The sequence below is a fragment of the Zootoca vivipara genome, chromosome 5 (genome assembly GCF_965207765.1).
Source record: "Zootoca vivipara chromosome 5, rZooViv2.hap1.1, whole genome shotgun sequence".
NCBI classification, from domain to species: Eukaryota; Metazoa; Chordata; class Lepidosauria; order Squamata; family Lacertidae; genus Zootoca; species Zootoca vivipara.
The window spans coordinates 338,127-581,919 of NC_142588.1; the positions used below are offsets into that span (position 1 = coordinate 338,127).

The following is a 243,793-nucleotide window of genomic DNA, read 5'->3' on the forward strand; positions in this document are numbered from 1 at the left end:
CTCCTTCAGCGCTTCTTTGGGAACCTATGGACCAGGGGAATGGAAAATAAAAAATAATCTGCAACAGAGGGGGCCATGCATGTGGGCGAAAAGGAAACAACGTGGGATCATCGGGGCACAGCCCTGAAAATGCGCTTTGCTGAAAGTTTAGTAAGCCTAATCCAGGTGGCCAGTGAGGGGAAAAAAGACCAAACAGTGAAATTAAGGATAAATGGATAAATTAGCACAGTGAAGTCTACAGTGGTACCTCGGTTTACGAACACCTCGGTTTACGAACTTTCGGTTTACGAACTATCCTAACCCGGAAGTTAGTAAACCGAGGTGCCGGAGGTCTACTGAGCGTCCGATGCCTTCGGGGAGGCCGGGCCTTCGCTCCGATGCCTCCTGGAGGCCCGCAGCGAAGGCCCGGCCTCCCCGAAGGCATCGGAGCAAAGGCCAAACCTCCCCAAAGGCATCGGAGCGTCGGATACCTTCGGGGAGGCTTGGGCTTCGCTCCGATGCCTTTGCGGAGGCCGGGGAGCGTTTCCGTGACTGGGCTGCAGTCACGAAAGTGCTCCCCGGCCTCCGCAAAGGCATAGGAGCAAAGCCCCAGCCTCCGGAAGGCATCGGAGCCGGGACTTCGCTCCGATGCCTTTGCGGAGGCCGGGGAGCCGCGAAAGCGAAGTCCCGGCTCCGATGCCTTCCGGAGGCCGGTGAGCGTTTCCGCGACTGGGCTGTGCAGCCGCGAAAGCAGTCCCCGGCAACCGGAAGCGAAGTCCCGGCTCCGATGCCTTCCGGAGGCTGGGGCTTTGCTCCGATGCCTTTGCGGAGGCCGGGGACCGCTTTCGCGGCTGCAGCCCAGTCGCGGAAACGCTCCCCGGCCTCTGCGAAGGCATCGGAGCAAAGCGGTTAATCCGTTCTAGGGGGTGTTTTTCCTCATCTAGAACGGATTAATCAACTTCCCATTACTTTCAATGGGAAAGTTCACTTCGGTTTACGAACACTTCGGTTTATGAACAGACTTCTGGAACCAATTGTGTTCGTAAACCGAGGTTCCACTGTATTGTAATTGCAGGGCTCCTGAGTCAAACACTGATTTTATAAACTCTATTAAATTGACACTGTAAGCATATAATGTGCAAAGCTAGCCTGCTTCCTGGCACAGACCCTTCCGCTAGGGAATTCTTCTGGGCAAGTCCTAGCTTACACAACCACTTTAACTGCTCAAAAATATTAAGCTTTCTAAAGAAAAATGCTCTGTGTTGATTTGACAAAGACACTGCTGCCTCCTTGTGGAATGTCATGTCTACTATCCAGGCAAGGACTTCTGCTTCAGGGCCAGTCTCAGCTCTCTCGAGCAAAGCTTGAAAATGAAGAGGGACACGGTCAGCATCACCACGGCCTTTATATGGTGTGACCACACTCTGATTCTTATCTACAGTTCTGGTTAAAAGGTAAAGGTAAAGGGACCCCTGACCATTAGGTCCAGTCGTGACCGACTCTGGGGTTGCGCGCTCATCTCGCATTATTGGCCGAGGGAGCTGGAGTATAGCTTCCAGGTCATGTGGCCAGCATGACAAAGCCGCTTCTGGCAAACCAGAGCAGCACATGGAAACGCCGTTTACCTTCCCACTGGAGCGGTTCCTATTTATCTACTTGCATTTTGACGTGCTTTTGAACTGCTAGGTTGGCAGGAACTGGGACCGAGCAATGGGAGCTCACCCCGTCCCGGGGATTCGAACCGCCGACCTTCTGATCAGCAAGCCCTAGGCTCAGTAGTTTAACCACAGCGCCACTTGGGTCCCTATTGCCACACCTCAAAAAGGACATTTTCAAGTAGGAACACACGCAGACATGAGGAACTGTGCCACGAGGAAAGGTTACAGCAGCTGGACAGTTTTTGTTTAGCTCTCTAGAAAAAGGAAAAGGTGGGGGCACGACAGATTTATGAAATTATCCATGGGTCACCTTCTGGGGCCCTGATGCCAGCAATGGGTGGAGCCACAGGCAAAAATGGGCACTTTTGTACAGCAGGCTGGCGAAAGGTGTGCCTGGGGAGAGGGCAGGTGGCTGGAGAAATCCCAAAGAGTCATATCATAGAATCACAGAGTTGGAAGGGACCCCTAGCGGTCATCTGGTCCAACCTCCCGCAATGCAGGATTCTCAACCAGCAGGGCCCCATCCGGTCTGAAACCATACCACACCATGCCATGCGTAGCTTTGCAAATATGCTAGAGCAGGCATGTCCAACAGGTAGATCATGATCCACTGGTAGATCACTTGATGTCTGTGGTAGATCACTGGCTCCCCCCAAACAAGCTCAACATTTTCAACAGTGTTGGCATGCACCCCAAAACAGGGTTTTCCTTCCTTAAAAAAAGCTCAACAACTTTGACATGAACCCCCCAAAAGGGGGTAGATCACTGCCAGTTTTTGACTCTATGAGGTAGATCGCAATGTCTTGGGGAGTTGGCCACCCCTGTGCTAGAGACTCGGTGGTGGTGCCTGGGACAGACATTTCCTGGTTCAAAGCATTTTGTTACAACTTGAAAACAAATGCTGATTTTCCTTCAAAGTGAAATTGGGCTACCAATTTACCATTCCTGTCTTGCAGCATACAGTACAATACAAGCAAATCCCCGTGATCCTGCTGACCCACCTATCCTTGGTCTAAGACAGACATGGCCAAACTTGGCCCTCCAGCTGTTTTGGGGCTACAACTCCCATCACCCCTAGCTAACAGGACCAGTGGTCAGGGATGATGGGAGTTGAAATATACTCGGAGTCGAGAGTGAATTTCATGCTCTTTATTCAGCTCGTAGTCATCAAGGAGAAGAAGAGAAGAATGGCTCTTTCCCCAAAACCATCTGCTTATATACATTATTTACACAATGGGCCTTGCGTGATTGGCTACTTCAGGGCTACACCTGTGGGCCAATCAGGTTGTGGATTGACTTCTGCCAGCAGCCTGATTGGCTGCTCCTGCAGGCCAATCAGGTTGCGGATTCACTTCCACCTGGAGTTGGATTGGGTGGCTCCTGCGGACCAATCAGACTGCTGATTCTGGATCCTATTGTTCCATGATTCAGCTCAGTACAAAACAGGAGTTGTATTCCCAAAACAGCTGGAGGGCCAGGTTTGGCCATGCCTGGTCTAAGACAACAGCACCACCAATCAAGGGGAGTCAAAGAGCTGGCATTGGAAGTTCCCTTTTGGAAAGGGGGCATCTGCTCCATTTCAGGCAACATCCGATTATTCTCAGGCAGCTCACTAATTCTACAGGATGTGGTTGGGGAAAAGAGTGCTTTTTAATCTGGGTTGCTTCAGGGAAATGATCAGTAATGGTAGAAAAGCTTTCCTAACGTCCGCTTGTCCACACGCTAGTGATCCTTCCTGCAGCCAAAGGGGAGTTTTGTGCATGTACAAGGCCACACTGGTACGCAGGAGGGATGGTCATGCTCCACAGTGTGCCCTGGTCAATCCTCTCTGCACACTGAAACACGCCACCGAACCCCCTGCAGTCCACATGGTTTCAAGGGCAGAAATACATGCGTTCCTCAGGTGGCAAGCTGACATGGAAAGGGTTTTCCCAGAAGAGGAATGTTTTACAAACTACACACACACACACACTGCTTTTTTCCCCTAGAAAAAGAGGTGCAGGAACTCCCACCTTTTTTTTTTTTTTGACGAACAACCTTATGTTGTTGAGCTTTTTTAAAGAGAGCACCAAAAACAAAAAGGAAAACAATATCAAAGGCCTGGAAATGATGCCTTATGAGGAACGGCTTAGGGAGCTGGGTATGTTTAGCCTGGAGAAGAGAAGGTTAAGGGGTGATATGATAGCCATGTTCAAATATATAAAAGGATGTCATATAGAGGAGGGAGAAAGGTTGTTTTCTGCTGCTCCAGAGAAGCGGACACGGAGCAATGGATTCAAACTTCAAGAAAGAAGATTCCACCTAAACATTAGGAAGAACTTCCTGACAGTAAGAGCTGTTCGGCAGTGGAATTTGCTGCCAAGGAGTGTGGTGGAGTCTCCTTCTTTGGAGGTCTTTAAGCAGAGGCTTGACAGGCATATGTCAAGAATGCTTTGATGGTGTTTCCTGCTTGGCGGGGGGTTGGACTGGATGGCCCTTGTGGTCTCTTCCAACTCTATGATTCTATGATTCAGCATTTTTTCTTAAAACTGAGGCTCTTTAGCAGCCTTGAATGCAGAGCGCCAGGGCGCCAAGTTCTGGAGGGTGCCAGGGAAGAGGTGGAGGCTGGACGTGGCACCTGCTGGCATCAGCTCGCCGCCCTTGTCCGCCTCCGCCATGCCGCGCCAAAGCAGCGCCGTGCCCGGAGCCTCCATCTGCCATGGCCACCGCAGCACGAAGTGGCCAGCTGAGCCAGGAGGTGCCACATCCAGCCTCTGCCTCTTCCCTGCTAGAGGAGCCACCCTCCAGCCGCTGCTCGCCTCCTCTAGCCCCGCCGGCAGCGCCGTCCTTCCTAAAAAACTATGGGAAATGGAGGGGGGGCTGCCGGAGGGAGCTTTGCATCACAGCGCCGGATATGTCCAAGAGCAAAACTTTCAGTATCCCCCCATCTCCAGGGCAAGTGAAGATTGTTGTTGTTGTTGTTTAGTCGTTTAGTCGTGTCCGACTCTTCGTGACCCCATGGACCAGAGCACGCCAGGCACTCCTGTCTTGCACTGTCTCCTGCAGTTTGGTAAAACTCATGTTCGTAGCTTCGAGAACACTGTCCAACCATCTCGTCCTCTATTGTCCCCTTCTCCTAGTGCCCTCAATCTTTCCCAACATCAGGGTCTTTTCCAAGGATTCGTCTCTTCTCATGAGGTGGCCAAAGTATTGGAGCCTCAGCTTCAGGATCTGTCCTTCCAGGCAGCACTCAGGGCTGATTTCCTTAAGAATGGATAGGTTTGATCTTCTTGCAGTCCATGGGACTCTCAAGACTCTCCTCCAGCACCATAATTCAAAAGCATCAATTCTTCGGGGATCAGCCTTCTTTATGGTCCAGCTCTCACTTCCATACATCACTACTGGGAAAACCATAGCTTTAACTATACGGACCTTTGTCGGCAAGGTGATGTCTCTGCTTTTTAAGATGCTGTCTAGGTTTGTCATTGCTTTTCTCCCAAGAAGCAGGCGTCTTTTATTTTCGTGACTGCTGTCACCATCTGCAGTGATCAAGGAGCCCAAGAAAGTAAAATCTCTCACTGCCTCCATTTCTGTGGAGATTATCTGTGAGCAAATGTGAAGAATTATGCACCAGTGCCAATGCAGCTACCAATCTGCCCCTCAAGTGCCGCCTGCCATCTTACCCCATGTATGGATTTAACAGTTGATTCAAAATCAGTCTCAGGAGGACCTCTGGATGCTTGGCTCTGGCATGAATATGCCCTTTGTCTTGCATCAAGCTTGTGGCTTCCATGTTTTGACACCAGATGGCAGAATTCTCCATAACAATAACAAAGATAGAAGAATGATGTGGAAGAGCAACTGGAAAGAGTAGCTTTCAACACATCTATTTCTATTGAAAGTTTTACTACCGTTCCCACCCACCCCCCTCTCACACACAAACACCATAGAGAATAAAATTCTGAACCGATATTCAATATTAAGTCTCACTCGCCCAATTTTAAATAGGCTTAAATTTAAGTTTATTAGATTTGCTCATAATTTTTATAATTTTATACTTCAATATGTCAATTACATATTGACATATTACAAACCGTAATTAAGATTGCCGGAAGAAATATCAACAACCTCAGGCATGCAGATGACACAACCTTGATGGCAGAAAGTGAGGAGGAATTAAAGAACCTTTCAATGAGGGTGAAAGAGGAGAGCGCAAAATATGGTCTGAAGCTCAACATCAAAAAAACCAAGATCATGGCCACTGGTCCCATCACCTCCTGGCAAATAGAAGGGAAAGAAATGGAGGCAGTGAGAGATTTTACTTTCTTGGGCTCCTTGATCACTGCAGATGGTGACAGCAGTCACGAAATTAAAAGACGCCTGCTTCTTGGGAGAAAAGTAATGACAAACCTAGACAGAATCTTAAAAAGCAGAGACATCACCTTGCCTACAAAGGTCCGTATAGTGGACTGCAATAAGATCAAACCTATCCATTCTGAAGGAAATGAGCCCTGAATGCTCACTGGAAGGACAGATCTTGAATCTGAGGCTCCAATACTTTGGCCACCTCATGAGAAGAGAAGACTCCCTGGAGAAGACCCTGATGTTGGGAAAGATTGAGGGCACAAGGAGAAGGGCACAACAGAGGACGAGATGGTTGGACAGTGTTCTCAAAGCTACGAACATGAGTTTGACCAAACTGTGGGAGGCAGTGGAAGACAGGAGTGCCTGGCGTGCTATGGTCAATGGGGCCACGAAGAGTTGGACACCACTAAACGACTAAACAACAACAAACAACAATGTCAATTACAGAGAGTAATTAAAGAACACAGGTTCCTTAATCCAGCTAGGTTTTACTCTTGCTGGCATCTGTCTCTCTCAGGAGACAATGGAGGAGAGCGCCTTTGGGAGTAAAGTCAAACTGGTGGAAGGTTGCAGCGCCTGCTGTGGCTGTAGAGGCCGATATGAGAGAGACATGTTTTGTTGCAGCTGGGGCAGAGGAATGTGTCCGGTTGTGCTGCTGCAGATGCACCAGGACGCTTCCTCTTTCTTCGTTTCTCCTAGGCTCTGGTCACTGCTGTGGATACATGACTTGACTGCCTGCCTCCAGCTACTGTGGCTGACTGCAAGGGACTCCCAGAAATCCCATGGCAAGGTTGATGTTGCCAGCCTTCACCCTTGGGGATCCTGCCATCTTCCATTCGACATGACCAAGGCAGCGCAGACGTCATCTACACTGGTTGTACTCACCCATTAAATTAATGAGCATGACTAAGTGTGGTCCATTATTTTCAAGAGGTCTACTCTGAGTAAAACTTGGTTGCATGCCACCCACAATGCTTGAGTTGAAGCACATGTATATTAACTCATTTATAACCCTGGCTTTTCTACTAGTACCATCATTTTGTTTAAATATTAATTCACAGCACTGCTAGATCCTCCACAGATAATAGTATGTTTTAAATGTCTTTCTAGTCAACATCCCATCAATAACACAAAGTGGCCATTATAATCCAAGGGATCCTTCCTACAGCCAGAAGGGAGTTTTCTGCATCTATGATGAGTTATTATAATTATAATTCAATTTCTCTCTTGGTTTTGCATTCAAGTAAATACACAACATAGTGCCATTGTTTTTGGAAAGGAAAGTATGAAGAGATAACCAAGCCTTTAAATGTCATGCTGACTGGTGTGTGTGTGTGGAAAGGCAATGTGATCTATAGGGCACAATTGGTCCTCAGGTAAAGGATGCTAAAAATGGGTGCCAGTTCATTTGAGAGCCTTGCTTTTAGAAAAGTGGAAGGCAAATGAACCGAGCGGTTTCAGAACTTCTAACCCAACCCCTCCACCAAAGCCAGTCATCTGAGGCCCAAAGAATCCAAACAAATACCAAAAACATTTCTTGACCATAAGAGAACTTTCTCTCTCTCCCATTCCATTCAGGCCAGGCTGTGTGCAGAAACACATTGCAACATCTATAATCGTTTTTTTAAAAAACAAGCATGGTACTTCAAACAATGTGTTTACCATCACATCTAAGCTTGGCCTTGAAGCACAGCTAACGGTTCTGGATTTTGGTCTATGTCTGATTGATTTGCATGCTCGACCTTGTACCGCCCCCCACAACAGAAAATACCGACTCAAGGTTTATTCTCAGAGAGGCCACCACTATGGAAGAGGGTTGAGAAAAGGGCTGTGACACATAATGACAATGAAACTTCCAGTCTGGACCCATGGCACCATTGCACAATACCTATTTAAAGGACCCCTCAGTTCAGTAACTACCTGTACAGGAACTGGACTCAGATACAAATCTCCTTGAGTTCAATGGGGCTTACTCCCATGCAAGTAGGCGCAAGATTGCAGTCTTAATTTCTTTACAGTGGAACCTCGGTTTACGAATTTTCGGTTTACGAACGCCACGGACCCATCTGGAACGGATTAATCCACTTTCCATTACTTTCAATGGAAAAGTTTGCTTCAGTTTACGAACAGACTTCCGGAACCAATTACACCCATGCTTCGGGTTAAGTACGCTTCAGGTTGAGTACTCCGCGGACCCGTCTGGAACGGATTAATCCACTTTCCATTACTTTCAATGGGAAAGTTCGCTTCAGTTTATGAATGCTTCAGTTTATGAACAGACTTCCGGAACCAATTACACCCATGCTTCGGGTTAAGTACGCTTCAGGTTGAGTACTCCGCGGACCCGTCTGGAACGGATTAATCCACTTTCCATTACTTTCAATGGGAAAGTTCGCTTCAGTTTATGAATGCTTCAGTTTATGAACGGACTTCCGGAACCAATTACACCCATGCTTCGGGTTAAGTACGCTTCAGGTTGAGTACTCCGCGGACCCGTCTGGAACGGATTAATCCACTTTCCATTACTTTCAATGGGAAAGTTCGCTTCAGTTTATGAACGCTTCAGTTTATGCACAGACTTCCGGAACCAATTGTGTTCATAAACCGAGGTACCACTGTACTGGGCTGTTCTACTTCAAGACTGCAACAGCCATGCCATTACATGTAGCATCGCTTGATGTTTATTGGAGCTGAAGGAATGCAGCTTCTCTCGGTCTACCAAAGACAAGTAATAACTATCTGAAGGGTGGGAGAAATGGAAAGAGAACTGCACGAAGAACAATGGATAATAGCAAAGGCTTCATTTAATCTGTTTCAAAATAAGAATAATAACTAAAAGGTCTAGACTTGTTACCACCCAGCTTTATCTAGAAATGCAAGGAATGTAAGAATTGGCACAATCTATCATTTGGCACCGATGTTGCATATGTTTTCAAAAATGTTCTTGCTAGACTCTATTCTCCTTAAATTTGTCTAATCTTATAGCAACACACCTCCCATGGTACAAAGGGGGAAAACAACAAGGATATTTCCGTTTGGACTGTTTAGTATTATATTTATTACAATATAAAAGTTAGCTCTGATCCCCATCTCTTACAGACCCACCCAGGAGACAAGGAGACAAGGCCGGCCCACCCAGGAGACAAGGCAAGGCAGCAGCACTGGTTTCTGGCAAGATCTCGCTGAAATCTCATGAGATCTCACAGTGTGCACAAGATCTCACAAGATCTCGCCGGAAGCCGTGGTGCCAGCAGGGCGGGGAGGCAAGTTCCTGTTTCGGTTCAAGCGGCAAAATGGAGACTCACCACCTCTGGCTGCTGGGCGATCCATTTTGTGGAGAGTAGATAATGGTCCAGGCAGCCATACCCAGCCCCAAATTGCCAGCAAACCCAGCTGCCAGCGCACCCTGTCCCTCCACACACTGCTTTTGCCTTGGGTTGGAAACATAAAACTGTTCTCCCTCACATCTGGTTTTGTATGTGGAGAGAGGACATCTGTCTGGAAGAGCTTTCGGTCATGTTAGAAGAAGGGATACAGCCCGGGCACCAATGTATCTTTCACCTCAGTGACAATTAGGCCATCACAATTAGGCTAGACAATTAGTGATGTCAGCAGAATTCTCCAAATTCTCATTTATGTAGAAATTTAGGGTGTTGTGGTATACACCAATGTCTGCCCTAGAACTAACCCTTCTGCCTTAGATGGTCTGTCAGTTTTTGTTATAGAATAGAATAGAATAATAGAATAATAATTTATTGGCAAGTACTAATTTACAGTACTTGGAATTCTGTTTCGGCTACAATTGCAATGTAAAAGTACTTTATACAAAGTGTGCAGAACACTATTTCAAGATCACCAGCGGAGTGACTTCAGAACAGGTTGAGGTGGTTGTTGGTGCCTCTGGCGCCAACTGAATGGCACTAGTTGATAATGCTTGACTTTCGAACCTGCTATAAAACTGATTCAGGTCGTTTGCCAATTTTTTGACTCTCTGGAGCAGAAGAAGATGTTCTCTTATATTCAGTAATGTTCTGTAAATTCTTCCAAAGAGTAGCCGAGTCCCTGTTGAGAATTGACTCTGAATCCTAGGTTGGTTTTGCCACGTTAATCTCCTTCGTCAGTGCATTCCTAGCTTGGCTGTACAAAAATCTGTCTCCTTTCCTGTAAGCCTCCTCTTTAGCATATTGGAGTTTCTTGAGTTTTCTTGATTAATAAGGTGCAGTTCATCCATTTTATTGGCAAGTGAGCGAAGATTTGAGAGATGAATAGATGGTAAAGCCGATCTCATTCCTCGCCTTCATAGCTGAAAGCGCCAGCAAGCCTCCCTCTTTGACGCCGTCTCCAGATCCTGCAAGGAGCTACAACTCCTTAGTATGAAGTAATAACTGCTTTTGACTCAACAAAAAACAGGGCATTTTTACTCACAGCTTAAGTACATAATATCTTAATCATTTTGATGAATGATTTCTGAAATTTTCTGAAATTTTGAATTACTATGACTTTATTGGTTTGTATCAATCATATTTATGAGTTTGTTGTTTGCTTTGTATATGCTGTTGTGTTTGATAGTACAGTGGTTGCAATGTTTGTTGTTTTTTTTAATGTTATTGTGATTATTGTGAGCCACTTTGAGCTCAACATTTGTTGTTGGAAAAGAAGAATATATAAAAATATTAAATCAAATCAATATTAAATCACATAAGTTATGTTGACTGACTACTTTATGTCTTATATCTGGCCAGTTATACACCTCATGGAGTGATTTAGTGTTAAAAACCTGTATTGGATTGGGCCAATGTTCATCTGAGTCAAGCGTTCTGTTTGTTATAGTGATCAGACATGTGCTGGGAGTTTTTGAGTTTCAGGAAAAGAAATATTTCCTGAAGAAAAAACAACAACATTTTGTTTATGAGGCCGTTTAATTGGATCATGTGCAGTTCCATTGTTTTCCTCTACCTGACTTCTTCATGTATTCCTCTAGCCAATCAAGCATCTTACAGTGAACAGAATGATGTCACAAAGCAACAGCTACTTAGATTTGACTAACAACTTTATTGTATTTTATGTGGTGTAAGTCATATTGCTATATTTTATGAAGGAGCAGATAATAATTTTTTTAAAAAAATAAAAGAATAAACAATACAACTAAAGGTAAGTGAAATTTTCCCTAAGAAGGTACAATGGCCAGATTTTAAAGTACAGTGGTACCTCGGTTTATGAACACAATTGGTTCCGGAAGTCTGTTCATAAACTGAAGCGAACTTTCCCATTGAATGTAATGGAAAGTGGATTAATCTGTTCCAGACGGTCCGCGGGGTACTTAAACTGAAGCGAACTTTCCCATTGAAAGTAATGGAAAGTGGATTAATCTGTTCCGCGGAGTACTCAACCTGAAGTGTACTTAACCCGAAGCATGGGTGTAATTGGTTCCAGAAGTCTGTTCATAAACTGAAGCATTCATAAACTGAAGTGAACTTTCCCATTGAAAGTAATGGAAAGTGAATTAATCCGTTCCAGATGGGTCCGCAGCATTCGTAAACCGAAAATTCGTAAACCGGGGTGTTCGTAAACCGAGGTTCCACTGTAGCACCAAAAAAAATCGTTTATTGAGATTCTGCCTGAACCACTTTGTAAGTGATATTGCAATGCAGATTCTCACTTGCTCCAGTTAAGTTATGTGGAATCCTTCAGGATTTGGAGATGGTGACTGATTACCTGAATTACCAAATGTTTCAACAGTGCTGATTTATTTAATTGCTATTTCTTTAAACGCGCGCGCGCACACACACACACACACACAGTGGGCATGGGGACATGTGGATAATGTCATATAGTTAAGTCACTCGGTGGTATTGGACATAGTTCTATCTGAGTAGAGTCAGGATTTTTCAAGATTTTTCTGCTCTGGTTAGAGAGAGACAATGAAGTCCTTTTCCCGCTTTCTCGGTTTACTGCATCTTAATGAATGCAAATGGCATTTATGACTTACTCAACTATTTAATCATGGAACCTGCAGCTTCTCATTTCGTACATTTATATCCTGCCTTTCTTCAATCATAGAATCTGAGGCGGAGTATACAAGGTTCCACGTCAGTCACACCTACTGACCAGACCTAGTCCCTGATGGTCTTCAGCAAGCTGTGGCCTTTAATACAGTCAGAGTCAGACCATGCCCTCATCATATACCCACCTGATCTGCCCTATGGAATATTAATCCATAGGGAACCAGACAGAGGGCCTTCTCGGTAGTGGCACCCGCCCTGTGGAACGCCCTCCCAGCAGATGTCAAGGCAATAAGTAATTATTTTACTTATAGAAGACAACTGAAGGCGGCCCTGTTTAGGGAAGTTTTTAATGTTTGATGCTGTACTGTTTAAATATTTGGTTGGAAGCCGCCCAGAGTGGCTGGGGAAACCCAGCCAGATGGGCGGGGTATAAATATATTATTATTATTATTATTATTATTATTATTATTATTATTATTATCTGGCTTCCTTCAGATCACAATAAAATAATAAATAATTTTTCTACCCACCTCTGTTTTGCAGTCATTTAGATGCTGGAATTTGTTTCTTGCACTAAGCAAGTTGCACTCAGGCTACATTAAAAGCATGTCTATAATCCCTGGTCCAGTTCAGAAGTATGATTACAACCTTAACCATGATGGGTAAATGTAGGATATTAGCTCTTAGGATTGCTATTGAGGTCAAGGTTTTAATAAGATCCGTGTTGTGTACTGCCAGGATATCAGATTTATGCAGTTGCAGTTGGGGTACTAGCATTTTTAGTGTCAGCATTTTTGTAGTAACAAACCAGATAATGTCAGGGATTATTGAGTCCAGATAGTTTGGGTGCCTGCCTGCCTCCCCTCCCACTATGAGAACCTTCATCAAATTGGTCTTTTACCAGAAGAAGAATGCAACACTTTTCTTTCACCAAAACCACAAGCAAGACAATACAAAGGCTAAGAAAGGAGACTGTTTAGTTTTATATCTTTGGAAAACTTTAGTGTTAACCACATACAGTACGTTACATATGCATTTTATTCGCAGCTAATAAACTACATGGTTCTTTTCTTTCCAGCAGGCAACATGTTCCAAGCATGTTTCCAACACTTTTATTTTTCCCAGTTGTATTGCAAGACTCCGAAGAAAAGAAGAAACTGAATAGCAGAGTAATCGAATGCATTCCTATTTAGCATGAAGGGAGCAATACACACCCAAGATCTCCTGGGATTAACAAATTAAGATCCAGCAGATCTCTGGCCCAGCCAAACAATTCCCAGCCACACTAGTGCAACTATGCCAGCTGAGTAGAGACCGGTTGATCTTATTTTTTTCCCCCCAAATAATTTTTATTCATTTTATGATAGACACACAATAAGCAACAACTAAAACAGACATACAAAAAAAAAACAAGAAGCAACCCCCCCCCCCAAAAAACCATATCTATAAAACAATAATAATAAAAAAGATATATTCTCATATCCTTTTTACTAAACATTGTCGTCTGGACTTCCCCTCCCCCCCTACTGATTTTCATTTCCCCCTCCTTCTTTAGCAATTTTTCCTCTATCATATTCAACCCCAATATCACTTAAATAAAATCATATTTCAATGTCATCCTCTTTTTCAGTTATATCCCTCCTTTGCTCCTTCTGTCCACCCCTCCCATCCCCCACCTCCCCGCGACTCCCACTGCCACCAGGAGTCCCGAGGTGTAGCAGGCAGGTAAAGGCGGTCCTTTTTCCAGTGAAATCTCACCCCCCTCCCCATCCCACCCTCCTCCCCCCCAGCAATCCCTCTGAGACTGGTTGATCTTATGCTGGTGTAAGTAAGCCCTAAAAATATTGGTATTGCAGGAGAGTGGCAGCCAGGAGCAGGACCAAACATTGTCAGGGGGAGACTAAACTCCATTCAGCTCAGATGACTGGGCAACCCAGTCCATTCAAAATGGTGTAATGGTCAAACTCTGTTTCAAAGGCTTGTTTTCCTTTTGCCAGGCTTAAGCCAGCTCAGCCAGCGGTAGCTCCACTCTGGAACGAAATAATTTTTTGCCATCTTCCTAAAGTTATAGGAGAATTGCAGCCTAAATAAACCTGCAGCCTGCTTCAGGAATGCCTACCTCAGTGGCCCATATGGCATTACTACACCAACAAAGGCTTTTAACATGTAAGTATCAATTATATGAGGATTGGACCAGCTTTGCTGAAGTTCTATGTTAAGGATGTGTTTCTGTTGCTTTTCTTAACTTTAGAAATTTATTACACAAAATGAATTGCAATGTAGTACTAGTATATAATTACCCAACAAAATAATATTTAATACAACAATAATATTTAGTACATAAATTTCCGTATTTATTGCAATCATTAACAGTCTCCACTGATGCAAATCCTATATTATAAAGTCCAAGTGTCTCTGCGTCCAGTCCCTGTGTCCCTGGGTTTGCGCTACTGCACATGTGCCCCACGGGCAGCCGTTGGGACTTAGAACGCAGAGACACTTGGAGCGCACGAGAGCAAGAGAGAGACAGACAAGATGATGGCGGCGGCCGAATGAAGCGCCAGGTGGTGGTGGCGGCCGGATCCGCTCGAGCTTCTCCCTCCCTTCCCAGCCCTCAGGGCTACCTTTCCTGAGAGGGCAGAGAGAGCGCTGACAGCCACGGAAGCGTGTGGAGGGGGACGTCCGCTTCCTACAAAGGGGCCTGGTTGCGAACGGAGCCTCGGGGACCGGAGTCCTCCCTCCCCCCATCCTCCATACTTCCCCCATCCTCTTCTTCTTCCTCCTCGAAATCCTGGCTTTATCGTAGCGGGAGCTCCATCTTGGTCCTCCTCCTCCTCACAACCCTCCCTGGCCTGTGAGAGGAGCGGCAGGGCCGCAGCCTTCCCTCCCTCTCTGCGCTCGGCCGCGGGGCACGACAGGAGAGTGAGTTTGTTTACTTGTGTTCCCGGCGCGCCCCTCGGCCGAGCGCAGAGAGGGAGGGAAGGCCGCGGCCCCGCCGCTCCTCTCACATATGTTCTAGCGCCCGTTTATTTAACGGGCTCAATGACACTAGTGTGTAATAAAAGGGTCATCCGCACCCACTCACCATGTGAACAACCATGCCACCGCAAGGTTATTTCACATGCCACAAACTGAGTTAAGTTGTTACAGAACAGCTCCCCTAATATGCATGGATTGAGCCCATTGCCTTTGGGAATTTATGATATGACCCTTCGTAGTTACATAGAATCTTTAGCTCAGAGTGGCAGAGAAGCTTTTACACTTCTTTCTCCCCGTGTTTGACATTAGATGGATGGACAAATGTACACACATCACTCGATCCCATCACTGATAGACACCTTTGCACCCTTTCCCTTCAGATGTTTTAGACAACACCTTCTATCAGCTCTGCCCATTGGTCATGCTGGCTGAGTAGTTGGAGCCCAACAGTATTTGGGTACATCAGGTTGGGATAGATGGCATTGTAAGATGGCTCACAGCAGGATGTGTTGGGTGCTTCCAATGGAAAGTGCTGAGGTGGGTGAAAAGTCCTGCGTCTGATCGTTCACATTGTGTGTGTGTGTGTGTGTGTGTGTGTGTGTGTGTGTGTGAACTCGTCAGAACAAGAAAGTTCTGTTCTGTTTCAACCTCTACCCTATTAGCTACTGCAAACACATCCCCACTGTAACCATGACCGTCACCCCTGTTTTTCATTTGCTTTGTGGTTTGAATATTGTCCAAATATTCCTGCCTCCAGGGGCACATCTGCTTATATAGATTCCTTCTTGTTTATATAATGAAAAGCCAAATACTGGTGCCAAATGGTGGACCCAAGAGAACTTTAACAGGGTATCCAAGTCCTGCGATTTGGCACAACAGGGAGATTTCCATATTTGTACATTCAGGCTGCGTGTATATTAATTATTATTTGTCAAGTACTGGCTGTGCTTGGCAGTGTGCAAAGCATGGGAGGCAGACATAAATTCTGCTGCACACAAAAACACTCTTTTTCTTTCTTTTCTAAGTCTATACCATAAACAAAAGAAAGAATTTGGCGAAGATGGTGAAGCGCGTTAGCGAGTTGCTAAGGTGTCCTGTTGTCATAAAAACATGGCAGGAAAGAGAAAGCAATTCTGAAGATGGCAGCATAATGCTATGTTAGGAACTGACCAAGAACAAAGATATTTCACCAAGAACCCAATAAATTTGCTGGTTTTGCTGCCTACCTGAGACTGCAAAACTGAGGGGTGTCGTTAGTGATGGGTACCCCCCCCAAAAAAAACAGGTCAGCTGCAGAAAAGAAGAGGCAGGACAGGCTTTTTTCTCCCACACTACTTTCTTTTAGTTAATCTGTACATCTTAAATGAACAAACAGATAAGATGTTGGGCTCTGTCAAAATTTGCTAGGCCTGTCAAAACCCGTGGGACTCTTGCCTTGATCAGCTCTGGGCTCCATTCCCAAAACCAGAGGGCTCTGGCCCCAGTTCCAACACAGATTCGAGGGCAGAATGTACCCCAATGTTACCTATCTGGCCAAGTCACAACACTCATGGTTTCCTTTGGGTGGGTGGCCTGAGCGAAGCACCAAGCAGAGGCCTAAAACCATAAGCAGCCGTGGCCTTGTTGACTATTGTCTGGCGTGAGCTGAAATGTTGTAGGAGAGAAACGTGTTGGTGAATGAAAACAATAAAGCTTTCCAGAGCAGTATGGGCGTTATGCTTAAATGTGGTCAACATGTCTTTTATTGTAATGCCATGTAAATAGCAAAAACCATAAAAGCCTAACCACCCACATGCAGTTTATCTAGCCTGTGTTGGAGGGGGGAAGCACAATTCTGTACGTTTCTCCTGCTATGGAAAACAGCTGAGCAACATACGCGTGGCAATGCATTCAAGAAGCAGAGAAAGAAGGCAGTTCTTGCCTCATTAGAATTTTTTTGTCAATCTGATATACCTTGGGAAAAGATTTCTGCTTTTCAGGCTCAAAGGTATCATCTTGTTGTTGTTGTTGTTGTTGTTTAGTCGTTTAGACGTGTCCGACTCTTCGTGACCCCATGGACCATAGCACGCCAGGCACTCCTGTCTTCCATTGCCTCCCGCAGTTTGGTCAAACTCATGTTCGTAGCTTCGAGAACACTGTCCAACCATCTTGTCCTCTGTCGTCCCCTTCTCCTAGTGCCCTCCATCTTTCCCAACATCAGGGTCTTTTCCAAGGATTCTTCTCTTCTCATGAGGTGGCCAAAGTATTGGAGCCTCAGCTTCAGGATCTGTCCTTCCAGTGAGCACTCAGGGCTGATTTCCTTAAGAATGGATAGGTTTGATCTTCTTGCAGTCCATGGGACTCTCAAGAGTCTCCTCCAGCACCATAATTCAAAAGCATCAATTCTTCGGCGATCAGCCTTCTTTATGGTCCAGCTCTCACTTCCATACATCACTACTGGGAAAACCATAGCTTTAACTATACGGACCTTTGTAGGCAAGGTGATGTCTCTGCTTTTCAATATGCTGTCTAGGTTTGTCATTGTTTTTCTCCCAAGAAGCAGGCGTCTTTTAATTTCGTGACTGCTGTCACCATCTGCAGTGATCAAGGAGCCCAAGAAAGTATCATCTTACTTAGCATTATAAATGCAACCCTTCTTAATTTAGGAAATGCTCTGCTGCATATCTCATTTTCAGGAGTTTCCCCCACAGGATGAACCCACTTTCTGTACCACATCCGGCCACGTCATGTTGTCCAGCTCCATCTTGCTTCTTAAGGCTGTTTTAGTGACTAGTCAGTCGGTATGATATAGAGCAGCTGTGGGGAACCTTTTTCAGCCAGAGGACCACATTGTCTCCTGGACAGCCTTCTGGGTGCCACATCCAGTGATGGGTGGAGCCAAGGGCTAAGTAAGGTAAAGGGACCCCTGACCGTTAGGTCCAGTCGCGGATGACTCTGGGGTTGCGGTGCTCATCTCGCTTTACTGGCCGAGGGAGCTGGTGTACAGCTTCCGGGTCATGTGACCAGCATGACTAAGCCGCTTCTGGCGAACCAGAGCAGCGCACGGAAACGCCGTTTACCTTCCCACCGGAGCGATACCTATTTACCTATTAGCACTGTGTGCTTTCGAACTGCTAGGTGGGCAGGAGCAGGGACCGAAGAATGGGAGCTCACCCCATCGCGGGGATTCGAACCGCCGACCTTCTGATTGGCAAGCCCTAGGCTCTGTGGTTTAACCCATAGCGCCACCTGCGTACCAAAGAGCCAAGTAGGTGGGGTCAAAAAAGAAAAGTGGCCAGAGCCACAGGTGTCCCTCTTACCTTTGAGCATATTGTGGAGATGTCCCAAAATTCAGAACATTTGGATAAAACATGATTAATGTTGGACAAAAGTAAAAGTTACTTGGAAATTAATAATTTGTCCTTGTTGAAATGCTTGAAACTCAATTATCTGATGCATGATGTATGAGATGAGATACAAAGATTCAGTCAAAGTAACCGCAATAATAAATAATAATAATAAATTTTATTTATACCCCGCCCTCCCCAGCCAAGACCGGGCTCAGGGCAGCTAGCACCGGAACAGCTCTGTCTTACAGGCCCTGCGGAAAGAAATCAGAACCTGCAGGGCCCTGGTCTCATGAGACAGAGTGTTCCACCAAGCCGGAGCCAATGTTGAAAAGGCCCTGGCTCTGGTTGAGGCTAATCTGACTTCCTTAGGGCCCGGGACCTCTAGGGTCCCAGGCCCTACAAAACAATAGAGGCAGCATCTCCTCTTAGCTGTGATCTCATTCAGACTTCTCTGGACACTAATGACAACCTCTTTGAGATACAGGTAGGAACAAAATTTAAAAAATTCCTTCCAGCAGCACCTTAGAGACCAGCTAAGTTTGTCATTGGTATGAGCTTTCATGGTATCTGAAGAAGTGTGCATGCACACGAAAGCTCATACCAATGACAAACTTAGTTGGTCTCTAAGGTGCTGCTGGAAGGAATTTTTAAATTTTGTTTCAACCTCTTTGAGAGTTTTAATTATCGGATGTGTTTTCATTAACTGGCTGATCTTTCCTTAACTTGTGATGCACTAGGTGAGGTTTCCAAGCAAGTTCTTCCCCGGGTTCCCGATGATCCCACCTCCGTTCTGCTGCCCCTCATGCCACTTCTTCCCACAGGCTCACCTTCAGCTCATGTCCAAAGGCACCTTTGGGAGGCTGGCTGCTTTATCTACTTTGAGGTGGGTGTGCACAAAACAAACACAGTTTGGCAGTCCAGATGCAGACCTCCCGCTCTGAACCAACAGCATTCTTTCCCCTTTGCTGCCACATTCTGGACCAACATATGTTTCTGGAGATACTTCAAAGACACGTCCCATGCAGAGATCACTGCAGTAATCCAAACTGGATGCAGTTAAGGCATGTTGTGACCATGGTCAGATCTGATCTCAGGAATGGGGCATATTTTGGAATATTGTGCATTTTTGAAATTTTGACAAATGGATAGACTTAGAAACAAACCAGCATATTAAACTGGGCTCAGAACAACAACTGGTGAGGCATGTCGTCTGTGTGGTTCCAGTCAACATTCTCGCTCTCATGTTCTGTACTTTCTATAGTTTTACTCTTCACATTCTGCTGTGAGTAACCAGAGGGATCTGACCAGCCACAGCTGAAAACAGAATATTGTCCTTGATGAGCAATGACAGACACCCGAAGGCAGCCCTTTTAATGTTTGTTGTTTAATTTAATGTTGTTAATGAAGGAAGCTTTTAATGTTTGATGTTTTGCTGTGTTCGTGGCTGGGGTAACCTGGTCAGATGGGAAGGGTACAAGAAAATAATAATAATAATAATAATGACATTTAAGTCCCATTGATTTGGATGTCCCATTGTCAACCCGGGTTACAAACTAGCTGGTAATGTTACAATATTGCTTTTAGGAGTCCAAGAAAATTGGACTATGCAAGCAACGTCATCACCTGTTTTCCTTAGTACCCTGCTGTATCAGACAAAGGGCTTATCAAGGCTGCATTCAGATGGCAGTTTATTCTATTTCCCCAATGTTTCCTTACCTGATAGTTTCTGCATTTTATTTGGTCTTTTGCATCACATAAAACCCATGTCTGGCAATCTAGTGGAATACAGTGAAAGTTGAGCACTCATTTCGGTGTTGATTGTTTCTGGAAAAAATCCATTTGCAACCCCATTAAGCCAGAAAATCAAAGCAGTAAAGTGACAAAATTTGCAGCTGTATACTGGCAAAATGTTATTTCCTGCCATGTTCACGGGTGAATCAGAATCACACATGCGCACAAGGTGTGGGGGAGTAGCAATGCTATCCGGTGATGTTTCTTGCGCCACACCATGGCCCACTGAAATGAAATGAAATTTAGCATGGCATGCTGCTGTATTGGTCCAACAGCCACAATTCCATAATGCAACAGGTACTGCAGTGTGAAAAAATGTTAGAAATTGGGAGAGAAGCAATGCTCTTTTAATCAGTTAAACTAACACAGGAAACCCCATGTGTGAATGCAGCCCTAGTCCAGCCCCCTGTTCTCACAGTGGCCAAACAGATGCCTATGGAAATCCCCAAGCAGGACCTGAGGGCAACAGTTCTCTGCCTGCTCACCTGCAATTTCTGGCTGCGGGTACCCAGAGGTATGCTGCTCCCAACTCTTGGAGCTAGAATACAGCCATTGATAAATTTATCCTCCATGAATCAGTCAAACCCTCTTTTCAAGGCCTCCCAAGTTAGTGACCATCGCTAGAGTTTGCAGGAGAGAACACTACATTTTACTATTCACTTTGCAAATGAGGGTTTTCTTTTGTCCTGAATCATCCAACAACCTGTGCTGAATGATGGAAGATTCAGGATGGCTCTGAGTTCTGGTATTATGAAAGAGGGAGAAAATAATTTCCCTGTTTACTTTCTCTATATTATGCCTCATTGGGCACTTTGCTAATTGCATAACCATCGTCAACAGCAACAACTTAGAAGAAATAAAATGAGTGTGTTTCGTGTTCAACACCCAACCTTCTTCATTCCCTTTCCTGAGTGTCACACAGATTTTTATTTTTAGCACCTGAACCATAAAAACAGTGCCTTGTTGATGAGATGAAGATTTGTGATTGGGAAATAGACTGGAGAGAGAGAGAGAGAGGAGGTCAGGAGATAGACATTCCCTTTGGAATCTTCTCCCCCAAGCTGGCTGTTCCATGTCACTTGACAGTAACTTACTTCTAAGACTCTATCTCACAACGGGTTAAGGTTGCCGCAGTGTCTCATGTGTTTCTGTGCCTTAATTGCTCTCTTATTAGGGTAAAGCAAAGCAAAGCTGTAGGTTTTCTCCTGCAGTATGTGTGTGGCTTAATTGCATTTGGGAAAGGCAAAGAGGGGAATGGGAGCTTGCCAACATTCATGCTGTCTGTCATCCACAACCTATTGATGACAAGGAGTTGAAACTTGGCAGCTCCTCTTATAAACAGCAACCTGGACGATGAGGAATGGAAAAGATATATGAAATATACGGACAAAAAGAGGGGGCATTCTTCAAGAGAAAATTAGACACGAACAAAGGGCACAGAGGAACCCCAAACAAGGACCTTATCAAAACAGGAGAATGTTACATAAAAGAGTTGCCTTTGTCAATTAAAAATTAGATTTATGCTAAGCAACATAAGCAAGCATAAAAACACACAGTATTCTTATAACAGTAGTGCAAGTAGATATCTCTGTCATACAGTAGTACAAGTAACAAGGTATTTTTCTAAAAACACATTTAATTGATGTGCATTGCAGCTCCATTGTGGTATATTAGCATAGAGACTGTGGCTATCTTCAGGCATTTGCCTGAACATGTGAATGCCAGAGTGTTTTGGGGGTCAGAGTGTGCATGCAACTCCCTCCCTATAGCCTCCTGCACTTCCTTCCCCATAATGTGTAGGAAAGGTGTGGTTGGTGATTCTGTTTGCTTAAATGCATGTGAAATTGTCCTCACAATCAGGGATCTCCTTTATCTGGCTCGCTAGTCTCACTGAAGTAAATTAAAAGGAGTGGAAGCCCAGTGACGCCTTTTCTATGCAACATGGGGAAAGTTAGGGACTGAGCAGTGGGGGCAGGGCTCGAATGCACATCCCAGCTGTCATCTACTCTTTGACGCAGCTGCCTGCGCAAAGCAAGAGACTTTGATAAGCACAACAGAGGAAGCAGCCATTGTTGTTCACTAGCTAGTTTCATTCATATGAGAAAGACCAGCTCATAGTACCTGAGAGGAAGAAGATCTCTGAATGTATGCTAATGCTTAGCTCTGCACTGATCCGTTTGCCAACCACCAACACGAGCACACACCTCCCTTTGGCCTTTAATTAGTCCTGGCAAGAACAAAGTGCTGCTTTCAATGGTAAACTCACATATAGTTGTTTCATTCCTCCAAGCTAGGATGCCCTTTCTCTGTTTTGCTGCATTGGCCCCCTACTCTTTTGCATTTGGCAGTCAATGCCAGGTGCAGTTTGTACCTAGATGGGCCCATGGTCCTCAACTTTGCTCCCTAAGAGTGCTTCTCCAACCTGTGGTAGAACACTTGTCTTCCACCATGATGTTATGCCCTACAATCATCATTAGCCCATTTAATCATTACACATTTTGTTTGCTCATCTTTCGCATGCCATTCCAACAGTAAATTATACATTTTTGACAAATTCTTACTTTTGGATTCTAACAATTCTATTTCCAATTTGAACTTTTTCATTTGAAAACCAACTTTTTTATCCATTTTAAACATTTCATTAATTTGATGATATTGTAACCAATCATTTACATTACTCTTCAGCTCCTCATATGATTTTAACTTCATCTGATCATCTTCCTCAACCAGAATATCATTATATTTCAACCACTTTGTTGACATATTCAGTCTTTTTTGTGTCTTAGCTTCTGCTGGTGATATCCACCTGGGTGTTTTTGGTTCTAACAAATCTTTATACCTATTCCAAACATTATATAAGGATTTTCTAATAATATGACTTTTAAAACCTTTATGGACCTTAACTTTATCATACCATAAATATGCATGCCATCCGAAAGCATTATCATGTCCTTCCAGATCAAGTACATCACCATTAACTAACAAAAACCATTCTCTTAACCAGCAAAAGGCCGCTGCTTCAAAATATAGCTTCAAGTCTGGCAGGGAAAAACCTCCTCTTTCTTTAACATCGGTTAAAAGTTTATACTTAATTCTTGGTTTTTTCCTTTGCCAGATGCATTTTGATAAAACCTTCTGGCATTCTTTAAAACAACCAACATTATCAACAATCGGTAATGCTTGAAATAAAAATAACATCTTTGGCAATACATTCGTTTTAATAACCGAAATGCGGCCCATAATGGACAACTTCAAGAGAAGTGTGAATTTAAAAGGGAGAACTGCCCCTTGGTTTGTTTATTGGTTAAGAAATTTGAATAAAGTAGTCTCACATTAAACTATGAACCAATTGGATTTCTCCCTGACCTCTAGCTCAGGTCACTGTGAAACAGGAAATCTCCTTGGAACAGGTAACAATTAGGTGTGCTGTCCTTCTATTACTCTCTAACTCCTCCATTTCCCAGACCTCACTGTATTATCTCCCATCACATGGTCCAAAAGCTATCCCTTGTATTTGAACTTTCCCCACTGTATCTAGGCTTCTATTGCAGTCTAGATTGTGCATCAGTTCCTTATATGGCAGCAGTAATGTTTCCTGCTTGCATCAATCTCTAGCAAAGAAACTCAAAGTAACCATTTTACTCTAGGCATTTATTGCCTTCCCCCCTTCAAGGGACTACTTTACTCTTCAGTGCTGTTTTGACCCTTCTCATAATAAATGTTTTTTTTTAAAACCCAAATTGAGACTCAGTGGTACTTGCATTCCCCCTAGCTCTTAAGGGTACAGTGCTCTACAACTCTGGGTCCAAGTGCCAAGATCCATGCATCCAGCAGCACTTCAGACACAGAGTCAGAGGCTGCAGCTAAGGAGTTGGGCCAACTTTTTGGACCATCAGGACCTGTAGAGTTACAGCCCAGACCCTTGCAGTTGTCCCCCCCCTGAGCCTTGAGGAACCAGGCTCCCACTCTGCAATTCATTGGTCCAGTGCTGCAGGAAGCTCACCAGGAGGAAAACAATGGAACAGAGGATGAGTGCCCAAAGCTGGGAGCGATCTACAAGGGTGTGGGGCCTGGAAGGGAGAGAGCCAAGAGACAGAGGCTTAAAGGGCTCATTCTGCTTCCAACTTCTGTTGGAGTAAGTTGCTTGCTTGGAGCTATCCGTGGTCCTGCAACTTCTGACTCACCTCCTTCTCCTTAGGATCTGGCATCAGACCAGAACATGGCAGCAGTATTGGGGAAGTATGAAGCCTCTGTGGGGACACATGTTAAAGGGACATATGGCTTTGTACTGTGTCTGTTTGAGTGAACAATAACTTGGTGAATGCTGTATGAACCAAATTTTGTTTCAGGAAACCGTAAATATCCTTACCTAAAGGCTGGAGGAGCAGGTCTGGTAGATATGGACCTTCCTCATCTCTCAAAGCCTCTAAGTCAGGCATCCCCAATCTGTGGCCCTCCAGATGTTTTGGCCTACAACTCCCATGATCCCTAGCTAACAGAACCAGTGGTCAGGGATGGTGGGAATTGTAGTCCAAAAACATCTGGAGGGCCGAAGTTTGAGGATGCCTGCTCTAAGTCTATCTCAAGTAGAATATATCCTACCTCTCATTCATTTAAGCAACTTTTTATTGTTTTAGAATACTTGTTTATAATATACTGAAATTTTCTTCTCTTGGTTTTAAGTTAGCTGAGCTGGAGGGAGAGTGGTGTGAAAATGGTTGCTTTCTTATATTTTATTTTCCATCTTCAAGTTGTTGTTATATAAAACTTTCTATTCAGTACTTGTAGTAGCCCCATTGTAATTTTTCATCTTTTATATTGTAATCATCTTCATATATTTTTCTGTTTATCCTGGATCACGCTTTCACTGTTTTAAAGGAATGTATGTATTTTTTCACAATTTGTATGCTCACTGGAAGAAATTTAAAGACTAGACCAGTGATGGTGAACCTATGACACACATGTCAGAGGTGACACACAGAGCCCTCACTGCTGGCACGCGCCCCATCGGCCCATTCACACTGCTGTTGTCCCCCCCCCCCAATTTGTTCTCCCGCTCCTCCTCATGCTACAACTTGTCTCCGCTGTTAAAACCTGGATCCTTTTTTGTTGCTGTTGCTGCTGGTAGCCAGATTGGTTTTTTAACCCTTTCTGTGCTGTTTTTCCTGGCGCTTTGGCAGACTATGGTTGGGTGTAACAACGTTCATTTTTTAACTCGTTCTGTGCTGGTTTTGGGGCGCTTTGGCAGACTATGTCGGTGCTGTGTGTTAGTTCCAGCGAAGGTATTATTCGTCATTTATTTCTGTTCTCTTTCCCCCCAAAAAAGCGCAGCAGCAGCTGGATTGTTGTTTTGTCTTGAAGCTGCTGAAGGCACAGGAGCTTTGTCAGAGAGAAAAAATAATTAACCTTCCTTGCCAGTTTAGTTGTTCATGCCATAAATAATAAATGGATAATAAATAAAATTGTTGAATGAATATGCGAAGAGGGAAAGGGGAATTTCGCAGTGGTTATTGTTTGATGTTGGAAGAACACATTCCTTCGCTCAGGCATATCAAAGTGGTTTTTGCAATGAATGATGAAAAATAGATACAGGGAATATTGAAAAAGGGAGAAAAGTGGGGTCAGCTGGGAATGATAGCTGACACAAAATTGTAATACATAGTTCTACTGCCGTTTTTTTTTTAGATGCTCCATCAAGCATTAATGTAAATGACCAAAAATGTTCCTTAAAGCAGGAATGGGCAAACATTTTTTCATTTCGTCCATGAATGATGATCCACAGTCCCATCTCACAGGAGTTGAGATACTGTTGCTTCCTCCCTGCCACCATAAGTATCACACTATTCCACTCATGTGAACTAAATACTAGTTCATGTGAACTAAATACTACTTGCAGCTTCCTGGCCACGATCACAACCATAATTCAAGATACTTTCTTGACAATAACCATACGTTGAAATGGTTTATGTGAAAAAGATCCAAAGAGCAAAAGTATGGGTCTTTCTCCAAGACATTTCTGTACTAGGATTTTGGCAGTGTGGGTGGTTGCGTGATTTGCCTCTATGGTACAGCTGAAAAGTAATAACATATAAGAAAAAGAAAAAAGTACAGCACGACACTTTGAAGATTATCTATAGCAATAAACTGTAGCGCAGGGATTTCCACCTCTCAAAGTCCTTCAAAGCCAGCTGCGCTTTACAGCAGCTGTAGGTGAGCAATGCAAATGACTTCTCCTTGTTGTACTTCACAACCCACACATTTTAAGACAGTACCAGGCCAGCTTTTATCATAAGCACAGGCTCTGGACATCTGCATTGTGACCAGGAGAACAAAGACCTGTCATAAATGTACCATGGCGTTTCTGAAAGTGACAAGACATTTTGGCATAAAGCATAGGAAGCAACATTTTTGCCCCTCTGTGCTTAATTTTCACAATGGAAAACTTGAAGGTTTTCCTCCAATTTATTGGGTTAAGTTTTGATCAGTTGTTTTGATCAGTAGATTGGAGAAGGAAGACTGATGTCTAAGTAGATACATAGCTTTGAGTGCAGTGGAGCCCTTACTTTGACCCCCAAAAGTTATGAAAATAACAGTTCAACTGTAGCAAGTATGCCTAGGACTAATGTTTTAAAAGCAATATTGCAGTTACTATATGCATTTTTTAAAAAATAAACAAACAATTTTAAAGCCAATTTCATTATTTTAAATCCAAATTTTATTCCTTCCCAAACCCCACCATGTTAAATGCAGAGTTTTTGGAATAAGCAGCAACTTCTCCTACAATTCATAAGAACTGGGTATTGATGTGGAACACTCCCCCACCAAAGAAAATAACAGCCACCCCCCAACTCTCAGATGATGTGTGTCTGAAAATAGCACGAGTACAAAGTGTCATTGTTAAGCAGTTTCACCACCATCTAGGAGACAGATTCTGTGAGCTTACAGCAGGCTTCCTCAAACTCAGCCCTCCAGATGTTTTGAGACTACAATTACCATCATCCCTGACCACTGGTCCTGTTAGCTAGGGATGATGGGAGTTGTAGTCCCAAAACATCTGGAGGGCCGAGTTTGAAGAAGCCTGGCTTACAGGACAGCCTTGGCCAAGTCCCTGTCTGGGTTAAATATTCAATAATTTTTCTTAATACTTAACTTGTATTACTAAGACTGTATTTAATGCCTATCAGTTTGGAAGATAAATAAGGCCATGAAAATAAGGGAGTAAATCTTCGTATGATGTAAAAGGGAAACATAGCAGTAAAATAAAAAAATAAAAAGTGGTTCTATGTTGCAAATCAAGCACTGCTAGTTGTTTCTTTTTGTTTCCCAGTGATTTCTTATCAATATAAAATTTGGTGTGGCACGAGCAATTTTTTCTTTCTTTCTGAAAGTGTGGCTCAGAGGAAAAAGTTTGAGAACTTTCCACTAGGCCTGTCCACTAGTTCTAAAGCAAGCTGGCCCCAAAGATTGTTATGCTAGGAGGAACAACAGCCTTCAGGAATACTGCTACCAGCCATGCTGACTTCATGCCTTGGGATGTCAGCCACTGGGGAATAGCAGTGGCAAAGGCCTATTGCTCGCATGTCCTGCATGTGGCCTTTTCATAGGCACCCTGCTGGCCACCGTAGGAAACAAAGCTGCGCTAGATAGGCTTGGTGTGATCCAGGACAGCTCTTCTTATGTCCTTATAGCTTAGAAATAATGTTATACAGTATAGTTACTCCATAAAACCCATTAGGGAGTGCCTGGTCGCGAATTTCCCTCCCCGATACTGGATGTCAGCTCCATGTTTTCCCTTTCACTCAGGTTTGATTGGCAAGATCAGGAGTAAGGCTTTATCAATAATAGCACCCACTCTACAGTATGCTATCCCTGGGGAGATTTGTCTGGCATCCCTGTTGACATTTAGTTGAAATAATTTCTATTTGTGAAGTGTTTCTGTTCCTGGGGTATATTTTAACTGGCAAAAAGGAGAATGTCACAGATAAATACATAATATATGAATCACAAAACTGTAGGGAAGGAACCCTAAGGGTCATCTAGTCCAACCCCATGCCATGCAAAAATCTCAACTCAATGATAAAAACCTTCAAAGGAGGAGAGTCCACCACCTCTCGTGGGAGTCTGTTCCCCTGCTGAACAGCTCTTACTATCAGAAGGTTTTTCCTGATGTTTAGCTGGAATCTCCTTTCTCGAAGGCATTGGTTCAAGTCCTACCCTACCCTCCAGAGGAGAAGAAAACAAGCTTGCTCTACCTTCCATGTGACAGCCCTCGAGAGATTTGAAGATATATCTTCTCTCAGGCTCCTCTTTTCCATGCTAAACATTCCCAGCTCCTTCAACCATTCCTCATACAGGTAAGGGTTTCCAGACCCTTGATCACCTTGGTCGCCCTCCTCTGAACCCCTTCCAGCTTGGGCCAACATCCTTCTTAAATTGTGGTGCCCAGAACTGGACACAGCATTCCATGTGGGGTCTAAGGCAGAATAGAGTGGCACTATTACCTCCCTTCACCTGGACACTTGACTTCTGTGGATGTTGCCTAGAACAGAGCATTAGCCTTTTTTGCTGCTGCATCACACTGTTCCCTCATGTTCAGCTTGTGGTCCCCCAAGACCCTTTTCACATGTACTACTTGCTGGCCAGCCAGGTGTCCCCCATCTTTCTTTGGTGCATCTGGTTCTTCCTCATAGAGTCATAGACTTATAGGGCTGGGAGGGCCTCTAGGGCAGTGTTTCTCAACCGCGAGACGCTGGCTGGTGTGCCGCGACGTGAAGGGCGATTTGCATTGTCACGTGCCTGGCGGCCGCCAATGCACAACACTGACCCGCCGGAAAGGAAGCCGGCCGGGTCACGACGCGGGGCGAGCGCAGCTCTCAACAGCCACCACCACGGGAGGGTGGTTTTAGACAAACTTAAAGAAGCTGGCTGGATGAGCTTAACCTGAAACTTGCTGAGCAAAGGATTGTGCTGGCAGAGAAATCAGCGGCTTGTGAAGCCTTATTACAGGAGATTGCAACCAACACAGCAATTGGCAAGTGTTTCATAATTATATAGTCAATATAGGGCGGCACAGAGTTAAATTTTTAAACTTTTTTAATGGTGGTGTGCCTCGTGATTTTTTTCATGGAACAAGTGTGCCTTGGCCCAAAAAAGGTTGAGAAACACTGCTCTAGGGGTCATACCCGGAACATACCGCGAGGTCCTTTCCACACGTGCTGCCGGCCGGCTGAATCCCGGCTCACACCACTCTCCCCCCCCCGGTGGCGCCGCGGCTGAAGAGACGGCGACCCACACACGGGGTCGGTGGGCGAGGGCGGCCCCCAATGCGCCCCCTCGGAGTGGTCGTCCCCCCCCTTTCTCCTCAGGCCGGGGAGCGAGCGAGGGAAGGAGGCGCCCGGAGGCGCGTCTCTGAGGGGGCTGAGCCGGCGGCGGCGGCCGGGCTCTCGCTCGGGGGTCGTCTCGTGAGGCGCCCGCGCCCCCCCCCCCCGGAAGAGGGGGAGGGGAGACCGGGAGCCCCGTTGCCAGAGATGGTCGCGCGCTTTAAAAGGAGGAGGAGGAGGAAGAAGAAGAAGAAGAAGAGAGACGGGCTCCGTGAGGAGAAGTGAGTCTTGGCGGGAGAGCGAGCGAGCGAGCGAGCGAGGAGACGCCTCGGCGGGACAGAGAAGGGCGGGCGGGCGGGGGGGGGGCGCTGAGGGAGCCACCCTGCCATTGGCGGCGGGGGCGAGGCGGGCACCCCCTGCCCAAGGAGGAGGAGGAGGAGGAGGAGGAGGAGGACCGGCCTGCCTCTGCCTGCCTGCCGGGGAGGCGTTTCTCCCGCCCGCCCCGCCGAAGCCACGATGGGGGCCGCTTCCCTCACGCGGGCGAGGCAGGCGAGAAGAGAGGGAGCGAGCGAGAGCGCGGCTGCTTCTTCTTCTTCTGGTTCTGGGAAGCCTCTGGGCTCCTCTCCTTCCCCTTCCTCCCCGCTGAGGGGTTTCGCGGGCATTGTTGTTTTTTCCAGGTTCCTCCTCAGCCTCGCCTCGGAAGAAGGTAAGGGACCTGCCTGTCACGCGTCTCTCTCCCCCCTCCTCGCCCGACTCGTGTGTGTGCGTGTGCGCGCGTGTTCGCGTGTCTGCGGCGCCTGCCTTCCGCTTCTAGATCCTTCTTCCCGGCTGCTTCGGGGCTCCGAACAAAGCGGAGCGGGAGGAGGAGGAGGAGGAGATGGGGCGGCGGGGGTCTCCTTCGCCGGCCACAGGGTCTCCTCCTCCTCCTCCTCCGCCGCCGCCGCCAAGCAGGGAAGTTAGTCCGGAGTTTGCCGAGTTCCCGCGGAGGCTCCTCCGGGCGAAGGAGGCATTGCAGGGCTGGGCGGCTGCAGGACGCAGACCTCGGCCAGGCGGGCTTCCCCGTCCCTCCGCAGCGCGCTCCTGCCGCTCTTCCTCCGCACACCGCCTCCGCCGCTTTGCTCTTTCCCGGAGCATCTCCTCCTCCTCCTTCCCCCAATTTCTTAAGTGTCTCCTGCATCTTGTCCGCGGGCGACTTTGCAAGGGGTCACTCTGCAAAGCGGTTGCTAAGGCTGGGAAGCACATGCTCCCTCCAAACCCGGCACTTTTTCGTTCCAGTGCATTTGCGTGGCTTTTTCTTCCCCCCTTTAATAATAGTAATAAAATGGGAAATGTTTAAATAATTCGTTGGAAACCAGCTCCAGCCCGGATCATCCTGCAGCCCCGGCAAGGCTTATTAGGGATGCTCACTGAAATCATCAAGTGTTTCTTCCGGGTAAAATGTGCACAAGGGGTTGGCCTCTGTATCCTGCTGACACCAACGCGAGAAGTAAAATGTAATTCAAGGGGGTTTGCAGGTCAAGTCCTGTTTGCTCAGAAGTAAATGCCATTGAATTGCGTGGCGCTCTCTGCCACAGGACTACCCGTAGCTGCGTTGGGGTCTTGGAGATTGGGTTATAGCACCGCTCGTTGGATTTCTACTGGACAACTTGTGTCCTCTGCCCTACGTATTACTTCGTCAGTGGTAGTTATTAAACAAAAATTGAAGTCATGTCAGTGGCTAGTGACCTAAAGCATTCTTTTTCTGTTTGGGATCAGTAGGTGAATTCATTGCCTTCACCCTGCGGAAGCACTGATGTCTCACCTCGCCCCCTGCCCCAGTATGTTAGTTAATGTTTGATGTAGCAAAAGTCACTAGCTCATGGTGTAACAGACTATTGTTCCTGCACATCTGTCAGTCAAGCTGAGGGTATTAGATTTTGAAAGTGCCTTCTAGTAAAGCACAGTGGTATGTATGTATGTATGTATGTATGTATGTATGTATGTATGTTCAAGGTAGCAGGCTATTGATAAGTCTTTTGGGGAAAATATTGGAGAAACTATATTGGAGTTTAAGAATCTGAAAGAGAACAGTAGAATGTAATGGATCTGGAAAAACAACAACAACAGTTTAATGTTTTTGGACATGTAAAATGTGGACACTTAAATTCATACTGTGTTTAAAATGCTTTCGCCTTAATAAATGTATTTTCTTGAAATCCTATTAAGTGTGATCCCATATCCCATAAGCTGTTAAGTATGGCAAAAAGCTGGTATATGCTAGGCTGTAATTTAGCCATGGAGTCATAATGATATGTTTAAACTGTCACCTCAAGGTTTATTTCATTATCTCACATGATAGGCAATTTTTATTAAATTGCAACCTTAAAATTTCTACCTGCAGGGAATGTATATTGTATAAGTTAGTACAGTGCATATTTATGAACACACTCTCTCTCCTTTTCTCCCTCTTAAGGTTTTAGGAAGTGAAATAACTGCTAGGATTTTTGACATCTTGTAAGCAATGTTCTATCTAGTGTGAGGAATCTGTCTCACAATTGATACCAATACCTTTAGCTGCTTTTCTGAATTAGGAATTCAGTTTTACAATAATAAAGGTAAAATTCAGTTTTACAATCTTAAAAGTAAAATCTGTAGCTTGTTCATTTATAGTAGTGTTAATGTTTATTTCTATAGTTTACGTCTGCTTGTTATACTGTATTAGATGTGTTATTGGTCTCAGTGTAAAGATGGCCAATAGTTGTTACAGTCCTCCTATCATGTTCTATAGATATTGGGGTTGTAAATCCTGGAAACTGGTTTACCCCTAGTTACAATTCCCAGGACCCTTAGACTACAGTTCCCATGATAATTGGGGGAGGGAGGGGCATGCTTTAAATGTATTGGGTGTACACGACTTAAGTTTCTGGGCCACTTATGAGAAGTAGCATATTATGGATTTGTTGAACAACCTTGATGTTCCAATTTTTTTTATAGGCAAGCTATAACAAATAATACTCATGGAAGTTATGGAAATACTGTAATTGTTCACTTCAGATAGTTCAGGAAGTTCACAGACCTCATTTACATTGTTTTACCTAAACAATTTCAGTCCGACCATCTTTAGTAGATGAGGCAAAAACTTCCAAGGGAAGTTGCTATCCACAAGGGAGAGTTAATTACTTTTTATAATAGAATACATGATTACTAGTGTCATCCTTGTTTAGATTGTGATGTGCCTGGAAAGGGTCCTATTGATCTCGTGTTTTGTAAGATCTTATGTCTGGTGGCTTCAGTTAACGATCAATTAACCATTACCACCATCACCTGCAGTTTAATTACTTAATTTGATGATAATACCACATGTGAAATTTGTTGCCACATCTTGTTCTAGCAGTCTTGCAATGGAAGACCATTTTCAGTATAAGATCACCTTCCCTTGAAAACCTTACCTGGTATGCTGGCATCATATTTGGAAGGAGTTGGTTGATTGAGGATGTGGAATACAGTACTTCCTTTCTGCATCATAAACACATTAATGAAAATTTGAGTGTAAAACCATCTACCCCTAGTAATGAAGTCCACCTACTCCTTCTTTGTCCTTACATTAGGTATGTAGGAGAGAAGAAGAAGAAAAGGTGGCACTATGCTTGGCAGCTTTAAGCTGTCTCCCCCCCCCCACATCTGCTCACAGAAGATAGCTAACGAGTAAATTGATTAAATGATGGGTTAAGAGATTTAGGTTATACAATAGAAATAGTGATGAATAACCTGCCTAAAGATGATGTAGAACCCTTCTAGAAGTGTTATGGAGAGCCATGTCAGATCCATTGGTGCCTTACTTTAGGAAACAGAAAGGCAGTACTGTGTGTTGTTGTGTGTTAAGGGGTGTGTTAATAGTGTGGGACCCAGGTGTTGTGGTGTGTTAAGGGGGTGTGTTAATAGGGACCCAGGTGGCACTGTGGTTAAACCACTGAGCTTGCTGATCAGAAGGTCGGCGGTTCGAATCCCTGTGACGGGGTGAGCTCCCGTTGCTTGGTCCCAGCTCCTGCCAACCTAGCAGTTCGAAAGCACGTCAAAATGCAAGTAGATAAATAGGAACCGCTACAGTGGGAAGGTAAACGGCGTTTCCATGTGCTGCTCTGGTTTGCCAGAAGCGGCTTTGTCATGCTGGCCACATGACCTGGAAGCTATACGCCGGCTTCCTCGGCCAATAATGCGAGATGAGCGCGCAACCCCAGAGTCGGTCACGACTGGACCTAATGGTCAGGGGTCCCTTTACCTTTACCTTTAAAAGTGTGGTAAGGGGAGGTTATAAGGGGTCAATGACTAAAGACAGCAAGGGGGAACAGATTTGGATCCAGAATTCGTGTGCAGGAGTGGATTGGAGTGCTCTCGGATTTATTTGTGTGGGGACTATGGGACTGAAAAAATGTGAGACTTGCATGTCACAAGGCATTTAGAAGCTGCAAGCTAGCTTCTGAATTTTCTAAACAAAAATCCTTAAACAAATTGGAACGAATTGGTCACAAAAATCACTGACTTAGTTTCTAGTGATAGTACCAAGCCAGACAGCAGATGAAATTACTGCATTTTTACTATTTTAAATTCTACTATTTCACATTTAACTAATACAAACAGTGTAACAGTACATAAATTATAAAGCTCCTGTCCAAAGGCCTTACAAACCTTTTTTTGTGTGTGTCAGGGAGGTACCCTAACTCTAATGTGTAGAATTGCAACCTAAATGATTTGCACTCTTAACTCATTGGTATTGTTTGATTATTAAGGAGAGCATGAAGATTTTTTTAAATTATAGGTTATAACATATACCTGTTTCTTTCTGATTGATTGAAAACTAAGAGACCTCTAGCACTTGAAATGCTATAATAATAATAATAATAATAATAATAATAATAATAATGGCTTAAGCTTTTTTTAATTACAGCCCACCTTGTCAGGTGTCAAAGGATTATTTGTTGCTTTTTCAATAAAGATTTGCGAATAGATTTCTGGAACCTGCATCAGTTCTTATTTTACCACAAGGCATAAATGCAACAGCATCATTCATTTTCTGTTTAAACTTCCCTTTATAAATGCTTTTAAATAAAATGACTAATGTAACATAAGAAACATTTTTCTCCATTAGTTTTAGAAACTAATTAAAGAGTGAATGTTTTCTTTTTTTAAAAAAAAAAATCCCGTTAAATTCGTTAGGTAATTAACCGGCAGCAAGCAAATGAATTGTTCTTAAAATCGGGCTATATTTTGAGTTGTAACAAATTTTAAAAGTCTAGCACAGTAAAGGAAAACCATTTTTACTATATCACAATTTGATCATTGTAGAAAGTAAATCATGGAAAAACATTTAATATCTGGATTTGGAGTCATTAAAAAAATAGATGGTCAGGTGTCATTTTGATGCAGAACACTGACAAATATAATTAGTATTTCACTGTGAGTCCTAATTTTCCTGTCTGTAAATGAACAGTTCCTTTGTTTTCCTCTTACATTTTGCATGGAATTAGTCTGATTTATAAGAACTTACCAAGAAAATGTTATTCTTCTTGTCTACAATTCTTTATTTATGGACTTAATTAGATTTGGAGCCCGTCTCATTTTACAGATATAAAATGAAGATAGATTGTTCCTATCCTATATATATGTTAGACAAGGACTTGGATAAGAGTGGGTGACAATTTATGTACAGTCCACAGGTGTTCATACATGCTGCACTTAAATGGAATTTCCTGGGGAGAAAGCAAAACAGAAGTAGGGGAAGGGAATGCTTCATAATGAAAAATAAGGAGAGATATTAGCATATGAAGGGAGGTGAGGCTACTCTTCATTAAATTACTCCTAGAGACAAGTGATGGTGCCATAGAAATGTTAACAGAGAAAATTAAGGCATGGGATGGTAAGGAAACATGCAAGAGAAGAGAGCTTTAAGGAAAGGGACCAGGATGTCTGTCCATGTGTCTTCTTTAATAGAGGACAGTCCTCTATTTGAAGGACTGTCTGCCCAACTCCAATAGAAAAGGGGACTCACCAATACCAACTGGATGGCTCTTCAACAATACCTGGGCAGTAGACTGAGAAGACTTACAAGGAACCTGATCACTGTCCTCTCTTCTATGATGAGATGTGTTTCTAGTTGTTGTGTCTGAATTTCCACCTATACATTTCAATCAGCATCTGCAGAGTTTCTGGTAACGTGTCCTTGTTTGTCCTCTTTTTTGGTTATGCATTTCTTAACCAATTCCTGATCCACAAGAGGACCTATCCTTATTCAGTGACTGCTAAACCTCCTCATGAGTCTTTGGTGGGGTACTTTGTCCAAAGCTTTTCGAAAGTCCAAGTATATTATGTAAGACAGATCACCTCTATCTGTATATTTGTTGACACTTGTATCAGGTTTATGAGACAGAACTTCCCTTTGCAGAAGCTATGCTGGCTCTGCTTCAGTAAGGTTGTTCTCCTGTGCTTAGTTATTTTATCTTTAACAATACTTTCCACCAGTTTCTTGGGGGCAGACATTAAGCTAACCAGCCTGTAATTTGCAGGATCTCTGCTGGATCTATGTTCTAAAAAACATGTTACATTGGCTACTTTCTAGTCCTCGGGTATGGATGCTGATCTGAGAGACAAGCTACATATTTTTGTTAGAAGATCAGCATTTTCACATGAGTTTTTTTGAGTACTCTCAGGTGGATTCCATCTGGGCCCAGTGATTTCTCCATTTTTATTTTGTCTATCTGACCTAGAACCTCGTCTCTTTATCTCCCTTAGTTTTACAAACTCACCTCCTGCAAAGGTTAGTTCAGGCACAGGGATCTGCCCTATATACTGTATTCTGTAATGAAGACAGATGCAAAGTATTCATTCAGCTTCTCAGTCCCTATCATTCTTTAGCACTTCTTTGACTCCTTTATCATTCAAGGGTCCAACTGCCTCCTTGGTACTTCCTGCTATTAATATATTCAAAGAACTTCCTGTTGTTAGACTTAACATTTTTAGCAATGTGTTCTTCAAATTCTATTTTAGCATTCCTTACCATCTGATTGCACCTCTCCATCCCAAGTTTGTGTTCTTGTTTTCTTTTTTTGGACAAGCCTTCATTTTTTTGAAGAAAGCCTTCTTACCGCTAAAAGCTTCTTTGACTGTCCTTCCTTGGAGGTTTTTAAGCAGAGATTGGATGACCATCTGTCATGAATGCTTTAGCTGTGATTCCTGCATTGCAGGGGGTTGGGCTAGATGACCCTTGGGTCCCTTCCAACTCTATGACTCTGCTTGTTAACCACACTGGTGTCCTCTTGACCCTCATGGTACCTTTCTTGATCTGCAGTATAAACTCCAGTTGAGTTTCTAATACTGTTTTTAAACGACTCACATTTTGAAGTGCTTTGACCGTCTTAACTTTGCCTTTCAACTTCCTTTTTACCAACTTCCTCTTCATTTGGGGGAAGTTTCCTCTTTTGAAATCAAATGCACTGTGTTGGATATTCTTAGCAATTGATCATTTACATGTATATTTGATTTAATAGCACCATGGTCACTGCTCCCAAATGGCTCAACAACACATACATCTAACATCAGGTGCTGGGTCCCTCTCAAAATTAGGTCCAAGGTTGCCGTCCCTCTGTTGGTTCCACCACCAACTGTTCTAGGCTACAGTCATTTAAGGTCTCTAGAAATTTCACCTCCTTGTCATGACTGGAGCACATATGCAGCCAGTCTGTGTGGGGGTAGTTTCAGCCACTCATTACTACAATTTGTCCTCTTTTGAGGATTGATTTCATTATTCATCTCAAGATCTCCCTGGACTCTTGGGGCCCAGTATCACCACCCACAATGATTCTATAGAAGTATCTGTCACTTTGGGGATTTCTAGCTAGCGGTATTCAATGCTGTCTGTGACGTTCAGAGCAACACCACCTTAGGCACACCCTTCTCTTTGCTTCCTGTAGACTTTATATCCAGAGATAACAACGCCCCACTGGCTCTTTCCATTCCACCAGGTTTCTATTATGCTGCCATCTTCCAAGACAAAGCACTCCCACTTGGAGGCGTCTAGCATTAGCATATAAACACCTATATAAATCTGTCTTTGGTACTTGTGTTTGTCTTGTGGTCCTTTGGCCTCTCTGAATTGCTGTCCTGTCCCCTGCACTCACAATGCCTAGTTCTCTGCCAGCCCACTGAATTTTTCCTCACTTTCCTCAGTTTTACTTTGTGGTTGAACTGGTCACTGCTGCAATATCATTTTAGCTGTCCTGCAACAGGCTGCACTGACCCAGGCAATCACAGACTTGTTCCTTCTTGCAATATGGATGCAGGACACTCAGGCGATTTCCTGCCTAATAGCCTCTTGCCTTTTAGTGACTAGTCTTACAAATCTGGAAGTGCACTTAGTTGTAATACACCATTATATAAATAAACTGCTCAAAAACCAAAGTGGTTTAAAAATGTTTCAAGTTTACTTCTGGTTAGAAATAGCCTTAGTTTCTTTGGTTTTGAATACCAATCCATAATTGTGCTGTCTTCAATAAAGTTATGGGAGTGGAGAGGGAAAGTGAGAAATCACTATAGATTGCAGTTTAAAGTGTCCCAAAGGACTTGGTTCTCCTTTCAAGATGCTTGTTTAACTCCCATTGACAGTAATGACAGATATACTGGTATAATGCAGTCAAATTTTAATGAGTTGGCTTGTAAGTGCATATTTCCATGCTAGGCACAGTTTCAACTTAAAATTACACTTTTGAAAAAAATCAACTAAGACTGTTATTTCAGGGTTCTCAGTTCTGCCAGTATTTACGCACACCATTGACTTCAGACTGCAGATGCCTAAATGTCAGTTTATACTAGTATTGGTGTCAGTTCTATAAATTGGTGCAAAGTTACAGAAAGTTACGAAGGGTGCCTTGAGTAATGGTCATGGGTGCCATGGGCAACACTGGCTTCTGTCCCTCTTTCCTTCCCTCCCTCCCCTGATGCCCTCTTGCATCTCTGCCTCCCCAAGGCTTCTACAGCTGTTTGTTGCAGCAGCCCTGGCTACAAGCTCCCCAGGCGAATGGTGCCTCTGGGGCTGGCCAGGGGGTGCTAGTTTCTAGGAGCTGAGGCATCCTCGGAGTAAGGAAGCAAGTGGGTGAGGGAGCCCAGCCAGCCAGTCTGCCAGCCCTTGTTGGGAATGGACAGACAAGTCCAGGGGTCAGCAAACTTTTTCAGCAGGAGGCCGGTCCACTGTCTCTCAGACCTTGTGGGGGGCCTGACTATATTCTGGGGGTGGAAATGAAGGAATTCCTATGCCCCACAAATAACCCAGAGATGCATGTTAAATAAAAGGACACATTCTACTCATGTAAAAACACCAGGCAGGCCCCACAAATAACCCAGAGGTGCATTTTAAATAAAAGGAGTGTCCTGGGAGTGTCACTGCTGCTGAGAAACAAGAAGTGATGTGCCTATGTTTGAGTGAGGAACTAATTGGAACTCTGCAAGCAGCAGTTCTAGCAAAGTGCTTTATTGCATAGGTATTCTCTGTTGTCAAGCAAGAGAATGAGGATTACAACTGAGGTAAAGGGGGTAGTGCTTCTGTTAAGATGGTACTTAATATTTATTTCCTCCATGTGCAGGAACTTGCATGCATGAAGATGCCTCCAGACTGTTGGAGGGGCTCAGGTGCTTATCAATAATTTAGGTTTGTGCAAATTTAGATTTGCACAATCAAAGTGGGTTAAAGGGCACCTTAGTGGAGCAAATCAACATATATATATATATATATATATATATATATATATATATATAGATAGATATAGATATAGATATAGATATATAGATATAGATAGATATAGATATAGATATATATAGATATAGATATAGATATATATGAGACTTTCTGCAGTTAGGGAAGTCACAGGGAAATGCACTGGAAAGTGTAGGATGAATGAAGGGTTCGTGGGAAGTGGCTCACCATGTAAGCTTCATGTAAGCAAATCTGTATGAGGCTCAGTTTACAGGCCATATAGAAGAGCACCGAGAAGCACACACAGATGAATTGTGAACAGGCTTCAGAAGGTAGAAACCTGCCTATCTTACTCAGAAGCAGATGAGATCTCAGATGCTCCTCCATCTCTCTCTCACACTTTTTAAATTGTCTGGAGAGTTCCAATATGTACAGGGACTGCAGCACAAGGGAAATGAAAATTTAACCCTTCCACGTCCAAGGTCAGCCTGTTTTGGCCTGGCGGACCTTGGTAATATGGCCCTCTGCGTGAGGCCAAAATTTGACACCCCGCTGCCTTCCCAAAGTTGGGCAAGTGCTAACTAGGTTTGGGAAGGAGTCGGGGACGGGGATGGGGGACTCTAGGTTCCTGTCACACCTCCTTCCCAAAGCCCGGCACTTACTAGACTTTGGAAAGGAAGCCAGGAGGTGCCCCCTTGCCCCCTGCACTCTGTGTTGGTGAACCATTCATGCTGCCGGAAATCTGCCTCTACTGCTAGGAAAACCATATATGTGTGTTATTTCCAAATAGCCTCAGGGAGGGATGGTAGTAAATCTGCTCCCTCTGTAGTACTGACTAGATTAGGCCTCCAGCATTTCTGTATGAAGAAAATGTAAAAAGACAAAGGTGCATTCAAGACATCTCTGGTGCATATGTAGCTTAGCCCTCGTATGATTAATAATTTTACTTTGACCCATCTGATTATACCATCTTTTCCCACTGGATATCAATTCATCCCTACCTCCCCCTAACATTCAATTTATCCTTGCATCATCAGCATGTTATAGATTTGCAAATCTCACATGAAAATGCACTTGTCTTCTCCACACTTTAACCTCTTATATTCCACCTTCTCTCTTGTTATTTTTATGTCTTTCCAACCTTCATTATAAATATTATGCTGTATGTGAGCAGTTTTTTGTTTCAATAGTAGATTGCAGTTATAAGAGATAATCACTATAGGGGTGTATCTTTGGGGTTTGTGAAACACACTGTATAGGTATAGCAAAAGTTGAACAGGGAACAGTAGATAGTGGGAAAAGAGACATTATGAAAGCAGAAGCAAAGAGTTAGAAAAATGGAAATCAAGAAGGAAGAGTTCAGAGAAATATTGCCTTATCTGTAAATAAAAAGAGCAACTAAAATGTGATTGAAAAATAGCAAAATGCAAAAGATGGAATTACTTTTTGTAGGCATGTCAACAATGATGGAATATGCTAGAGCGAAGAGTAAATATTCTTCAGCAAAAAAAGCAGAAATCCAAAGGCCTATAAACACCTATTCATCTCATAGAATGAGATTTCTTTATTAAGGTGCATAAAGTAATAATGTATTGCCTCTGAAAGGTCATGCCAGGCTAAAATCTAGCTCGTTTACATGCCACAGATAGTTGTATTAGTCCTTTTAGTGCAGAAAACAAGATGTGGAAGCTCTCAGAGTGATACCTCCCCGACACTGGTTTCTAACACTCCTGGCTATGGCCCTGAGGTTTTCCTTGCCTCTTGAGGCATCCAGTGATCCATTTATCCCTCCACACGTCAGAGTTCCATGTACAGGGGATTTGCTCATTCTTTTTATTATTAATTGTATATCAAACAAAACTTAACAGTATTCATGATTTGTGGAAAGGAGCGCAGAGTCTTGAAACAAGACAGACTGTGTGGGTTGTATCTAGTGATCCTGTTAGTACAAGGACTTCTGCTGGCACAACACTCTCCTCTCCCCATGTCCCTGTGTGCCCTCCAAATGTTATCTAGAGGGTTGGGGGGAAACTCAGAACATATCTGGAGTGTGCATGGAGCAAGGAGAGGAAGGGTCAGTTCAATTGCCTTTGTGTGAAGTCTTTGTGTGAATGGAATGACTTCTTTGACTACAACCCTGTGAGCCTACTATTGTGCTTTGACAGAGAGGAAAGTTTAGAGTAGTTCATGGGTAGGCAAACTAAGGCCTGGGGGCCAGATCCGGCCCAATCACCTTCTAAATCTGGCTTGCGGACGTTCTGGGAATCAGCATGTTTTTACATGAGTAGAATGTGTGCTTTTATTTAAAATGCATCTCTGGGTTATTTGTGGGCCCTAGGAATTCGTTCATCCCTCCCGCAAAAAAAATAGTCTGGCCCCCCACATAGTCTGAGGGACAGTGGATGGCCCCTGCTGAAAAAAGTTTGCTGATCCCTGGTTTAGACCAACTGGTTTGCAGATCCCTCCACTTGCAAGCTGTCTACAAATGTGGGCTCTTACAACTATGTTCTCCTTGAGCTGAGGGCAGAAACTACAATCGTCTTTTGATACAACAGAATAACATATGGCAAATCTTCTCCAATCCAGCAAGACGTTTAACTTGCATCTAGTTTTAGACACTTGACTAAGTTGCTTATGAATTAGGTTGTTGTTGTTGTTTAGTCGTTTAGTCGTGTCCGACTCTTCGTGACCCCATGGACCATAGCACGCCAGGCACTCCTGTCTTGCACTGCCTCCCGCAGTTTGGTCAAACTCATGTTCGTAGCTTCCAGAACACTGTCCAACCATCTTGTCCTCTGTCGTCCCCTTCTCCTAGTGCCCTCAATCTTTCCCAACATCAGGGTCTTTTCCAAGGATTCTTCTCTTCTCATGAGGTGGCCAAAGTATTGGAGCCTCAGCTTCACGATCCGTCCTTCCAGGGAGCACTCAGGGCTGATTTCCTTAAGAATGGATAGGTTTGATCTTCTTGCAGTCCATGGGACTCTCAAGAGTCTCCTCCAGCACCATAATTCAAAAGCATCAATTCTTCGACGATCAGCCTTCTTTATGGTCCAGCTCTCACTTCCATACATCACTACTGGGAAAACCATAGCTTTAACTATACGGACCTTTGTCGGCAAGGTGATGTCTCTGCTTTTTAAGATGCTGTCTAGGTTTGTCATTGCTTTTCTCCCAAGAAGCAGGCGTCTTTTAATTTCGTGACTGCTGTCACCATCTGCAGTGATCAAGGAGCCCAAGAAAGTAAAATCTCTCACTGCCTCCATTTCTTCCCCTTCTATTTGCCAGGAGGTGATGGGACCAGTGGCCATGATCTTGGTTTTTTTGATGTTGAGCTTCAGACCATATTTTGCGCTCTCCTCTTTCACCCTCATTAAAAGGTTCTTTAATTCCTCCTCGCTTTCTGCCATCAAGGTTGTGTCATCTGCATATCTGAGGTTGTTGATATTTCTTCCAGCAATCTTAATTCCGGCTTGAGATTCATCTAGTCCAGCCTTTCGCATGATGAATTCTGCATATAAGTTAAATAAGCAGGGAGACAATATACAACCTTGTCGTACTCCTTTCCCAATTTTGAACCAATCAGTTGTTCCATATCCAGTTCTAACTGTAGCTTCTTGTCCCACATAGAGATTTCTCAGGAGACAGATGAGGTGATCAGGCACTCCCATTTCTTTAAGAACTTGCCATAGTTTGCTGTGGCCGACACAGTCAAAGGCTTTGGCATAGTCAATGAAGCAGAAGTAGACGTTTTTCTGGAACTCTCTAGCTTTCTCCATAATCCAGCGCATGTTTGCTATTTGGTCTCTGGTTCCTCTGCCCTTTCGAAATCCAGCTTGCACTTCTGGGAGTTCTCGGTCCACATACTGCCTAAGCCTGCCTTGTAGAATTTTAAGCATAACCTTGCTAGCGTGTGAAATGAGCGCAATTGTGCGGTAGTTGCAGCATTCTTTGGCACTGCCCTTCTTTGGGATTGGGATGTAGACTGATCTTCTCCAATCCTCTGGCCATTGCTGAGTTTTCCAAACTTGCTGGCATATTGGGTGTAGCACCTTAACAGCATCATCTTTTAAAATTTTAAACAGTTCAGCTGGAATATCATCACTTCCACTGGCCTTGTTATTAGCAATGCTTTCTAAGGCCCATTTGACTTCACTCTCCAAGATGTCTGGCTCAAGGTCAGCAACCACACTACCTGGGGTGGTGTACGAGACCTCCATATCTTTCTGGTATAATTCCTCTGTGTATTCTTGCCACCTCTTCTTGATGTCTTCTGCTTCTGTTAGGTCCTTACCACTTTTGTCCTTGATTATGGTAATCTTTGTACGAAATGTTCCTTTCATATCTCCAATTTTCTTGAACAGATCTCTGGTTTTCCCCATTCTATTGTTTTCCTCTATTTCTTTGCATTGCTCATTTAAGAAGACCCTCTTGTCTCTCCTTGCTGTTTTTTGGAAATCTGCATTCAGTTTCCTGTATCTTTCCCTATCTCCCTTGCATTTTGCTTGCCTCCTCTCCTCCGCTATTTGTAAGGCCTCGTTGGACAGCCATTTTGCTTTCTTGCATTTCCTTTTCCTTGGGATGGTTTTCATTGCTGCCTCCTGTATAATGTTACGAGCCTCCATCCATAGTTCTTCAGGCACTCTGTCCACCAAATCTAAATCCTTAAACCTGTTCCTCACTTCCACTGTGTATTCATAAGGGATTTGTTTCAGATTGTATCTTACTGGCCCAGTGGTTTTTCCTACTTTCTTCAGTTTAAGCTGGAATTTTGCTATAAGAAGCTGATGATCTGAGTTACAGTCAGCTCCAGGTCTTGTTTTTGCTGACTGTATGGAGCTTCTCCATCTTTGGCTGCAGAGAATATAATCAATCTGATTTCGATGCTGTCCATTTGGTGATATCCATGTGTAGAGTCGTCTCTTGTGTTGTTGGAATAGAGTGTTTGTGATGACCAGCTTGTTCTCTTGACAGAACTCTATTAGCCTTTGCCCTGCTTCATTTTGAACTCCAAGGCCAAACTTGCCAGTTGTTCCTTTTATCTCTTGATTCCCTACTTTAGCGTTCCAGTCCCCTGTAATGAGAAGAACATCCTTCTTTGGTGTCATTTCTAGAAGGTGTTGTAGGTCTTCATAGAATTGGTCAATTTCACTTTCTTCAGCACCGGTAGTTGGTGCATAAACTTGGATTACTGTGATGTTAAAAGGTCTGCCTTGGATTCGTATCGAGATCATTCTGTCATTTTTGAGATTGCATCCCATTACAGCTTTTGCCACTCTTTTGTTGACTATGAGGGCCACTCCATTTCTGCTACAGGATTCTTGCCCACAGTAGTAGATATGATAGTCATCCGAACTGAATTCGCCCATTCCCTTCCATTTTAGTTCACTGATGCCCAGGATGTCGATATTTATTCTTGTCATCTCATTTTTGACCACATCCAGCTTACCTCTATTCATGGTTCTTACATTCCAGGTTCCTATGCAATATTTTTCTTTACAGCATCGGACTTTCCTTTCGCTTCCAGGCATATCCGCAACTGAGCGTCCTTTCGGCTTTGGCCCAGCCGCTTCATCAGCTCTGAATCTACTTGTACTTGTCCTCCGCTCTTCCTCAGTAGTATGTTGGACGCCTTCCGACCTGAGGGGATCATCTTCCAGCGTCATAACTTTTATATGCCTGTTGTCTTTGTCCATGGAGTTTTCTTGGCAGGGATACTGGAGTGGCTTGCCAGTTCCTTCTCCAGGTGGATCACGTTTAGTCAAAACTCTCCACTATGACCTGTCCATCTTGGGTGGCCCTGCATGGCATAGCTCATAGCTTCTCTGAGTTATTCAAGCCCCTTCGCCACGACAAGGCATTGATCCATGAAGGGGTATGAATTAGGTAAATATCTACAAACCTTTTCATTTTGCATATCTTAAAAACATTAACAAATCAAATTATGATTGTATTTTTGGATCAGAAAGTACCACAACCTGGGGTTGTTAACCCCATTTCATGGGAATTTTCCTCAAAAGTGCTAAGTGCTGATTGTGCTGTGCTTAATACCAAAACCTCCATCTTCATAGTTTTCAATTGCCGCAAAAATGCTAGGTAGGACATTCATGAAAATCCTTAAGCCATCATGGCCTCTCACTTTGTCATGCAGAGTCCCAAATTCCCAGATGCAAGCCTTCCCTCCCCCTCCTTGTAAAAAAACCACACCAAATCTTTCCCCACCTTTTCATTCATTGCTCCTTCCATCTCCTGGCCAGGGAAAGAGAGACGCAGCAACTACTTCAGGCTCCCATTTGCACAGATTTACCAGCTGCTCGGCAACACTGCACACAATGGGGAGGGTCTGCTCTGCCTCCAAACCTCTTAGGTCCTGGCCCAATTTGTTTGCATTGCTGCCTCACCTTTCCTTGCCAGTTTCATTTGGGAACCTCAGGTGTCACTGAGGTGTGTCGTGGGCATTTCCTCTTGGGGTCCTGCTTTGAAAAAGATGCAGAGAGATCTGATCCTGCAGCTTGTCCCTCTCTGTGGCTTAAAATGAAACAGACTAGATTCCCGGAGTGTAGGGGCATTTGGGGAGTTGGGGAGGGGTCTTCCGGAGCAAAAACGCCTCCCTCCAAAGCCTTTTCCTGCCTGGGTTCTCACTTAGATGGGGAAAAAAGACATTGAGCTGAATTGGAGCCGCCTTCTGAATATTGGGGCATGTGCAGAGTGCCCATTCAACACACCAGCATTCAAGCCAAGAGGCAGGAGCCTAGTGCAAACTCGCTACAAACACAAGGGTATTTATACTTTAGATTGTGCTGAGCCACTCTCTGACTCAACTTTCACAAGTTTGCTGACTCACACTTTAAGGAACCAGCATATACACGCTGGTACTAACCCATAAAACCTTTTTAAAATGTCAAAATCAGCATTTTGAATTGTTCTCAGAAGTAGAATGGTTGCCTGTGCTTCTGTTTATAAATTGCATGATTTCATTTCATTTCACTTTTAATTTGTGTACCACCTTTATACATTAGTGTGCTGATGGGTTAGAAATGACAAAATATATAACAATAATCACATTGGTTCTATTTTCTACTATAATAAGGTAACATTCACATTGTCATTCTATAACAACTCAAAATGTCTTTAAAAAATGTGATCGGCTAAATAAACCCAAGATATGCAATGTTGTACAGTGGAACCTCGGTTTACGAACACCTCGGTTTACGAATTTTCGGTTTACGAACGCCGCGGACCCATCTGGAACGGATTAATTCACTTTCCATTACTTTCAATGGGAAAGTTCGCTTCAGTTTATGAACAGACTTCCGGAACCAATTACAGCCATGCTTCGGGTTAAGTACGCTTCAGGTTGAGTACTCCGTGGACCTGTCTGGAACGGATTAATCCACTTTCCATTACTTTCAATGGGAAAGTTCGCTTCAGTTTATGAACGCTTCGGTTTAAGTACTCCGCGGACCGTCTGGAACAGATTAATCCACTTTCCATTACTTTCAATGGGAAAGTTCGCTTCAGTTTATGAACGCTTCAGGTTATGAACAGACTTCCGGAACCAATTGTGTTCATAAACCGAGGTACCTCTGTAAATCCTTTTTGAGTTTTCTTCTGAAGACTATGTTTCTATTTCTGTGTTATAGGATTTCCCTTTTTATGCAGAAAATAAAATGTTATTGGACTGATACACTTATTTTATAAACAGTAAAATATTGCACTTAGGATGAAGCATGTATTTTGCTTTTACTGCATACTGTATATATTTTATGAGCAAACATGGATCATAATTTAAGTAATAATCATCTCCAAACACAAACTAAATGTGGCCTTCTGGACTTATATAATAATGTTTTCAATATAGCTAGCAAATTGCCCATTCCCAGTTTATTACAACTGAGGCCAAATAAAAAATGAGCAATTTTTCACACAGTTTTTGGTGTTTTTCTTCTTTCAAATAGAATATGTGATTTCCCTTCAAATCAGGTTGTCAATCACCCCCCCCCCCCGTAGGGGCATAACCCCATTTTGGAGGGGCATAACCATCACTGATCATTCCAGTGATAATAATTCTGTTAATTCTTTGTGCTTTTCAGGAGTTGCGGTACTAACAATGTGAAGATGCGATGGTGAAAACATTTGTGGTTTGAAACTGTAAGTTTCCACTGTTGGTGCTTGCAGAGAAAAGTATGAGATATTGAAGAAGAAGAAGAAGAAGAAGAAGAAGAAGAAGAAGAAGAAGAAGAAGAAGAAGAGGAGGAGGAGGAGGAGGAGGAGGAGGAGGAGGAGGAGTTTGGATTTGATATCCCGTTTTATCACTACCCAAAGGAGTCTCAAAGCAGCTAACATTCTCCTTTCCCTTCCTCTTCCACAACAAACACTCTGTGAGGTGAGTGGGGCTGAGAGACTTCAAAGAAGTGTGACCAGCAGCTGCATGTGGAGGAGCGGAGACATGAACCCGGTTCCCCAGATTATGAGTCCACCGCTCTTAACCACTACACCACACTGGCTCTCAACTCATTGAGACTGGGGTGATGAAATTATTTTTAAAATATGTTAGATTGGGAGGTGAAAAAATTCTGATACACAAAGTGATGCCAATGATATGGTTAGAATCCAAGGGGGAAGCTGCACATGACCTAGTGCTCATGCCTATAATTTTTCCAGGGTTTTCTGCAATCGCCCCACAAGCCGTTAAACTTTTTTTTAAAAAAAAAAACCTACCAAATTTACACATAGTTTGATTTTACAAAGGGAAACCTGGCAAAAGGGAAAGTGCGAAAACAGCAATATTTCCATTGACACGTTCGTTTACATTTACAGAATTGTGTGTATGCTCCACCATGACCTGCAGATCTCAGGCTATGTAATAGCATACTTTTAAATACACTGGAAGTGGATGATCAATGCAAAATAATAGGCTGCAGGTTTTGAAAATGGATTATTTTGGTGGAGTCTTGAGCCAATATATAGAAAAGCGCACAAAAAAGCACAAACCTTGCATAGTCATTATTGTGCTATTTATGGTATTTTTTTAAAGACGTAGGAGCCACAATTTAGGTTTGGTAGATCCAGTATTCATAAAAAAATTTATGTGGGGAAAAAATCATTAAAGGAATGTACGTTCGTGACACCCATTTTCTGGATTCAACAAAGCATGTTCAGTTATAACTGTTACAGCATTCCTCTGGGTAATTCATGGTTTTATGAGTGCCATAGGAGAAAACAGACCTTATTCTGATTTCTTTGGAACACACACACTTTGTTGTAATCTCTTCACACACAGGCATGCAGTAGGTTGCAGCAATAATATAAACCTTCACTAATACGCTTAGACTAGGGGGGGGGGATTAAAATTAAATAATTGTGTTGGCAAAACATTAAAACTGAAATGCAATTTCTAAGCATTATTGCATTGTTCAGTAGATTTGAGATTCAAAGTCCTTACCATTGGAACCTGTTGTGCCATGTGTTCTTTGATAAGTTTGTTTTCCTCCTTACTCACTAAAACATACACACACACACACACACACACACACACACACAGCACACACATCAAATCATCAAGTTGCTGAGTTGGAGAGATTTGTAATGAGATGTTCAAGTTGTTAGCATTTATCTTCCTCTCCTAAATCTCCTTCTGACATTAAATAAAGTGTATTTCAGGCAGATTAACTGTCAAACACTTATGCCAACTTCATTTTCCCCCAATCTGCTTCTAGGTTTTCAGAAGGGAAAGTTGTGCATGATGAGGTACGGAACGAACATGGATATTTTTAGCCAGTATAGGAAGATAGTGATGACCCCCTGAAAAAGCATCACCATCCTCACACAGAGCAAGCATGGCTTTTGCCCAGTCGCACATTATGACAGCTAGAAGGCATCAGCACAGTAGACTAATAATTGAAGTTGACGAATACAGCTCAAACCCGACACAGGCATTCACGTTCTACAACATTAACCAGGGACGTTTCCAGCCCCCACATGTGCAAATGTAAGTATTCTAGTTCTGTTATTGCTATACACAGACTTCTGAATGGTTATTGCTATGTCAATGTGGTATTTGATGGGCCAGTCAAAAGCGGGAATCAAGGGAATAGTGTTTTGGGGAAACGTGTATTCTTATTAACAGATGCAAGGGGGAACACTCTGTTGTTCTACCTTGATATTTAATAAAATGGCAATAGGCATTTGCAGGAGCTTAGTACTGTATTATACCCTTAATCAGTAACCACCCCACACCCTTATATGAACAGTTATTTTAATATGAAGCCTTTTAAAGAACAAAACAAGTCTCATTGTTTGGCTGGAGATTCAAGAGATTTGCACTGACAAAAGAATGGTGGCAACTAATAAAATAGTGTGAACACCCATATGACAAATCCTACTTTGATTATGACAGTATGTGAAAGGCACAGGGTGCTTAAAGTGTAATTAGATTAATGTGTTTGTTTTGACTTTTTGTGTACTGTGAAAACATCTGTAAAGTTAATTGCTCTGAAGGGTGATTTACTTTTAATGTAACATGGAAGATCATAACTGCAAAATGAACAGTGCTAATAAAGTTGAGAGCCAGAAGGAAAACAAAAAAATATTTAGCCATAACAGTCAAATGAAGTATTGACATTATTGTAAAATATTCTGGTAAAGAATAAAAAGTAGTACAGTATCCTTTTTATCTTGTGGTTAGTGAACTGTAACTTGACCAGGATAGGAGTAGTAATAGGCTTAATTAGTTCAAAACGATAGGACATATTTTTCAAAAACCAAACTATGGACTGTGCACATTTGACATGCAAACAGAATAAGTTGGCCCATTACCTGGGTCTTTTGCCCCCCCCCCCCTTGAAGATGGGGACAACATTTGCCTGCCTCAAGTCTGCAGGGACCTCACTTGTTCTCTGCAAGAATTCTCAAACATCATAGACAAAGATTTAGGTAGGTAGCCGTGTTGGTCTGATGAAGTAGAAATATATATAAAATTAAAAATTGTCCAGTAGCACCTTAAAGACCAACTAAGTTTGTTCTTGGTTTTGTGCATGCACATGAAAGTTCATACCAAGAACAAATTTAGTTGGTTTCTAAGGTGCTACTGGACAATTCCCCCCCCCCCCAATTTTTCCCCTATATATCATAGACAAAGGCTCTGAGATTACATCTACAAGCCCCTTGGATGCAGCTCATCAGGCCCTGGAGATTCAATTTTTTTTTAAAGTAGCTAGGTGTTCCTTTACTACCTCTTTTCCTATCTTGGGCTGCAGCTCCCTCCTTACATCATTTATTCTGTTATCACTTTCCTTTTGGGTGAAGACAGAGGCAAAGTAGGTGTTGAGTAGTTCCGTCTTCTCCCTGTTTAGGTTTTGTTGGATTAGTGATGGTTAATTGTTTAGTTGGGGTTGGTGTTATTTTGATTTGGGTATAACTGTAAACTGTTTATTATTATTATTACTGTTGATTTATTGGTTTATTTATTTAATGTTTGATTTTTTTAAAAAAATGTTTAAATATATGCTGTAAGCCGCCCTGAGTGGCTGGGGAAACCCAGCCAGATGGATGGGAAATAAATGAATGAGGAGGATCTACCACTTACCTATTTTTCCTCATGCTTTGGACATAGCCAAATAAACCTTTTTAAAATTTATTTTTAACCTTTCTTGCAAGCCTGAGCTCATTCTGAGCTTTAGCCTGCCTGACCTCCCCCCTGCAACTGTTGGCTACTCCTTTGTGATTTCCCCTTTCTTTCATTTTTTATATATGCCCTTCTTAACTCTCAGCTCATTGGTAAGCTTCTTATGCAGCCACACTGGTTCTTGTTGGAATTGTTTGCATTTGGGTCTTCATTATTTCTGCTTTTAGAGACTCCCATCCATTTTGGATTCCCTTCTCTTTGAGTATTTCTGACCATGGGATTTCATCCAGTAGCTCCTTAAGCTTTTTGAAATTGGCCTTCTTAAAGTCCAGAGTGCTTGTCTCTTGCCTCTGTATCATGAAACCCTGGAGGACATGATCATTGGGGTAATTGAAGTCTCCCATGACTACTTTATCTCTCCTTTTTGAATGTTTGGTCGTCTGCTCTAGTAAGACATCATCCAGATCTTCAGTCTGGCTTGGTGGTCTATAGCAGTAAGCAGTATAGCAGTCACTGTTGTTTCTTCTATCATTTTTACCCATATACTCTCAATCTGCTTCGCATACTCCAGGTCATGGATTTCTTCACAAGTGTACACCAGCGTTCAAATCAACTGCCTCTCAGCCTAACCTACCTCACAGGGTTGTTGTGGGGATTAAATGGGATGGGGGAAGCAATGTTTTATTCTCACCATATCATAGAGCTGGCAATTTGCCATTCAGAACATTCATAGAATCATGGAATCCTAGAGTTGGAAGAGACCACAAGGGCCATCCAGTCTAACCCCCTGCCAAGCAGGAAACACCATCAAAGCATTCTTGACATATGGCTGTCAAGCCTGTTCATTCAGAGAACAGAGAACATTCAAAACAGTCAGAGAAGGATTAAGCATCATTTAAAGTCAACTGATTTATTGCACTTGGGCCCTGCCAGCACCCCCACAATACACGAGTAATTTTTGTGGGAAAGTAGGACAAAGGGAGAGCACTTTCAGCTACAGTTTCACCTCTGAAATTGCCTCAAAGATCTTCAGAGAAATTTGGCCCATCTACCTTACCTGTTCTGTAAGGGTTTTTTGAGTTGGTAATTTATTATTCATTTATTGTGTACAATAATAAATAAGGTGCTCATAATTTATGTGAAGTGCTTTATAAATACTAAGTTTAATCTGAAATATCTTAATGGTAGCCTGAACTGGGGCTGGGACATTGCAGGCAAATTACTGTGCACAGTGTTTCCTTTTGCTGATTAAAAATACCCTAGAGAGAAAATTTGGACTGAGGAAATCTGAAGCTACCAGTACCGGTACCTAGTTCTGCCACACTTGCTATATCTGTATTGATATTTTTTGCCACCCTATCTGGGATCAAGCCTGGTTCTTCTTTTTGTTCTGGCTGGCTTTTTCATTATTACATTTTTTGTTGTTCCCTTTAAAATGCTGACTCCTGGAACCACTTTTTGGACTATGTTATGCATCATGAAAATATCTAGGAAATAGACTGCCCTAGACTGATTTATGATTATCTAACTTGTATGAAGTAGTTACCACCCAGTTGCACTGTGAAACTTTGGGGCTTAATACTCTACGCAAAGGTACACAATGTAAGATATTTTAGCATTAAGCATTTATAATGTATTGCAACATGTACATAAGAAACTTAACAAAAAATGGCTAGTGAAGCACTGCTATAGGGCAATTGAGAGAAAAAGGAAAGCATGCATTTCCAGTAGCCATCTGGCTCTGTCAGAATTGTTCAGGTATGTCGCTGCTGACATCTCGCTGTCCTCTGGCACAGGTGCACGTTGCTGACTTCAGCAAGGGCCAACAATAAGCTTCCAGGCTGTTGACTGAGCCCTACTCTCCACTGCTGTCTCCTGACAATTATCAGTAAGGATGTGACCTGCCCCTAGATTACCGTATATTGCAGTGGCAGTGCAAGCAAGATTTCCAACAGCAAACTGCCTCATCAGCTGCTGGTAGACACAACTCAGTTAATAATAATAACAATAACAATAACAATAACAACAATAATAATAATAATAAATTATTTATACCCCCTGCCACTCTGGGCAGCTTCCAACACACATTAAAATACATTATATTACCCTGTTTTTCTTTGTGTTTCAAATGATCTCTGTTAGAACTGGGCAATATCTGCTTTCCAACATTGTAATATATCGCCAGCTTCGTGATATGGTGGTATATTACGATGTTGGGAAGGAGATGGAGAGGAAGAAGGCAGTTGCCAGCCACAGAGATGCACAGCTTTTGCCTCTTCCTGGTGAGGCCGGGCAGGCAGCGCTGCCCTGGGTGGAGCACATCAGCTGGCACGCTGCATGTCATGGCACCACGGAGCTGCCGGTCTTCCCGGACCTGCCCCAACGATAGTCTCACTGTGCAAGCGGCAGCTACCAGGAGCCACCGTTCCACTCAGTGCAAGGAGGAACGGAAGGAGGCGACAGCATGCTAGCGGTTGTGCGGCCAGGGAAAGAACTGGCTAGCAGATAGGCAAGCCCCATTCCCGAGGCTGGTAGCTGGGCTGCAGAGGGAGAGTGTGGCCAAGCACCAGGGGTTCATCAAGTGGCCTGATTGAAGTGTGCAATGGTGGATGGGAGCGGCACTGGGGATTCATGAAACGTTGCCCAATAGGAAATTCTGAAATCGCTCTCGCAATTTTATCTTTAAATCGGCTTCAGGCAAAGTCTTGCTACATCGCCCAGGCCTAATCTCTGCACCTGTTGTTAAACAGCTATTTTTCTTGAGCTTCTTCAGACGTTTCAGTTATGTATAATCTATGTTAATGTAAATAATACAGAATTGGTTATTTAGTCTGTAATCCTAACCATGTCTACTCAGAAGTAAGACCACTTAAATTAAATTAGGTTTACTTATAGGTGAGTGGGATTAGGATTGCAGCACACACTCAAAATATCTGTAGATCTGCAATCCAGATCATGTAAACTGTTTTCTCTGCGAATTAACATCACTACGCATAAGCCAGTTATCAATTTAACTATTGTGAAAAGTTGAAAAAAAATGTATTTGAAAAATATATTTAAAGGTTTTCTCTAAATGGTATGTTAACTGAACTTCAACAAGAAGAGGTATTTATTCATTTGCAATAAGGAAAAAAATAGCTATAAAGTAATAAACATTTCTGATTTATTTTTACACTTACATTTTGACCAACAGTTATGAAAACTCTGAGTTTAAAAATGTACTGCTTGTCTGCTTGACTATTCTGAATTGCTGTGTCATACATGGTGAGAGTGTATTGGATTTGCAAACTACATGTGTGAAAAACACAGTCATATGATTACATTTTGTAATAATTCCTCAATATTTTTTACATAGGGTGGATCCTGTTCCACATGATGCTCCTAAGCCTCCAGGATACACACGTTTTGTCTGTGTATCCGATACTCACTCCAGAACAGATCCCATCCAAATGCCATATGGTGATGTTTTAATACATGCTGGTGATTTTACTGAACTGGGACTGCCTAGTGAAGTTAAAAAATTCAATGAGTGGTTAGGTGAGTATAGCGTTACAAATAATTTCTAAAGCTAGTTTCATTTAACCAGTGAATAAAACCATACCTCTGCTTCTGAGAATTATGAATATTAATTTTGTCTTGGTGTTGAAGTAAGTCATCAGCACAATGACAAAATCAGATTCCTGCGTGCTTCAGCTGTATGAAGCAGCAGTTTGAAATCATGATTTATTGCTTCCTGAATTTTTAAACTTTGCTGCAATTTAACAGTTGAACCTTTGATGATTTGCATAACAACTCTTGCAAATATGGTAAACATTTATTTGCCCCAGAGGCTGATAATTTTTCTGTTTGTGGCTCAGCTGCACTGCAGTCCTGAAATCCAAACAAAGCAAAAGACGAGCATGTAGTTGCTGCCTTGGCTAGAGATGCAGATGCCTTTTGTAGAAACTGTTGGCACTGTTCACTGAAATTCTCTTCCATTGGGCAAGCAAGCAAGCACTAATCTACATGCACTCCTATATTGTTTGGAGTAGGCTTTTAAAGTATAAGCTTTAGTTTTGCATCACTAAGTGGCTGCCTCACTATTCCCATGAATCATGGATTTCCACTTTGATATTTTCCTGAACTATCTCTCAAAAGAATAGGAAAAATGGCTGAAAACTCAGATTCATACATAGCATTGAATATTTTTAGACCTCTTTAAAATGAATGGTCCTAAAGCAAGCATGTAGGATGAAAAAATTCTATTTGGTATGAATGAACACAATAGATTTCATATGTCTTGAACTGATTGAAGCAGTGGTATGAGTTAAGACTCATTTTAAGCAAAGCAAGAAAATGATGATTGGTATATATTTTTAGCACTGTTGAGCCTCTTGTCATTAAAGGCTAGCCTAACTGGTATAATGATGTGTGAATTGTATATATGCGAATATATATTAGTGACCAGCTTTAATGATGGAAAGCTTTGCAGCAGATGGAATTAGGTGCAGCAGGTCAAACAATATACAGTAATACCTTGGGTTACGAACGCGATCCGTTCCGGATCGCAGTTCATAACCCGAATAGTTCGTAAACCGAACGCGACGCGCGGCGCCATTTTGCGCATGCGCAAAGCGTGATTTTCGCGATTTGCGCATGCGCAAAGCGTGATTTTCGCGATTTGCGCATGCGCAGACCGCACACGTGCGGGGCGAAAACACTTCCGGGGTTGCGCAGTTCGTAACCCGAACTGTTCGCAAACCGAGGTGTTCGTAACCCGAGGTATGACTGTAGAAAGCATTTTGAGTCTTAAATCCTTTCTGCATCCACATTAGATTATGATGGAATATTCAGATGGGTCAGGGGTTCCCAACAAAATTTTCTCAAGGACCCCACATCGAGCTGTTATTGTGACAAGGACCCCCATTAATTTGTTTAGAGATGGTTCCTGCACTGCAGGGTGTTGGACTAGATGACCCTTGTGGTCTCTTCCAACTCTATGATTCTAACCCCAAGGCAGCTGTTTTCAAAATATTTTTGTGCACCTACAAACCTTAGATTTCAGGTAGGTAGCCGTGTTGGTCTGACGTAGTCGAAACAAAATAAAAAAAATTCCTTCCAGCAGCACCTTAAAGACCAACTAAGTTTTTTATTTTGGTATGAGCTGCTGGAAGGAATTTTTTTACTTAGATTTCAGCAAGGCAGCTCATAGCTCTCCTGTAGTGGTACAGCTCCCTGAGAATCAGATCGACATTAGTATTTATGATATCATACAGTAAATAGTTTTCATAGTTGGTGGAAATGCATGTGCAAATTAACATAAAAACACCCTGTCATAGGAGAACAGCCACAGAAGAAAATATAAACTGCCTGGTTACAAGTAAAAACACAGAATACATTTTTTAAACCTTCTTGGCGTTCAAACTTTTTCTGTACGGCTCAGGAGCAGCAATGGAAGATGGAAGAAGTGCTCACTTTGAAGGCGAACTCATCTTCTTCCATTCCCAGGAAAGTGGGGCACTGGGCTCCCTTTTGCTCCTCCTGCCCCTTCGGGAGAGTCTCCTGCAGAGGGTCGGGAGCTACCAGGGAAGAGGAGAGTGATGCGGGGCCGGGAAGAGCTTTGCGCTCTGTCTGCTACTGGCGGGAGCTGAGGCACGCAGCTGGCGGGTGGGAGGGAGGCCGCGGAGCCGCCGCTGCGCGTGCCAGGCCGTGCATTGCAGCCTCTGCGAGGACCAAAGGCAGCCGAACCGGCACGCAGCTCCCGAAGGCCCTGGCGGGGAAGGGCGCTCCCTCGTCCCCATCATCCCCAAGGGAGCCAGGACGGAGGCGCGCGCCAGGAAATGTCCTCTCGGGCGCGGCGGGGCGCGGCGCTGTATTCCTCCGCACACTCCCACGCTCTGGTTCGCTCTTCCTGCCGGCCAGCCTTCCCCTCCCTCGCCTGGGCGGAGACTTCTTTCCTGCCCCTTCTGATTGGCTGCCCCTTCTGATTGGCGCTTCCTGCGGACGCGGAAAGCAGCCCCAGGCAGCGCTGGGCAGCGGTGCGGACCCCTCTGGCATAGCTCGCGGACCCCTGGGGGTCCGCGGACCACCTGTTGGGAAACACTGAGATGGGTAGTTTGGATGTGATCAGAGATTATGCCCTGCTCCTTTAAACTGCTTTAGCGAGGCAACAATTTAGCCCTTGTTTCAGTGTTGAACAGTGTTGATGTGTAGAATTTAAAGTCAGTTTTCTGTTTCATATCATGTTGTGTCCCTGTGCATTAGGCATCTTAAACATTGAGGGCATTTTCACACATGGGGCTTAATACAGTTCTTCCTTTAACAGCTAATTCGGTTGGTGAGTGCCAATAGGGAATGGATCTAAAATAGGGCCAATGAGAAACATATTGGCATGTCTGGAAAACCCGGAAGATTGTAGAATACTGTATGGAGATTGCAGAATAAAATCTTAAAATCCTAAGGGGGTAAGAATCCCAAAAGTAGTGCAATGAAAATTGAACGTGCTGTTTTGCCAAAGGCAAAAGGGGTTCTTGATTAGGGCACTCTAAAGCAAACACAAAACTCAAGTAGTGAAGAAATTCTGAAATTTATTGAGCAGTAGGCTTATCATACACAATACCAGAATGGGCTAACAGTACCCGGCAAAAGACAATCCCTCCTTCTTTTCAGCTGCTGGGACAGTTGAAAAAGAAAAACAGAAAACTGGAAGTCAGGGGAAGAGTAGACTTGCCTGCTTGAATGGAATTGGCTGTGTGGAACCCTGAACAGGAATACTCCCGTTAGGATGCAAGAATACACTGCAACATTTTGTTACAGGTGTTTCTTGTTGCCTCTGGTAGTGAACTGGGTAGTTGGGTGCCTGTTAGTTTGAGACAAAATGAAGACACCAAAATCAGGAAGGAGTTTCTACATACTCGGGGATCCCTCTAGAAATGCTAGAGTATATACATTTGTAAAGGAATATAAGTAAATATAAAAGAAAAAAATTATTAAATTCAACAAAGTGCCCAATAACCACTTCAGAGCTTCCAGAGTTGAGAGCGTAGGGAAAAACAGAGTAAGATATCATTGCCTGAAGAAGGAACTTCCAGGTACAGAATGAATACCAAAGATACCATTTACATTTGCTGTTCCCTGTTGTTGAGGAGTCACAGCTACACTGAAATTCTGACCCCCCCCAAATGTTTTCTGTGGGCACCTTTGACTTTTGTCTAGGGGTGAATAAAGATATAAAAGAACCAGAAGTTTGGCAACCTATGTGTCATTCACTTTAGTGTGTGGTTGAGAGAAGTTGAGATACAAAATGTTAGCGTGTCAGTTGAGGAAGGGAAGAAATGGAGGTTTGGAATTAGCCAGGCACATTTTGCACCTGGCTTTTGACTACTGTACTTGCGACCAAGTGAAGATGCCTGGGTGCCAGGATAATGCCTGACCTCTCCACTATCTGGAGGTGCATGGCTCGGGATCATTGGATCTGGGCTGTTTTCAGACACTAATACTTCATCCTGTAGAATTCTATCAGTTATATTTTATCTGCACAATAGGGAATAAATTTCTGGAACCAAAATGCTTTTTCTGTGCAGCCTGAGCAGGAGCAGTCACAATTAAGGAAAAGAGGTCAGAATTGGCCAATATATATTTGGACTGTCCCTGGATCAAGTGACTTTTCTAGTTAACGTTCTCAAAGCTCTTAACTTGGCTCAAGGTTGTCATTTGAAATAGCCAGATGTTTAATCAATCACAGTCAGTCCATTATTTGAAAAATAAATCTTATGAGCCATCTTGCCCCCAAAGGGGAACTAGATATTCCGTTTTGGTGACTGTATCCTTGGTTTAAGTTGCCATTTGGCACCCAGCTTATACATCTGAGTTTCTAACACTGATTGATGGAGGGGAAGAGTGATTTGCTTAGTGAGTACTCTGGAGTGAGGGGGTGGGTGTGCTATATGGGCTGTTTTAGGAGGAAGGAAAGTAAAAAGGACACCTTTGATTTCCCCCATTCTCTAGCACAAAATGCTGTTTCACCACTTATTGAGAGTGGAGGGAGTTTGTCCCACTCTCTGTCTGGGAGGGTGGCTAGGCCCCTCATCACATCTCCAGGGTGGGGTTGCACAACCATTGAGAGCAGGCTTCCTCAAACTCAGGCCTCCAGATATTTTGAGACTACAGTTCCCATCATCCCTGACCACTGGTCCTGCTAGCTAGGGATCATGGGAGTTGTAGGCCAAAAACATCTGGAGGGCCGAGTTTGAGGACGCCTGATTGAGAACAAGGCTTTGGCCATTTCCTTGCTCCCTATCAAAATTCAGCCTATAGATGTTCAGTTTCCAGCCACGGATCCTTTGTTCTGTGGCTATTTAATCCAGTCCTGTGCAAGACAGTTCTATGAGCTGACCAGGACAATTATGTTTTCTAGTATTCTTTTCCTGAAAGTTGTATCAGCTAGCCATTCAAGCAAAAATGTTTAATTTTAAACACACACACATACAGTACTCTTCCCCCATAGTACAGTATTTAGAGTCACTAGTCCCATCTCTTCTAACAGAGATTTGGCAGGCATCCTTGCTATGGACTTTCAGGTGTCTCTTGAAGATCCTTTTTAGGCTGACAGGTTTATGCAGCTGTTTAATTTTTCTTTACCAGCCAGTCGTTTTCAGAGTTACTTTGTACTGGTCTTCTAGTGTTTTATGTTTTAGTTTAATCATTCTACACCACCTTCTACATGAGACGGTATTATATAATTTTTTTAACATAAATAATATAGTATGGTGGGACTGTGCAGAATAGGGCAATAAAACAAAGTGGCTCACAGATGAGGGTGTTGGATTTTTTGAATAGTCAAGTTACTTTAGAGCCGGTCTAATGTAAATACTGTCTGTTTAAGAGAAACAGGTGCAGGTGATTTCTGTTAATTGCCCACAGGCGTGGGCTCTGCTTCTTGTATATAAGGCTCTGCCAGAAAGCCTTCTGTATCTCTTAGTTAGATCTTTCAGTTTGATTCATCTCTAAGTAGATCACTCTCTCAGTTGTTCTCAGTTTAAGAGATTCCTTAGTTGAATCTTAGTATGAGAGTTGCTTAGTTATAATGCTAGTTTGCTGTTAATTCTTGGGTAGTTTGGTGGGAGTTTTGTGGGAGGTTTGGAAAGTGGGTAGATAACATTGCTAAGAGAGAAAGCATTTATCTTTAGTTTAAAGTCTCTTTAGATTCAGTTTGTTTTTCAGTTAAAGAAACCCAACCGTTTGTATTTTCATCTGCATACTTTTACAAGTGTGCAGCTAGTAAGGGGTTTCATATAAGGGAAATAATACCCTACGTTCTTGGTGGTGTTTTCTTAGCCAGGTCAACTTCTGACTGCGTATACTCTGCGTGAAGCGTACTTTAAAGGGCCGCTGTAAAACTGGGATATATGATTTAGGTTAAGCAGATTTCAATATCCAGTTTTCTCCAATATTATTCTTATTATATATATTATTTTCCAATAGAGGGAAGCAGAAAAATACTAGTTTGTTAAAGAAATAAAGGAGTCCTCTTTGGGCAAACTGAGGACTGCCCCCATGTAAGCCACTGAGTCCTTGTCAGGGAAAATGCTGGGGGAAATAAGTAAGTAAGTAGACAGGAGGATAAGCAGAGCCACCCATGTAACCATCTAATCAAACTCAGAGTTTAATGTAAGAGAGAAATTAGGATTGGGGGAACATGTGTTATCATAGCCCAACCCCATTTTTGTTCTCCTCCCCATTCCCTCCCCCAATTCCAGTCCTTTGGGGTGGTTACTGGTAATTGGAATCAGATGGAAAATCATTTCCACTGATCCAGGTTAATGGGAAGACAGCCTCAACTGCTTAAAAGATCATGGACGGTGAGTGAAATTAGTATCATAATGGCCATTTTCCAATCTAATTGTTATGAAGAAGCACCTCTAGAAGTATGTGCTACCCAAGGTGTGGCTTTAATTCCATTGCAGTACAGGAACTGTGAACCAAAAGGACTCTGTGGAAGGCCATTCATCTACTCAGAGCTCTTAGCCAAGTTCAGATGTTAAGGAGATGAGTAATTATATAACATTTAGGAAACATCTGAAGGCAGGTATAGGGAAGCTTTTTAAGGTTTAATGTTTTACTATGTTTTTATATTTGCTGGAAGCCACCCAGAGTGGCTGGGGCAACCCAGTCAGATGGATGGGGTACAAATAATAATAATAATAATAATAATAATAATAATAATTTAATAATTAAGAATACAGAAAGAGCACACCTCTTATATTAGAACAGTTCCCCAGCTTTCTTGTTTGGTCCTAAAGTTAGCTTCGCAGTTACTCATTTGATTCTCCTGTTCCTGGCAGGAACTCATAGAGTGCTTTTCCTTCATATACTCTAAAAGTTGTATGTGGTACAATATATGAATTCTGTGGTTTTAGCTGGAATGCCATTTGCGACAACATGTTGATTTACTTCATACTGGTTCTATAGTAGAGAATTTTTCTCTCTGCTTGTGCTGTTTCCTTCTTGTTTGTACGGTAGTATCCTCTTTGGGCAGTGCATGCTGTTTTAGTGGGATACGGTTTTAAATATCAGACAAAGAGTTCTCAGGGTTTTAATTAGTATACAATTGATTTACACTAAGCATATAAAAACTTACCCAGAGTCCTTGAAAGAATTTCTTGTTTTCAATAAACTAACCCATGTGCCTCTTCCTCCCTCCTTCTCTTGTTCTCTTTATGCCTGTGATCTTGCTAATTTGTTTGAAGGAATAATTGACACCATATGGCAACAGCTTTCACCCTTTCCCACATATTCTTGCTGCATTCCAGATTGTATTATTTAACCTTCCCCTTACAACATTTTTTATTACTTTCTTAGATTTGGTTCCTCTCATATTCAAATATATACTGCCACTTTTTCTAGCCTCAGAAATCTCTTTCTCATATTTTAATGCCTATCAAACTGTCCTTCTTTCATAGTTGTGTCCCTCTTCTTTGTGTTTGCTTATTACCGTATGTTCTTCCAGAAGTTTCCAAGCGTTGCCCAACTTTATTTTATTTTATTCCTTTTATAAATGGCTTCCCATATAACAGCTCAAAGTAATTTCACAGTAAAAACATCAGCAGTTAAAAACAATTCCATATATACAGAAAATTAAATACAATTCCATATGTAAAAAATATTTTAAAAACAATTCCAAATCCAACCCAGATGCAGACAAATATCTACACTAAAACAGATTGTTTTAAAAGGAAGGTCCTTAGTAGGAACCAAAAAGGCAACAGAGGTGGTATCTGCCTGATAGTTAATGGGAGGGAGTTTCAAAGAGTAGGTACCATCACCCTAAAGGCCTGATTCCTTTATTGACCTCTTGAGAAGATCCTATAGATTGGGTATAAAAGGTGTGAGAAAGTCCTTTAGGTATCCTGTCCCAAGCTGTATATGACTTTGTACACCCGAAACAAAATATTGAACTTAGCTCAGAAACTAACAGGCAGCAAGTCCAATTCTTTCAGCACTTTTGAAGCATGGCGATACTAGTCTGCCCCAGTGAACAATTCAGCTGCTGAATTCTGCACTAGCTGCTGCTTCTGAACCAAACTGAAGGGCAAACCTACACAGAGCACATTGAGGTAATCCAGTTACCAGCAGTGGTCTGATTATCCAGGTCCAGAAATGGCTGTAGCTGTCTCACCAGCTGAAGCTGGTCAAAGGCACTCCTAGCCACTGAGGTCACATGGGCCTCTAGGGACAGAGTTGGATCCAGGAGGACCTGCAAACTATGAACAACTGAGCAATAATCCAGACTTGGGAACCACCCACCTACACGCCTCTGTCTTGTCAGCTGCCTGGATTCAGAGGTAGTTTGTTCTTCCCACCACTGAGTCCAGGCAGCAGGTACAGGGCTTGCAAGCATGACCTCTCCTGACTTACATCTTAGAGGTAGTATACCTTCACTCTACTGATGACTCTTTGCCCCCAAACCCCTAATGACCCAGTGGCTTCATAATGCTGACGAGATGGCAGCCCATGGCACCCCACAGCACAACTGCCAGGAGATTGAACAATAGTCATCTAATGCTATTCTCTGAAACTGACCCTGGATATAAGATCTGAACTGTAAAACCTTGCCTCCGATAACCATCTCACCAAGACTGTTCAAGAGAGTAATATTGTATCAAAGACCATTGGGAGATTGAGTAAGGACAACAGGGTCACGCTCCTCCTTTCCTTCTCCCAATAAAGGCCATCCATCAGGTCAACCAAAGCCAATTCAGTCCCATAATCAGGCCTGAACCCAGAATGTGTTGTTTAGTCGCTCAGTCGTGTCCGACTCTTCGTGACCCCATGGACCAGAGCACGCCAGGCACTCCTGTCTTGCACTGCCTCCCGCAGTTTGTCAAACTCATGTTCGTAGCTTCGAGAACACTGTCCAACCATCTTGTCCTCTGTCGTCCCCTTCTCCTAGTGCCCTCCATCTTTCCCAACATCAGGGTCTTTTCCAAGGATTCTTCTCTTCTCATGAGGTGGCCAAAGTATTGGAGCCTCAGCTTCACGATCTGTCCTTCCAGGGAGCACTCAGGGCTGATTTCCTTAAGAATGGATAGGTTTGATCTTCTTGCAGTCCATGGGACTCTCAAGAGTCTCCTCCAGCACCATAATTCAAAAGCATCAATTCTTCGGCGATCAGCCTTCTTTATGGTCCAGCTCTCACTTCCACAGAATGTAATGGGTTGAAATACATAAGAGCCCCTGCAGCTCCCCTACCACAACCCTCTTAATCACCTGAAAGGGGGTCTTTGCCACCAGGCGGTACTTGTCACAAAGCAGTGGGCCCAGGCTTTCATGCCTTGTCTCCTGTCATCTACGTACTGCATTTCAAAATCTAAGTGTTGTTTGTTTTTAAAGGCAATATGCACAACTTCTCAGAAGTATCTCTACCAATTCTCATTCTGTTACTAAATCCCTCTCTCAACTTTTTTGGATAGTACCATTTCTTTAGGTACTCATTTCCATACCATAATAATAAAATGACATTTATTTTAATAGTAATTAACTGTAGGTTAGTGATGTCCTTCAGAAACAGCACCAGTAAATGGCCTCCATATAAGGATTGTAGAGAAGATTTCTCATGTAGTACACCCTGTAGTTACTCTCTTACAAATCCTCTACATGTCTATAGTCAGAAGCAGGGATGTGGAGAGGTAAATTATCCAGTGCTTTATTTTGTTGTTGAAAAAAATCTGTTTCAAAAGTCCATTAGTAACAATGAATGGGTGCAGTTTCAATGGTTTTAGCTTTGCCTGAATTTGCCCAGGGATTTCCCCCCAGATAATATCCCAGTTGATTTTTTTCTAGAAAACCCACATCACTGGTCAGAAGCAAGTCCCATTGAGTTCAGTGGAGGTTATACCAAGTAAGGTAGCATACGTTAGTCAGTTTTCTTAGGAAATGATTTGTCTGACCACTATAAATGTAATATTGGATATTGAAATCAGTGACACCTTCTTTTAAGTAAATTGGTCTAGTTTCAAAATGGATATATCTTTTTGAGCCAAGACAATTTTTCTCCCGTGTGTGTGTGTGTGTGTGTGTATACACCCACACCTACCTTTTCCCTTCCTATTAATATTGTTGCTGGGTTGTAGTGTTTATTTTATATTTTAATGTTTAATTTAATTGCTAGCTTTTATTATTCAATGATGCTTAGATATAACAGTTTATAGGTTACTTAATAAGGTGTATTCATTTTCAACGTTAATGTAAATTTCCCAGACATCAGCAGAGTGTTTAAACACAGAACTGTCAATGAGATGCTTAAAATGCAATCTAAGACAGTTACACTGTCTTTACTGTATCACTCACTTCAGTATTCTAAAAGGTTGAAATGAGAAATAGAAAGCGTTAAGTGAGCATTTATATGGTTGCCAGTGCTCTTACAGAATACTAAAATCTGTTCAATAAAATATCTGCAGGAAAACAGAGCACAAACTGCTCTTAGAAGCTTGTGTATATGTCTCACTGAGGTTAGTTTATCATTTGTATTATTTATTTTCACACATAGCATAGGAAAGGATGCAAAAGCGCATATCTATGTAAAATGATTAGGCTCAGTTCTAGAACTGATGCTCCTTGCAGCAATTAAAGCCAACAAAAATAGGAACAAGTCCTCGTGGAATCTAGAGCAGGTCAGAAATGTAGTGCACACAGACCAAGAGTCACCCCCGGATAAACCAGGCTGGTCTAAGGCAGGGGAAGCAGGTGCGCCACCCCCCATTGCTGGACTTTGTCATTAACATATACTGTTACTTTTCTTTCAGAGATCTAAACATGTGTTACACAGCTCGTGTGTGTGTGTGTGTGTGAGAGAGAGAGAGAGAGAGAGAGAGAGAAAGCATAAAGTGAAAGATTTTTTTTTTGAAACAGTGATACAATACAAAATATAGGTACAAGTAATGCAGTTATCCAATTAATTACAAGACATGATAATTTTAAAAAATGCATTCCAAATGGAATCGTATTTATCTGTGCCCAATCTGTGTCTAAAAGTAAACAGTTTGTATATTGTGATAGTTGTCATCTCTTCTATCCATTGCTAAAAGAATAGAAAATCCAAGCCATAGAAGAATTCTCAGCTTCTCTCTCCTATCTGTGCCCAGACCCTTTCTGTCCCTCTGAAATCCTTACTACAAGCCCTACTTCCCAAAACACTTTCTCTGGAAAATAGCAGTGACTGACAGAAGAGAGGAGATAGGTTTGACTCTGTCCTCCCCACTTCATGTGCGTGGGGCACTGACCAGAAGAATGCTGGACTACAAAATCAAAGGACATTTGGCCCATTGGCTGCACAGTTTGCCTGGGAGATGAAGATAAAGGGGAAGCAACAAGCCTTCTCACTCTCTTCTCCCTGTGCAGTGAGATCTTTAAGGGATGGGGAGGTCTGATGGTGATGGGGAAGTTCATTTTGTTAAACCATGGATTACATTGACCTAAAAAAAAATCTTAAGATTTTGGGGGGAGAACTTCACTCATTACTGGTTGTTGTTGTTATTTTATTTATTGATCATTTTACGAAAATAGTCTCAAAGCAACACACAAATAATAGAAGAATCCATACAACACAGCTCAAGGAAATATAACATTAAAATCAACAATAACAAACTAAAAGAAATGATCACTAATAGATAGAAAAAATATCTCCGGACTGAACCATATAACAAATTATAAGATAAAAAAAAAACCTCCTAGTTTATCTACTACAGCTAGTTTGTGGGAGCTCACCCATCAGTACTTTGCATCCAACAAAGCAGTAATAGATTTGGGAACGATGTCCTCTGCCCATGCTGTGCACTGCTGAACATTCAAAACTTTAATGTCCAACTGCAGCTGCTCCAGCTTCTCCTGTCACCCTCCGTCCTCTGCCCAAGAGCTTGCAATTAACCTCTTCCTGCTTTTTATAAAACATAGGGCTGCTGGGAAGGTTGTGATCAGGAAAGATAGAGTTCCTAAGTGCTAAGGCGACCTTTCTGGTGTAGGTATAATAAATCAAAGCTGGGAATCATTTTGAGCAATATAAGTACTCCAAACGGGTTTTCAAAACGGGTTTTCAATAAATGTTCAAAATGAATAAACAAAGCAATTCTCAGCTATAAGCTATAGACAGACACATGCCCATTAGACTGATACCATCAAATTAAAGAATGAAGTGAAAAATGAAAAACAGAACTCACACTCACAAAGTTACTGATGAAGAAGTTAGGGATATAGAGAAGGTGCAGTTACACACAAAAAATAAATAAATAGAAAAATGGCTAATTATATTTTGCTCTAGTTAGAGGTGTATATACACCTGCCAACTGAGGATTAAATTTCAAGCATCTGGTGAATTGGACTTTAGTCCCCAAAAGCTTATGCTACAATAAAACAAGAAATAAAGCAGATTTATAAAGATAATACTAAAACATGTTGCATGTATGGGCAGTGGAGCTGAGAAGACTCCGAGCTGGTGTCAGGTGAGCTTCTTTGGAGAAGGAATTCTAAATATGAGCTTTTACAAATGAGAAAACCATGTTCCCAGTCACTATCCATCTGCCATCAGATGGTGGGTGGACCTGAATGTAGACTTCTGATGGTAAATGAGGGACTCAGGCAGGCATCTGTGAAAATGGCAGTCCCTTGGGTCCCTTGACTATATTCTCTAGTCAGTCCCAGCCTAACTGGACTCTGGTAACTCTTCAAATGCAACCCCATGTATAACACTTTGTAGTAATCAAGTTGGGAGGTTAGCAGGTCATGGGCCATTGTGACCATGCTAGCTTACGTATCATCCTTAGGTGAACCACCAAGCAGTGAACCTAATATTTTAGAAGGTTTGCAACCCACAATCTATCCAGAATAGATTGAACATCATCTCCCTGGTTAGGTGAAACATCTACACAATGTCTCACCTGAACTAAACTTCACTTATTTTATTGGCCCTCATCAAATCCATTACTGCTTTCAGATGTTGTTTCAGCATGTCTACTATCTCACTTGAGTCCTAACAAAAAGGAGCTGTGTGCCATCAGCATACTGATGGTTCCTCACTCCAAATTTTCATACAGTCTTACTCAGCAGCTTCAAATACATGCTATGGGAGACAAGATGGAACCTTTGGGATCCAACAGCATAATAAACACCAAGGAGCCAAACTGCGATTTCCAAGTATCACTTTCTGAGCTGGCTAATAATCTACAGTTTCCCCAAACCACATTCTTCTTTGGATCCTATATTACAAGTGTTCTCTCTTTTATCACACCAAAAACATAGGCAGTATACAGAACACTATAGAGAGAGAGAGAAAAGGTTTATTAGGGTATTGAGGGCTTCTTTTAACCTGATCATATTAGGAAGTATATCAAAGGGTGAGAGCTTTCAAATTTTATATATTAGACTAATCACTGTGCCCTATTGTTTATTAATAATTTGCACTTTGATTTGCATCTGAAAAGCTAATTTAGACATGCCTAAATGGGCACCCAATCAATTTCTTCTTCTTCTTCTTCTTTGAAACGCAGGCTCCTTTTTTATGTTAAGAACTGGTTTTCAAACTCCTGCAAGTTTCAAAACTGGTTTGTCATTCAGTAAAGTACTTCCGCTACTCAAGAAAAACATTCCTGTTAGGCAGAGAAACAGTTGCGTATTTCTTTACATCCTGGTCTTGGAAATTAATTTGAAATCATTGGAAATAATACACAAGACTTTCTAGTACAGAAGGATTTTCAATATTTGTGGTAATTGCCATGCCATGCCTGTTATGTTATGCTTAAGTAATTCATAAAAGAAGCCCAAATGCAGAAGCAATTTACCTTGCAAAAGAATGCTTTCAGAGTACTCTGAAACGGCAAAAGTATTCTGCATAATTTAACTTTAGATCACAAGACTGCACTCCACCAACCAGTCTATACTGGAGTAGCTATGGATTAGTGTTAGTAGGATTTTAGTGCAACCACTTTCTACTGACTTACTTGATTGGAATATCCCATCCTGCTCACTCCAGTCTAGTGATTTACTTCAGATAGAGTAGCTTCCTCACTTTGAATGGCTTCTCCATGCATTTGATTAGGAGCATAAGAAGCTGCTGCCTTGTACAAGGACAGAATGTACAGTACTTGTCCATTTAGATAAATATATTCCACTCAGGAAAAGGTATTTCATATCAGCTGTTACTAGTTCCTTTTAGCTGGAGATGTCAAAGACTGAACATAGGATCTTCTGTATGTGGGATGCAAAGTATGTGCTCTGTTGCTGTGTTTTTATTTGTTCAATAACCTTGTAGCCCAGGGGTCAGTTAACTTTTTCAGCAGGGGGCCGGTCCACTGTCCCTCAGACCTTGTGTGGGGCTGGACTATATTTTGAAAAAATATATGAATGAATTCCTATGCCCTACAAATAACCCAGAGGTGCATTTTAAATAAAAGCACACATTCTACTCATGTAAAAACACCAGGCAGGCCTCACAAATAACCCAGAGATGCATTTTTAAGAAAAGGACACATTCTACTCATGTAAAAACACACAGATTCCTGGACCATCCATGGGCCGGATTGAGAAGGCAATTGGGCCGCATCCGGCCCCCGGGCCTTAGTTTGGGGGTCCCTGTTGTAGCCTATCTTGATTTCAGCAAGGCCTTTGACAAGGTGCCCCATGATATTCTTGTAAAGAACAGGGCCGGCCCTACAGCCAAGCTGGGTGGCACAGGAGCTGTGCCCGCCCGCCGCGCTGTTCGCTGCGCCTGCCCGCGCAGCTCCACCCGCCTGCCGCGCTGGGAAACGGGGCAGGGCGCGGGCGCCGGAGGGATCCGTCGCACCACGGCGCCAGGGCACCAAATATACTTAAGACGGCCCTGGTAAAGAAGCTGGTAAAATGTGGGCTAGATTATGCTACCATTCAGTGGATTTGTAACTGGCTGACTGACCGTACCCAAAGGGTGCTCATCAATGGCTCTCCTTCGTCCTAAAGAGAAGTGACTAGTGGGGTGCCACAGGGTTCTGTCTTGGGCCCAGTCTTATTCAACATCTTTATCAATGACTTGGATGATGGGCTTGAGGGCATCCTGAGCAAGTTTGTAGATGACACCAAATTGGGAGGGGTGGCTAATACCCCAGAGGACAGGATCACACTTCAAAATGACCGTAACAGATTAGACAACTGGGTCAAAGCAAACAAGATGAATTTTAACAAGGAGAAATGTAAAGTACTACAGTTGGGCAAAAAAATAATAATGAAAAAATGAAAGGCACAAATACAGGATGGGTGACACCTGGCTTGAGAGGATCTAGGAGTCTTGGTAGACCACAAACTTGACATGAGTCGACAGTGTGATGCAGCAGCTAAAAAAGCCAATGCAATTCTGGGCTGCATCAATAGGAGTATAGCGTCTAGATCAAGGGAAGTAATAGTACCACTGTATTCTGCTCTGGTCAGACCTCACCTGGAGTACTGTGTCCAGTTCTGGGCACCATAGTTCAAGAAGGATACTGACAAGCTGGAACGTGTCCAGAAGAGGGCAACCAAAATGGTCAAAGGCATGGAAACGATGCCTTATGAGGAACGGCTTAGGGAGCTGGGCATGTTTAGCCTGGAGAAGAGAAGGTTAAGGGGAGATATGATAGCCATGTTCAAATAGATAAAAGGATGTCCTATAGAGGAGGGAGAAAGGTTGTTTTCTGCTGCTCCAGAGAAGCGGACACGGAGCAATGGATTCAAGCTACAAGAAAGAAGATTCCACCTAAACATTAGGAAGAACTTCCTGACAGTAAGAGCTGTTCGGCAGTGGAATTTGCTGCCAAGGAGTGTGGTGGAGTCTCCTTCCTTGGAGGTCTTTAAGCAGAGGCTTGACAGCCATCTGTCAGGAATGCTTTGATGGTGTTTCCTGCTTGGCAGCGGGTTGGACTGGGTGGCCCTTGTGGTCTCTTCCAACTCTATGATTCTATGAAATTGTCTAGATTTAATTCACTAAATTCCTGGGAGTACAGATAGATTTTAACCTGATGCCTGAATTCCATCAAAGCTGGGTCATTCTATGCCTACTGAGGGAGAGAATTCCAGTTGGGGTTTTTATTATGGATAAGGATTGATCCCATATTGCCACTTGCTGTGCAACAGCTAACAACAAAAGGGCGACCTCTGCCAACCTCAGAGTCAAAATAGGATGAGGTGTGCCCAGGATATCTTGGTCCGGGAACAACCATAGCTAATACACAGTAGACCTGGAAATAGACACTTCTTGCAAGTTCAGTGCCTCATGTTCAGCACTGAATCTGACACTTCAGGGTAAGTGTGACTCTGAGTCTCTTGGGCTTGCTGATTGGAAGGTTGGCAGTTCAAATCTGCGTGATTGGGTGAGCTGCCGTTGCACTGTCTCAGCTTCTGCCAACCTAGCAGTTTGAAAGCACACCAGTGCAAGTAGATAAATAGGTATTGCTGTGGCGGGAAGGTAAACAGTGTTTCTGTGCTCTCTGGCTTCTGTCATGGTGTTCTGTTGCATCAGAAGAGGTTTAGTCATGTTGGCCACATGTTGGCTGTGCTGTGGACATATGCTGGCTCCCTCGGCCTGAAGCGAGATGAGCACTGTAACCCTATAGTCACCGATGACTGGACTTAACTGTCCAGGGGTTCTTTACCTTTACCTTTACCATTCGCCCAATTTCCAGACAGGGAAACCACCCATGCCTCCGTCTTGTGAGGATATGGCTTCGGTTTTTGGGCCCTCTTCCGACTCATTACTGCTTCCATAGACCAGTACCTCCCAAGATAACAAATACTGGGGACCAGGGCTCCAAGCAAGCAACTATTTGTGCATCTGAACATATATAGCTCTGTGAATGAGAACTACTGAATAGCAAGTTCTTTTGTAGTTGAGCAAGCATAAATATTTATAAGATTATGACCTAATATTTAGTTTGGGGAGAATAATCGGGTCATTTCCTGTAATGTAAGGCTTACTGACTTGCCAGTGAGTATGGAAAAGCTTGAAAAAAGCTGTGCTGCAAACTCATCAAAAATAGAGTTGAACAGCTGACGGACCTATAACCACAACGATGCAGCTACCTCTATGATAAATGTTGCTGTACATTTAAAGTCATTTGATAATTTGCTTAAGTAACATCCATAGACAGCAGCATGACATAAATACATTAGTTGAAGCAACAACTATATCCAGCTTACAGGTTTTAGTTTAGTAGATTTAGTAGGTTTAGATGAGCTGGAAATCAATTAGAAATCACAGTGGAAATGGAATTGTTCATGCAAGTTTAGTATGAATTTTCTTCTACATTTTATAAGGATACTAGATCAGCAGTTTGAAGCTTGTTAACAGCTATAGCACTTGCGTGATATTAGCAGCTCATGTTGGTGTCGACATATATATGAAAAGGAGACACGTCTTTTCAAACTGCAATTGAAATTATATCTTAAATTTGAAGAAGAGATTTGAATAAATCTAATTTTATCCCAAGGGCAGAAAATCCTGATGTGCAGTAAAGAATAGAGGTGAAAGAGAGTGGGCTTTTTATTTTAAAAAGTACATATGTCTAGGTTATAATAAAGCTAGATTTGTTAGCTATCATTTCAAAATAAATATTCATGCAGATGAGTAATTTTGATAGGATTTCAGGGTGGGGGGATCCATTTTAGCCTGTATAGAAAAATAAGTGTCCAGGTAAAAAAGTGGGTAAGAATGGATAGTCTGACAAATTACTCCTTTTATGTGCTGCTATTATTATTTACCGAAGTGCTAATGTATGGTAGTAAATGTTGCTATGCTCCCCCCCCACTTTATATTGACAGGGCCATGTGAGATGTGATAGATGAGTTTTGTGTGTTTAAGTACGGAAATGTCATAAACACATTAGGAGAGCAGGTATTTCAGTAGCAAAATATTTACCTGAGTAAGAGGTGCTGAACTTTCTCCACACCTGTTTTTTACCTTCCAGGTGCTTTTTTGTGTAGTTGACCTCGCTTCTAGTATCAGAACTCAAATGATAGGAACTGTGCTTGGGGAACAAAGTTGGATCATAAATAGTTGATCAGTTGACTAGTCAAATAATGGCCATGCATTTAAACAACGTAAAAGATACTTAAAACCTGAACATGTTTGATACTTTTAGTAATGACACATACAAATTTGACAGCTATTATTGTGAAACACTGAAATTAACTTTTAATTTGCAATGAATTATAACTTTTAATTATGGTAAGTAAAATTTCTACAAACGTGCAAAAACCACTGAACAATTCTTCACTTTGGTTATCCCACAAGAAGCAAATATTTAAAGGGTATGACTTGCCAAGCACTTGAAGAAGTGCAAGCCGTATTGCTTTCCTAGGTATAACTGCTGTGAGTTTCATCTTTGGACTTCCTTTGGAACGATTGGCAACATCGGTGGCATAATTTGAATATGCATACTTCATTTTGTTGTTGTTTTTTTAAAATAAGTGTAACAATAAATGGATATATTGTGTTTTCTCCCTACCATTTAGGCAGCCTACCATATGAATACAAGATTGTGATAGCAGGCAATCATGAATTGACATTTGACCAAGAGTTCATGGCGGACTTAATCAAGCAGGACTTTTATTACTTTCCCTCTGTATCCAAGCTGAAGCCAGAAAGCTATGAAAATGTGCAGTCTCTCTTAACAAATTGCATATACCTTCAAGATTCAGAAGTGACAGTAAGGGGCTTCAGGATATATGGCTCCCCTTGGTAAGTATTTAAAAACTTAACAGAATTGATTCATTCTAAAATTGTTCACATTTTGGTGGTTATACCAATGGAAACCCAGGTTTTTTCCCCAACCAGAACTCATTCTATGGTGAGGACCTCTTTGTTGCGTTCCGGCACCTCTTTAGTGTTGCTGCCGGAATGGCTCTCATAGCTGCATCTGTAGTGTTGCTGCAATCTGGGCAGCACTGCGCCTCTTTTTCTAGAAAAAAAGCACTGTGGAAACCATTCCATATATTTTATAATAAGGTTTCGACAGTTAAATGATTTATAAATTAGATGAATTAACTTTTGATCAACTAAAAAGTGTCTTCAATTTATTAGGGAGCAGATTATAAATATTTGAATACAGGTACTTATAAAAACTCCATATAGCATGGAAGGATATACATATTCTGCCTTCCCCTCATACACAAGAGGAAGCATGATGTGTTGAAACCCAGAATAATCCCTGGAATTTTCAGATAGGGCTTTGATCGGAGGCAGGGAGGCCTTTTCCTTAGTGGCAGACCCCATCTTATATAAGATCTCCCACAAAAACAAAAGAATGATGATAGGTTGCTACCAGACACAGTGAATCTCCTGCCATATCCAAGGACTGATCAGCTGCCAGAGAAGCTTCTATACCCTACTGCCAAGGGTTCCTCCCTTCAACCCAGTTTGAAGTCTATGGGAACCTGAGAGCAAAAGAAGCAGGAAAAGATTGATGTTTTGCCCAGTCATGAGATGTGCTCTATCTGTAGTGGCAGTGGTCTCTGTGGCCAATCGGGAATTTACTTCGAGCCTAGTTATTATGGGTGCCACCCTGGGTGCCTTCAGGAGGGATATGAATTGAAATAACAACAACAACAACAACAACAACAACAACAACAAAAACGACACTTTGACGTGCTTTCGAACTGCTAGGTTGGATGGAGCTGGGACCGAGCAACGGGAGCTCACTCCGTTGCGGGGATTCGAACTGCCGACCTTCTGATCGGCAAGCCCTAGGCTCAGTGGTTTAACCCACAGTGCCACCCGCATCTCTAACTAATAGGTACTTACAAGTAAAAAAAAGCTAGCCAGTTCTGGCCAGTTAATCTTTGTTAAAAGAGGCTTAACTTGAGGGTGTATACAGTGGAACCTTGGTTCTCCAACTTAATCTGTTCCAGAAGTCTGTTCGACTCCCGAAATGTTCGAAAACCAAGGTGCGGCTTCTGATTGGCACAGGCGCCCTGGAAACAATAGCCAACAGCTGCATCAGATGTTCAGCTTGCGAGAAACGTTTGAAAACCCGAATACTTAACTCTGGGTTTTCGGCATTCAGGAGCCAATTTGTTCGTCAACTAAGCCATTCGAGAACCAAGATTCCACTGTAACTACTAATCCAGGTTTACAGTGGAGGTGAGAAATCCCGGACACACTGGGTGGCGCTGTTGAGCTACTTTGGAGTATGTGGAACTCATCATATTCCCACCTGACCTGTGAGGGCAGGGCCCTGACTAACTCCAGCTACAAAAGTTGAGGCTGCTGAACAGGCTCATGGGCTGGGGTGTTGTTTAGGATGTTTTGTTGCAGTGGTGGTAGGGAGGTTGTTTCTGGTATTGGTAGTAATTTTTTTTATTGCTATTTTAGCTTTCTTATTTATATGGAAATGGTTCAATATGGCTCCGTATATATAGAGAGAGCAAGCTGCCTTGAGCATGGTTTTAACTTTCAAAAGGGGACATATGAAAAAAAAGATTACTTGCTCATGGGTCTGAGGAGAACTCTTGTATGAAATTCTGCAGAGCTGATTTTGATTCCAACATTTTATGGTGTGAGTCAATGGCTACATAAGAAATTTCAGAGGAGTAGCCCTGATAGTTAAAATGAACAAATAAGAGTTTTCAGGCACCTTTAAGACCAACAAATTAATTATAGCATAAGCCTTTATAGTCTACAGCCATCTCATCAGAAATGTAAAATATTATTCTTGGAGCCAAAGTTGGCATGATGCCAGAGATGTATGTGCAATACATCTCCCCAAATCATCATTTTTGTCTTATTCTTTTGATTAAAAGCAGCTGCACATTATGGAGTATCCAACTCTTCCCTTTATGTTGACACCCTGATGCAAATCCCCATTCCAAAGCCAGTATTAGTTGTGGAATGGAAAACACGCAGAAAATGTATGTCCCTATGTTTCCCCCCAGTGTTGATGGAGGGTGTGAATTAAGCTTATTGAGGGCCAATTTTTTTTAAAAAAAAAAAACATTGGGAGAGAAATTGTTTGATATATGTGACAATAGAATAATAGTGGGTGGATTTCAGTGGAGTGGTCTCACTTGATGAAGCATCAACAGAAGTATAGTGTCCAGATCAAGGGAAGTAATAGACCCCAGACCACACCTGGAGTCCTATGTCCAGTTCTGGGCACCACACTTTAGGAAGGATGTTGACAAGCTGGAATGTGTGCAGAGTAGTTGGATCAAGGGTCTGGATTATCTAGGGTCTGGAAACCAAGCCTTATGAGGAACGGTTGAAGGAGCTAGGTATGTTTAGCCTGGAAAAGAAGAAACTGAGAGGAGATATGATAGCCATCTTCAAATATCTTAAGGGCTATCACATGGAAGATGGAGCAAGTCTGATTTCTCCTTCTCTGGAGGGTAGAACTCGAACCTGTGGCTTCAAGTTACAAGAAAGGAGATTCTGAATAAACACCAGGAAAAAAAATTCTGACAGTAAGAGTTGTTCGAAAGTGGAATGGTCTCCTTCGGGAGGTTATGGCTCCCAGATCTCGAAATATACCACGACGCGGCTGCAATCACATGGATTAAAGAGTGGATGGAACTCCAAAACACAGATCTTTTAGACTTGGAGGGCCAAGGATTAGCTTTTGGCTGGCACCGCTACTTAATGAAAGAAAAAACTGAAAAAAGAACATTTTTATGTTCAATATAATTAGAAAATCTTTGTATTTAGTCTGGCAGAAATACAAAAGGTTTTTCGAACCAAAGACCCCATGGTGGGTCTCACCATTAGAATTAGTGGCGGTCAAAAGAACTAATATGGGTGGTAATTGGCCTACATATAGGAATCTACTGGAAGAAAAAGAGGAAACATTAAAATTAAAAGAATATTCTGAAATAAAACACCTCTTGACCACCTGGTTGCAGTATTTTGAAATAAATCAGAGATTGCAAATTGATAAAAAAAATTGGGCTTTGATAGGGAAATGTCAAAATTGGAGGAGGTATTATTAGTAAATAAGAGCAAATATATAAAAAAATTATACCAGATAATTCTAAAATGGAGGACAGAAGAAGAGTTGACGAAAGAATTATGGTTAAGTGGGGTCAGGATCTGGGGAAACCTATCCCAGTGGAGAAGTGGGAGAAGCTATGGAAAAAAGATTCAGAATTTACACCCAACTACGATTTAAAGGAAAACATCTTGAAGATGCAGAATAGATGGTACCTGACCCCACTTAAAATATCCAAAATTTACCCAGGAACCAGCAATCTATGCTGGAGGTGTAAAAAGGAGGTTGGCTCCTTCATCGACATATGGTGGAATTGTAGCATAATTAGAGAATTTTGGGAAATGCTTTATAATGAATTAAAGAAAATATTTAAATACTCTTTCAAGAAAAATCCGGAAATGTTCCTTCTAGGAATGATATCTGAGGACATCCAACCCAAGGACAGATGTGTAGTTAGCTATGCGGTAGCAGCTGCTAGGTTATTAGTTGCAAAAAATTGGAAAACCTCGGTAAACCCAAGTAAAGACGAATGGCAGATAAAATTATTCAATTATTATAATTTAGCAAAAAATTACGAAGAAATCAGAGGAATGGATTCAGAGGAGACCGTAAAAACTTGGAAACCATTTATTAATTATATTAAGAGCAAATTGGAAAACCCAAATGTAATCTCAGATGCTTAATGATTTTGTCATGAATATCTGATTTAGAAAATATGCAATTACATTTATTTTGCTGTGTCTTTTTTTTCTTTTCTTTAATAGTTAAATAAATTAAGGTATGTAAATAATATGTGGAACACAAGGATAAGCCCAAAACAGGATGGAAAGTGCGGGGGGTGGGGAATGGGGAGAAGTGGGAGGGAGGGAGGGGGTAAAACGAAAACGATATCTCAATGGGTTATAATTTGTTGGTCATTGGTTTTAACGATTTGTACTATTTTTTGAGTTGATTGTATTTGATTTGCTTTTTTGTGCTGTTAATAAAGATTTAAATTTAAAAAAAGAAGAAGAAGAAGAAAAAGAAATTCTTCAGCGATCAGCCTTCTTTATGGTCCAGCTCTCACTTCCATACATCACTACTGGGAAAACCATAGCTTTAACTATACGGACCTTTGTCAGCAAGGTGATGTCTCTGCTTTTTAAGATGCTGTCTAGGTTTGTCATTGCTTTTCTCCCAAGAAGCAGGCGTCTTTTAATTTCGTGACTGCTGTCACCATCTGCAGTGATCAAGGAGCCCAAGAAGGTGAAATCTCTCACTGCCTCCATTTCTTCCCCTTCTATTTGCCAGGAGGTGATGGGAGCAGTGGCCATGATCTTGGTTTTTTTGATGTTGAGCTTCAGACCATATTTTGCGCTCTCCTCTTTCACCCTCATTAAAAGGTTCTTTAATTCCTCCTCACTTTCTGCCATCAAGGTTGTGTCATCTGCATATCTGAGGTTGTTGATATTTCTTCCGGCAATCTTAATTCCGGTTTGGGATTCATCTAGTCCAGCCTTTCGCATGATGAATTCTGCATATAAGTTTAAATAAGCAGGGAGACAATATACAACCTTGTCGTACTCCTTTCCCAATTTTGAACCAATCAGTTGTTCCATATCCAGTTCTAACTGTAGCTTTTTGTCCCACATAGAGATTTCTCAGGAGACAGATGAGGTGATCAGGCACTCCCATTTCTTTAAGAACTTGCCATAGTTTGCTGTGGCCGACACAGTCAAAGGCTTTTGCATAGTCAATGAAGCAGAAGTAGACGTTTTTCTGGAACTCTCTAGCTTTCTCCATAATCCAGCGCATGTTTGCTATTTGGTCTCTGGTTCCTCTGCCCTTTTGAAATCCAGCTTGCACTTCTGGGAGTTCTCGGTCCACATACTGCCTAAGCCTGCCTTGTAGAATTTTAAGCATAACCTTGCTAGCGTGTGAAATGAGCGCAATTGTGCGGTAGTTGGAGCATTCTTTGGCACTGCCCTTCTTTGGAATTGGGATGTAGACTGATCTTCTCCAATCCTCTGGCCATTGCTGAGTTTTCCAAACTTGCTGGCATATTGGGTGTAGCACCTTAACAGCATCATCTTTTAAAAATTTAAATAGTTCAGCTGGAATATCATCACTTCCACTGGCCTTGTTATTAGCAGTGCTTTCTAAGGCCCATTTGACTTCACTCTCCAAGATGTCTGGCTCAAGGTCAGCAACCACACTACCTGGGGTGTACGAGACCTCCATATCTTTCTGGTATAATTCCTCTGTGTATTCTTGCCACCTCTTCTTGATGTCGTCTGCTTCTGTTAGGTCCTTACCACTTTTGTCCTTGATTATGGTAATCTTTGTACGAAATGTTCCTTTCATATCTCCAATTTTCTTGAACAGATCTCTGGTTTTCCCCATTCTATTGTTTTCCTCTATTTCTTTGCATTGCTCATTTAAGAAGACCCTCTTGTCTCTCCTTGCTGTTTTTTGGAAATCTGCATTCAGTTTCCTGTAATGCACATACCTCTGTGAATTTTCACAGTGTGAATAAACTGTGAAATATATTACAATTTTTTAAAAATGAAAATTGGCATTTACCAGTTTGATGCTTGTATTGGTGTTAATCCTTCCCACCTGCTGATTGTTGTGCATTTATCTAAATTTAAAACCACATTTCACTTGAAATGCACCCATTTATCTCCAATATCCAAATTGTTTTGTATTTTCTGCCTATCCACCTGCTGTTTTCAGTTTAATCTTCCAAGTTAATTTTGTGCCTGCTATACATACAGCCAATACAAAACTAAGATTGGCTTCTAAAATTACGAAGTAAATACCTACCATTTCCAATAGTATTTTTTTCTGTGGCATACCACTTTTGGCACCCATTACTAATTTGTAAATCTAATGTAAACACAGTAATTATCCTTTGACAATATTTCTGGACTCTTTCTTGGAATCTTCACAGCCGAAACATAGAATCATGGATGTAGATGCAAAAAAGACCTGCATTGCAGGTACAAGGAAGGAAAAGTAGTGGTGTTCTTAAATAATATATTCTGCACTGCAGAAACAGTAGATGATGTTATACAATAGCAAACACTTCCACAAATTGCAGAGAGATGCTGCTGAAGCAGAATCTTGCTCTTTCTAGTGGCAGCTGCTCTGCCCAAATCATCGCTGTCAACCCCCAGATTTGAAGATAAGGAATCCTATGGGGCTGTCAACTCCCGGATATGAAAGTAAGGGCGCTGAATAAGGGAATTTCCCACAAAAAAGGGAAAGTTGACAGCACTGGCCCAAATGGCTAAGTGAACTGGACTTCCCTCCTCCTGACAGGTTCTGTTCAGTGTATTGCTGTCATTGCCCAAAGAAATAGATATTGCTTAATCAGTAATACTTTGGAATATCTTTGGGATAAGAATGGGGTAAGAAGCTCCTCACCCCTCTTGATTTATCCTCATCTGGACTACAAGGCAAAGGGCAAGTGCTAGGAAGAGGTTTTCAAAACCCTGCCTCTTCTTACTGTATGAAGGAGATTGCTGCCTCTTTCCAGAGGCTGATTTGGATGACAGAGTCATTAGACAATGTGTTAAGGAATAGTAAATTGTTCCCTTGTGGGTTTTCATATATGGGATTGTAGTCTTCCACCATATAACTATGGTTTCATTGTTGCTTTCCAAAAGCGATTCTAGATGTTAGTCATGCACATAAAGCCTCAAAAGATCAGAATTATAATGTGGTTGGTTGATGCAAATACAGTGGAACCTCGGTTTATGAACACCTCGGTTTACGAATTTTCGGTTTACGAACGCCGTGGACCCGTCTGGAACGGATTAATTCACTTTCCATTACTTTCAATGGGAAAGTTCGCTTCAGTTTATGAATGCTTCAGTTTATGAACAGACTTCCGAAACCAATTACACCCAAGCTTCGGGTTAAGTACGCTTCAGGTTGAGTACTCCGCGGACCCGTCTGGAACGGATTAATCCACTTTCCATTACTTTCAATGTGAAAGTTCGCTTCAGTTTATGAACGCTTCAGTTTATGAACAGACTTCCGGAACCAATTGTGTTCATAAACCGAGGTACCACTGTATATACCCTGCATTTTCTCTTCTTAGAAGGAAACGGGCTTTCACCAAAAAATATTTTAAGAGGTGAGAAAACAGTTGAACACTCTGTTCCTTGATAAGATTGATGTAGAGTTTCTTCTAAATTTGCTGACTGAACAGGTTATTTGACGAGGAAAAGTGTGCAATTATTCCATTGCACAAGTGAGGTTCAAATAAGCGGTCGAAGAAAACTGGATTCAGATCTTCACTCCTCTTCCCAGTTGATAGATGTGATTACTCCTTTTCTAATTGGGTTGCACAAACATCATCCCAACAGTTGCACAAGAGCACATCTGGATAAGACATCTGGTCTTTTGCCTGTGTTTTCCCAGCTGTTACTGTGCTCTTTCACATATACAATATAATTAGCGAGCTTGCTAATCACATTTATTGGCCAGCAGCACAACCTCAGAATCTGAAAAAGTGTTCCTGTGATCACTGAAATTGTCAGCCAATAACTGATGACTAGGTTGTGAACCAGGATTGCTCATGGAATCTAGAACTCCAGATTGGCTGGAATGATTCACATGATCATAAACACAATGTTTGAACCTGAGTTGTGTTAGGATATAATCTGACCACTGCAGTCTCTACCCTGTTTCTCATATTTTAAGGCATCCCCATAAAATAAGCCATAGCAGGATTTTTAAGCATTCAAGGAATATAAGCCATACCCCGAAAATAAGACATAGTGATAGGAGCAGCAGCAATGCCAGCCGCGGCAGGAGGAGGAGGAAAAAAATAAGACATCCCTTGAAAATAAGCCATAGTGTGTTTTTTTGAGGAAAAAATAAATATAAGACGTGTCTTATAATATGAGAAACACGGTATATTACTTACGGCAACTACCAATCCACAGAGTCACCTCATATTCCAGTTATTTCATTCATTCCTTTTCTACTGATGATACTTCTCAGAGCTTCCTTCATTGTACATTAAACATTTCTCCATAAGTAAAATACTATGCAACATCAAGATTGATAGGTTTATTTAATACCAATGATCCAATATCAGTTTTGCTGGTGATTGTCTTTTCTCAGACACTGTGCATATTTTAACTATTGTCAAAGTGCATATCAATTGAAATGAAATACTTATTTAATTAAACATAACTTATTTAAATATTAGTGTCCACTCCTATGTTGAGAAATTCAGGGTTGCATTTCTGTCTTCAAATTAATGTTGAATTAATTTGAATATAGCTTTAAAACTTACATGGCTAAAAATTGTTGAAACAAAACACTTGGAATTTACTTCATTCCTTTGTATGCTTGTTTAAATATTTGCACAGTGTATTATGTGAATATATATAAGCATGCTCATAGGGGCTGAGCACAGAAGAAAGGATAACCTTTTGCAAAATAAATAAATCTCCATGTATGATGTTAGCCGCTCTGAGCCTGGCTTTGGCTGGGGAGGGCGGGATATAAATAAATTTTATTATTATTATTATTTGAAAAAAATCCTATTTTTTGTGATATGGGGATGCATCTTGTGGCAATTTTTAAGGCAGCCTAAGCACCATGTATCAATTATTCAGTCAGTAGCTCCCATTGTGAGATTCTTAGCAGCCCCAATCAGTGGCAGTTGGGCACCATTTAAAAAATATTGTCCTTCCTAGTTAACACTAATGTTTTTATACAGCCAATCAGATACAGTGGTGCCTTGGTTTTCGAACGTAATCCATTCCAGAAGTCCGCTCGAGTTTCGAAACGTTTGAAAACTGAAAGCGGAAGCCTCAAAACGGAAACCTTAATATGGAAAACTCAAAACGGAAGCCATGTTTCCTGTTCGACTTCCGAGATGCGTTCAAAAGCCGAGGCATTTACTTCCGGGTTTTCTTGTTCTGAAACGTTTGACCATGGAGGCATTTGAAAACCAAGGTACCACTATATTGCTATATGATGGGAGGTTGATGTCTTAAATTTGATGAGGCTTTAGTATTCTTTGGAACATAGAAAAGATACTTTATTTCATATGCTCAGTAAATTAAAGTTAAATGTGACAGATGCTTAATCTTTTCTTAAAAATACAGAATTGATCAGCATGTTAAAAAAATTATTTTAGCATTCAACACACACTGTTTTTATTGGAGCATTGAATTGACATTTTATGCCCAATGTTGTACTTATTCAGGTTCTGCATTCTAGAAGGCACCATTTCTCTTCAAAACTCTTCATTACCCTTTCAGGTATCGTTCTCAACTCTGACTCAAACATACTGTACTCCCAGCAAATCGCAGATGAAAACAGATACCTGTTCTGTTTAATGTTCCCTGTTCTGTTTAAGGTCTGGGGGGAAAAACATGGGTGACTATCTCAGATAGTCAAAAGGAGCATGCAATGGTTTTGCAACAATGTCTTATAGATTCTCCATAAATCAATAAGTGAATGAAGAATTACAATTCCAGAGAAAGGGACTAGTGTGGAAGCAACCTAACAGTTCTGTGTCATGCACAGTTTGTGTAATTATGTTATACTCATGCAGCATATAGTTAAAACTTCAATCAATGTGAAAGCTATCATTTCACACTCTTTCAAACAATATACAGCGGTACCTCAACTTACGAACGACTCAACAACTGAATTTTTCAACTTACGAATGGGGCAAATGGCCGCACGCTCGACATCCGAACGGAAACCGCGGCGGTTTTAGATAGGGTTTTTTCGACTTATGAATTTTTAGATGGGGTTGCTTCGACTTACGAATTTTTTCATTTCCAATGCATTCCTATGGGAAATTGCGTTTCCAATGGCGCTTTTCGACTTACGAATTTTTCGACCTACGAAGGTGGCTTCGGAACGGATTAAATTCGTAAGTTGAGGCACCACTGTAATGCAAAAGCATGGACTTCATATAACTTTTTTCAACTGCATGGGCCTTACAATAGTTTATTTAATACTTAGCTATTTTGGAAATGGAAAGGAAAATAACTGATGTGTTGAGGTGGGTCTGTTCTGGACCTTTATGCTTTTCACTTCTCCTTTAAGGGCTCTATTCACACACGCTATACGCACTGTGCCTAGTAGCAGAACGTTAGAGACGATTCCACTGAAAAGCATTGTGAATGTGATATGAAAGCTCAGTCCATGGAATACAGTGGTGATATATTCACTCACGGTAGTCATCATTTGAGGCTTCAGTCATCAGATGATGTACATGCATATGTGTGCCCTTTGTCCCAGAAATAATCAATGTATGTTTCCTGCACATGCTCAGCTTTTCCATATGTTGTATTTGCTTGCATGGGATTAAATGGCATCTAGTTTCTAGGAATGTGAAGTACCCAAATACAGTGGTACCTCGGGTTAAGAACTTAATTCGTTCCGGAGGTCCGTTCTTAACCTGAAACAGTTCTTAACCTGAGGTACCACTTTAGCTAATGGGGCCTCCCCCTGTGCAATTTCTGTTCTCATCTGGGTTAGCGGAGTCTGTACCTGATGCGTCTGTAACCTGAAGCGTCTGTAACCCGAGGTACCACTGTATGGTTCTGGAAAGTATCCAGCATTTTAGCTTGTGCTAGCAGACAGAATGATCAATGTATGGCTGAACAGGTACATTTTGTTGTTGTTGGCATATAATGGAACAAATTCAATGCAAAAATGCAAATACAATAATACTGAAGGAGGCTGGGGCAGTGACAAGGAAGAAGGTCAGCGGGTGAACCCATGCCAAACTTGCATGAAGCACTTGCACCATTTTAATGATGTATGGGACTTTGTGTAAAAAGCAACCGTGAAAAAGAATACAAACTGTGACAGATTATAGTATGTGATATAGTGTGTGTCTCCTCAGTAGGTCCAAAATTGGGATGAAAAGCTCCTCCAGTTAAATTTAATGGTAATATATGCAGGATAATTTCAAAAGTATACCAGATTCTTTTTGTATGATTGTGGTATGAATTTTCTTACTTCAACACAATGTTTTTAAACCTTTATTTGCTATACCGTAATCATAGTAAAAAATCTTTGCTTATTTTTGAAGGGTGTTAATCCTTGCACGCATGCATTATAACACGTAATTCAGTTTTCAGTTACTTAAAAGAAAATAATTGAATTTTCAGAGTAAGTTAAGAAGTGTACTCCATTCAGCTGTCTTTTAATTTAAGGCCTACAAAATAAGAGACCTGTAATTTCACTTTGGGGAATTGCTTCATTTTCAAGCAGTTCATAAAGCACAGGAATTTAAAAAAACCAATCCCCGAAAGCATTTCTTTTTCTTTTTCCTCATTTCCTTAAAAGTTTAATTTTATGAGGAACATCTGGGTTTTTTTAACGTTTTAGGTGTTATTTTTTGTTTATGCTGTACAATAAAAACTTCTACTAATTGTTCTTAATTTAATAGGGTGTCCATTCTTAAGGGGCAATCTTGTCATTTTGTATCCATGGAGAAATGCCATTTACTTGCCATAAAGGCAAAAGTTACTGTACAATTACTTATATTTAAGTTCCATTCATTTCTGTGGTATATAGGCACATGTAGCTGGGTTGGAGCCATTTAAAATAATGGGTTAGCTCCAGATGTGCAGTATAATTCTGCACATGTTTTCTCAGATTCAAATCCCAATATGTATGTAGAATGATACTTACTCCCAGGTAAATGTGTATAGGATAGAAAGCAGCCTTTGATACTCTAACAATGCTTCCCTCCAGCCAATAATTTTAAATCTGAGTAGAATTCTCCCTCCTCTTCTGGCCACAGGTCTGGTCCAGTGGGGTGAGGCAGACTGCTCATTTACTTAACAAATCCAAACTACCAGATTTTGGTTATCTCTGTAGAAATAACCAGGCACTCACTACTTATATCACCCATATATACAAATTGTGTACAAATGAGAAGGTGCATGGCAGAGCTTTTTCTGAAATATCATGTTTGTGCCATTGTGCACTTAATTTGTCGTTAACCAGATACAGAAGGCAGAAAGTCAGAAGAGGTGCTTTTTGTTCTCTTTATTTTACTGAGATACTTTCAGCTTTTAATAATTTTTGTATACATATTAGACATATAATATGCACACGTTTCAGTTTATTATTTTCTGCTTATTTAACTGAAGCCTGCTTTGAATGAGAAAAAAAGTTGGCAAGCAGCTAGTCCATATGGTCTAATTACTTTTGGTATTTTGGAAGGAAAAAAATGAAAGCCTTATGTGAGAAATTAAATTGAAAAGTGGATCTTATTTAGGCATTCCTTGTAAATTTTTAAAATAAGTTTATTACACATATATCCTACTTTCTTTAGTCTTTTGCCCTTCTGAAATTTATTCCCCACCAGCAGCAGTTCATGGAAATTTATCAAATTATGTAAGCTACAGGTAAGGTTAATCTTCAGGATTCCTGTTCACACAGGGAAATTCCCATTATACAAAGAGTCTCACACATAGCTTGGTCTTGGCTTTGTTTGTTTCAGACTGGACTGTGTGTCCTAAACCTGGTAGTTCAGGCACAGTTCTTTTCTGAATTAGAGCTGAAGGCTCTTCACTCTTTTACACCACAAAAGTGTAAGACAGTTCGAATAAACCATCATTAGAGGAGTTCCAACCTTTGTTCTTCATGGGCGTACCTAAAAAAAGCAGTGACTCATGGAGAGATGCCATGAGTGTGTGTTGGTAGGTACATACACTCATGAATAAACAGAGCTGCAGAGAGAAATTGTAACTGAAGATTCCCACCCCCACCTCCAGAACCAGGATGAAAAGATCCCTTTTTCTGGAAAATATTTATCTAGGAGTATTTATACCCTGTCTACTAACCAACATTATAAATAGGGAGAGAACTGCAATTTCATCCGTATTAAAAATGTATTTATTTGCGCATTAGCAAACCCATTTTTAAAAGAAAAAAGAAAAAATAGCACTCAAGTCCAAGCAATAGGGGTCTCAGCCACCTGTGTTCCAGCCAAGGCTTCACCCATCCATTCTTCAGAGTTGGCTAGCTTGTGGCAGCTGAGGGGAAATGGTGCTTGCTGCTGCTCATGCTGCTTTTGCTGTGAGAATGAATGAATCTTTATTTGCGTCAGCCATCCGCCATAGCAATAAAACAACCATATGATATACAAAGAATAGAAATAAGACGTCAATTATATAAAATACACTTTAGGGTTTTGAATCAATAGTCAAATAGTGGATCTTATTCTAATTGCCCCAGCTAAAAACCTTGCAACCTTTGCTGTCACCTGCTTGTCTTGATCTGCCAAGAGAAAGGACACTGTGGCAGTGGTTGGGTGACCCAGAATGGACAATAAAAGAGGGGTGATAACTTCATTCCTCAGGCATTGAGAGTTTTATTGCAAGGTGAAATCTTCCTTTGTTTCCAGGCTCATAATGGCAGTTTCCCCCCCTCCAACCACCCTCCTCTTCCATTTCCTCCCCCTCTGAGCTCCTATGACAAATGAGTGCTTTGCTGTCACTCAAAGAGGAGTTTATAACATTATCTTCCTGCTTTTAAAAAAAGGTTGCATTTAAATGAGGGATAGACATTGTGGGCCACATGGTCAGCCCACAACCTGCATGTGGCCCTCGTGGGGGCTCCTCTGTGACCCATCAATAATAATGATGATGATAGCAATGTTATTATTTGTACCCTGCCCATCTGACCTGGTTGCCCCAGCCACCCTGGGTGGCTTCCAGCATATACAAAAACATAATAAAACATTAAACATTAAAAACTTCCCTGCCTTCAGATGTCTTCTAAAGGTTGTATAGTTACTTATCTCCTTGACATCTGATGGAATACCGTTCCACAGAGCAGGTGCCACCACCGAGAAGCCCTCTGCCTGCTTCCCTGTAACTTCACTTCTCGTGGTGAGGGAACTGCCAGAAGGCAGAACTTCTTTAGCTTCTTAGCTTTTCTCAATCTGTATACAAATCTCAGTCTGTATACAAATCTAAAGCAGGAGGGTGTGCTCTCTTATTCAAAGTACTGGGTTCCGTTTTCTGGAGCCTAAGATGTAGCGAGCACTGATGAGGCAAGGACAGAAGGCCTTACTGTTAATATATATGTCAAACTTGTTGAAGCAGAGACTCAACGCCATCTTCCAATTGCATGCTCTTATTCTTTAATGTGCTTGAAGAATGCCCTGAGACATGATCATACATAATTTGAGGTAATTTACTAGGCCAGGCTATAAAGTGCTTAGGTAAGACTCCAATAAAATACTGCTTTTTATTGCTTTTACACCAATTTTAATTATGGGTGTAAATTTGAAGAAGTGAAAAATAGAGAGTTTACTCAAATTGGAGAACCAAAAGGTAATAGCCACATGGGGTCCCTTACATTTGGCTGAAGCTGAGCTATCATTGAGTTGTTGGTTTTTTGCTCTGTGTATCTTAATGTTAAATATATGACTTTTTATTCCCACCTACCTCAGAACTTGAATGTTTCCTTCCATCATCATCATCATCATTTGAATTTATATACTGCCCTATACCCAAACGTCTTCAGAGGAAGTGCAACCCCATCAAGAGCAGGTGATCTTCCACCCATCTGGTCTAGGGAACCACCCACTAACAGTGCCTTAGTCTTATCTGGATTGATTTTCAGTTTGTTGGCTCTCATCCAGTCCATTACTGAGGCAAGACACTGGTCCAGCACTTCCACTGTCTCACCTGCAGACATAAAGGAGAAATAGAGCTGAGTGTCAGCAGCATACTGCTGATTTTAAACAATGTGGGGGATAGGATTGAGCACTGCAGAACCCCACATTGAAGGTTCCACAGGGCTGAAAAGCATTCCCCAAGTAACACCCTCTGAGAACAACCTCCAAGTAGGACTGGAATCAACACAAAGCAGTGCCACCCATCCCTAGTTCGTTCCAGAAGGATATCATGGTTGATGGTATTGAAAACTGCTGAGAAGTTGAGAAGAATTAATAGGGACATGTTTCCTTGTCTGTCTCTCAACAGAGGTCATAATACAGGGCGACCAAAGCAGTTTCTGTGCCAAAACCAGGCCTAAACCCCGATTGAAATGGATTCAGAAAATCAGTTTATTCCAAAAGCACTTGGATCTGGTCTGGGACCACTGGCTTCAGAACCTTGCTCAGGAAAGGGAGATTAGCAGCTGGCCGGTGGTTAGTTACCGTAGGTTTTCCGAATCCAGGGAAGGTTTCTTAAGGAGTGGTTTTACCACTGCCTCCTTCAGACAGGCAGGGAACACCCCCTTTCGTAAAGAGGCATTGATCACCTCCCTGGCCCAGCCAGCTGTTCCCTGCATATCAGACTAAATTTTGGCAGAATCAGGATGGGTGGGGAGGAAACACAATTGTATATATTCAGCATTCTGTTAACACTATTTTCTATGTGTTCCTATCTTGTCTGTCTTAGTTATGGAGATAAAAACTTAGCTATGGAGATAAAAGTTTTATTTTCCATTGTTTTATAACAAATTAATTTTTAGAAACAATCATTTCACATTAGTCGCAGCTTGAGTCTTCTTTCCAGTCAGAGATGCATGAATTCTCTTGTTAAACAAAAGGTGAATGATTCCATGAATAATTTGAAAAAGGAGAAAAAAACAATAGTTAATACCAGAAATGCAAAAAAGAAAAGAAAAAAGTACCCGCAAATTTTGATTTCTGTGTCTCATTTTCCCTTTCATTTAAAAAATGTTAATTTAAGACAGAATCCCTTGGAAACTTCACCTGTGCCTCATTGAAATTTAAATGTGACATGGAGTTCTGCCCATACCCTTTGGGGCAAACAAAGACGGTTAAGAATGTTGTGAATATTTGAGTAAAACAGTGAGTACTGCTATTAGAATACTTACAAATGAAACTGACACGAGTAGGTCCCTGTTCACATTGACCCTGTCAGCCTCTGCTGCCATTTCACACTTTTCCTGGCCCAGGGACCCATTTTCTTAATTTGGGACAGAGTAAGTCACTTGCTGTAGGGATGCGGGTGGGTAGGGATGTGGGTGGCGCTGTGGTCTAAACCACTGAGCCTCTTGGGCTTGCCAATCAGAAGGTCGGCCCTTCGAATCCCAGCAATGGGATGAGCTCCTGTAGCTCTGTCCCAGCTCTTGCCAACCTAGCAGTTTGAAAACACGGCAAAAAGTGTAAGTAGATAAATAGGTACCGCTCCGCCGGGGAAGGTAAACGGCGTGTCCGTGTGCTGCTCTGGTTTTGGTGTTCCATTGCGCCAGAAGCGGCTTAGTCATGCTGGCCACATGACCCGGAAAAACTGTCTGCAGACAAATGCCAGCTCCCTCGGCCTGTAAAGTGAGATGAGCGCCGCAACCCCAGAGTCGTCTGTGACGACTTAATTGCCAGCAGTCCTTTACCTTTAAGTCACTTGCTAGGCACCCCAGAGACCCCAGCAGAATATCTTCTCGTGAGAAAAGGGGCTAGGACTGCTGACCAACACGGTTAACTTTTTCTGCAGTCACTCTGCACTTGACCTGGAGGCATCAGCACCTGGAGATGGGAGGGCGGGCTTTCTCCTCCTCCTCCTCCTTTCTCTTTCTCCCTTGTGGAGTTTAAAACTACATTAGGGCAATAACTTTTATAAGGCCAACCAACCTGTCACCAAGTAGCGTGTAAGCTTTCAACTTTCCCTGGTGCTCAGTAGTAAAGCACTCTTTGCATAATGAAGAACCGAAGCTTACTCCCCAGTGGGGAGAGGTAGGGCTGGGAGACACTCCTGCCTAATCCCCGAAGGGCTGCTTCCATAAGTGTGGGCAGTTCTGAGCTAGATGAACCCAAGGGTCTGACTTGCTATAAGGCATGCTTGTGATAATGTATTAATATCAGGGCCGGCCCGCCCATCAAACAATGAGAGGTGACCGACTCAGATGGCAGGATCCACAGGGGCAGCAGATCCTGATGTGTGCCCCCCCCCCAATTCCCTTGTTCCTGGTGTAGATTTTCGCTCAACCCTTCTTCCCTGGCTGTGGCGGGGCAGTGGGAGGTGCCAAAATGTCTTGGCACCCCTGATTAATATTTGTTCCCTAAGTTTCTGAATCATTTTAGGGCTTCCTTTTGAATTGTTGCTTCTTGACACTTTCAGTACAAATAACAGTATTTCGCAGTTATCTGTAACCAGATATCAACTCTGACATTATTGAACTTTGTTGAGTAGATTGTTAAGGAAGTTCTTCCATGCAAGCCCCATTAGATGAATAGGAACTGTTCAAAAGGCTGGTTTATAACTCCAGTTTATTTCAGTGAGATGAAGAGAATCATGAACAATATATTTAGAACTTGGGTAACTGGAAATAATATGATGGAGTGTCCAGGACTGAAACAATTTTATTTCATCCGCATAATAGGATGATGACAACAATAAATGTGTCTTAGTGTAATGTGAAAGCCTTAGTTTAATGTGCAATTTATTGATAAGTCATAGACCACTACAAGAATACATTGTTTGATAAACTGAAAGAAGGGATTCACCAGAACAGTCTTTATAAGGCTTCCCCCCCTCCAATATTGGGACAATTACAGCAATGTCTTCCTCTTATATAGAATAGATGGTGCATTTGTCCAGATTACAAAATATCTACATTGTACGAGTAATGTAGGAAGTAGAAAGCTAAGGTTGCAATCCTATACATACTTTTCTGATAAAGTCATACCTCGGTTTAAGTACACTTCGGTTTGAGTACTTTCAGTTTAAGTACTCCGTGGACCCATCTGGAATGGATTAATCCACTTCCCATTACTTTCAATGGGAAAGTTCGCTTCAGGTTAAGTACGCTTCAGGTTAAGTACAGACTTCCAGAACCAATTGTGTACTTAAACCAAGGTACAACTGTATTATCCTTATTAGGGGTTACTTCTGCATGTATATGCGCCAGACTGAGCTTTTTGTTGTTTTTATTTTGCTCACCAATTTATGTAAGGGAGCATTCTTACATTACTGTCAGTGGCTTGTTTAGCATACATGAATGAAGGCAGGTATAGATTCTTTATTACACTTATAGTTATCTGCATTTCAACTAGAAAAAACAATACTTCATGTTTTTTGGCCAATTTATGGAAACAAAATAGTGAACTGCCTGATTGTACTTTTCTCAGAAATGAGACCACAACCAGATTGCATCTGGACCTTTTTCCTGTGTTCATGCCCTGTTCATTTCTGCAACTGTTAAAGTCATTTGAGGGCCGTAAACCCTCAATTTCCATGTCAATTAAAGATCAAATCCACAGAAAGCACTATAGCCATGTAAAGTAAATTACATGTACAAATGTGGTGCGTCCCATTTAAATAGCACCATTTGAATGACATTGGCCCTTTTTAAAGCAGAAGTTGAATAAAACCAGAAACTGATACATAATTAGTCTGAAATTCATTTGTCCACTTTTTTTTTTAGTCTCACTTATTTCTGTTATTATGGTAGCAGAAATGAATACTTCAGAGAAAACTAAAGTGCTAATTATAGCTAAAGAGGTCATTTATAAGAGGTTAAATTGGTTTAATTAGAATTTATTTGAAGGTTACATAGGAGTACAAAGAGATGTTAAGGGGTTAACCCATAAGAGATTATATTGTAGTCAGTGTTCTGTTAAAGTTTGAATTAATTTTTCCCATGGGTTTTTCACATTCTAATTTTCAACTAAATGAGACATCTGTTTCAGAAAAGGAAAATTTGCTATGGTTGTCATAGCAACTATCATTCTGTAGGAAAATTATTCCAATGGTTACTTTACAGCAGAGAGGCAGACATTCGGTACATAAAGCAGCATCCAAGAGCTAGCAGAAATTCAGTCCTTTTGTATTTGACCTGTAAAAGTTGTTCATACATTTCAACATAAGGTTAATTAGGCTGTAAACATTTTTTATTTTTTTTGCCATTCAGTTCTGCTCCCTGGAGCCTTGTGTGTAGCAAAACCTTTTCTGTCACAGCATTAACATTCAGTTTATATGGGATACAGAATACTGAAAGAAATTTCTTCTCTTTTGGAAAGGAAATCTGTCAGAATACAGTGCTTTGTCATGAATACTTTTGTTTCTTTAGTGAAATGCATGGCCATTTAGATACATTAAGTAGATTAACATTCCAGAAATATGTGAGGGAATGTTTTCCAGACATCTGCTTAAATTTTACTTCTTTTATTTAATCAAGTGAAAGTAAAATAAAAGTATAAAGTAAAATAAAAAGTTGTATGAGCCATATTTTTTTTAAAAAAAATCACAGCGAAGATCCGAGAAAGGTACTCAGAACCTTAGTTCCAGATATTTAATCAAATGCTCTAAATTAAGTGTGAAGATCTTTTTAAAATCAATTTTCATATAAGATTATAAATACAATAACAGCCAAACTGGTCTAAAGAAGATAAACAGGAAACAAGCAAGAATAAGCAAAGGGAGAAAATAAAGAAGAAAGAGAAGAGAAAATAAACACAAACCCCGTGATATCTTAACCCTTATTCCACACATACTGTAGAAGAGTGAACCCTCCCAGATCTGACCAAGGAGCTTCCTCCTCTTCCCCCAGCCTCTCACCCTGGGAGATCTGCTCTCCCTGCCCCTCACACAGGGTCCTTCATCTTCCATTCATCACCTTCCTGTGTGTATCTTCTTTAATCCAAGATAGGAAACTTCAAAAACCAAAGCATGAATATAGATAGAATTAACAGAAAGAAAACAAGAATTAAAGATCATAGAAAAGCAAGAGAAGAAGAGAAGGGGGGGGGAAGAGGGTCCTCAGATTCTCTGTCTGTCAATTATGTTTATGACAATTATTCAAAGTATGCACTCCAGGATGACATCTAGCATGCATTAATGTCCAGCTTTTTCTCAATCGGCTAGGTCTTGTTTTCTCAATCTTCATGCCCAGGCATCTCAAATCCTCCTTTTTTCCATACAAAAAGAGCATAAGTAGCTCTTCAATTATTGTTGTCGTTAAGTGAAAATAATCCCGCTCCGACCCAATATGATGAATTTCTCCCCAAGGGTTCCAGCAAAGTAGTGTAATAGTCCATACTTATTTGCTTGTTGTGACTTCATTAAACCATACTCACTTCCATATAGTATTCCAGTCCCATCATGCTTCATCCTGGTTTGAGGAAATAGGGGGAAATCCTTTTTCTTCCATGTCTTCTGTTTTCCCCCCAAACCAATTGTCAAGATCTTAGAAGCTTTTTCTTCTCTGGTCACCTCAGTTTGTGCACTAGGCCCTTTCTCTCTGTCATCTCCAGTTGTCTTTAATGTCTCTGATCATTAATCCATTTATCTCTTCTGGCATCACAACAACATCCTTTGTCTGTTTAAAGTATTCAGGCAGCCGTAAGGCTTTCCATGGAAATCTAAATTAGGGGTGAGGATCTTGTGGATCTTCAAATGTCATTGGACTCCAACTTCCACCAGCCCCAGCTAGCAGTCCTAAACCCACAAACATGGGAGTAAACCCCATTCATGTCAGCAGGACTTAGGGCTTATCCACACTTAACTTTCCTGCATGCTTTCCAGGCATGGACTGCACTTTAAAGCTGAATTGGAGCAAACGGCAATATGTGAAAAACCAAATTGCTCCTTGTTGCACTTCAGCATTAAGTAGCAGGTTTACACAGGGAAAGCTCTGGGGCAAAAAGATAGTGTGCTTGGACATGGTGTTTTAAAGCATGGACCTTGTGGGTAGACACTTTATAGGATTGCAGTTTAAATCATGTTTAAGTGGAGGAGGGGGTGTGATAGGATTATTCATAGGATCATAGATTTGTAGAGTTGGAGGTGAACCCCGAGGGTCATCTAGTCCAACCCCCTGCAATGCAGGAATCTCAACTAAAGCACCCATGACAGATGGCCACCCAACCTCTGTTTAAAAAGCACCAAGGAAGGAGAGTCCACCGCCTCCCGAGGGAGATTGTTCCACTGTCAAAGAACTCTTACTGTCAGAAAGTTCTTCCTGATGTTTTGTTGCAATCTCTCTTCTTGTAACAATCTCGTTTTTTGTTACAGTTTCCTTCTTTACACTTTACATTTTAAAGATTTTTTTTTATAATGATTCACGGAAAGGCACCTCAATGCTATACTCCTAGAATGGTTTTGAATGTGTGTCTGTTAGGCCTATGAAGTGTGTGGAGAGGTATCTTTCCAAAGGCAAGAAAGAACACGAGGCTCATGCGCCAGATCTTTTCTAGGGTTTCATCTTTCTAGCCAGATTTTGGTCTGGTTTGAGATTATCATAAGAGAGACAGAAGAATGGCAAACCACACGCCTTAGCGTTACCTTTGCATAAAAGAACAGCTTCAGCTTCCATAACTTAGCGGATCTTAATATATACCACAGTTCCAAGGGAAGGGAAGGATGGACATTTCTTGTCCCATAATAAGCCGATCATTTCTATTCATAAAGGAAGACACATTTTCTAAGAAGAAAAATGTGGGTTATGAATATTAGGACTAATGGAGGAAATGATAGCAGTGGGATTTTGCATGTATTGCTTAGGACCGATGATACCCTCAGTTTCAGTGGTGTGAAAAAATAGAGGTTATTTTTATTCCCTTGTTATACTTTACTATAACACTAGATTTCTCCAATATTTGACCTTTTCTATAAGATAACTTTATTATTCCTTATTCCATTTGTTCATCCGGTATTAGCTTTTAAAATGCACCAAAAATTCCAGTGTTATCTATCGATATCTAGTTGGGGGCACCTCGTCAAATATAGCATCTGGTGATCTGGTGGAGTGGCCCCTCTTTGAGAAGTCCTCCCTGGACCCTTAGTTATTAGACGAGTACTACCCTGTTACATATATTCCTTTCCTGGGTAGGGTGATTGAAGGGTTGGTATCTAGTCAGCTTCAGACATACCTGGATGAAAATGATGGTTTAAAACAGTTTCAGTCTGACTTCAGTCTTGAATTTGCTACTGAATCACTCTTGGTTGCTCTTGATTAATAACCTTTATTGGGAAAGAGAGGTGGGGGTTGTGGAGTGCCAGTCCAGTATCTGCCAACCCATGCTCTGAGGTGTGCATGAGAGGCCCTGCAAATTTTGATCCATTGACTTGGCCTGTTAAGCGGTAATACAAGATACAGTGTCTTACCTGTGGCAGCACCCCATTTGTGGAATTCCCTCCTGATGCTACTGTGATTTTGAGCCTCAAAGCTAGTTTTCCATTTGCTTTTGAGTTCATTTCATTGTTGCAGATTGAGGCTGGTATGCAGCTGTGTGTGTTTGCAATTGGCTATATTTTGCATGATTTATTGAAATTTCTGCAGGAGGGATGGTGGTCTAGAAGTGAAAATGGAAAAATGAGTAAAAATTGGTGGGCATATTTCCTATCTTAGCATACTAATTTATGAGCTTTTCTATAGCTGGTTACTGGTGTGCGGCAGGGGTTGGACATGCACCGTAGGCCATAAAGGCAATGGCTGTTTACAATAGCATCATAAAGAGTACCATGGAGTGTTAAGGAGATATACACGGGATCAGATCCAGGTGTACTTGTATGGAGACAAAATGATGGGAAATGATGCATAGGAAATGAGAGCCAATATATGCATACTGACCTCTCCCTGATGTTGGCAATAAAAGAGGAAGCCTGTTAGATTATCTTTCTGTCCATAAAATAGGATCATGCACTAATATTAACCCTATTTGTATTGCATCTGCCTGTCTCTTCCCCATCTGCAGTAGAATTGGCGTTAGAACTTTTGAGGACTGGAAACAGGAGTTGTGAGGGATGGTTTTCACATCTGCCTTCAGTAAATCCTTGTAGTTCTGATAGTCATGGAATATCAAACCTTAACATTAAGGACTTCCAAGTGAAAAAGCAATACTACAAAGACTATAAAGGGGGTGACATGATCAGAGAGAGGATATGTGTTCTCAAAAGAGAGGGGAGAAGCATTCTGGAGCATTTCTGCCATTTCTTTTCTACCAGTAACTTGGAACTTATTCTCTCAAATAAAATTTATTCTATATTCAGGCTAGTTTGCATTTATAATAGCTCCTGGAATGCAGTATTCTACAGGCATTCAAACACACACACACACACACACACACCCCAAAGGAAATATGAAAAAAGCTTCAGAAAGATTGCAGACAACACGTTAATTTCTGAAAGAACTAGCAATTCATCAGTAGTGGAAGAAGATAAATTGCAGCTTCAGGGGCACTTCCTTTTGTCTTTGCAATGCAGTATACAAAGAATAGTTCAGAGCATTTCTTGAAAGAATTCTCTGTTTTTTGTTGATGTAGCAAGGAAGTTGTGTAAAGCCTTCTCCAAAGTAACATCTGTAAAAGAAATGTAGTTGATGTGCCTATATTGCTAAGCACTAACGTTGCAGTTATCATAAAACTTATTAAATTATAACAGTCTGTTGTTTGTTGTTCCTTCATAAGGGATGTAGTAAAATCCCCATTCAGCAGTCCATAGAAAGATAAAAACCCACAAACATATTCAAGAGTATCAACCCCACACTCCATTACTTGTAGTATTGCCAGGAAGCAATTGTTTGCCACTGTGATGATAAATTTTAATTACTGAGATTGCAATCCCTTTAACTTCCTTACATAATGAACACAGTTTAAAATAGTAACTTCAGAGTCAAATATTTGAATATGAAGGATTAGAATAGTAATAATTAGCATATCAAATACCAGAATAAAACGTTATATACTAGTAGTTGAGTAATTGGAAAGATTAGTTATTAATTTCAGATTTTGGAAACCAGAGATTTAGATTTTTGTTTTTTATCAGATTCTTCTTAGAACTGCCCCCCTCCCTTCAATAGGAACTTCAGTGCTGCTGAAATTGCTGTTAATATACATCTCGATTTAGGCAATTGCCTTTCGGACCATTAAAAATGGTTGGACATACCATCTACAGGTGAAACTGCTATCTTAATTAAATACCATATCAACTGATGTACTTGTTTTAATAAGATAATTTAGCAGGCTAAGCAGGCATGGCCAATTAATTTATTAAAAACATTTAAGCTGTGGACAGAGCTGTGCATAATTTAATCAACATTACAGTTTCCAGTGCAACTTTAATAATTGGCAAGGATCTTACTTTTCTATATTGCTAAATAAATTTTACACAATAGCAGCAAAACAGGTTTTGATTTCGCGCACATTTAATCTGACCCTGTGCAGGGACCAAATTATCCTGTGTTGTTGTTTGACTCATTAACAGGCTGATATTACAAGTTGCACACCCCTAATCTCCCGGTTAATGTTCATAAGGGTGGGTGGCAGCTGTTTAGCTGTGTATTACTCGAGGAGTTGCTGTAGGAGGGTAGGGTGTATGTTTCTTGAATAACTATAGAAAAGGCAAGCTGGGAAAGGTCAGTTTGCCACATAATAGTGCTGTAGAATAAGAAAACTTGAATTCCTCCAAATGCCTTCTTATATTCTAGGACTGCATTGCCTCAAGGATAATCCAGGTCTGCAAACTGGCAGTGGGTGGAACCGGAAACAAAAAAGTTACACATGAACTAATCCAGCATAGACTTCCATTTTCACTTTGGGTACCTCACATTAGAATTCCCAATTTATTCTGCCGTAAACCACATTGGGGTTGATGGGTTATTCTCAAGCAGGAATGGGAGGAGAAAATTGATTCAGTTTGCCTGTAAAGGCGAATCTACCTACTTTGCATTTTCTGAAATGATACACAACTAAAACACAGCCATCCTTTAAAATTTCTACGTCTCTTAATTTTGCAGTGGTGTGCTCCAACCAAATACAAAGTGCATATATGTTAAATTAAAGAGTGCATAAAATGCACATATCTATGAAAATAACATACAAAAATGTATTAGGTAACATTGCTTTGAAATAATGTGTGAAACAGGCAAAATTGCATATATCCCTGTATATTGGGATAAATTTACACTAAAATGTGAAACAGTATAATATTTTAATACACTGAAATTGTGTTTGTATGGATTACTATGTGTTTAAATTTGGTTGGTAACTGAATTGTTCTCATGTGATTGGCTAAAGTTGGTCACATGGGGAGGTATCTAGTGAAGGAGATTATGTAAAGCAAGATTACTGTATTTTAGAATTTAGCAGTGAACACTGCTAAGTTGAATAGAGTGTTGGAACTCTTCTCTGCTTGAAAGAAACAGAGCAAAGCTGCAGAAGAAGGTAAAAGTGGAAATCTCTCATAGGACCCCCAAGGCATGTCCTAATTGAGATACAGAAGGGTGAGTGCTGAGCTCTGGAAAGAGAGGAAAATACAGTTGTTTAGAAGTTAGAAGAAGAGACCGTAAGGCCATGCTTAGAGAAGCATGTGCCTTTAAATATTATGTTTTAATTAATCTACAACTATAAGTTTCTGCAAGTAAAGTTTTTGAATGTTAAAGTATGGACATTGGTTTAATTTCCAAACAAGGGTGTCAGTCATATATATGATTTGAGCTTCTTAGCTGTGGTTTCATTACTCTTCCTTCAACACAGTACTGTATTCACAAACTGATATGGAAATGTGTAGAACTGACATGCCATGCAATTCAGAATATGTACTTGTATCCATTATGAACAAAGTTGAATGGAATGTTTCGTGGTTGGTCTTAACTGACTAATCAAACGTGTATATAGCACTGAAGAAAATCTCTCCCTTTTTTGGCAGGCAACCTTGGTTTTATGGCTGGGGTTTTAATCTTCCACGAGGCCAAGCACTTTTAGAGAAATGGAACCTAATTCCAGATGGAATAGATATTCTTATAACACATGGACCACCTCTTGGTAAGGAAATACTGAAAAATGTTTTGGGTCATAATATATCTGTGTTGTGTCCTTGCAAGTAATAGTTTGTAGATTCTGCTGTCAATTCAAATGTGTGGGTTTAAAGGGGTGTGATTCTGCTACGCTTTAGAGCGAAATAGTAGTCCACCTGTGCTTGCAGTCCTAATTTCTGTTTTTTTTTAAATATTAGGATTTAATGTTGTGACGGGCCCTGAGATCTACGGGTATAGGCTGGTATACAAATTTAATAAAATAAAATAATAAATACAGGAAGCTTTATTGATTTAATGATTGAAATAACCAAGGTTATAACAATAAAATAGGACAACTATAGTAACACATTGCTTATGCAGTGTGAAGTTCTAGTGCACTGCTACAAGATTTTGTTGCTTTGGGGTGTCTGCAATATGTGCTATACAGTATTTGCAAAGAAGCACGCAGAGCTCAGTGGAAGCAAACGGGCATTGCAAAAGCACACACACAATTTGATGAACATGCTTTGAATCATAGAATTGTAGAATTGGGAGGTTTCCAAAGGTCATGTGCAGCAAAATCAGCTCATGTTCCTCAGAGAATGGGATGCAACTCTTTTTTTCATAACAAGATGTTCATTCACTGAATGCCAGCTTTTTGTAAAGAGCTGTGGAGTCACTGGCTTATCTTGAAAAACTGAATCACCTCCCATACTTCAGCTTGCCTGCATATTTAAAAGCTAGTGTAATATAGTGGTTCATGTAACATGAGCTATGATCTAGACGTTCCCAGTTCCAAGTGCACCTCAGCCATAAACTCACTGTATGACCCTAGACATGACACTGTCACTCAGCCCTCCATTTGCAATGTGATGACAATAATACCAGCCTATCCTACAAGATTCCAAGGATTAGTGAATGAATGCATGCATGTGAGCAAGATAATATATGAACTTCCAGAGTTAAGCACTTTAGAACCAACTTTAGATGGACATCTCATCAGATGTCAATAACTGCACAACTTTTAGAAGACCTCTGTGTAGGGAGTTTTTCAATGTTTGATGTTTTATTATGTTTTTATATTTGTTGGAATCTGCCCAGAGTTGCTGGGGCAACCCAGTCAGATGGGTGGGATATAATAATCATAATATCATGGAACAGTTGGAAGGGACCACAAGGTTCATCAAGACCAACCCTATGCAATGTAGGAATCTTTAGCTCAACGTGGGGCTCGAATCCACAACCCTGAGATTAAAAGTCTCATGCTCTACCCACTGAGCTCCTACTTATGTCAATAGGAGATACAGTGGTACCTTGCTAGACAAATGCCCTGCTAGACTATTTTTTTTGCTAGATGAATGGGTTTTGCGATCGGAGGTTGCCTCGCAAGATGAATTCGTTTTGTGAAAAATTCATCTAGCAAATCGCGGTTTCCCATTGTTGTTTAGTCGTTTAGTCGTGTCCGACTCTTCGTGACCCCATGGACCATAGCACGCCAGGCCCTCCTGTCTTGCACTGCCTCCCGCAGTTTGGTCAAACTCATGTTCGTAGCTTCGAGAACACTGTCCAACCATCTTGTCCTCTGTCGTCCCCTTCTCCTTGTGCCCTCCATCTTTCCCAACATCAGGGTCTTTTCCAAGGATTCTTCTCTTCTCATGAGGTGGCCAAAGTATTGGAGCCTCAGCTTCACGATCTGTCCTTCCAGGGAGCACTCAGGGCTGATTTCCTTAAGAATGGATAGGTTTGATCTTCTAGCAGTCCATGGGACTCTCAAGAGTCTCCTCCAGCACCATAATTCAAAAGCAGCGGTTTCCCATAGGAATGCATTGAAATTCAATGAATGTGTTCCTATGGGCAAAAAATAAAAATAAAAATTTCAATGCATTCCTATGGAATTCGCAAGACGAATTTTTCGCAAAACGAATTGACTCACAGAACGAATTAAATTTGTCTTGCGAGGCACCACTGTATTTACCTGCATGCTTAAACTCACTAATTTTGAACAATGGAATATAAAGCTGGTTCATGCTCTAACTCCTAAGTGTTAGGAAAGCCCTCTGGAAATGGGTTATTATTCCATTCTGAATTTTTGTTGAGACTTCTTAAATTTCCTGATAGATACAGTTTGCTTATAATTTATCCTAGGTGCAAAATATTATTGCTCCATTAATATCTGTTTTTCTTGTTGACGTCCTTTAATGAGCTGATAGTTATGGTGTCATATGCTTTGTAAAAAGAGGAAAAATTGCTGTCTTACTATTCCCCCCCCCCCCAAAAAATATTATAACAGTGTTGGAAGTTTTGGGGACTTTCAGCAGGTCACCCTAGAAAGTGCATTGGAGATGGTTATTGCTCTGTGACATTAGATTTATTATAGACTCCAATAAAATATAGTGGCTGTCTGTTTCATAATTTCAGTGACAGCTTATTTCTTCTCTATAGGGCCCATGGGATGAGGTTGCAACAGGCTGCCTGACTTGAATCCTGCTCCTTGCATTAAATCACAGACAGCTTTCAGCCTAAGCTAAAGAGGTTAACGGCAAAGTTTTTTTTAAAGCTAAAAACTTTCCAGAAATAATGTTAGAAGTACCTGTGAAGATACAAGCTTAGTTGTAGTTAACAAAGCCCCAGAGATGAAAGCTAAATTGCCCACCCCAAATCCTTCTTGTAGTCTTTCTTATTCATTGTGAAAGCTGGAGAATGGGATGAGAGCTTGGGCGGTATGAAAGGAATGGGCAAGAGTGTATGGCTGTAGCAAACTTGAGTGGTGTAAGGAAGTATTCAGGTTTTAAAACTCACTGATTGCTGAAGGTCTCACTCAATGTGACAGCAAATAGTGATATCGTGTCCTCATCATGAATGGATATGGGGAAAAGTTCAGGAGTTATGTTGCCAAATGCAGTTAGGGAAGCAATAATAGACGTCTGGAATAAACCTAGAAAATTGACACCAGGAATACTCTCTTTAATGCTGCCCCCCCAAAAAAAGTTACTCATTCCAACAAGCTAGATAGCTTTTTAGGTGGAAGGAATGGAGGCAAAAAGTTTTTGTGAGGATTTTTGACTTGTTTAAAGCTTTATCATAACTTTTCCCTCCAAGAATCTTTTGATGAATTTTTTTGCTTTAAAGGTGCATCAGGGGTTCTAAAGGCAATTTTATTGATGAGAAGGAATGAGGGATTTGCATATCCTAATCAAGAAATTTCATTTTCATAGAATTATTGAATCATAGAGTTGGAAGGTACCACGGAGGACATGTAGTCCAACCCCCTGCAATGCATGACCCTGAGATTAAGAGTTTCATGTTCTACCAACTGAGCTATTCCAGCATCATGAATTTTGTAGCTTTAGTGATTTACCCAATTTTGGAATTATCTTCTATGCATGTTTCAGTTATGAGTTTAAAGATGATTTGGTATGGTGCTGTGGTCTAAACCACAGAGCCTCTTGGGCTTGCCGATCAGAAGGTCGGCGGTCCGAATCCCCGCGATAGGTGAGCTCCCGTTGCTCCGTCCCCACTCCTGCCAACCTAGCAGTTCGAAAGCACGTCAAATGCAAGTAGTTAAATAGGCACAGCTCCGGCGGGAAGGGAAACGGCATTTCCGTGTGCTGCTCTGGTTCGCCAGAAGTGGCTTAGTCGTGCTGGCCACATGACCCGGAAGCTGTACGCTGGCTCCTTTGGCCAATAACGCGAGATGAGTGCCACAACCCCAGAGTCGTCTGCGACTGGACCTAATGGTCAGGGGTACCTTTACCTTTAAGAATGCTCAGATCAACATATTTATGGCCCATGTAATCCATCTATCTTACACTTTAATCTGTGAATGTTGCAAAAAAAAAAGTTTTTAAATAATGGCTTTCTAAATGTATTTCTCTCAAAATCCTTTTAAAAAAATGAGCAAAAACAAAAGCTGTCAGAATACCCAGGAAGTGCAAAAGCCAGTGAAATAACTAAGTTCCCATCTAGTTTGGGAGGAGGTATGGATCAGATCAGTTCATATCCAAATCCTCAAATATCAGAATCCTCAACCACAGTGCTCACTTCCCCACAGAAATGCACTTTGCTTTTTCTCTGCCACCACTTCCTATAAGTATATCCATTTATAACTAGTTTTACATGCCTGGGGTTATGCTGGTAATAAGGTTGTTAGGCAGGAATATTTTGATCTTGTTGGGACCCAGTGGATTTTTACTTTGAGGTTTTATTATTGTTTTAAGTGCATAGCAGGCCACCCTGAGCTCTTGGTTCAAGTTAAAATACCATATGAATAAATCTCTACATCCATCCCTGGCCTAATTCAAAATTCTTTCTTTTCTCTAGGGGGTACTTTTATGCCTTTTGTCTTTTGTTTTTACACAAGCTTTCGTTTCTCCTTTATGTCTTTATCAAACAGTCTGTTTGATTGTTGGTGACAAAGATTTATACTTTCCTGCCAGTTACAGATCCCTGTTTTCAAGTAACCAAGCGTTGGGGAGGAAGGGGGAATCTAAAGCAATCTCTAATTGTTAGCTAGGTGTAATCAATTATTCTTAGTTTGTGTAGTCAGGTGTACATAATAAGCTGCAAACATATGGGAAAGCTTCAGAAGGCTGATATTGCATGCAAACAGAAACATGTTCAACATAAATAATGCTTAATTTAATGGAGAAGTTAATTTCATGGATTTTAGTTTGCAAAGTTTTTGAAGTGGAAATACTTTTTGTCTTTACAGACAGGCTTATTTATAATTAACTATTTCCAGCCACCGAACCAGCAGTGGCTTGAGTTTCAGTCTCTGCTGCTCAGGACATTCTATATGGGAGATACTTTTTCCATTATGTACTTTCCCTTCCTTGGGCAGTTGTCCTTGGCAGAAAGGTTATGCTGGTGATGTTCTGCCTCTACCGTGGTGTGGCTCTGAATACCAGTTACTGGGAATCACAAGTGGGGAGGATGTTGTTGCACTCCGTTCCTGCATGCTAGCTCCTCACAGGTGTCTGGTTGGCCACTGTGAGAGTGGGATACTGGAATAGATCGGTACCTTGTGTGAGAGGATTTCATGAGAAAAGTGAAAGGAAATAGAACTTGCACAAGACCCTGTGCACCCTCTTGCAGCAAGTGGAAGCATGAAGAATTGCAGCACTTTGCACAAATTTTGCCTTTGATTTGAGGGTTGTTTAAGATTATGGGACCCAGGTGGCGCTGTGGGTTAAACCACAGAGTCTAGGGCTTGCTGATCAGAAGGTCAGCGGTTCGAATCCCTGCAACGGGGTGAGCTCCCGTTGCTCGGTCCCAGCTTCTGCCCACCTAGCAGTTCAAAAGCACATCAAAGTGCAAGTAGATAAATAGGGACCGCTCCGGCGGGAAGGTAAACGGCGTTTCCGTGCGCTGCTCTGGTTCGCCAGAAGCAGCTTTGTCTTGCTGGCCACATGACCCGGAAGCTGTCTGCGGACAAACGCCGGCTCCCTCGGCCTATAGAGCGAGATGAGCGCCGCAACCCCAGAGTTGGACACGACTGGACCTGATGGTCAGGGGCCCCTTTACCTTTACCTTTTAGATTATATGTCATTACTGTTATTTTTATTATTATAATGCATGTTGAGCACCATATAGATAACTTTTAAAAGCTTTGCTAGTCCCAGCAGAACACAGAACTGAACAGAAGCATTTGGCATGCTGTAGGTAATGTGCACAGAATTCTGGTTAGAAATCTTCCATATGGCTGAAACTAGCAGAAAAAGCACAAGAGCCCGCTGGATCTCAAGCTAAAGGCTCATCTAGTCCAGCATCCTGTTCTCACAGGGGCCAACCAGATGCCTATGGGAAGTTCTCAAGCAGAATCTGAGCACAACAGCACTCGCCCCTCCTGCGGTTTCCAGCAACTGGTAAATGTAACAGTTATGGTGTTGCATGCTTTTATTTCCTTACCGTAAAACTCCTTCACTGTAGCTCTTTAATCCCTAGCCATTGTTTTAACATAGTGAGCATCACAAAGAGGCAATAGGAACGAGAATGGAAATGAGAGGTCATTTTCTGACCTCAGCTGGCAACTGCTAACATCTCTCACCCTACTGAACCACAGCACTAACAACGAGTCTTTAAAAATGGTGTGCTATACTGCTGATTAAGCACTTTTATTTCGAAGATTAAAAAAGAGTAACTACCATATTTCCCCCCCTTGAGATAATTTTATTATTGTCAGGAATGTTATTAGAAACTCCAATATACTATGCATGAGATTAGGTACTCTTTTTCTTCTCACATGGGGGCCACAATACATTGAGTCATCAAATTTCCATTTTCATTTATTTTAGGTGTTTGCCTGTACTCCAAGAGAACTTGATATTAGGCACCATGGTTTGAACATAATGGCTGGTATTCAATTTATTTCACTAGGACTCAAATCAGAAGAATATCTGGATGCAGGAAAACAGCAGATGTGTCTTAAGCTTATTAAACTATACATTTAGTTTAATATTAAACTGTACATTTGTTAACAAATACTATTTTAGTTGAATTTATTTAAAACCATATCTACCCCCCCCACACACCTTTGTTGTTAGCAGTAAGATTAGCCTTAATCCCTTTTGTTTGCATAGTTTGATTATTCCATTTTATTCAAATTCTTTTTAAATGCACTTTCAAAGATAATTCTTCATACAGCCACAGCCACAAGAACTAGGGAGAGATGTTCAGTGCTGTGCATTTTTAAAATTCAGGTTATAAAATTTCTCTGATAATATCTGTTTTCTTTGTTCTTCTTTTATACTGTATCTTTTATTTTAAAGGTTTCTTAGATTGGGTTCCTAAGAAAATGCAAAGAGTGGGTTGTGTTGAGCTGTTGAATACAGTCCAGAGACGAATACAACCACGTCTTCATGTTTTTGGACACATCCATGAAGGTCAGAAAGCCTGTTTTTGTGTATAGATTGAATTCCAGGTCAAACTTTCATTAGATGCCGGACCTCACCAAATACAAATTGAAAAGATCCAGCTTCTGTTGTGCTCAGAATATTGTTGAAGGCCTAGGTTGTAACATACTGTGTTAATGCTGATTTCACCTGAATTATGCCCACTTTAGTTCCCTAAAATTTCTAAAAGAAAAGCCATAGTACTTGGATCCTGAGGGGCAACTGTCTGCTAGTTACTAAACAACGTAAGTAGTTTCCTTTTCCGGAATTGATTTGACCTATTTATCTATCTTTTTCTAAAACAACAGTGCCTTTATTTCTGTTACAAACATCACATTATAAATAATCAGTTACACTGATTCTGTCAATATATTTAACAGCACAACCCTAAGCAAAATTACTCCTAAGCAAGTCCTATTGTGTACCATGGAGCTAACTTCTAGGATGGAACATGCTTCTGAGTTCCAGAATTGTGTATTAGTCTAGTAAACTGAAGGGATTTTTGAACACAGGCGCCCTTCCTGACATGCAAAAATCTGCTTTTTGAAACTCAAGGAAATTTAAAAACCAATATGAAATCTAGCATGGCGATAGAATATAGAATCATAGAATTGTAGAGTTGGAAGTCCAACCCCCTGGAATACAGGAATCTCAACTAAATCATACAAATAAACATTTCACAACTCCCCCCAGGCACATGCATGTCAGCTCCGGAGCCGACTGCGTGTCCAGCGCAGGCTCTGCTCCGCTTAGAAAACCCCGGAGCAGACGGGAGTGAAGTCTTCTCACTCATGGTCTGCTCACCTGGCCCTGCCCCCAGTGACGCCGCAGATTGGCCAGTTTAAATATGGGTTTGCCGGGAACCCCAACGGTCCACGGCGCCGGAAAGGCAGGCCAGCTCCGGCAGACTGGCTTGTCTCCGGGGAGATTGTGGGTGCTGCGCACCGGCCCGCAAATGGCGCCCACCACCAGATGGGTGAGCGGTTATTTCCACACGTGGATACTTAAGATAGACTCTCTTGCAATGTGCATAATTAGTCTTTTGTGCCAGCAAAACCAGTCAAATCAATGCTGTCACAAATACTACCTAGAACTAAATAGTCCACTTACAATGCTCTGGTGAGTATGTAGTGTTTGCTTTGGCAAAGGATATAGAACATTTATTGCAGATGACAGGAACTTAAAGAAAACAAGTAGGAAACGGCAAGCTAGATGTTATCCTGGGACGCTCAGGTTCCTCAGGGAAGAACTCCCAAGTAAGTTGCTATAGACAGCCTTAGAACAACAAGCTACTCTTTATAGAGTGTATGCTGTGAGCAGTAGAAATCTTCCCCCAACCAACCAAAGCTACATCTGCAGTTGTCATTTATAGAACCTTGGGGAGGAATAATAACTTACTGTTCTCTCCCCTCTAAAACTTTTTTTCCTAGCAAAAATGTCCCACCTGAAACTATATTTTCTGCTGCTCCCTTTCTAATGGTGACAGAATCACCATTATTCGAGTGCTGTTGCCAACTGCTCGTTCTTCAGCCAGGGCTCAGTTTCAGTTTATTGAGGGCTGATGAAATCCCACATTCTCTCTCCCCGCCCCCTCAGAGAGTTTCTTCAAACATTTTTCCAATTCTATCTCCAGCAGCTGCTCAGTCTCACCCCTTTAAAAACTGTTTAGGAAAAGCTACTGAACTTTCTAGGCAGCGCAGCTACTTAGGAGCTGAAGGATGGAGCCTGCGGTGCTTTCATGGCATTGCCAGCCTTTTCTTTTTTAAAGGTCTCAAAAAGTGCCGGAGTTTAATCCAAAAATGTCAGTTTATAATACAAAATGGATTTGGTTGTTTGAGCATGTAAGTGACCTTCAGGTCCTAATGTTCACCACCTGGAGGTCCAGACCCTGCTGTGACCTTCAAGCCGAGGCCAAGGACCTTCACATCATCACAATGGTAGACAATGCTACCATTCAGTGGATTTGTAACTGGCTGACTGACCGAACCCAAAGGGTGCTCATCAATGGCTCCTCCTCATCCTGGAGAGTAGTGACTAGTGGGGTGCCACAGGGTTCTGTCTTGGGCCCAGTCTTGTTCAACATCTTTATCAATGACTTGGATGATGGGCTTGAGGGAATCCTGAGCAAGTTTGCAGATGACACCAAATTGGGAGGGGTGGCTAATACCCCAGAGGACAGGATCACACTTCAAAATGACCTTAACAGATTAGACAACTGGGCCAAAGCAAACAAGGTGAATTTTAACAAGGAGAAATGTAAAGTACTACACTTGGGCAAAAAAATAAATGAAAGGCACAAATACAGGATGGGAGACACCTGGCTTGAGAGCAGTACATGTGAAAAGGATCTAGGAGTCTTGATAGATCACAAACTTGACATGAGTCAGCAGTGTGATGCTGCAGCTAAAAAAGCCAATGCAATTCTGGGCTGCATCAATAGGAGTATAGCATCTAGATCAAGGGAAGTAATAATACCACTGTATTCTGCTCTGGTCAGACCTCACCTGGCGTACTGTGTCCAGTTCTGGGCACCACAGTTCAAGAAGGATACAGACAAGCTGGAACATGTCCAGAAGAGGGCATCCAAAATGGTCAAAGGCCTGGAAACGATGCATTATGAGGAACGGCTTAGGGAGCTGGGTATGTTTAGCCTGGAGAAGAGAAGGTTAAGGGGTGATATGATAGCCATGTTCAAATATATAAAAGGATGTCATATAGAGGAGGGAGAAAGATTGTTTTCTGCTGCTCCAGAGAAGCGGACACGGAGCAATGGATTCAAACTACAAGAAAGAAGATTCCACCTAAACATTAGGATGAACTTCCTGACAGTAAGAGCTGTTCGGCAGTGGAATTTGCTACCAAGGAGTGTGGTGGAGTCTCCTTCTTTGGAGGTCTTTAAGCAGAGGCTTGACAGGCATATGTCAAGAATGCTTTGATGGTGTTTCCTGCTTGCAGGGGGTTGGACTGGATGGCCCTTGTGGTCTCTTCCAACTGGTATGATTCTATGATCACTGCATGCCAAGTGGTGATTTAGTGAGAATGGCCTCATTCACACCTCGAAGACTACAGTAGGGTCTGAGTTCCCAGGCCTTGGCAAGATGGCTTCCAGAGGGAAAGTATTGGGGCTGGGTTTCAACACAGCTGCTTAAACTGTAGGAAACAGAATGTGAGCATACTTCCGCACGACTTCCCTAGACACCAACACCCCAGGTGACGATGGCCAGTATTTTTTATTGCTTCTTCTTGAAATGTTTTTGGACATTATGGAAGTTAGAGTGCTGTTTGCTTATATTCCGGTGAAGACTGATGGAGTGATATCATTCAGTAGAAAAGGGTGCTTTAGCCTTTTCAGTACATGGTGATGCTACAAAGCCCTTGTCACGGGGTGTGATGGAATGAGGTCACCATGTAGAACACCACTGCACTTTCTGCCACCACCCAGTCTCGTCTCTTTTCGAATGCCAGGACACGGTAGAACCCTAGATGTAGCCGCTGAAGCTCTTTTCCTGATGGAATGCAGAATCAAAATACTTGAAGAATATCAGGCTAGCATTGCTGTTACTGCCTTTGCCAAACAACCACCATTTTGAATTCCCGGATTCCCTAAAGCCCTCCAGTGAAAGTTAATTTGAAGCCAAAAAAGAGAGAAGATTACATATGGTCTGGCTGATGGTTTTAGCTCCTGTGATTTGTATTGCATTTTATTGTGCCGGTCTTTTTGTATTTGAATCATACACAAAGCTGGTTTTTTCAGACTTAATTGTGATTTGGGGCCGGGGGGGGGGATCACAGTTATTCTGTATATTATTCCGTTTTTACTTGATTTTGTTACAATGCTTGGCAAACTTGTTGGATGAGATGTCTTAACAAGTACAACTGAGTAATAATAACAACTCTCTTTTTAAATTCTAGGTTACGGAGTTATGGCTGATGGAACTACCACCTACGTGAATGCTTCTGCATGTACAGTGAATTACCAGCCACTCAATCCACCTATAGTTATCGATTTGCCTACTCCAAGGAACACATGATTATCACATGCAGAAGTATGAAGCCTGCAACCTGTGTAAAACATTGGCTAGCAGCACAGAGCTGCTAATGTAAAAACTAAGCATACGCTAAATTATGAACGTGTTTTTCATTTCTCTTTATGAAATAACTGGAGAAGCAAGAATGGACAGACATCAGAGGTATCTGGTATCACAGCCTTCTAGAAATACTTCGACAGATCTAACATCTCATCATTTTAAAAAAGACTTTTTAATACAGAAAAGGGGCCTGCATTCCATGTTATATCAAGAGACATCAATGCATTATGTATATTCCATGTGCTATACTGAACTTACTAAAATGACATGACTCTTCAGCCAAGTGGTTCTTTATGAAGGTTTACGGTTTTCATGTGTGTTAAATGCTAGCATTTGCTCATTTAAACCTGGTTTCACAGGATAATCACAGTGAGGGGGAAATAAAATTGTGTAGATTATTGGGACTATTATTACAGATATAAAATGGCTCCCCATGTATTTAAGAGGTCAAAAGAAGCACATTATTATGGCACAAGGTTATAGACTTTTCAAATCTATAATCTTCCAGTCTTCCAGTAAAACCCAGTATAGGAGAATTTTTAAAATCATCTTCCATCGGATATTAAATATGGAAAGTGATATTATGGTGGAGATTACCGAAATGCAGTATACAGCACAAAAATTGAAAGAGAAGTTTAAAATTAAATGTAAACTCAGGAATTAAAAAGCCCCCTCCCTCCCCCCAAAAAACCCTAATGAATTCTGCAGCTGTTAAATCTCATACAGGGCAAACTTAATCATGTTTCCTTAGAAGTAAGTCTACTGTCTGCAACCGTCTGTACAACAATGTGCAAATGCAACTTGAAATACTTGCTGCATTTTAAGCCACTACTGCGTCCATAGCCATAGCTTTTGCCCTTGCAGCCCAGTTCTCAAAGGTCAATTCCACATTCACCCAAGCTGGCAAATGTGTGCGCATGCAGCTGATCCAAACATGTTTAAGAGTCCACATGAGCACATCACAGGGATCATAAATATGGGTTTTAACAATATATATATATAGGCACATAACTTCAGGAATGTGGAGTTCAGGGTCAAATCTGAGAAAGGTACAGAATGATATCTAGACTTGTTGCTTGTTAAGTACAGTCATATCTCGTGTTGCGTTCTGCTCTTCTTATGGACTTTCAGCTTACGAACACGGCAAACCTGGAAGTGTTTACTTCTGTGTTTGCCGCCGGCGCATGCACAGAAGCAATCTGCGGGCTTCGCACATGCGCAGAAGAGGCGCGCTAGTTGTGGACTTTTCGGGGTTGGAATCCATGGAATAGGGAGCACAAAAAGAAGACTTGTCATTTTATGGCAACCTTATGTGTTCTGAAAATATATATTACTGTGGATCAAATTTATTCACAAGATCGGGTGTGCAGATATAACTTTGCACAGAAAGGCTAGTGCAAACCAGGCTAGATGGCAGATATCTCTGGTCACCGTTGCAAGAAAAAGCAAATCCACTAGTTTGCACCAGCCTTTCAGCACGTTGTCATTCCTCCACATGGAGGAATTCTACATTGTGGCTAATGTGGCTATTTTTATAATAAACCTTTACATACCGTAAGTTTTCTAGTGACAACCCCAGAAAATAAAATAAACAAACTTCCTGAAACAGATAAATGAGTCTAAAATGTTTACAATAACTCATAGCACTTCAGAAACACTTAAAAAAAGAGGTGGAGCATATTATTAAAATAAGAGGCCTTTTTTTTGCCTCAAGTACATTTCTATGTAAGTCAGGATATATTCTCTGAAGAATATTCCCCCCCCTCTAAAAATATTTCTTTGAAATATCGTGCATTTTTATGTATGAATGACATTAAGAAGCTTTTGAGGTCATGAAAATTTTCAGGCGTGTTGGATCATTTTGGCATAACTGGATTGTTGTTGTAATTTCCTGTCAAGCATGTTAGACAAATAAAAATCTTTTAAAGCTACTAATTGTGTGGTGTACACATGGACAGAAGAAACGGGGCATTTCACATTCAAAATGCTGCAGTTGTGGGCTCATTTTTTTGTAAGTGTCTGCTTCATCATACACTAGAAAACATTTGCCAGCAGATCTGATGAGGTTTTGTGTGCCATTTAAGGCAAAGTGCCCCAGTCGCCCATACTTCTTGGCCCCTGCTCTCACTAGGCACAGCCTCCTACAGTAAATTGTTGACAAGGCTATGTCATCAGTCAGTGGACTGTCATGGATGCTTGTAGGCCTTCCTGGGCTATCTTATCCCAAGATGTCTCATTCCGTCTGAAGAACATAAGGTCCTTCCACAGAACCGGGTGTTGTTTCAACTTTGAACAGTAGTAAACTTTGAGCAGGCACTCTCTGGGGCCACCTCACCCACATTGTTTTCCTCCGAGGAAGGGCTGCCTCGGAGCAAGCATGGGCAACCCTGGGGCTGCTTTTTGGTTGTTGGCTAGCCTAGGGTTCTAGGCACATGCTAGAAGCCAGGCTTGAGGGGTTGGGAGAAGGTCTGGGCGCGGCAGCGGCAGTAGTAGCCGGTGAGTTGTGAGCAAGAAAAACGCTCATGCGTGGCTGGAGTAAGGCCAGATGTGTCAGGGAGCAGTGATTCACCCACCACACACATACAATCTGCCACCCGAGGCAAAGGTCTCATCTTGCCTAATGGGGCAGCCACTGGCCTTAGGTTGGGTTAATACACTACCGTGATCATGTGGCTACCACTGGGGGAAAATTGCTTCTGTTCAGCTGGTATTAATGGCTGCAACTATAACATATGCAAGGACCTAAGCAATCAGGGACCTGAGGAATTCCTGCATTGCAGGGGGTTGGACTAGATGACCCCGGGGTCCCTTTCTATGAATTGCCTTCTCCATACCAACCTGTCCATTCACTGAAATCTACAGATCAGGCCCTGCTAGTCATGCTCTCTCCTGCCCATCTTATACATCTCATAGCAGCCAGTCAGAGGGCCTTCTCTGTTGCAATGCCAAACTGTTGGAATTGCCTGCCCTGTGAAATGTGACAGACACGAGACTTGAAAGGGGCTTTTGCAGGAGAACTTTCTGCTTGGTTGTGTTATCTTTTCTACAGGGAGCTCAAGGTGGTGTATGTGGTTCTTTCCCTCCCCGCCCCATTCTATCCTCAGAACAACCCTGCGAGGGAGGTCAGTCTGAGAGGCAGTGACTGGCCCCCAAGCTGAGGGAGGATCTGAAGTCCGTAAGTTGCCTCAGCCCCCAGATCATTATTTCTTTACTTCAGTTTTTCTAACTCTTCAAAATGAGGCAACCAGAGCTCTTTGCTTGATTGCAAAGCCACAAATTTAGACAGAGAGGGAGGCATCTGAAAGGCATTTAATTTACTCCAGAGCCTATAGTTGGGTAATATTTGTGGCAATGCAAAAGGCGCAAAAGTTGGTCCTCTCCAAGGTCATCTCAGGCCATAAATAAAAGTACCTCCCCACCCCCATCCCAGAATAAAGCATTTATTTACAGCCATTATTTGCATGCTGTTCCACAAGACATCTTGCAACTAAAACAATTGTGAGCAAAAATAAGACATAATATTGTAAAATCAAGGCAGGTGTCAACCCTGGTGTCATTGTCCTATGTTTGCCAGTAATTGTGGCCAACTGATGTCTGTTTTGGCCAAACTTTGCCTGCTCTTTTTTCCCTTCTGCTTCCAGAATGTCTTGCACCCGGGTCCCATGCTTACATTTAAAATGCAGCAACATGGAAGGAGTATTTAGATTGGCAAGCACTAGTAAAAAGTGAAACAGGAATCCCCACTTGGACGCAATCGGCACACACGCTTCCACTTACATGCGTGCCAAAAATGGGGGGTGGAATTGGGCAGGGGCGGAGTGGGGATTCCCCGCCCCGACATGCATCCCTGTGACACACATGATATCCTAGAATGGAGCCCCATGTAAGGGGGGATTCTCCGGGTCCCACAGGGGAGCCAAATGTGGTTGATCAAGAGAGACATGGACACAAAAAGGTTGAAAACCACTATCCTAAACCATTTCCATCTTTGCCCAAACCTATTAACCGCTTGTCACCCCCTCCTTCGCAAAAAAATTGTATTTCATTCACTTGATAAGAAATCACTGAATCCCAAAGTTACAGTCTAATCACAGAAGCTTTCTTCTGTTCCCAGTATTTAATTTAAACTAACCTCATGACCATTATCACATAAAACAGCTGTTCTTTAATAAAATATTTTTAATAAAACATTTGCAAGCATATTTGAGGTCAAAGGCGATATTAACATATGGTATCTCATTAGTTTCAAGTGTTGCTTTTGTTGAAAAGCCTTAGGTTTGTTTTTTACTCAAAAACAACAATGCAAAAATGAACAAACTTCCTCAGACATTCCTGGTAATTGTCCCTACACTTTCCAAATGACTTCCATATTTTACATGAACTTGAGGACCACTGAGTTGACAATTTATAACAATTTACTCTTAACAGTCAAACATAAGGAGCTCCCTTTAACCCCAGAACAGTTCTATATATCCATTTGCAAGTTTAATAGTTTTCTCCTAATTTACAACTTTGTTTTAGCTGCAGTAATGTTCCATATAATACATCTGCGGCAAAGACCACTCCTAGGGATACAGTGTTCCTCACTCCTTGATCTGCATTTTTAAAAATTTGGGATTTTTATGCCAACTTTCAAAACAAAAGTTTTCTTAAAGTGGCTTAGAGTTAATATCTTTAAAACATGCAACCAGGTACGTATCTAAAAATGTTTAACATATTGACTGCTTAAGCAATTTCTAATCAAACTAATAATAACCACATTGCACTATAAAACACACAGCAATTACTATTTAAACAACCCAGCTCATAATTTTAACAGAGTGAATTGAAATTGATCTTTTAAACCTGTATAATGGCAAACAGAAAAAGAGCCAAGCATAACGGATGAGCTGTTCCAAAGTCCAGGATCCTATTACAGTCTCACTTGCTGGATCATCACCTTGTCGTGGTGAGTGGACTTGGAAGTTCCTGTGATCCTTGTGAGCGAAGCCGTCAGGAATCTCGTACTCCCAGCAGGGTCACCCAAGGCGGTAAGGTCAAAGGGAAGGAGCTAGACAAAGAATGATCCAAGAAGTCCTCAACGGCAGAACAGGTGGAAGATAGTGGTTATTGAGTTGTTTTTCCTTCATAACGATCCCCAACAACTTACATTTAAAAGCATGCAGCCTCCAGTGTCTGGCAACCACCAACAGGACTTTTTGCCCCAGTGTGCATTGCTTTACACACACTTACATTGGATCATATTTCCCATTTTAATGCCTGTTTATTATCCAGCTGGAGAGATCCTTCTGGAGAACCTTGCAATTATTATTTTTTTGTTATCACCCTGAATAGTTTGGTGTCATCAGAAAGCTTTGCCACCCCGCGGCTCACCCCCAGCTAAAGAGCACAGGGCCCAATAAAGATTCTTGGATGACCCACAGGGTGGGAACTGTTCATTTATTCATCGTCTCTGCTTCCTGATCTTTAAACAAATCGTGTTCCATAAGAGGGACCTGTCTTCTTATCCCATGACTGCTAAGCTTACTCATGAGTCTTTGGTGAGGGATTTTATAAAAAAACCTTTTGAAAATTTACATACAATATGCCCAATGGATAGCCATATCCATATGTTTATTGACCACCCCCCAAAATTCTAAAAGGTTAGATAGGACTTTACCTTTGCTGAAGCGATGCTGGTTCTTCTTGAGCAAGACTCGTCCTTCAACATGTTTGGCAATTTTATCTTTAATAATGCTTTCTGCCAGTTTTCTCAGAAGAGATATTAAACAAACCAATCTGTAATTTCTGGATCTCCCTTGGACATTTATTTTTTTAATATATATGTATTTAATATATATGTATTTAAATACAACATGGTGTCGTTTTTGCCACTTTCCAGTCCTCAAGTATAGAAGCTGATATTAGGGACAAGTTACACATTTTTGTTACATTTCATATTTGCTTTAGGAACTCTTGGTTGGATGTCATTTGGACCCTGTGATTTATTTATCTAAATTGTATATTTTAGATCTTCATCTTTGATGGTGTCATTGGTTTCAGTTCCTCAGATTCCCTTCCTGAGAAAATTCAGGGATCTTCTACCATCAAGACAGACAGAAATAATCCAGCTACTCTGCAATTTCCTTTTCTTTATTTAGCTCACCTTTGACTCCTTTGCTGCCCAGGGATCCAGTCACCTCTCTATCTGCTTTCCTTGATATCCAATCCCCTCCGCTGTTATTATCTACTTGCATTTCTTTTCCAAAATGTATCTTCCTTTTCGTTCTCGTTTGGGCAAGACTTCCATTTTCTGAAAGAGCCTTCTTACCTCCAAAAACTTTCTTGACTCTGCTCTTTATCCATGCTGGCGTCCTCTCGACCTTTGGTAGTACCTTTCCTGATCTGTTGGCGTGCATTCTAACGGAGTGTCTATTACTTGGGTTTTGAATACCCAAAGCATTTTGAAGAGATTTGACCCACTTGACTTTCCATTTCAACATTCTTTTTTTAATGGTCCCCTCATTTTTTAGAAGTTTCCCATTCCGAAGTCAAATGCTGGACATGCTTGGCAATTGTCCTCTTTGTTGTTGTTGTTGTTTAGTTGTTTAGTCGTGTCCGACTCTTCGTGACCCCATGGACCATAGCACGCCAGGCACTCCTGTCTTGCACTGCCTCCCGCAGTTTGGTCAAACTCATGTTCGTAGCTTCGAGAACACTGTCCAAACATCTCGTCCTCTGTCGTCCCCTTCTCCTTGTGCCCTCCAACTTTCCCAGCATCAGGGTCTTTTCCAGGGAGTCTTCTCTTCTCATGAGGTGGCCAAAGTATTGGAGCCTCAGCTTCACGATCTGTCCTTCCAGTGAGCACTCAGGGCTGATTTCCTTAAGAATGGATAGGTTTGATCTTCTTGCAGTCCATGGGACTCTCAAGAGTCTCCTCCAGCACCATAATTCAAAAGCATCAATTCTTTGGCGATCAGCCTTCTTTATGGTCCAGCTCTCACTTCCATATATCACTACTGGGAAAACCATAGCTTTAACTATACGGACCTTTGTAATTGTCCTCTTACAATTGGCAATTGTCCACCAATGTTAAATTTGATGGCACTATGATCACTGTTCTCAGCAATTTGTTCAGCAACACATTTCTTATTCCAGCTCTTGGGCACCACTTGAAATTAATTCCAGAGCCATTTCCCCTCTGGTCAGTTCCATGCCTAACTGTTCTAGGGCGCAGCCTTTATAGATCAAACACCTATAAAAATATTAAAGATAAACTGAAAAGACATCTATAGAGAAAAATGATGTTCATAGAATTGTAGAGTTGGAAGTGACCATGAGCAATGCAGGAATCTTTTGCCCAATGTGGGGCTTGAACCGGAGATTAATAGTCTTATGCTCTAGTGACTGAACTACTTTCTATACAGCTGTCTTCTAATTTGGGGAGGGGGCAAACTGGGAACATAAGCACCTTGTGGCTAAAATTACACACCCTTGCCAAAACAGGAAAGTCACCCATCAATTTTGTATTACAGTAACAAGATTAAGATTAAGGATGCTGTTTTAAAATAAAATTTTGCTTTGGAAGACTTCAGGGTTCATGTCTTCATGCCTTCCCTGAATTCACAGGGTTTTTTTTTTTTTTTTGCTTCTGCCTGTGAATGGCATCTTTCACCTAATATATTTTCCTTTGAAAGCTGTGCTGCACAACAGCACAAGAGCTGCTAACGGCTGTTCAAGACACTTTGTTGTATAATTCACAATGCATTGAGATAAGCCATGATTAATAGATGTCCCCCTTCCTAACCAGAAAGGGGATCCCAATACAACTTTGAAACTGGGTGTTTATGCGCTTTGGCCTTGATCCAAGTACTTATGCACAACCGTAAGTGCCCCTGTCTTCAAAAGACACACCCAACATATTCAGTAGGGTAGACAAGCTGCTCTCTTGCTGAATAGATCTGATAGACCTGCATAGAATAAACCACACAGCAACACAATAAGCCCTCTCTGCTGTCCATCTCTCTCAAAGAGTGCGGCGCATCACGCTTGGGGTGGCAGGAAGAATCGAGGACAATCAAAGAAACATTTCAAAATTATAGTATACTATGGTGTATAGTAGGGACCCAGGTGGCACTGTGGGTTAAACCACAGAGTCTAGGGCTTGCTGATCAGAAGGTCGGCGGTTTGAATCCCTGCGACGGGGTGAGCTCCCGTTGCTCGGTCCCAGCTCCTGCCCACCTAGCAGTTCGAAAGCACATCAAAGTGCAAGTAGATAAATAGGGACTGCTCCGGCGGGAAGGTAAACGGTGTTTCCGTGCGCTTCTCTGGTTCACCAGAAGCAGCTTTGTCATGCTGGCCACATGACCCGGAAGCTGTCTGCGGACAAACGCCGGCTCCCTCGGCCTATAGAGTGAGATGAACGGCTATAGAATGGCTTAGGGAGCTGGGTATGTTTAGCCTGGAGAAGAGAAGGTTAAGGGGTGATATGATAGCCATGTTCAAATATATGAAAGGATGTCATATGGAGGAGGGAGAAATATTGTTTTCTGCTGCTCCAGAGAAGCTGACACGGAGCAATGGATTCAAACTTCAAGAAAGAAGATTCCACCTAAACATTAGGAAGAACTTCCTGACAGTAAGAGCTGTTCGGCAGTGGAATTTGCTACCAAGGAGTGTGGTGGAGTCTCCTTCTTTGGAGGTCTTTAAGCAGATGCTTGACAGGCATATGTCAAGAATGCTTTGATGGTGTTTCCTGCTTGGCAGGGGGTTGGACTGGATGCCCCTTGTGGTCTCTTCCAACTCTATGATTCTATGAGTGCCGCAACCCTAGAGTCGGACACGACTGGACCTGATGGTCAGGGGCCCCTTTACCTTTACCTTTTATGGTGTTTAGTATCTATATGCAGGATATGGATAGATATCTTTTCAAAATGAGAGCAAAAGCATCCATTTTAGCCAATCCTCACTTAGGAACGACACACGTGAATGTCCCATTTTTAAAGCTTTCTAGCAACTGGGGGATGTTATGGACTGCACCAAACTCCAGCTTTCTGCATAGTGTGGACCTGCTAACTGTTTTGTGGTGTTACACTTTGTGTCCTCTTTGGAGAGAGAAAGAGATGCATCAACCATGGTACCTCAGGTTAAGAACTTAATTCGTTCCGGAGGTCCGTTCTTAACCTGAGACTGTTCTTAACCTGAGGTACCATTTTAACTAATGGGGCGTCCCACTGCCACTGTTGTTCTCATCCTGAAACAAAGTTCTTAACCCGAAGTACTATTTCTGGGTTAGCAGAGTCTGTAACCTGAAGCGTCTGTAACCCGAGGTACCACTTGTATATCACTTTCTCCAGTAAAAAGAAGAAGGATGTCTTCAGCTAATATGCATATTCAAATTCAGGTCCCAATGTGGAAATATGGTAACATTTTAGTAATTCTGTGAAAGTGTGAGTTAGCCAGTCACTCGCCTTAACTAGGGACGCAGGTGGCGCTGTGGGTTAAACCACTGAGCCTAGGGCTTGCTGATCAGAAGGTCAGCGGTTCGAATCCCCGCGACGGGGTGAACTCCCGTTGCTCGGTCCCAGCTCCTGCCAACCTAGCAGTTCGAAAGCGCGTCAAAGTGCAAGTAGATAAATAGGGACCGCTACAGCGGGAAGGTAAACGGCGTTTCCGTGCACTGCTCTGTTTCGCCAGAAGCAGCTTAGTCATGACCTGGAACCTGTACGCCGGCTCCCTCGGCCAATAACGCGAGATGAGTGCGCAACCCCAGAGTCGGTCACAACTGGACCTAATGGTCAGGGGTCCCTTTACCTTTTACAGGGCCTAACTACGCATGGCCTGGGAGGGCCAATGGCCAGATCTTCCAATACTGTTGATGTAGTTGCCGGGGGTGGGGGTACAGGATGGGGTGGAGACCCTGAAGGAGAAGGTGTTTAACCCTTTCCACTTGTACCACTCTCCTGCTCTAAATCACCCTGTTGCCCCAGTGATTTAGGGGAAGGCAGTGTGGCCCCCATATGCTGCTTGTCTTAGTCTCCCCCTGGGGAAAAACAGCATTGCAGGGAATCCCCCCCCCATTTCCCCAATTTTTAATAGGCAAAACCACATGTGGGGAGCAGTTACAGCCCCCAGCTCCCACCCCAAGCTGCTTTTATATTTCAGAAAAGACATCTGGAGATGTGATCATGAGTCTCGTGCATCATATGTAGTTTGACGCTCAGTGATGCCCATGAATGTAGCAGCATATTATAAGGAGCACATGATAGATACTCTCAGATAATTAAGCATAACAAGGGCCTGATTGGGCTGGATATTACACTGCATTGATCCTGGTATTTAACCCAGCCGTATATTCTAAACCCACTGCCTGTTTGCCAAGATAATCAACGAATGCATCTGGATCCTCACACTCTCTGTCACAAACTGAACAAAACATTGTTTCCAGCCAAATTTCATGCATACAAATCATTAGTGCAAAATTTGGTGCCGCCATTGTAACAGCGCCCTTTTGAAAGGCAGTTAAATATGCATCATGCTTGCTATAAATAATATTCTGAAACCTTTTTTAAAAAAATTATTTAATAAAATGTATCTACTGCTTGGTTGTAGTAAAACCTCTTAGCAGTTTTACCATGATGATATTCATTGTCCAGCCACCTTCATTTAAAACCCATACAAAGAGAATAAACTCTGCTTGGATGCTGTTAAAAATCAGAGATGCTCCAGAAACAGTGATGTGGCTGTTTTTACAGTAATTTTAACAGCGTGTTGTATCTGCTTATTTGAAGATGGTGATATTTTGTATTGTTGCAGAGAAATTCATGTCAAGCTTACTTTCTGGGGATATTCAGTGAAGACATCAAATTAGCATATTTTAAGTATTAACATATTACAAAATTCTTTTTTGTGTCTACTTGAGATAATAATAAGCCATCCATGGGATGACAGCCTTTGTGCGGGGCGGGGGTGGGGCGGGGGAGAGAGATAGCGAATGATGAGAGCTGCTCTTTGTGTCTATAGATATATGAATGGCTCCTTCCTCACTGTGCTTTTCAAGTTGTGACCACCTGGTCGTCACTCAAGAGAAAAAACTCCCAGTACCCTGCCCCAAATAAACGTCTGAAACTGAAATATGGCAGGCAGGCCGTCATGTACAGAGACTGGAGTACAAATCCCCACTCTGCTAGGATGTGGGGCCTGTGCCCAAGTCTCGGCCGAAGCTAGGTCACAGGGTTGAGGTGAGGATAAAGTTGGATAATGCGTCCCTGTGCACCCCATGGCGGGTGGGTGGATACAGAGAGTAACTCAGGTAGCCTAAATTGTCTTGCTTCTTCCCAACCTATAGCATTCAAGTTACAGGTAGGTAGCCGTGTTGGTCTGAGTCGAAACAAAATAAAAAAATTCCTTCAGTAGCACCTTAAAGACCAACTAAGTTTTTATTTATTTTATTTTAAGTTTTTATTCTGCACCAGCGGGTGCAGAATGCCGCGGCGAGGCTCCTTACAGGGTCCCGGCCGCGGGATCACATTCATCCAGTGCTTTACCAGCTGCACTGGCTCCCGGTGGAGTACAGGATCAGGTTTAAGGTGCTGGTTTTGACCTTTAAAGCCCTATGCGACTTGGGACCCTCGTACCTACGGGACTGCCTCTCCTGGTATGCCCCGCGGAGGACCTTAAGGTCCACAAACAATAATATTATGGAGATCCCGAGTCATAAGATGGCTAGATTGGCCTCTACTGGAGCCAGGGCCTTTTCAGTACTGGCCCCAACCTGGTGGAACGCTCTTTCCCAGGAGACCAGGGCCCTGCGGGATTTGTCATCTTTCCGCAGGGCCTGCAAGACAGAGCTGTTCCGCCTGGCCTTTGGGTTAGACTCAGCCTGACCCCTGTGTTTTTCTCCCTCATGGCTTGGATTTATGGCCTACTTGAAATGAGGCTGCACTTTAAATTTTAATACTGTATTTTAATCTGTATTTTAACTAATTGTTTTTATGTTTTATTGTGGTTCTGTTGGTGTCAGCCACTTATGGCCTACTTGAAATGAGGCTGCACTTTAAATTTTAATACTGTATTTTAATCTGTATTTTAATTAATTGTTTTTATGTTTTATTGTGGTTCTGTTGGTGTCAGCCGTCCTGAGCCCGGTTTTTGACTGGGGAGGGCGGGGTATAAATAAAAATTTATTATTATTATTATTATTATTTTGGTATGAGCTTTCGTGTGCATGCACACTTCATCAGATACACTGAAACAGAAGTAACCAGACCCTTATATTCAGAGGGTGGGGGGTGATGGGTGATGGGCTGATAGGAGTGGTAAACCTGTTGATGACTGTTAATGACTGCAATTGGTCTTGCGGGGGGGGGGAGCAAGGGCTGAGGTGCTAAGGAAAGCTTGATCATGTATATTGAGATAAGAATCCAATGTTCATCCCAGGTGGCTCCATGGTTTTAAGCTTGCTAATGAGTTGTAATTCAGCAACTTCTCTTTCCAGTCTGTTTCTGAAATTTTTCTGTAATAAAACAGCTGCTTTGAGATCTTGTATAGAATATCCTGGGAGATTGAAGTGTTCTCCTACTGGTTTCTCTGTCTTGTGATTCCTGATGTCAGATTTATGTCCATTTATCCTTTGGCGTAGGGTTTGGCCTGTTTGTCCAATATAGAGAGCTGAAGGGCACTGTTGGCATTTGATGGCATACACAATGTTAGAGGATGAGCAATTAAATAGTCCTGAGATGGTATGTTGGATGTTGTTGGGGCCAGTAATGGTGTTGTCCGGGTGTATGTGGCAGCAAATTAAACAAAAACACCCCCAGTCCTCCTGTGTTCAAGTAGCAGGAGATTTCAGAGAGAGCTTTGAAAAGGGCCCATTTCCTTAATGATGAGCAAGTACTGGAAAGTTGCTGCTGCTTTTAATGTTTGGTTCTTTGTGGGGGTGTTTTCTTCCTCTTCCTTTTTTCAAATATTCAGATAGGCATTCAGAGAATGCTAATCTGGAAAGGCATTTTACACATTGTATAGAACAAAGTAGTCAAATTCTTAATTGTACTAGGGAGACTAGGGAGGACGTATTTTTGAATGCTTCCCTATGTAGTAAACTGACATATTAGAAATAGATAGATAGATAAATAAATAAATAAATAAATAAATAAATAAATAAATAAATTGCCCAGTAACACCTTAGAGCAGGCATCCCCAAACTGCGGCCCTCCAGATGTTTTGGCCTACAACTCCCATGATCCCTAGCTAACAGGACCAGTGGTCAGGGATGATGGGAATTGTAGTCCAAAACACCTGGAGGGCCGAAGTTTGGGGATAATGCCTTAGACACCAACTAAGTTTGTTCTGGGTATAAGCCTTCGTGTGCATGCACACTTCTTCAGATACAACACTTCTTCAGATAAGACATATTAGGATAAGATCTACTTCTTTGTCACGTGTATTAATTTACTGCATGGATGTAGTTTTCATTATTATTATTTTTTTTCAGGTAGGGGATCATTCCAAATGGTTACAATCAAGAATCTTCTGCCGTCCGAATGGGTGGAATTAAGCACCCCTGCATCTCATTCTCTGTAATGAGCTGAATAGGTCTCTCTTATTTGGAAACTCCTTTTTATTTCATTACATCTTCGACTACCACTTTGAATTACCTCTGACTTTTTTGCGGTGCCAACTACCCAATATTTTGTTGAGTCAACTAGTAAAATCATGTTCTGTCAGGGAACCAGTACTGATGTTCAAAAGCACACAATGGAGGTCTCAAGCCCTCATCAACTCAACGTTTTTGCTGCAGTTTGGCTGTTCTCCACTTCTGATCCACTGCATATTGTCCTGAACACCATCCCTCACCAGTTACTTCCCACTTAATCCATTATATTCTGAGGTGGCTCTGCCTAAACAAATAATAATAAATAACCTACTTCTGCCTAGAGAACTAGTATTTCTTAAATCAGAAGTTGGCAATCCTACAGACTTCCTAGGGGGCAGAGTTTGGGCACAGAACTTGCAATATGGGCAAACTTTGTCAAGTAACCAGTTGGAAGATTGGAGTGTTGTCATGTAAAAGACCTGCAGGGCTTCATTTTTTTGCATTTGCAGAATTACATTTTGGCAATAGATTGCCTTTGTTGTGTTCAATATTCTTCCTCTGAACACACCGACAGGGGAAGGAAAGCACTATCTTCTCCTTGCAATGCACAATCCTTATTGATTTATGAAAGTTATGCTTGTAAACAGTAGGTGTTTTCTGTGTTATCCAGGATATTTCAAAATACTGTCACTTGAAATTCAGTGACATTCTCTCTCCCCCCTCTTGCCCCAAGGCTGGATAAAACAGTTTGGCAATTGTTATCCATGCCGTTTGTAGTGTGTGTGTGTGTGTATGTGTGTGTGTGTGAAAGCTGCATGATTTGATTTGTTTTTACAGCAAAAATATTGCTCTTTAATCCCTTTGGAGTTGTTGAGTCAAGTCCTCCTGCCAGTAGCACTAATGAAAAATACGCTGCCGTGATGTGCCAAGAAATTGTGAGATACCCGCCTCTCCTCCCCCAGAGCGCTGCTTCTTCTTACGCCACCCAATATCCTAAAGACAATTGGAAGAATGAAGCGAACGTTGCTATTTCGACAACTGTGCATGAATTACAGGAGCTGCAAGACATGGAATAATGCAATACAGGAGCGGGAGAGGTGCTTATCTTTCATCTGATCTAACTACCTATTGCATTCGGGAGAAAAAAATATAACTGCTGTGTTTTATCCCTACCGGTACTAGTTAATATGAAATTAAAGGTTTTCATTCTTTGCACAACAGGGTAGTAGTGGTTAAAAATGGATCAGCTCTTGATTGCAAAGATTGGTATATTAATTATTTTAACGTCATTGTGTAATCCCAAATCACAGAAGAAGCACACTGCACTTAAAGGGCAGGATTTTACCGAGACCAAAGAATATTAGAAATGCTATAAAAAGGAATAACTTGAGAGCTGTTTTCAAATGAGGATTAAACATAAAAGGTTACAAGGATTTTAAAAGCTTTTATTAATATTCAGAATTCTAATTACTCCCTCAATATTACTTAGTCAGATCTGTGGATTCTTGCATGCTTCCTTTCCATATTTTTTGTTAAAAAAAGAATTAAGCATTTCCCCAGAGCATTAATTCAGACCTGAACTGAATGCTTATAGCAAACTTTTACATTTGGCAGATCTGAACATTCACAGACCCTCCTGATTTTGAGAGGCTTGCAAATAAGTTTTCTAAATAATAATAATAATAATATTTACTAGTACTATTGTTAATTTATTCATGCTCAAGGTGGCTTACAGAGAAAAATAAGAACAGCTAAAACACAGAAGAATGCAGATCTTAATGTGTTGCTTTTCAGTCAGCTCTAATAGTTTCTCTGCACCTACATGGGCAAATAATTAGAAGCGCTGATTATTGTGAGTAAACTGAAGAAGAGGAGGAGGAGGAGGAGGAGGAGGAGTAGTATGGATTTGATATCCTGCTTTATCACTACCCGAAGGAGTCTCAAAGCGGCTAACAATCTCCTTTCCCTTCCTCTCCCACAACAGACACTCTTTGAGGTGGGTGGGGCTGGGAGACTTCAAAGAAGTGTGACTAGCCCAAGGTCACCCAGCAGCTGCATGTGGAGGAGCGGAGACGCGAACCCGGTTCCCCAGATTACCAGTCTACCGCTCTTACAGGATCAGGTTTAAGGTGCTGTTTTTGACCTTTAAAGCCCTATGCGACTTGGGACCTTCGTACCTACGGGACCGCCTCTCCTGGTATGCCCCGCGGAGGACCTTAAGGTCCACAAATAATAATATTCTGGAGATCCCGAGTCATAAGATGGCTAGATTGGCCTCTACTAGAGCCAGGGCCTTTTCAGTACTGGCCCCAACCTGGTGGAACGCTCTTTCCCAGGAGACCAGGGCCCTGCGGGATTTGTCATCTTTCCGCAGGGCCTGCAAGACAGAGCTGTTCCGCCTGGCCTTTGGGTTAGACTCAGCCTGACCCCTGTGTTTTCCTCCCTCATGGCTATTTGGATTTATGGCCTACTTGAAATGAGGCTGCACTTTAAATTTTAATACTGTATTTTAATCTGTATTTTAATTAATTGTTTTTATGTTTTATTGTGGTTTTGTTGGTGTTAGCCGCCCTGAGCCCGGTTTTTGACTGGGGAGGGCGGGGTATAAATAAAAATTTATTATTATTATTATTATTAGGGTTAGGGTTAGGGTTAGGGTTAGAAGCGGACCATTTGGATCCCTTCCAGTCAGGATTCAGGCCTCATCATGGGACTGAAACTGCCTTGGTCGCACTGGTCGATGATCTCCGGCGGGCTAGGGACAAAGGTAAGAGCTGTTTCCTTGTTCTGCTGGATCTCTCAGCGGCTTTTGACACCATCGACCATAACATCCTTCTGGACCGTCTAGAGGGCTTGGGAGCTGGGGGCACTGTCATGCAGTGGTTCCGCTCCTTCCTCCTGGGCCGTGTTCAGAAAGTGGTGGTGGGGGATGAGTGTTCAGACCCCTGGGCGCTCACTTGTGGGGTGCCTCAGGGTTCTGTCCTCTCCCCCATGCTTTTTAACATCTATATGCAGCCGCTGGGAGAGATCATCAGGGGGTTTGGGCTGGGTGTCCATCAGTATGCTGATGATACCCAGCTCTACCTCTCTTTTAAATCAGAACCAGTGAAGGCGGTGAAGGTCCTGTGTGAGTGCTTGGAGGCGGTTGGAGGATGGATGGCGGCTAACAGATTGAGATTGAATCCTGACAAGACAGAAGTACTGTTTGTGGGGGACAGGAGGCGGGCGGGTGTGGAGGACTCCCTGGTCCTGAATGGGGTAACTGTGCCCCTGAAAGACCAGGTGCGCAGCCTGGGAGTCATTTTAGACTCACAGCTGTCCATGGAGGCACAGGTCAACTCCGTGTCCAGGGCAGCTGTTTATCAGCTCCATCTGGTACGCAGGCTGAGTCCCTACCTGTCCACTGACTGTCTCTCCAGAGTGGTGCATGCTCTAGTTATCTCTCGCTTGGACTACTGCAATGCGCTCTACGTGGGGCTACCTTTGAAGGTGACCCGGAAACTACAACTAATCCAGAATGCGGCAGCTAGACTGGTGACTGGGAGCGGCCGCCGAGATCACATAACACCGGTCCTAAAAGACCTACATTGGCTCCCAGTACGTTTCCGAGCACAATTCAAAGTGTTGGTGTTGACCTTTAAAGCCCTAAATGGCCTCGGTCCGGTATACCTGAAGGAGCGTCTCCACCCCCATCGTTCTGCCCGGACACTGAGGTCCAGCTCCGAGGGCCTTCTGGCGGTTCCCTCACTACGAGAAGCCAAGTTACAGGGAACCAGGCAGAGGGCCTTCTCGGTAGTGGCACCCACCCTGTGGAATGCCCTCCCACTAGAGGTCAAAGAGAACAATTACCAGACCTTTAGAAGGTATCTCAAGGCAGCCCTGTTTAGGGAAGCTTTTAATGTTTGATGGATTTCTGTATTTTAGAATTTCTGTTTTTTTGGAAGCCGCCCAGAGTGGCTGGGGGAACCTGGCCAGATGGGCGGGGTATAAATAATAAATTATTATTATTATTATTATTATTATTATTATTATTATTATTAAACCACTGAAGCTCAACCCAGATAAGACCGAGGCACTGTTTGTGGGGGGTTCCCTAGACCAGAGGGGTGGGAGGTTGCCTGCTCTTGATGGGGTTGTGTTCCTTCTGTTATATTATGTTTTTATGTGTTAGAAGCCACCCAGAGTGGCTGGGGTGGGGTATGAATGAATGAATGAATAGATAAATAAACTGCAAATAATCAATCTTTCAATGAACTTATTTTCCTGTTCTCCTTTAATCAATTTTCTACTGTGTTAATTTTTGTTGTGTTCCATATTCTACCAAATTCAGCTATCAATGGAGTGATTATTTCCTTCCATTTTGCTGCTATGCACATTTTTACAGCTGTGAGCAAATTTACAACAACTTGATTGATGTCACTAGCCAAGTCCTTAAGATAACATAATAACACTATTCTGGGATTCTGTATTATTGAAACAGCTGGCCACTTCATTAATCGGATCAAACATATTGGTCCAAAAAGACTGCATTATTGGACAGATTAAAGAAAAGTGCAACATATATCTGCATCTCCAGCAAGAATCATTTGCTTAATTCCAAAACTGATAACTTAGAGGGGGGTAAATCCCAATAATATTGTACACAAAAAAAAAATCCAAATCAGCTGATTTTTAAGTTAACTAGCATGTATTCCTTCATGTTGAATCTCATCTGGATCTCGTGTCCCAAGTCTCTTCTTCATAAAATGCCCACCATTTAATTTGCTTCAAATCACCCCTGGCCACTTGGGTGAAAGTCTCAGTTTCTAGAAACAAGGCTTCTGATGAGAAGGCAGACTGAGCTTTAATAAGGGCATTTGGATGTTGCCTCTTTTCTAGGCCCCAGGTTCTTTAAGGACTTTACAAATTACGACTGGCACTTGTAATTGTGCCTAGAAATTTTCAGTGAGCACACCTAACTCTGCTGGATTTTCGCCACTGAATTCTGAGGCTTCCAATTTCAGAATGATGAAGAAAATTGCATTAGGTATAATCCATTTAGAAAATGGCAGCAAATAAAATTGAGAAGTGTGCCTTTTAAAATACAAATTAAAAGTTCATTTTCTTAATAATGCCCTTTAATTGAAAAAAAGAAAGTTATTGCTTTTTGAGATGCCAGTTAAGAACCTCAAAACCGTCACTTTAATTGTTTTCAGTTTTCCCTGCTAAATGGATTATGAGAAAATTAACAGCCCCAACTACTGAAGATTTACTTCACCAGACACCATCACCAGTTTGCATTGTGATGGAATTATAAGATTGCTGATACACTGTTAACCAAGGGGGTGAATTTATATAGTTTTATTAGATTAAAATGAGGACATATATTTCAGTAATCACATCTCTCCTGCCTAATGATTCTTCAGGACTGGAGAGCAGGCTTCCTTTTTCTTTTCTTTTCAATGCAGGAATGCTTTGAGGAATTCATTGTAGGAGATTTTGGAAGTTAATCCTTTGTCATAATATTCCAATATGTGAAAGAACTCCTCTTCAGACAAGTCGATGCCATACTTGCGGAGCACCTGCAGAACACAAGGAAAACTGACATTGCTTATTGTTAATTAGGAACAATCCGGGAAAGTTAGCAATAGGCAACCAACATAGAACTGGAGCAAAACTGCCTCGTATAGAATACCTGGACTTATTTTCTACCTAAGGTTCCCAGGGTTCTACCTAATTACCCCATCAAGGGTGTGGGGTAATTTGTGAATTAGGCCAAGTGCACTATGATAAGTTAGTTACAGGTAGATAACCGTGTTGGTCTGAGTCGAAGCAAAATAAAAAAAATTCCTTCAGTAGCACCTTAAAGACCAACTAAGTTTTTATTTTGGTATGAGCTTTCGTGTGCATGCACACTTCTTCAGATACACTTGAAACAGAAGAGTCAGACCCTTATGTATATTCAGAGGGTGGTGGGGGTGGGTGGGAATGGGTGATGGGCTGATAGGAGTGGTAAACCTACCAAGTTTAAAACCATGGAGCCACCTGGGATGAACAAAGACATAGGATTCTTATCTCATTATGCGTGATCAAGCTTTCTTTAACGCCTCAGCCCTTGCTTTTCCCCCGCAGGACCTATTGCAGTCATCAGCAGTTGTTATCAGCCGTCAACAGGTTTACCACTCCCATCAGCCCATCACCCATTCCCACCCACCCCCACCACCCTCTGAATATACATAAGGGTCTGACTCTTCTGTTTCAAGTGTATCTGAAGAAGTGTGCATGCACACGAAAGCTCATACCAAAATAAAAACTTGGTTGGTCTTTAAGGTGCTACTGAAGGAATTTTTTATGATAAGTTAGGTTTACACTGCAGACTAGTTCTGGTTTTGCTCCTCCTGGGAGTTACTGTCACGGTCCGGGTTACAGGCAGTCGGCGTCCCGGCTTGGTGCGTCGGGACTGAGGTAGTCCTGCAAGGCCCTACCAGTCATAGGGCCCGGCTCCTGCACACACTCCTGAGAGTTACAGTTCTGTGAGACAAGGGCTGGGGATGCGTAAGAGAATTTGCAGCACCTCTCGCCCAGCCAAAGTTCCCAACATTCTTTGGGGAAAGCCATGAAAGTTAAACTAATACAAAACAGATGCACATTTGTAGTGCATAGAGCCTACAAGAGCATACAGTCTACCCTACTGTTGACCCAACTACGTACAGTGGTACCTCGGTTTATGAACACAATTGGTTCCGGAAGTCTGTTCATAAACTGAATCGTTCATAAACTGAAGCGAACTTTCCCATTGAAAGTAATGGAAAGTGGATTAATCCGTTCCAGATGGGTCCGCGGAGTACTCAACCTGAAGCGTACTTAACCCGCAGCATGGGTGAAATTGGTTCCGGAAGTCTGTTCATAAACTGAAGCGTTCATAAACTGAAGCGAACTTTCCCATTGAAAGTAATGGAAAGTGAATTAATCCATTCCAGATGGGTCCGCAGCGTTTGTAAACCGAAAATTCGTAAACCGAGGTGTTCATAAACCAAGGTTCCACTGTATTCACAATTGCTATGGGAATCATGTCTGATTTTACTTCCATGCTTTCATGTGGGGAACACTGGTGTAACACGACTGAAATATGAGAAAATTCATTTCTAGAAGCAGATATGCTAACAAGCTAGTATTTTACCAGCGCAATGTGGAAAGCTGTATACTGCAAAGGTCACTGGGACTTGAGCCCAGAAATCCAGAAAAATCCAGATTCTGCTGGGTTCTTCTCCCATAACTTTCTAGGTCCTGTCCTGATTAGGACAATCAAGTGTACTACTTTTCAGAGGACATCCTTCCTCTATTTGAAGGGCTGTGACATCTGAGTCTGGTTTAAAGCCTTGGAATTGTCCCATCAACAATTTGCATGTCAACCACAAACTGAGCAGGCACACAGGTGAGTCGGCTGCAGTGTTGTTAAGATGTGTTGTATTTCTGTTTAAAGTATAGTAATTATTTATAATTTTGCTTCCATCCGTATGTTTACACATACCCATTTTATGCAAATATTTGCTGATGCTTTTGCCAACAAACAAGTAGCCACCAAAGCCCTGATTCCACCTTCAACCTGCCAGATCTCTCCAGGTTTTGCAACAGATTGCCAAAGTTTTCTGTTGCTCTACCTGCCTGGGCTCTACACTAATCCTAACCAAGAAGCCAGCATTTGTGAAATCAAAAGTTGAGAATCCTCCCAGAGAGTGGCTGAAACTTTCATTTTTAAGACAAAGGTGAAAAATCCAACAAAGGCTTAGATATCTAGCTGGCACTCATTGTAGCTTAAGGGGATTGGTTAAAACTTCTTGCTCCCCCACCACAATGTTCTGGGTGAATTCTATGGATGCTTTTTCTTTAGTGTTAGGAGAAGGAAATGTTCATTTTGTGGTGGCTTTTAGGAGATGCTTATTATTTACATATGATGTGTTAGAAGTGGGATCACCTTAGAAGATTGACTGGAAACTGGAGTTAAACAAAAACAAAGAGGTTAGTAAAACTACTCAGTGGTTAATGACAACATGTCTTGCTTCCATGTAACACCATTTAGAAATAAATTGCAAGCCCAGAAGCCTGATCCAGATTGGGACTCAGTTGTGGCGGCAAAGGGTTAAAACCCTCCTACCGCACACATGGAATTTATTAGAACCCTCCTACCGCACACATGGAATTTACTTTTAAAACACCATTCGTACAATTGCTAGCTGCATGGATGATGTCGTGTCTAGCTTGTCCTGCTCCATCTCAGAGCCCAATTTGCACATATATATTGTCATCACCAAGTGAAGAACTTTAGATTTGCCCAGGGTTTTAAATATCTGATGAGACTGATTTAAGCTACTATTTTATCTGCTTGCCCTGTTGCTGCTTTCATTGTCTCTCTTGCCTGTTGTAAACCTTCTTGGATTCATACTGAAAGGCAGTATGTAAATCTATAAAATCAAATTAAAAACTATTTTCTTTTAACTACTAATCTTTTATTTTGATGCTGGTTTTTTGAGCTCCCCTGAGGTCCTGTTTGGATTATGAGGTGGAGCAGGCGTTGAAAAATAAAGAGGCAAAGAAACCTTATATGTTTATCTCTACTACCTCGTCCTGTTGATATGCAAACACAAATTATGCTCAGAGAGCCTGTGAAGGTGTTCTGCAGTGTGCTGCCTCCTCAGGGAGACCCACCTCCACAATTATTAAAACTATACAATGCAAGATATAGGACTCCTCATGGCTTACCCCCTTTCCATTTTCCTTGAGGAATCTCTGTTCCACTCTCACATGGGTGAGAAAGAATAATGTAATTCAATATAATTCTTACACCCACCTGCCTTAGCAAAAAACACACAAATAATGTCAAAAATAAACAAAAAACTGAACAGCTATACAGGGGGGCCAAAGGTGAAGCCATATGGATAGTTGTGTGGAAAAGGGAATTTAGAAGGTATAGTTTGTCATGCAAAGCTGAGAAAAGCACTATTTGCTTCAATTCTCTCTGCGGCACAATTTGAATGCTTGCAAGTTACATGAGCTGGTACCTTCCTTTGCCTTCTGGCTAAAGAGACTCTTCATTTGCTTGGGGTTGTGTGAATATGGGTCTACATATATGTGTTCCCGGCTAGCAGAGGATGGTTCCGATCCACCAACCTCTGGGTTATGGGCTTCTGCTGTATGTTTAACCGAAATACAGTAACATTTGAAATCAAGACCATGCATCAAACGAGTAAGCTGATCAGCAAGAATCTAAATGTGAAGCCAGCCACCTCATTTATGGAGTCAAGGTATTTTCATTGCCTCCTTAAAAAAGAAGAGGTGGCCATAACTGAAAAGGCCCTGCTTTTTCTAGCCGGCTTCTGGACTTCAGCAGCCCAAAGGAAGGCTCCATTTGATCACCAAAGTGTGTGGCTCTAAATCCTCACTCCGCCATGAAGCTCACTGGGTGACCTTGGGCCAGGCTCTTGCTCACAGCCTAACCCCAGGGCGGATAATGTGAAGGAGGAACCTCTATGCCCACCACCTTGAGCTTCTTCGTGAAAGGTGGGATATCGGTTCCCTTGCTGCAAGCTGCTTAAGGCTAGTCAGTGAATGTAATTCACATTGTTCTGTCAACAGTCACCTGTCTGAAATCCTGAACACTGAGCTGTCCAGTCCCACTTTCATCATAATACTTGAAGGTTCGCCTCATCGGCCTCCAGCAGTGCAGGATCTGGGGCTGAATCCTCATCATGGCATTGAAAAAGGTCGGCGTTTGTGGCCCACGGGGATTCTGAGAAAGAGGTGGGAAAGATCATTGCTCTTGAAGACCTGTTCAGGCATTGTGTGTGTGTGAAGAAAAGGTTAGTGAGACCAGTGCAAGCCCCACACCTGAGTGCTCTGCTCTGTGAACATCTACTACTACTACTACAGTACTACTCATTTTATTATTTATACCCCGCCCATCTGGCTGGGTTTCCCCAGCCACTCTGTGCAACACTTCACAAATAGACTTTCCTAGCGTAGACATCTGCACCGACACATGCATGTCCATGGGCTGAACCCCTGAACAAGAGTGTGAGAGTCTTAGAGGTTGCCATTTGCATTTGGGAAGCCTTAAACAGAAATCCAGGTATACTCAGGTCAAGCAAATGGGAATATTTCTTTTGACAACCGGCAAGGAGAAGCGGGAAGAGCAGAGCCACAGGGCAGCGGCAGAGCTAGCCACTTGGGCACCCGGAGCGGCACACATGCCATGCGCCCGGAGGCAGGGCCATCCGCCCGGGGGGTGCGATCCGGCGTGGTGGCAATCCACCCAGGTTGTTGTTGTTTTTTGTCACCCTCCCTCAGGGATGACACCTGGGGCAGACCTCCCCCATCACCCCCCTTTCCTATGCCAGGAAATTGGCAGTGGGGCCCCTTACCTAGGAGTGGGCTTCACCAGCTGCCCAGCAATGCCAATACCTGATGTCAGCCCAGCTCCCAGAGGAGGAAGAGTGACGGAAACTTAATAAATGGAAGACGCAGAGAAGATAGCATGGGGGTACGGGCTGGAGAAAAGGGTTTCAAGGTTGTGCAAAGAAAGTATTTTGAGAACCGGTAAACAGATTGTGGCATACTAGAGCAACAGATATGGGCAGAATACTATCGTTATAATTCCTGGTTTTGCTTCAATACTGTATGTGTGTTTTATTTAATTGTGGGGGAACTTGCATTTTAAACCTCCCCAGCAAAAATACCACATTTCCTCATGTCTATTATGGCCTGAGTACTTTAAAAAATAACCCCAAACCATAAAGGCAGGGAATAGGAATGAAGTGCAGCAAATGTCCTGTTATTGCACAACATGCAATAACACAACATGCAATAACAGGGTTAGAATTGCCCTGGACTTGTCTCCCTCCAGAAACAGTGTCAGGCGCCATCTCCTTGGGCATCCGAATCTCCTCAGGTAGCCAGAGAACTTTTACCTGTACTCGTGGATTTTGGATTACAATCCTTTGCAGAGGAGTCACATCTTGGAATTTAAACAGCAGCACACAACTTTGAAGGAAGTCACAGTAGGCAAATTTGCCAACACTATTGAAATCATATTTTGTTACGAGTTGTTTACTTTCTTCTTTGGTTAAATTCAAATTAAATTTTTCCAGTATAGCTGAAATAAACATAGGTGTACAGAGTAAACAACATGATAAACAACCATGTTTTACACATGCACATCAAAGTGACAATTAATTTCGAGTAACGCAGCAAGCCAAATCTGATGAATAACATAGGCTCGCATTGTTGAGGTTCAGTACTTCATTAGAGGGACGTGGGTGGCGCTGTGGGTTAAACCACTGAGCCTAGGGCATGCCGATCAGAAGGTCGGCGGTTCGAATCCCCGCGACGGGGTGAGCTCTCATTGCTCGGTCCCAGCTCCTGCCAACCTAGCAGTTCGAAGCACATCAAAGTGCAAGTAGATAAATAGGAAGGTAAACGGCATTTCCGTGCGCTGCTCTGGTTCACCAGAAGCAGCTTAGTCATGCTGGCCACATGACCCAGAAGCTGTCTGCGGACAAATGCCAGCTCTCTTGGCCAGTAAAGCGAGATGAGCGCTGCAACCCCAGAGTCGTCCGTGACGACAGTCAGGGGTCCCTTTACCTTTTTTACTTCATTAAAGGTAAAGGGGTAAAGGGCTCCCTGACCATCAGGTCCAGTTGTGTCCGACTCTGGGGTTGCGGTGCTCATCTCGCTCTATAGGCTGAGGGAGCCGGCGTTTGTCCGCAGACAGCTTCCGGGTCATGTGGCCAGCATGACAAAGCTGCTTCTGGCGAACCAGAGCAGCGCATGGAAACGCCGTTTACCTTCCCGCCGGAGTGGTACCTATTTATCTACTTGCACTTTGACATGCTTTCGAACTGCTAGGTTGGCAGGAGCTGGGACCAAGCAACGGGAGCTCACCCCGTCACAGGGATTCGAACCGCCGACCTTCTGATCAGCAAGCCCTAGGCTCAGTGGTTTAACCACAGCGCCACCTGGGTCCCTTTTTACTTCATTAGAACATTCTAAATATTAGAGCATTCATAAACCTTAGGGCTGCACATGCTTCCTCTCACTGGAGAAAGGACAGCTGAACATTTCAACAGACTCCACTGAGCCCCCAGCCCCTCAGTCTCCTGCAGCAGTCACGTGATAGAGAAATGTGAACCGGGGCTTGAGCTACTGTTTTCTCACCCTGTGATACACAGTAATAGATTTGGCTTCAGAGATGTGCTGCGGAAGGTCAAACCAGAGGGGATGGTGGAAGCCAGATGTGTCGAATCTTAAGTCTGTCCTGTTCACAGACAAAGCGACCTGGAAAGGCCTGCATGGCTACGGAGAGCTCAGCTCCTCTGACTTACCTCCCCATCCTCAATCCCTTCCACTCTTTTCTCCCAACTTTTACAATCCGGGGGCTGCACTGGGTGGCGAAAGTGGAGAACTTTGCGTTACCAAGCGTACATTATTGTTGGAATGGCTCCTTCAACTGAACACACTTTTCTAAAGTCAGGCCCCCTGCTTGCTTCTTACATGAAAGGGACAGAACCGTGATTAAAAAAAAAACATATTGGCTGCCATCGTATCCTTGTCACATCCATCAATATGGTATACTGTATGGCAAAGAACCTTTATGACTTTTTTAGTCCACTAAGTGCCTGCTGACTAAAGTAGGTTGGGAGGGGTGGTGGTTTGTTTTCTTTTGCTGCTGTTATCTAAAATATAAATGAATTGTGTATGTATTTAACAACATCAGCTAGGATTCTCCACACACACAAAAAAATGGAAGGAAGAAGTTTCCACCAAAGATGAATGGATAAGTAAGGTGATGGACTATGCGGAATTGGCAAAGTTAACAGCCAAAACAAGAGAATCTAACGGTGATTCTCTTTGTGGAAGAATGGAAGCCCTTTTAGAACTATATTATATTATAGTTTGATGAACTCGCAAACAGGATTTGAAATATGAGCAACAGAAGGAATTAGAGGATACAGTATTGATGTGCTGGTATAAGAAACAGAAGGCATTGGACAGAGGGGGTGGGGTGGGAAATTAAAACACCATGGAAAATGGGGCGAGAAGTTGGGAAAAGACAAATTTATTATGTAAAATATAAATGAAACAAATAAGCACAAACATCAGATTAGATTAGTATGCCCCAGTAAAGCTTCTCTTTTACGGACTGCCTTGCCAAATTGCCATTTCTAGAAATCACTGTGCTAAAGGACCGACATCTAAAAGCAGTGAAATGAATGGTCCAGCTTCACAATTTGAAATTTCATTCACACAACTTGTATTTGAAGGACATGCCAGAATCCCCTTCTGGTCTGATGCATGGCAGTATGACAGCTGTTTCCTCCTTCCACTTCTTTACCTAGGCAAGATCAATAATGAAGATTTAAGAAAACAACTAACCTAAAAAATCTTGTACTGCAACTTCTCCCACGTGGTCCACATCCTTCTCTCTACATTCCTTCAGTATTTGTCTCCAGCAGTGCTGAACACCTTTTCGGATTTTACCTTCAATCGGTTTACAGTTCAGAATAGGTGTTGTGTGAACTGCTGCAGTAGAAGGCCTGCTGCCTGCTGGGGCCTAAAATTAAGAGGAAGATTTTGACCAACTTGCAATTGAAGACACAAAAAAAGGAGCGCCAAGTGAATAGATTTCTAAATCTGTAGACATTTGATGATGGATTCTTATTTGAATCTTCACTTCATTTTGAAAATCGAAATACTGAACACCCTTTACGCGAGGTTCAGAATTCTAAAGGGCCTGATCCACCAGGGAATCTCTTCTGAGCAATGCTGTCTCCTCATCCTCTTCTCCCTGGCTTCTTGCATTCTGCATGGCTTTTTTTCAGTTCCGGCCCCTCTCAGGTGTGTGCCATTGCCATTCTGAGAGAACGAGGGAGGTATTCATGGTGAGTTCTGGCACCTCTTTTTCTAGAAAAATAGCACTGGCGGCAAGACTTGGGAAATGCAGTTTCTCCAGCACTGCAGTAGAGAGACTGACCTCCCTTCTTCCCCTCCCACCACCACTGAAGCAGCAAGCAGAAGAGTTTGGATTTGATATCCCGCTTTATCACTACCCGAAGGAGTCTCAAAGCGGCTAACATTCTCCTTTCCCTTCCTCTCCCACAACAGACACTCTTTGAGGTGGGTGGGGCTGAGAGACTTCAGAGAAGTGTGACTAGCCCAAGGTCACCCAGCAGCTGCATGTGGAGGAGCGGAGAAGCGAACCCGGTTCCCCGGATTACGAGTCTACCGCTCTTAACCACTACACCACACTGGCTCTCTGCCATCCCAAGCAAGTGGAGAAGAAAGGATTGGGGCAAAGTCATGTGGATAAAAGGGAGGCAGGATTCATTTTCTCTGGCTTAGATTGAAGGCCAACCTCCAGAAGAACCTCCAGCCTCATAGGATGGCAGAGATTATGAGCCAACGAGACCTGAATTTCCAAGCCATGAAATATGAAATCGACAGCATCACTTGTTATAAGTGGGAGCTGAAATGTATGAGTACACCCCTACACCCCCTACCTGTACCAGGCCTGAAAATTATCCTTTCCTAAGAGATCGTGGAGTGCTACCTGCTAGTCAGCGCAGTCTTCATGGTGGAGCCAATTGACGTATTCACCTGATAATCATCACAGGTAGAGAAACCTAGTGTAGAAAAATGTGTGTGTGTGTGCGCGCCAACCCTTGGACAAATTTAATAATGGCTGTTTTTCCTTTGTCCTTAAAGAGGCAGGAAGTCGATGTGGTGTCCTTCAGATGTAGCTGAACAAGTCCCATCACCCCTGACCATTGGCTGGGGCTGGGAGTTGGGAGTTCAATTGCACCTAGACAGCATCTTCTGTGGTTCTTTTCCATGGGTGCTTACTCTTATGACCTCTCACTTACCAAGGCAGTAGATCAAGACAAAGAATGCAGTTAAAAAAAATAAAATGAAGCAGGTTTTCCATTATTAACTACCACCAGCTATCTGAAGGTGTTTTCCAAGCTATCTCCTGTCAGTTGTTTCAACGGTTTTCTGGTCCATACATTTCCATAAATACCTGGACCCTTTTACACCAATGCATCTTGATAGCCATTTTTAGCCCACACCCAGGTAAATGCTGTTCTGAGTTGGGAAAATCAGAGGGAGGACGGACCACACCACCCAAGCTCATCCCCGCCCCCCGCCAGTCCTAGACAGACAACAAAAACAGGCTCATCAAACTGCGGTGGGCTTTGTGAGTCAAAAGATGCGCAAACCCAAGAAAGTGTCTTGGACTTGGAATGTGAAGACCTGGGCTCCAATTCTTCTTCAGCCACAAAATTCCCTGGATGGCCTTGGGCTAGTAGTCACTGCCTTTGACTTTAACCTACCTTGCATGTTGCTGTGAAAACCTAATAGACCTGGTGCGCGGGCCCTGTCCCAACCGAACACCTTGAAGGATAAGTCAGGTAGAAATGGTAGGAAAAAAAGAGCCAGGGTTGTACTTTCTGTGTTCTGGCTTTGGCCACGAAACACTTACTTTCTTTGGAGATGAGGGAGAATATGCTGTTTGAGGCCGTGACGGTAACTGCGATGCGGGCTCAGCTGCTGTGGCAGGCTTGCTGGGGTTCTCTGGCTGGTTTGCGGTGGGTGTATCTGGCATTTCTGCTTCCGCAAGGAACTTTCTCAAGAATGCAGGGTATTTCAATCTTCCATTCACGTTGAGCGGCACTGTGTTCCAGAGGTTTTCAAACTATTGAAGCAGAGAACCATGTTTCAGCAAGTGCAAGGCCAAGCAAAGGCAGTGCATAATTTCAACCCAGGGCTCATGCATCCCTGGAAATGTCACTTTATTCTGCATGCCTGTGTCAGGGCCAGGCCATGACTAAGAGGCACCCAGCACCACCTGACCAGGGCCGGAGCGTCCATAAAGGCGAGCTAGGCAACCGCCTAGAGCGCCGTCATGGAGGGGGCACTGCCAGCCTGCCCCCTGCCCGCCGTCCACTCACCGCTCGCAGCTTTCCCTCCTGCTGCTGCTGGCTGCTGAGGCGCTCCCCTGCAATGCCCTGCAGGGGGCGCAGGGCTGCGCCGCATGACAGGGAGGCAGGGGAACCTGAGCGCGCGCCCAGCGCAGCAGTGACGGCGCCGTCCGAGCACCATGAGGCCAGCGGGGGCGAGTGGGCTTCCGTGCTCTCCAGCCAGCCCTCCCACCTATGGAGAGGACGCCGAGAGCCCCCCAGCGGTGGCTGCAGCGAGTGAGCGGTGGCGGTAGCGGCGGCAAGCATCCGCAGCTGAAGCCTTCAGCCAGCCAGCCGCTGAGGAGCTCAACGCGTCCCCTCCACAGGCGGGAGGGCACCGAGCTCCCCCCTTGGCCCGCGCTCCTCCCGCCAATGGAGGTGCGCCATGATGCATGCGCCCGGGGGGTGCCAGAAGCTATTTTTGCCTAGGGCGCAAAAAGCCCTAGCCCTGCACCTGACCACCACCACCACCTGGTGCCCTTGCACACATTTGCCTGGCACCTGTGGGAAATGCAGCAATTAGTGTCATTTAGTAAAACCTTTTGAACTTCTTAAAGGTCCTGGTGCTGAAAGGAGAAGCTATGCTAGGTGCTGGCACTGGGCCCAGGTTGTACCATTGACTATAGCAAGGGCTGTGTGTAATCTGTGCTGGAAATGGTCATTTACCTGATACTCTGAGTGCAGGATCGTGTGCAGGTGGAGACCCTTCAGAACAAGTGTTAGAGTCATCCATAGGTCCCCCATGTTGAGCTGTCTCTGTCCTAATTAATTTTTCTAATTTAATTTAATAATGATAATAATTTATTATTTATTATTTTTACCCCGCCCATCTGGCTGGGTTTCCCCAGCCACTCTGGGCGGCTTCCAACAGAAAAATAAAACAATCGATTAAACATTAAAAGCCTTCCTAAACAGGGCTGCCTTCAGATGTCCTCTAAAAGTCTGGTAGTTATTTTCCTTTTGACATCTGGTGGGAGGGCGTTCCACAGGGCGGGTGCCACTACCGAGAAGGCCCTCTGCCTGGTTCCCTGTAACTTGGCTTCTCGCAGCGAGGGAACCGCCAGAAGGCCCTCGGCGCTGGACCTCAGTATCCGGGCAGAGCGATGGAGGTGGAGACGCTCCTTCAGGTATACTGGACCGAGGCCGTTTAGGGCTTTAAAGGTCAGCACCAACACTTTGAATTGTGCTCAGAAACGTACTGGGAGCCAATGCAGGTCTTTCAAGACCGGTGTTATGTGGTCTCGGCGGCTGTGTGCAAGTGAGCATGCCACTGTCCCAGCAATAGACAGGGTTGGGTCCAACAACTGGCCCAAGGGGGCAGGTTACCCCTTTTTTATGTCTCTGGGATTCTGCCACCTGAACATGTTTAATACTGAGTCAATGCAAGTTGCTTGTCATAACAGGAATGCATGCATTGAAATAAAGTGCCAGTATCAATGTATCTTATTCCGAAGAAATGTAGAATCAGTAGAAAGGTAGATCGTTTGTTTAGATTTCAGACGTACAAACTATAAAGTTCTGTTTTTCCTTTTTTTTTAAAAAAAAGAAACCCTCCCTGACAAACAGTAATATCAGACCTTGAAGAAACCTCATCACCTCTATGCCTTTGGTATGCATGTGGCAAGTTGCGGTTAAACTTCAAAGGCCAGACCTACATTTTGAATTTCTTTTCAACTTTCCCCCACTGGCCAACTTTCTCCGTTATTATAAATTATAGAAAACAAAACACACTTCACACTACTAGCAACATGTTTTACAAGCATCAATTAAATATTATAAGTGCTTTGTGCTCAGTTAGCAGAGACTATTTTAACATCCAGTTGAAGGCCGTCAGCTTGGGATATCTGTATAATATCAACAGCTTAGTAGGGAAGGAAAACTATCCATGATCCAGCTGAAATGAAGCTGAGCCACATGGAAACTTTACTGCATTTAACATTTCATTGCTTCCTTGATGTCAAATAAGGCCCATATATAATGATTGCTTTTCCAAGGCGGGTCTCAGACAGGCAGATTGGGTCCTCCCTCGCGTGTTGCAGTGAGACCTGGAGACCGACCACCTGTGTTGTGGGTGGGTAAGATTGCTCATCCACAACACCCGATTGGTAAGTCCCTCAATGCTGGGTTCAATCTAGCCAATGGGGTGCTGTCCAAACGGACCGAGGGACCTATATATGCCCATGCACGTGACCCAGAGCTTCCTCTTTCAGTGCATGCATTCGGAACACCCGCCCACCTCTCCCTACTTTTAGGGCTTTGTTGTGCTTGACGTTGCTATGCCGTCGTCTGTCGTTGGGACAGGGGCAGAGCAGGAATTTTCCCCACTTGGCCGATTGGCTGGTGCCATTTGGGTTTCGCCTGCCACGTAGCAAATCGTCACAACTTGTATGGTTGCGGATAGGCACTGGTCCAGGTGATAGGGATGGGAGAACGGAATAGTATTCCGTTAAAGGAATCCAGGGACTCAAATGGTTTGGTCAACCCCTGTGAGGGGGTTATGCCCATGCTTGAATCCAGGGGGACATATCTGGGTGGTGGACATAGCCTGTTCCTGGCTTTCTGCCTATCCAGGTGTTCACCCTAGGCTGACCTATGCTGGTGCCCTGGGTCAGTGCTACCTGCAACGGTGCAGGGATCTAGTCAAACCAGAGCCTATGCAACCACTCACTTTCTGTAATCAATCAAGTTGTGGCCTAAATTCTGCCAAAAAAACAAAGCAAAATTTGTGTCAAGTGTGAATTTATTTAGGGGGGAGGTCTCTGGGTCTGAACACACAACTATTCAGAAGGGCATATCTAAGGACCATCTGCAACATGGGAGCTGTTCTCATGCGCTCAGAGACCACGCTTCTCTGGAGACAACTGCAAACAGTCTGAGTTTCTGAACTCTGCTCTAGGGTTCTCTAGCACACCATCTGAGAACTACTTATGTGCCACAAGGAGCAAAGGATTAAATAAGACCCCTTTCCTCCTCCCCACAGAAGAGGATGCCCATTGCACCTCTATATGACTTAGTGCTCTGGCTTTACCTCCTTCCAATCAGCCCCTGTGCTATATCTCTGCGTCAGGCATCGTGATTTCACTCCCCCCCCCCCATTCCTGAGGCAGAGACACGACATCATGAGCTTTACACAGAGGAGGCGCCATCTTGTGCCTCAGCAATAATTCCAAGACAAGGCCGCAACACTCACTAGCATGGAGACACGTCCAGGATACAAGGGCGAAGTTTGCTTCCCATTCAAATTAAAGCTGGGTAGGGAGACATGCTTCTGCTCCATCAAAAGTTTGAGGAACAGTCATTGAACATGTGAGAGGATAATGGCACATAGACACATTATCTCCCACTTGTTCCAGCTGCGTAAGCTGCTTTCTGGGGGACAATGTTAAGTCCTATTTCAGTGATGGCGAACCTATGACACGCGTGTCAGACGTGACACGCAGAGCCCTCACTGCTGGCACACGCCCCATCGGCCCATTCACGCTGCTGTTGTTGTCCCCCCCCCTTTGTTCTCCCGCTCCTCCTACAGCTTGTCTCCGCTAGAGCTTGTCTCCGCTAGAGCTTGCCTCCGCTGTTAAAACCCGGATCCTTTTTGTTGTTGTTGTTGCTGGTAGCCAGAGATTGGTGTTTTAAACCCTTTCTGTGCTGTTTTCCCCCCTGGCGCATTGGCAGACTATGATTGGGTGTAGCAGCACTCGTTTTTTAACCTGTTCTGTGCTGGGGTCTTTTGTCGCTTTGGCAGACTATGTCGGTGCTGCGTGTTAGTTCCAGTGAATGTATTATTCGTCATTTATTTCTGTTCTCTCCCCCCCCAAAGCGCAGCAACTTTTGCACACACACACCAAAAAAAACCTCCCAAACTTTGGTCAGCAGCTCCCCCCCCCCCAAAAAAAGCTCAACAACTCTGGGCACTTTGTGATAAATAAGGGTTTTTTGGTTTGGTTTGGTTAAATAATTAGTTTTTGGTTTATTAAATACAGTTATATATTACAATTATACATTTTTGTTATTTAAACTATAAATATCACAAAATTATGGGTTTTTTCTTGAAGTGACACACCACCCGAGTTATGCTCGGTTTTTTGGCAAATTTTGACACACCAAGCTCAAAAGGTTGCCCATCACTGTCCTATTTATTACTGCAGGTCCAAAAGGAGGGTGAACAGAATGACCAGGGAAAGACTCACAGAAGACACAGCAAATACCGCCTCCTACTGTCCTGCTTCCCTTTATCCTCAAGTTGTAAACTTGCAGCTCTCCTGACACCCCCTCCACTCCCAAAGATTCCTCCTGTATACAAATGTGTTCTTTTGCATTCTGAGAATACTGTCCCTGCCCGCCAGTTTTCTTACCTGCTCATCAGTCAAAAGGAAAAACCACCGGTTGCAGATATCTCTGAAGTCCTCTTTGAGGATAGTGCCTTCTCTCGTGCGATCTGCGCTTCTAAACTCCAATTCAAGGGTTTGATAGCGAGTGCCTATTACTTCTTGAATACGAGCAAAGACCTCTTGATTGGACAGATCTCGGCAAGCAAATTTCCTATGCTGTCTCTCAGTCTAAGTGGAACATACATGGGGGGAGGGGGAATCACAAACAGATCTACTGATAATATACAAAAGATAACATTTAGGAAGTCACGCCAAGAGGTCACCTTCCATTTTCTGCAACCATGAAATTGACTTAACGGTATTTAACGAGTGCTGCAGGAAATGACAAGCAGTCGGGTTAAGAAAAATGTAAAGCCCTCTATTAAATAGCTGCAACCTAAAGCCAAGGATATTGCTTGACCCAGGCCTTTAAAGAAAAATATCACTTGGTTAATACAATGAGCAAGGTAAACAGCAGAGTGATTAGCTGAAAACCCACACCTGACTCACCCTGCACCCATCCTGCACGCGGCATTCACACAGATGGCGCAGTATAGTGAGTTTCTGGATCCGCTGCTAGAGGTATGTGTGTGTGAATGGGTCATAGACAAGATACATTTGATGATTTCTTAATTAACTATTCATCCATACGCCATTGTTTTAACACTATAGCATTGTGTGCCTAACATTGTGTTTCATAGGGTTTCATAATTTGCTACCAAGGAGTGTGGTGGAGTCTCCTTCTTTGGAGGTCTTTAAGCAGAGGCTTGACAGGCATATGTCAAGAATGCTTTGAGGGTGTTTCCTGCTTGGCAGGGGGTTGGACTGGATGGCCCTTGAGGTCTCTTCCAACTCTATGATTCTATAAGCAACATACCTAGAACAAAATAAAAAAAATCCTTCAGTAGCACCTTAAAGACCAACTAAGTTTTTATTTTGGTATGATCTTTCGTGTGCATGCACACTTCTTCAGATACAGTGAAATAGAAGTCCCCAGGCACTTATGTAGAGAAGGGGTGGGGAGGGGTGGGGATGGGGAGGGGAGATCACTCAGAAGGGTGGTGGAAGTGGGTGATTGACTGACTGATAGCTGTTGATGACCGAAAACGACTGCAAATGGTTTTGCATGAAAAAGCAAGGGTTGAGATGGCTGAAGATCGCTTATACATGATCATGTATAAGCGATCTTCAGCCATCTCAACCCTTGCTTTTTCATGCAAAACCATTTGCAGTCGTTTTCGGTCATCAACAGCTATCAGTCAGTCAATCACCCACTTCCACCACCCTTCTGAGTGATCTCCCCTCCCCATCCCCACCCCTCCCCACCCCTTCTCTACATAAGTGCCTGGGGACTTCTATTTCACTGTATCTGAAGAAGTGTGCATGCACACGAAAGCTCATACCAAAATAAAAACTTAGTTGGTCTTTAAGGTGCTACTGAAGGAATTTTTTTATTTTACTTCGACCCAGACCAACACGGCTACCTACCTGTAACCATACCTAGAACATACCTTCTTGCCTAGAAGAACATGCAAGCTTGTTCTTTTGGCTAGGGGTGGATGTAGACAGCAGGAGGAAGGAAGTGAAAGCCAAGGGGCAAGGAGGACTGACTCTGACCGATGCGGTTATATATTAGTTAGCATTCATTTCAGTGGCAGATACAGATTCTACAGATTTAGGAATGGTGCTGAAGACCCACACTACCAAAGTCCAAGGAGCAGGGAAAAAAGCGTTTGCTGTAGAATTTTTGCTCTTTTAGTATACGTGATAGCCATTTAGTACTGGGATTCCTGTTGGAACCTTTGGGGAAAATGATGGCAACAGAAGGTTCTGCAGGATGGTAGCCCTCCTTATTTCAAAAACAAGCATACCAGGGAACATGAACAAATCTAGATAAATATATATGAATTTCCGAAGTCTGGTCCTGTAACTGGTTCTGTAACTGATTCGATTTTTTTAATGGGACTTTTGGCACACTAGGTATGCATCGTATCTGTGCAAAAAAGAGTACACATGAAGGATACAGCAAGGTCCCTCACATCACCATGTACCTTTTCGAACAATACATGGACCTCAGTGATCCACATATGCACGGAAGCCCCAACTATAAGCAGGGGGACTTCCTTTGTTGGTGTTCCCTGATAAGTGGAGCCTGGGCTTCCTTATCAGTGTTGTTTTTAGCACAATCTTTTTAAAACAGGTATCTTCCAGAAGGTATTTCCTTCTAGGAGTTCAGTCTCCTCTGCAACGATGGCCACAAAACCTCTGGTGGGACCTCTCATGAGTGAACATTGGAGGCCTGTAGTGGGGGGGGTGCCTAGAACAGGGGTCAGCAACCTAAGGCCCATGGGCCACAAGCAACCCACAGGGGTCATTTAACCGGCCCCCAAGCTTCCCCCGAACTGAGTTGCCCGCTCGGCGAGTCCCCACGCATTGCGCTAAACTGGCGCAGTGCGGCGCGGGGACTCGCTTCCATGGCGCCAGAAATCGCATTTGCGCAGATGCAGACGCCGGAAATCATGGGCACGCGCGCAATCCAACCCACGGAGGGCTCTCTGCTGGAGTGAACTAGCCCAGGCGAGGTGAACCTTGTTGACCCCTGGCCTAGAGAAACTAAGGGCCCCATCTCTGAGAAGGCTAACATCACAGTCCTTCCTTAATGAGAACTTAATTGGGTATGAGTTGTTAGGCTCTCCTACTCACGAGTAGGACCTTGGCCACTCTGCTGATCCATAAGTGTGCTGATGTCAGTTGGCATCAGTCGGCGTGATGTTTGGGCTGAAGAAAGCTTTTGAAGCTCCCGAACAATCGACCAGGAGGGAGGGAACATGCCAGTTGGGCATGTGTCTCTCTGCCAGGGTCCTACTCGTGTGTAAGAGATCCTAACAGGAGGCAGCAGGGAATGCCAAACCCCACATGCAGCAGAGCCCACAGTCACTTAGGATCATGTCGCAAAGAGAGCTGGCCTGTTCTTTTGGCTTACACAACCCCTCGTCAAAACCATCGTCCTCACCGGTCCTGCCTCTGCCTCTCAGACCCTCACAGGCAGTTAGGAGACCCTTTTAGGCAAAGGTGCCCAGGAGTTCTTCCTTCAAAAATGCTGCAGCTGATTCTGCCGTTTAAAACACTTTTCCTCTGAACTGGACTGTACCTCTCTAGTGGCTCTGAGTTACAGCAACTCAGCAATTGTCCGGTTCAACTGTCCTGGAACCTTGAAGAGGTCAATATTCTGCCAGCTAGTTTTAAACAGCCCCCGACCTCCCCTGGTAGAGTTTCCAGGAAGCCATTCAGTGCAGGTCCTGTTGGCACAGCAAGGAAAGAGCCTTTGTGTATAAAAAAGCCCTGGAGAGCTGGTGTTTGTTCTGGTTGTCGTTTAAAGGCCTCTCTGCCTGTCTTGTTCATTTGGACAGAGAAATCCACTGACGTTGGTCAGGCAGGCAAAAGCTTAGTTACTGAAAAGTTTCCCTAAACTGTCAGTCACCTCTATGCTAGAATCAGGGCACTGTGTATTAGTCCTGTGCAGAAAATTTCTTCTGTATTGCCACACTTCATCAATTAATAAGAAACTGCATTAAAAAAAAATTATCAAAGGGGAAAAGAAATTTCAGTGAAATGATCCTGGTTGGGTTTTGCTGTTGCACTTACCTGACTTTCAGAGCGGCTGAGGAGTTTTGTGAGAGTTCTTTCAATAGGCAAATCATCTCTTTAGTGACCTGCATTTTGCAGCCTTCCTGAGAGCCTGTGCTTTCTGAAAAAAACCAAAGATCTCCTTGGCTGGACTTTCCTGTTAGTGTGAGGAGGCAAAGAGGCTGCCTAGCAAGTGCCAGGTGCTGTTCTCTGTGACGGTTTCACAAGTGAAGCCCTTACCTTACAAATAAATCAGTGTAGAATTGTTGTTTAGTTAAAGGAAGGACTTTCCCTTAAAGAGAATTTGCACAGATCTTAAGCACTTGCTAGCCAGACTCTCCGGCGAGCCACACAACCATTAAAGCCCGGAAAGGTGTTCTGGGGTTAACACCTCTCGTGGATCTTTTTCAGATCATGGCAGTCAGAAAGGCTGCAGAAAGCTGAGAAACATAGACAGACACCCTTGGTTATCCCACATGGATAAAAAGGTAAAGGGACCCCTGACCATTAGGTCCAGTCGTGACCGACTCTGGGGTTGCGCGCTCATCTCGCATTATTGGCCGAGGGAGCCGGCGTATAGCTTCCAGGTCATGTGGCCAGCATGACAAAGCCGCTTCTGGCAAACCAGAGCAGCACATGGAAACGCCGTTTACCTTCCCGCTATAGTGGTTCCTATTTATCTACTTGCATTTTGATGTGCTTTCGAACTGCTAGGTTGGCAGGAGCTGGGACCAAGCAACGGGAGCTCACCCCGTCACAGGGATTCGAACTGCTGACCTTCTGATCAGCAAGCCCTAGGCTCAGTGGTTTAGCTCACAGCGCCACCTGATCCCACATGGATAAGGTATACTTAAACCTGCACCTACCAAAATTCTAAAGCAATTCACAAGTGAATGAGGCATAAAACCTGAAGCTTCTTTCACAGTGGAAGAAATATTTTAAGAAATTGGAGGACAGTTTTTGACACAGTGCTACCGAATAGTCTTTTGTAGGCTTTCTCACATTTCCCCCTCATACGTGTGTGCATATATATATATATATATATATATATATATATATATATATATATATTCTGTTGACAGACTCCTTCAGAGGTAATCTGGGCAGGGGACCATAAATGAATGATAGGTAGGCTTTGAGCCAAAAGTAGTCGACCAGTCCACTTTTATCCTGTTTCCCCCTACTAACAACATTCATGAAATTAGGCCAGGCATCCCCAAAATAATAATAATAATAATAATAATAATTTTTATTTATACCCCGCCCTTCCCAGTCAAGACCGGGCTCAGGGCGGCTAACAACAAATAATATCAACACAAATATAAAAGAAACAATTCAGTTAAAACAACAGAATAATACAATGTTAAAATTCAATTTTAAAATTAAAAATCTACGAATAAGATAAAACCATTATAAATAAAACCTTAGGGGAGGGTAACCGTGGGGTCAGACTGCGTCAGTCCGAAGGCCAAACGAAACAGCTCTGTCTTGCAGGCCCTACGAAAAGATGACAAATCCCGCAGGGCCCTAGTCTCCTGAGAGAGAGCGTTCCACCAGGTCGGGGCCAGTACTGAGAAGGCCCTGGTCCTGGTTGAGGCCAGCCTAGCCACCTTGTGACTCGGGATCTCCAATATGTTATTATTTGTGGACCGTAATGTCCTCTGTGGGTCCTCCAGATGTTTTGGCCTACAACTCCCATGATCCCTAGCTAACAGGACCAGTGGTCAGGGATGATGGGAATTGTAGTCCAAAACATCTGGAGGGCCGAAGTTTGGGGATGCTTGAATTAGGCCAAGGGCTGCAAGAAATTAGGCTGGGCCTTAGGCAGCAGGCTACCCTTCCCGGACTTAGTAAATTGCATCTAGTGTTAATCCTCCTTGGAGTAAACCCACTGAAAGCAATGGCACAGACCAACTTGGGTCCATTGATTTTAATGGGTCTACTCTGGTTGGATGCAACCCACTGTGGCCAGGATTTGGAAGAGAAACTTGTCACGTTTTTGAGGGAGCCAGGGGTGTCTTAAGCATATCTGGCGCCGTGGTGCCATGGTGCGAAGATCCCTCCGGCGCCCCCCCCCCCCGTTTCGCAGCGCGGCTCTCTGGTGGGCGTAGCGCAGCTGCCGTAGGCTCAGCAGCGTGGCGCCCCCCCTGGCGGCCCGACGCCCTGCGCCACCCAGTCTTGCCGTAGGGTCGGCTCTGGAGGGAGCCATTCAGACTGCGCCAGAAATGCTTAAGACAGTTACAGAAGTAAAACTGACAGTAAAAAGACTCTCTCAAGTCAACTCTACTTGATAGTCTCTGCCTTCTGGAAGGCTTTGCAGAGGTAGCATTAGAAAGGGAAGAAAACACACAACATTAATTTGGCTTCCCACTAACTTAACCCGCATTTGAAAACCCTCATTCAAATAGAAATAACTGTCAAGGGAAAAGAAAAAGGAGGGAGGGAACCCTAGCTTTATTAAAAATCAAATGTATACACTAGTGCAGTTATGGACCTTGATAAACAGAAACAAAAACTGTTATTCAGCTGACAATTTGCTCATCTCATTTAAATCAGAACTATATAGAATTATTCAGAATGTAAGTCTCATTAGCATACATCAGCATCGTCAAAAGACCCTAGTGATGAATTAAGTGTAGGGGGGGGAGTGGGGACCTTCTGAAGCGTCCTTAGTTTCAATGCATTTAACTATTTCTAAGCATAAAATGGATTTTAAACTTGCATGGTTCTGGGGTATGCTAATTATTCGCTTTTGCAGTTGAGAATTGCATTTTTATTTATGAGGTGCCATTTATTACCCATCTCTTCACAGGCTTCAACTTTACTCGTTCAGTAAATTTTCCATACTTTAATGATCAGAGCTGGAGACTTTTGCTACGTGTTTCCACCTATACCTCAGCAATCAGGTTTTGTGTAATGTATAATAATAAGGTTTTTGTAATATGCTTGAATAAGCAGCATACTACATTAATTTATATGTTAAACCTAAAATAGTCGAGAATCCACAAAAGATGAGTCCTGTAACAGTCAGCATTCTGTTGCCAACTTCAAGGATAAATCCTAAGGCCCTAAAGGGTGAAACAGGCAATGACGAAATGGCCATACATAGAATGCATTTACCAGGGGCATATATTTATTCAAACAGAAAGACAAAATTGAAAACGATAGATAAAGCAGATTAAAAACAACACCGATCACCATCAAAGTGGAGGATCGAAAAGCCAAATATCAGACTAATGGAGCTCCATAATAAAACACTGTTTCTGCATGCGCCTGGGGAAAGAGGGGTTTGCCCAGCATGAATGGGCAGGCAAACGATCAGGTACAAGGAAGAGTGGGAAGGAAAGAGGACATTGGGAGGGCAAGAGTGAACAAGTGGACTGACAGGTGAGCAGGTTAGTGAGTAAGGCAGGTCAGTGTATGGCTGGCTTTTCCCGTCTGGCAAAGGCAGGGGAGCTGTCGGAATGGGTGCCAAGGCTCCCACCACCAGACCAAGCAGGGGGCTGTTCCTGCTCACCTTGCAAGGTGCTCAGACCTTTGGCAGCAAGGAGGGGGCCTTCCGTCTGTCTGAATAGGGAGAGAGGCAGGAATGGGTGGGGATGAAGAGTACTGCTGGGCCGTTGCCAAAGCCCGGCTAAGCCATAAGGAGCAGAGCTCTGGGTGCGGCTAAACCCTCTTTCATCCTTTTTCTGAGTGCTAGAACAGAAACAACGTTCTGGAAAGGGAACAGCTAGCCAACTGGCCAATACTTTCATCCACAGCCCCGTACAAGCCTAGGACAACCATTTCAGAGCACCAACAGTCCATTTCTTCCAGGTTTTATTAAAAAGCTTTTAAACTCCTATTTTGTTTCTCTCCAGAGTTTTTCATGTTTTTGCATATGTCGAGGATTCTCAAAGTCTGCTGATTCCTCCTTGTGTGGGGCTGCAGTTATTTTTACTATGTAAGTATTAGCATCCCTGCCCCCCTCCAGACTGAAAGTAGAGTGTTTTTATAACACCGTACCTTTAAAAACTTGCTGAAATATCTTGGTGCAGGCTGAAACATGAGCTAGGATGAGGCCAGCCATTCTTGGGGTAGGGTGTCCCACAACCTTCATGCAGGGCCGGCGCATCCATTAAGGCGAACTAGGCAGTTGCCTAGGGCGCCAAAATGGAGGGGGCGCTGGCACGATGGGGAGTGCTGCTGGCTTCGCAGGACTCGCTCTGCCACGCGGCCGCTGCGCCCCAATGCCACCAACCTGCGTCCAGGGCCGGTGCAGCCCAGGCGTGCCCGGAGTGCCGAGGGCAGCAGCGTGTGGGGAACACGTGGGGCGAGAGCAGCCGCTTCCTGCGGTGCACGCGCGCCTTTGGCTCCAGGCGTCGTCGGCGCGCTCTACTTCTCGGGCAGGCGGGGGCAGCTGCTGTTGCACCCAGGGGTCCATGGCTGAAGCCCGAGTGTGGCCAGAGCAACCCAGCCGTTGACGTCGCAGGTAAGTGAGAGGGACGCTGGGAAGGGAAGGAGGTGAAGGCTGCGTCAGGCCCGCAGGGAGGAGGCAGATGCCCGGGGGGGGCGCCATAAGGTGATCTCGCCTAGGGCGCAAAAAACCCTAGCACCGGCCCTGCCTTCATGTCCCCACAAAAAGACCATGCCCCTCATGCTCGGCTGCTGCACCTCAGGCGGAGGAGGGGGACACAAAGCAGGACCTCAGTAGATTATCTCAGGGATGAGGTAGATTCATGGGAGTGGAGGAGATTCTTAAGCAGCTGTGGTTCTGGGCTATTTAGGGCTTAAAACTAGCGCCTGGAGACTCATTTCCAGCACTTTGGTAACCAGGGCAGATGACACAAAAACAGAGTTCTATGCTCCAGTCTGCTAGATCCACTAAGCATTTTGGGTCAGTTTTGTAAACCGTCTTCAAAGGCAACCCCATGTAGAACATATTTCAGTAATTCAGTATGAAAATGAACAGGGCATAAATGAATGTGGCCAGTTTTGTTTCTCAAGGAAAAGGTACAGTTGCTAAAAATCCAGGAGAAGGATGACTAACCTTTTTTAATCTGAGGAGTTGACCACACCATCAGGGCACTCTTGGTCTCAAAATGAGGCCAGAAGCCAAATTGGAACGGATCTAAATAATCCAAGAATATATTAGAGTTGGGTTATCATGTCAACTTTGACAGAGAATGATAGTTACTGAAATAAGTTGGGTCAGGCTATGAAGCTTCATTAAGAGCTGCTAGTACCACACTTTCTTAAAGAGCATTCAGTGCCTCTACTGGATAGCTCAGTTGGTTAGAGCATGGTGCTGAAAATACCAAGGTTGCAGGTTCAATCCCCATAAGGGATATTCCTGATTGAAGAGGGTTGGACTAGGTTATCCTCAGGGTCCCTCCCAACTCTATGATTCTACTCAGCAAATCAGCTCTGGTCTACTCCATAGCTGCCAAGCTATCCCTTTTTTACAGGGATTTTCCCTTATGCTGAATAGGCTTCCTCGTGAGAAAAGTGAAAACTTGGCAGCTATGGTCTACTCAGCTACAGCGGGCATTGGGTCCATAGCACATGCAATAATAGGTCTACGCTCTTTGAGAAGCTCGAATACGTCCTCAGGCCTGTGGCACATATTGAGATCTGGAACTCACAAGAAGGAGCACCAGAAGTTGCCAAAACCAATTCTGCTCTCAATGTTGTGCCCTAGACAGAGCAGATAAAAGTGAATCCAGATCTCTGGAAAACCATAAATAGAAGAGGGCATCTTGGTGCTAGTCACGATTGAAGAGGGCATCACTAGGCGAATCAGAAGGAAAATATCCACGATGTATCTATTGACCACCAGGGGCTAACCCAGGCACCCCCAAACTGCAGCCCTCCAGATGTTTTGGCCTACAACTCCCATGATCCCTAGCTAACAGGACCAGTGGTCAGGGAAGATGGGAATTGTAGTCCAAAACATCTGGAGGGCTGAGGTTTGGGGACCCCTATCCCTGCAGAGGTTTGCTATAGGCTTTCCCCCTATGTCTGGGATCAGGTGCGAGCACCTTTTCCCTTCCTGCCCATTTATCAGAAAGCTGATTGTCTGGACTTTCTGATAGTCAGGGCATGAGGTGCCTTTAAAAAAAACCCAAAAGCTGCCAATGGACTGAACCACGTGGGGAGAGGAAGGAGCACCTAAAGCTTTTGCCTCCTCTCTTCCCCAGGGTGGGCAGGGGCACCCATTAGCCTTTACTCTGGTACCTGACTCAGGTGCATTGCCAGACAGGAGCGGGGAGCACAGCTTGGCCTGCAGGAACCCTCTCTGCACCTGCTCCTGTTTCTATGTACATTTGTAAAGGTAAAGGTAAAGGGACCCCTGACCATTAGGTCCAGTCGTGACCGACTCTGGGGTTGCGCGCTCATCTCGCATTATTGGCCGAGGGAGCCGGCGTATAGCTTCCAGGTCATGTGGCCAGCATGACAAAGCCGCTTCTGGCAAACCAGAGCAGCACATGGAAACGCTGTTTACCTTCCCGCTGTAGCGGTTCCTATTTATCTACTTGCATTTTGACGTGCTTTCGAACTGCGAGGTTGGCAGGAGCTGGGACCGAGCAACGGGAGCTCACCCCATCACAGGGATTTGAACCGCTGACCTTCTGATCAGCAAGCCCTAGGCTCAGTGGTTTAACCACAGCGCCACCTGGGTCCCTTATGTACATTTGTACAGAACGTAATTTTATTCAAGGCTCAAGCTACTATTTTTAAATAATCAAACTCAAAGTTAGCATAACAAGTGGCTGAATAGTTCTTCTGCTGTACCACTCCAAGACAGCAAGTGGGAATTGTATGACTGAACGCTCTCCCGTATTTTCTTTTTCTTTTAAAACCCCACATCTCCGCACATAGAAAACCAGCGTGTAAGGGAGAAGTGTTCCAGCTTCACCTTTCCCCTTGATATTGCCCTGAAATTCCTGCATTCTGTTTTACACAATGTCCTATTACCACTTCAGATACGGTATCACATTTCACAGATAAAACAACAGTTGATTTCTAAAGGTATGATAGAGGTTTTTATTAGTTTTGCTTTCACCAGTACAGAAAGTGCTCTTGAGACTCCTGATCAAATCCAAGGTGGGAAAGCTTTAAGACTCCCCTTAGGTGAAGAATTCTGAAGGGATGCCTGAATTTTAGCCTGCATATGGTTAATTGTTCATGTAACTAGGGATGAAATTGTGCTCAAACCTGCAATCAAAAAGCACCATGTTAAAGGAGATATTTCCCTCCCGCAATATGAACTTTGCCTATTGCGGCACTTAATGTGTCTTATTAATTTAGAAGGCGAAAGATGATTTGGCAAACACTCCTCTTCATGTACACCTGAAAAGGGGACGGGCAGGGTTCACATACAGACATTTCAAGTGATGGGTTGCATGTATAAATGGGACATCACAGAAGAGGGGGCTTGCAGGGTTGCTTGGGCTAAACCAAGCCTCCTACCCACCTCCCACCATTTGGTGTATGTGTGAAGGGACTCCTGCTTGTGTTTAGAATGCCTCTGGGTAAGGGCGTTCCCGGGTCCAGTCAGTAAAGCAGATCTTCGTGAGTCTATTGGTACATAACTAATGCCTATCCAGAAACTGCCCAGATGCATTTTGCGCATTGGCAGAGGAGGTTTGGCCAGCCTTCACTGCCCCACAACCTCCCTCATGTACATAAGAGGACCATCAGAACCCCCCCCCCCCCTAGTTCCACAGAGAACTTTAATACTACCTCGTATAATCTCAAATGCAGTGCTTTTCAATGAAGGCAGTACACACAGTCAGCTTCCACTCATCAAGTGATAAGAAGAGATACAACAAGCAGAGGCTACGACCTGAGCCAATGGCTTCAAGTTACAAGAAAGGAGATTCCGATTAAGCATGAGGAAGAAACTTCTGATGGGAAGAGCTGTTTGACAGTGAAAGGGGCTCTCTCAGGAGATGGTGGACTCGCTTTTCTTAGCTGCCATCCAACCTCTGCTTAAAAAACTCCATCTTGGATGCTTTAGTGGAAATTCCTGCATCGCAGGGGGTTGGACCAGGTGACCCTTGGGGGTCCCTTCCAACTCTACAATTTTAGGATTCTTTTGAATGGGAGCCCACATTGGAAACACTTTTGTCCTGACCCAGTAAGGAACTTTCATGGTATGGACTGTGTTGCCAAATCCAGAATGGAATTCACAGAGAGAATGAAGTTCAGGCATTTAACAAAACACTCATTTATACTATATGCTACAGATGTTGTGCTCATTTCGGCACCCGCTATCCCATTTGTGTGCGTGCTCCCTCCCTCACACACACATTGTTCTAGTCTAGTTACAGGTAGGTCATAGTCAAAACAAAATAAAAAATTTCCTTCCAGCAGCACCTTAGAGACCAACTAAGTTTGTTATTGGTATGAGCTTTCATGTGCATGCACACTTCTTCAGATACCCCGAAACAGAAGTCACCAGACCCTTATATATAGTGGGAGGGTGGGGAGGGTTATTACTCAGAAGGGTGGTGGGAATGGGTGATTGGCTGATAGGTGTGGTAAACCTGTTGAGGACTGTTAACGACTGCAATTGGTCTTACAGGAAAAAGCAAGGAGTGAGATGGCTAAATCGTTGCAACACATTGTTGCAAGTAACGATTTCTGCATCGGAGACAAAGCGAAGGATACTTCTTATATTGTCCTCCTCCTTAGGTAGGATGTTATTAGTCTTTATCAATATGCCTATCATAAAAGCCCATGCTGGGGTACTGACATTTTTCTACAGCAACTTTTTGTGAGTCACTTGAAGTTATTCTATGGTATTACATTTTTTTGTCCCTAGTCTGGAAAAAAAATTGAATCGATGCTCCAAATAATAAAATGGTCACATGCTACAAGAATGCGGCTTTCTTTTTTATCTAATTGTTTCTATCTTCCAGCTTGTTTCTACAATCTGAAATACCAAAACTCCTAGCACATTGTCGCTTCAGGATATGATTCCATGAAAACGTACTTGTTAACAAGTCCCACTGAATTCATACTTGGGACTCCGGACAAGCCCAGCTAATTTCCCACCAGGAAATCTATACTTTCTATGGCTTTTAGGTCAGGAAGACCTAATTTATGAAATTATCCACACTGAAGGTGCAATGTTTTGGATTTATGTCCCTATGTTCACTGATACACATGCCTGCCTGTGAATGTGATTCAAGTAGGTCGTTTTGAACCATAGGCTTGATGGCTTATAACAGGTTGAGGTACAAGTTAAGATCTGGGCTGGGGTTCTGCAGAGAGGTGTTTACTAGGTCATATGAAAGAATGCTAATTCTGGCTTGCAAACTACGCGTTACCTATTTGCTTGTGTCACAACGGCATTCTGACCTGTGAAATAATAATGACTTGTAACAGCAATGGGACAGGGAGAGGCAGGGACTGGCAGTGGGTGGCATGATGAGGGGCGTAACCTGGCTTAGCGGGGGTGGGGGGCGGCTTCTCATCTGGCCCCACATAACCCTGAGCCCAGACTCCAACCCCTCCATTAGGAACATTATCTACTTTCTTCCACCTGCTGTGCAACACATGGAGAGGACTATTAAGGCTCCCCAGTGCAGAGAGAAATTGAGGCTCTTTCTCCTCTTCTGCAAGCAAGCAGTTCCCCTCTCATTTGCCTGCAAGTTTGCAGCTGAGCTGTGTTGGAAGAAGGAGGTTCTGCTGATGAGTTTGCAGCAAGAAGGAGGGACTGAAAGAGCCATTTTCCTATCCAGGGGAGTAAATGAGGTTAAGTGCTAGTCTTGGGACTGGAAAGACCTGTGATCAAATTCCTGTTGACCATGAGCCAGCAACTCATTTCTCAGACTAACCTATTTCAGGGAGGGTGGGGTCATCAGCACAAAAGGGGACAAACCCTCCACTGAAGAAAATGCCATGTAATATGATTGTTTTCCTGACCAGCTTCTGACCACCCCAGTTTCTGCCTAATCTTTCCAAACCAGCACAAGCTCATTCTGATGCACAAGGGTCTTGTGCCCGTTCTTACCTCTGAGAAGTTGTTGAATTTTTGCAGAAAATATTTCCAGTCTATGCAGTGCTCTCCGCGAAGCCGCTGGAGTTTGATGAGGTGGTTGAACTGTTTTTCGGAAAGCGTGAAGCAGAAGTGGTGGAGCACCTGCCGGAAATCCAAGGTGGAAATTGCTCCCGTGCGGTCCTTGTCAAAAGCAGAAAAGGCCTGCAAATAGCAGAGGAGCAAAGTAACTCTAAATAGCCGGCATTTGGAAAGAAGTCATTTCTCTCTAGTAGAGCTATTACAGAGCTGTGGAAATAAATGCACAGGCGACGCACAACCCACTTGCTGCCTCAAGTATTCTACATACAAAATGCCGCTAAGCGCTTCCCAAGGAATCCTTGCTCAACCATTTTTTAAGCTGAGCTGTTTCAATAGCTTATTATCTTCTGGCAGGACTCATTATCTAGAGTGTCAGGTGGGAAGGCTGTTTACAACAGGCCTCCCATAGCAACCGGAGGCAACCAGAGAACCTAGGGTGTTTAAAGATAGCATGAGAGCTTAGCTGGGATGAGAAAATATACAAGGAGTGTTGGCTTGTCAAGCTGTGGGGACTATCCCTTCCAAATATAATCGGGTGGTGAAAGCAGGTGGGCAGCCTCATGTCCCAAGATCTGCAAACGTGTGCAAGTCTGAAAAGTACTGTACACAGATAAGTGTAACATCTGAATCAGCTGCAAGTTCAGCCCACTTGAGGTGCCTTACTATTTATTTATAGAAGTCAGACCCTATTCAAACAGTAACACAGTGGCTTACAATGTCAAGCAATTCAGACATATTACAATAAAGTAAAAAGAAGGTGATAAAGCGCCCCTCAATGCATCATTTTTATTGTTTACCAATAAGCAAGTCTAGTACATCCATGGCATGATCATATCTATCAGATAATTCAATCACGACAGTAGCCCCACCCCTACTCAAGGCTCTCCCCAGTGAGTTAGAATCATAGAATCATAGAGTTGGAAGAGACCACAAGAGCCATCCTGTCCAACCCCCTGCCGAGCAGGAAACACCATCAAAGCATTCTTGACATATGCCTGTCAAGCCTCTGCTTAAAGACCTCCAAAGAAGGAGACTCCACCACACTCCTTGGTAGCAAATTCCACTGCCGAACAGCTCTTACTGTCAGGAAGTTCTTCCTAATGTTTAGGTGGAATCTTCTTTCTTGTAGTTTGAATCCATTGCTCCGCCTCCGCTTCTCTGGAGCAGCAGAAAACAACCTTTCTCCCTCCTCTATATGACATCCTTTCATATATTTGAACATGGCTATCATATCACCCCTTAACCTTCTCTTCTCCAGGCTAAACATGCCCAGCTCCCTAAGCCGTTCCTCATAAGGCATTGTTTCCAAGCCTTTGACCATTTTGGTTGCCCTCTTCTGGACACGTTCCAGCTTGTCAGTATCCTTCTTGAACTGTGGTGCCCAGAACTGGACACAGTACTCCAGGTGAGGTCTGACCAGAGCAGAATACAGTGGTCCTATTACTTCCCTTGATCTAGATGCTATACTCCTATTGAGTTGTGGAAGGAAGCACCAGCTACCACACTTTTGTGAAGTCAACCCCAATTAAAAACAATGGATTTGGTATCTCCAGTGCTGCGCTATCTCCCCATGCAAGACCCATCAGGAGAAATACGAAATCCTTCCAAGGCAAGATGTTTTGGTCATTGGGGAAGATAAGACAGCAATACAAGCAATGGATTGCAGGTGACACAACCGAGAAACAATTAATATTTTCCTAAAATCCTAAAAATGGAAGCACCCACACCACACATGAAAAAGGTGTCAGTCGTTTTGTACCCGGTCTAGCACAGTGATGATATGTTGATGTAGCTCAACAGACAAGCAGGACCATCAAAACACTATTAGAAGCACTGTCTCTTGAGTCATGGCTAATGAGGTTGTGTACCTACTAGGGCTTGCAGCGGGCCCAAGCTGGCCCATGACATCATCTGATGTGCAGAAGGGTAGGGTTAACACCTGTGCTGGCTGCTGCAGCCACCTGTTTAGGGAAGCTTTTAATGTCTGGTGATGGACTATTGTATTTTATGCCAAAGCAGCAAGGTTTAATTCTCCTCCCTCCCCCCACCCGATGGTTAATTCCTGCTCAATTGAACAAGATTCCACGAAAACCACGTCCTGATTCAGGAAGCGGTTTGCATGAAGCCCCTGCTAAAATGAAGTATTTTCCTTCTCCATTTCTGAAAGGCTTTCTACACTGCGAAGGGTTTCCACGGGGAGCCATTTTCAGAGTCCCAAAAGCAGGGGCAGAGCGATTTCCTCAGGCAAAGCAGGTGCTGACAGCACGGTGGGTATTTTTAGGGCCCCCTGTTTGCATGACTCCTGCTCCCAGTCTTCCACATCCTCTTTGTCCTCAAGGTCAAAGACGGGCACCACAACATTCCCTTCCCTCTCCTTGTCACAGCGATGGGCGTTTTGCTACTAAATCATGGCGACTGCATGGCACGTACCTTGTATAGCAAATCAGAGGAAGAGGTAACTATCTGCTTTATTTTTGCCATGGCTTCATCTATGCTGAGCTGCACAAAACTGATGGGTGGCACTGGAGGCACGGTAGGCTTTTTCCGCCGTTTGAAAGCTGCGCGGTCATCAATTACTCTTATAAAATCAAAGTACGAGAGCTTGTTGTCCTGTATGCTAATCCCTAAACTAAGGGGGGGAAAAGAAACAGAAGATGGAATATTTATTTCACATTTCTCAAGCATTGCTACTAGAGCTGCTGCAACTCATCACTCCATTATAGGGTTTGATATCATTCTAGAATTGCTATATGCCTGTTGTCTTTGTCCATGGAGTTTTCTTGGCAGGGATACTGGAGTGGCTTGCCAGTTCCTTCTCCAGGTGGATCGCGTTTAGTCAAAACTCTCCACTATGACCTGTCCATCTTGAAGGAACTGGCAAGCCGAAGAATTGATGCTTTTGAATTATGGTGCTGGAGGAGACTCTTGAGAGTCCCATGGACTGCAAGACGATCAAACCTATCCATTCTGAAGGAAATCAGCCCTGAGTGCTCCCTGGAAGGACAGATCGTGAAGCTGAGGCTCCAATACTTTGGCCACCTCATGAGAAGAGAAGAATCCTTGGAAAAGACCCTGATGTTGGGAAAGGTGGAGGGCACTAGGAGAAGGGGACGACAGAGGACGAGATGGTTGGACAGTGTTCTCGAAGCTACCAACATGAGTCTGACCAAACTGCGGGAGGCAGTGGAAGACAGGAGTGCCTGGCGTGCTATGGTCCATGGGGTCACGAAGAGTCGGGCACGACTAAACGACTAAACAACAACAACAACAACTTCCAGCTAATGATGCATTTAGCTCAATGCCAGAGGTGGGAAATTCAAATGGGAGTGGGGGAAAGAAATAAACAGACATTGTACGTGCTTTAACGGTGTCCACCTGGAAGCTTTACTTTTGCTCAAATAATAGTAATAATAATAATAATAATAATAATAATAATAATAATAATAATAATAATAATAGGGTTAGCCCTGATTTCTTCCTCACAAAGGAGGAAATTCGCCAGCCAAGTGCAGATCTAAAGCAGCAAATCCCATTTCTGGCATCAAACTCCGAAGTACCTCTTGCGGCCTGTTTGCTCTGTAAATCACTCAGTGATGGCTCTTTCCAAAATCAGAATATTCATTGGTGACAATGACTAATTAAATGGCGGGAGGATGAAGCCGTTTTAACAAAGAGGATGCCAGAAAAAGAAATAAAATGTACAGACCCAAATATCTGCTGCTAAAACCTCCCCCCCTCCCCTGAAGAGCACATTCAAGAGCATCGCTTTTGCATCTTGCAGCTGCAGAATGAGCCAATCCATGCATTAGCCTGTGTCAAGCTGGCTCCGATGTTGGGGGAAAGGAAATAATCAACGCACTTCAGCAGAGGAATAAATTGCCAAGTTGGTATTAAAATTTTAGTAATAAAACCAAATGCATATGCTAATCTACTCTATTATTTAAGGCGGGGAAGAAAAGACTCTTTTCGATCTGGAAAGGACTAGTCTGCAGAAAATTACAATGAATGGAAGTGTTTATCATCAAAAAGTCTTTGAGGAAAAGAGCACACTGCAAAAAATTCTTATTAGAGGCTTAATTCAAGAGAGCTTAATCACTCGATTTATAGGTGGAGTGAAAAGATTTTGTTTAGGTTTCTCTTCTTCTCCTACACTCTCTTTTAAAAGAGAGGAGGGGAATCTTTTTTGAAAATACAATTCTACTGAATCCTACATTCACATATGATCAAGTCCATCCTAAATTTTCTGGTGCTCAAAAAGATAAATATATTTTACATTTAACAGGTCCCAAGTGTTTTTTGCTCTGATTAGTTATTGCCTGTTCCTTAGCTTACACGAAAAGCTCGATGTTGTTTCGCTACAAAAAGTACATATATTTGCACAATAGTTTAAGTACAGTAAGTACAGATTATAATTGCTGCACAATCCCAGAAAATGAGTAATAAAATGAATAATATTTCTTATTGGACCAGCCACAGTTACCAAAAGCATAACCTTTTAAACTGTTGTAAAACAATGGTATTGTTCACCTTTTTTTCTCTTTAGCTTTCACATACTAAAAACAAAAACAAAAACAATTTATTTTCTAAAATTGGTCATGGTACTAGATGGAGAGCTTTCCAATTCCTTGGCCTGTTTAATTTGTTTCAGGTGCACCAGGTGAACACCATGTTGAGATGTGCAAAAATTGGAGGTGTGATATTTGTAGAACAAAAGGTCACTGGGACTAAAGCTCTCTTAAATTAAAATATGTTTGTGAAATCTACTACCTATCACATACTTTTGCAGAAAGAGAAGTTCAAACCCTACTCAACCAAAATGAACAAGCCGACAGGCTGCATAAGGCAACCTGGAACAAGGATTGACGCTTATCTGTACAATATCGAAATACAGTGGTACCTCTACTTACGAATTTAATGCGTTCCGAACACACATTTGTAAGTCGAAAAAAATTGTAAGTCAAATCCCATAGGAATGCATTGGGAGAAAAAATTCGTAAGTCGAAGCAACCCCATCTAAAAATTCGTAAGTAGAAAAAATCCTATCTAAACCGCATCCAAGATGGCGGACAGAGCTCCATTTGTAAGTAGAAAAATTCGTAAGTAGAGTTATTTGTAAGTAGAGGTACCACTGTAAATCAGACATATATTATCATCAGAGTACTTAAGATCAAAGAAAGAGTCCACTGATTGATCAGGAATAGTTAGATAAGCTCATGAATGTATTGAACTAGGATAGAGCCATTAAAGCTGGGGAAATCGTAACAACCTGTATAAAAGTTCACTGTACTGTTCATAGCCGAGGCAGCAGTTAAAGTCTTCCAGCAACTTGCGGAGGTTTCCCACCGATATGCAGCCTTCTCTGTTTTTATCCTGCTCCAAGAAGGCCTTGTGGAAATCTTGGGAGCATTCGTGGTACTTGTCCCTGAAAGAGAACCAATGCTCAGTTTAGCTTTCCCGATAAAGAAAAATCCTAATGGATCGGCTTATATAATTCAGGAGCATGACTCACCAAGCCAAGGGTAGCCTAACTTCAAGCCCTGTAATGTAGCTTCTCAGAGCCTCAATAAGCCACCAGCACAGTCAGTGACATGCCAATCACTTAAGCCAGGGGTCAGCAAACTTTTTCAGCAGGGGGCCGGTCTACTGTCCCTCAGACCTTGTGGGGGCCCTGGACTATATATTTTTTTGGGGGGGGGGAGATGAACGAATTCCTATGCCCCACAAATAACCCAGAGATGCATTTTAAATAAAAGCACACCTTCTACTCATGTAAAAACACGCTGATTCCTGGACCGTCCACGGGTTGGATTTAGAAGGCGATTGGGCCAGATCCGGCCCCCGGGCCTTAGTTTGCCTACCCATGACTTAAGCCAAAATACACAGCTGGGTGAGCTGCATGCCGTGTTGCGGGTAACAATTTATGAAGCCCCAATTCAGAATGCAAGTGGGGCAATGTTCAGTATAAGGAGAAGAACTTTGCCTTCATGGTAAAAGTATTGAGTTTAATATAGGCAAGGGACAAAACAGAGCCTGGTGATGCCTGCCAGCTATTAATGTTGTCATGTGGGAAGAATGGCGGCTTCAAGCCCTTTCACGCATTTGCTCCCAGGACGTAGAACTTCCTTCAAGAGCCACAAAGCAGTTGAAAAGAGAGAAGAGGGCGGTATTTGCATACAGAAATAGTAATACCGGCCTGCCCGACATAATGTCAGTGAAGTGCTATGAACACTTGAGTTGCAGCATATAAGTTTTAAGTGTTATTATTGCCAACATTTGTAATTAGGTCCTGATCCTTGACAGCATATTTAGCCTCTTAGTATCATGTAAATGTGGAATACAATCGTGTCAACTGCAACAACCCGGAATCCCTATCAGATTCGTGTGATGTGCCTCAACAGCTGAAATGATAGCTTTTCATCATTGCTATCTTCCACTTACACCTCACAGATCAAAACAAAAAAGGGCAATCAAAACCTTTCTTTCTATCCTTATTTTTAGAAAATCGAGACATTCAGCCGCTTCTTGGACTGTGAGTAAACGGTTGCCAAGCAGTAATTATTCCAATTGTGGCAGTAAAATTGAGCACCGAGTATATGCTTTTAAACTATGGATCCAGCTAGGCTGCCAAAAAATAAAAATAAAATAAAATAAAACCAACCACCCAATCTTCTCTTGTAAATGTTTTTGTATTTCTCTTGAAGTGCTTGAAGAATCACTGTTCAAATGTTTCTAATTTGGGGTATTTGTTCCTTTTGAGTTAAAACAAAAGGAAAAATTATACACCCAGATTCCCCCCCCCCTTTTTCAGGGCTTCAGCGAGATGGAGGGAGACAGTGCTATTTCAGAAGGGAACAAAGAAGAGGCTATCAGGAATGATAAAAAGATCCCCTCTTCCATTACTGCCACATTCAAAGATAGATCCATTTTGATGAAGGAGCTGGGATGTGTAAGCTTCCCACTTTTCCCTGGACACACCCCAGAGTTTTCAGTTGGTGGAGGGTGCGGAGACTAACCTCTGCATGGACCTTGTTGAAACTGGGAAAAAATGCAGTGTGAAGATGGCTAAGTTAGTGACAGTGTTTCCCCATTGGTAGGCATATTGTGAAGGACACACCCTTTGAAAGTAATGTACTCACCTGATCTTATTTATAATCTCATTGATGTCAATGTGCTTCTTTTCTTCCCTTTTGTAATGATCCATAAAGCGTACATAGTTGTCTGCCACAAACTGCCTGTTCAGGCTGGTGTCAACAGTTGCGTTCTCTATGCCCAATTTTTGCAAGAATTCCTGATGTGTAAGGTAACCCTTGGCATTCGGATCATACCTTTTAAAGTCCAGGGAAAGACATATTTATTGTCATAAGAAATAGGCTTTGCAGGCTCAACACAGAACATCCCTAGCTCTTGAGCACTGCTTGGAGGAATATGCAGGGGACGCACATTAGGAAATAAATGTTGCATTGAAATATTCCATACCCATCTAGATTTTGCAGGGATGATCTTATCAACACCATCAAGTAGAAGCCTAACTCATGCCTGATAACATTTTTTTCAAACTCTATGTAGATACGTAGCCTCCCTGAGCCTGATTTTGACTGGGGAGGGCGGGGTATAATTATAATTATTATTATTATTATTATTATTATTATTATTATTATTATTATTATTAAACCACACCTGATTTAATCAAGACTCAACCCATTAAGACCAGCAGTCATAACTCGTTGTTTAGCCCAGTTCCTGCTCTTCAGGTGCCTGCCAACCTCTTGCCACTTCCCTCAGCCACCTTTCTCTTCACCAGCCCCCCAACTACCTGGCACTCATCTACTTATTTATAGTATTTGGGGGCTGCATTTTAGCAGAAGCGGATTCAGGGAAGCACAGCATGTTCGGTGGCGCTGGGTGCAGAACATTGGTGGCACTGCAACAATTGTGTGTGTGTGTGTGTGTGTGTGTGTGTGTGTGTAATTTTGGCATTGCAACGGGCGCTGCTGAAATTTGAGGCCCCAGGATCTGTCAGTGCTTTTAGAGCTAAGCACTCACAAGGCAGCTTTCAAAACATAAGAAAGGACAGCAACAAGGATCAAGAGCAATAAAATAATATCTCCTGTCCACCGTAGTGTGGAACCATTCTCGGAATTAGCTCCAGATATTTGAGGGTTGTGACCCTTTAAGAGAAGCAGATTATAATTTTGTTGTAAATAAATATTTAAGCTTGACAGCTGTACTTTATACTATGCGACACTATGCAACGCAAAATCCCTCTGCAAAATGCAAGGGTTGTCTGGCAAACAAATTGGTATGGAAAGAGTTCCCTGAGGAAATGTACTTTCCGAGTGGTATATGACACAGTGATTTTCACTGCAATTCTGAATACTTAAAATTCAGGCTTGAGACTGCTTAAACATTTGGCCAAGACCGTATATATAATGCATGGCTTCTGAGATAATGATTTTCTGTGGGCTCCATTCCAATTTTCAAAAATACTGACGCAATTTTGCACTTTAATATTCTATTACTCTATTCTATATATTCTTCTATACAATAGTTTCTATTCTAATTTTCCATACATATCTAATTTCCATTCATTTTCTGCTTCAAAATTTTTCCATGTTGAGTGCAATGGCTCTATTTAATAACATGGGAAGTTAAATTTTTGTTTTCAAGTTATCCAAAGTAGAGCTTATGTAGCAGATGGCTCAATGCTAAAGACACATGGTCGCAAGACATCCTTAAGGAATAAGAAAAGAAACTGAAAAGCAATGGAGTAGAAAATTATTCAGTGATGAATCATGGCTAGGAAATAAACCATACAGTCAACACACTTTGAATTCAAGGCAATATACATCTGGGTCTTAAACAACTTTTTAAAATGTAGTAAGTGGAAAGCAGGGGTGTACAGAGTGTGTGTGTGTGAAATCAACCTTACTCATTGGTTGAACTGGGAATCAAAGGCCATTGTGGGGGGGGGGAATTATGTTATTATGGTTTGAAATAATATTTGATACAAGAGTTAATATTAGAATGATGATTCATTGTTAATAAAAATTATAGGCAGAGGGGAAAAGTTTTATAGAATGAATAAAGGGAATTAGAAATATTTGGTTTGAAATATTAGATTAAAAGTGATTGTATTAATATTGGGAATAAGAGTTGAAAATAAGATTAAAGGATTGAGAGAAGAATGTTCAAGATAAGCAAAAGTACAATGAATACTGTCTAAATAATATTGTAATAGGGACCCAAGGTGGGGGAGGTCGGGGGAGTCCAAAGGGTGATGACCAAGATTTAAGTTAAAATTTTTGTTTTTATCATTTTTGTATTTTGGTTTTTGTATTTCTGTTTTTGTATTTTGCATTTTTGTATTTTGTGTTTTGTATTTTTGTTATGTGTGTGCATGTTTGAAAATCTTCAATAATTACATTTTTTAAAAAAGTTAAAGGCCATCGTGGGGAAAGTGGCCCGCTCCAAATCATGCCAGGTGGGTACAGAGGCCCCCAAAAGGCAACCCCTGCCATTTCCTCCCTAGGGGTGGGAGGAGACCATCACCTCCTATCCACTAAGAGGCTAGTGTAAGGGCGGGGGGAGGTCTACTGAGGAGGCAGCCAGTTAGGCCTCCGATGAATACTGTATATTCCTGCGTATAAGACTACTTTTTAACCCAGGAAAATTTTCTCAAAAGTCGGGGGTCGTCTTATACGCTGGGTCCGTATTTCTTATATGGCGAGTATATCCCAAACTCTATCTTTTAACTGGCGTCGTCTTATACGCCGGCAATGCATTTCTTGGAGGCTGGATCTGCTGCCCCCATGGTTCCTGCTGCCTGAGGCAGTTGCCTCCCTTTGCCTCATGAGTGGGCCCGTCCTGCTTTGCCTACTTGGGAAGCCTGAAAGTACAGTGGTACCTCTACTTACGAATGTTTCTACTTACGAATGGAGCTCCGTCCGCCATCTTCGATGCGGTTTAGATAGGATTTTTTCTACTTACGAATTTTTAGATAGGGTTGCTTCGACTTACAATTTTTTTCTCCCAATGCATTCCTATGGGATTCGACTTACAAATTTTTTCGACTTACAAATGTGCGTTCGGAACACATTAAATTCGTAAGTAGAGGTACCACTTTACCTTAAGCTCTTTGGAGTACGAATCAGTCCATTCAGATATTCCCTTAACTCCCATGCAGTTTACCTTTCTGCGAGGGACTCCTTGGGTTCTAGCCCACCTGTGATGCCCCACTGCCAGATTCATTGCCCTCCATTTCTCAGGAGGTCAAGCCAGCTGCAGGTAGAGAGGCAATGCTACTCGTGAACATGCCCGGGAGGGCATGTTCAAGTATATATTCCAAACATGGAAACGTTTAATGGAAAAGCAGGATTCCATGTTGCATGGGGAACCTCCTGGAGGCTCCCTGCTGAAGGCCTTTGCCTCCTCAGCTTGGGGCAAATGAGGAGGCTGGTGCAACGGTGCAGACGGGATCAGTGCCAATGGGCTCATGCCCACCCTTCCCCCTCACACTGCGCTAATCGGGGGCAGGGAGAGCCACCTGTTTCTGGGGAGAAAAAGGCAAACGTCTTTTTGATTATTATTGTGTCTCGGGCTACGCAAGGCAAATGTCAGATTCCTAGCAACCGTGGGAGTTGTTGTTGTTTAGTCGTTTGGTCGTGTCCGACTCTTCGTGACCCCATGGACCAGAGCACGCCAGGCACTCCTGTCTTGCACTGCCTCCCGCAGTTTGGTCAGACTCATGTTCGTAGCTTCGAGAACACTGTCCAACCATCTCGTCCTCTGTCGTCCCCTTCTCCTAGTGCCCTCCATCTTTCCCAACATCAGGATCTTTTCCAAGGATTCTTCTCTTCTCATAAGGTGGCCAAAGTATTGGAGCCTCAGCTTTAGGATCTGTCCTTCCAGTGAGCACTCAGGGCTGATTTCCTTCAGAATGGATAGGTTTGATCTTCTTGCAGTCCATGGGACTCTCAAGAGTCTCCTCCAGCACCATAATTCAAAAGCATCAATTCCATCAGCCTTCTTTATGGTCCAGCTCTCACTTCCATACATCACTACTGGGAAAACCATAGCTTTAACTATACGGACCTTTGTCGGCAAGGTGATGTCTCTGCTTTTTAAGGTGCTGTCTAGGTTTGTCATTGCTTTTCTCCCAAGAAGCAGGCGTCTTTTAATTTCATGACTGCTGTCACCATCTGCAGTGATCAAGGGGCCCAAGAAAGTAAAATCTCTCACTGCCTCCATTTCTTCCCCTTCTATTTGCCAGGAGGTGATGGGACTGTGGGAGTCCCAACCGTCCCAACCGTGGGAGTAGTTTCATCATTTTTGGCATATACATCAAATTCTTTTTCTTTTCTTTTGCAGGGGATGGGGAAATGATGCAGAAATGTCCCACTTCCAGATTGTTCAAGTGGTTGAGGTGTCTTGGCTTGTGTGTGTATTATGCTGTAGTTCACGAGGAACTCTCTCTCAACAATTCTGATCAGTGACTCTGTGAGGCCTCGGTATCTATCTATCCATCCATCTATCATAACTCTTATGCTCCAGTTTGTGACAGAATGAGTCTTAACAGAGACTAGCAAAAAAAAACCAACCCAAATACCCCTGTATCTGTTCCCGCCTTTCAAAATAAAAAGTGCCTCTCTGTTAAAAGCTTGTCAGGTTCTTTCTCACGATGCTCATAAAGTGAGGAACAATCTCACGGTATCTTGTCAGATTTGATACCTACATTATGCATCACTTCTTGGTTGAACACTTTTTGAGGTAATTTTTAAATTAATGTAAATAACCAGAGAGCGGCACTGTGTCAAGGCTGCCCTATAGCTCCAGAGAAAAGCTCCCTGAAATAGTTTTAAAAACTTTATTAGGTGGGTTCTTTTTTTCCAAGAATTGTTCTTATTGGAGTTTTTATGTTTTGTTGCTATTCTTGGCTTGTAGGTCTTCAATAAATAAATAAAATCTCTCTTCAAACAGCAATCAACCCTAACTCCAATGCTTTGATCTGGAGACATGCTACCCTCTTTCTTTCTTTCTTTCTTTCTTTCTTTCTTTCTTTCTTTCTCTTTCTTTCCTTCCTTCCTTCCTTCCTTCCTTCCTTTTGAAAAATGGTGCTGGTACTCTCACCATGAAATTGTTACAGTAAATGCCATACTTTTAACATTCTGGGGTGGGGAGTGCTGGTACTGCGTAGCCCTGAGAGCCCCCAAGAAAAAAGCACTGGGTGTTTCCTGTATGTGGACTGTTCTCTGAAAAGCTGTGCGCTACTGGTGGGCAGGCACGTAAGGGAGGTTTGGGGAATTCTTACTCTCAACTGTAGCAGACTTGCAAATTACTAGCATGCCCGCCAATGTATGTTTATGTCGGTCGTATGTGGCTTGCAGAAAGGGGGGGGGGCATGTGGAAGAGAATCAAAGCTTCCTTGCCTGTTCTCTTGGAGCTAACCCTCAATCACCAAAAATGACCAGCTGACTGGCTCTTTACAGCTGTCTTATATGTGTGTGCACATATGAAAAGGAATGTATGTGTATATGTTAGCTCACAAATATTACATAATGTAGACCAGGCATCCCCAAACTGCGGCCCTCCAGATGTTTTGGCCTACAACTCCCATGATCCCTAGCTAACAGGACCAGTGGTCAGGGATGATGGGAATTGTAGTCCAAAACATCTGGAGGGCCGAAGTTTGGGGATGCTTGGTGTACTTCTTCAGGGTTTGTGAATGCATCTGGGCAACTACATTTACTAATGGAATCAGTATGTTTCTGGAGACATTTGGAGCAAACAACTGCTTGAAACAGAACTGTTTTCTTTTCTCTTCTTCTTCTTCTTCTTCTTCTTCTTCTTCTTCTTCTCCTCCTCCTCCTCCTCCTCCTCCTCCTCCTCCTCCTCCTCCTCCTCCTCCTCCTCCTCCTCCTCCTCTCCAGTTCTTTTATAGGTGCTGTTTTACAGGTTACTATCTGGTGACTATAAAATGTTTTTAAAGTGATATTTTATTCATTTATTTCAAACATTTTGGGCTGCCTTGTAAAAAGCTCAGTGTGGCTGCAACTAGAAAACCGAACAGCCACTCAGTTGTTGGTTTTCTTTTTCCTCTTTTCTGTAAATATGAGGACTAGAAACATTGGGTTTTTTTTTTAAAAAAAGAATAACAGCTGATAATTAGAAGAAAGAAAGGTGCTATATACTTTGCCACAGTCTACTTCTCCTGCTGCAATCTGCTTGCAGACGCCTCATATGCCACTTGCCGTATAATGCCGTTTGATTTTATGTAACAGAGCGGGTCCTGCGCACCTTATGACCCACTAAGTTGAACGTAGCTCACCCTCCAGGTATTGTGGCTGCTGGGAGCTAAATTAGCTTCCTCTTTATTGCTCGCTCCTTGGGACTGCAAAAGCAGGATGGTTGCCAAGCACCTGGAAAAACTCCGAACCAGGATGGTAGGCTGGATTCTGCTTGGTGGGTCATGAGTGGAACAGGGCTGGGTCAGGCTAGTACAGGGGTCAGCAAACTTTTTCAGCAGGGGGCCGGTCCACTGTCCATCAGACCTTGTGGGGGACCGGACTATGTTTTGGAAAAAAATATGAATGAATTACTATGCCCCACAAATAACCCAGAGATGCATTTTAAATAAAACAACACATTCTACTCATGTAAAAACACGCAGACTCCTGGACCGTCTGCGGGCCGGATTTAGAAGGCGATTAGGCCACATCCGGCCCCCGGGCCTTAGTTTGCAAACCCCTGGGCTAGTAGGTGGCTGAAGAAAGTCAAGGCAGAGAGATTTGCTGGGTAGCCATAGCCATTTCTGACCCAATTCCTTTGTAGATCCAATAATAATAATAATAATAATAATAATAATAATAATAATAATAATAATAATAATAATGTAAAAACCCGCCACAAAACACTATGGGAAAATCTCTGGGAAGTAGTAGGGATGAAAACCCGGAATAAGAAATATGGAGAGATGGCCATTTTCATTAGATTCTTCTATCTGAAACCAGCACCCAAGACTCCACCACAAGCAACTCTCTTTTCAGCACCAGTCATCAAAACAGGGCTGGCTAACCTGTGACTCTCCAAATGTTGGTGGACTATAAAGCCCATCATCCCTGACCACTGGCCATGCTGGCTGGGCTGATGAGAATTGGGATCAAGGGATAACTGGAAGGCCAGATGTTTGCCATTCCTGCTCTCAGAGTCCACAGATGAAGCCGGCATAGCTGCCAAGTTTTCCCTTTTCTCGCGAGGAAGCCTATTCAGCATAAGGGAAAACCCCTTTAAAAAAGGGATAACTTGGCAGCTATGGAAGCCGGAGAGGGAGAGGGGGGGGGGATACAACTAGAACATTCTTACCTTGCCCAAAGTTTTTCAAGTTCTTTTGGGTTTGTGGGGATGTTGTATCTATACAGGATGTCCTTCAGGTCTTTTTTCAGAACTATGCCATTGCCTTCGCTATCATATTCATGTAAATTCTAAAACAGGAGATGTCTTTAATAGTAAGGGCTACCGTATTGGAACATACATACGTCCTCTATGAACCTAAGGCATTACAGGAACTGGGGGAAAATAAAATGGCAACACGTCTGCAGAGGCTGTATAGCCTCTGTATGCGCCAGTTGACTGCAATCCTGAGTGTCAACATAGGAAAGCCGGCCAAGAGGGCTGCTACTGGAAGGCACCAGGAAAGGCAGGAGGCCAGAACCCAACGCCATATGCTTGGACGTATTAGATCGCTTTGAAAGACCCCAAAAGCAGCAACCTCCAAACTGAGCACCGGCAAATGCGCCACAGGAAAGCCAACAGGGTGCCATATGAAACAAATTGATTAAGGAATTAAAGACACCCGAGAACCCAAAGGACCCACCCCTGATGCCTCACTTGTCTGCCGTTCCTCCTGCTGGGGGCAAGTAATTCTATTTTGTCTTCCTATTATGAGGTAGGACTGGGCCATTCAATCCATGCTCAGTCAAGGCAGGGGTGAACAAAGGCTAACTGACACCCGGGGCGGGGCAAACCACCAGCTGCACACGCGTGGCATCGCTACGTACAGCACATGTGTGCGACTCCACGCATGCGTTGTATGTAGCGGTTTGCTGCCAGCGCCGCCTGAGTGTCAGGAGTATGGGCAGGAGTCAGGCTCTGGGGCCTGTAGTGCTTTGCAGGACTGGGGCCTGCCTCAGCTTGTGCTGGAGAAGCAAGGAGTGGCCACACAGGTGAGGCCACTTGATACCTCACTGCACCTGGTGGCAGGAGCTGGGAGGGATAAAAGCTCAGCATTTCCCTTCGGCTCTTTGCCACAGCAACGCTACCCCTGCCTGGTTGCCTCTGGCCTCTCGCTCCTTGGATCCTTGCCTTGCCGACGCCTTGATCCTCGACCCTTGGACCTTTGCCTTGCCGACGCCTTGCTCCTTGACTCCCAGACCTTTGCCTCTGCCTTGCTCCTTGACCCTGCGACTGCCTGCTGCTGGACCCTCAGCCCTGCACCTGTTCCTGCTTCTACATCACCATCTTGCCTCTGGTGCTGATGTCCTCAGTCAGGGCTTCAATCGCCCGCTGACCGGACCGTGACACTGAGTGCCGTACAGACAGTGGTGGGGTCCTCCACGTGCGGCTACAGCGGCGCGATGGCTGCTCACGCCGCCGTGTCCCGGGGTGGCGGGGCGAGCATTCCATGGGGTGCCTTCTTGTCACCCCTCCAGATATGGCACCCGGGGCACACCAACCCCCCTGCTCCCCTTTGCGATGCCACTGAGTCCACCTATGGCCAGGACTGTATCTGGGCTAGCAACCCTTTCACAAAAAATATCACTCTTGGTCTCACAGCCAACCTCCGACAGATTCCCCAAACAGAGACTAATTTGGGGGGAATGTTGGGGGGGGGCTTTTTGTTGTTTTTATTACTAACCAACTGGGTTCAGAAATGCTTGCTGATCTACGGTGAGCCATCCTGATCTAAATGCCTCTGCCTTGGAGGCTCCAAGCAGGAATTGCAGCCACGTGGCTGTAGGTTTCTCACCACCAACATATCTGCATGCATATGCAAAGTTATTGGGGTGGAGGGGGAAGAGGGGGGGTCTCTTCTATTACAATCCTTCATGGTTGGAAGCCTCAGGAGCTTCAAGTCAGTTACTGCAATACATTACTTCAAAGCATATCACATGTTTCTATTGTTAATGAGCTATTTGTTTATTGCAGCTAAAGGTTTGTTTTTTTAAAAAAAAAATACAATCAAAGATAAACGTTGAGTGAAGCTCAAAAATCTCTGTTAGACATGCAGATTTTGTTTAAAGACTACATAGAGCTTACCATGGCGAGGTCGTTCCATCTGGTTTGCGCTTTGATAGCAAGATAGTAATGAGCTTGTTCACAAGCGAGGTCTGCATCCGCCACTGTCTGTTTGGGTCTCAGAAAGAAAGAATTATTTTGATAACTAACTGTGGTCTTCTTTTAATGCGATCATTAATATCCCACAAGGTTTGTTTGTTTGCTTGCTTGCTTATTATAGTTTGTATAGATAGCTTTAAAGTCTCATCTCAGACAGCTGCATACAAATGAATTCCTTATAAATATCGCCACCCTTCTCCAGCTGCAGAGCTAGGAATGATGTCTTTAAAACTCCTGTTAATCCCTGTTATCATTTGCAGATGCAGATTGGTCAAATTGCTTAATTGCAGCTGAGATTTGAGGGGAGAAATATTTATAAATCAAAGCAATAACATAAAAGACAAAGTGCCTATGAGATCCGAAGTAACTCAGGCAAGTTGCTACTTATTTTCACCGGGACATTAGATTGCCTGGTTTTTTTAATAGGGAAACACAGAAGTGTTCCACTGTGAGTTAAAGGTACCAGGCATAATCTAGTAAAAGTTAGGATGAGCGCAAGAAGGAACAGGATCCATTTTCCAGAGTTGTGTGTCGAGGCTTACCAGAAATTACCTTAAAATAACTCACAACTGACACCAGAATTATGGTTTGGTTTTTGGCAATTAATTTAGGCCACAACTTGATTTAATTACACGATTTTAATCCGAGTGTTGGCTTAGGCTTTTGGTTATCCACTCGTCCTTCCTTAAGAAGGACTATCTCCATCTGTCCACTGAGGACAGGACTCAACTCATCTGTCCACTTGGGACAGGACTCAATCATCTGTCCCCTTCGGACAGGACTCACATCATCTGCCCACTTGGGGCAGGACTCACTTCAGCTGTCCCCATGGTTCAGGACTCACCACTGTCCGCTTGGACAGTACCCGCTCCGACTTCCTGAAGGGAAGTCAAGTGAACATCCCTGGGAGAGGAGGTGGCTGAGCCCAGACATTCCCTCCTCTCTTTTTCCAAGAATGTTCCCCAAGGCTCGTACTCTTAGAATTGGGCCCACCATCCCCGCCAATGGCGGGATGGTAAGGACAAGAGCGTAAGCCCCGGGATTCCTTTAACGGAATACTTCTATGTGGAGCAAAAGGTGGGGGGGGGTAGGCACCTGGATGCCACACCCCTCTTCCAACCGATTAACCAACCAAAAGCCTAACTGCCAACCTAACAAGTTGTGACAATTTGCTAAGCAGTAGGCGAAAACCAAGAGGCAAAGCCAATCAGCCAATTGGAAAAATTCCTACTGGCCCCTGAATACAGGCGGCCCCAAAGGCATAGCAATGTCAGGCTAACCTGCAAAAGAAAAGGGGCGGGTGGGAGGGGATTCAAACGCCAAGGCAAAAGTAAATTCTAAAATGGAGGGCAGAAGCTTAAAAGGGGAACCCCTCCACCAATTACAGATCCAGGATTTGCATGACCACACCCCCATTACTCAGCATGACCTGTGACCTAGGCTACAGCCCCAAACCCTATATTAAATTTCCTAGCAGCCCTACCACAATCTGCTTTATATTAATGATATAAAGCGCTTTCTCAACTATGAAGACAGAACTTCTGTGGGAACTGAACACACATAGATATTTTCTCAAGTTACAGTGGACACACCGGGGTGTGTGTGTGTTAAGAATCAGAGCCAGTTATCCCCTTCTCACACATTCATCATAACATAATGAAGGCATTATTTGAGACATTGCATAGAAGGTCAGTTGGACTAAGGGCAAATGAGGCACGATTCATGAAGAGAAAAGCTCATTTGGAGTGGACAAATAGCCAGAGAAGAAGAGACTAATCAGCTCATCTCTATCCCTCCCAAGTAACCTACTACAAGATGGCATTAAATGCAATAGTATATAGCACATTTAAGTACCATTGAAATCAACAGAGCAAACAGTTGTTCTACACCAGGCACAGACTGAGGTGGTAGTTGGCTGAAATGCATTGCTCAAAATCTGGGTTTTACCACTTTCCAGATGTGGGCAAGTCATATTTTTCTTGTTGTTCCTTCGTGGTTGGTTTTGTTTTTTTTAAAGCAAACAAGCCTAACTCCATATACGCAGGAATATACAGTATTTAATGGTAAAGGTAAAGGGACCCCTGACCATTAGGTCCACTCGTGACCGACTCTGGGGTTGTGCGCTCATCTCACATTATTGGCCGAGGGAACCGGCGTATAGCTTCCAGGTCATGTGGCCAGCATGACAAAGCCGCTTCTGGCAAACCAGAGCAGCACATGGAAATGCCGTTTACCTTCCCGCTGTAGCAGTTCCTATTTATCTACTTGCATTTTGACGTGCTTTCGAACTTCTAGGTTGGCAGGAGCTGGGACCAAGCAATGGGAGCTCACCCCGTCACAGGGATTCGAACCGCCGACCTTCTGATCAGCAAACCCTAGGCTCAGTGGTTTAACCCACAGCGCCACCTGGGTCCCACAATACAGTATTTAGAAAGCCTGAATTCAGAATGCTTGAGAAGCACAGAGAACAGTTAACACAAGTCAATTGTACTTCCCATTACCTTGACTATTGTCACTTCTGAAACAGACTTAAGTCTACCAGCTGTCACACTAAAGAAGTCTTGCTCTAAAGAAAGTCAGATGATGAAATGCTCTTTGTTCTGTGCCTGGAATGCTATCTGAAGGAGGTTCATTTCTAGAAAGCAATTGCTCTAATATATTGGTGTTGAGTACAAACTTTTTAAAACAGCTTTTAACAGAAAGAGCTTGCTATGCTGAGTGGGATGAAGCCTCCACACTAGCTTTCTGGCAGGTGAGTTGTTGTTGCTTCCCAGGCACAATAGAATCATAGAGTTGGAAGGGACCCTGAGGGTCATCTAGTCCAACCCCCTGCAATGCAGGAATAGCCAAGGACCAAAGCAGTTTGGGAAGTTGGCACAGTGCAGCAGCTGTCAATGCATCTCCCCACCACCTCACCCTTCTGCCTAGAAGATTACTGTAGCCAGCTCCATCCCCTACCCCACCGTGAGCAGATTCTTGTTTTTAATATGTAGGAACATATGGCATTGCATCTTAGCTATTTTGGAATTTGAAGAGCCATATGCACAACTCCCAAGCAGCATTTCCAAGGGAATTGTGTGCCCAAAGAATCTAGGAGCAACAAACATAATAGAAAGCTTTTAAACTCAGCACTATTTAGATGGTGAAGATCAACTTGGTCCACGGCTACCAAAGGAGTGGGATCAATAGGCCTGATTTATATGCTGACTTCCCAACAAATGAGTTGCAACATGGCTTACAAAGGTAATTACGGAAAGGGTGGATTTAAAATATAATGAAAGGTATGGGGAAATAGAAATATGTATGAACAAATAGCAATCCTAAGAAATCAAAACATGCATAGCTGCCAAGTCTCCCCTATTCCCCGGGAAATCCCCGTTTTTCCAGCTGTTCCTAGCTGAAAAAACGGATTTTTTCCCCCGGTTTATTTTGGCGCGGCAGCCATTTTGGAACTGGGCGGAGCATGCTCAGAAGTGACTTTTGATGCTGCTCTGCCCAGTTCCAAAATGGTTGCAGTGCAACTTCTGGCACGGCGGCCATTTTGGAACTGGGCAAAGCAGCATCAAAAGTCACTTCTGAGCATGCTCCGCCCAGTTCCAAAATGGCGGCAGCGCTACTTCCGGTCTGCTACTTCCGCCCGGTCCCTTATTTCTCCGACAGCAACTTGGCAGGTATGAAACATGTTGCTTTACTGCCAGGTATGCTTAGGATCTTAGAAGTACCAAATAGGCTAAGGGCATAAAAAAAAATTCTTCCAATACTATCGAACAGTAGCTGGCATCTCATCTTAGATCCTTAAATTCCTAAATATGCCACACAACATAGCTTGCATCCTATGTTAGGTAATGACAACATAAATTTAAGTAAACCCATCAGACTGCTGCCCTCCTTACTTGTTAGTCGAAGGCAACCAAGGGCGCAGGTCTCTAGTTGTATTTGCTTGGAACAACTGAAGAAATTCCGGGTAGTTTAATGTAGACGTAATGTTCAGTCCCAAGATGCCAAGGAGACGGTTGTATTCATCATCTGTCATGCTGATCATAAGGCTATCCAGGAGGTGTCGAAAATCAAGCATACTAACTATACCATCATTGTTCTTATCTATTTTACGGAAGGCAATGTATGGATCCTAAGAGAGAACATTCAATTTAGTACCAACACTTGGCCTATTTTTTCCCTTTTTATACAAATCACTAACTATACCACTAGACTAACTATATATCTAAAAATGTTTTGCAAATGGATCCAGATCTTCACACGAAGAGGTCACTTTAGGTTTGTTTATGAAACAGGCCATGTAGGGATGATCTAGCGCAGGCACCCCCAAACTTCGGCCCTCCAGATGTTTTGGACTACAATTCCCATCTTCCCTGACCACTGGTCCTGTTAGCTAGGGATCATGTGAGTTGTAGGCCAAAACATCTGGAGGGCCGAAGTTTGGGGATGCCTGATCTAGCCTTTCCTTCTTACAGCCTCCAAACAAAAGCTGAGATGCTTTAGGAACTGGGTGCCCTGCACCAAATCACATTCAATTGTTCATTTGATTCCTTCTAATTTATTTCAACCCAGCACGAACGGCATCTCTTTACAAAAAATAGTCAGATTAGTTGAAGCACATATATGTAGCCAACATGACTTTAAAGAGAAATATTTTTGGAGCCTTTCTATCCTCCAACAAAGCTACTCAGAACACACCCAATGGATAATTTTCAAGCCTCACCTTCGGATGGCTACATGTTATGCTATTGCTCATACCTCTAGCAATTTCACTCCACTTGTAAAGAATACTTTGACCTACAGACCATCCCTACAGTTGGGGAAGACTGGAGAAGTTTGAAGTGCTTGCTTGCCCATCATGCCCAGCAAGGAAGAGGCCTCGGCATATCAATTCTACAGCAGTGATCCTTGCCAGATGGGAGGACTCATCTCATTACTGCAAGTTAAGCTTTTTCTTCTTGTAAGGTTGCTAATCTTCTTTTGCTCGATGAACACCTGAATGTTTAAGAACCCCCAGCTGCAGCTACAGGACAACTTCTTTCCTCTGCTGTGAATGTGATAAACTCAGGCTCCCTCCTTCCTGGAAGGGCAAGGAAAAGGGACTTCAAACTTTCATCCTACATGGATAGTTTGTGGAAGGAAACTGCCTTTTATACTAGCAGACAGAAGCAGCTTACGACACAAGCAGCCCAACAGGCAGACCTGCTCCAAGATTGATCTGAACAGGAATGAAACATGGATTTTTGAATCTACAGTGGAGGGAAATTGCTTAGAAGGAGCCATCCTCAAATCCCCCAGTTTCTTCACTGGCCATTTCATTTCCCAGCAGGTGGAAGAAGCAACAAGGATATCACCTGTCTTGGACCTGCTCCTCACCAACAGGGATGAAATGAGAGTCCTGGGAACCTTGGGAGGAGGTTATCATGTCCTCTTGGGTTTCATGATACAGAGACATGTACTTTGGACCTTAAGAAGCCTAATTTCAAAAAGCTTAAGGAACCAACGGGTGAGATCCCATGGTCAGAAATACTCAAAGATAAGGGAGTCCAAGATGATTGGGCGTCTCTTAAAGGTGAAACTTTGAGTAATTGGAGTGCGGTGTTCAGTTCTGGGGGCCACCATTTAGGCAGGATACTGACAAGCTGGAATGTGTGCAGAAAAGGGTGGCAAGATGATCAAAGGTCTGGAAACCAAGCCTTGTGAGGAATGGTTGAGGGAGCTGGGTATGTTTAGCCATCTTCAAATATCTCAAGGGCTGTCACATGGAAGATGTCTTCTCCTGCTCCAGAGGAGAAATCCAATGGATTCAAGTTACAGGAAAGAATTCCAACACCAGGAAGAACTTTATAATGTTCTGGAACGGACTCCCTCGGAAGGTGGTAGACTCTCCTTCCTTGGAGGTCTTGAAGCAGAGGTTGGATGGCCATCTGTCATGGATGCTTTAGTTGAGATTCCTGCATCGCAGGGGTTGGAGTAGATGACTTTTGGGGTCTCTTCCAACTCTAGAATTCTACGATTCAAAGGCCCTGAGGGTTCCATTGATATCATTCTTTCTCTTACAATAGCAACACATGAGGGAAATGTGCAAAGAAATGCAAATATATAACAATAAAATATCGCATGAATAAATGACAGGAAAGAGCTGGCTGCACTTACCCCATATTCCTCCACAAGCTTATCAGAATACTGGCCGAGGCATTCCTCAGCGGACACAAAGTGACACTTGCTGGCATTGGCTCGTCGATTTGGAGAGTGTCCACTCATTCTGGAATCTGAAATAGTTACATCACGCCAAAGTGACCAATGGTCCACACAATCATGAAGTAGATTCAAATTACTGACACTAGAAATGAGTGTGATATACCAGTGAGAATGTTGAGCCAGCACCCGGGAGACCCTATTTGAGATCCCCCCTCGGCTAACGCAGCTCAGGGAGTAGTGATATTGGAGCCGTCATTCCCTCTCAACCAAACATAGATCACAGGGTTTGTAATATCTGGGCAATAAAAACATTTACTGCCTGAACTGCTCACCGCAAATATACGTAGCAGGCTGGCAAGCTTTTCTCAGTCTAGGGCCACAATCTTACATACTGCCAGTGCCCCCACTGCCATTTTCTCTTTTTTGCTGGCCCTGTCTCCCCCCCCCCAATTCTTCCCTACCTGCCAGGGGAGGCCAAATCACTTTTACCTGAGACCTGAACAGATTTCTTGCAGGGGGCTTTTAAAAACAGGCCAGGGCCTACATTAGGGGCCAGCAAGGTTTACCTCACCTAGGCTGGTTCACTCCCGTGGAGATCGCTCCATGAGCGGATCGTATCTGCACAGAAACAATTTTTGGCGCTGCGGAAGCGAGTCCCCGCTCCGTGCTGCACTGGTTTAGCACAGAGCGTGGGGACATGCTGGGCGGACGGCTTGGTTCATGGGCTGTTTAAATGACCCCGGTGGAATGCTTGTGGCCCATGGGCTGCAGGTTGCCAACCCCTGACCTACATAAAATTAGGCCAAGGGACACATGCTATTTGGCTTCAGTGCAAAGGAAGAGGGGCGAAGAGGTTCTCAGGGGCTGGCAAGGCTATTTAAGTTCCTTACCGTTATTTGGCTCTCTGCTGTCTTTGACAGGGCTGCTTGTGTCAGCAAGCCAAAACAGAGAGGAATTGGCTAAGAGACGCATGTTGCGGCCAAAAGAACGTTGCATGAATCGCAGAATTATGCCGCAATTTATTACTCTTTGGATTTGGTTCTCACTTTTGCCAATAGAATTAAGAAACCAACAAACCTTGAGTCTAGCCGTCTTCCCCCACACAGAGGAGAAGGAAAATCAGCCACCACCGTACAAGAGGACCCCATCCTTACCCTGAACACCTTTTGGGGGAAATGGTTGAGCCTTGCTTACTCATGAGGTTGCTGCTTTCATGTATTAGGGAAGAGCACTTATTCTGAGAATAAGCAAAGCTCAGAAGGTCCTCCCAGCCAATAAGAAAAAAAGATTTACATTTTTCAGAATATTTATAGTAAGGTATCAATAAATATCCAGTTACCTTCAAATATTCCCACAAAATCAAGATAACTCAGCCCTCCAGCAGGGAATCCTAGTTTTTCAATGAGTAGATTAAACTGCTCATCATCCATTGGCATCCCAATATCATCCAACAGCTGGCAGAGAAAGAAAAAAGCAGGAGTGGGTTTTTGTTTTTTTATAAAAGACTAGGCACAACTCTGCCCCTTTTAACACCCACTGATTTCAACAGGAAATGCTCTGTTCCCTTCCACTGAAATCAAATAGGATTTGTAAGTGCTTAACTCCTTCATGGATCACTGCCTTGTCGTGGCGAACAGGCTTGAATAACTCAGAGAAGCTATGAACTATTCTGTCCCAAGATGGACAGGTCATAGTGAAGAGTTTTGACTAAATGTGATCCACCTGGAGCAGGAACTGGCAAGCCACTCCAATATCCCTGCAAAGAAAACTCCATGAACAAAGACAACAGGCATATAAAAGTTATGACGCTGGAAGGTGAGCCCCTCAGGTTGGAAGGTGTCCAACATGCTACTGAGGAAGAGCGGAGGACAAGTACAAGTAGATTCAGAGCTGATGAAGTGGCTGGGCCAAAGCCAAAAGGTCGCTCAGTTGCGGATATGCCTGGAAGCGAAAGGAAAGTCCAATGCTGTAAAGAAAAATATTGCATAGGAACCTGGAATGTAAGAACCATGAACCTTGGTAAGCTGGATGTGGTCAAAAATGAGATGGCAAGAATAAAAATTGACATCCTGGGCATCAGTGAGCTAAAATGGATGGGAATGGGCAAATTCAGTTCGGATGACCATCATATCTACTACTTGTCACGGTCCGGTCGGCGGGCGTCAGGACCAGAGGCAAGATGGTGGTGAAGAAGCAGGAACAGGTGCAGGGCTGAGGGTCCAGCAGCAGGCAGTTGCAGGGTCAAGGAGCAAGGCAGAGACGAAGGTCCACGGGGCAAGAAGCAAGGCGAAGGCTCAAGGAACAAGAAGCAAGGCGAAGGCTCAAGGAACAAGAAGCAAGGCGAAGGTCCAAGGGTCGAGGAGCAAGACGAAGGCAAAGCAAGGGTCCCAGGAGCAAGGAGCAAGGCGAAGGATCAAGGAACAAGAAGCAAGGCGAAGGTCCAAGGAACAGGAAGCAAGGCGAAGGTCCAAGGGTCGAGGAGCAAGGCGAAGGTCCAAGGGTCGAGGAGCAAGACGAAGGCAAAGCAAGGGTCCCAGGAGCAAGGAGCAAGGCGAAGGATCAAGGAACAAGAAGCAAGGCGAAGGTCCAAGGAACAGGAAGCAAGGCGAAGGTCCAAGGGTCGAGGAGTAAGGCGTCGACAAGGCGAGGGCCCAAGGAGCAGGAGGCCAGATGCAACCAGGCAGGGATAGCGTTGCTGTGGCAAAGAACTGAAGGGAAATGCTGGGCTTTTATCCCTCCCAGCTCCTGCCACCAGGTGCAGTGACATCTCAAGTGGCCTCACCTGGGTGACTACTCCTTGCCGCTCCAGCACAAGCTGATGTCTTCACCTGTGTGGCCACGCCTTACTTCCCCAGCACAAGCTGAGGCAGGCCCCAGTCCTGCAAGGCACTACAGGCCCCAGAGCCTGACTCCTGCCCATACTCCTGACACTACTGTGGCCAAGAATCCCGTAGAAGAAATGGAGTGGCCCTCACAGTCAACAAAAGAGTGGCAAAAGCTGTACTGGGATGCAATCTCAAAAATGATAGACTGATCTCGATACGAATCCAAGGCAGACCTTTTAACATCACAGTAATCCACGTTTATGCATCAACTACCAGTGCTGAAGAAAGTGAAATTGACCAAGTCTATGAAGACTTACAACATCTTCTAGAAATGATGCCAAAAAAGGATATTCTTCTCATTATAGGGGATTGGAATGCTAAAGTAGGGAACCAAGGGATAAAAGGAACAGCTGGCAAGTTTGGCCTTGGAGTTCAAAACGAAGCAGGGCAAAGGCTAAAGATGGAGCCAAAGATGGAGAAGCTCTATACAGTCAGCAAAAACCAGACCTGGAGCTGACTGTGGCTCAGATAATCAGCTTCTTATAGCAAAATTCCAGCTTAAACTGAAGAAAGTAAGAAAAACCACTGGGCCAGTAAGATACAATCTAAATCAAATCCCTTATGAATACACAGTGGAAGTGAGGAACAGGTTTAAGGATTTAGATTTGGTGGACAGAGTGCTTGAAGAACTATGGATGGAGGCTCGTAACATTATACAGGAAGCAGCAACGAAAACCATCCCAATGAAAAGGAAATGCAAGAAAGCAAAATGGCTGTCCAATGAGGCCTTACAAATAGTGGGGGGGGGGAGGCAGGCAAAATGCAAGGGAGATAGTGAAAGATACAGGAAATTGAATTTAGATTTCCAAAAAATAGCAAGGAGAGACAAGAGGGCCTTCTTAAACGAGCAATGCAAAGAAATAGAGGAAAACAACAGAATGGGAGAAACCAGAGATCTGTTCAAGAAAATTTGAGATATGAAAGGAACATTTCGTACAAAGATTACCATAATAAAGGACAAAAGTGGAAAGGACCTAACAGAAGCAGAAGACATCAAGAAGAGGTGGCACAGAGGAATTATACCAGAAAGATATAGAGGTCTCGTATACCCCAGGTAGTGTGGTTGCTGACGTTGAGCCAGACATCTTGGAGAGTGAAGTCAAATGGGCCTTAGAAAGCACTGCTAATAACAAGGCCAGTGGAAGTGATGATATTCCAGCTGAACTATTTAAAATTTTAAAAGATGATGCTGTTAAGGTGCTACACTCAATATGCCAGCAAGTTTGGAAAACTCAGCAGTGGCCAGAGGATTGGAGAAGATCAGTCTACATCCCAAATCCCAAAGAATGGGGATTCTCAGCAGTGTGGGGCAGCCACAGGCCCCTCAGCAGTGGCCGGAGGATGCCAAGAAAGGCATTTCCCATGCTTATTTCCAGCTACCCCTTCATGGATCAATGCCTTGTCGTGGCGAAGGGGCTTGAATAACTCAGAGAAGCTATGAGCTATGCCATGCAGGGCCACCCAAGATGGACAGGTCATAGTGGAGAGTTTTGACTAAACGTGATCCACCTGGAGAAGGAACTGGCAAGCCGAAGAATTGATGCTTTTGAATTATGGTGCTGGAGGAGACTCTTGAGAGTCCCATGGACTGCAAGACGATCAAACCTATCCATTCTTAAGGAAATCAGCCCTGAGTGCTCACTGGAAGGACAGATCGTGAAGCTGAGGCTCCAATACTTTGGCCACCTCATGAGAAGAGAAGAATCCTTGGAAAAGATCCTGATGTTGGGAAAGATTGAGGGCACTAGGAGAAGGGGACGACAGAGGACGAGATGGTTGGACAGTGTTTTCGAAGCTACGAATATGAGTTTGACCAAACTGCGGGAGGCAGTGCAAGACAGGAGTGCCTGGTGTGCTATGGTCCATGGGGTCACGAAGAGTCGGACACGACTAAACGACTAAACAACAACAACAACTCCGGTTAGATCAAGCCCATTTTTTCTGCTTCAAATAAGGGCTCTCCTACTTGAGAACTTGCTGGTTCAGATGGGGCTGCAACTTTTAGTCAATTCACTAAATCAATCAATAAGCTTGAAAAGGTTAATGGGGCAGCAGATTTGACATTTTTAAAAAACTATTTTAGTGCAAATACTTATAAAAGTTGCATGTGGCAGGTACCATTTTTGAAGAAACATTGCCTTCTCTCGCACACAGAAGATAATGCATTTTCTAAGACAGCACCTGTTGTTCCCCACTGTCTGTGTGATGACAATGAAAGCATTTTCTTGTCGAGACTCTTGGTTACATTGTTACAACTGTAATCCTGTACCAGTTTACCTTGGAGTAAGCCCCTCTATGAGCAAGTATGGAATTGCATTGCCACAGTTTTTAAGTGACCAATGTCCTCATCTTAGGTAGTTCATTAAGCTTTCAACCATCAAGCCATAAGCTGAAGCTCAACAGTCCTTGCCCCAACCCAGCAGTCTTCACCTGCAATGTTGGAATGATAGGTGCATTCAGACATTAACCACACTGTGCATAAACTGTGTGCTGGTGCATGTAGTTCAAACTCTCGCTTTTTGCCCCTTCCTCCGTGGAGCAAGAAAACCAATAGAATGGCTCACTTAGTGTTGCGTCCCCACCAACGGTGATTGGAGATAAATGAACAAACAGCCATGACCTAAAGCTGACATCACAGTTTGGGAGAAACAAGTATATGAAAGGATGTCATATGGAGGAGGGAGAAAGATTGTTTTCTGCTGCTCCAGAGAAGTGGACACGGAGCAATAGATTCAAACTACAAGAAAGAAGATTCCACCTAAACATTAGGAAGAACTGACAGTAAGAGCTGTTCGACAGTGGAATTTGCTGCCAAGAAGTGTAGTGGAGTCTCCTTCTTTGGAGGTCTTTAAGCATAGGCTTGACAGCCATATGTCAAGAATGCTTTGATGGTGTTTTCTGCTTGACAGGGGGTTGGACTGGATGGCCCTTGTGGTCTCTTCCAACCCTATGATTCTATTATTCTAAGTCACAAACACTGGCTTGAATGGAAAACTAAGCCAGCCACTCTTTGGTTTGTTCACCTGCTCGATTGGTTTACTCCTATAAAGCTGTGAAAACTAGCATGCAGTTCATCCTCAGTACAGTTAAACAAGCCACACCTTGTGGCCCAGCACTAACACTGTGGCCAATTGTGGAGAGTACCATTATTAAACTCAGCAGAAAGACTTATAAGCGAGTGGTTCCAAGATTGTGGCCTTGTTTAGTAATACTTCATCCAGTTTAATCATTGCCAATTATTCCTGTACTTCTAATTTGAGCACATTCTTTCTACTTCATATTTTTATCCTTTTGTAATTGCTCCAATTGTGATTATTCTCACTATTCTATTCCATTTTACTTTCTTAGCTCTGGAGATTAAAAGAAAAAGGAAGCCGCATCATATGGCTGAATGGCATAAAAATATAAAAAGAAGAAGTGAGAATACTCTAATTAGCAAATTATCACTCTTTTCAGTAGATTTTCAAAGCTTTTGAAAAGAGATTAGCTGCTTTGTGCTTTAGTACAGGCTTTTTGCTATCAGATCGAATGCTTAATTCTAGTGCCATAGGAGTGTGGCATACAAAAGGTAGCTGCGATTGCATAAATACAATGAATACAAAAAGATCTGCCGTGCCCCAGAATTTGAGTCAATGGTTCTGGTGCAAAGCTCTAGGTGCAGAGTAGTGGAACTCCTGTACAGGTGAGCTCCCTCTGTGTCAGAAGTGCCACAGGAATTGCATGCAGGAGGCTGCTCCTGAAGCTGAAATCTAGGAGCTTCTTGCATTTAGAAAGCTTCTCAATTGGGCCATTAGCGTGCAATGACAATCCATTGTAAGCAGGGCTGGCCTGCCCATGAGGCAAACGGAAGCAGCCGCCTTGGGTGCCGGAATCCCGCAGGGCAGCACCTCCATGCGAGCCTCACCCATGCCTGCTGCAAAAGCTTGCCAGAAGCCACACCATCATGTGACCCTGGTAAGTGAGGCTTGGGGGGCAACAGGGAGGGCCACACCTAGTTGCAAGTAAGGGTGTGGTCTCCAGATCCACCAGAACTTAAGTGGGATTTTTACCAAACCTATGCAAAGGCCCAATTTGTGGATCCAAACCGCGACACAGCTTCATTGTCCAACTCAAAATGAAAAGGTGGGGCTTAGGTAGCCTAATAATGCAGAGAATTGTGGCTAAGATACAACTGGTCATACCGGTACTTTGACTCTTTGTGCAGAAATGTGCCAAGAGACTAGCTCGTCTACACAGCTATGGGAAGTGAGCATTCAGTCTACAGAGTGTTCATCAGCTGATCTGAACAAACTACCCAAATAAAAGATGTTGTATGTAGCAGGTGTTGGTAACCAGGCTGTGTCGAGTTGGGCTTTAAAATAAAAAAACAAGAATATCCCAACCTGGTCTTTTTAATAAGGGTGCAGAACCCCACCTCACTCTTCAGCTTATTTTTTGCTTTTGAAAGACCACAGCGGACTAATTTTCAAAGAAGAAGGGGAACCAATATTTAAAAAAAGAAATCACTGGTCAGGGATGAGAACCACAAAGAGCAACACAGTCCACCCACCACACATAGTGGACTGTCTGAAAAGTGATCACCCCTGTGGGTTGTTACGGCCTGCCTTGGGATTGCAGCAACAGTTTGTGTGTCAAACATTTATTTATGAAGAATTTCATAAGAGTTAATGCCAGTTTTTTTACACAGGGAGAGAGAGAGAGTCAGAAACTTAAGTTGAAGAGATAACAGGAAAACTCAATGCAAAACAATCCACATCAGTTTGAATGACCGAATAAATTTACATTTACCTTGCGAAAATCAGTTTTATTCAATTTCCCACTGGCTTGTTTTGTGAAGGCAAGAAAGCCATCTCTAACAGTAGCTTCCTGCTGCAGGATACTTTCCCTCAGCCTTTCAATTACTTCATCAACAGATCTATTCTTAGCGAATTTGTAGGCATAGTCTTCAATCTGCTTCATTCTAAAATTGGAAGATTGGCAATAAAGAGAAGCATCTTAAATATGGTACCATAAAATATTTGATTAAACATTAATGATCTGTATTTCTGCAATAATAGGGAGCAGACGCCCACCAGAAGCTGTGCATAAAGCAGCAGTTGTTTATAAAATTATAATTATCAGCTCCTCAGATGTCAATGGCTACATGGCCCATTTGAAAAGAGAACCAGTAAAGAGTCAACTTTGGCAGTGAATCCCAGAGTTGTGAGGGTCTCTAACTAGTGTAATGTTAGAGACTGGTTGAAGTTCTCCTGAGAACAGCACTTTATCACTTGACCTAGACCACCCAACGCACATTGATGTGCACCCAGAGCTTTGTGCGTGTAGACAGCTCCATTCATTGAAACAAAGGAATCTTCTATTACAAAGAAATGCACACATGGACTTATGGCTCTCTAAAAATAAACAAAGTAGACCTTGAAGGTTAGCAGAGTTTTGTTTGTGCATCTCCATGGAAGTAAATCTTAGACAGGGACATGTTGGTCAGTTTAGTGGGTTAAGAACTTGGCATATGTGCCATGGAAGGCTTAGAGGGCACACCTGTCAGGTTTCCTGAATCAACTCAGATAACACCCAGTCTAGTGCCACCTTCTGACAAAACCATAGAATGAAACGATCCACACAGTACGCCTGTGCATCACACTGAATTATTTTGCCTGAAATAGCTACACCAGGCATCCCCAAACTGCAGCCCTCCAGATGTTTTGGCCTACAACTCTCATGATCCCTAGCTAACAGGACCAGTGGTCGGGGAAGATGGGAATTGTAGTCCAAAACATCTGGAGGGCCGAAGTTTGGGGGTGCCTGAGCTACACCAACATGGAAGAGCTGAGTTTTGGTGGGAGGCTGAAGTTCTCCCAGTCAGTAGATCTGATGTTCTCCATGATATCTGCTAAGACACTATACACAACAGAAATAAGCATAAACATAATACTCTCAGCCTAAACCTACCAGCTACCAGCTAAGTGCTCAGGTCTTTATAATATCCATGGTGTACAGGGAAGTGAGGGGCAGATGGGGCTCGTCAACCAGGGAAGGAGAGGAAGAGGAGAACTCTGACCCTAAACCTCTGCTGCCTTGCGGGATAGCTTCAGGAGAAGAAAAGACTAAGGAGTAAACCCTACATGAATTTGGAGTGCAGTCCCTAAGATGGTTGGGGGATGCCTTGTACGCCTCCTTCCTGCAACTCTTGCAGCCAAGCTGGTGCCCAACATCTTGCTCTGCTTTCCTTTGGACCCCATGAGTCAGGCTGGGATGGGGGTATTGCCATCTGGCCAGCAGGACTTCCAGACACACTGCCCAAGACTGAGCCCTGGGGAGGTCACTTCGGTGCTGCTATCACAGCGGTTTGACTTCACCCCCGGAGGCACACTCCATTCTCTCTTGAGACAGACAAATGCTAACAATAATATTCATCTCTTTTGGTTTTTCTCTTGGACTATTCCATCAGAAAGAAGCATAGATCCATAACAGGGACATCTTGCATGGATTTAATCACTGTGTAGCGTCAAGTGATTTTGAGGCTTTTTGTACATGAACAACATGCATACACACAAACAAACACCAGTACTCAACATTCTGGCACACCAAGAAATAGAAGCCTGGGTGAGTGCTATGCAGATAAAAGGTAAAGGTAAAGGGACCCCTAACCGTTTGGGTCCAGTCGTGAACGACTCTAGGGTTGCGGCGCTCATCTCATTTTACTGGCCAAGGGAGCTAGCGTACAGCTTCTGGGTTGTGTGGCCAGCATGACGAAGTCGCTTCTGGCGAACCAGAGCAGCGCACGGAAATGCCATTTATCTATTTATCTACTTGCACTTTGACGTGCTTTCGAACTGCTAGGTTGGCAGGAGCAGGGATAGAGCAACGGGAGCTCACCCCGTCGCGGGGATTCGAACTGCCGACCTTCTGATCGGCAAGCCCTAGGCTCTGTGGTTTAGACCACAGCACCACCTGCGTCCCACTGCTATGCAGATAGCAGCAGGCTTAATTCTCAGTTACTGAGGTCAGCAGCCCTCATTATGTCCCTAAGTTCAGCTCTTTACTTTGTCCCACATAAGTGAGCAGGTGTGTCTCACTTCTATGGAGAAAAATAAAGCACTGAACTGTGTTGCACTGTGAACAGAACCTAACCCTTGTCCCTGATATCTCTTTCACATGGCCATGCAAAGAGCATCTATTAGAATTGGGGTGGGGCATGTCATGAAACTGACTGGCAGGAGACTCAGGACCAAGTGTGTCTTCATGGCAGATTTAGAACAACGTTTCCTTAACTCCTACCCACTCAAACCTCTCCTGTACCTGCGATACATTGACGATATTTTTATTATCTGGACACATGGACAACAGACCCTGGAAACCTTCCACCAGACATTCAATGACTTTCACCCCACCATCAACCTAACAATGAACCAATCTATGCAAGAAATACATTTTTTGGACACTACTATAAAAATACAGGATGGACGTATAGACACCACCTTATACAGAAAACCAACTGACCGACAAACATATCTACATGCTTCTAGCTACCATCCCAAACATACCAAACAATCCATCGTATACAGCCAGGCCTTACGTTACAACCGCATCTGTTCCAACTCTACAGACAGAGAATCTCACCTAAGAGATCTACAGCAAACCTTTTTAGAACTAAAATATCCACCTGATGAAGTTAAACAACAGATCAACAGAGCCAGACAGATACCTAGAGAGAACCTGCTGCAAGACAGACCCAAAAAAGAAAATAACAGAACACCACTAGTCATCACATACAGCTCCCAAGCTAAAACAGTACAACGCATCATCAGAGATCTACAGCCTCTCCTGGACAATGACCGCTCCCTTTCTCAAGCTCTGGGAGGAAGACCTTTCATTGCCTACAGACAGCCACCCAATCTTAAACAACTCCTCACCCACAATAATACAACCACCAGACTTAACATGGACACTGGTACCAGAGCCTGCAATAAACCCAGATGCCAACTTTGCTGCCACATACACCCAGACAACACCATTACTGGCCCCAACAACATCCAACATACCATCTCAGGACTATTTAATTGCTCATCCTCTAACATTGTGTATGCCATCAAATGCCAACAGTGCCCTTCAGCTCTCTATATTGGACAAACAGGCCAAACCCTACGCCAAAGGATAAATGGACATAAATCTGACATCAGGAACCAGAAGACAGAAAAACCAGTAGGAGAACACTTCAATCTCCCAGGACATTCTATACAAGATCTCAAAGTAGCTGTCTTACTACAAAAGAATTTCAGAAATAAACTGGAAAGAGAAGTTGCTGAATTGCAACTTATCACCAAGCTCAAAACCATGGAGGGACCTGGTTTGAACAGAGATATCGGGTTCTTATCTCATTATACATGATAAGCGATCTTCAGCCATCTCAACCCTTGCTTTTTCATGCAAAACCATTTGCAGTCGTTTGCGGTCATCAACAGCTATCAGTCAGTCAATCACCCATTTCCACCACCCTTCTGAGTGATCCCCCATCCCCATCCCCACCCCTCCCCACCCCTTCTCTACATAAGTGCCTGGAAACTTCCATTTCACTGTATCTGAAGAAGTGTGCATGCACACGAAAGCTCATACCAAAATAAAAACTTAGTTGGTCTTTAAGGTGCTACTGAAGGAATTTTTTTATTTCACAACACAGAATTCACTGATGGACTTGATTGCCACAAGATGTGGTGGTGACCGATGGCTTGGATGCCTTAAAAGGGAGAAGGTGGATGTTCTTTTTCAGACAAAACATAAGAAGAAGATCAAGAGAAGCCTTAAATGTTTTGATAAGGCAATATCAACAACAACAACCACCACCACCACCCATGGTAAGTTTCACATGCTGTACTTTGTTTCTCTGTATTTAGCAGTGAACGGTCTCCATCAATCATGTACACAGTACCTTTCTGAAAAGTCTGCCTGCTTTTTTTCTTCTCTCTGTTGACTTCCCCGGGATGGAGGGATGCTAGCGAGAACAGTTAATTCTTTTGGCAAGTCAGCAACTCCTAAACTATGTAAGAGCATCCTGTACAGGACCCCTTCTGAAGTGTCATCTTGATATTTCTGGTATAATCTGGGGAAAACATACTTAAAATAGTTAGGCCATAACATTTTCTCTACGTAAGTGTCCATCTGTGTGGCACCCTATGGTTCTTTTGGTCAGGTTCCAAGAATGGCTATTCTGCCTCTGCCTGTAACGGAAGAGCTAGGTAAATACTGTACTAGCAGTTAAGACTGAGACTATGGTCATTCCTTAAGATAACGGGAGGTCAGAAGATAGTCAGATGATTGCCAGTGCTAACAAGCCATAGCTTTCCTTCTGCTTTGAGAGGCAATTCTCACCTTAGTAAACCGAGGGATAACTTCTTGGATTGCACTTTTTATATCTGGGATGGTCTCCTGAGTCTGAATTAATTGCCTTATAATTTGGATAAATGCTTGCTTTAAACCTTAAAATCTAGTTGATAGAGAAACATTGTGGATATTTTAAACAAGGATCCAGACTACTGCCTGGATCAAAGCAGTTAACAGCATTTTGCTCAACACAATATTGGCAATTATTTAACTATCCTATAAACACCACATGGTTTGTATTTTGTTTGTATTATTACAGCTCTGAATATTATGTCAGAAAATAACTTTAGATTTTGTTTTTAATGCAAGAAAAAAATATCCTTGGTTATTACTGTACATTTTAAAAGCAAAAAATTAAAGTTGAGAAGTGAGCAGAATTACAATTGAAGATAGCCGCACCATGAAGCATTGTAAGAAGAAGGCAGGGCTGTCTTAAGCACCTCCCTCTGGCGCCCCCCGGCGCCCCGTTTTCCAGCGCAATGGGCGGCCGGGCGGCCGGGCTCAGCGCGGCTGCCGAGGGCGCTGTTGCACAGCAGGCAGGCGGGAGGGAGGGCTTAGCGCGCAGCGCTGCTGCCAAGGGTACTGCTGCGTGGCGGAGCGGCCGGCGGCCCCCCCCCCCCGGCAGGCTGGTGCTGTGGCACCCTGCACCACCCAGCCTGCCCGTAGGGCCGGCCCTGGAAGAAGGTACATTGGAGTCCAATTAAAACAGAAGTCCCCCTTGCAAAAGTGCCGTCTACAAGTCAGTAAGAATGTTGAGTCTCTAGACATATGAAAAGTCAGAAAGATATTTGCTCTTTTTTCTCATTGCCAAAAATCTTCTTTTGAAACAGGATTCAACAAACGTTCAGTCCCTCTATCTGGTTATGAAATCTCCTGCACATGCTTTGCAGGGGGTTGGACTAGATGACCCCCAGGTCCCTTCAAACTCTACGATTCTACCAACAACTTACGCGATAAAATGGTCGTCAGTTAAGGAGGGACAGTAGACGAGAAGGACTTTTCGGAAATTATTTCTGCTGATAATGCCGTTATTTCGAGGATCAAATGCCTGCAGAGCTTTGCTGAATTCATTCCAGTACCCTTTGACCTGCTCAGTTAGGACATCTTCTGCCTAATACGCGACCATTTTGATGAGGAAATTCAAATATTTACAAACAGTTGAATAGATAATTATGCATTTAAGTACTTGGAAAAATCTTGATTTACTGTTCAAAAAACTGTGTTACTTACAATGTGCCACGCTTCAAGGACAGAAGTTGGGTTTTTTGCCTTCTTTGACCCATTAATCATTTTTGAATCTGTCTAATTGGGTAAAAAAAAAGCACTTGAATTACAACCTTTCCACCATACTATTTCCTAAATGCAGCACAAGAGCAAAGGCAACAGATTTTTGCGTTTGAAAATTAAGTATAAAGTAAAGTAATTTTGTGATACGCTAGGAAAAAGAAAAGACCACGGGGATACAATAAATGAATGAAATAATGCCATGATGCTATGGTTGGCCTCTGGTGCCCCCCCTCCCACCTGCTGTGCTCACAGAGAAAATGTGGATAATGGGAGCCTGAGTTTCCTTGAAACACTCAGGGATATGTGCCAGGGAGCCCTCATTGGTTGTAGCTCCCTATGCAGCTGCACAGCCGCTTGCTGTTTTGGGATGCACACGTAGAACTGTGTGATAGAACTGTGATGGCAGACGACTGGCCCAGAAAGTGCGCAGAGGCTCTCAGCCAAACCAGCATTCAGATCCAAGAACGGAAGAAAGGCTCCCAGGCCAATGTGCCAGCTTGACCCCGCAACCGTGAATGTCATGCAGCATGCATGGCCCTGGCACTGAAATTTGTGGGTGCCCAGCCCCTTCATGGGGAATTTTGTGGGTGCTTGGGCACCCAGGGAGCTGGCACCTATTATTGTATCCTTTAAAAACAATGATTGAAGCAAAGGGAAGGAATTCAACACCATACAACAGTGGAACCTCGGTTTACGAACACCTCGGTTTATGAATTTTCGGTTTATGAACGCCGTGGACCCATCTGGAACGGATTAATTCACTTTCCATTACTTTCAATGAGAAAGTTCGCTTCAGTTTATGAACGCTTCAGTTTATGAACAGACTTCTGGAACCAATTACACCCATGCTTCGGGTTAAGTACGCTTCAGGCTGAGTACTCCACGGACCCGTCTAGAACGGATTAATCCACTTTCCATTACTTTCAATGGGAAAGTTCGCTTCAGTTTGTGAACGCTTCAGTTTATGAACAGACTTCCGGAACCAATTGTGTTCATTAACCGAGGTACCACTGTACTATGATTTTTCAGTCAGTGCAAGCCTTTTTTCTTGACAGATGGAGCTATCCTCCTTCTCCTGATCCTGCACCAGGCATAGGCAAACTCGGCCCTCCAGATGTTTTGGGACTACAACTCCCATCATCCCTGACCACTGGTCCTGTTAGCTAGGGATGATGGGAGTTGGAATCCCAAAACATCTGGAGGGCCGAGTTTGCCTATGCCTGTTGTACTCTGTTCTGGGAGTTCTGCCAACCCTTTAGAAGAAATTTTGGGGAGGCGGGTGGGGGCGAGGGGGGTTGTTTTCCTTCTGCTGGGCTTAGAATGGCTCAGTCGTCAGCAGCCCCACTCCTGCACGGAGTCTGGATTTGGAATACTTTATGCTGGCTTGCTTTACACCAGCTTATTGGGTATAGGATTGCTCCCTTAGTCTAAAGGACAATACTTAGAGCAGGGGTCAGCAAACTTTTTCAGCAGGGGGCCGGTCCATGTCCCTCAGACCTTGTGCGGGGCCAGACCATATTTTGGAGAAAAAAATATGAACAAATTCCTATGCCCCACAAATAACCCAGAGATGCATTTTAAATAAAAGGACACATTCTACTCCTGTAAAAACATGCTGATTCCCGGACCGTCCGCGGGCCGGATTTAGAAAGTGATTGGGCCGCATCCGGCCCCCGGGCCTTAGTATGCCTACCCATGACTTAGAGCAGGGCCCCAGCAAGGTTTTTCTTGCCTGGGCCAATCGGTCCCACGGAGATCCCTCCATGGGCCAGATCGCGTGTGTGTGTGAGCGCACGCAACCGCGATTTTCGGCGCTGTGGAAGCAAGTCCCTGTGCCAGTGTACCGCAGCTCGTGAATGGGCAGCTCGTTTCGGGGGCGGCTCGTAGGCCAGTCAAACAACCTCTGCAGGCCGCTTCTGGCCCATGGCCTTAGACTGCTGACCCCTGACTTCAGGGCATTAGAAGTGAAAACTACTATGTTGATTTGAGTCTGAAAGCATAGGGAAGTCAGTGCAGAACCCGTAGCAAAGGTGTCTCATGTTGTTGGAAGCCTTGTTCAGGAGATGGGCTCCACGCCACACTTCCATTCTCCAGGAGCGGCTATTCTAAAGGGGGGGGCACTGCAGCTGCCTCCTTGGTTTGGGAAGTGTTGGAGCAAAGCATTTGCAAGGTGGGGTACGCAAGCTGAGAATTGTCCCACTCTGCATCTGATCTTCTTAAATATTCTTGCAAAAGAAATGGTGGTGCCAGACTTAGGGTATTGGCAAATGACGGCCTCTGCTGTTCCCTTGCTCCTTGTCCACCACCAAGGGACAAGGTGAAAACCTGCCATTTCATATGTTTATCCAGCTCAGGCTTCATGTGACTCAGTCTTAGAAGCCTTAGAAGGAACCCCTATCTTCAATGGATAACAACTACTGGACCAGAAGACATTCAGTGGAAATTAAAGACATTGTGCCCATGGCTGAGGACAACTTTGAACCCTTCCAATGGAGTATGGGTGGGGGAGGGGGTGGGAAGGGAAAGGAAAAATGGTACGGGAAATTAAAAATTGGAAGGAGAGAATATAATATATGTAACAATTCTCGTACTTCAATAAAAAATCTTTTTAAAAAAGACAAGAAAAAAGAAGAAGAAAAGAAGAAGTGTTAAATAGTAGGAATATGTTAACAGCTTTAGAAGCAAATCACAATTGAGGAACAAGCATTTTAAACAACTTCTAATTCCTTTAAAACTAGATTTCTTTTCAACAAATTAGCTATATTCAAAGCATGAGATTCTACTGAATCTTTTTTGAATCTCTCTCTCTCTCTCTCATACACAGTTCCAAGTGATAATAAACACTCAATCTGCAATTGCATTTCTAATGGCTTTTAGTCAAACACAATAAATGATTGATTGATAAGAAATGCTTACTAGTGAATCCTTTTCTTCAAACAGATTTAAAAATTTATTGTAGCTGAGCTGCCCAGTGTGTTCTGGGTCAATGATCTTGGTTAGTTCTTGAAAGTCATCATCACTTATTCGGAACATGATGCAATCCAAAATGCGACGGAGCTCATTTCTTGTAATTTTTCCATCCTGATTCTGCAATTGTACAGAATGTATAAAAGAGCATTTAGTCCCATGTTACTGGACCGTCACATTAATCTCTTTCATTCTCCTGTACTGTACTTAGGAGTTTTCTTTCTGGTTTTAATTTTTGTTTTACTGTTCCTTCAAATGGATAGTTTTATGCTTCTGTCCACATTAGGAACTGATTGAAAAGTAACTAATCTCTAAATTAGTGACTATTCTACCTTTTTCCAGCCAATACCACCTGAAATATATACAGTGGTGCCTTGCTTAACGAATGCCCTGCTTAACGAAATTTCCGCTTAACGAATGGATTTTTCGAGCGGAGGTTGCCTCGCTAGACGAATCCGTTTTACGAAAAATTCATCTAGCGAATCGCGGTTTCCCATAGGAATGCATTGAAATTCAATTAATGCGTTCCTATGGGCAAAAATAATTTTTTTAAAAATCCAATGCATTCCTATGGGATTCGCTAGATGAATTTTTCATTATAAGAAAAGACCCGTGGAACGAATTAAATTCGTCTAGCGAGGCACCACTGTATGCCTGAATGCCATTGTTGGTAGGCTGGTTGTTTTTGGGTTTTTTTATTTTAAAAAATCCACACTATTTCTTGCCCTTAATATTCTTAGAATTATTGCGTTTTTCTCAAAGTGTGTACTTGGGATCTTGCTAGGGCAATGTAGAAGACATTCTAGGGTATAAACTAACAATATGACCCTAGACAAGTTGCTCAAAAGCAAGTCCCGATGGGCCAATGAAAATAGTTCTGATGAGCAAATCATGCAGTCACAGGCCACTCAAATAAGAGGACGTAGAAAAAGTACACTAAATGGATGCCATACACACTACAGCTTACTATTGATAAAACTATATACTGCTTAAACAAATGTGAAAATATGCTGAGAAATGAATGTTCAGGAACTGATATATAACATTGCTTGTCAAAATTGACCAACAGACAGGACTTAATTTGTGCCAGGGCTCAGCAGGGTGAGTTCCAGCATCTGTTTTCAATCCAAGGGCTCAATCCAGCACCTTTCTTCCTAAAAATTAAGCACCACTGACAGTTTAGAGGTGTTAATTTCATGAAGCTCTCTTGGTGGAAATAAGGGTATATAACAATGCACGGGAAACCATGTACAAGGATGGCGTGGGAACCATAAAACACCTTACTCATTTAGATACAATTCCCCTAATCACAACTTCCTCCTGTTTTTTCCCCCTCATCAATGCTCAGCTTGGAACACAAATTGGCTGGCTGCAATAGGAAGAGGGCAGGGCAGGGTTGGTGAGACGGTAGCCAGCCAGGCTATGGAGCAACTTGATCCTGGGCAGACTTCCTCCTTTATTTCATCTGAAAGCACAGATAGGCTGCTGCTGCCAGTTCACCTACATCCCGTGCTTAGCACAGTATCCTGTTCTGCTGGGGCTTGGAGCCTGCAAGGGAAATGCAAAGGACTATCGGGACCAAGCAGATCAGGACAAAGGCCAGCTCCCATTGGGTCCTGGCAGCTGAATGAGAGAAGATGCTTTCTCAGCCGGGGAGCAGAGTCATCAGAGGGCTTAAAAATCTTGGCATGGCCTTCGCTTCCTGTAGCTCTGACCTACTGTATGAGCCGTGGCAACATTCAGCTTATTCTGCAGCTGCATGTTCCTGTGGGGTTGCGGATCTGGAGAGAATGCAGGGAAGTCCTCTACTGATTCTGAGACAGGTGGGAGAGTCACATCCTCAGGCTGGGACTGTGTAGGAGGAGATGCTAAGGGTTCCCCCTCGAGTGAAGCATTTGTGTTTACACATCCTCTAGAATCTAGATCCAAGGCCTTCTAGTGCAAACAGGGGACCATGGCGCATGTGTGGCTGTGAGGGGAATGTTGTGATGCAGCCAAGGGTGGAGAGAGATGGAGAGAAATGCTTTCAAGTCCTTTTGTGCTCCAGTGCTGCATCTGGGAAAGCTGCTTTGTAGGAATCAGGGAGGAAACTGATCTGCCCAGTTGTGGCTCCAACACTACTCTCCTGGTGGCTATTTTCCCTTGGTGGCTATTTCCCCTCCCCTACTCCATTCAGATGCTAGTACTTGATAAACCACTTCACGTTTGGTTTTTCTTTCCTACAGAGAGCCAAAGTGACTGTAATAATACAGCAGACAAATTTATTCATAGTTGAGTTTTAATATATTTATTTTCTAACCAATGGTCCTAAACCATTCCTGTGCTTTAAAACCATTTCCCACAGAGGCTGATGTCCTTTACGCTAGAATGAATCCTGCACAGGCATAGGCAAACTCGGCCCTCCAGATGTTTTGAAACTACAACTCCCATCATCCCTAGCTAACAGGACCAGTGGTCAGGGATGATGGGAGTTGTAGTCCTGATCTAGCAGATATGAGGTTGATCTCTGACACTAACGCAGCTGTAGCAGCCAATCACTTCCTCTGAACTTCTACACTTGCCCAGAAATCAAAAAGTTGTACTGGCCAGATCACTTCCTGAGAAATATAATATAGCCTTACAGACTTCGCCTTCAAACTAAAACACTTGAACTGGAAAGTGGCTCACACTAGCCAGAGACAGCTTCCCCACTGAGACACACATATGCACAGGTCTGCCTTAAGGAGGAGTCACTAGGCTTGTGGACAGATAGCACTCATGCTGTCAACATTTACGTGAAGTGATGCCTCCACTTTGGGGCTGTCTGCATTGCTGCGACAATCTGCAGTGCAGACTATCTCTGTGTTAGGGACCACCGGCTAGTATGATCAAACCCTAAATTTCCCGCAGCTAACATTTTCTTTTATCTCAAATGTCTCTTGTCTCCAAATAATTGTCTTCATTAAAGCCTTTAGCTCCCTGCAATTTGAGTGGGATTTTAATCTCTTGCTTGACTGAGGGGCTTAATCTACAATGCGCTGCCATTATCCGCTGTGGTATGTGAAACTGCAAGTTCTACTTTGTAAATTGTTAGGAGAATTCTCTCTTTTGTGAGGGATTTACTGCACACTTGATGTTGCCAGAGCTGGTGCAAGAAGAGACAGAAATTGCTATGTAAGTCAAGAATTGCAATCTAGCGTTTATATACAAATAAACATGCCACTAGGAATTCTGAAGATATGCTTACTGCTCATTTAGTTACTGCCATCCAGACTATGAAAGCTTTAATTTGCTCTCTAGTTTATTATTTGCTTAGCAAATCCAAAGATATGACCCACACAATTTTTAAGACCTGTCTGCAACAAATAAAAAGAACACAAAGTTGTATCTAGCCGCCTCTATTCTTGTGCTTCCTCCGTCTTAAAGACCACTTGCGTTTCCCTCAAATTGCACTGACCAGACTTGGCAAGACATGCATTATGAAATGCCGTACCAATTACATGCTGTGTGGTTTAAAATGTAACCTTGCAATCCTGCTTCTAGTGACACCTTACACAAAAGCCCCTTGAAGTCCATCGCTCTTAAAGGTAAAGGTAAAGGGACCCCTGACCATTAGGTCCAGTCGTGACCGACTCTGGGGTTGCGCACTCATCTCACGTTATTGGCCGAGGGAGCCGGCGTACAGCTTCCAGGTCATGTGGCCAGCATGACAAAGCCGCTTCTGGCAAACCAGAGCAGCACATGGAAACGCCGTTTACCTTCCCGCTGTAGCGGTTCCTATTTATCTACTTGCATTTTGACGTGCTTTCAAACTGCTAGGTTGGCAGGAGCTGGGACCAAGCAACGGGAGCTCACCCCGTCCCAGGGATTCGAACCGCCGACCTTCTGATCAGCAAGCCCTAGGCTCAGTGGTTTAACCACAGCGCCACCTGGGTCCCTAATTCTTGTGCTACCTCCTTCTTAAAGACCACTTGCGTTTCCCTCAAATTGCACTGACCAGACTTGGCATGACATGCATTATGGAATGCCGTACCAATCACATGGTGTGTGGTTTAAAATGTAACCTTGCAATCCTGCTTCTAGTTACACCTTACACAAAAGCCCCTTGAAGTCCATCGCTCTTACCTGCTCATAAATGAAGGCAGGCTTGAACTCTATTTGTGTGCCTATCCTAATTCAGAGTAAGGACACAGTTTCCTAGAGAGTTATCTCTGGGATATCCTCACCAATTGGGAATCACATGGTGAATGTGTTAAGGGAGAAATGCTGTCAGGTGTGTTTGTGTGTGGACAGTATTGCTGTCTCCAAGCTTTCAGCTCAGTTCTCCATTCTACAACAGAAACTTTCAAATGCTTCAGATTTCAAACACACTGATCTACCTAACCCAGATCAAAACAAATCTGTGGGATAAACTATGTTTACTCAACGAACAGGAAATTGGGGAAATGATAGAGGATAATGGAGAGCAAGTCGAATCTTGTATAGGAACTGTCCCCGGATATTTCAAACAGGGCTGGGTAAAATTCACACAGAAACCATTCCTCTCCCATGAAGGGGGGGGGGGGACGAGAACACTGACTTTTGTATTTTGACAAGGTGTCCAAGGATTTCCCCCCCCCCAAAAAAAACCCCACTCTCTTTAACAAAAGCAGAATCACGCCGAATACAGAATACAGGTTGGGCTAAACTCTGCATCCTGGGTGGGGTGCCCTTTTAAAATGTGGACCAGCATGGCCCTGGGAAGGAAGGGGCAGCCATCTCCCCCCCCCAAAAAAAAGAATGTACGTGGGAATAGTACGTCAAGTTAAAAAAGAGCAAAAACAAAGCACAAATCCTCAGTCAACTTGTTGAAATATAAGTAACCATGACCCCCCCCCCAAACACACTTTCATATCCTTACCTGAAAGTTTTTCACCTGATCCCAAAGATTTACACAATCGTTCAGGTTTTCAGCCTATCCCAAAAGCACTGAAAAGTGCCCCCTGTGAATTTTCAGCTTGACTTTTTAAAAAAAGCCTGAAGCCTTTTTTATTCACAGACATGTAAAGAAAATTACACCAGCTCCTCAAAAATCTGTTTCTACTTCCAGTGATCTGGCTGAGGGCTACGTTATAGAATGGACTCTGTCTGGGGAGGTGGAGGACTCTCCTTCCTTGGAGCATTTTAAGCCAAGGTTGGATGGCCATCGGCCATGTTGGATCTAGTTGAGATTCCCCGCATTACAGGGGGCTGGACTAGATGACCCTTGGGCCCCTTCCAACTCCACAATTCCATGACTCTGTGGTTCTATGATTAAGTTCTATGTAATGAAAATTATTTCACAAAAACCAGACAACTTTAAATGTAGCATAGGAGACCGCCTGTGCTTTGGGTTCCTGCTGTTTCACACTGAAGTATGAGGACCCCTCTCATTCTAGGCTTATTTGTAGTATAAATTTATTTATACCCCACCTTACTTCCTGACAGGGACTCAAAGCGGCTTACAGGTGAAATGAGAACAGCTAAATACACAGGGCAGGGGGAATTATTTAAAAAACAATTAAACATTAATATACAGATATAGGTATAGCTATAGCCATAGCTGCCAAGTACCCCGTTTTCCCCGGGAAACCCCCGTTTTTACTTACCTTTCCCCGGTGCTCCCCCGTATCACTTCGTCTCCCGTTTTTCTCCGTTATTTTCTCCTGCTGGTGGCCATTTTTCCCCTTTCCGATTTGCCCTTCTATGGGCACAAAAAATGGCCGCCGCCGGCTTCAAAAGTCACATCTATGCATGTCCGGAAGTGCATAGACACGACTTGCGGTGTCGGCGGCGGCCATTTTGGGTGCCCATAGATGGGCAAAGCGACACCGGAAGTTGCGTCGACGCACTTCCTGACCTGCGTACAATAGACTTTCGAAGCCGGCAGCGGCCATTTTTGGTGCCCATAGAAGGGCAAAGCGACACCGGAAGTTACGTCGACACAACTTTCGGTGTCACATGGCTGCCAGTCCCGGATTCTGCAGTCCAGGACTTGGAAGGTAAGGCTATAGCTATGAATGGTATATAAAAACTATACAGATAATTACAATGAAAACAGCATAGCCAGCCCTTTCATTACAAGGCCTCAGTTCTCAAAAGCTTGTTGGAACAAGAAGGACAAGGAAGGAGCCAGTCTGGCTTCTCCAGGGAAGGCCTTCCAGAGTCTGGGTCCCCGCCATGTGTGCCTAAGAGGGAGGCAGGGCCAAGAAAAGGGCCTCTCTCCTGCAGGTCTCAGAACCTGGATAGGTTCATATGAGGGGGAATGATCTTTCCGATAGCTTGGGCCCAAGCCTAGGGTCTCCCAGAATTTCTGACTATGGGCCTACTGCTGCATGGGTTGTTGTTGTTGTTATTACACATAAGAACGCATCACTGTGAGGCAAACCTGGTGCAGCTAAAATCTTGAGATGAAAAGTAAAGATATTTGAAGGGCCTCCCAGGGGGAAGCAAAGAAAAGATAGGTAGCATTCATAAGCAACCACTCTCACTCTGTCCAGCATAAGGAAGGCCTTCTTCAGAGATAAATAAGCATCTTTAATATGTCCATGCAGCTTTAAGAGAATACGGTCACTCGATACATCTTGGTCCAATTTTCTTATTCTGTAAGAAGAAGATAGCGACTTGAATTCACTCCTCAAAAGGACAACAAAGGAGGCATGGCAGGTGTTGAGACGATGTATCTTAAAGCTCTGCTTTGAACTTCTAACTTGTGACTACAATTCCCATCATCCCTGACCACTGGTCCTGTTAGGTAGGAATGATGGGAATTGTAGTCCAGAAACAGCTGGAGGGCTAAGTTTGGCCATCACTGTAACCAGTACCTTGATCTATATCTAGACAGTGTAGTGGAATAATGCTTTTGGGTACAATTGAGCCGCAGTCCAAGTGCTGTGTCTGAGAGTGGGAGCCAGGACTGGGCTGTGTGAAGATATTCTTGTCTGTCCTGAATTGCCTAACACTCAGCTTTGTTGGGAGTCCACAAATTCTAGTGTTATGAAAGAGTGAGGGAAAAACTTTTCTCTATTGATTCTCTCCATAGAGTTCAGAATTTTATACACTTTTTCATGTTGCCTCTTACCTGCCTTTTTTCTACACTAAAACCCCCAAATACTGCAATCTTCCCCCACAGGGGAGGAGTTGATCATTTTGGTTGCCCTTTTCTGACGCTTTGCCAGCCCTACTACATCCTTGTTGAGGTGACAGTATTCCCAATGTGGTCATGAATAAGTTTTATTTTTATTTCTTTATTGGCTTGTTACTTTGGATTTTGTTCTCTATATACATTAAGTCTAGATCATTATATAATAATACTGAATTATTAATACTGAATTTATCCTAAGTATAGTGAATTGTTTTTGTTCCCTTGTTCAAATGTATTGCATGTTCTGTATGTATGGTTTATAACAAGCTGTTTTTCAAATGTTATGTATTTTTATCATAAGCTGATACGGTAGCTTGCTGTGGACTACAGTGGTGCCTCGCTAGACGAAATTAATTCGTCCCAGGACTCAATTCGTCCTACGAAAATTTCGTCTAGCGGGGCACCGTTTCCCATAGGAATGCATTAAAAGTCAATTAATGCGTTCCTATGGGCTCCGGGGGGAACTGGCGGCGGCGGCGGGGCTTGTTCTCTTGGCTCGGGGAAGGCAGGCAGGCGGGGTGGGGGAAAGGCGAAGGAATGATCCTGCGCCTTCCCCCCACCTCTGCCAAGCCCCATGCCGGCTGTGCGTGGCAATACGCGGTGGCGGGGGAAGACGTTCCCCCGCCGCCACATCTTGCCTGCCTCCCCCGACATGGAGCGCGGTTTCGGAGGTCTCCGAAGCCGCGCTCCATGGCGGCTGTGCACGGCAAGACACGGTGGCGGGGGAAGGTATTCCCCCGCCGCCGCGTCTTGCCTGCCTCCTTTGAGAAACCTCTTGCTTGCCTGCCTTGAGAAGCCCCCTAGGATCCCCACTGTGTGACAGGCAGGATGTGGGGGAAGCGCAGGATCTTTCCTGCGCTTCCCCCGCATCCCGCCTGTCACACAGCGGGGATCGTAGGGGGCTTGAGAAGGCGCCCGGCTTTTTCGGCGAAGGCAAGCGGGGGACACCTACCTAGCCCGCCCCCTTGCCTTCGCCAAGAAAGCGCCGTCTCGGCGAAGGCAAGCGGGTGGACACCTAGTTCCTCCCCCGCTAGTTCCTCTTTGTGTTCCGCTGGTCTCAGCCGGGGCAGAGACCAGCGGAACACAAAGGGGAACCAGCTGCAGCATGGAAAGAAGGCAAAGGGAGATCAGCTGAGAGGCGGTGACAGCTGTCAGCGCCTCTCAGCTGAGCTTCCTTTGCCTTCTTCCCTTGCTACAGCTGGTTCCCCTTTCGCTAGATGAATGCCCTGATTTTCTGATTGGAGGTTTTTATGGCCACGCTTCGCAAGACGAAGCTGTGGCCATAGAAAATCTCATCGTATAGCGAGGCAACCTCCGATCAGAAAATCCTTTCTTTAAGTTGAATTTTCGTCTAACAGGGTATTCGTCTAGCGAGGCACCACTGTACTTTGATCACAGCTGTGAAAAAGTGTCATATAAATAACTAAAGTAAAGATATTTAATGTCTACTGTAAGCTAGGAACAGGGTCTCCAAAAACATATACTGCAAAGCAGTGGTTTTCAAACTGTGTGAGGTTCTTGAGAAGCTTACTAGGGGTTCCTCAATGAAAGATCAGTAATGGTGGGCACATCCCCCTTTAACATGACTATGATGGCTGGGGCTGATGAAAGTTAGTGTCCAAAATATCTCGGGGGTGGGCACAACATTGGAGAAGGTTCCTGTAGGACAACTTGATTATGATCAACCTTTGCTGATATTTCCCTGCAATAGGCAGATGCAGGAGAGTGTTGAGTGTTTTCCAGATTATACTGCCAGTTCACACAAAGTAAGAGAGGACCCTCAATCCTAAACACGCACAGGGATTCCATAAAAACATGGGGGTAAGCAAGCCAGTGATAGTAAGAAAGTCTTAAAACCACTGCAGCAAATTATTTGAGGAACAGGGTTTCACATCATTTCTTGGACTTCTTGAGACATGGGTAAACACCTCCTATGAAGTTTTAAGTGTTATGTATGTCTAAAATATTTAATGGAATCACATAGCCATGCTTGTGACGGAGCCAGGATTTGCTGTGGCCCGTTTTCAAGTGTACCCTCCATGGCAAACACAAGGTTGGTACCCCAGCAGAACCGTGGGCTAAGAGCAACAAATGGAACCCCTCCCTTACCTGTGGTGTTTCCTCGTAGGAACTGCCAGGCTTTCATCAAATGTCATGGGGTCTTGAAACCTGTCTAGAAATTTCTCCCATGCCATATTTTTGGAAATTTTTATTCCAAACCTGGTAAATTTTAAAAAAAATGCATGTATGTTTAAAAACTGTATTTTATCAGTAGGATTACATGAAAATTATCATAACTGAGTTATGAATCTGGGCAGAAACTGTAACCTGAGTCGACACTGTCCTATGTAGTAGTTACAGGTAGGTAGCCGTGTTGGTCTGATGCAGTCAAAATAAAAATAAAAAAATCCTTCCAGTAGCACCTTAGAGACCACAAAAGCTCATACCTATGACAAACTCATACCTATGACAAACTTAGTTGGTCTCTAAGGTGCTACTGGAAGGATTTTTTATTTTTATTTTTGACTATGTAGTAGTGGGGCCCTGAGACAGTAGAATAGGTTATACTACTTCACTGTGAAAACAGCAACTACTCTTAGCTGGCTTATTGCATGTTGCCTTGTGCTGCCTCAGCTGAAAAGCACTGTGTTTAAGGCATTGGCAAAGTTCCGTCTTGTTTGATCTGTGGTGGCAACTTCATTGACAATGCAGTTACTGTCAGCAAACATATGCAAGTGAACCTTTGATAACTGGACAAGGTTATCTTGTTTTAGCAAGGGCTACCAGTTGCTTCTTCTTTTTCTTCTTTGGCGATCACTCGTAGCCAAGTAAGATTGTCTTCCATAAACACGATTTTAACAATGGGTCAGTAAGTGACTGTGGAGGCCAATTCTGGATCCACACGTCCTTCCACAATGGGGACATTGGTTTCCAGGCAGGAGTTGATCACGGTGTGGATGTGCCAAGCGTGCCTTCCTCTTAGCACGTTTCTCCCTTGCATCCTGAGATTGAGTTTCTTCAAAGCCCATGACACCTTTGGTCAAGGCTGTTCTCCAACTGGAGCGCTCGCAGGCCAGTGTTTCCCAGTTGTCAGTGTTTATACCACATTTTTTAAGATTTGCCTTGAGACAGTCTTTAAACCTCTTTTGTTGACCACCAGCGTTACGCTTTCCATTTTTAAGTTCAGAATAGGGTAGTTGCTTTGGAAGACGATCATCAGGCATCCGCACAATATGACCAGTCCAACGAAGTTGGCAGTTGCTACACCAGTCTATGCTGACAAATAGCTCTTCTTTGCATGAATGGCACCTTGACATCCAAAAAATAAGCTGGATCTAACAGCAACTCAAGCTATGAAACTGTTCTTTATGAAGCAAAGGGCAACACAGTCCAGAATCAGTGATATCTCCAAAACAGTCAACTAACAGTAGTGTCAGGTGCCTGGAATAAGTTTCCGTTTATTAGCCTGGGCTAATAAATCTAATCTTCTGATTCTGATGTAAAACATCACAACTTCACCCAGTAGTTTCATGTAGGCGTTGAATAGTACAGAAGACAAGATAGAACCCTTTTGAATATCATGACACCAAACTCAAGACCCCCAGGACCACCCTCCCACTAGGGAGCAACAGAATAAATAGGTCCAATAAGGTGCCTCCTTATTTTTATCCCAAGCAGGCAATCTAGAAGATACCATAGTTACAGGTAGGTAGCCGTGTTGGTCTGAGTCGAAGCAAAATTAAAAAATTCCTTCAGTAGCTTTCGTGTGCATTTGGTATGAGCTTTCGCGTGCATGGTATCTGAAGAAGTGTGCATGCACACGAAAGCTCATACCAAAATATAAACTTAGTTGGTCTTTAAGGTGCTACTGAAGGAATTTTTTTATTTAGAAGATACCATGTTTGAGATCCAGGAGGAACCAACAGCATTGTACTACCCCATCACTCACCCTTCTCACGTCCAACAAGGAGACCAAGCAGTGGGTTGAAATGGGGTTAGAGAATTTGTTCCATCCCCTGGGGTAAGAAATTGTGCAGCCACTCAAGCACCTTGCCCCCAAAAGGGGAAGTCCTCAATTGCTCAAGAGTTGTTATAGTTATTTGGTTCAAAACGTATTTCAAAGTGTGGATTCATAACTATGGTGGCTGGGACCACTCGCTCTAATAGAGAGGACCAATAAGCTAAGGATACTCAACACCAAGTCTGAGACTACCTCTACCAGCTCAACTTAAAAGACTGTTGGGCAGCTTTGGTGGATAGTACACCAAACAAAATCCCTGTACTTATGCATACCTGCCACTAGGGATGAAACACTCTAGGCCTGAGAGCAGCGAGGGCCTAGTGACAAACATGGACTTACATTAATATAAAAAAGGTAAAGGGACCCCTGACCATTAGGTCCAGTCATGACCGACTCTGGGGTTGCGCGCTCATCTCGCATTATTGGCCGAGGGAGCCGGTGTATAGCTTCCAGGTCATGTGGTCAGCATGACAAAGCCGCTTCTGGCAAACCAGAGCAGCACATGGAAACGCCGTTTACCTTCCCGCTGTAGCGGTTCCTATTTATCTACTTGCATTTTGACGTGCTTTCGAACTGCTAAGTTGGCAGGAGCTGGGACCAAGCAACGGGAGCTCACCCCGTCACAGGGATTTGAACCGCTGACCTTCTGATCAGCAAGCCCTAGGCTCAGTGGTTTAGCCCACAGCGCCACCTGGGTCCCTAACATTAATATACTTATGGCTAAACAAATGGCAATAAAGCTTAGGTGGATGTGGCCTGTGAACTGCAAAAAAAGTTTTATTTGCTGTAGTGTTTGCTCTCTTTTCCGTGGTTATCTCATTTCAGAAAACAAGGGTAAGCAGTTCTCAGTGGCAAAATTAAGGAGAGGCAATGGGCAAGGGAGACCTTTACATGGTAATCAATACCATTCTAAGAAATATTCTCCAGCAGAACATGAGCTGATCATATACAATTCAAGATTAAAATGTCTAAGAAAGAGACATCCATAAAACGTTCATGCATAAATATTATATTCATGTAATAAATATTACAAATGTTTCCCTACCACCTCATGTAAAATGGGAGGAATATTTAAGAGCAGGGTCCCAATACGTTGAGCACCCTTAGAGCAGAGGGCAAAATTCATTTTAAATCTTTTCAACAGGATTAACTGTTATTCTTGAAAAAGCCAGAGGATGGCCTTTGTCACTGAATTCAGAGCTTTGGAATTGCCTTCTCTGAGCAGTATCGCCTGAAAAATCAGTTGCAGGCTAGGACACCTCTGTTTATAGCATCATTAAAATAACACGGTGTTTTCCCATGCTTAGAAGGAGAAAAGGTTCCCCCTGGAAAACTGTAAGCAGAGAGTGTCACAATTATGCAGATACATTTAAGGGCAAAAAAACCTGAAGTGACAGAACAGTAGCAGCAATATCTTCTGCAAAGAAGTAATTGATCCTCACTACAGGTAGGGAATTACTCCAGTCATTTATGATTTATTTGGTGAATGTGCAATATAATAAGGTCATGGCAGATTCAGACTCTCCCTCAGCACACACTAGTATGAAATGTTTATTAGCAGTGAGGCATTTAAACTTCAAAAGAGCACATAATGAATTGTGCACTCATTTTCACAGCTCATTCTTTTCTTCTACTTCACAGAATTCAATTTCACTAGAATCACTAGAATTCCATCCAAATGGACACATTCTGTCTTACTATTTTGTTTCATTTGTTTCATTTGTATTTCCAAATAGCAGTAATATCACTCTCTCTCTCTCTCTCTCTCACACACACACACACACACACACACACACACACACACACAAAATGTACATGTAAAGACTGATAAGAAAAACTAAGAAGGGTTTCAAATTGGATTGGGGACAGCTTGTTGAGATTCCTGCATTGCAGGGGGTTGGACTAGATGACCCTTGGGGTGCCTTCCAACTCTACAATTCTGGGATGCTATGAAAATCCCATTCATGGCCTTCATTCTGGTTCATCAAGTTCCTTTGTTCAGTAATGTCAAAATGACCTAAATAACTGGGTGGAGTTAACTAATTAGGAGCATTTACTGTTCTACTGATGTGGCAGGGATAGCCAAGCATGGAAGGTCCTGTAAATTGGACCTTAGGTTCTACACAGCAAAATCTATGAAATACATCACCAGATCAAACAAGCAGCATTATGAAAACATCATGTCAAAAGGATGAAATAGAGTTGTGTTGGTAGAATATATCCAAAGGGAAAAACAGCATAACACTTACCTGTTCATTAGCTCTTGAAAAACATCACTTTGCATTGGAAATATAAAGGTACTAAGGACTGATTTTAAATATTCCAGAGTAACAAATCCACTCCGTCCAACATCAAATGCTCTGAAGGCTTTTACAACGTCCTCATAGACTACACGCAGCTGTAAAGAATACAATTTATAATGTTTCCCTCCTAAGATATATTTTTTTAGGCAGTAGTAGTTTACAAGACTCACAACCTCCCCTCTCCTGGAAATGATCACAAAGCTTGTCCTGCAGGCTCCGATCATCAAATGTTTAATTGAGAACCTCACTGACCGCAGTCTTCTTCCACACATAGGTTCCACACAAGGCAGCTGAGCCCCAGAAGTGGAAGAATCTTCTCTTACAAGAATTTATTCAGTGTTCATGAAGCAAATCACATAGACAACCAGCCAGCTGGAGCTATCAGCGCCACAATTGGGATTATTAAAACACGCCATTGGAATTAGAAAATGACTGGAAAGTGTTAATGTACGCAGTGATCATTATGAGTGAATGAGCACACAGAAATTATAAGAAATGGCAGAAGTTCTCTGAACGCATATTTTCTCCCTTCTAAGGCTTTTGCTGTCAGGGTAGAGGCAGTGTTCAGACACTTCAACCTATACAGCACCTGAAGGGTGCTTTGTACCTGAAGTCTTATTCCCACCCAGATGAAAAAGCCCTGCCAACTGTATCCATGCCACACCTCTGATGGTGGCAACAACCTGTTGTAGGAGCAGCGGTGTTGATCCGAGTGCATGGGGAGGAACGTAGGGGAGGAGGTGGACCTCAGGACTCCCAGGTCCCTATCTGTATCAACAACTTGTATGGGCTAGATAAGCCAGTACTAGATTAAGAAAAACACCTCCTTATTCAAGGATAACGAGCTAAAGTTGTAATGTTGCAAATGATTAGGAAGTCTCGGAGTGAAGATGATTTGTGTCCACGTGGCTATAACCATAGCTGTCAAGTTCTCCCTTTTTTTAAGGGAAATTCCCTTATGCTGAATAGGCTTCCTCGCGAGAAAAGGGAAAACTTGGCAGCTATGGCTATAACCCTGCATACAAGAGTGTTGCATTACAACGTGGGTGGCGCTTGTTTCAAATATTACCATGACCTGATCCCGCCTGATCAGTTGGGAAAACCTCGAGCTACATTTCCTTGAAGGCCTCTTCTCCCCAGCAAATGCTCTGCTCATTTCCTTTCCTTCCCCCCATTTTGCCTAATGCTGGTACCGAGCAAAACTTTACAACACTGAGAATCGATTGCCCTTTGAAGTAGGTACGTTCCTACATATCTGGTGGCATTGCCCAAAAATGAAACCTTTCTGGAATGGAGTACTAGAAGAATTAAAGAAAATATTTAAATATAACATAAAAAAGACTCCAGAATCTTTCCTATTAGGAATGGTTGAAGAGGAAGTGGCTAAAAAAGATGAAAAGATATTCTTATATTCAGTAGCGGCGGCGAGAATTTTAATTGCAAAATTATGGAAAAGTAAGGAAGTACCCACCATTAGAGATTGGCAGGAGAAATTAATCGGTTATATTGATTTGGCTAAATTAACAAATTCGATTAGGGGCGGTTCCAATAAAAAATTTAATGACAATTGGAAAAAATTTGGAGTATACTTAAAGGAACTTGGGTTTGAAACCAATATTTTGTAGTATTCCAAGGAGGAAAGTTAATGGAAGCAGTAGGAAGATAAATAATTTTATAGTCAGGATAGAAGAGAAGGGGAAGTTGATTTACAAAAGAAGATGCAAAGATAGAATGGAAGATATATAAGACAAGCTGATGATATATTTGAGAAGATGGAGTAAGTTTTGTTTGAAATTGTATGATTATTTATTTATGTATTGATTTTTGTATTTTAGAGGATTGTTTTGTTTTATATTGATTTTAAATTTAATAAAGATTACAATTTAAAAAGAGAGAGAGAGAGAATCGATTGCCCTTTAATGGTATCAAAACCTCCTGTTCCTGCCTGATGATAGGGCCAGATCTAGCACTAACTAAATGAGCCCCTTAGAAAACTGCAGTGGCCCTGCCCCCACAATGCTTCTGAAGCTTCACTTGCTACTTGCCTTCTTATCTTCCCTGCTTCCCCTATTTCCAAGTATTTTGATGATTTCCTAGGTATTTAGGAGGGGTGGCCTGATTGCTAGCATGGGAAAGGGGCTTGTTAAAAGAAAAAAGGAGTGAAAATCCACGTATCACTGACCAAAGCTGCAATGGTACTGAACCGATTGAGGATTTCCCAACATCAACATGCCAGTAATTTGCCTGCACTTGCTGACCTGTGTAAAAAAACACCACTTCCTTGCATTTTTCACCAGCCTCACCTTTTCTCTAAACCTCTTCGCAGTGTCATCTAGATGGATTTTTGTCAAATTATATCCAGCCGTATTTGCCAAGGGTAGTTTTGATGTGCTTTCCTTTTTTTCAGGCGGCTCATTCTGGTTCTGCACTGTTGAGGAAAACTATAGTTTAGCAAAACTGCTACTAGCATTCTTTTAACATTAGCATTTATATACTGTTTTTGACTGTTCAAAGCATTTGACATACATTGTGTTACCTGCTGTGTCCACATTTTTGTATGAGAGCCAGAGGCTGAGAGCTGTTGGCCACTATTTTGAAAGGCCAAAAGTTGAGCACAAATGTTGTGGGGAAGTTGGAAATCATTGACAAGAGAGGCTCAAAACTGCCTCCCTTCTTTTGCATTGTGGACAGTTGAGGGCTGACTTTGCAGGGAGGAAAATAGAACGTAATGAAACGTAATGAAAATGAAACGTAATGAAATTCTTCAGAACAAATTTGTCCAGGAAAGCGAGCTAATATGGGGTGGATTCAGATTGGTCCCAAATTTCCTAATGTTAAGGCCAGTGATGGGCAACCTTTTGAGTTTGGTGTGTCGAAATTCGCCAAAAAAAAACGAGCATAACTCGGGTGGTGTGTCACTTCAAGAAAAAAAAACCATAATTTCGCAATATTTATAGTTTAAATAACAAAAATGTATAATTGTAATATATAACTGTATTTAATAAATCAAAAACTAATTATTTAACCAAACCAAACCCAAAACCCCTTATTTATCACAAAGTGCCCAGAGTTGTTGAGCTTTTGGGGGGGAGCTGCTGACCAAAGTTTTGGAGGGTTTTTTGGGGGGAGGTGTATAAGTTGCTTTGCTTTTTTGGGGGGTGCCCCAAAGCTGCTGCACTTTTTTGGGGGGGGGAAGAGAACAGAAATAAATGACGAATAATACCTTCGCTGGAACTAACACGCAGCACTGACATAGTCTGCCAAAGCACCAAAAAACCCAGCACAGAACAGGTTAAAAAACGAACGCTGTTACACCCAATCATCGTCTGCCAAAGCGCCAGAAAAAACAGCACAGAAAGGGTTAAAAAACCAATCTCTTGCTACCAGCAACAACAACAACACAAAAGGATCCGGGTTTTAACAGCGGAGACAATGGGTTTTAACAGTGGAGACAAGCCATAGCGTGAGGAGGAGCGGGAGAACAAAGGGGGGGCAACAACCGTGTGAATGGGCCAATGGGGCATGTTCCAGCAGTGAGGGCTCTGCGTGTCACGCCTGACACGCGTGTCATAGGTTCACCATCACTGGCTTAGGCCTATTCCAAACTCCAGGTCTCCCACAGATGATTCCCACTGGGAGCAGAATGACAAATTAGTAATGTCTGTTTCATCATTCATTCAGCATAAAGTGAGCTGGTTTCAATCTGCTGCTGTTCTATTTCCACCCAAAACATTGTTCTCCACCCCGCTGTTTGCTATGGCAGTGTTATATGTATTTGGGATATTTGCTTTGCTGTGTTCTATGCCCCCATGCTGCACTATGTTTACTGTCAGGGGGACTCCCTACAGGGAGCTTCCCCCCCCCCCCCGGTCACCCTGACCAGCACTTCGCCCAGCGAGAGCGGTAGCAGCGGGTCAGGCGGGGGGAGTGAGGAGGGAAGGCTCAGTGATGTATCAGAGCCCTTGCACCACACTAGCCCATAGCTGCCAAGTCTCCCGTTTTCCCCGGGAAATCCCCATTTTTCCAGCTGTTCCTAGCTGAAAAAAACGGATTTTTTTTGTTTTTCCCCGGTTTATTCTGGCGCGGCGGCCATTTTGGACCCGGGAAGAGCATGCTCAGAAGCGACTTTTGATGCTGCTCTGCCCAGTTCCAAAATGGCTGCAGTGCGACTTCTGGCGCGGCGGCCATTTTGGAACTGGGCAAAGCAGCATCAAAAGTCACTTCTGAGCATGCTCCGCCCAGTTCCAAAATGGCGGCAGCGCTACTTCCGGGCTGCTATTTCCGGCTCGGTCCCTTATTTCTCTGACAGCAACTTGACAGTTTTGCACTAGCCCACAGCTGGAGGAGGGCGCACAGCCGCTTCCGGTGCCTGAATTGAGGCGAGCGCCGAAACGTAGGGTGAGAGGGCGGCGTTTCGGGGTGCCTAAGCTATTATGCTGGCCCCGAAGCAGACGGGTGCCATTGCCGGATTCTGCGAGTGACTAGGAGGTCATGTTTTCTGCTATCTCTGCACTGTAAATAGTATGCACAATAAAACCTTTAAAGACAGAACGGACTGGAGTGTCTTTACTCGGGAGTAGCCGCAACAACCCCCTGACATTTACAAATCAATTGTCTGCCCCACATGCCCCCTTTCAAAGTTCAATTAATTTCCAGGGGGGTAAAGACAATAAAGAACTTGGTGTCATCTTAAATGCAAAGTTATGAAGTACAATCTTCAAATCATTATAATTGTAGAGTCAGAAGGCACCATGAGGGTCATCTAGTCCAACCTCCGGCAGTGTAGGAATCTTTTGCCCAACATGGGGCTTGAACCCACAACCCTGAGATTAAGAGTCTCATGCTCTACCAACTGAGTTATCCCAGGTAGCTAATGGCTTGTCACAAATCCATCTGTGGCTGCAAACCTAACCACGTCTACTCAGATTAGTCACATTGCATGGTGTGAGGTGGTGGTGGAGGAAGGGGTTAGGATTACAGCCATTTTCACTACCTATATTTTTTGCAATTCAGCATGAATTTGTCACCCCATCAAATCCCTCTCAATCAGGAAACAGGAATAGACAGTTTTGATGTAAGTCAAGACAATTTAAGGGGGCAACATCTTGTACCTGATCCCATGTTAGCCCTGCTGTCAATGGAAGACACTATAAATCTAAGTATAAAGAGCTGGTCTTTCTTGTTACAGCAGCGAGACAAATAGTTGCTTCCAATTGGCATAGCTGCCAAGTTTTCCCTTTTCTCGCGAGGAAGCCTATTCAGCATAAGCGAAAATCCCTTAAAAAAAGGGATAACTTGGCAGCTATGCCAATTGGAAGAAAACACCTCCCCGCTTTACAGAAATATGGACCCAATAAATGTGGAATAGAGCACATATGGATGCTTTTCTTACCATTGAAGGGTGATAAGAGGAACAAGAAAGAAATACAGGTTTGACTTTGTATGGTCTCAATTTATATACGGTAATTCATTAACAATAGTACAGTAATCTCCCTTCCATTGAGTCACAGCAGCTACTATGGAGAAATTATCGTAATGCTTTAGATCGAAGTATACCCTGTGGATGTCAGCTTAATCTATAACATAAAAGATTTTCCAAATCTGATTTGATGTCATGTGCATACAAAACGTAACATCTGTACATGAATTTGCCCTGGAAGACAACACTTTCTGCTTGCTAATTGTTTTTAAAACTTTCAGTAAAGTTTGTAATAAAAAGAAGAATGAAATTTTACTTTTACAATGCATATTTAGAGTGGTTGGAATTGAGCACAGTCTAATCCAGATGGTTCATCCCCCATGTGACAAACAGTCTGGAACTTCTGTGGAATAACACAGATAATATCCACAGGTAACAATAAAAAATACGTTTTTCCATGTGAAAATAATGAGTGGTGCATTCGATTGGCTTATAGGCTGCCTCTGACAACAAACAATGCTGCAGAAATAGGAAAAGCAACAATTACTTTCTCACACCTTTGCAGTCCCTCAATAAGCCAAAAACAAACACCTTCTGTTTTTCACAGTTTTTCACTTTCCTGTGTGTTCATTTTCAATGTAAATGAAGCAAGCTAACGGCCCATCAATTAGCCATCACCCCACGGGGTTCTAAATATCTATTGAGTCGCATGATAACATCGACCCAACTGTGACATGTCAAAAAGTACATCATTAATTACTTCCAAGCAGTTATGCTTTGAGCCCCAAAGAGGTGCTGCTCTAACCAGGGGTTAGAGGTGAAGCGTGCAGCCCCCATGGGGCAGACACTACTCAAGTCCCAAAGTTCTGATCTCTATCTAGCACCCATGATGTGGATCAAAACAGAGGAACGCTTTCTATTTTCACACTATTTGCTGCACTATTCAACAAAATTCTCTCCCTTAACGAACATGCCAATTGTATTGTGAAAATCAAACGTTAGAAAAAGAAATGAGTTTAGTCATAGCAAAGACTATAAACGTTTTCCCTTGTTGTTGTTTAGTCGTTTAGTCGTGTCCGACTCTTCGTGACCCCACGGACCATAGCACGCCAGGCCCTCCTGTCTTGCACTGCCTCCCACAGTTTGGTCAAACTCATGTTCATAGCTTCGAGAACACTGTCCAACCATCTTGTCCTCTGTCGTCCCCTTCTCCTAGTGCCCTCAATCTTTCCCAACATCAGGGTCTTTTCCAAGGATTCTTCTCTTCTCATGAGGTGGCCAAAGTATTGGAGCCTCAGCTTCAGGATCTGTCCTTCCAGGCAGCACTCAGGGCTGATTTCCTTAAGAATGGATAGGTTTGATCTTCTTGCAGTCCATGGGACTCGCAAGAGTCTCCTCCAGCACCATAATTCAAAAGCATCAATTCTTCGGCGATCAGCCTTCTTTATGGTCCAGCTCTCACTTCCAAACATCACTACTGGGAAAACCATAGCTTTAACTATATGGACCTTTGTCGGCAAGGTGATGTCTCTGCTTTTTAAGATGCTGTCTAGGTTTGTCATTGCTTTTCTCCCAAGAAGCAGGCGTCTTTTAATTTCGTGAATGCTGTCACCATCTGCAGTGATCAAGGAGCCCAAGAAAGTAAAATCTCTCACTGCCTCCATTTCTTCCCCTTCTATTTGCCAGGAGGTGATGGGACCAGTGGCCATGATCTTGGTTTTTTTGATGTTGAGCTTCAGACCATATTTTGCGCTCTCCTCTTTCACCCTCATTAAAAGGTTCTTTAATTCCTCCTCACTTTCTGCCATCAAGGTTGTGTGATCTGCATATCTGAGGTTGTTGATAGTTTTCCCTACGTTTCTATTAAAATCCAAACTACTGTGCGAGTGAAGAGAACAGAAGTAGGTAGAAGGCTCCCAGCAATTTAGGCAAAGTAGTTTCACCTAATCTCCATACAAAATCTAGGCACACCCTGCAAGCAAACAGTAATAAGGGGCAGGAGGGGAGCAAGTAGGGTCAGAGAGGCCTGTTCCTGGTTTCTTCCCATGGACAATACCAAAAGAAGGATAAAACTCCCATACTATGTTTTAAAATCCAGTTAACCTACATCATGAGTAGCCTCCTGAAGATGCCCTCTTTATTCAACCATCTCTACACTGACCTTGACTTGCATTAGTAAAGACTATGGCTTAATTGCATAAGCTTGCACGATGCCAAAAAAGATCAACGTTGCATTTCTCTCATGATATATTTGTGTATATTACAGCGCTAACATGGGAAAATGCTATTGCTGTAATCCGCGTTCAAAACGTCAATGGAACTAATGAAATATTTAATACTGTTCTGAAGTTTAAGTAGCAGTTTGGAGGAGATCTCGGCTTCTAAGAACTGAAATGTTTTTCTTCCACAATTTTAGAGAATTGCGTGGAAGTTCCCCAAATATACTTTTTAAAGGAAAAGAAAAATAAGAGAAAAAATCCCCACCCCAAGTTACATTTCAGCATCATGATTCTCCATTAGTTTGGGGGCTGGCAAGACTGGAATATAGCATTAAATGCTACAGCCTCTAGAGAGTCTCTCAGAAGGTATTTTGAGTGCTCAGCCACTTCAGTGGGAGTGAAATGAAAGTGCTCATTTCCTTGAGGATCTGGCCCATTTCTGCAAGCTACCTTAACGCATCCATCTCATTCCCCTTAGCACCCGCTATTTCCTTCCAACTTGTTTCCCTCTGTATCTGCTTCCCTTTCTCCCCAGTAGAGTATGTTTTGTAACAATCATTTTCCAACTGTAGTTTTGAAAACTGAGGCTGCACGGTGCTTAATTCCTAAAAATGAGACATAAAGGTAAAGGTAAAGGTACCCCTGACCATTAGGTCCAGTCGTGACCGACTCTGGGGTTGCGCGCTCATCTCGCATTATTGGCCAAGGGAGCCGGCATATAGCTTCCAGGTCATGTGGCCCGCATGACAAAGCCGCTTCTGGCAAACCAGAGCAGCACCGTAAAAATGAGACATGGCAGAGTTCAAACATACCTCTTCTGCCCTGAAAATTAACATAGCAGCTAGGAGCATGAGCTGGCGGGTCTCTGGCTGAAATATCACCTCAAGAAATGATGAGAAGAGGAAACCACACACAGGTGCAAACAATTTTGTTGGTTTATGGCCAACATGTTTTGAGTCAAACATCCCTTCCAGAAGGGCAATCAGCCTGGATTTTTCTGTTATCAAGAGGAAATAGTGCTACAGTCACTAAGTCAGGCATCCCCAAACTGTGGCCCTCCAGATGTTTTGGCCTACAACTCCCATGATCCCTAGCTAACAAGACCAGTGGTTGGGGAAGATGGGAATTGTAGTCCAAAACATCTGGAGGGCCGAAGTTTTGGGGTGCCTGCACTAAGGTGTCTTTAAAACTACAGCGTATTATCTGCCACAGTCCCTCTCATAGCTGTAATAGGAGCCAGCTCGTAGGGGCCGTGGGGGCTTTGGCCCCCACAAAGTTGATGGGGCTGGGTTCCCTGGGCATTTCAAACACCATAGCTGCTTTTATTTCAGATATTAATCTCATCGTCATGAGATTAATCTCATGCGCCCCCACTCCCCTAAAAATCCCTACCTGAATCTTCACTTCCTGTAGCTTTTTTCTTCTTTTTGTCCAAGTTTATGCCAAGAAACTGCAAAAACTCTTTGTAATTCAGTGTATTTGTTCGAGAAACACAGTAGCGATTCCACAGCCTAAAGACAAAGACAACACAAACCATTCTCAACGTGAACCATACGGGAGAACAAACATGAAATGTTTACACTTATTTAAATATATGTCTTAAAATAAGAATCGAATAAAATTTTATCTTTAATTTGTACATTCGGTTTTCTCTCGGAAACTCTTTGTTTAGCTGCAATGGCCCTCCACTGTGCTCGTCACTCAACCATGTACCAACCATTTTCCTTGGTGGTTCATTTGGTAGCAGTCCCTGGACTGGACTGGGCCAAGGGGGTCCCTGCATAAACAGCTTCTGGTCAAGGTTCTGACCATTCCATTCTCTCCCTCTACCCCATCTGAGTTTCCATTTCTCTCTCTCTCCCCAACAGTCAACTAGCATTCCATGCTCAGTCCCATGGGGCTGCTTTGGGGGGTTTTCTCCACTGGGAGATTTTCCTGCATTTGTGGCTTTGTGGCAGTGGGGGGGGGGCGCACGCACGCACGTGTAACCTATCTCCATTGGTTTCAATGGGCAATTCTCAATAGGCGACGTGACGGTGAGGTTGGAGCAGTGCAAATGCGCTAGTGGAACTAATCCAGTACTCCTACCAGGGTGTTTGCACAGCACCAACCTCTTCCACCCAGTCAGTAACAAGACCTGAGCACTGCCATTCCACCACTTCTAAGTGCAGCGTTGTGAACTTCAGCAAGGGGACAATTTCACCAGTGAGAGATACAGGGCACGTTTTGTTCCTCTTCATTTTATAGACATACAAAATACAGTGTGTTGTACAGGGAGAATCTTTTAACCCTCGGGGACTATAGCAATCCCAGTCCTGGACATTTACTATACATTGTCAGGGGCTTCAATAGGTCCATTGCCTCGCTCCCCCTACCTTCCATTGAGTGTTTTTAATTGCTCTTAGTCATAGGTAAAGGTAAAGGGGCCCCTGACCATCAGGTCCAGTCGTGTCTGACTCTGGGGTTGCGGCGCTCATCTCGCTCTATAGGCCAATGGAGCGGGCGTTTGTCCGCAGACAGCTTCCGGGTCATGTGGCCAGCATGACAAAGCTGCTTCTGGTGAACCAGAGCAGCGCACGGAAACGCCGTTTACCTTCCCGCCGGAGCAGTCCCTATTTATCTACTTGCACTTTGACGTGCTTTCGAACTGCTAGGTGGGCAGGAGCTGGGACCGAGCAACGGGAGCTCACCCCGTTGCAGGGATTCAAGCCGCCGACCTTCTGATCAGCAAGCCCTGGACTCTGTGGTTTAACCCACAGCACCACCTGGGTCATATACGGTACTTAATCCTTAGACTCATGCAGTCCTCCACAGTGATCATATGAAGATAAGGGGAATTACGCCCTGACTTCTGATTTCTTTAGACCTGCCCCCACCTCTCATTTTCCTTCAATGGCTGTTGTTGTAAATTAAAAGAAAAAACATAACTTTGTAAAGAACAAGTACCGTATATACTGGCGTATTAGACGGCTTTTGAACCCAGGAAATTTTTTTCAAAAGTTGGGGGCCCGTCTTATACGCCGGGTCCAAGAATCTGCAGTCACCGCATACGGTGGGGGGAGCTCGAAAACGGCCGCATCCCCACTGTATGCAGTGACCATATGAACGCAAAGAAGCGCGCTCGGGAGGGGGCTGCTCCCCGCCAGGGAGAATGGCTCCCTCATGGCTTTGTGACCTGGATCAGCGCAGAGATACAGTTTTGTGTATTTCATTGGTGTCAAGCTGCTGCCTCTTCTCTTTTTGTCAGCGCAAAGCAAAGGGATCTCTCCGTCTCTCGCTCTCTCCGCTCTCTCTTTCACTGCTGCTCAGCGTCTTTCGCTGGCTGTGTGAGCCTACGATGTCTCTGCCCCTCTATCGCTATCCTCTCTATGGTTTCTTTCCCCCCTTTTGCTCGATGTCTCTGCCTCCCTCTCCCTCTCCCTGGCTTCTATTCCCCTTTTGCTCACTGAGCCAACTTCGTTGTCTCTCTCTCCGCTCTCTCTTTCACTGCTGCTCAGCGTCTTTCGCTGGCTGTGTGAGCCTCCGATGTCTCTGCCCCTCTATCGCTATCCTCTCTATGGTTTCTTTTGCTCGATGTCTCTGCCTCCCTCTCCCTCTCCCTCCTTTTGATCGATGTCTCTGCTTCTCTATCTCTCCTTTCGCTGGCTTCTTCCCCCTCTCAATAACTAAGCAAGCAAGCAAACAAACAAACCACCATTTCCCCGGCTGCAGACTTGAGTGCTGGAGAAGACAGCCTCCCCTCCCCTCCCCGCCAAAAAAGGGCTGGAGTACATCCCAAATTCTATATTTTAACTTGAAAAGTAAGGGGTCGTCTTATACGCCCAGTCGCCTTATACGCCAGCATATACGGTATATGTAATTCTGGGTACCCAGGGAGTTTATTTCCTAAGTAGAAGGCCAGGTTTGCTGCCAGAAGGAATGATCATCCTAAACTACCACCCATCCTCTCCCTTCTGGAAAGCCTCTGAGCCGGAGCCATCGAAAAAGGCCTGGATTCAAAAGTAATATAGAATAAAGGGGTTGCTTTGAGCCCCTTTAATCAAAAGGGTGGCTTCAGGAGAGAAAGTGTAAGGGGAAGAGAATACAGGGATCCTCCTCCCATCATCAAGAGCAGCTCCTCCAATAGCAGCAATGCCAGCGGGGAGGGGGAGGAGTCCAGTGAGGAAGGAGGAAGAGGGATGCAGGGCTCTGGCAACACAGCAGAGCCCCTGCTACACGTGAGGGTGGAAGAGAGGGGGGGAAAGGGGGGAGAAGGAAAACATGGAGGGTAGACCCTTTTTTTCCCCAGTTCCGGAATTACGCAGGAGAAGGAGGGGAAAGAGATTTGTCGTCCCGAGACTCTTATGCTGGAAGAAGTCGAGGGGCGGTCCATTGCCGGATTCTGCCTCAGACTAAGCAGACATGTTATACACACCAGTTCCACTGTAAATAGACTGCACTGAATAAAACTGTCTAAAGACAAGAATGTGGAGCATCGTTACTCTAGAGTAGTCGCAACAACATCCTCTAACAGAAAGTTGAGAAGGTTCTGCTGAAAAGCTTCCTCGCCTCCTTCTGCCCCTTGCAGGTTCCATGTGCATAATTCCAAATGAACTACCATCTGCCAAAGATGAATCGTTTGTTGTTTCATACATAAATGCTACACATCTCCAGAGAAGAAATTTCATCATTTTTATTCAGCTTTAAATGCTCTAAATAAAAATTTGTGGTCTTTTTTATGACAGTACTCACTACTGTTGATGTAGTGACATTCAAACAGATTTATCACATCCCAGCATGCAATGCCAAGCACAAGATTTATTGTCAAATAAAGCCACGTTTTGTTGTTTTCCACTGGCCTGCTTTAGAAAAGTGTTGCTTCTGTTCTGTAATTTCATGTACCAAATTATAAAACTGGGTTATTTTGTTCTGATCAAATTCTGGAGGACATCCCAAGCATACAAAAAAAGAGAGAGGCACATCAAACAAGCAAACCCATCTAGTAAAGCTGGACTAAAATTGTTTTGAGGTTGGTGGCAATGAGAGATATAAAATATTTAGAGCAAAGGAAAACAAATAAATTGTCCATCTAATTTCTTTCATTTTTCCTGTAGGCTTCTATCCAACTCAGTATTTCTGCAACTGCAGCTTATTAAATCTCCATGGACCTCCCAAATGAAAGTCATTCCGAACTCCAGAATACATCCTGCTCAAATAACCACTTACTTGAAAGCACAACCAGCATATAAATTCAACTTTCATTCTACAAATGTAGAGACATTTTTGGACTCCTCCTAGAAATCTACCGTCACTCAATCCATGCCTGAGACTAGATTTACACCTGTGGAAGCACGAAGTGGGAATGAGACAGTAGAATGGACTGTGCCGCTTCAGGCAGACAGAATATGCTACTTCCAAATGCTCTGCCCTTGTGTAAACAAAACATTCTACAGTGGTGCCTCGCTTAACGAATGCCCTGCTTAACGAAAGGATTTTTCGAGCGGAGGTTGCCTCGCTAGACGAATTCGTTTTATGAAAAATTCGTCTAGCGAATCGCAGTTTTCCATAGGAATGCATTGAAATATATTTAATGCGTTCCTATGGGCAAAAAAAATTCAATGCATTCCTATGGGATTCGCTAGACAAATTTTTCGTTATAAGAAAAGACCCGTGGAACAAATTAAATTCGTCTAGCGAGGCACCACAGTACAGTGGGACCTTGGTTTACAAACTTAATCCGTTCCGGAAGTCCATCCTTAAACCAAAGTGTTCTTAAACCAAGGCATGCTTTCCCATAGCAGCAGGGGACTCAATTTACAAATGGAACACACTCAACAGGAAGCGGAATGTGTTCTTATTCCAGGGCAAAGTTCACAAACCAAAACAACTACTTCTGGGTCTGCAGCATTCTTAATCCAAGTTGTTCATAAACTAAGCCAGGGGTCTCCAGACTTACCGGGCTCTGGGCCGGTGCCCGCCGCGCCGACCGCGCGGCGGGCCGGAGGGTAGGGGAGTGCGCGCGCAGCGGGCCGGAGGGCGGGGGAGTGCGCACCCGTGCGCATGCGCACACGCACACGGTTGAAAAAAAATCGCCGAAAATCGCTTGTGCGCATGCGTATGGGCCTCCCCCGACCCGGAAGTGCATCAGAAATGACCTCTTCTGGGTCGGGAGAGGCCCATACGCATGCGCACAAAGGATTTTCGGTGATTTTTTGCCGATTTTGAAGATCGCCGCCGCGCCGCGCGCCGTAAGAGCGGGCGGCGGCAGCGGGCGGCGGGGGGCGCCGCGGGCCGGATTGGGAGGCCAATTGGGCCGCATCCGCCCCAGGGGCAGTAGTTTGGGGACCCCTGAACTAAGCTCTTCTTAAACCAAGGTACCACTGTACATAGGAGGTGGGAGTTGTACAGTCCATTCTAATAATAATAATAATAATAATAATAATAATAATAATAATAATAATAAATTATTTATTCAACAACCACAGGACCACTTTATTAGCCTTGTTCACCATAGTCCATAATACTGCCTAAAGCTTTTATACTATACACATATCCATCAGGACGCAAACCTGATCCTGCCTCTTCTTCAAGGTAAAACTCCCCTCCTTCACAATCATGTTCAGGCCTCACTTCCAGTAACACCATCAGACCATTTGAAGTTTCCCACAGGTGTCTATCTGAGTGATTGTGACAACACAAGCAAGCCAACACCACGTGCAAACAATCTAACCATCCAAACCAGGCATCCCAAAACTTCGGCCCTCCAGATGTTTCGGACTACAATTCCCATCATCCCTGACCACCGGTCCTGTTAGCTAGGGATCATGGGAGTTGTAGGCCAAAACATCTGGAGGGCCGCAGTTTGGGGGTGCCTGATCCAAACCCTCCAGCATCTTCTTAGGGAAGACTGTGTGCATTGCTGAAGTTCCTCAGGGATGCAGGGCCAGGAAAGCACCAAATGTGGTACTGTGAGAGGAGCAGAGCTTTCATTAAAAACAAAACAGAAAAGAAGCAGCAAGAATCTAGCCCTAAGTAGGTGGCCGATGCCTGCAGGGTGCCTGAAGAAGATTTCAGGTGCTTGGGGCTTCACCTGACATCATAACAGCAAAAACAACCCTGCAGCATAAATTAAGCAAAACAGAAGCATGCAGCTCTACCCAATTTGCAAAATGTACATTTTGCAGAATTCAGTTTTGCTTATTCTTGTTCTTTGAGAGTGGCAGCCACTATTTCTCTCTCTCCTTCTGCAACATTATATATTTAAAGCACTACGAACACACATTTAAAGTACAGGAGATCCCCCAGTTTGTGTTATATAAGTTTCTGATAATATTTTACTTTTGTTTTATGTTTTGAAGAATGTTATCATTTTTGAAGTAATCCATACATTAGAATTGTTTTTATGTATTTTTATGTATATATGTAATACATAGACCAACAAGTTGATTGAGGTTGTATTACACACATGCACACATATATATATATATACATACATGCACACACACAAAGTGAAAATAACTTTTAATCTTTCAGTCACATCTTAATCTTAATCTTATCTGTATTCATTTTTCTAGTGAGATATGGCTGGAGCTCAGTACTGCAAATTAGAGGCAGAAAAAAACTAAGGAGCAAGCAAAGCAAGAGAGGTTCTTCTTGAAATCCCTTTGTGCACAGAAAGCAATTGAAGAACAAAAATATGACTATATACTTGTTGAAACTAGCACTGAGGGAGTTGAATGTGTGCTCCTACTGAGAACAATATAAATTCTAAGATAGAAGTTTCACAAATTGGAGATATTTCTGGGAAACACACCAAGGAAAAAGAGGCTGTCAAGAAAAGTGAAAGTACTGCAACATCTGCAAAAGAAGATGGTATTATCATAGAATTGGAAGAGACCACAAGGGCCATCCAGTCCAACCCCCTGCCAAGCAGGAAACACCATCAAAGCATTCCTGACAGATGGCTGTCAAGCCTCTGCTTAAAGACCTCCAAAGAAGGAGACTCCACCACACACCATGGCAGCAAATTCCACTGTCAAACAGCTCTTACTGTCAGGAAGTTCTTCCTAATGTTTAGGTGGAATCTTCTTTCTTGTAGTTTGAATCCATTGCTCCGTGTCCGCTTCTCTGGAGCAGTAGAAAACAACCTTTCTCCCTCCTCTATATGACATCCTTTTATATATTTGAACATGGCTATCATATCACCCCTTAACCTTCTCTTCTCCAGGCTAAACATACCCAGCTCCCTAAGCCGTTCCTCATAAGGCATTGTTTCCAGGCCTTTGACCATTTTGGTTGCCCTCCTCTGGACACGTTCCAGCTTGTCAGTATCCTTCTTGAACTGTAGTGCCCTGAACTGGACACAGTATTCCAGGTGAGGTCTGACCAGAGCAGAATACAGTGGTACTATTACTTCCCTTGATCTAGACGCTATACTCCTATTGATGCAGCCCAGAATTGCATTGGCTTTTTTAGCTGCTGCATCACACTGCTGACTCATGTCAAGTTTGTGATCTACCAAGACTCCTAGATTCTTTTCACATGTACTGCTCTCAAGCCAGGTGTCACCCATCCTGCATTTGTGCCTTTCATTCCCCCCCCCCCCCCAAGTATAGTACTTTACATTTCTCCCTGTTAAAATTCATCTTGTTTGCTTTGGCCCAGTTCTCTAATCTGTTAAGGTCATTCTGAAGTGTGATCCTGTCCTCTGGGGTATTAGCCACCCCTCCCAATTTGGTGTCATCTGCAAACTTGCTCAGGATGCCCTCAAGCCCATCATCCAAGTCATTGATGAAGATGTTTAATAAGACTGGGCCCAAGACAGAACCCTGTGGCACCCCACTAGTCACTACTCTCCAGGATGAGGAGGAGCCATTGATGAGCACCCTTTGGGTTCGGTCAGTCAGCCAGTAACAAATCCACTGAATGGCATAGCTGCCAAGTTCTCCCTTTTTTTAAGGGAAATTCCCTTATGCTGAATAGGCTTCCTCGCGAGAAAAGGGAAAACTTGGCAGCTATGACTGAATGGTAGCATTGTCTAGCCCGCATTTTACCAGTTTATTTACCTAAACCTGGAGCTGGTGGAGGCACGTCTACATCCAACACTGGTCAAAGGGGGAGAGAGAGGAACAGGAAGCACTATATGCTCCTTCCTCTCCAGGGGAAATGACATCACACAGAGCCTTCTCTACCGACTGTATTTCTATGGTCTATGTTTATCGGCAATACTGTCTGTGGTGTTAGCCCTTTCTCAAGCTAACTAGCCAGCATATGCGATTATTAGGTTTGGTTGCTAATCTCCCAGGGAGTGTCTCCATTCTGCTCTCCACTCTTGCTACCCTTCACAAGCTTCATAACAAGTCGGTGTAACCCCCTCCCCCCTCCCCTGCTCCGCCATGGTCACTGCTGCTTGCTCTTGGGACATCTCTTAGACTCGTTCACTACCAGGCACTTGTGGCAGCAAGCCACGTCACGTACAGCATTTCATGATCTTTGTAGAGCGTTCCACCTGAAATGCTGTGACTGACTGGCTGAAGGGATTCTGGGCAATATTCACACAACCCCTGCCTTGGAGAGTCATCATCAAACCTTTACTGCTTTAGCATACAGCCATAGCAAAATAAAACAATACAAAAATGCCAGAGACAAGCAACACAAAGCATAATTCAAGGCGATATTGCTGGCGTAATACCATTTAAATTGCCCTGAGACAATAATGCAAAGATTTAGGTGCCAGCGCCAAAAATCTAATATGCGGAGAGATGTAAAACATAAAATAGCCCAAAATAGGCTTGGCACATTGAGTTAAAAACGAAATAGAGAGAATCAAAACAGGTCCAGGCCTAGGACACACTACCCTGTCACGGTAGCCCTGAGTTTCAGAGCCTGCACTATGAAGATTGCCACCCCACGTGAAATTAGGGGATTTGCGTCCACAAGAAGCGATTTCAAACAGTCTTCCTTAGAAGTAATGGTGGACGGGATCAAGAGGAGGAGCTTAGATCTTATTGGCCCATAAACGGGGCAATAGAAAAAGAAATGTAGGAAGTCCTTTATTTCATTCATTGTACATGGGCATAATCGCTGAGTAACAGGGGTCTTAGAGTAAATCCCCTGCAGGAAGGCCGTGGGTATAGAATGGAAACGGGCCATAGTAAACACTCTTCTCAAATTGGAGAGTCTATTACACAGAGAGTCTATTACAAAGGTCCGTATAGTTAAAGCTATGGTTTTCCCAGTAGTGATGTATGGAAGTGAGAGCTGGACCATGAAGAAGGCTGATCGCCAAAGAATTGATGCTTTTGAATTATGGTGCTGGAGGAGACTCTTGAGAGTCCCATGGACTGCTAGAATATCAAACCTATCCATTCTGAAGGAAATCAGCCCTGAGTGCTCACTGGAAGGACAGATCGTGAAGCTGAGGCTCCAATACTTTGGCCACCTCATGAGAAGAGAAGAATCCTTGGAAAAGACCCTGATGTTGGGAAAGATGGAGGGCACTAGGAGAAGGGGACAACAGAGGACGAGATGGTTGGACAGTGTTCTCGAAGCTGCGAACATGAGTTTGACCAAACTGCGGGAGGCAGTGCAAGACAGGAGTGCCTGGCGTGCTCTGGTCCATGGGGTCACGAAGAGTCGGACACGACAACAACTAAACAACAACAACAAATTACACAGAGAAGAACAAAGTGGGGTTTTGTTTAATATGCACAGTATGGCAGACCCCAGAAAGAAAGAGGCCCAAGAAGCATGTGGAGCAGCCAGCAGGAGGCAGACGTAGATTAAAAGGGGCTTTAAGCAGCACAATGCAAGGGACTTCACCAACTGACTTGTGCCTTGCATTGAGGGTCTGGCGAATGGGAGAGTGTGAATGGGGGGGGGACACACACTGCCCCATTAAGGCCTCATGATGAGCTTCCATGGTCTAGTCCCTAATTATCTCTAATAGCGTAGAAAGGAAAATGGGATCAACCTGCTACGAGAAGTATAGTTCTGTACTGCAGCCTTAAGACAGTTCCCCCCGCAATGGCTTTCCAGGAATCCTTAACTTGTTCTTTACTTACTTATCATACTCACAGTCCGTCATCTTGAAGCAGTTGACCTCGATAATTCTCCTCAGCTCGTGACGCTGTATCTGCCCATTTTGATTGTAGTCAAAAAGTCTACATGACTTGATGAAGCGTTTCAGCTTTTTGGAAATCTATTCAGCATTTCCAAAGGATTCATGTTAAAATAAGAAGCAAATGGTTAGCAATAGAAGCTGCGGTTCAGGTGCTGGAGAAGTGTGCTATCATTTTGCTTTCTTTCAGAAAATTCACCCCCCACACACACACACACACCTCAAACCGCATACCACAGTCTTTCAGATTTCACTCTCAAATATGAGAAAAGCCTTTATCAGATGTTAGGAAGGTAATGTTCTCTCTAAATGATATTTGGGAAAGTCAAAAATCGCTTTCAAAAGTATAGATTCATTTCCATCCATATTCATTGCTGTTGAGCAGTACTGTACATAAACGATACTTTTGTCCAGCTATTGAAACCTAGATATATGCTGAAAATGAAACGTGTTAAGATGGTCAGGGGAGGGGGGTCAGCATATTTTAAAGGTGTAGTTAGTTGTACTAAATATTGGCAATTTATTAGTATTCAGCATTGGGCAGAATGAACATACTTTCTATGAAAGAGGGAAAGGGGAGTGTCATAGGTTTTTTATAATAAAAAAACATCAACAAAACAAAATTGTACTAAAGATGAAATCTTTGAAATTTGCTTTCTTTTTTTCTTTTTCTACCTGAACAAAAGTGGGTCTGGGAATTGTAGCAATATACTGGGAAGAGCCTATCCAAAGCATAAGATGTGGATATACTTATCTTTACACACAATTTCTATTTCAATCTCACTCTGTTTGCAAGTAAAATCCTTGCTTAAATACGCCATGCCAACCAACATTTCACAGGTACATTCAGGGGCTGGTTGTTTGAAAGAAGGATCTGCATCCTGAAGTCACATCCATGTCTTAAAGACATGAGCAAATGAAGTTTTCAGAAGAAATATATGTGTCCGTTACATTTTTAAAAAAAACTTTCTGGAAGAAGGGTTAAAAAACCCATGTCTCCACACGGGCCCATAGGGAAGGAAGGGGGAAAGAATTCTTGGGCATGCATATGCCTAAAACTTCTGTGGCTTAAAGTCACCCAAGATTATTCCACAGGGGCCCCTATGGACCCCTGGCTAGTTGTCAGCATAGGGTCAACAAGTGAACACTCACAGCTGACTGATTTGGACGGTGGCCCAGAATTGGGGAAAGCAGAGGGGGAGCAGAGTGAACAGTTTAGAGAGATATCAGGAAACTAACACTAGTTCACAGATTCCATACATCAACTGACTATTATTCCATTAACATTAGATGCCTTGATTATAATATTTTAGATGCCTACTAAAACTATAACAGCAAACCTATCCAGACACAGAATTCAATTATGTACACTTGCTTTTAAATTATGCTGATTTTATCTACCGGTATATATTAGGATTAGGGATAGGAAGTGTTTTTTTGACGTTCATAAAGTTCCATAAATGAATGAATGAATGTTAGCAATTAAACAGAACTAGACTCAGGGCATCCAGGGGCCATTGACTGGCAAAGCAGAGTCTGGTGCTTTGAGGCACAAGTAGAGAAACCCATTTGTGCCAGGCCTGTCCAATGCTGTTTTTTTATGGGGTAGAGAATGCTCTGTGACTCCACTCCAGTGACGTTCTTCCTCACTGCATGGGGACAGCATTCCCTGAAACAGCAAATGCCGTAACAGATCACTTCTTGCTACATGCTGGGACTTTGTCAAGTTAATAATAACCAATAATGCTGTCAATCCAATGCAATAAACATCCAATGCAGACAGAACACACATGGAACCCTCTTCCCCCTACACCAAAACAGCTCCATTTTTTTCTGTAGATATAGGAACACCCTGTGCTTCTAGTGTGGTCCCCCACTATGCTCTTACAAGGTGAGTGATTGGCAGCAATCATACTTTAATTTGAAGGGCTTTCAACCCCATGCAAAGGACTGAGGTTGATGTTTTTCTATTGTTAAGTAAGTTAAAAAGAAAAAGAAATGATGTTTCTAACCAATAAGTACATCTATGCCTCATTATCCCTTATATTCTACGTCTAGGCCACTTTGTACAAAATCTTTAATTAAAAGTTTTTCCCCTTGGAATTGTCCCCATCAACACTGAAATAAAGATTCCCCCCCCCCCAAAAAAAAATGTGTGCATGCGCGCGCACACACACACACACACACACACCATGGAAGGGCACAGCTGTGCATACATGAAGTGCTATTCAGCACCAAATGAATTGGAACCAAATAAGTACTGAGACTGTTATGCTCTTCGTTTTGGCTCCATATTCTCAGTAGCACAGTCTAACTTGTCACTTTATATTGATTCCATCTGTTTACACTCTGCAGAGGATTAGCCTCCGACAGCGAACGTTTCCTATTTACCAGCTGGTAAAGATAGGCCAAACCAGATAGAAAAGAATTAAATTATTTTCAAATCCTCATAAACATAAAATGAAAAGAAAAAATAATTAACAGGGGGGAGCAGGATGGGGGTGGAGACTGAGTGATGGTGATGCGAGAGCCAAGCCCCGTCTACTTTATGTTGTTCTGGAAATTCAAAAGTGCCTTGTGTTGAGTGTAAGGTATTTACTTCTTCACATGCTGCTCTTTATTACATCTGTGAATGCCCTGCTATAAAGGTACAGGACCCCTGACAGTTAAGTCCAGTCGCAGACGACTCTGGGGTTGCAGCGCTCATCTTTCTTTACAGGCCAAGGGAGCCGGCGTTCGCCCGCAGACAGTTTTTCCGGGTCACGTGGTCAGCGTGACTAAGCCGCTTCTGGCGCAATGGAACACCAAAATCAGAACAGAGCTCAGAAACGCCATTTACCTTCCTGCTGGAGCGATACCTGTTTATCTACTTGCACTTTTTGACGTGCTTTCAAACTGCTAGGTTGGCAGGAGCTGGGACCGAGCAACGGGAGCTCACCCCGTCGCAGGGATTCGAACCGCCGACCTTCTGATCAGCAAGCCCTAGGCTCAGTGGTTTAACCCACAGCGCCACCCACACCCCGAGTCCCCTGCTAGTGTAATGCTAATGAGATCCCTGGTGCTAATCATGTTAAAGGCTAAAAATAAGACAGGTGAATAGAACCCACTAACTGCATCTGACCAAGAGATAATTTTCCGGCTGATATCATCTGAATGCCTCAGGCTGTTGACATCATCACTCCTGAGTACCCTTTGGCTCCCTCAAATGCAAGTGGAGAAAAACTCCTGTCAAATACAACCCAAGGCTGCTGTATTCTGCTCTGGTCAGACCTCACCTGGAGTACTGTGTCCAGTTCTTGGCCCCCAAGGCCTGGGGTTCCCCACCCCTGCCACAGAGTACACTAGCAGACGAGGGATCTGTCCCGAGCTGCTTATAAATGAAACTCTAATAGATGGATTGCTATTCTAGTCTTGAAGCTGGGATTTGAAAGGGGTTTAAGAGCATCCATTCGTTCAGTCCCCCAGCTGGAGAATTCCTGGAGACAAGTTTAGCACAGAAGATGCAACTTCTGCATCCCTTTCATCAACTTCATTGTGCTGTTCTACCTCCAGTCTAAGAGAGTAACATATATATCTATCTGATGGGCTGGTGAGCATCTGTACACTGACAATGCAAATACTCCCCCAAGATATTCAAGGTGACATTTGCAATTGCAGGATCGTCCAAATCTGTGCATCATCTCCTTGACTTTGTAGATTAATCCTTTTTTCCCCAATTTAAGGATGCTAAAACTGCAAAAGATCCTGCATTCAACAACTGATCGATACTTACATATAAGCTTAATCTTAGATTGTCCTTAATCAAATAAATTAATAAACACAAGCTCTTATACATTAAATTTTTCTGGAAGCTTAATTGGGGCCAGGGGGGATATTTTCTGTTCATAAATGTTGCAACAGAAAGATAGCTTGGCTTTTTTCATTTGTCATGGGGAAATGGAAATGTTACTCATGTTAGCTGCATGAATATATATATATATATATATACGATGAAGAAAAGCAATGACAGTCATAAGAACTATATTTGAGCGATGACTGATAGGCTTTACTGTAGTGAGGAATGAATGACAGTCTTGGATGCAATATGTCCCGACAGCTCTGTGATATGCTAATGTCTCACACAGTCTAGGATGACAGATACAGACACCCTTCGTGAAAGAAAGATGCTGGCACCTGGATCCGATATAGATATATGTGGGTGAGATGCCAGAGAGGCTGTGTCTTGGCAAACAAGGCTGCTCCATCTTGCTATGCCGCAGCTGTACTTGCAAATCCTCTGCTCCACAAACCTCCTGCCTAATTATGAAGCCTGGAGAGTTATGCCAGCATGATCTTGGGCCCAGTCTTATTCAACATCTTTATCAATGACTTGGATAATGGGCTTGAGGGCATCCTGAGCAAGTTTGCAGACGACACCAAATAGGGAGTGGGGGCTAATACCCCAGAGGACAGGATCACACTTCAAAATGACCTTAACAGATTAGACAACTGGGCCAAAGCAAACAAGATGAATTTTAACAAGGAGAAATGTAAAGTACTATACTTGGGCAAAAAAAATGAAAGGCGCCAATACAGGATGGGTGATACCTGGCTTGAGAGCAGTACATGTGAAAAGGATCTAGGAGTCTTGGTAGACCACAAACTTGACATGAGTCAGCAGTGTGATGCAGCAGCTAAAAAAGCCAATGCAATTCTGGGCTGCATCAATAGGAGTATAGCATCTAGATCAAGGGAAGTAATAGTACCACTGTATTCTGCTCTGGTCAGACCTCACCTGGAGTACTGTGTCCAGTTCTGGGTGCCACAGTTCAAGAAGGATCCTGACAAGCTGGAACGTGTCCAGAAGAGGGCAACGAAAATTGTCAAAGGCCTGGAAACGATGCCTTATGAGGAACGGCTTAGGGAGCTGGGTATGTTTAGCCTGGAGAAGAGAATGCTTTGATGGTGTTTCCTGCTCGGCAGGGGGTTGGACTGGATGGCCCTTGTGGTCTCTTCCAACTCTACGATTCTATGATTCTATGATTTGCCTTTGGCGGCCAAAGTGTGTTTCTTAGGTGAGTAAAGCCCAGTGTCATGTGGGTGCTAGGGGAAACCATAAATCTTTTCCTGTAGACTGCTGGTTCCTGGATGTCCAGCACAACACTGAGAAGACCTCTTTCCCCAAGCGCTCAATGCATTTCATGGGGGGCAAAGAGTGGAAACAGACACAGACCCCCTTCCTGCCCCCATGTTCTCTGGCATTTACTCCAGACCCTGGAAGGAGCAAGGGTTCAAGGGTCTTCCAAGCTGGCACAAGGGTGCAAAGAGGCAGAGTTGCCTCCTCTCTTCACATCAGGCACTGTGGAAAGTCAGAAGCAATGCGAGTGTCTCCCTGTGGATCCGAAACTCAGCACAAAATGAGAGGTGGGTGACACTCCTTTCCCCCTGAGTTCTCTGTATACATGAGAGATCTTGTGAGAGAGAGAGCTCACTGGTGACCACAGTTAATAGCCGGCTATCAAGGGCAAGGGAAATGACTGAGTGTTACTTGCTGTGCAATACCTTCTCCCTTAAGAGGCATTCTAGCTGACTCAATGTCCTTGACCGCGAATCTTCAGCACTACTCCACCTAAAAAAGTAAAGGTAAATTAAATTCTCATGAACAATGTTGCAGATCAGAAATGCCCACCATACTTCCCCAAAGAGCAAGATATTCAGCGCCTTTCTGCACACACACACCCCGTGAAAAGGCTCCGTTTTATGCATTGTTTGTGCACTGCAGCCCCCCACTAGTGGCTGTTAACTGATCTCACAGAACCAAGCTGCCATCTTGTTTGTTTCTTGGATCCAGTGTCATGTTGCCCATTTGGAACAAGCTCCCCACAGACCCCTTGTCACCAACCCATGATCTCAAGGACTCTCTCCCTTTTGTAACTATTCCTGGCAGAAATAAGGAAGACAGGTGTGCTCTGCTGTCTTCTATTTCTCTCCCATCCCAAGTATTTCAGAGCATCTTTAGATTGCTGCAACACGGAGAGCAGCACTTTCTGCCTCTCAGCCTTTACAGGGCTCTCCCGTTCCCTCACCACCTTTCCCACCCTGCTAACAAACCGCTAAGTGGGGAAGAGAAACGGCTTTGGCAGGGAAAGTGGCCCCAGCCAAACCAAGGAGTTAAGGAGTTAAAAAGAAAGTGGGAGCCCCTTTGTGCTCAGCCTAGGGTCGACTAAAGGGCCAACCAAAGTTGTTGACCTTTTTTTAGGATTGAAGTTGAGCTTTTTTATGATTTTACCCCAAGGTTGTTGAGCTTTTTTAGGGTTCAGATTCAAAAGGGCAGAACGCTCTTAGCTTTTTAAATGATTAAATGATTCTTAGCTTTTAGTTTTACTTTTTTAGTTTTTGGAAGACGCCTGTGTGTGAATTTGTTTCATGTGTGTAGATCAGTGCATGCTGACCAACACATAGTCTTCGCAGTAGGGCTCTGTTCCGATAGCATGAAGTAGTCACGACAAACTGGTAGATTCCTGTCTGCTGCGGCCTTCATCTGCCTGTTCTGCCATTGTAACATACCGCTATGGTTTTCCCAGTAGTGATGTATGGAAGTGAGAGCTGGACCATAAAGAAGGCTGATCGCCGAAGAATTGATGCTTTTGAATTATGGTGCTGGAGGAGACTCTTGAGAGTCCCATGGACTGCAAGAAGATCAAACCTATCCATTCTGAAGGAAATCAGCCCTGAGTGCTCCCTGGAAGGACAGATCGTGACGCTGAGGCTCCAATACTTTGGCCACCTCATGAGAAGAGAAGAATCCTTGGAAAAGACCCTGATGTTGGGAAAGATGGAGGGCACTAGGAGAAGGGGACGACAGAGGACGAGATGGTTGGACAGTGTTCTCGAAGCTACGAACATGAGTTTGACCAAACTGCAGGAGGCAGTGCAAGACAGGAGTGCCTGGCGTGCTATGGTCCATGGGGTCACGAAGAGTCGGACACGACTAAACGACTAAACAACAACAACAACATACCGCTTGTTATCACCCGCCTGTTCTGCCGTTGAGGACTTCTTGGATCATTCTTCGTCTAGCTCCTTCCCTTTGACCTTACCGCCTTGGGTGACCCTGCTGGGAGTACGAGACTCCCGACGGCTTCACTCACAAGGGTCATAGGAACATGCAAGCCCACTCACCACAACAAGGTGATGATCCAGCGAGTGAGACAGAGGGAAGTATTCACCAACCCACAAAACCTATTGCCCAGCCCTGCCTGCCTCACATTTATAAGCCAGGATAGGCAAGGATCAAGGAGACAGATGGTCTCTTTCACTCGTCCAGGCATCCTGTCCACATCCTCTGAGGTAACAGGTTGAAAATGATTGCAGATAAAGTTCTGGATAAAGTTCTGGCTCTCTTCCATCCCACGGTGGAGTCTTCCTCCCTTTGAATCTGAGTGATTTTATCTGCCAAAAACTTATTTATATGGCGCTATCTTAGGCACATAATGCTCTGCAGCCCAAGATAATTTGGTTTTTAAAAAGGCCATAGGCTGTAACTCAAGTCAGAAAGTAGTCCTAAACTCACTTTCTAAAATCTTGTCTAAGAAAATAACAGCAGCTGCATTACCCTCCAGTGGGAGATCAGGGTATAATTAGGGCTACTCCTTTGAATCTGATAGGCTTATGTCATCATAAAAAGGCTAGTATTTTACGGTGATACAGATTTTGGGGGGGGGGGCAGAGATTGGAATTTACATCACACATTTTAAATACTCGTACTTTGGTATTTTTTTTTTAATGCAAAAATATAGATTATTTTAGAAAGCTAACATGTCTACCCTTCTGGAAACTTAAAATAATGAACAGATCACAATAGTTATCAGGTGCCTGTGTCCGTATGACAGCTTCTGCGTACAAAGCACTGCAGAGTTCTCCATACAGGCTGATCTAGATCTCCACTCAAACGAGTTTTTGAGAATGTCAAGGCTGCTAGGATGGTAATTTCCTGGGCCAGTCTCCCTGAATTTCTCTGTGTTATACAGATATGGGTGCTGGTGCACAACCCTGAGTCTATTGGGCTGCTAAGTTCAGGTTCTCACACACTGCCATCATTCATTGGGCAAGAATCCCAGACATTGCCAGGAAAGTTGAAGTACAGTGGTGCCTCGCTAGACGAATTTAATTCGTTCCACGGGTCTTTTCTTATAACGAAAAATTCGTCTAGTGAATCCAATAGGAATGCATTGAAAAAAAAATTGATTTTTTTTTTTTGCCCATAGGAACACATTAATTGAATTTCAATGCATTCCTATGGGAAACCGTGATTCTCTAGACGAATTTTTCATAAAACGAATTCGTCTAGCGAGGCAACCTCCGCTCGAAAAATCCTTTCGTTAAGTGGAAATTTTGTTAAGCAGGGCATTCGTTAAGCGAGGCACCACTGTATAAGATATTGAGAGGGAGAAGGGAGTTGGCACTGGTCTGCCTTTTTCACTGACAACACCATGTTCTTAGTGATGTATAGGCCTGTCTGAAGTTTGGCATTACTACGTCTACCAATCCCAGACCTTCACAGTTCAATTTAGTTCAAATCAACAAAAGTTCTTACGTTCTTTGGAGGTGGTTAATCGGTCTAGCAAACTTCGACAAGAACTCAAGATAAGGTACAGCAACTTTGGTACAGCCCGGAATCTGTTTCAATATAAAGAAACTTAATGTGAATGGTATTCTGTGACGGTTGTGTTTCGTCATGTTGCCTCCTCCCTTATTGTTCCATTAAGGTAACATTTAATTAAATAGTTAATCTTCTTTGTTCAGATCTGTTTGCATTCTTTCATTTCCCAACAAATGTGTTATAGGCTTTCAAACAGCCCACAGCTCTCTCATAAAAATATTTGCTATTCTAACTGCTCACCAGTAATATTATTTATTATAATTTATATTCCACCTTTCTGTAAAACCACACACTCAAGAAAGCTTTTCAGCGGGCTGCTTCTTTGCATGCTTCTTACTGACATATTGCTTCCGTTTAATATTGGGAAGTATCACAAGAGCTAGAATGTTTTACAAGAAAACTTGTAATTCCATCGGGCCTGTGACTCACAGCAAATTTATACACACAACAGAATCAAAGTTGGAATGCTTTTTCCTGGACTACACTATTTCCTGTTGCAGGTAGAGAGTTATATGTCCGGAGTCTCTTCTTCAATAACAACAATTTAAAAACCTCAGTGTGCAGAGAGAAAAACAGCATGCAGAGAGAGAAGTTTGTTATTGGCTTGTGACTCACCTGAGTTCAGATGACATGCCTAGCCAGATCATGGCTTGTTTCCCAGCAGGGGAGAAGCCAAGAACCTGTGTGTGTGATTCACACCATGGGGAGAGATTCCAGCTGAGACGGTGAGAAACTCACACTGGCACCAATAGGAGGTTTATTCCTAATTCTAACTGATGCAAAAGTGGGAGGTTTTTACAATCACAATTGCTCCTAACTCACATATGGGAATTAATTTTAAAAACCAATGCTGTGATTGCTAATTATGCCTAATGAGAGTTAATGCAACATGCAGTTAGGCCCTTTGACAACTGAGGAAAAGTTTATATACTCCCACAAGACTACACACCTTGTCCAGCAAAGCATCAAACTGTTCTTGCGTCAGGGGTAAAATGAATGTTTCAATCACTCTTCTAAATTCACCCTTCGTGACTTTCATGGTCTGATCAACGTCAACTGTCTGAAAGGCATTTTTGAGTTCATCTTCTTTTGCAAGAGCCTTCTGAAGCAAAATCTGCTCAATATCCACCGAAGACAATGTGGGGTCAGGGAGAGAACTGGCAGATGCAGCTGGAAAATATATTAAAAAGTGGTACATAGTTCCTTCAGCAAACCAAGCACAAAGTCATGTCAACTTCTACATTATCAAGCTAAGTTTGACTTTTCTGCAGTAGGAATCTTTCAGGACTCCAAACAGGCAGGGAGAGATGGGGGCATGCCCACTGTTCTGTTGTCGGCAGAGGAAAGAAGCAGATGCCTCTAGAAGGTTTTAAGGAGGACATGAAGGCAGTAGCTCTCATCTACTGCTGGTCCCTAGCACCTAGCATCCAAAAGCAGACTGTCTCTAAACAAGGAGGCTCCATTTAGCTAAGAGACCCATCCTCCTTGAGCAATACAGTGCTCCACATTCCTCCTCCAACTCTTGAGCTTGAAGCACAGCAGATAAGTTTCCAAACTCCTACATCTTTGAAGGAAGACCCAAGGCCCCTCTCACCAGGCATCTGGGAAGTATCCTTATTTTATTTATTTATATTGGATAGTTACATCCTGCCTTTCTATGATAAAAGCAAACTCAAGCCAGTTTGAGGCCTGAAGGTCTTATTTCCTCTTTGCTTTACCTCTTGGGGTGAAAAGAGTCCCAATTAACACCCTCTTACCTTGAAACCACCCTTAATTGGAGGTCAGCAGTAGCCTGACCTATCTCCCAATTTCCTTGAATTGTATTGCACTACAGTACATATTTTACCCTGCCAAATCTCAGTCAAAGCTATTTAGGGATTCCGCAGAGTGATATTGCTTTGGGTTTCTTCTCTGTAACAATGGGGGCTTCAAAAATCCTTTTGGAGAAGACTTTTCAGAGTTATTTTTTCCCTCCCCACCCTATCTACACTGATGCAGCTTTTACAATGCTTTCTCTCAGACCAGACCAAAAAAGCTTAATTATGCAGAAAGGAAACTCAAGTGAAGGGACACTTTGAAATGGAATTTTTTTGGGGGGGAGAGGCTGGAAGTGTAACTGACCAGCAGGAGGCGCAACTGAACTGCACTTCCTGTTCACTCCATCTTGTAGAAAATCAATCTTGTGCATCTTTCCCAACGAGGAAACAAATAAGCTTCCTCTGGATCAGCTGCTGCAGATTGAGGCCTTCGTCAGGTGCCTGTTTACGCTTTTTAGAAATCCGTGGATCGCCAACCATCCTCTGCTACCACTGTTAGAATATTTGGGGTTTCAATCCCAATATTCTTACTACTGCCACTGGCTTCAGTTAAGACTTGCTTGCACATCTCCCCGCCTTAGAGAAATGCATTAAATCATTTTAAGAAGAGCCAGAAAAATGCTGAGAACATGAAGCACAAACCTACTGCTCTTTCTGTTCCCCTAGATAATTTTCACCTCTCTAGCAGCCTGCCTTATAGTGCTTGGCTGCTGTCAGAGCCTGCAACATAAACTTTAGTAAACATGCTTACTTGAAATTGATTTGAAAGATGTTTGTGTGCTGCTGCTGCTGCCACTGCTGCTGTTGCTGCGTGTTGATGATCTGGTTGAAGGTGTCGACGGGCCTCTTGAATTAAACACAATTCCATGGGATTGAGGATATAAATTACTGTAATCAGCTGCACTAACCACTCTGGACATGATTCCTGTGGAAAGTAAAAGGCATGACACCAGCTATGAGGGCATGGAATTGAATCAGAACTGATCTCACTCCACAAGCCGCTTGAGCAATTCTGGGGGGCTGAAACTTAGGGCTCGTCCACATTTGCACTTGGCCCATGCCTAGAAAGCAGGTTGGATCAGGAAGATTGCACTGCACATCACATCTGCTTCATCCCTTATTTCCACCTAAACATGCTTAAATAATGGACTGTGTCTATTTAGGATATGAAGCACGGTTCCTTTGGAGTAGGCTCCACCAAACATAGGGTATTTCTAAGTCAGTATGAATAAGGTGAGGCTGTGAATAAACTACATGCAGAGCCAATGTGGAATTGTAGTTATAATGAATGCTGAATTTGGGCTGTGGAGACCCAAACTCAAATCCCCATTTGACCATGAAGGTGGCCTACCATGATTTCTCAGACAAGCCTATCTTTCTATGGATGTCCTCTTTTTAATATATTATTTTATTCTATTATTTCTCGGCAATTTTACACACATATATAGATATTCGACTGCGCTCACCCCCCAAATGGCTGTGGTGTAACTTTTATAGAGATGCTGCCTCTGTTTGTCTTTGTTTTGTTTCTGAAATGCAGTTTCTTTACTTTTTCTGTTTGATGTACTTTGCTTGTGTGGGCTTTTAGCCGCAATAAAGAATCTATCTATGGATGTCCTGAATACAAAACAGGAAGACTCCCAGGTCTGCTGCTCTATGCTCCTTAGGCAGAAAGAGCAAATAAATTGCAGCAAAAGGGAGAAAACAGATTTGGCTGCTTAGGACAGGCATCCCCAAACTTCGGCCCTCCAGATGTTTTGGACTACAGTTCCCATCATCCCTGACCACTGGTCCTGTTAGCTAGGGATCATGGGAGTTGTAGGCCAAAACATCTGGAGGGCCGCAGTTTGGGGATGCCTGGCTTAGGATTTCTTTTACACAGCAGTTGCTCCTGTTGCTACAAAAACAACCACCACCACTCAACCTTTTCTCTGAACTTGTTTCATCTGCAGCAAGCCCGCAACCTTTGCACATTTAAGTTGTGTTATTTCAACTTTACGCACTTCAAATAAAAACAAAACAGAAAATGGGGCAGGCGTCCCAGGAAAAAGGACTTTGGCAATCCCACCAGCCATTGCACTCGGTGTGCTCTGATGATATGCTATTTTGGCTTTAAGGGTGGACTTTGGCAATACGGTGGCCTGAGCGAGGACAAAAAATATTTATTTTCGCAATGATTCCTTTTGGCACAGACAGTTGCTTTTTAATGGATCCTCTCAGTAGATAACAATAAACCTATGTTTATATGGGTATTACTATTATTATGTTGCGCCCTCTCGCCTTGGCCCCCTGTGCGGGGTGAGGGGGGGTGGCGGCGCCCGAAATCCAGCCCTGCCCTGAAACATTACCCCTGTGTAAGTCACAGGCTCACTGTACTGGTTTAAAACAAAACAAATCACAATTTTGTACCTGCAGACACTTCTCCAACTACGGGAAAGGATTCCCTCCTCCCTGATGATTCCCAGGGAAGCCCCCCCCCCCTCCTCCCGGGATCGTGAGTACCTGGCTTAAATCCGTGCAGCTTTCCCCGGGCTGGCAGAGGCGCCTGCGAGAGGGGGGCAGCGGGGCGGCGAGACCCCCACGTCCCGCGACGAGCTTCTGGGAAGTTCCGCCGCCCGAGATTCCGCACGCTCGCCCGGCAAGGCGCGTTTCTAAGACGCTGTTGCCCCGGCAACGGAGAGAGCCGCTCCGGATTGGCGGGGACGCCTCGCGGCTGCCTAGCAACCGCGAGGCGGGCGACAATCGCATCTCCACCGCTACAACTCCGGCTCCGTCTTTGCGCTCTCCGCCGCCGAAGCCCGTTGCGTGCGCTCGGATCGGGGCGGCCTCTCCTTCCTGGCTGAGCTGAGGCCCTCCTCCAGCCCTCCTCGCGCGCTTTTACCTCGGAGTAAGTCCCAAGCACCCAACGGAAGGGGGGGGGTCTGCTCCCAACTCACCCGGCTGCGCAAACGGAGAGAGAGGGTGGGGCAACGGGGATCGCAGATCGGAGTTTCCAAGTCGAGGACACGATCCTGTGCGCGCTTTCTGGGGAGTTGAGTCCCGCTGCACTCGAGGGGGCTTTGCTTCAGAGGAAGAAGCAGGCGCAGGAGAGATCGGCAATGACAGTGTAGCTAAGTTCATTGGCGCAGAGCCTAACCACCATTTCTCTCTGTGGCTTGGGCTCAAATGACGTTTGCGGACCGACAGTTGTTTCCTGGACTGCGACTCCACCATCCCTGTCAATTGGCCATATTGGACTAGGCTGATAGGAGTCGGAGGAACAATAAAAATCTGGACGCCCAGATGTTGCCCGTCCTTGTTTTAGCAGGTGTTGTGCACGCGACAGAGCAAAGGTGACTCCCCCCACCCCAAGGATCACTCGCTTCCCTTCCAGGAAATGCTTGCACACCTGATGAATTCCTGCATGACATGCAACGGGCAGGAAAAGACAATGTGCAGCTTCGAGTAACGGAAAAGCAAACCAAAATGAGTTGTATAATAGGAAGGTGGAAATTTGCCTTAGCCTGTTTTCACACATGACACTAGACTAGGGTTGTTGCTGCTTTTAGTTCAGATCATATTTATAGTGTTGGTGAACTGCCCTCGTTGGCTAGAGTGTGTGTTTGATTATTGAAAGTCTGTCTTTAGCTCTTGTTTTAAGAATATTCAAAAGCAAGAGTCCAAGTGTGATTGCAGTAGGCCAAGATGTTTGTATATAGCTCAATCCTAAATGTGTTTAGTCAGAAGTGAGAATCGTTTAACTCGAAGGTAAATAAGAAAGGGATTCGTGTGTGAAAACACCATAGAGAAAAACAAATGTAGCAAGAAAATATTTTGCCTGCTTGTAATATTGAAAGCACTCCTGCCTGGGGTTGGTGGCATCTGTCTGTGTTGACAGACAATGGAGTGTGCCTCCGGGGGTGAAGTCTAACTTTTGGAGAACCGCAGCTGCAAAGACCAGTAACATTTGTAACTGCTGCATCGCACATTGTTTTTGCTGTGCTAGCAGCACCAAAGTGATCTCCCCGGGGTGCAAGCCTGGGCAGTGTGCATGGAGGTCCAGGGCTGCCCAGACGACAAGACTCTGCTCTTGGCCTCACTCAAAGGATGAGGTCCAAAGGAAAGCAGAGCAAGATGTTTGGCACCAGCTGAGCTGCAGGAGCTGCTGGAAGGAGTTACCGGTATACAAGGTGCCGTCCAGCCATCTTAGGGACTCCACTCCAGATTTGTGTAGAGTTTACTCCTGAGCCTCCTCTTCTCACAAGGCAATGAGTTAAGGTGGAACATAATGCCAGGGGTTGGGTGGAACCTAATTGGGGCAGGCGGTGAAATCCCATCAAACCAGGTGAGGGGAGTTTCTCATATACTGGATAGCCAAAGATTTGCAGCACCTTATTAGATAATTGTTTATTTAAAATCTTTGTATATTGCCCTTCAGAAATGATTCTGGGTGGTTTACAACCATACCCCAACTACCGTACAACTGCAATCCTAGGACTTACCTGGGAGTATACTTGGAATTGTACTAACTTATCTGGGGATGAATCCCATGACACAAT

General features: G+C 43.4%; 2 protein-coding genes across 6 annotated transcripts; one reads left to right on the forward strand and one right to left on the reverse strand.

The window, feature by feature from the left end:
- Positions 1–28,935: 28,935 nt before the first annotated feature.
- Positions 28,936–111,801, forward strand: MPPED1 (metallophosphoesterase domain containing 1). Of its 2 annotated transcripts, none has more exons than XM_088669916.1 (8): positions 28,936–29,686; positions 47,214–47,506; positions 48,840–49,111; positions 54,102–54,283; positions 72,731–72,956; positions 98,805–98,920; positions 105,660–105,773; positions 109,695–111,801. In XM_088669916.1, the coding sequence occupies exons 3-8, from the start codon at positions 48,960–48,962 to the stop codon at positions 109,811–109,813; spliced, it is 909 nt and encodes a 302-aa protein (XP_088526042.1). In that variant the 5' UTR covers positions 28,936–29,686; positions 47,214–47,506; positions 48,840–48,959; the 3' UTR covers positions 109,814–111,801. The 2 variants fall into 2 exon arrangements, with proteins under 2 accessions (XP_088526042.1, XP_034993879.1); XM_035137988.3 differs by lacking the exon at positions 28,936–29,686 and adding an exon at positions 29,831–30,111.
- Positions 111,802–128,768: 16,967 nt separating this feature from the next.
- EFCAB6 (EF-hand calcium binding domain 6) lies at positions 128,769–241,902 on the reverse strand. 4 transcript variants are annotated; one of them, XM_060275194.2, is made up of 31 exons: positions 241,758–241,902; positions 240,007–240,180; positions 238,388–238,608; positions 237,373–237,455; positions 234,339–234,405; positions 228,742–228,878; positions 219,092–219,210; positions 212,365–212,489; positions 210,008–210,156; positions 205,847–205,957; positions 203,085–203,196; positions 196,546–196,716; positions 193,573–193,644; positions 193,293–193,453; positions 191,891–192,061; positions 187,753–187,924; positions 181,419–181,533; positions 180,035–180,150; positions 177,775–178,010; positions 173,804–173,900; positions 171,851–171,969; positions 164,629–164,817; positions 162,759–162,914; positions 159,923–160,121; positions 157,427–157,615; positions 143,782–143,985; positions 138,955–139,167; positions 136,851–137,028; positions 134,387–134,571; positions 133,060–133,209; positions 128,769–129,004 (listed from the first exon to the last, which is right to left on the reverse strand). In XM_060275194.2, the coding sequence occupies exons 2-31, from the start codon at positions 240,173–240,175 to the stop codon at positions 128,882–128,884; spliced, it is 4,509 nt and encodes a 1,502-aa protein (XP_060131177.2). In that variant the 5' UTR covers positions 240,176–240,180; positions 241,758–241,902; the 3' UTR covers positions 128,769–128,881. The 4 variants fall into 4 exon arrangements, with proteins under 4 accessions (XP_060131177.2, XP_088526043.1, XP_088526044.1 ...); XM_088669917.1 differs by lacking the exon at positions 134,387–134,571; XM_088669918.1 differs by lacking the exons at positions 134,387–134,571; positions 136,851–137,028.
- Positions 241,903–243,793: the final 1,891 nt, after the last annotated feature.

What these genes read in the sequence shown, in the direction of transcription:
- MPPED1 (XM_088669916.1), top strand. Translation starts at nt 48,960, where the DNA reads ATGGCTTTTGCCCAGTCGCACATTATGACAGCTAGAAGGCATCAGCAC. An exon ending in CAGCCCCCACATGTGCAAAT is followed by an intron (nt 49,112 to 54,101) that starts GTAAGTATTCTA and finishes TTTTTTACATAG; the next exon opens with GGTGGATCCTGTTCCACATG. An exon ending in AGGATATATGGCTCCCCTTG is followed by an intron (nt 72,957 to 98,804) that starts GTAAGTATTTAA and finishes CTTTTTTGGCAG; the next exon opens with GCAACCTTGGTTTTATGGCT.
- EFCAB6 (XM_060275194.2), bottom strand. Translation starts at nt 240,175, where the DNA reads ATGTCCAGAGTGGTTAGTGCAGCTGATTACAGTAATTTATATCCTCAA. An exon ending in TTTCAAGAGCTAATGAACAG is followed by an intron (nt 205,958 to 210,007) that starts GTAAGTGTTATG and finishes AAAATTTACCAG; the next exon opens with GTTTGGAATAAAAATTTCCA. An exon ending in AGCTTGTGGAGGAATATGGG is followed by an intron (nt 178,011 to 180,034) that starts GTAAGTGCAGCC and finishes GTTCTCTCTTAG; the next exon opens with GATCCATACATTGCCTTCCG.